Genomic DNA, 205,796 nt, shown 5'->3' on the forward strand with positions numbered 1-205,796 from the left:
GGTTTGTGCTAGCTCCTGCAATCTGGTTTCTGGGCATTTATTGCAGTGGCTTCACCTGACTGCAGGTTCTTCCAGGAAATGCAGGAGTCGCTGATTGGATTAGGCCATTTTGCTGAGTTGACAGGAGAGTTAGGAAAGCAAGTCTCAGAGGGGGAAACAGGAGTCAGTGATGACTGAGAGCTTGCTATGTGGTGGATAGGGGCTCATGCTCTCCTCCTTCAGTAAAAAGAAACTGAGGCCCAGTCAAAGCTACATATTTATTAAGAACAGAATCAGAATGAAACCCACGAATTCCTGTCCAGAGTCCAAAGTCTTCCCTAATGAACTACATTGTACTGTGTTTTATTTCGAGGCAGGATCTTGCTATTTAGCCCAGGCTGGACTTTAGCCCATGATTCTCCTGCTTCAGATCCTGTGTTCTCCTGATTTCTGAAGTTAAGTGGTAGTCATGCTACCATGTTTTATTTTATGTTGACCTGAGTTTTTCAAGGATCTGCTTCCAAGAAAACACACATTAGAGAAGCACTGAAAACAATGTCTGTGAGGGAGAGGGTAGGTGGACTGGAGGGTGAGGGAGAGGGGGAGGCTGTCAGACTACGGACTGTGGCCTGGCTCTGCTGCTACCAAAAACATGAAGTAGAGAATGGAAATGCCAGAGGCTACAGAACAGCTCTGAGAAGGCCAGCGAGCCCACTGGGAGATCCTTAGTGCCCAAACAAGGGGCCTGCGTGTCCTCAGAATGGCTCTGCACATGCTCAGCTGCAGGTGGTAATGGCTCAGGAAAATCTTTCCAGGCGTCACCTCAGGTGGGAAAAAAATGAAGAGAACAAAGGTGAGTGGGTGTGAGCCCATAGTAAATGCTAAGGTCCGCGCCGCACACACAGCATGGCAGACACAGCAAACGCAGCCCAAGGCAGGGAGGTCCATTCAGAAGCCAGCACAGCAAGACCGTACAGTGAGGGGCACAGGAACACCTTTGCAGAAGATCAAGCCCCAGAGATATTCTCTGAGCCGCTCTTAATGAGAGTGAAGCAAGGGGCTGGGAAAGATGCTTGCTGATGAGCCTGGACCTGTGTGTGGTCCCCGGAACCCACACATCAGAAAGAGAACCAACTTGTATAAGTTGACCTCTGATCTCTATACTAGCACTGTGGTGCTCACACACACACACACACACACACACACACACACACACACACACACACACATACACAGAGAGAGAGAGAGAGAGAGAGAGAGAGACAGAGACAGAGACAGAGACAGAGACAGACAGAAGAGAGACAGAGACAGAGAGGAAGGAAGAGGAGAGATGGGATTAAAGAGGGAGAAAAATGAATAAACAAGTAAATGCTAAAAAGATGTTTTAAAAGAGAAGAAGGATATTTCCTTCTTGCACACAGTAAGATCTTCAACTCCCAACTCTACATAAACCAGGAATGATGGAGGCTAGGGAGATGGCTCAGTGGGCAAACTGCTTGCTGTGGAAGCATGAGGACCTGAGTTCGGATCCTAGCATATATGTAAAAACTGGGTGCTATGGCCATGTTTGAATCCCCAGCCCTATGGGCAGGAGAAAAGTGGGTTTAGGAGGCTCCCTGGCCAGCCAGTCTAGCCTAGACAGAATACTCCAAGTTTAATGAGCGACCTTGTCTGAAAAACAAGGTAGAGAATGAGATCATCAAATATCAACTTCTGGCCTCCACACACTCATGCACAGACAAGCATACCCTCACACATGTGTACACACAGGAGCACATATACATGCATACACCGTGCACATGCACAAGAATACATACAAACCAAGTGTGGTGGTGCATGCCTATAATCCCAGCACTCCAGTGTAGAAAGCAGAGGTTCAAAGTTAACCTTGGCCACATAGGGAGTTCAAAGCCAGCCTGGACTGTAGAAAACTCTACCTCAAACAATAGAAAACACAAAGCTCACTTGGGAGAAATGGTATCTAGAGACAGGAAAGCCAGTCTGGAGCCTGTAGGATTGCCAACAGAGAGCAATGGTCTAGAAGAGAATTACATGTGACCGCGGTGTCCCGGGAATTGCATATTTCCTGCATCCCAGAGGCTGCCTTTTGCCCAGCTGGTAGTTCATTTGGTGTCTGATATCAGGAGTGATTTTTTTCAAAGGCTGAAAAGGAATGTCACACTTTTGTGAGGTAGGTGATAAACGCTGTGTCTCCGGGGGACCAGGTACCAATTAGGGCCAATTAAAACTGAATTCACCTGTCATTTGGCAGCAGTAGATAACGGAACTCCGTGTCCCATGAAACTATGCATGTCACCCATGAGCTCACTTGTATTGGTCACTCCTGAAGTTAAGGAGGAAGAGGAAGGGTGGGGGGGAGAAAAGCTGAGATGGCAAGATGGCTCAGTAGATAGATACTTGGTGCCAATCCTAATGATCTGAGTTCAATACCCAGGACCCACACGGGGAAAGGAGAGAACTAAACCCTGCAAGTTATCCTCATACCTCCACACACATAATAAATAAATAAATAAATAGATAAAAAATAAATGTTATAATAAAAATTTCCCCAAGAGCCTAGCATTTTCCAGCGCCTTCTATAATCAGCACTTAATTAACTTCCAACTGTTTCAACCTGACCTTACAATGCTGTGCTCTGGACCACAACTTGTAAATGTGGGCATTTCAGAGCAGCCTGTCCTCAGAACCCGGAGTGCTGAAGGAAGAATTACACAGACTGTCACATGGGCCTAATTTTCCTGACGGCTCTCCCCCACCTTTGAATAGTCCTACCCTTTCGGCCTGTGATCAATTGGGTTAGAAGACACCCAATAACTTGCAGTAGTATAATTGAGTCACTCAAGTCAAGAGCTTCAGAGAAGTCTCTCAGGTGTCCCAGCACTCTCTGGTCTGAGCTCTGTCTAAGCTCCTAGATCAATTTGAATCAAGCTGGCAACTTACTATGTAGGGCACGGATACTTTCGAATCAGTTAAGCCCTTTTGAAGTTTTGATTAAGAACCCAATGCTATAAAATATTAATAGCAAAACCACAAGTCATATCTGAAAAGTAAAATCCCCACCCAAGGTTTGGTAAGACCACCAGACTCATTACTTAACCATCATTGAACGAGTGAGCTAGGAGTAAACTGAGGAAGGCGGCTTCTCCATGCTCAACAGGGATGAACCAAATAGACTTTCCCTGCCTTTTTTTACTTAAACAAAGTCTCACTATGTAGTCTAGGTTGGCCTAGAAGTCACTTTGTAACCCAGGCTGGCTTCCAACTCATAGTGATCCTCCTGCCTCAGGCTCCCACTACACCCAGGGACAGGCTGTTCATTGAAGAGTTTCTGGCCAGCTGTGAGCCTGAAGTCATGTTAACAGGAATACATTCTTGTGAAAAAATGCACTGGGGCCTGGAGCTTGGCTCATCTTCCCTGGAGTACCCCTGGAACAAAACAAGGACGTGAAACCTTAGTAAGCATGACGGGGGAATTTGAGTGCAGCCTTCTGATGCAATTCCTCTCCTAGTTTTAAAACTGGGAGGGGAGCAAAGAGTAAATCAGAGTTTGCATTAAAACAATGTAATTAATTTACCACAAGGGCTTACTTATCCTTCTTTGATAAGTCAGGTCCTGACCACTCTCTGGTCTTTACAGCTTCCCCACTACGCTCTTCATTCTTGTTTTTAGAAATGGAAGTACAAGAGGACTGGCGTGTCTTCTAGGCTCACAGGGGCGTAAGGGGCAGAAGCAGGCTTTGGTGATGGTTTGCCTCTTAAGTGGAGATGTCCGCTGAGAGATCTGTCTAAAGCATGAGCACCATGCCCTATGGGCTCACCCCCACTCCTTTCTATTGGATTGAAAGCCTGGCAGGAACCTAGCTGTCTTGTTACCTTGTTTCTTTAGATCCTAGATCTCAAGGGACACAGGAGATGGTTGGTCCTCAGTACTTGTCCCCCATTTAAGGGTAACATGAGAATAACTAGCTGCCTTTCCATTGTCCAATCACCTCTGAGGAAATGGCACATGAGCTGAGGTCTGAAAGACCAGACGGTGCCAGAAACAATGAGGCCAGCAAGGAGGATGGTGAGTAAGGAGGGGCAGTGTGTACAAAGGCCCCATGAAAGGAAATACGCATGCAGAAGAAAAAGACAAGGGTCTGAGGTGATGGCCCAAATATAGCCTGGTAGATGATTCAGGGGTAGAGTATTTGATGTGTAAACATGCAGACTTGAGTTAGGTCCCAGGACCCACCGAGAAAGCCAGGCTTAGTGGCACATACTCATCACTGCAAGGGTGGGGTAGGATGGGGTAGGGAAAGGGAGGATCCCTGGGGCTTACTGGCTAACTAGCACAGCCTAACACGTGAGCCCAGGCCCCAGTGATCCACTCCTGAAGAATGACAACCAAGGTAGATCTCTAGCCTCCACAAGTACATGCACACAGATGAACATATGAACGTGCCCTCACACACACATGAACATGTACTTACACACTCATGTACCTGTTGACACATGCACACGTGTGCGCGCGCGCACACACACACACAGAGAGAGAGAGAGAGAGAGAGAGAGAGAGAGATCATTCCATCATATTCCTTGCATTAGGGCATGATTTTTGGCTTGCTTTGATCCACAGAACTCAGCTGAAGTGGCAGTGTTCTGCAAGAGGTCTGATACTTCCGAGTGCCGCTCACCAGAGTCCTCAGTCAACATGCAGATGCAGAGGGTTCAGGCTCTTCCTGAAGAGTCCAAAGAGGAAGAGATGCCCAGTGGACACTGAAGCTACCACTGATGTCCCAGCCCAACACGAGCACACAGCCAACAGAACCCCAACTGGAGCCACAGTGTTCAGTGCATAGTACTGAGATGCTTGTCTCACTGCTGTGAACAAAGGTACAGCCAGCAGCAACTTAGGAAAGGAGGGGACACAATCCCTGTGGCAGCTGTCTCCATGGCAGCAGGACTGGGACGCTATTTGTTACATATCGGTGGGTCAGGAAGCTGAGAAAGGAATACTCACCCGGCTCTCTCTTGTTAAGCTGTTTTATCCAGTGTGGGTCCCTGGCTCATGGGATGGTGCTAGCATCTTCCAGGGTAGGCTTTCCATCACCACTTAATCCTCTCTGCAAATCCCCTTACTGATACATCCAAAGGTATGCCTCACTAAAGGGACCAGAGAGGCATTCCAAAACCGGTCAAATTGCCAACCAACATTAACCATTATATACAGAGGAAGAGAAACGACCCTACTATCTGGGTCCAGCCTGTCTACAAAGCCATGGAGAAATGTGTGTGCGGGGGCTGGGTGTTGAAGCTTCAATACAGCTTGCTTTTCGTCTACAGATCTTTAAATCAGCTACTGTGGCCATGGAGCCAGACAGACTGGTGTTAGGAAGAAGCTGGGAGGTCAGCCAGGACTGGATCTGTTGGGCGAAGTTGGTGGGTTTCATTCCTAAGCTCTTTAGGAACAGGGGAATGACATTTTCTTAGTTTGGGTTTTATTGCCGTGAACAGACACCATGACCAAGCCAACTCTTATAAAGGACAACATTTAATTGAGGCTGGCTTACAGGTTCAGAAGATAGTTAAGTTCGTTATCATCAAGGTGGGAAGCATGGCAGCATCCAGGCAGCCATGACACTGGAGAAGGAGCTTTGAGTTCTACATCTTGATTCTCAGGCAGCCGTGTCCCACAATGGATGGGGCTTGAGCATAGGAGACATTAAAGCTCACACCTCCCAGTGACACACTCCCTCCAACAAGACCACACCTACTCCAACAAGACCACACCTACTCCAACAAGACCACACCTACTCCAACAAGACCACACCTACTCCAACAAGTCCATACCAGTTAAAAGTGCCACTCCCTACGGACCAAGCATTCAAACACATGCGTCGATGGGGGCCATTGCTATTCAAACCATCATAGACATAACACTCTAGCTGTTATGTGGGGAGTGGATTATGGGGTGTGGAGTGACAGAAAAAGGGCATAGCTACAGGTGACTTGGTGGGAATTTTGCAAAGAATTATGGTGAGTCAGGCCTGGATCATAGCAGTGGAGGATCAGGGAGCTGACTGACAGATGTCGTAGAGAGAGAAGCCAATGGGCTTTATAGATGTCCAGGAGGCCCATGGAGGGGACCATCAAAGGTGTATAAGAGAGGACCTTCGGGGTTGGGGATTTAGCTCAGTGGTAGAGTGCTTGCCTAGCAAATGCAAGGCCCTGGGTTCGGTCCCCAGCTCTGAAAAAAAGAAAAAGGAAAAAAAGAAAAAGAAAAAGAAAAAAAAAGAAAAAAGAAAAAAAAAAGAGAGGACCTTCACTGTCACGAAGGTTATATAGTAAGGCAAGATCCATAAGGTATCAGTGATGCCCAGAAGGATGCTAGGAAGCAATATGAGGTGATTCAGTCAATAGAGTGCTTGCCTTGAAAACACAGGCAAGGCAGATGTAATGGCTTACACTTGCTATCCCAGTAACAGTGAAGTGGATGCCAGAGACAGCCCTGGGGTTTGCTGGCCAGCTAACCTAGCTTAGTGGTAACGTTCCCAGTCAATGAGAGACTGTTTCAAACCAAAGGTGAAAGGTTATCTGAGAGCACCTGAGGTCCTCTTATGACTATCTGATATGAGCAAGCGTGCACACATTGCCGTCCCCTACCTGTGTACCCACTCACAGGTTATGATTATGAGAACCAATAAACCATTTCCTATTTACCCCACAGGTGAGCTGAGACTGTTGAAAGGATAGGGCGTGGCACATTAGAGTCCCCTGCTCCAGGTGCCTGCCGAGCATTTTGTACAGGGGGCTTCATCTCACCCCTGTTAGGCGTGCAGGGCTAGCACTCACCCCTGAGAAGAAACCCAGGTACTCGCCAAGACCACACGAAACTGAATGACAGCGTTAGGGATTCAGCACTTTGTCCAGGACTCTGAATCCTTTGGAAAGCCACCGAAGCCACACCACCCTGCTCCTTCAAGAGCAAACACCTCCATTGTTTATGATGACGAAAGCAAGTCCTGGGTCCCTGAGACACAGAAACAAAATTTCTTTCCTTCAGGTGTTCCCTAACCATCTCCTGAGGTTGAGTTCAAATTCCAGGTACCTGGGCCCAAGAGTGGCCTGAGGCACAGAGAGTTTGCTGGACTCGAAATTACTTACATCAAAGAGAAAGACGGTGACTCTATCATATGGAGTCTCAAGGAACCCAGGCTTGCCTTGAAGTCAATATGCAGTCAAGGATGAACCAGAATTTCTGAGCGTTCTACCACCACCGCCCAAGTGCTGGGATCATAGGTGTGCACCACAGTGCCCAGTTTTATAGCACAAATCCTTCTTCACTGAAATTCAGAACATCAAAACTTTACCTTCTCCCTTCACTGGGATTTCTTATACCCTGTTCCTCTAGAACAGCCTGACTTGCCAAATCAGGGAGTTCTGGGATGGGATGGGGTTAAGATCTTAGAATCCTACCCTCCACAGACATAGGGCTCTTGTTTGAAGCCTGAGCTGAGCTGCAGGAGTGTCTCTCCCTCAATCCCACACCTAAACCGTCATCATCTCTGCCTACAGGTCAGAGCTGTTTCTGGCATATGATTATCTTTGAGCTCCGTTTACCTTAAAGTCATATTTATTCGAAGAATCACTATGCTTTCTTTAAAAAAGTTTTATTGTTTGTGTGTGTGTGTGTGTGTGTGTGTGTGTGTGTGTGAATTTCACATCATGCACCCCAATCCCACTCATCTCCCCCTCTCCTCATTTCTGTTCTCTACCCTTGCAACTTCCCCACATCCCCAATGGAGAGAAAAAAAAAAAACAACTCTCATGGAAGCTGTAGCGTGTCACAGTGTGTCCCACAGTTTACCCTTTTGTCCACACTTCTTTGCTTGCAAATGTTCATTGCAGTGACTGCTTGGTCTGGTACAAGGCCTCTGGCTTCTGCTACTCTATCAATACTGGAACCTCGCTGGGACTCACACCTCTTGGATATCCTGTTGTTGCCCTGTGTCATGTAGTCCCTGTAGCTTTGGATCTGAAGGACTGGCCCCTTCATGCACAGGGACCAGCAGTTCATCGATGGGATACATGTTGGGGTGGGCCAATTCAAAGCCCTGGATTTGGGCCTGAGTGATATCTGAGCTAGTCAACCCACTGGCTGTCCCGCTCTCATGCCCTGGAGGGTTGGCTCACTAGCAAACCCCTTAACCAGGGCCAGCTCTACTCTGCTGCTCAAGCAAGGTGCAGGACTCACTTTCCCAAGTACTGCAGGTAGTGAGGAACAATTGTCCACTCTCACGACACCAGGGCCAGCACTCCTATCTGCAGTAAATGGCAAGGGACAAGGAAAGGGAAGAGGGTGTCTCTCCTTTGTCCATGTCAGTCAGCGACAAGAGGTGCAGGCTCTCCTTCACTCACACCCTCAGGGTGACAGGGCCAGCTCTCCTGTGCTGTCCAGGCAAGGTTCAGGGCCTGCTCTCCCGAGTGCTGCAGCAGGTGAAGGGCTGGGCCAGCTCTCCCACTCTGATGACCTGGGGGCCAGCTCTCCTGCCTGCCATAGGTGGCAAGGAGCAAGGAGCGGGCAGCGTCTCTCTTTCACCCATGGCACAGCATGGCCGTCTCTCCCAGACTTGTGCCCTTGGGGCCGGCTTGCCCACACCCCTGCCACCAGTATCAGCTCTGCTGTGCTACCCAGGTGAGGTGCAGGGTCAACTAGTGAGGGCTACAGCTGGTGAGGGCCAGCTCTCACTGTTCTTGTGATCCCATGGCCAGGTTTCCTGACTGTGGCAGGTGGTAGAGAGGGGAGAAGAGGGGATCTCTCTGTCGTCCATACCACCACACAGGAGATGAGTGTCAGGGCCAGCTCTGCTAGGCTTGTATCTGCGGGGCTGACTCACCTACACCTCCCACAATGTGTGGGGCCTGCTCTCCTGACTACTGCAGCTGAGTGGGGTGGGTCAGCTCTTTAACTCTCATATCCTTGGGGCTAGCTCTCCCACAATGCCCAGGTGAGGTGTGGGGCTGTTTCTGCACATCCTTTAGACAGCAGATGTCCCAGAGCCATGAACCCAGACAACACAGGCCAGGACCTCACCCACCATGGTCCCAGGTGGCATCTCTGGCTACTCCCATCAGGCTGTTCCTCACGACCTCTGAGTCTCCAGTTCTGTCTCTCTTCATTGTACCCACACCCTTCTTTTTCTCTCTCTTCCATTTCTCCACCACTTGCTTGCTCCTTTTAGTGGCACCCAGCATCTCTGAGTGTCTGTGGTCATCTCAGGAGTGGTCTCAGGAGGGCTATGTCCCATCTATGCATTAGAGCAGTGGCCAGGGGTCATCTCGGCTCGCTTTTTTCAGGGAATGTTCAGCTACTATTAATTCAGATGTTCATAGGTCAGAACCCTGAGCATAAACCTAGTCCCTCTCCTTTCTGCCGCCTACTGACGCATACATGACATAGCAGTCACACCTGCAATGCCTCTCAGGGTAAGGTAGGACATTTTTTATTTTAAAACAACATTTTTTCTCCGTCTTGTGGGAAACGTCAAGTTTACAAAACACAACAGAGCAGGACCATGAATACCCAAGCAGCAGCCCCATGGTGGTCCAGCTTCCTGTCCATCCCTAGGCTCGATCGTATTCCTACGCACATCTCAGAGCTCATCTCATCTGCATCACTGTTTGCAAAACACAAACGCCAGTCTAACTTTCAGCATACCTGAGTCTTGCCGTAAAATCACCACTGGCTGAAAACCACCTCAACTCCCATTTTCTTCAGCATGTGTTCTGAAAAGTCAGGGTTGGGGCCCCCCAAACCACTAGGGTGGGATGCACCTCCCAAATTGCTTCAGGAAACAGCCCAAGCTCTTGGGAAGAGTAATGCCTTCCCTCCGGTTTCCTTCACAGTCTGGAATGTAAAAGCCAAACCCAACAGCCACAGGTTTGCCAAGAACTCCAAAAAGACGGTCACGTGTCCAATTGCCATGGAGATGTGGTGACAAAGGGAACTTATTCCTGCTGTTTAGACAGAGCAGTCCTGCAGCCGCTGTCAGGAAGGGGAGGCAGGCTGCCTGGGCCATGAACACCTGACTGTCGCCCACCCAGGGCTCTCGGTTGTCAGCACTGGGGATTAGCACGTGGGCTTGAGCCAGGAGCTGGTCTGGTCACAGTGCCAGGACAACTCGGAGAGCCAGGCTCTTCCTTAGCTGTCTTCGATGGCCCAGCCAACGGCTTGAAGATGACTTCAACAGAGAACTCATCTGAAGTGTGTTTTATTAGTTCTAGCATTATTTTATCTGTCTTCAATGCTGGTCACTTACATGACGGGTCCTGTGATTTGATTAACCCCAGGACAATTCTGAGCCTGCTCCCTTGACGTGAATGCAGTATTGAATGTGTGGTCTGAAAACGCAGGCTCTTCAGTTAGGCATCCTCATAAATCAAGGTACCCAGAGACCCAAGAACAGAGGGTCCCATGTTTTAAAATAACTGGGTGTGGACCAGCAGACGGCTCAGCACAGACACGTTCTACCAAGCCAGACAACCTGATTTCCGATCCCGGGGCTCTATGTGGTGGAAGGAAGAGAACTCACTCCCGAAAGTTGAGCTCTTATCTCTACATGTACATTTGTGCCCAAAGGCGCTCACATTTGCCAGACTAAAAATAATAAAATGGGCCAGGCGTGGTGGCTGGTGCATGCCTTTAACCCCAGCACTCAGGAGGCAAAGGCAAGTCAACACCGGAGTTCGAGGATAGCCTGGTCTACAGAGTGAATTCCAGGACAGTCAGGGCTACAGAGAGAAACCCTCCCTAAAGGAAATTTAATCATCCTCCTCCTCCTCCTCCTCCTCCTCCTCCTCCTCATCATCATCATCATCATCATCATCACCATCACCATCATCATCACCATCATCATCAACAACATCAATTATTTCATAATAATAACAATAATAAATTGTAAATCAATAAAAAATAGAGTTTTGAGGTGCATGCCTTGGAATCCCAGCTACATAGAAGGTGGCGGCAGAAGGAATACCAGGAGTCAGGCTACATTCCAACCCAATCAAAGCCAAAAGTAAAATAAAAAAGCCTGGGTTTCAGAGTAAGTGCAAGGGTAGCTTAGGTTGCAGTAAGACCTGTCTTACAATAAGGAGGACTGAGACGTGGGCCAGTAGTACAGCTTTGATTCAAGTCCTAGTGACATGACCATCCCAAATAAAATATATGCATGTGTCATATACAAAATTCCTCACAGGAAGGGTTGCCGGGGCTCCGACCCTATCCAGGCAGCTTTATTAGTCCTGGGTCCATGCCCATAGCTGCTCAGCCAGGCCAGGGCCACCCTAGAAAGTGCGGCTTGGGCATGGGCTTGACCTAGGGCCTCTGCACATCTGTTACAGTTGTGTAGCTTGGTCTTCCTGTGGGACTCTTAATAGCGGGATTGAGGGCTGTCTCTGACTCTATTGCCTGCCTTCGGGACCCTTTCCTCCTGCTGGGTTGTCTTGTCCAGCCTTAACAGAAGAGGTGCCTACTCTCATTGTGACTTGATATGCCACGGCCGGTTGACATTCACTGAGGCTGGCCCTCTCCTGAGGAGAAATGGAGGAGTGGATGGGTATGGGAAGAGAAAGACTGGGAGGAGAGAAGGGAAGAGAAACTTCCGTCAGGATGTAAATAAAATTAAATTCAAAAAGGGAAAAGAAAAAGCGCTCCTTGGGTGGGGCATTATAGAATATCCCTTAGAGGTCGTAAGTGGGAGGAAGCTGAGGCAACACCAGAACCTCCCTCCTTCCCCTCCCTCCTTCCCCTCCCTTCTTTCTTCTCCCTCTCCCCTTCCTCTCCCTCCTGCCCTCTCCCCCTCCCTCTTTCCCTCTCCCCTTCCCCTCCCTCCTGCCCTCTCCCCCTCCCTCTTTCCCTCTCCCCTTCTCCTCTCTCCCTCCTTCTTTCTCTTTCCCAAATCCCTTTCTTCTTTATTTTAGCTTATTTTATTATTTTATTTTAATGCATGTGACCAGAGAATTCTGGAATACCTCCAGCCCCAGGCTGAGTAGAACTCCTGGCCATCTCAACTCCCACCCAAAGTGCAGTCTGGGCTCTAGCTTCCGAGAAAGCTCAGTCAGGGGCACAACAGCCACAGGGAAGCATGCACAGCACACAGGACTGTGGTTAGTGGACAGAAGAGCCCTCATAGAGTAGCTGAGGTGAGAGGGAGGAGTTTTCATTAAACCTGTGTGTAGTGTGTGTGTGTGTGTGTGTGTGTGTGTAGAATCTTTTAAAAGATACACACAGTTTCTTAAAAAGGGGAACAAAAATATCCATAGGAGGGGATATGGAGGCAAAGTTTAGAGCCAAGACTGAAGGAACGGCCATTCAGAGCCTGCCCTACATGTGGCCCATATATATACAGCCACCAAAACTAGATAAGATGGATGAAGCAAAGAAGTGCATGCTGACAGGAACCGGATACAGATCTCTCCTGAGAGACACAGTCAGAATATGTCAAATACAGAGGCGAATGCTAGCAGCAAACCACTGAACTGAGAACAGGACCCCCTTTGGAGGAATTAGTGAAAGGTCTGAAAGAGCTGAAGGGGCTTGCAATCCCATAAGAACAACAATGTCAACCAACCAGAGCTTCCAGGGACTAAACCACCAAAGACTATACATGGACTGACCCAGGGCTCCAACTGCATAGGTAGCAGTGAATAGCCTTGTTGGGGCACCAGTGGAAGGGGAAGCCCTTGGTTCTGCCAAGGTTGGACCCCCAGTGCAGGGGATTGTGTGTGGGGGGATAGGAGGATGGATGCGGAGGGGAACACCCTTATAGAAGGGGAGGGATAGGGGTTAGGGGCTGACGGACAGGAAACCGGGAAGGGTAATAACATTTGAAATGTAAGAAATATCCAATTTAAAAGAAATGGGAAAATAAATAAAAAAATATAGAAAGTATTCCTTTTAGAATGTCACAAAGTGTCAATACCACTAAGATTTGTTTAAAAAGGAAAGATACTAGACTTAAGTTTTTAAATGACCGTTGAGGATGATGTGATTTTCCGTGTTTAAGCCTCGGATTCCATCTTGCTAGAAGATGATCCCGGTTATATCCAGATAGATCCAGAGGAGGAGCTGCTGTGGAAGCAGAGCTCGGAGACCTGGTACCACATCCATCTAGCGTCTTCTCCACCTTCTCTTTCAGGTCTTTACACTGAGACATTCAGCGGGACCCAGCTCTTCCTAGGCTAACCGGGACAAGGACCAAGCTCTGCTGAACTCTATGTGTTACTGAGCATGTTAGCCCAGCTTTCCATAAGCCCTTTCTGCAGTGCCCTCTGACCTCTGATGCTTTCCTGTGAATGAATGAAGCTGTTCGGAAAAGCTGTTTGACAAGCTCTTCCTTATGCCTGGCAACCTGGAGCAAGGAATTACCCAGAGAGAGCTGTACTTCAGCTGGAAGGGACACTGTAACCATGGCTACTGAGACATGACCTAGCTTCAGGAAGCTTCATCCAGCCACAGAATGTACCAGCTCAGGAAACGGCCATTCCAGGCAAGTCGGCCTTGGTGAACAGAACCCACCTCTTCTGCTCTGGAAGCGTTCAGAAGCTGCTTTCAGTCAGGTCCAGAAGAGGAAGACCACTCCCCTAATAATTCCAGTTGTGAGCATCAGGTGAGAAAGTCATACCTACATAAGCTATGATTGGCCCTTATAAAACAGCACATGGTGTTGTGACGGGTGAGAGTTAGCCATCATCTCTGCATGACCCCTTGCCTGTGGCCATATAGCTATGCCCTTTAACTTCCTCCCGCAGTCACTGGGCAGACACCCGTCTATGATGACCTTTGGGAAACAAGGTTAGGTCTGATAGAAGGCTTTTCTGAGTAGCGTCTTTTATCTGACTTGTCTCTGGTAACCAGGATCAGAGGTGGCAGTGACTGAAGACCTCCAGAAGGCACAGGAGGAAGGACTTTGGAAGTGGATGGCGAAGGCTGAGAACTAAGCAGCCCTGGGGGTGGGGCAGAAGGCCATGCAGAGTCAAAGTAAGGAGCCCTAATAAGGAGATGCTGTTAAGGTCAGAGGGCTCCAGAGAGCTGTCTTACTGTTATCTGTTGCCAGCACTGTGTGAGCCGCTGCTGTGAGTCATGAATTTCTGGCCACTGAGTGCAGGGTCAGCCACTACCAGTCAAAGCCCAGAGAAGCATACGTCTCACCTAAGCTACAAGTCTCTGGTATGCAGACCTTGGAGCCAATCCCAGGGCTGTCAGTCTGTGAGACCTTGAAACTCAGGGGCCTGGAACTGGAAACCCAGAGGAAATCATGCTTTGCCTGTAGGTGACTTTCGTTCAGACAGGGCACAAAAACGCCAGCCAGCTGCCTGGAAATAAAGCCATCAGGCAGTCTTTCATCCAAACAGTGTAGAACTCTTCACGTAGGGAAATATTTAATAACATGAAGATATTAACTCTTTACTTTCTTGTTTTTGTTTGTTTGTTTTTGAGATGGGGTTTGATGCAGCCCAGGCTGGCGCCATCTTGCTGCACAGGGAAGGGTGACCTGAACTCTTTTTCTCCTGGCTCCAACCACTGAGGAATGAACGGCCGTGCCGTTTTCTTTGACTTTGTACCTTAAACTCATGACTAAATGACATGAACAGCTTTCGGAGCCTTGGGCAGGCAGCCACGGCAACTGGTCTACCGTTCATTTTTCTAAGACTCTGGAGGTACAGGGCCAGAATGGCCTGAACGAGGCGGGGGGGGGGGGGCACGGACACATGGGGGACGGGACACACACCTCTGCCGGCACACGTATTCAATCTTTGGTTCCCAGTTCCTGGTGCTGACTGGGAGTCTGAGGAGACTGGATGTGGGGCCTCGCTGGTCGCTAGTGGTGACCTCTGCTCTGCTCTCCACCGCGGTGGACTGAAAACTCTGGGGTTGTGAGATGAAATAAACCCTTCTTCCTGTAAGTGGCTTCTGTCAAGGTATTTGTCACATCCGTTAGGCAAGTGACTAATGCAAGGGCCTGCCCCGGGGTGAGAGGAGTCAGCCGCAGAGGATTTAAGATCTCAAGTGATGGCCTCTCAGTTCAGTGCTCAAGCGATGGCCTATCAATCAGGTCACCGGTGTTTCTAATAAGATAGGGACGCGTCTGTAAAGCTAGCAAGGTGTGGGTGACCCTCCCTCCTCACTGTGGCAGAGAAGCCAGTGCCTCCCACATAAGCAGTGTGGAGGGCCTTTGGAGCCTGAGGCTGTACGGAGCCCTACACTCTCAGACTCCTTGGCCTGCTGAGCGTTGGAATGCATGATAAGCTTACTGAGCATGCGCTCCTGGTCCCTCCCGCTGTCCTCCAAGAGGTCTGGGCTGCTAGCTAGGATGCGTGTACTTAAACCTTCCAGGGTTTTCCTGTCGCAAGCATATGCTCATTGTTAAGTTGTGAGCACTAGGAAACCTACGTGGCTTGTTGACTGCTACAAGAGTCTCTGACGATCTGCGTGAAATCTGTGATGTACCGAGACACACTGAAGAGAAGACTCTGTGTGGGACATTTTGTTAAGTGGCCTTAAGCCCATTTGCTTGAGTTATAACTCTCAGGAAGAATCTTTAGACCCATTTTGTTAAGACAAGTGAAAAAACTTCACTTAGTAGTGAAAAAAGAGGAGAAACATTCAAATCTTGGTCTATGTCCCATACTCCGGCACATAATACTCAGCCATGCTGCTTCTAGAAAGATCCGTGGCTTTAAGTTTCTCTCATAGGGAGAAAATGGAATCTAAATTCTCTACCTGGAACCAGGGAGATAGCCCATCTCTAGTAAAAGTGCTCGCTGCATAAGCATGCTGGTGTGAGTTCGACTGTAAGAGCGCTGTGAGAAGCCAGATACAGTGGTACTTGTTTGTAATTCAGGACTCCCGTGGGAGACGGGAGGTGGAGATGGGAAAATCAGCTGGAGGCTTGCAGGCCAGCTAGCCTGTGGTGCACAGTACTGCAAAGAGACAAAACGGACCCTGCCTCAACCAGGAGAAAGAGAACACATACCCCTGATGGTTGTTCTGAGAGTTGTATGTGAGCACTGTGACATATGCAAACATGCACACTCACACCTACACACACATACATGCACACGCACACACACATGGATGCACACACAGAGTAACACATGCAAACATGCACACATGTCTCTGAAACTGCCCTCCAGTGTGACACAAGCAAACATGCACATGCACACACACACACGCGCGCGCACACACATGCATACATTCATACCTACACACATGCAACACACACACATGTCTCTGAATCTGCCCTCCAGTGTGACACAAGCAAGCACGCACACTCACACCTACACATACACTTGTGCGCACACACATGCAAACATGTGCACTCATACCTACACACACATGCACATTCACGAACACTTTCTACTGTGACACAAGCAAACACGCACACACACCTACATATACACACATCCTCCAGTGTGACACATGCAAACATGTACACTCACACCTTCACACACACACACACACACACACACACACACACACACACACACCTCTGAGTCTGTCAGCTCCTTTACCTAGCAATGGTAGGAAGTCCATGGAGACTGCAGGCTTCTTCGCTTCACCGCTTAATTGGATGACATGGCACAAGGATGGCCTTTCTCTCTCTCACAGCCATTTCCATCACACCAGAATTAGTGTGTGCACAGTCCCATCAACTGTCACTCTGCCCACTCTCAGCTCATTCACTCTGTTTGAAACAGGGTCTCATATAGACCAGGCTCGGCCTGAACTTTCTGTGTAGGTGAGGACGTCCTTGAACTTCTGACTCTCCTGCTTCCACCTCCCTGGTACTGATACTACAGGAAGGCACTCTGAGTGCTGAGGACCAAACCCACAGCCCTGTGCATGCTAAGCATACTGTATAGGGTTGCATCTCCCAGCCCTTCATTCACTTGTCTTCCAGACATTTTTGACAGCCCTTTCCACATAATATTCACTGGAGGTTAATGGAGCAATACTGTCTGATCGTATTGAGCTGACCTGGTAACCAATTTGAGCTAAGCTGGGTGAGCAAACTGACTTGTCTAGACTCAGGACTGGTTAGACTCCCAGGTCTGCCCCTTTTGATGAGAAGACACAACTGACCTGACTTAATTGTTTGCAGCATTCAGACAAGGCAACCTTCGAACTACTTCTGTCTACCTCCCTTAAACGCCATTTTTTTTCATCAATGAAAAACCATTTTAGAAACCCATTATGCTAATTAACACACAGGTGGGTGCTTAGCTAAGGCAGATAATTGGAGCACTTAGGGAACTTCCTCTGGAGTGTGGGGCTGTGATCTTTCAAACATTAACTGCTCCTACAATGAAGATGAATTTGAGTGTGACATGCTCACACACATGAACACAGGAACACACACACACACACACACACACACACACACACACACACATGCACCGCATGTTTCCACTTGAGAAGTAAATTACAGACAATACATTAGCCATAATAGCCAGCATTTACTGAGCTCTCCTGGTGTATCTGGTACCTCGCTGAGTGACCAAAATAGCAAAGTTACCGCACTCACTCCTCAGGGAAGAGGCTTAGGCCTTGGGAAAGCCTTTGAGGAAGTTGTGAGTTGGCCCTGGGGTTGCCGCTGCCTAGAGAACTATCCATTTCAACCACCGCAGCGGCTGGTTGCCTGTCAGTCAGTCGGCGGAGACCTCCTGGGAAGACCCCAGTCATCAGCATTGACCATTTCTCACTCCTGCCTCAAAACTTTGAGCGATAAATAAAATCCTGTTCTTTGGGAAGGATTTCACAGCACGACTTCTGAGGATAATTGATTCTGAAGCAGCCTTGGGAATGCCTTTGTGAGACAACGGGGTTCTCTCTGGCAACATGCAGAGCGGTGGCTGAGAGTCTGCCAGGCTCACAGGGGACCCACACTAGAGTGGCCCCTGCTTCCTATGGGGCCTCCCAATGGAAACTCCTCTTCTCACTTCTGACCTGTGTCACTGTTTAAAGCTAAGTAGGTCAGCACACACACACACACACACACACACACACACACACACACACACAGCCTACAGGACTCTCCTCCTGCCTGGGAGCTTGCAGGACTAAAGCCTCACTCCAGTGGACCACACAGCTGTCAGAGCAGAAGGAAGAAAGGATGGGCCCACTACGACAGCAGAAGAAGCTGTTAAGGACTCAGCTCCCTAATGATCATAGAATTCAAAGAATTTGCTGGTGGATTCACAAAGTATCTACAAGAAAGAGGAGCCTCCAGGCTATCTGACATTGTTGGCCCTGAGGCGAGAAGAACTGGCGCTGCCTTGACCCAGTGGAGTAGCCTGGGAGAATCAGGGAGAGGAGAGAGTGGACCTGTTACTAGCTGTTCATTCCATTCATTCTCAGTTCCTGCTGAACTCATCGCACTGCAGCATACAGGAGTGTGGCTTCGCCCTTGCTGGGATGTCAGAAGGCTGGTTCACATTGCTAGCTGGGTTGGATTAAGCCTGCTGGCATCACCTCCGTTGCTTAGGGTCCCCTGTGACAGACAACATCCGTACTGACAGTCCTGGGAGTCTGGGATCCAGTGTGTGTGCTGGGGTAGGCAGGAGGGCAGCCGTTCTGGAGGATTCCCAGAGATCAGCCTGCCACACGTAGAGCAACACAGCGGAAACAGTGTCCTCAGAGCCTTCCAGGCTGAGGGATGGGAGGAGGCAGGAGCAGGATGGGCCCCATCTGGATCTTTTTAGCCCCTGGAACCTGAAACATAAAGAGAGAAGGCCTGGCTCTTTGAAGCTGCTCTGTGAGAGCTGCCGCAGGCTCCTCGATGGGCCAGCCCTGCCAGGCCTCCTGCTCTGGCCTGAGGCATCTTGGCAGGGGCTGGCCTGAGTCTGGCAGGTGAGTCAACACTTGGCTTCTGTCCTGGGCTTTCTTAAGAAGGGCCATGTTCCAGATTGGCAACTGTGCTCATGGAGGAGGAGAGAGAAAGGCCAAGTTCCGGGGGCCTTTCTGCCATGTGGGCCACCTGAGCGTTCTCTCCTCCGGGCCCTGACAGTGGCATGGGGGTGGGACCCATGAAAGCCAGAGCCCTAGGAGAGAAGAGTGGCACAAACCTCTTCCCGTAGAGTCAGGTGGGTGACCCAATCTCTCTGTTTCCATGTGTGTGAAATGGGGAGAGTTGCATAGTCACACGGAGACTATGACAGGGACACAGCATGCTCCAGGAGAAGTGTTCAACACAGAGGTTGGCATCCAAACGTACCGTGATGCCCACACAGAGGATGCTATTAACCCACAGGGAGATGCTTGGCAGGGAGAGGTGGCTCAGCCAGGCCACATTAAGGAGAAGCAGGGGATCAGGTGAAGAGGTCGGGGAGACAGCCAACCCCTTTTGTGAGAACTCTCATGATGTCGGAATGCAAGCTGGGTGTTTATATGAATGGCCTTGGAATGAACTGAGCACAATTAATTGCTTAATGGACAAGGAATCTGGATATGATGTGTCGGTATCCAAGACTCTCAGGTAGCCAGATAGAGTTTCTCCTTCCTGGTGAAACTTAAGGGGGAAAGGTCGGCTGAGAGGGGGGAAGCCTATTGGCTTGTTGTACACAGTTGGGTTGCAAAGAAGGAAAATGTGTCCAAGCCCCTGTGGTGAGGACAGGAGAGGCTTCATGAAGGATACATTCTGCCCTCCTGCCCTCAACCAAGTTTCTTTGTCTTGAGGATCTCTCTCAAGCTGTCACCTCCAACCCATTCAGTGATAATTCAGCCATTTTCTCTCTAGAGAAACACATGACCTCAAGGTTAGTTCAGGTAGAAGTGAGATGGTGTCCTTCACTGAGCTTGCTCAAGGGATCCAGCATCGCTCGAACCAGCATCAAAGCCATCACGTTGCCTATCAAGGGCCACCATCATTTGGTTTGCTGGAATCTCTTCCTGTGGACAACAGCTTTACCTTGTCCAGCGGCCTAGGCAAAAGGGTCTCTTTGAGACCACCGTGCCCAGTGGGGGTAGCCAACAGTCCAGAGCTCAGATCTCATTCCTGTCAGAAGTGGATACAGGGAATCAGGCTAAACACTGCTGCCGAGGAGACCTTGGGCATATTCATTCCAAGGAAGCCCGACCTTGGGAAATCAAGCTCACCAGCTCCCACCGCTATATTGTGTACTTCTTCCCCTGGTCCTTTTGCAAACCGGAAGGTACTCTCTGTTTCTCTGCCTTCTTCAGAGCACATACAACACTGAAGTTGCTGCCTTGGCCTGTGACATTATCTCAGCTCAAGGGCCAAGCACTAGCTGAGTCATATTTCTCTTGTTTGAAAGCCAGAAGAAGCATCATCTGGGCCTGGTGGTACGTGCCTATAAATCTCAGCTACTCTGGAGGCTGAGGCAGGAGGACTACAAGCTCCAGACTTCCTGAGCTACAGACCGAATTCAAGGATTGCCTGGGAAACCTCTATCTCAGTGATAGAGTGCCCACCGTGTGTGAAGCTGGAGGTGCAATCCTCAGCACAGGGGAGAGGGCAGGGGGCATCTGGGTAGCTCAAGGGATCAATGATGGACAGGGATGTGGGGATCACAGCCCAAACATGGTAGCTTAGATCTGCCCCTTGCAAGTTTCAGACTGTCTGTACTCTTCATAGCTGGGATAAGGGTCGGCCCAGCAACCTCAAAATATCTACTTCTAACAATCTCCAATCTAATTCGGGTGCCACACCTTCCCCTGGCACATGACTCCACCATGTTTCCCATCCAAGCTGTTTCATAGCATCCCTAAGTGGACCAGAAGAGAACTCGCACATCCTCACACCCCGGCTCTCTCCTAGAATGAAAATTTCAGTGTTATTTCGCAACTCTGCTGCAATCCTGTTTTGCAAAACAAAGTCTCTTGTGGTTAATTAAATAATTACCTCTCATTTATCTTTTCAACAGGTCTCGGTTTTCATGGAGTGGGCTTGTTTCATGTGGGACACACCCAGGTGGGTATTTCTGGGATACCAGTGTGCCAGGCAATGGAACGGTCCAGTTAACTACAGGAGCGCTAATGGCCTTGTCCAGGTGAGTAGGAAGCCTCGTGCGGCTGGCTGAGTCCTCTACTTTTCATCAACTCTGGTCTCAGGCGTGACTTTCCATTAGAGCCGAGAGCTCTGATGCCTTAACCCACCAGACAGGCAAGCAGTGGCAGAGGCTGTGCATGCCGCCAGGGCATGAAGAATAACAGTAATAAGGCATTCATATTAGGAGAGGAGGTTCATTCATCATGGTTTGTTTACCCTCTCAACAACCCAGTAGATTTGCTGTTGGTGTCCCCAGGGAAGCAGTGGGTGTACGGAAATCGGATTGTGGTGAAAAGTATGTGGACTCTGCAGTCATGTAGGCCCCATTTCAAATCCCAGCCCAGGCCCTGTACGTCTCTGATGTGACAAACCTGTATGGTGGCTCCAATAGGCCGGGGCCCAGGCTATCTCCCTAATTAAAGGCTTGGAACTGCCAGTAGACTCTGTAGTGTTGGATACTCAGAAGGCTGACAGGCTGAGGCAGGAGGATCACTCAAGCCCGGGAGTTCAAGCAATTATGAGCAACATTTAAGATCTTCGTCTCAAAAATGGGGATGGGGTTGTGGGGAGAAAAGCTGGTAATTGCACAGGCACCCGGTCCTCTCCTCAGCATAAAATAAAAAGCCAGGCGTGGTCACGCCATGCCAGCTCTGGGGACGTGAGACAGGCAGATTCCTCAAGCTAGCCGACCAGCCAGGGTGAGAGATCCAGGCCAGAGAGCCACCTTATCTCCAAAGAAAGTAAGGGAGGTAGTGAAAAGGAACAAAACGCCCCAGGTTGTCCTGCATCCTCCAGGTGCACATACTTCTACATTCCTGTCCTGCACACACGCACCAACCCCCCCACCAAATCCCCATGTCTTCGATCGCTCCAATGCCCATTCTGACACCAACCCCCCCACCAAATCCCCATGTCTTCGATAGCTCCAATGCCCATTCTGAACTTACTGACCCTCACTTTTTTCTTCTAAAAACTTGGAATCAAGAAGTCCCTCTTCATTATACTATGCAGAGAGTACCCCAGAGTAGATGTGGAAAGTATCTTAGACCCAGTAAGGGTCCATTGTATTGACTTCTACATCATTGGTATGGGAGTGTCATAATGGACCAGGTCAACCAAAAAACAAACAAACAAACAAACCATGAGCAAAGTCATGTTTTCAGCATTCCAAGAAACACTTTTTTCCTTTGGGCCGTCATCTTCCTTTTCAGACCCTTCCACCATGATGCTTCTTTTTTTTTTTTTTTTTTGTATAGAATAGTTTATTCAGGGCATAGGGAGGGAGTTAAAGAGGGTAGTAGGGCAGAGCGAGAGCGAGAGAGTGAGATCGCGCGCGAGAAGACGAGAAGAGAAGAGAAGGAGAGGAGTAGAGGCCGGCCATGAGCACATGGAGAGAAGGAGGGAGGCACATGGGGAGAGAAGGGACAGAGGGGGAAGAGGGTAAGAGCGAGAGCGAGAGCGAGAGCGAGAGAGAGAAGAGGGAGAGAGAGGAGAGAGAGCATGATGCTTCTTCTGGCTTGTAGCAACCCACCTTTCACTAACTCTACACAAGTGTAATGGCCAGATGTAGGTTTCAGGAAAGAAGAGAGGTGAGTTTTTCCAATCGTCTCTTTCAGCTGGGTAAGACCACGTGACTAAGTTCTCACTAAGGGATGTAAACTGAGCTGCTCTCCTACTGGCTAGAATGTAGGCAATGAACTCAGAAGCCAGTTTTGACCCGTGGGTGGAGCAACAACCCTGAGCAACAAGGTAGAAGGAGGATGCTGGATGTCTACAGGACTCATGCACGGAGTTATCCTGTCCTGTTCACCTCTAGACATCTGCACAAAAAAGAAGCACTTCTCTGGGTACCAATCCTCTGCTTGGGGCCTCATTAATTCATTAACACATAAATTCAGCTAATTTCTAACTAATTCATTCACTTTCCCCTTATCAGAATTCTTCTGTGGAGTTTGCCTTTAGCAAGAACATTCTGGAACCAAGATCAATCAGCTTTCCAAAACAGATCAGTTTTCAGAATGTGGCTGCTTATAAACCAGATCTAGGCACAGTTACATGCTGGTTAGCTCAGATAGCATGGGGGCAGGGGATCACATGAGGAGTTTTTCTAGTTTTCTTTTAGTTGCTTTGACAAAAGCAGCTTGTGAGAGGGAAGGGTTCAGTTGGCTTACATGTCCCACCATCCATCACTGTGGGAAGTCAGGACAGGAACTTGAGCAGGAACAGAGCCAGGAACCAGGCAGGAACACGGCTTACTGGTTTGCTCTCCATGGCTTGCTCAGTCTGCTTTCTTAGACAACCCAGGACCACCAGCCCAGGAATGGCACTGCCCAAAGTAGGCTGGGCCGTCCCCCGATGCTGGTGTGCTGAGGAGCCTTGGCCTTTCAGAGCCTAGAGGCTGGACCTCCAAGACCCCAGGGCATGTGGTTCTGTCCTGTATCTGAGGGATTTTTCCAGGATCCTGGAGACTCCTTGGGTACAATCATGGCAGCCCAGAAAGTAAGAGAACAAAAATACTACCAGAGCAGCTCCAAAAGTCCAACAGCAACCAGTGAAGGTGACATTAAGTGTCTCAGGTCCACAGTCGCCCATGTGTGGCTGAAGGGCAGTTTGGGCACATAGACTCCCAGAACTTGAGTAGCGGTTTGCCCACAGTTGGTTTAACCCATCTCTAACGTTCCCTTTGTGGACTGGCTACCATTTCCCTGACTTGCTTCCCAAATGAACCATTTAGAGGCTGGGATGTAGCTCAGTTGGTGTGCTGTTCGCTACCATAAGGCCCTGGATTTGAGCCCCAGCACTGAATAAAAGCAGATATTGTAGTACACACCTGGGATGCCAGCACTTGGGATATGGGAGGAAGTGGGAGGGTCAGTGGTTCAATGTCTTTGTCAGCTACATAGAAAGCTCAAGGCCAGCCTAGGATATATAAGATTCTTTCTTAAAATAAAAATCAAAACGAACCACTTAGGCTCAGGAGCCAGAGCTCCCAGACTCATTGGTTCTGGGGGACTCTGAGCATTTCTCATCATGGCCAGCTGTGGCTTTCCTCCTGTGAGAGTCACATTCATCTGTATTTAACATTTATTGAAAGTGAATAAAGAAAAAAAAAGGGAAAGACATACCCAGAGGCATTATGTTTCAGAACATGGCACGCCAGAGGTTAAATCCATGGGACACAGAATGCTCGCCTAGGGCCGCCACACAGATTCCACTCTGTTGAGTTCCTTGCTGTCCTGTGGCTTTTGGCTATTCGTGTTGAGTCCTAGTTTACTGCACTGGAAAGCTCAAGTTAAAATTTAGGAATCCTTAATCCTTGACGTTGAATGATTAGGTAGGTGGTCATCTTGGACTGTATTACAAGAAGAGATGGGATGATGATAAGTCATTCGGAGAAAGAATGGCCAAAGAATTCCAACCCTAACCTGGGCCAAGTAAGAGAACTGATAGTAGCATCACTGTAGAGGGCCTGAAGGGAGGTAAGCAGCACAGACCTGAGCTGCTCATGACGCTCAGTCACCAACAGGCTCTGGTCCGCATCAGAGAACAGGTGTACCGATGCTGCAATCTGGCTGTCTGTCTTGACCTGGAGAGAACAGAAAGAGCTCCACAGCAATATTTTATTCTGCCTTTCTTGTCTTTAGAGACAAAGTTACAAAGTTACATGTATGTATTGTCTTAGGCTGGCCTTGATCTCTCTATGTAGCCAACCATGACCTTACACTTCTGATCCTCTTGCTTTTACATCCCAAGTGCTGGGATTACTGGCAAGTGCCACTGTACCAAACTCATGTGGTCCTAGGCATTAAACCCAGGGCTCTGCATATGCTCAGTAGTCAGTCTGCCAGATGAGCCGTGTCCCCAGCACTAACTTACTCTCCTAGTAAACCCCAAAGACTAACAGACAACACGGCACACACATGCCTAATATATGCTTGCCTCTCTGGAGTTGAAGTGGCCATTCCTGGGCAATTGAAACCCAAAAGCCCAAAAGCCATACCTACCCCAACAAGGCCACACCTCCTAATCCATGTCAACTTTTGGGGGCCTTTCATATTCACACCACCACATTCCTCTTCCTGGCCCCCATAGGCTTGCAGCCATATTATGACGCAAAACTGCATTTAGTCTAACTTCAAAAGCCCCCATCCAGGGGTTGGGGATTTAGCTCAGCGGTAAAGCGCTTGCCTATGGAGCACAAAGGCCCTGGGTTCGGTCCCCAGCTCCGAAAAAAAGGAAAGGAAAAAAAAAAAAGCCCCCATCCATAATCATCACAGTCTCAACACTGATTAAATGTCTAAAGGTGAAAGGCTCTTTGGAGACTCATGACAGCCTCTTAACTGTAACCCCCTGCAAAAGCAAAAGCAGATTGCTAACTTCGAACATACAATGGCACAGAATATACTTCACCATTCCATAAAAGAGCATGGTAAGAAATACTGGACAAAGCAAGGTCTAAAACCTATCAGGCAAACTCCAAACTATGCACGTCCATGTCTGAGGTCAAAGGACTCTTCAGATCTCCAACTCCTTTCTGCTTTGTTGATGGCAATGCATCTCTTCCTCTTGGGCTGGTTCCACTCCCTGTCAGCAGCTTTCCTTGGCAGGTGTCCCACAGCTCTGGCATCTCCAACATCTTGGGGTCTCCAAAGCAATCCAGGTTTAACTTTCATAGCTTCACACAATGGACTCTGGGCATCTGTGCAGGGATAGCCCTGATACCTGCCTGGCCATAGTAGCTTTCGTTAGCCATAGGGGAGATTCCACATCTCCTTTCTTGTATCCTTGACTCTTAAGCCAGAACCACATAGCCAAAGATGCTAAGTTCTTTTGCTTGCTGGGGTTGGAACATGGCATCTGCATCAGCTTTCTGTATTTGATGGTTTCCTTCACTGTTTAAGTCTGGATATCCTGGGACTCTCTCTGTGGTCCAGGCTGTCCTCAAACTCACAGATCTGCCTGCCTCTACTTCCTGAGTGCTGGGATTAAAGGCGTGTGCCACTTCACCCAGTCCTACGCTTTTCATTAATTCCTCTTCACTGGTTAGATGCTTAGCTGGATGGGGTCCTGCCCTGAGGCCATTAGTCCCTTTATTCCATTTCAGATCAGAGCCTTAGCTCCATTACATTTCCTGGTGCTCTTTTTCTTCTCAAACCGTACATTGTATTTTTCCTTGTTTAGTTTGTCCATTTTCATCATAGACCTGCATAAACATGGCAGCTAACCAAGCAGCAATGCCAATGTTAGGCTGTCTTGAAATCTCCTCTGCCAATGCTATTAATCCAAAATTTGAGCCTCAGGCAGATTTTTTTGAACAAGGACAGAAAGCAGCCACATTCTTCACCTCTCAGAAGAATGGACTCTAGGTCATATGCTAACTTCTCTGAAACCCCTTGATCCAGTCTGTCATAATCTATGTTGCTCTCAGCACCACTGTCTGCCATGCTACTACCAGTATGACCCCATAAGCCCCACTCAAAGAGATCAACTGCTTTCCTAACCCAAGTCCCAAGGTCCACATTCTGCCAACGAGAAGGAAGGGTAGCCTGCCACAGCAATACCCCACTCCTGGTATCAGTTTCTCACTATGTACCCCTGGCTGGCCTGGATCTCATTATGTAGACCATGTTAGCTTCAAACTCAGAGATCCAACTGCCTCTGCCTTCCATGTGCTGGAGCTAAAGGCTGATGCCTGACAAACACTAGCTGCAAACTACCAGGTTGAGATTGTTCTAGCTAGCTATCTCTATCCCACTTAGGAGCCATGAAACTGGCAGAAGAATGTGGGCTCTAGAGTTGGCTTGCTCTGGTTCAACTCTCCCACTTACTAGCTGTGTGGTTTTGGACAATACACTTAACTTTTCCATGCCTATATGCCTACAAAATAGAAATTTAGTGAGCCAATGCATGCAAACTGTTTTGCACTGTGTCTATATAAAGAAAGTACTTAAAATGCAGTAGATATTTTAGCTCTGGTTGGGAACTATAGGGAACTGGGGGGGGAAAAAGAAAGAAAGAAAAGAAATTGAGATGAGAAAATCCAGAAAGATGTATACCAAGATATCAATACTTTTGAACCACTTTTATCATTTTAGCTGCTTTGTCCTATTTGCTATTTTTAAACAATAAAGTTATGCTGCTCTGTATAATCCAAGTTGTCCTGGAACTCTCTCTATAGACCAGGCTGGCCTTGAACTCAGAGATCTACCAGCCTCTTACTTCCTGAGTTCTGGGGTTAAAGGTGTGTGTCATCATTGTCTATAAGAAAAAGCTATAAGAAAAAGAAAGTTAGCTGTATCAGACCAAAAGGAATTTGTAGGGGTTGGAGAGATGATGGCTCAGTGACAAACAGCACTGGCTACTCTTCTGCAGGGTCTGAGTTCTATTCCCAGCACTTACATGGTAGCTCACACCTGTCTCTATCTCCAGTTCTAAGAGCATCTTATGTTCTCTTCTGGCCGTCTTTGGTACTGCATGTATGTGGTGGACATATATACAAATACGTATACGTATACGTGTGTATGTGTGTGTGTGTGTGTGTGTGTGTGTGTGTGTGCTCACGCACGCGCGCCATCGTGTGTGAGCAGATGAGAAATTCCCATGCACAAACAAACAAACAAATAAATGATAGTCAATCCCCCACAAAAGAGACTATCTTGGGGTTCCTTCTGAGGGCATCCTAGTCTGTCTCCAAATTCTTCAGCTAACATCTCTATGTTCTTGTCTGTCTATAAAGTTCCAGATTCCAACCTTGAGGTCTCTAGTCATTTGCATCCCCCACCCCCACCCCAACCAGGTAAGCCTGTGTACTCTTTCCCACTCTTCTCTGGAGACAGCTCGGTGCCACCTGCAGGTTGTTTTGGCCTTACTGACTTTCTAGAAGATCACAACATGGAAAGGAAGTTTTATTGCTAACAAGGAAAGATTTGAAGGATCATTCATTCATTCATTCATTCATTCACCTACTCGCTCATTCACTCAATACCTACTCATCGAACAGGCCCCAAATAACAAATGTGACTGTCGTAGGCAAAGAGAATGCTCCCCAGTCTGGCAGAGGGATACATGAGGACAGTTTGTCCTCTACCACATCAGCTCTGTGTTCTGCCTTCCTCATTTGTCCTGAGCTTGGACCGATCACTGAGGATCATGTCCTAAAGCACCACTGGCTTCCCATTGACTGGACAAATGAACAGCCAGAGTGAGAAACTGGAAGTCAGTCAGGGGCTGAGAGCCTCATCCCAGAGTCCCTGTCTGCCTCACACTGGACCTGTCCCTAAGCCAAGGGTCACTGGGCTTTTCACGGCAGACTTTTCTACAGTCCACCCTCCTGGATCTGTCATCCAGTCTCTGCTGCTGGGACATGGGGACTGTGGGAGGTGACACTGTCCCTTCTACTCCCTGGCTCCTTCATACAGAAGCGCTCAGGGATTGTGTGTTGAGTGTGCATCCTGCTGGGACACTGCCTGGCAGAGTCTGCTACAGGAGCGGAAGCTCTGGTTCTGAGGGGCCTGGTGGCAGGGAGAGGCTGAGAGGGGGAGTGAACAAACGTGGGAACCAGGAAGTTCCATGTGAGGCAGAAGTGGCTCAAGCCCCTGACCCTGGTGTCCTTGCTCAGGGAGCTGTTCCACTGTGAGAGGCTGGAGGGTTTAGCAGGGGTGAGATGCTGGCCCTTGAGGGAATCAGCTCTTATCTGAAGTTCTTCCCATCTGAGCCAAACCTCTCAGAGCCTGCCCTGGTTGCCAGCACTAGGACATCCTGTTTGTGTGAGTCACCTGATCTCAGGACAGATAATCCCAGATCTTCTGGGATCTCAGGCAGCTGGGAGAGAACACATATCTATCTTCCTGCGTGACCTGGTCTCTATATCTTCTCTAGGTTTGCTTCATCCAGAGCCTGCAGAGCATCCAAGGAAGCATTCTTACCAGTCATTTCAAACTAAGACAGGAAGCACACACCCTCCTACTCTGAACACTGGCACGAGTGCTCTCTTGCACACACAGATGTACACACACACAAACACTAAACGCACCATGTGCACACACCCCATTTTGTCTTTCAAATGATATCCTAATGAGTGGTGAAGTTCTAGGCACAGAATGTGGAAACACTTCTACACACACACACACACACACACACACACACACACACACATACACACACACACTCAATATGACCACTCCAGTTTCTGCAAGCCAGGATGATTAGACTGTGAGTGATTAAGTCTGAACAGCGAGGGTCAGCAATGACTGTTCCAGGGAAAAGGAGCATTAAATCCTTCTTTAATGCTAAAGATAGCATTTCCTTCAGCCAGAGCAGTGTGGCCAAAGTCTCAATGCCAGGAATTAGACCTGGAGCAGAGCTTCTGAGTGTGACTCGGCATTGGTGAAGCAGGGAAGTCTTCTGAGGCATCATGGTTCTTCACACACAAAATCAAATGCCTAGGGCTGTATTCAAAACTTGCTACTTAGAATCCAAAATGTGAAACAAATCTTCAACACAATGACTGGTGTTTCTTTATTAGCACACTAAGTAACAGGGTCTGGCAGTGAACTAACGGCTACTGTGTCTTTCAGTAGAGATGGCTATAAATGCCATTTTCAGATATCTGTGACAACCAAAGTGTGATAAACAAGTGCCTAAGACTCTGGTAGATCACGAGACTCTGGAAGAACACGAAGAATGACACCTGAGGCTAACCTCTGACTTCCATATAAACCCATGCAGGCACATACAAAGAAATGACAGGCTGGGCATGTGGAGCACACCTTTAATTCTAACACTGAGGCAGAGGCAGAGGCAGAGGCAGAGGCCAGAGGCCAAAGAGCAGAGGCCAGAGGGCAAAGGCAGAGGCAGAGAAGGCAGAGGGCAGAGGCAGAGAAGGCAGAGGGCAGAGGCAGAGAAGGCAGAGAAGGCAGAGAAGGCAGAGGGCAGAGGGTAGAGGGTAGAGGGTAGAGGGTAGAGGGTAGAGGGTAGAGGGCAGAGGGCAAAGGGCAGAGGGCAGAGGCAGCTGAGGCAGAGCAGGCAGAGGCAGAGCCAGAGGCCAGAGGCCAGAGGGCATAGACCAGTGGTCAGAGGTAGAGAAGGCAGAGGCCAGAGGGTAAAGGGCAGAGGGCAGAGGAAACTGAGGCAGAGCAGGCAGAGGCCAGAGGGTAGAGGGCAGAGGGCAGAGGCAGATGCAGAGGCCAAAGGCCAGAGGCAGAGGTAGAGGGGCAAAGGGGCAGCAGAGAGAAGCAAAGAGGCAGAGAGAGGCAGAGAGGCAGAGAGGCAGAGAGAGGCAGAGAGAGGCAGAGAGGCAGAGAGGCAGAGAGGCAGAGAGGCAGAGAGGCAGAGAGGCAGAGAGGCAGAGAGGCAGAGAGGCAGAGAGGCAGAGAGGCAGAGAGGCAGAGGCAGAGGCTGGTGGGTCTCTATGAGTTCAAGGCCAGCCTGGCTTACATAGCGAGTTCCAGGACAGACAGGACTACAAAAAGAGACCCTGTCTCAAAATAAAAAATAAAATAAAATAAAATATGGCAACCCCCAAAAGGAGTCCAGCTCGGCCAGCCCAACATCATGTCCCACTGTAGTTTGGATTTAGAATGTTCCCAAGAGCTTACTGTTGCTGTGGCCTCCAGCCCACACTATTGGGAGACAACAGAATCATGAAGAGGTAACGCCTTATGTAAGGTTTTAGTTCATTAAACGTGTCAGAGAAAATGACTGCATGGTCCTGGAGACAGCTCTGTTCATTATGTCCTTTCTACCACGGTAAGCTCTCTGCCGCCAGCCCACAATGTGCTCTTCAGTACCGTTGAGTATCAGGTACAGGTATGGCAGGGCAGAGTGAGAGCAGGCACGTGCTACTTAGCGGCAGCACAAACAGTAGGGGCCAGCAGCAGGAGTCAAGAGGAAACTTCATTCTTCCTCTCAGGTTCCTTGTCACTGCCCCAGTTCAGGGCTGCTGTCTCTCTAGGGACCTCTGCTGCTCATATTGTCTTCTGGAAGAAGCTTGTCCCCATGGGTGAAGCCTGAAGGGAATGGTGATCCTTCATTTACCACATGGGAAGGAAGGGAGGGAAGTAGGAAGGAAAGGAGGGAGGGAGGAAGGAAGAAAGGAAGGAAGGAAGGAAGGAAGGAAGGAAGGAAGGAAAGAAGGAAGGAAGGAAGGAGAGGGCAGAGGAAGACGATGAGGAGGAAGGAGAGGGGGGTGGGGGAGGGTAGAACAGAAGGTTGCAAAGGTGGTTTACACCTGCTCACCTGCCGCCAGCCCTGCATAGAGCTTCCTGTACAGAGCTTATGGGATGTTGATCCTGTAGGAAGTCCCCTCTTGGAGAGTCACTCAACTGACTCTGAGAGGTAGAGGTAGAAGGTGAGTTGAAGATGGCCTTTCCCTATTAAAGGGCATAGACCTTTCTAGGACCCACCCAGGATGCTAAGAAGGGACAACAGGCACAGAGTGACAGATAAAAGAAAAACAACCCAACCCTGTTTACCTCTTGCCATTTGCAGATGCAAATGGTGTTAGTAACACCAGCCTTTAGGACCCCATTTGAATGAGATCACAGGCCAAGAAAAACCTGGGGAGGCTCATTCCTTCCCCTTCTGTGGGCTGATTGCCAGAGACAGAAGCCTGGATAGATGTCCCTTTCCTTCTGCGGAGGGGGGTGGGGGGGGGGCTGGCAGACATGGAGTGCCTTCCTGCTGCCCCTAAATCAGTAGAAACCCTTCATAGCCAGGGGCACTGTGGAGACAAAGACATAGCAGTCTCCAACTTACAGTCAAATCTGTGTGCCAGGCCATTTCGGACATCTGTACACAGCAATGTTGACTTCCTGTGGCCATACGAAGCTGATGGAGAATTCTGTAGAAGGCTCCAGAGTCCTGACCTTATAGGGCATCTCTCCAAAGCCAGCAAAGGTTACTTGGTCACTCAGACTCCACTGGAAATGGTTCAGGGTCTACGTGGAGATGGCATCCCTGGTTGAATGCTCTGGTCTCCACTCCAGAGGCAATGTATAGGCTCATTCTGTGTGTGTGGTACCCAGTGAGGAGTGGTGCAAAGGCTGGGTTCTTTCTTCTCCCTCCCTCCCTCCCTCCCTCCCTCCCTCCCTCCCTCCGTCCCTCTCTATCACTTGTGCTGTATCTGCTTCCAGGATCACTCACCAAATAGATGATTATCCCAAGCTATGGTCTTGGGGCCAGTTGGGCAAGAAACAGATTAGTACATTGGTCCCACACTTAGCTGCTATCGTGGCCCTGGGAACCAGAGTATCGTCCAAAGAACTAGTGGTTTTTAAGTGGAAGTCATATCGAGCAGTGGAGAAGAGCAACAGCCAGTGAGGAAGATCACTCAGAAATTATAAAGTGCCGTGGGTTTAAGGAGAGCAGAAACCTGGTTAGGAAATATGTGAAGAGCACACAGTGAAAAATGTGCCCACGACAGCTGAGAATCTGTCAAGTGACAAGAGAAGGCTTTGTGAAGAAAATGAACCAGAACGCAGGGTGTCAGGCGGACAGATTGGCCCAATTAAGGCTGGGGGAGCTGGGGGGAGAGTGAGTTATGGCTTTGTGGCTGGGCCTGTGGGGGGTCCACAGAGCTGTTCCCAGCAGAGTCGAGACACCCAGTCCCGAGAGGCACAGACAGGGAAAGAATGAGGCAAAGGCCGTGAGTATCTGCTGCCTGCCTGCCTGTACCTGCTGCCTACCCTGCTCACTGCTTTCCTAAACGTGCCATCTGTGGGACTGGAGCCAGCATGGGAGGGACAGCATCTCACTGAGCACACAGGATCTTCAAGCCTTTAGTGTTGGGCACCAGGTGTCATCCTTACCTTTCAGGAACCCTGAGGTCTGGGGCTGGGTGTGGTACACAGCTGTAATTCTGGCATCAGAAAGGCCGAGTCAGAAGCTTCTCTGACTTCTCATCCCAAGAAGAGGAAGGGAAGGGGGGAGAAAAAGAAGTGGAGAAGATGGAGGGGAGGAAGGGTGGGAGGGAGAAGAAGACAATGAGAGGGACACAGACTGGGTTGGAGGGAAGATGAGAGAGGACTAGGAAAGTAGGGAAGAGAGAGAAAAGAAGGAGTGAAGGAAGGCAGAGAGAGGAACAGGAAGAAGGTGAGGGAGAGAGGGAAGGAAGGAGGAAGAGGGTGAGAGAAGGAGAGAGAGGGAGGGAGAGAGGGAGGGAAGGAGAGAGAGGGGGGGAGGAAGGGAGAGGGAGGGAGAGAAGGAGGGGGAAGATAGCTTGCCATTAGCTCACTGCCCTGCATGGTGGGCCTCATCTGCAGGTCCTCACCACACCATTACCACCTTACAGAGGCAGGAAAGCATGATGGAGATTTAGAGCCAGAGCCCTCAGAGTTGGCTAAGTGAGCTGTAAGGTCAGACTAGCAGTGAGTCATGGTGCCCTGGCCCACCCCCAGACAGGTCCACTCTCAAGTTTGCATTCTGACCGATCTTCTGCCATTTCCACTAAAGGATCTGACAAGTCCTGCAGCCTGGATGGGCTGCATAGTCTGTGGGATGAACAGGAATGACTGAGAATGTGGGCCCAGATGGCAATGAGGACGGTGTCACACCTTTTCATGGACACTCATGGCACACATGGTCCCCAGAGCCCTTGCTAGAGACTAAAGGCTGACCTACCTTCCATGGATACTATCATGGGCAACATCATCCCCACAGCTCTGACTGGGTATGAGGAAGCCTGCTGTGCCTTCCCAGGGACACTCGCCATGGCCAACATCATCTACAGGGGCTCCAAACTCTTTGTGATCCAGGTCAGAGTTGTCTGCCAATCTTGCACGACCCTGACAGCCCTACCGCTGAGTAAGGCCACCTCGCCTGGCCCTGCGATGCCCATGAGGGGTATTGGTGGCAGGCCCCTCCTCACCAGGACGCAGCCCCTGCAGGAGGCTGAGAATGGCCAAACAGGGAGGCTGAGAATGGCCAAACAGGGCCTTCTGCTGAAGACACAAACCAGTCCTGTCCTGGGTGCCACAAATAGCCTAGTCCCAGGGTGTGTGGGGTGGCCAGCAGGGCCTGTGGGGACAAGAGGAGGGAATCGTGGAGCCTAGAGCTTGTTCTGAGGAAGCCGGTGTGAGTTGCACAGGTTCCACTGTCCCAGCCAAGTTTGCTTGCAAAGCACAGCTTTAGGGTAACACAGGGAATCTCAAGTAGCTCATGCCAGCATGAAAGGCCAAGGGTGGGGATTCTAGGCAGCTGCATAGTCTCAGTCGGCAGTGAAGGAAGCAAGAGAAGGATGGCCTGGGGCTCACAGCTCTACACACCACACCCACTGTTGTATAGAGCCTGCCATGGAGGAGTTAGACACGTATAATCCCATGGGGTAGCCTTTAGAAAGCGTCACGTCTCCTTATCCAAACACAGTTGACGGCCTTGCCAGTTAGCGAAATCTATCATCTTTCGAGCGGGAGAAACTGAGGCACAGAAGATAAACAAAGTTTCTGCAGAACATAGCAGAACCAGGTCCCCTGCAGGCCACCTTCCCACCCCTTAGGGTACTGTCTGCTCTTGCTGTGCTCAGCTCCTGAGAGGGCTGTGGTGCTGGCGAGTCGCCAAACCGAAGCCAGTATTTATTAGGAAATCCCTAGGCACGCCAGAAGCTGCAGACCAGCAAATTAGTTTAGTCAGTTCACTAGTTTATTTAAGGAGCTCTTGGTGAGCTCGGAAACAGCCCTTGTAAGCATACGCTGCAGGAAGAGGTGCTTTCCCAATGCCTTGGGGATGCCAAGCCATCCTGTGCATCCAGAGGTCTCCCCACCACGAGAGGAAGAAGCCACTCGCCTATCTGATGCTAATAACACCAGCACTCCCCTTGGGAAGAGGCCCCACCCCCTTTGTTGTGTCCCTTGCCTGGGTCTGTTTCCTCAGGGTTGGACATGATCCATGTGTCTTGAATAGAAGCCGTTGTTAGCAGCTGGGGGACCCTCACCTGTTAACAGTCTCTAGTGGAGGGAGACAGAGATCAACATAACTCAGGAGCCTTGCCAGCAAAACCTCTCCGACGTTCTATCAGAGGTGGGAGGCCGGCAGAAGGTTAGAACCCTTTAATTAGTGTAGCTGCCCAGACATTGTTCAGGAGACTTTTCCGTGGTCTGGTGGTCATAAGTCATTAGGTGACTTATTTTTAGTGCAGTTGTGTTTGAGCCGCCCATGGTCCTGTAAGCAACCCCATGAGCTCTGCGGCTCACCAAAGACAGATTTCACGGAATCCTCTTTGGTCTGTTGGTTGCTCTCCCTATCTGTGCAAATAGTCATTTCTTTGTAGACACAAAGAAATGTAGTCAATTCTTTGTAGTCTGCACAGAAGTCACGAAGTAACCTCTATTCTGTGACATAGTGCCACCCCTCCATGCTTGGCCGTGCCTGGGACCACTTGGTGTCAGAACTCCAGAGACATTCCTTCTCTCTCCATTTTACTTATTCTCTCTCTCTCTCTCCCCCCTCTCTCTCCCCCCTCTGTCTCTGTCTCTGTCTCTCTGTCTTTCTCTCTCTCTGTCTCTCTCTCTGTCTCTCTCTCTGTCTCTCTCTCTGTCTCTCTCTCCCTCCCTCTCTTTCTCTCTGTGTCTCTCTCTGTGTCTCTCTCTGTGTGTCTCTCTCTGTATGTGTCTCTCTCTCTGTCTCTCTCTGTGTCTCTCTCTGTGTCTCTCTCTGTCTCTGTCTCTCTCTGTCTGTCTCTGTCTCTCTCTGTCTGTCTCTGTCTCTCTCTGTCTGTCTCTGTCTCTCTGTCTCTCCTATTCATAGGGACCATATGTTAGTCAGAAGAACCCTGCAGGAAGGATGCAGTGTGACCTTGGAGGTTGGTTCATCAAAAGCATGATACTACCTACCCTGCCTGCTCTTAAATCACAGAGGCAGCTTGAGAATTCTCAGCAGCTCCGAGAGAGGTCCCTATGGCCAGGATCCCAAGTCTCCTCCCACCACCTACATCTTGGCAATGAGTATACCAGCCTTAGCCTACAGGTGACAAGCCCTTGCTGACAGCTGACGCCTCTGGCCTCAAGAGAAACCTTGATCCAGAACCACTCAGCAAAGCTGTTTCAGAATCAAAGAAGCTTTGTCCTATGCACATGCACACACGAGCTAAGCACTGAGTGTCCGTATCTCAAGCACTGTCCATCTCAGACACTGTTTTTGATTTTTGTAAGAAGCCATTTAGAGAACATGGGAACATTCAGGAAAATGGTGGAAAAGACAGGTGAAGAGGGAGGATTCCTAGCATAGGGACATGAAGCCTGAGATGATGGCCGGAGAAGTATCTGACAGGTGATGCGGCGTTCTGCCCTCCTCCATCCTATGGTCTCGTGCCTCCATGCTTGGCCGTGCCTGGGACCACTTACTTGGTGTCAGAACTCCAGAGACATTCCTTCTCTCTCCATTTTACTTATTCTCTCTCTCTCTCTCCCCCTCTCTCTCCCCCCTCTGTCTCTGTCTCTGTCTCTCTGTCTTTCTCTCTCTCTGTCTCTCTCTCTGTCTCTCTCTCTGTCTCTCTCTCCCTCCCTCTCTTTCTCTCTGTGTCTCTCTCTGTGTCTCTCTCTGTGTGTCTCTCTCTGTATGTGTCTCTCTCTCTGTCTCTCTCTGTGTCTCTCTCTGTGTCTCTCTCTGTCTCTGTCTCTCTCTGTCTCTCTGTCTCTCTGTCTCTCTCTGTCTGTCTCTGTCTCTCTGTCTCTCTCTCTCTGTCTGTCTGTCTGTCTCTGTGTGTGTGTGTGTGTGTGAGAGAGAGAGAGAGAGAGAGAGAGAGAGAGAGAGAGAGAACCACAGCAAGGCCTGTAGAGGTCATATGACAACCAGCAGTAGGTCAGTTCTGTTCCCACCATTGGGTCCCAGGGATTGAGTTCACACCTTCAGGTTCAGTGGCAACTACTTTCATATGCCCAGCTATTTTGCCAGTCCTCCACAGCTATTTCTGACAGACAAAATGAGGAAGTATTGGCTTATGTCCAAGAAGCAGGTGGCTTCAGGGAACACTGAGCCCAGGCCCTCAAGGACTGTCCCCTAATCACTAATCTCTTAGATTTGCCTTCCTCTGTCCTAGCAAGATGTCTCCACTATTGGTGGGACAGTTGAGGGGCTGGGAAGGTGGTAACTACGGATCCCCTAAAACATGGCTTTTTTTCTCCTAACAGTTTCCCAACTCTTAGGTCTGAAACTTACTAGCCAGGTTTCGGACACATATCACCCCTGGGACTGACCCAAATGTGGGTGCTTGCAGCCAAATGGTGACAATGGCTTCCATGCTGACAAAACCAGAGCTAGGATCACTAAAGCTGCGCTCATAGCCGGTGTGACAGCACCCCTCCCCCAATCCTTTCACTACAGATCTGGTTGCTAAGGAGATACTGAAGTCCACCGTTCCCAGAGCTGGGTGGAAAAGACCCTTCCTGGATGCTCTTCTGTGGGGGTTGTTTTCTTGACATCTGACTCATGGAATTATCAGACTCAGGAAGAGGTGTGTCAAGACTTTGCCAGAATTCTGTCTGTCCATCTAGCCATCTAACCATCAATCCACCCATCCAACTGGCCATACACACACACAGTCAGCCAATTGGCTATCTGACTATCTATCTATCTATCTATCTATCTATCTATCTATCTATCTATCTATCTATCTATCCATCCATCCATATGGCCATCATATACACATACATACATGCATACATGCATACATGCATACACACACATACATTTAGCCAGCCATTTGGCTATCTGACCACTATCTATCTATCCCTCTATCTGGCCATGCATACATACATACATACATACATACATACATACATACATACCAGCTAGCCAGCCAACCAGTTATTTATCTGTCCATTCACCTATTCACATCCATCTATTTATCCCTCCATCAACCAATCCATCCCTCCATCCCTCCATCCCTCCATCCCTCCATTCCTCACCTCCTTTTCATTTCTCAACTCTCTGACAGCTGGCCTCGTCCATGTGTCAGCTCTTATGGGGTCTGTAGGAATTCCTCTGTGGCTAGTGCTGGGGGTCAGGCTCTCAGAAGATGCCCCCAAGGCCTGCTACCTCTGTGGCTTTCTCGCCATTGTGCACAGCTGCATATCGTGAAATCCCTCCTTCAGATTTGCAGCCAGTCTCCTTGCTGAATTCTAGTCTATAAATCCAACCAATAACTAGAGTCTCCTACCCAGAGAATTTGGGATACTTGAGTAAGAAAATGACATCATACCGGTACCCAGCCCCAAGCCTCTCCTCTAGGATGGCTGGCTCTGTAGTGACCTCTGCTAACTGAGGCAGAGACTGATGGTGGCCAGCTAGTCCCCTATATACATGAGGTCATAAAGGCCACTTCATGTCAGTACTACTGTATACCTGTGCTGCTTGGGCTTTATCACCTGCCACTAGGATTTCTACTAACAGTGTTGAGGTTTGGTCTTTTGCTATGTACTGTAATGCTAAACATTGGCCACTGAGGCCTGGTTACTCCCAGGGACAAGAGAAACCACATGTACACCAAGAAATGCTATGTGACCTTGCTCCTTAATTTAAAACTATTGGTTGAATAAAGATGCCAACAGCTGGCAGAAGAGAGGTGGGTGAGGTTTCAGTCCCCAGCTTGAGGTCTGAGGAAAACCAGGAGAGAGGGTAGGTAGAAGGTGGAGAGAGGAGAAATGCCATGGGGTAGATGAGTCATAAAAACATGCCCATGAGGGTTGGCCAATTGGAGTTAAGAGTAGCTCAGATAGAACACGGCAAGTTATAATTGGGGTGATTGATAAGGAAGTAGACATAATAGCACGGAGGGTAGATATCTGCCCAGCTCTAGTGCTTTAAGTCTTATTATAAACATAAAAGTTTTGTGTCCTTTATCTGGGAACTGAATGATCAAAGGTGGGGTAGAAACCCCCATGGAGATTAAATCATACTACAACAGTCTCCCGTGGTGTCCCACTATGTCCCACCTCTGTGGCCCTCAGATCTTTCTTTCTGATCGAATCCCTTCCCAAGTAGCTTCCTGCCACACTTGGGGATAGGCTAACAACTTTAAAGTGACACTCACACCTTGCAGGCCCTGTTTGATCCGGAAGCCTTGCATTGCCTTGCATTACTCATTGCTCAAAAGTGTACCTGCCGAACTGAGCTGCAATCTCCTGTCTTTGCACAGGGCCCCTTCCTTCACCTGGGAGCTCAGACTTATTTCGATCTAGGTCTCCTCTTACATATACATCCATACATAGCTTCCCTGGCTACCTAACAACTAAGTGAAGCAGCACCCCCATTGAAGAGTAAGAGAATGAATGAATGAATGAATCAGTCAATCAACCAACCAGCTCTAGGGAAGGAAATTCCTGGAGAAATCAGAAATTCACACAGGAGAAATGAACAGTTTTAACCAATACATACTCTGTTTTTGACACTGATTAGCCAAGCTAAAGACGGTAACTTTTAACTGATTCAGCTTCAGCAGAACTGGCCGTACAGGTCAGACCTGTGCTGAGCCCTTGAGGGAATTATAACTTAGCAGGCAAGATGGACAACTTATAACCACACCAGCCGAATTTGCTTGGGTCCAAACCCTGACTCTTAGGATAGGCTGTACCCAACAGGTGGTGCTGTCTGAGATGCTTATAGAACATTCAGGAAGTAGAAGATTGCTGGAGGAAGTAAGCCACTGGGGGCTGGCTTCTGGGGTCAATGCCCTCACCTCTCTCCTGGTATGCTGTCTGTCTGTGTTGTGGTTGAAGATGCAATCGCTCTTCTTTCTGCTGCCATGCCTCCTCCACCATGTTGGACTCTCCCTGTGGAACTATAAGACTAAATAAACTGTCTCTTCCTTAAGTTGCCTTTTATACATGTCACAGAGTTTATCATAGCAACAGGACAGAAGCTAACACAGGCAGGAACAGCAAGTGACTTTGGAGTCCACGGATGCTTCTCTTAATCTTTCTTTCCCTCTTCAGCTCTGGCTTTCTCAGACTCAGTTCTTTGGCCGCCATGTTGTGAGGAAACTCCATCCATACAGAGAGGATACACAGAGATGATGTGGGAGGTCTCTGGCAAGAGAGCACCCATTCACTTGAACCAAAAAAAAAAAAAAAAAAAAGTCTTCAGCGGAACTGTGGAGTTTTGGGAATGGTGGGACAGCAGGAAACCATTCCTGGTGCACCACATCCAACTCCCAACATGTAGAGCCTGGGAGTGTAGACTTTGAGTGACTGTTTTACTACACTGGGCTTTGAAGGGAGTTGTTGGGCTACCTTGCCAAAAAGAAGCCTGTACTTGAAATAAAGTGAACAAGTGAGGTAAATACATTCACACACTCCTCCTTTTGTTTTTTCTTGTTTTGAGACAGGCTCTGGCTATACCTCACAGGTTGGCCTCGAACTTGGAATCCCCTTGCTTCAGCCTCCAGAGCAGGAGTTCTCATGCTGAGTTTTCTATTCCCTTCTTAATCAGTCCTTAACAGTGGCTGGGCCCTTAGTAGTCGTGTGCACTTGGTCATGTTATTGCTGGTCTCCTGGTTCTTAGTCTTCCCAAATATAAAGCTAGGGAAAGGGCTGATTTATTTAATCACTTATTAACATTTATTTTCTTTGTGTGTGTGTGTGTGTGTGTGTGTGTGTGTGTGTGTGTGTGTGTGTGTGTGTGTGTGTGTTTTGGGAGGTCAGAGGACAACATTTGGGAGTCAACTGGGGATCAAACTCAAGCCTTCAGGCTTGGCTGCAAGTGACTTCCTCCATTAAGCCATCTCACCCCAGCCCTGGCAGGCAGGGTGCTCTCTAAGACCCAGAGAAGCTTGCAAGGTCTGCCAGCCTGCTCTGTGGAATGAATCACCCAATTAAGAATGCGTCAGTTGAAATGGCAAGAGGTGAAGTTTTTAACTGAAATACTTGATTTCCCCCCTAGTCTTTCAAGAAGGTAAACTAAACAAGAGCTGTTAGGAACACAGAAAGGCTCTCCAGATGCATAATTCATGAGTGGAGACTGGGGTTGACCCAGCAGGTCAAAGAGAATAAAAATGCCATAAAAATAAAATATGCCGTCCCTCCCCTCTGGCCCTCCTCCCTCTCTCTAGCTAATGGACAGGAAAGAGTGAATTAAACTGGAGTCCGGGTCAAAGGCTAGGTTCCTTCATTCCAGAACTGCCATTCCTGCCAGCCACTCCAATGAGGTGCTGCAGATGTAGGGACACTTTGTTTCCACCCCGGTGCTGCATCCTAAGTGATAAAGGTTCCTCCTTCCCTGGGGAGATGACCTCACCTTTTAATGGCTCATTCAGTTGGAAAGCACAGGAACCCTGCCAGAAGATACCTGTCCTCCCTTCCAACGCTCTGGAGGTTTCCCCCAAAGGACCAACCTGTTTCACTCAGGCAAAGGGCTAAGAGGGAAGGGCTGTAATTAGCATAATAACCTGTCAGGATCCACCTGCCCACGATGCCCCAGGCTCACCCATTCACACAATACGTATTTACAGAGCAGCTGTGCTGGGCAGGCCTGGGTGTCACACAGGTCGCCAGAAGGAACTGACACTTTGTGTGCACGCCATTGATTAAGGAAGTACTCCAGGGGTGGCTGGCAGGCTGTGTGGGGGAGCGGGGTGAGAAAGGGGAGAACGCTGAACAAAGAAGACGCCAAAGTCCAGGCCTAGCCAAACCCAGCGGGGAGCTAGGCGAGGTAGACAATGCGAAGCAGAGCTCACAGCCTGCCTCAGCTCAAACCACAGAAACTGGGCTTTCAAGCCTCCTCATGAGACCAAGGGTAGGGCTGCTCCCTAGGGAGACTGTGCTGTTTTAGGCTTTGTTACTCTCCGGAAGGGTCCTCCCCCTCCCCCGCCCCTTCTCTTTCCCGCTTCTGGAATCTGTCCTCAGGTTGCCATGAGCCAACGGACTCCTTTATCCCAGCTCTTGATAAAGCAGTGATAGCGTCCCAATTCCTCCTCCCCACCTCCATCGTGTGACTCAACTCCGGTCTTGAGAAAGAGTTAAATAGAACTGGTTGTGGGGACGGAGTGGGAGGCGGAGGAGTCCAAGATCAGAGGAGCAAGCCCCTCCCCCAGAAAGGAAGCCATGACACTCCCTTGACCCGAGCTAGGGATGTGGGTTCTCACACATCTTCCATGGACCCCGGGGGAGGACAACTTCAAGGCTCAGAGGTCCCTGGGTCACCCCCACCCATCCTAAACAGGGAGTCTCAAACCAGTCTCTGGCCCCCAATTTCCTAAACTGTGCTGTGAGAAGAGTGAACCCCTAGCCTTTTGCCTCAGCAGTTGTGGAACATCTGGGTGCCTTTGTTAGTGATGTGTTGATGGCTCTGCCCCGGCCATCCTGGACTTCAGGCACCTCCACTCAACAGGGGTTCTCGGGCTCCATTCTGCACCACCGAGTAGAAGGACCAGAACTCTGAGTCAGCTTCCTGGCCCTCACTGTGGCCTGGTATCTTTGATCATAGCTCTATGGCAGGACCTAAGACAGCTCAAGTGGCGTGACTAAAGAGAGTCATCGTAGTTTGCTTCTCCTCGAGGCTGACTAGTCTGCCTCCGTCCCAGCTTGTTCCTGCTTCTGTAGAGGCGCCTGAGCCGGGCTCGTTGGTGAAGAGGAACTCATTTTGGTCCACATCATGCTGGGTCCTGAAGCACATGTCACTGTATGCGTTTTACTTCAGGAAAGGCCTCACCCTACTTCATCCATGGAGAGCAAGAGGAAGGATGAGTGGGGCAAGAGGAAGAATAATAGGAGTACACTTCTTGTCCCAGCTAACTGGTGCAGAGAGACAGGCAACCAAGGGCTGCGCTCTACATTCTAAACACCTCCAGCTATGCCCCGCCTTCCTCTATGCCCCGCTCCTCTATGCCCCGCCTTCCTCTATGCCCCGCCTTCCTCTATGCCCCGCCTCCCAACATGGCTGCGCTGAAGCAGCGGGCCTCAACCTCAGTTTGTGTACGTAAGGATTATATTTTAACCCTAGCAGGTGCCACTTCACCTTGGCTCCAGACCTGAGGGTTCTTGAGCGTCACCATTCTAGAAGCTACCATTTACTTCCCACTTCCTTCTCCGTGTAGGGAGAGGGCAGTCTGTAAGGTGCTACGAACACAGTGACTCTGCCTGGCTTTACAGGGACCAGGCAAGTCCTCTGATATGAGCTTAAAGGTACTCGGGGACCCCTACCATTTCCTACTCATCACAGTGGGAGCTGGGGTTACAAACATGCATGGCACCCCTAGGTGGTGGGGATCAGAAATCAGTCCTCACACTAGTGCAGCTTGACCTTACTGACTGAGCATTTCCCAGATATCCCTGCAAGGAGAAGTAGTTTGGAGTCCAATTAGACTCAGCATAGACACTTGTCCCCGTGCCCCCGTGCTCCCGTCCCCACTTCCCCCAACCCCCGTTCAGAAAGGTCAGATAGGCAGGCAGACAGGCAGACAGACAAGATACCTACAGATAACTCCAAACCAGAAGAAACAGCTAGGAAAGTACTTTTATAATCAAGCATGCACACAGCCTTGCATGAACATAAACACATTTTTTTTACTGTAATCACCTTGTTCTCTTTAAATATGTAACAGAAGGGGCCAAGAGATTGCTCAGTGATTAAACGCACAGGCTACTATCCCAGGGGACCTGGGTTTTATTCCCAGTACCCACAAGGTAGTTCATAACCATAAATGACTCCAGTTCCAGGGGACCTGATGCCCTCTTCTGGCCTCCACAAGCACTGCAACATGTGATAAACACGCAGGCAAAATACTCATACACATAAAATAGAAATAAATAAATCTCTTAAAAATATGACAGAAAACCGCCCATGTCTGTAAACAGGTCCGTGATTTCTTTTTCTTGACAGGGTTTGAAACCAGGGCCTTAAACATTCCAAATACTCACGTAGCTACACCTACAGCTGGCCCTGTGCCATTTACTACGATGCCATCACCATTTCAAAGGGTGGCCACCCTGTGACTGATTTGGCTAACTCTGTTGAGCAGGCATTTTTGATTATTTCCTTCCGTGCTGTGCTGATCAGCAATGATTCTGGGAAGGTTCTGGAGACTGGAGCTCCGTGTTCTTTGGTGCTCTGCAAACTTCTTTCAGTAGCCATAAACCCAAGTAGTTCTCATTGAAATCGGGGGATGGGCAGCGGCAGGGCATAGGGCCTAGCTCAGAAATTGGCACTGAGCCAGTGTGGAGACAGGGGCTAGGAACCCACAGCAGTCTACATTGAGGGAAGGATCCATCAGCCTGCATTCCCACCACATCACCAGCTCCCTTGGCCACTTGGATAGCTGCCAGCCAGTCTTGGGAGACACTGGTTCCCTCATCTGTAAAACGCATGTGATGAGAGGCATGCCACAAGTCCCCTTAAGTCCTGAGGGGACACAAGCACAGTGGGGAGGGGGCATATGGTGAATCAAATAGTCAGTGAGCTAAAATATTAATGGATTTGCAATTTAGTAAAAAATTCCTTAGGGTCAGAGCAGAAGGCCAGAATGGCTACTTGTTTAAGAGTTTTTAAAAAGTCATGAAATTCTTGAGATAGGATCTCGTTCTGTATCTCAGACTGGCCTTGAACTCACGATCCTCCTGCCTCAGACTTGGGAGTACTGGAATTGAGCTAACTTACCTTGTACAGCTTTGGAATGATTTAAATAATACGATTTAAAGCATTGCCCAGAAACTCCATGCTACCCCACACAGGCTGTTAGAGGTGAGGGTGTAGCTCTGTCAGGAGATGGCCTGCCTAGCATACACAAGGACCCAGGATTGATCCCTGACACCACATGACAGATATGACAGTACACACTGGTAATCCTAGCTCTTGGGAGGGGAAGCTAGGAGGAACAGAAGCTCAAAGTCATCCTCAGATGCAGAGTTCTAGGCCAGCCTAGGATGCATGAGACCCTATCTCCGAAAAGGAGAGAGAGAGAGAGAGAGAGAGAGAGAGAGAGAGAGAGAGAGAGAGAACAATAACAAAACCCCGCCATCTTTTCCTTTTCCGGTGGTTCTGGCCTCACTCTCCTGGACTTTGGTGTGGGGAAAGAGCCTGCAGCAACATAGCCATTGCTTGCGGTCACTAAGGTAAGATGGGCCTGATTTGCTTCTCCTCCATCCATGGGATGGCATCCCTCGAGGCCATGTGTATTGGCCCTGAGTCTCCCAGCATCTGAAACCAGGGCCTTTTGGTGTCCTGTCCTCCTTCCCAGCTGTGCCCAGCTGTGCATGGTTCACAGCTGCCAGTTGCTCTGTGTGGGGTGAAGCTCTCCTAGTCTCTGTAATGTAATATCCAGAACATGGAGGTTTCAGCCTTGCTCCAAGCTCACATGCCGGGCCTGTTCCTCCAGGGACCAGGCTCATAGTCAGACCCCAGCAGGGCATGACTGCCAGCTCCAATCCTGTCTTGATGTGAGGCCCCTGAGAAAAGAGGCAGAGACTGTACTGCATGTCTCAGGTTCCCCAAGAACTGGGAAATCCATCTCCAGTCACGTTTTCTGACTGTGTGGGGAGAGGACAGGGGATCCATTTCTTCTGGGTGATGTTAACACCCTTTCCCCATATCCTGGACTTCAGAGTACAATTAGGGGAGGGGATTGGGGAAATCATAGAGAAAAATTATCATTTTCAAAAGTGGCAGCCATTTTTCATTTCCCACACTAAACCCACAGAAAGGCCTTTTAAAGGGGCATTTTCTTTCTCATTTGAAAAGTCCTGACATCCCTCTCAAGTTTTTAACTAAAAATAAAAAACCCACCATTTATTTGTTTAAAGACAGATACATGGCCAAGGCTGACCTCTTGCCCCACTCCTCCAAGTCCTGGCCTCGTCTCCTTCCTCCTTCCTCCTTCCTCCTTCCTCCTTCCTCCTTCCTCCTTCCTCCTTTCCTCCTTCCTCCTTCCTTTCTCTCTCTCTCTCTCTCTCTCTCTCTCTCTCTCTATATATATATATATATATATATATATATATATATTCACAGAAATCTAAAAACTGTAAGTACTATCAAAAAGTACTAGCAATAGCAAAAGCAGTCATCACTTATGAAATTTCTACCCTGGTCTGGGCAGCAACGTTCACATCAGTTACATTATAAATAACAATGTCTGTAGGGCCAAGGCAATGCTATTAATATTTCATATGTTAAAAAATTTACTAACCTAGAATGATGGGGGCCCTTAATCCCAGCATTCAGGAACCAGAAACAGGGGGAATCTCTATACATATGGTGTACATAGTGTGTTCCATAGCCTATATGGAGAGACCGTGTCTCAAAAAAGTAAAAAACAAAAACAAAACACCAGTATTGGGCTGGAGAGATGGTTCAGTGGTTAAGAGCACTGGCTGTTTTTCCAGAGGACCCCAGGTTTGGTTGCAGCACCCACAAGATGGCTTACAACCACTTGTAACTTCAGTTCCAAGGGATCCAATGCTCTCTTCTGAGCTCGGTGGATACTTGCAAGCATGTGGTGCTGCACAGACCTACATCCAGGTGTATGTACATACATATAAGATTAAAAAAATAACATTTTTATTGAGCTTAAATGCTCTTCTGCTGACTCTCCATCAAGTAATCCCATTAAGAAAATCCCACAATAGAAACTATGTATATGAGGGTAGGGGTTAGGAAAAAAAAAAGAAAGAAAGAAAAGAAACTATGTATATGACAGTAACCTGTTGGTCACGTGAGCACTGTGTGAACAGAATCTCCATCAGGAAAACTCACAGAAGCCAGCTCCCGCCTCTTCCCACTCAGTAACTCCCAAGGTAACATCTCCCACTCCCTTTATCCACAAGCTTGGCTCGTTTTAAAATTCACACCCATGTGATCCTGTAGCTTGTCTCGGGCAGTCTTCTGTTGCTGTAAGAAAATGTCTGAGGCTAGTGCTGTGTAAAGAAAACAGGCTTACACACACACAAACAACATTCCGCTATTAGTAGGAAAAGGAAACCAAGTTGAGCCATGCGTTGATTGGTGGCCACAGACCGGGCATAGCAGAGGTGGGCACAGAGCCATCATAGTCTGCTGGTTAAGACAAATACCCCAGAAGCTCTGCCTATAGCCAGCAGATGGGCAGCCAATGTTCCTCTCAGTGCAAGTATGGCCCCCCTGTAGGCTAGAAGAAAAGTCTTTACTACCGGCAAAGGAGAAAGAACAGGTAAGAAGGCTGTGGTAAGCACGCTGTCGTTCGTGGGCACTGGCGGCCTGCAGGACAGGTGAAGCCCCAGTAACTGCAAGTCCCAGGCGAGGTCTCTTAACTCAGTTCCCAAATACATGGGTTCACCAGGGCAACATTTTCAGAGGAAATCAAATAAATTTAAATCCAATTTCCAATGCACTCAGAACAGGATTAAGTATGATCAAGATGTTTTCTATTCACTGGGACAGAGATTCCCAGGGCTCAGTGCCCTCCACAGACAGCCTTCTTCCGTTTACACCCCTCCACCCACCCCCATCCCCAACCGCTTCCCAATCACTCCCTTACAGTTACAATATCCAGAGGGCTGGCCGGTGTAGTTGGCCTGCCCCGGGCACTGCTCTGGAATTGCCAGTTACTTCTAAAAGGAAGGAGATGTTCTTACCAGCAAAGGGGAGGAGAGATGCTGTCTCAGGGCCACAGGGCAGAAGGCAGAGGAAGAGTGTGAATGCTGCTGGCTCCTGAATTGTCACGTATTGTCCCAAAACTTAGAGCAGTGTTTCTGTGGGCAGAGTGAAGCTCCATGCAGCATGGGCTGGGGAATTCATCTGGATAACAGATTTCCAAGGTAAGCTCCCTCTGAACTCTGGCCTGGAGGGCATCTGTCTGTCTGGGACTGTTGCCTGCAGGGGCCAGTGGCACAGGCAGGGTTACATTTCCTTAAAGCCCTTCAGGGTCTCAGAGAGGATCCAAGAGGGAGCAAACGGGGTTACCTGACACCTGGGCTCAGCTCTGGCCATACTTTCACCGCTGTGAGAAGAGAAGCAGGAGGCTGGGTCTGCAGAGGGAGGAGCCCTCAGCCATCTTTGTGCATTGAGTTCTGCTGATCCATGAGACCTCAGTCTCATTCAGGAGTTCATATGGCCTCACTGACTTAACTTTGCTAGGCATCGGACATCTATACACCCTGTTTCATTCATTCCAAAAAGGAGAGGAAGAGGTGGGAGCAGATGAGGGAGGAATAGAGAAGAAGAGAAGAGGAGAGAGGGAGAGGAAAAGAGAAACGGGGAAAGAACACCCAAAGAAGTAAGGGGAAAGGAGGAGCTTGTGAGTCATACATTTCTCCCCATTTTCCAGATGAGAAGATTGAAGTCTGGAGAACTGAAGAGCCTGTCCAAGACTAGCTAATTAGTTAGTAAGGCTCAGAGTGAGGCTTGGGAACCCCCGTGCTTCCTGCCTCTCAGCCCCTAACCCTTCCCTCTGGCAAGCTTGTTTGTCTGTACTTTTCTCAAGTCCCAAAACAGCCCTAGTATAGGAAGAGTACCCTTGATCCTTTGTTAGAGAAACCCCGGTTTCCAGAAGTCCCGCCCAACAAGGTACTTAAGTTTTGCTTTGCTCGGGCCACCTCTGCTTTGTTCAAAAAGAAGCACACGGTCACGGGATCAGCTTCCCACAGCACAGGAGGCTCTCTTCCTCCTGGCCACCCAGAAGGTCCAATTTCTTTCAGAATACTCTGGTGACATTAAAACTCAGGTGTCCTTCGGAACAAAGACCTGCATGAATCCTGTACTCTCCAGTGCCGGGGGGTGGGGATGGGGCTTGGCTTCAAAGCCCATCGCTCAGTCCCAAGAAGTGGCTTCACTACAGCGCACAGCCTTGTGGAGACCCCCATCTTTCACTGGCTGACACAGTGCAGAAGCATTGCCTTCTCAGGCTGTTTATTGCTATAATGTGTCAGCATGGGTAACAGAACGCAGGCAAGGAAGGCTTAATTATAAAAAGGAATCTTTTCAAGACATTTTAATTCCCTCATTTTTTCCTTTCCTGACAAGAACTCACACACGTGCACAAAAAAAATGTGAATTTAGTTTAATTTGGGGCTCTCAAAATCACTGCTAACGTGATTATTTAATCCCCTTTGGTTCAGTCTTAGAAGTACACATTTTTTTCTGGTTAAGATTTTCATTTGTTGGCAACAGCAGAGTAAAGAGGTTGGAAGTCTGGATTCAGGCAACAACCTTTCTCCTTACAATTCTGCTCCAAACTCTCATTAGCTGTGGGGGTTTCTGACTCAAACATAGCCTGGAGGATCAGAAATGAGAAGGCATTAGAAGCAGTCAAGGCTGTCTGAGTCTAGTTGAAGGAATGTGGTGATGGATTAATGATGTCTGCCACAGACGCAGGCTTGGTGGACAGTAGTGTATGCCTCATAGGTCTGTCATTTAGGCCATTTCCAGGTTTGGGCTGCCCTTCGAATAGCCTCTTCTGGATCAAGCTCTATTCCCCTCTTCTGCTCCTCTTTCTACTTCTTGCTCTGCTAATTTCTCTTTCTTTTACTCTCTGTGTTTGTATCACCGCTGTTAATCTTGCGAAGCTTGCTGAGGGGACTCACTCTTGCCTATGTCCTCACAGCCCTCTTCTCTCTTTCCCTCTCCCTCTCCCTTTGTAACCTCATAGTTCATCCACTTTCTCTCTTCTACAAGCAGTTGGCCAACAGCATTTCCTGGGGCCAGCCTTATGACTGGCTGACATAGGAAGGGCTGTGCTCCTCAGGAAGTCCCACTGTCTAGCCTGAGGCGGGGCCTGGCTCTCTGATAGTCAATAGAAAGAAAGCCAACCCCACAGGAAACTAAACACATTGCTTATGGTTCCTCATTTGTGTTAACGTGTTCTTTACATGAACCTTGCAAGCTTCCAGAACCCAGTAAAATGTCACTTTTAGATTTAACTCCATCCTATCCCAAGTCTATGGGTGCCCTGAAAAAACAAGCCACAGGGGCTTATGGTCTTTGGGAATCTGCAGATTCTGCAGACTGACTGCATTGGCTGAAGATGAGCTATGGTCACAGCTGATGCCCAGGGTTCCCTCATTGACTGTCCTTATTCCCATCATATGGGTAAACTAAGGCTCAAGGCATGAAAAGCCTCCCTTGGTCTATGCCTCCCTACCTCACACAATTCATCCACACCAGAGGTTACTTCAGCTAACCATCCCACCCCAGTTCAAACTCATGAACAAGGAAGATGAAGCTGGTGTCTAGGGCTCAGACCACACAGTGAATAGTGATCAAAGTAGTAAATTGCAGGAGTCTCTGAAGACACATGCTGGCTCCCAGGCCTGTAAGGACAAAGATTCATTTACGTGGGGAATAATCATGTCCTTCTGAATAAGCCTTGACTCACAAAGAGGCCTACCGAAACTACCAAGGCGAGGGGGAGGACTTTGGGCCTACTCTCTCTGTCAGCCATCTTCCTGTGAGACTATTACCTCACTACATTATTACTTATGGGCACCAATTGATTGTCAGCCTCAGTGTGGGGAACCCAGGGAACCAGTGCTGGTGAAGAAGGAAGATGGAGGCAGATTTACTGTGCATCAGGGCCTGGACTCTGGCCAAGACCCCTCCTCATAGCACACTCACGTGCTAATGCACTCTGGAAATTTAGCAGTGTAAGGTATTTCAATGGCCATCAGTTAAGTCCCCCGTCTCTACTTTTATTTCCTCTCTGTATTTAAAAAAGATTCAATTTTATGCCTACTTAATTTTGTTCCCTCAGAAGCGCCCCTGGGACACGTATGCGAATATAGTAGGTGTATTTAGGAGGTCGGGGGATACTGGCAGGCAGGTAGGGACAAAAGAGGTGGCTGGGGCAACCGGCTAGCAAAGGCCCCCATTGTTGGCAACTGTAGCTTACATTCACAGGGCCTTGGGGAGACCCAGTGTTCTAAAGTATAGATGTATAACCACCGATAAGGCAACAGACCTGAAGACACTTACTATTCACTGAAAAGCTAACTTGGTACTCACATTTCCCAAGAGAAGCAGGCCAGAATATGTCGCACACTGGCCATGTAAGTAAGCAAAGCTCTGGGTAAGCATTGCTGTGGCAGGAGTAAGGTTGGCTAATGGGAATTACCTAGAAGATTCTGGGGTACCAGGCTGTCCCTTGGTGACTGCTGCATGGCCCTAAGGTGGTCAGAGAAAGAGGGAAAGAAACGGCTACAGAAGTAAGGGGAAAGGAGGAGCTTGCGAGTCATACATTTCTCCCCATTTTCCAGACGAGAAGATTGAGGCCTGGAGAACTGAAGAGCCTATACAAGACTTGAGTGACCCCAAGTGTTAGAACCCCATGAAAGAGGTTCTGATGGGCTCTGGCTTGCCTGGTTCCCTGGGTTGTAGAGAACTCCTGAGCAAAGGGTTTCACTTCTTCAGGAATTAGCTGGTCCTAGGGGTGCCTGGGAGGAACTGTCTGTGCCGAGTCTCCTAGGTCACAATGTGAAAAAGAACATAGACACCAGAGACATGATGAATACAAGTAGAAATCATGGGACTAAGGGGTGGTGACCTGCATGCTAGGGGCGTGGAAGGTCCTTCCTGGCACTTTTGGTGGGCAAGAGGTTGGCACCTAAAGTGCCTGAACCCATGAATCTGGGCAGATACTGACCACGTGCAGTTTTCTGTTCATAGCCGCCTCTCTTGTTTTGTAAGAGAAACCCTATAAAGACCACTGACCCTATTAAACAGATCTATCCAATGGGAAGGTAGTCAACACCCAACTCCTATGGGCCCTCCCTGACCCATCAAGGCCCCCAGTTCTTAGAGGCTCAGAAATGTGACTGTGGCTGGATAAGGTCATTAATGTGACGGTTACTGGGGTGACCGTCATCCAATGCCCATGTCCTTGTAAGAATACACTGGGGAGGATCCATGGAGGGCCAGCTTCATCCTGACACAGGGGAGAGGACTCTGTCCACAAGCCGAGGTGAGAAGCTGCAGAGACACGAGCCATGGAGACACTCAGAGGCTGGCCTTCCAGTCTCCAAACTGGGAGAAGTGCAGCTTGCGCTATCCCGCAGTCCTACCTGACTGGCTGACACACTGACAGTCTGCTGAGTTGGTGTTTTTACAGTGGTGTCCACAGACTTCTCCAGGCTGCACTCAGTTCTCCTGAAGCCTTGGAGTCACCAATGTCCCCCAGAGCAGGGTCCCATACAGATCAATCCGTGGCACCCCAGAAAGCTGTGTCCCTTTAAAGTGAGTTGTCCTTAGCCCAGGTGACTCTTCCACATCTTGTTTTCAGAGAGAAGACAGAAGTCCACATTCTATGTGAAAATCTTCTATTTTTAAAAGTCGATCATGAACTCAGACATTTCAGAAGTCCCACTATTCAGGCCAAACTAAACATTTCTTTAGGTGAGATTAGATTATTAGCCTAGCCTGTGGCTCACTGACTGACCATGGTCTCATCTGCTGGCACTTTGTCACAGTGAGTCACACAATGTTGACTTGGAGGCCAGACCTATTTAGGTCACAACACAGCCTATCACTTTGCCTTTCATGCCTCAGTTTCCTCATTTGAAAAGTGGCAGTCACAAAGGTCAAATGAGTTCAGGGCCTGTCAGCGGCTGAGTGTGTGGTAGGTGTCTGGCAAGTGATAATAGCTCTTCACGTCACTGCCCTCCTCCACTCTGTATGTTGGCATCAGTAACATTGCAATGTCGAGTCTGTGTTTCTGGGCCCACTGAAGACCTGCTCAGCCATAGATGAACTACAAGGTAAACATCTCCTCGACATTTAGATGTGTGGCTATCTGATGTCTGCACGGTGAAAAAAATCACCATTGTTTTGGTTCTTAATGCCCACGGTTGAAATCTGACAGCCTTTAGCCCCCAGGCCCGAGCCACCCCATCTGCCAAGGTCACATCTACTGACCTTGACTTCTTCAGCCTTGGTCATGATGAGAAGGAACTCTGAAGGTGACCCCAGTTCTGCCTTCAGACTGCCTGCCTTGTGCACACACTGTGGAACCCTGGAGGACCCTGTCAAATATGGATCCATGGGAAAGAGTGAATTCTGGCCACCTGGGTCCCGCCAGGGCTGGGGGAATCACCTGTCAAGTGGAGCTGGGGGTGTGGCCATGGGGTGTCCTGTGACTAGTATCCTATAACTAAAACAGTGCAGCCAGGCTTGGGTTTGGATCCCTTGCTCTGTGTGCACTTTAAGCAATCCCTGTGTACCTCAGGGAGCCTGGATCCATGCAAAACAAGCAAAGAGTAATGGCTACCTCACTCTGAAGCTGAACAGAATCAAGTGCAGGCTGGAAATGCTGGCCCAGGTCTACACTCAGCTCCAAAACCCACCATGCCCCATGCCAAGTACTTCCCACAGACCGACCGATTTCCTTCTCCCAGATGCGTTCCACAGCTGTGAAAATGCAGGCCCAGAGAGGTCACATTGGACGGGCAGCAGAGCCAGGGGCCACACACTAGGACCTCAATGCATGGTCATAAAGTAAGGTGTTGCCTTTATAAAGTATCTGGGACTCAGGGCTGGAGGTGTGGCTTACTTGGTGGAGTGCTTGCCTGGCAAGCGCCAAGTCTCTTCAATTCTCAGGGTTCAAACTCTTCTAGCCTCAGCACTGGGGAGATGGGAAAAGGATCAGAAGTTCAAGGTCCCCTTCAGACACAAAGCTAGTTGGAGATCAGCGAGGGATACACAAATTCCTGTCTGAAAAATTTACCATAAACGTATTTGCCTTGCAAACATTAAAATAAAAACCCATTAGAGGATTTTCTTAGAGGAATATGTTTCTAAAGTTAAGTACTAGCTGTTGAGGGCAGGTCGGAGAGCAGGAACTAACTCTCTGGGAAAGCAACTGCTAAGATAAGAAGCTCCCAGCTTCTCACACGTGTTGTGTCCCAGTGTTCCCTAGGGGCAGGTTAAAGTCAGGCTGCTAGGCCCCAGCCACAGAGTCTGAGGTTTCATACAGGGTGGTCTGGTCTGCATGCACTGCCCTTCTAGCAGCACACAGGTGCCACCCACTGATGTCAGGGGCCAATGCTGAGGTGGGGAACAGAGATTGGGCAGAAGGCAGGGAGAGCCAGGCTCCAGTAGCAATCACAAGGTCGATGACTACCCCATACAAGCACAGCAGCTCCCAAAGTCAACAACAAACATGGTAAAAGCAGGCAGTTTTATGATAAGAGGTGAACCAGTTCTGCACAGGATTCCAACTGGTAGAGGCAAGAGAAAAAGGTAGGCTGGGGCTCACGGGAGCCCCAATCTTAATGGTCATTGGAGGGGCCATGGACTGTAAATGTCACAGGCAGCCAGTAAGAGAGCTCTGTGTCCAGTATTCCCACCTAGGGGCCTCCCCCATTGCCCACAGGGGTCTCCTGTAGCTAAGAATGCAGCACAAATGTACGGTGTCCCTGGACCTCCTTGAGAAACAGCCTGTTGTGGAGCAAGTATGACATAGCTATTGTCATCTTGAACCCTCAACAGCTGTGGGTACTGTCATTAACTTTCTACCATAGAGGATAGGTAGGTAGGTAGGTAGATGATAGATAGATAGATAGATATATGATAGGTAGATAGATAGATAGATGATAGATTATATATCTATATCTAAATATATAGTTAGAGATTGCAGGGATGGTGTCTCATGACACCCTACCCCTCCCTGAGGATTTACAGGCATCTAACGGTTACAGGAGAGAGACTTTTTCTTCAGTGATGCAACTGCTTGTAAGTTGACCGTGCTCCTGCAGGTAAGCCCAAGGAAGTATCCGTAACTACAATTAAATACACTTGTTCACCCCACGGGGTAGAATCTGTCCTTCAGTCAGCTACTGGCTCCCTATGTGGAGTATATACACATTTGGTCATCTTCATAGGAAAAGCTCGCATGTCTGAGTCTCTCACGTGATTTTGAAGTCCTCGAGTTGTGGCCCTGGGTGGACCCCAGCTCACAGGGTCATTGATGGACAGGGCAGGTTGTCTACTGTAGCCCTCCTGCCCTCTGGCTCTCACTTCCAAGGGTCAACCATCCCACTTGTCCCCCTGAGATAGGGCGCTCCCTGCTGGTGGGGAAGAGAGTACACTGACTCCAGTTGGCTTTTCTCCTGGCTAATGAGCCTCCGGGATGGAAGCCAAACACTGGGCTTTTAAAAAATAAGACTTACTTTTACTGTTTTAAATTATGTATTCGTGTGTGTGTGTGTGTGTGTGTGTGTGTGTGTGTGTGTGTGTTTGCAGTTGCCTGAATAATCCAGAAGAGGGTGTTGGATCCCCCGAAATTAACAGTCAGTGTCGAGCCATCTGATATGAGTGCTTTCCACTGAGCCATCTCCTTTCTCCAGATTCCTGGGGTAAGTTTCAACATTTCTTTAGAGCAGAGCAGATCAGGGTCCAGCACTCAAGGGCACCGTGACACTTGGAGGCAGGATACGGGGTAGAGTCTTCCTCTTTGATCCCACCTGTGCTTGATTTTAAGCATCTGTGGAGGAGCCTGCTGTTACTAAAATCATTACAGAAAGCAAAGAACTCAGAGGCGAAACTAAACAAGACAAAGTAGTTACAGTGAGGTCAGACAGGCATGGGTGGCTGAGGGAGTTCCCAGCACTCTGTCAATATTTTCCGTCAATAAAATAGTTACTGTCTTGGACTCTTTCCTAGGTGCTGTGCTCAGGCTTTTCCTTTCTTATCTTGATTAACCTCCATGGCACATGGAGGATGTTTTTTTTTTTTTTAATTTCCATTTTTCTGTGGGAAGAAAGACAGGTTGCACAGACGTAGGCCGCTGACCTGGTTCCTGCAGGAGGGCCAGGCCTCAGACCTACACGTGCAGTGCGGCCACACCAGCACTCTTGCTGTAACGTCCCAAAACCTCAGAGTCTTACCTTTTCATGCACTGAGGTTCTTGCTTCCTCTGCAGAGATACTCAGTCAGAGTGAGTACCAGACCACGTAGACAGACAGTTTCGAGGGTAAAGTACCTGCCCTGTAGTTATGAAGGTCTGTGAGATACTGGGAGTCCCCAGTACTTATATAAGAAGCCAGGCAGAGGAGACAGTGAGATAGATGGCTCTGTGGATAGAAGGGCTTGCTACGCAAGCCTGGATACCTGACGTTAATCCTCAGAGCCCAGGCAAAGGTGGAAGGAAAGAGTGGACCAAAAAGTTGTTCTCTGACCTCCACAGGTATGCGGTGGGACATGCGCGTACAGAGCACTCGCCGAGTGGTTACAGTAGGATCAACCTGTGTTTGAATGGCGCTGTGTGTTAGACATATGCCGTGTGTGAACCTCAGAGTCTTCCTTATGCTTGGAGTCAAGGCCACACCCCCTGGTCTTCATGGTTTGTGTAACTGAGTGTCCTTCCACAGTAGCAACAGGACAAAGCAATCCAGGGGCTCCAAGCTGTTTCTTCCTCTCTGTCTGATGCTTTTAGAACACTGACTTCTTTCTAGATGTGTTCTCCCTCTAGCATTCCCAGCAAAACTTGGGTTTCAGTGTCTGTGATAGGGAAACCATCTGATCCCCACAGTGACCCTTAGGGTCCAAGGATCACAGTGAACTGATTCTCTGGACCAGGTTTCAAGGTTTATCCCTGAACTGGAGCCTGAGCCACCACGTTCCCTGAGATGAGAGGGGTAGTTCCTCTGGGCTTGGATTGGTTACTTTTCTCATATCTGGGGCAACATAGCTGATAGTAAGCAGGTAAAGGGAAAGTTTGTTTTGATTCATGGTTGCTTGGCTCTATCATGGCAGTGGGAACCTGTGACAGAAGTTCAAGGTCATGTATGACGGGAAGGAAGAGGGGAGGGGTCAGGGAAACGTTTACTCCTGAGGGCTCACGGTCAGGAAATCACTTTTTCCCTCAGCAAGGCCCTGCTTTCTGAAGTTTCCTCAACTCCCCAAATAGCCACATCAGCTGAGGACTGAGCCCTACCCCTTTCCCCCTTTACTCCCTCTCCCCCTTCCCCAGGGTACAATTCCAGCCATAACAGGGTGAGTAAAGCATAAGTCTGAATGCTATAGGTAGATTTGGCAAAGTTATTACCCATTTCCTCAGTTTCTGCTTCTGTGAAATGGGTCCCCACCATGATTGGTCCTCTCTGGAGTTGTGCTAAAAAACACTACAGTCTGAGTTACTCAACTGACAACTGTCAGTTTCCCCATGGTTCTGGGAGTTGGGGGTCCAAGATCAGGATGTGAATATGGAGAACTCTATTTCTGACTTGCAGGCTTTTGTGTCCACGTATGCCTTTCTTGGAATGCATAAACACAGTCTTCTTTACCAGTTTCTCCTTTGTGGGGGCACTAATCCTACCACAAGGGCCCCACCCTCATGACCTCGTCTAATGCTAATATCTCCCAAAGGCCCCTAGCATCCTGGAGGAAAGGACCACAGCTTTTAATTTTGCAAGGACATAGTTCACTCTGTAGCAGCTGGTGCCTGCCTCACTCAGTCCGCGTGAGCCCTGAGAGGGAATACTGTAGGGTCTCAGCAGCATTCATCCCGTGGTGAGGGCCAGCTAACAAACAGTAGCATAGCAACTGCAGGTTCTACTTTCTCTATCCTCCTTTACTGATTGTGTGGCAATGCAATTGCCTGTTTCTCTGCAGAACGGGATGCCCGAGTGCATGTGTGTAATTGGCGTGTTCTACATTCCAGTCGAAACACACAGCATCTTCTTGCCCTGGGTTCCTCAGGCATGTCTGCAGCTGAGCCCCGCTCCAGTCTTCAGACCCAGAAACCCCTATGCTTTCCCTGTGGTGTTTTGCCTTTTGTTAGACCGTCTCACCAGTGGAACCCTCTTCCATCTTGTGTTTGAGTTCCTGCACTTGGCATTTCTCTGGAAGCCATTCATGGCGTCACAGGAAGCCATTTGTAGCGTCACTGCAACACTCCTCTGTGGACCCTTATACGGCTGCTCTATTGTATGGGTGGGCCATTCACAGTTGGCGGTACCAACAATGTTAGTAACTTGGTGCTGCTGGGAGCAGCCGCAGGCATTGCCACACAGATCTGGGGACTAAGCACAGGGGCTTGTGCAAAGACTTGGCTACTCGCTACATCCTTAACCCTTGCTTTTTAAAGTAAGGGTCTCATCCTGGGGCCTGGGCTAGCCTTGCATGTGTCCAGTCTCCAGAGCCCGGCATGCCAGACATTTGCCAGCGTATCTGTCTTGGACTCATTGTTGTTGACACTGTTGTTTGTCCACACAGAATCTCACTACCCCCGACTCACCTGTGCAGCCCAGGCTGACTCTGAATTCCCTGTGACCCTCTCACCCCAACCTCTTTCATGCTGGGCTGCAGGCACACGCAGCCATGCCCATGTGCGCTGTGATCTTTCCTCAGTATCCTCTCTTCTCGTTTTTACCTCCTGTTTTTATCACATGTTCATTAGCATGGGTGGGGTCCCAAGCTCAAATCCCCACATATGAAACAATCAAAATCAAAATTATCTTGTCAACACAAATGGCATGCAAACACTGTAGGAAGAAGCACTGCCTTTACACACGCACACACACAGACACAGACACAGACACAGACACACACACACACACACACACACCCCAAGAACCACCAACGATGTGACTCCACTTACCCATAATGGCCGGAACAGGCTAATCCACACAGGCACAGCAAAGCTGGGCTCCCATAGCTGGCAGCGGGGAGGGCAGGGCAGGGAACGCAGAGGTGTTGAGGGTGGGATTCTGTCCAGGGTGCTGGAGCATTCTATGACCATGATGACTAAAGAGAGCTCCATGGCTCTGAGAGTCCACTAAAAACCACTGAGCCGCAGGCTTTAAATGGGTGAATTTTATTTCAAGAAATGCTACGCGAACTGTATTTCAACAAAGTGTTAAAATTATTTATTGCAATAATTAATGATATGATAACCAGGTGATCTGTGAGCGAGCACACATTCCCGTTTAATCATGCCGATAGCCCTCGGTATTTACTTGTAGCTCCATTTAATTCAACACGTTTGTTGGATATTAAGCTCTATGTACCGTGCCTGGGATATAGGCAGAGGACAAGGCATCCGACCTCTCAGGCCTCACTCTTGGGGGCAGGAAACAGGCTGCAATTGGAGCTATAGGAGCTAATACACGCAGCGTAATTGCTAGCCACACTAAGGATCATCTCTGTTTTAATTACAAATGTGCATCCGTGCATATACCTGTGCTGAGTTAAATGAGAGTGTACCCCACAGTCTCAGCTACTTGAACACTTGGCCCCCGGTTGGTGGCACTGTTTTGGGGGACATAGGAGGTGTGGCCTTGCTAGAGGAAGCATGTCACGTGGGGACGGATTCGAGATGAAGAGCCTTTACTTCCGGTTCTCCCTCTGCTTCTGCAGGTCAAGCTGTTCTCAGCATCCTGCTCCTGCTACCCAGCCTGCTGCGTCCTGCTGTGGTGTCTACACTGCCATGGATTCTAAGCCTCCGGAACCATGAGCTAGAGTAAACTCTTCTGAAAGTTGCCTTGGTCATGGTGTCTTGTCTCAGCAACAGAAAGGCAACTGCTTACCACGCATAAACATACTTCGACTTTATCACCACACCAACCTTTAAGAGAAATAAAGGCATGATTTCTATCCTTTAGATAAACACACAGAGAAGGTTAGTAACTCACCCAAGACCACACAGTGAGCAAGTAAATGATATTACCGGTCTTGAGGCTCAGAAAGTGCAGCTCTGGGTCTCATGGCTTTGGTCACTGTGTGCTGCTGTTCTGCTGAGATCGGATGCCCCAGTGGTATGTGGTCCCAGCTACAGCAGGCACAGGGAGATAGAGAGAGGTCTCCATTACAGCCCTCGACTTCCATTTCCTCCAGCCTAGCTAGAGAGAGACCTTGTCTCAGAGGAATAGGGTGGAGAGTGACAGAGCCAGATACCTAATGTCCTCTTCTGCCTCTGCGTGCATGCATACATGTACAGAAAAATATTTAAAAAATAAAATAAAGAAGGAAGGAAGGAAGGAAGGAAGGAAGGGAAGGAGTGGGGGAGGGAAGCAGTGTCAAGAGAGACTGTGTTACCCCTGTGACATCCAGCTGAGAGATTCATTTCTGTCATCTAGCCCAAGCTTCTAGAACCATAGGTCATGACCCCATATGAGGTTGTGTAACTGAATGTGGGGGTGGAGAAAACCTGGTGGCTGTAAATGCTCCTGAAAGCTCAACAAAAAGAGCCCAGAGTCAAGCACACAGTGAACTGGAGTTGTCCTGGGCAGAGCGCACCCATACCGTATCAGGTGACCTCAGGACAGCCATGTCACATGCTGCCACGCCAGCTAAGGCCAAAGCATGCTGCCTAGAACACCTGAGCTTTAACCCTGGCTCTCGAAGGCTATGAACTGTAGAGCTCTCCCTCACCATTGTTTCCTGACGCTTTAGAGACAGCAGTTTGTCAGAGGGGCGGTTTCCTACCACCACCATTCTTGGACGTGTGAGTGTCCACTAGATTAGGTTTGGATTGCATTGTTAGACACACACACACACACACACACACACACACACACACACACACACACACACACATCTGTCCCTTTAGCCTGCAAATCTGCTTTCTCTTTCATTAAATGATGCAATTCTATGCGTACTAAAGAACTGTTTTGAAATACATTTTCTTCATGGTTTATTATCTGTGTTGGCTTTGGATATCTATTTTATAGACCTGTGTATTCTGGTCTGTGTAAGTCTCTCAGGCCAAACGGGAGACCATGCAGCTTGTGGCTGGCACTGTGCTGGCTGCGGAAGGGATGGAGACACTAGAGAGAAGCTGGGGATGGAGCTGGGGATGGAGCCTGGCTCAGCAGTTAGGAGCAATTACAGTTCTTGCAGAGGATCCAGCTTCTTACAGCTGCCTGCAACTCCAGCTCCAGTGCCTTTTCTGACCTCCACGGGGCACCTGCGTATTCTCTCTCTCTCTCTCTCTCTCTCTCTCTCTCTCACACACACACACACACACACACACACACACACACACACCACCGAAACTATATCAATAAACAGTTTTTAAGTGTTGAGGTGTAGTCACTTGCTGGAACCCACCTAACGGGGCTGGGGATTTAGCTCAGTGGTAGAGCGCTTACCTAGGAAGCGCAAGGCCCTGGGTTCGGTCCCCAGCTCCGAAAAAAAGAACCAAAAAAAAAAAAAATGGAACCCACCTAACTGGGCACAGGCAGGATGAAGGTCCTCTCCAAGTCACTGCTGGGCGGATCTGGTCCATACCTTCCTGAAGCTACACGTAACATATCCAGGATTTTCCCAAGCTGGCTATGAAATACAACTGTTGGTAGAAACAAAACAGAAGTGTTCCTTAAGTACAACACACTAAAATGAAGATGACAGGAGATAATGCATTCCAAATATTCTTCTCCATCCACCATCTTTTGAGGTTCATTGAATCTGTATAGAATGCATCTCTTCCCACATCCCATCTACTGACTCGACACAGGCAGCCGTGAACAGGTCAGGGGGTGTCTACACCACAGAGATCAGAGGGCTTGACCAGGTACTAACGGATCAGACTTAAGAAGAGGAAGAGGAGGAGGAGGAGGGTGAGGAGGAGGAGGAGGGAGAGGAGGAGGAGGAGGGAGAGGAGGAAGAGGAAGAGGGGGGAGGGGGAGGAGGAAGAGGAGGAGGAAGAGGAGGAGGGGGGAGGGGGGAAAGGAGGGGGAGGAGGGGAGGAGAAAATGTTAATAATGAACGAGCTTACCATGTTTCTCACAGTTACAGGCACGAGCCACTGGCTGATGTGTGAAGCTGTGAAATGATGTCCTCATGGTCGCACTGTTGCTTTACCCTCCCATATAAACAAAGTTAGCTGCCAACATTCAAGGAGGTTTGCATTCAAGTTGATTGTAGCTATTGTGGGAGAAGGGGGCAGAGCCTAGGAAAATATCTTGCAAAAATCAGTTAGGTTTGTGGCACAGATAATAAGGAGTATCATGATTATTTCAAACAGTTTACATCATTTACGTCAGTGCAATGTGTGTGTGTGTGTGTGTGTGTGTGTGTGTGTGTGTGTGTGTGTGTGTCCTTTACTGGGGCTGCAGTCACTAAACTACGATTCACTGCCCAGCCTGCATTAAACTTGGCAGCAGACACCCCTGCACCACATCCTCCAGTCTCAGGGGCTGATGCTGTGACCTCTCCCTCCTCTCCCAGAAGCAGAGGGGCAGCTGGGGAAGACAGGAAGCTCCCATGGGCTTGTGCTCCTTGTATTTGTTCTCCAAATCCTCCAGACACGATACAAGCAGTCAAGCTACAGTCCTAAGAGATGCACAGTTTCTCATGACGTTTACCGTGGGATGGCCCTGGGACACACAAATTCCACACTTAAGTATTTACCCAGGACCAGTGTTGACACAGGTCCGCACAGAACAACATTCACAGCAGGCTGTTCCTAGTAACCTTGGCTGAGTTGGGTAAGCACCTTTTTTTTTTTTCTTTTTTTCCGGAGCTGGGGACCGAACCCAGGGCCTTGCGCTTACTAGGCAAGCACTCGACCACTGAGCTAAACTCCCAACCCCTGGGTAAGCACCTTTACCTGCTGTACCATCTCAGCAGCTTGTGGAGCTTGAGGACTTTTCTAAACCTTCCTGTAACCAAAACGTCTTCCTTTACCAGCATCCGAAGCTAGACCAGAAGCCCAGGGAGAGAACCCTGAACCTGTGGTGTTCTGAAGGAAATCTCCAAGATCCTTCCTTCTCTATAAGCAGGTGAGGCATGGGATTCAGTGCAAGTCAGGAAACATATCCAATGGCTCAGGTCACAGCATCTCTGGTGTCAGAATCCACTGGTGCTTATTCTCTCTCAGGATCACTCCCTCATCTTCCACAGGGGCAGGAAGCAGGCATCCATCAGCTCGGGTCACGGTGGCGGGAAGGAAATGGTCCCTGGGAGGATAGTACGGGTCCAATTGCAGGGTCACAGTTCTTGGGTGCCTGGTGGGTGATGGTGTGGGTTCATGGCCAGTGGCTGCTTCAACCTCTGCAGAAGCTCCTGGAGTGCAGGCCAGCAGGGATCTGGCCAGGACTTGGTCCCTCCCCTGCCCCCATCACATGAATTTGCAGATGACTGGATCGGTACATGCAGTTTTCTCCACTGCGGGGGCACCTCTCCAGAGCTGGGATTTCTTTGGCTTCTGGTTGAGTCTCCTCGAGCATTTTCTGCCACAGTCTCATGGAAATATTCCTTGTCAACGGGGAGGTGGGGCTTGCCACGGAATTTAGGGGCACAGTGTTAAAATAATTAAATAATTAATAAATCCCGGCGGCGGGTTTGCTACCCGCCTCAATGGTTTATGTTCCTGAATTAAAGACACACACACAGCCTCTATATTTTAATACGCCTTAAACAGCACAATAGCTGTAACTGCCGAACCTCCATGCTGTTAATCCCAAGTTATTACTTACTGGCTCTATATTCCATCATGGCCGCTCCAGACCCACTCCTGATGCCCTCTGGGGCGGTTTCTTAGTCCAGAGCCCGGGGCACTCTCCTTGCTTTTCTACCCTATCACAGCTTCTGAGTCTCTCCTCTGCCCACACACTGTCAAGCATGGCGGATCCTCTCTCCCTCTCTCCCCTCCTAAGCCCTGGAAATCTAAAGCCCCACCTCTGTCTGTCCTCCCCAGCTATTGGCTGTTGGCATCTTTGTTTACCAATCAGAACCAACTGGGGGCAGGTTCCCAGAAGCTACATGCAGATACTCTCCTAAGCAGTTTCTGGGGGAATCATAATTAGCATTCGTAATACAAACAGCGACAGCACAGAATCTCTCCTTCACCTGGGTTAGTCCTGGAAGCCTCCAGAAAACACACTTTACTCCAGGGCCAACTTTTCCCTTGTATTAGTCCAGGACCTGAACCCCAGGGATGGACCGGCCCACATTCAGGTGGGTCTTCCTTGTTCATTTAACCTTTCTGGAAACATCCTCATAGACACACTCAAAGGTTTGTTATCATGGCGATTCCTAAATCCTGTCAAACGGACAAAGATTAATGATCAGAGGTCTCAAATTGGAAACAATCCAAATGACCATCCACAGACAAGTAGGTGAACAGACTGCAGTATATCCATATCAGAGAATACTACTCAACAAGGAAAAAGGGGAGAACTGTTGATGTACACAACACACCCAAGTCTCGAGTGATTGTGCTCAACAATATGCTGTACAGCTCCATTTTATAGGACATTCTAGAATATATGCACATATATACATATACTTGTGTGTGTGTGTGTGTGTGTGTGTGTGTGTGTGTGCGTGCGCGTGTGTGTGATACAAACAGGTTAGTAGATGTCAGGAACCAGAGGAGCACAAAGTGTGGTCATGAGGGGAGGGAGTGTTTTGTTGGGGTGAGGGAGGATGTATACATTTGGTTCAGTGGCAAGTGTGTGTCCCACCTGTCAAGTCTGTGTATTAGGCATGGGTCAATTTATCATGTGAAGTTTATGCCTCACAGAGATGTTTTAAAATGCCTGTTGCACAAGCTTGGGCAAGCTCTCCTCTTTTGGCCTCCAATGTGTCATAATAATTGCTATACTCTGCAGCTAAAGGAGAGAATGCTATAAACCCTTAGCCCAGTGCCTGGGATATGGCATCACAGCACCAGTTTGTGTTCCTCGCTGGCAGTTAGAAGTGGTTTATGATCAGGGATCATAGAACATCTCTGGCATCTGATACACCTGCAAACAAAAGAGACAGGGCTGACAGCTTTCTGGGTGGGTTCATGCTACTTGGGCAAGATAAATAACACAGTTAATAAAGTAGGTGATGTACTATATTAGACAGTCTGCTGGTTAGTCTTCTGTCAACTCGACACAAGCTACAGTCACGTAGGAAGAGGGAAACCTCAACTGAGAAAACGTTCCATTTAGACTAGTCAGTGGGCAAGTCTGTGGAACATTTACTTAATTCATGATGCAGCCCACTGTGTGTGGCACAATTCCTAGGCCTATAAGAAAACAGGCCGAGCAAGCCAGAAGGAAAAAGCCGGTAGTAAGCAGTGTTCCTCAACGGTCTCTGAATTAATTCTTGCCTCCAGGTTCCTGCCTTGAGTTCCAGCCCTGATTTCCCTGACTGATGAACTACAAGCTGCCCTCTCCTCCCCAACTTGCTGGTTTTATTTTTAGGGTCTTAGCCACAGAAACCCTAATTAAGACAGATGGCCCTAAGGTTTGGCAGCACTCATTATATTTCTCAGTGCTATGACCTACCTGACAAAAAGCAATTATGGGAGGAAGGGCTTTCTTTAGCTCACAGTTTGAAAGGATACAGTCATCCTGGTGAGAAAAGCATGATGTAAGCAGAGAGCCCAGAAGAGGCTGTGCAGAGTGACAGCATTTTAGCAAGAACCTGAGGACAGGAGAAAGGAAGGGCAGCCAGGGAGACAGGGAACGTGGTTTCCCAAAGGCCCAGTGAACCCTGCAAGGGCTCGAATCCCCACTCTTTCCACAGCATCCATTTAAATGATTTCATTAGAGCAGAAACATAGAGAAGACAAGGGAAGAAAGGCTGAAAGCCAAAGGAGGCCATACTGAATCTCCAAGTCACCTTGACCTTATTAGTTGTGTGACCTTAAGGAGGTCACTCTGCCTCTGAGAGCCTCAGTTCTTTACGTGAGCAAGATGCCAACAGCTCGTGTAGAGCTAGATGGAGGCCAATGGGAAGAACATGATAGCATTATATCACAATCCCAACTACTGCTTCTCTAACCCAAGACCCTCTTCAGATCTGTAAGGTGTGGGTGTGTGTTAGCATTTTACTACTGTGACCAATGGCCTGAGACAAACCAACTTGCAGAGAGAAAAGGTTTGTTGTGGCTGCTGTTTCTAGAGTTTTTGCTCTGGGCTTAGTTGGCTCTGTTGGTTTTGTACCCATGGTGAGCAGTGCATGTCAGGATGCCTGTGATAGAGTGAAACCACTTGCTTCATGGCTTGGACTTAAAACATAGATAGAAGAAGCAGCATGTCCATCAGACAAGTGCCTCCTGCCATGTCCTGCACCTTAAAGGTACTACCACCCGCTTATAGTTGCACTAAGCAGGGGACTCAGCCTTTACCAAACCTGCAGGTGTGTGTGTGTGTGTGTGTGTGTGTGTGTGTGTGTGTGTGTGTGTGTATGATAGCAGCATGTCACTGTCATTGCAACTATGGGAGGCTAGAGAACAATTAGAGGGCTCCTCTCTGCCGCCCTAACCCGCCTTTCCCACTCTCCAATTAGCATGTGCCATTTCCACACTTCTTCAAACAGAAGATAATTTTTAAATTGATATTCATGAATTTATAGGCACTCATGCTGGCTCCCCTCCCTCTCTTTATCGTGCTTTAAAGAGCATCCCTGACACTTGACACAGTTGATGGGCCATCCCCCACACACGGAGGCAGAGCCATTCCACTTTTGTCAGAGCAGGGCCTCCTGGGGAGACCGGGAGAAAAGCAAGCTTTCTAAAACATTTTAATTGTAAGTGGAGTTCATTAGTTTAGATACCATTACAATAAATTGTCAGTCTACAGCCACACATCTTAGCAAAATGGACAGCTCGGCGATTGGAGTCCCCACATTTAGAGGAGGGCCCTGTAATAAAGCCACAGTGGATAACAGGGGCAGATTGAACCTCCACCAAACCAGTTATTTTCCCCAAGAGGTGGAGCCTTAGTCTGGAGGTAAAAATAGGAGCTTGGGTCTCTCAGAAGAATATTAACACTGACGTCCACGGGCAAATTCAATTATGGCAGCTGCCTGCTGAAACCCCTCTGCACTTTTTCATCACATTTAGGAGAGAGCGCTGTCAAATAACACCGAGGAGAGAAGAAACGACTCCTAAACTAATGGAGGATAAACATGTGTCAAGTGTTTATTTAACCGGTTAATAAGAGAAACAGCCACGTGCTATAGAGATGCCTCACGGAGCCTCCCATGACAGGTTTCTATGCCCCAGCAGGAGTTATTGAGGGAGTTATGAGGTATCTGTTGGTTTTTAAAACTATAAACAAAACAAGGGCTAGAGAATGGCTCAGTTGGCAAAGTGCTTGCCTTGGAAGCCGAGGGATCTGAGTTTGATCCCCTGGACCCCATAAGGAAAGCTGAAGGTGGGCCAGTGAGATGGTCCCCAGGGAAACTGCTGTATACGCCTGGGGACCCAAGTTCGATCCCTGAAGCTTACACAAAGATGGAGGGAGAGAACCAGCTCCACAGAGTCGTCCTCTGACCTCCACATGTGTGTTGGGGCACATGTATGAACAACCACAGAAGCACACCCACACTTAGTCACATGCAAAAATAACTTTCTTTTCTTTTTTTTTTAAACGTTTTAATTGATTCTTTGTGAGTTGTGTCTCATGCGCCCCAATCCCAGTCATCCCCCGTCCCTCTGTATCCACCCTCTGCCTTTGCAACCTCCTCCAAAAGCAAATAGAAACAAACAAAAATGAATAAAGAAATAAAACAAAACAAAGCACAGAAGACACCCAGTCGTGGAAGCTGCAGTGTGTCACAGCGTGTCCTGCAGGACACCCCTCTGTCCACACTTGCAAATGTTCATTGTGATGGGTCATTGTTCTGGTTTGAAGCTTCTGGCTTCTCCTTCACGATCAAGACTGGATAGTCAGCTGAAGTACTCTCAGATATGCTGTTGCCTTGTGTCACAGAGGTCCTGCGGCTCTGGGGCTACAGGACTGGCCCCTTCACGTGCTCCAGCACGTCATTGATGAGGTAGCTTTTGGGGCAGGCCAAGCCAAAGCTCCAGATCTTGGGCCTGGGTGGTGGCTGAGCTGGTCAGTCCATCAGCTCTCCCGCAGGGCAAGAGCTCCAGCACTACCCCAGTAGCTCATCCAGTGCTGCAGCCAGGGAGGGGCAGGGCCAGCTCTTCTGCTCTCATGCCCAGGAAGCTGGCTATCCATGCCCACACCAGCCCTATTGTGCTGCCATGTTGAGGTTCAGGGCCTGATCTCCAGAGTGCTGCAGTCAGTGAGGGGCAGGGCCAGCTCTCCCAGCTGGCCCAGGTGGCAAGGGACAATGGAGGGAGGCATCACTTCCACACCCATGCCACTTCACAGTAGACGAGTAGTGGGGACCCTGCCACCAGGGCCTGCAGTCCTGGGCTGCTCAGGTGAGCTGCAGGGCCCATTTGCTGCAGCCAGTGAGGGGCAGGGCCAGCTCTACACAGCACTAGGATACCAGGAGGTGCCTAAAGTAAGAGCATCTGCATGATTTTTAGTGGTAACATGAACCAAGGTCATGAACCAAGGACATCAACATAGATCCCTACTGGAGAATGGCCATGGACCCAGACACGGACCTCAGCTGTGCAGGATCCATCTACCTCCCTCTGGATGGTGGCCTTATAGCTTCCACCACACTCCATAACAGGCAGGCACACCCAGTAAACAGCGATATGGGTATGATTCCCACATAGAACTTTTGGGGGATACCTGGCAAACTGCTCTGATTCAATGCTAATGAGCCTGTACCCTCCTTTTCAGACTATTTCTAGGTTTGGGGCAGTCTTTCTGAGCAGTGTGCAGTTTTTGTTAATAGGGCTGACAAGCCCAGCCAGGCTTCTTCCTCTACCCCCAGCCCCACCTTGGTAACTCTGATAACATTGTAACAAAGGAAAATGTAGCAAATTCCTACAGCTTCCTCTCTCTGGAATCATACCCTTGTCAGGCCTCTCCTCTGGTGCCTCAAGAGCTCAGCTTAGGGTCGCCTTTCAAATCTCCCAGGCCAGGTTGCCCTTGGTGGGAACTCCCATGGTACTGGGAGTTACCTTCCAACCTCAATGTGCCTAGCTGTACCAGCCTTGCTGGGATAGAATCTCCCCGAGGGAATGACTGACCAGCTTCACTGGAATCCAGGGTAGGACACAAAACATGAGAAATAGCATAAGAGCAAGAAGGAAGGCCATGGTGTTCTTGGCTTAGGAGCTCACTGGCTCTGCAAGATAGGATCTTGGCACCTGAACTCTCTCTGGGCTAAAAGCCAGCCTAGCACCTGGCTGTGCTTTTCTGGGTTGTTCAGGAAGCTGGGCCACCAAGCTAGGAGCCACACACCCAGGATAGAATTGACTACGTTCAACCCTCTTTCCCTGGGTTTTTAGAAAGGTTTTTAAATAGTTCTAAATTAATGCTCAACACTCAAAGGTTTTGTTTTGTTTGCTAGTCTTTTGTTTGGAGGCAAGGTCACACTACATAGTAGTCATGACTGCCCTCCAGCTCACAGTGATCCACCTACCTCTGCCCCTCAGATGCTAGGCTTAGAGGCTTCCACCACCATGGCTGGCAAGCACTCCGGGTTTACCACCCCAAAGTTCCTCATGGAAATCCTTTAGCTCAAGAGGTAACACTCAAGGGGTAGCATCCTGAGTGATGCCCTGCCCTCTAGCCTTGTGTCCTGTCCTTCCTCCGCACTCGCCAACTTTCCCGCAGGTGAGATCAGAAGGAACCATGGTGGGGCACGGCTCTGGTCTCCCCACCAGAAGCCATCTCCCTGGCTGGAATTCAGCAATGTCCCTTTACTTCCAGAGTTCACAGGACAATCTCTGCCCAGGGGAACCTCAGCTCTCCAGAAATCCTTGCAGGATGAATTACCCATGGCATCCCCGGATTCCCCCTCCACAGTGGAGTTCTCCAGAACGTCCTTTTCACTGCAGGGGAGGAAAAGGCTTTTCCCTCTTTGTGATCTGTCCCGTCTTACCCTGTTAGCCGATGACAACTCTGACAGTCAGGTTTCCTTTCGCTTTTGGCGACTAGGACACTGAACTGAGCTGGCTTCTACGCTCCTGTTTCTTCTTTCTTCCCGTCCTTCCCTCCCTCTCCTTCAGACCTTCACATGTGTGGGTGTGCACACCAGTGGGTTCAAGCGCCTGTGTGTATGAAGGCCGGAGGAGGGTGCTGAGTCCCTCCCTGTCCCTCTAACTCCCCGAGAGATGATCTTGTGAGAACCTGGGGCAAGGCTGGTAGCCAGCGAACTCCAGTGGTCTTCCTCTGGTCGGAATCCTAACCCTTAGTTGTGGGGTTCCAGGTGACTATGCCCGGGATTTTACACGTGTGTTGGGATTCAAACTTGGGTCCTCACACTCTTACCCACTAAGCCATCTCCCCACACCACCTCGCCTTCTTACTGTATTGAGACAGAATCTCATTCCATTGCCTAAGCTGACTTACTCTTACTTGGACTTCATAATCAACGGGATCACAGGTGAGCGCCACAGACATAGGCACATCCTTTAGCCTCTGGTTTGCTGGCGCCTCCCACCCCATCCTCATGATCTCTTGGAGAGCTACCCCTTCCTGCCTAGAGGCCCATCTTTGCCCAATGGCAGCCGGGATGTGGGCTGTGACCCTGTCCCACTTTATGTGCAGCTAATGCAACCCAGAATGAGGTCCTGGCTCAAGGCTCATTAGAGAGATTCATGGAAGCTCCAACCCCTTGAGATGCTGGACCACTGAGGACAAGAGTATGAAAGTGAGGTGTGGCTGCCGTGGCATTGCCTCCTCCCTGAGGCCTGGGATGCAGAGAGAGCAGAAATCCCGGATTCAATCATGGCCCTAAATGGGTCCTGCCAGAGAGAGACACACGCTGTTGTCTTCTAGTAACATCTTTCTTTAGCCCTTGTGTGGGTTTCTAATTATCCAATTTCTAAAGGAGACCAGCCACGCTATTGGCCTACTCAGAGCCCCTGGCTCCAGCTCTCTTTCCAGGGTCGCTTCCTGGTCTCTCTCCCCCACATCCACAGCGCCTCTCACTGTCCTTGCAAACCTCCAAGTGCCCATGTACTCTAGGTTCTTCACTCTCACTGGTCCCTCTGTGACACTTCCTGCTTCCTTTTCTGATCCCCATACAGGAAGTCACCCCCACCCTCCCTGTACACGTGAGAGTGTGGCCCGCATGCGAACACACGCACGCACACACACACACACACACACACACACACACACACACACACACACCTCCCTTTCCTGTTGGTTCTCTTCGTCACACTTGTGCCTCTGAGGCAACTGTGAATCTACTCAAATGTGAATTGTACTAGGTCACTCCTATAAGCCCAGGATTGTGCACAGTGCCTGCTATACAGTAGGTGCTTGATAATTGTTGAGTGAATAAATGTTCCCAGCAACTTAGAGAGTCAGTCCTACCTTAATTTCAGGCAGAAGCCTTTTCTTTTCTTTGCCCGTTCTAGAGTTCCTCTTTGGTGGTTTCATTGCCCGTAGTCTGTCCTTGCCGGCAGACACATAACCCAAGTTCTTTCTAGAGTAAGCGTCCTATGTCTGTGACCAGGATGCCTCCCTGGCCACTTGAGAAGCCCATGTCCTGACTCTGGGTAGAGACAGCACGTGTGAGTGTGTGTGTGTGTGTGTGTGTGTGTGTGTGTGTGTGTGTGTGTGTGTATTGGTCTCACGGGAGCTTTGTAGCAGAATCAGGACAGTACAGACATCCCAACAAAATGGGGGATGAAGCTGTATACTGGGCCTGGGACAGATCCTGTGAGATTCTGGGAGGTACCTAGGTGGCTGATCGCCTCCTCTAGGCACATGGGGCTTGGTGTCCATCAGCAAACTGCAGTGTGTCTGCAGGGTCTCTGTCTCATTATAACCTTGGGAGGAAAGGCAGGCCCAGGGTCCTGCTGTCCCCTCCTTTCAGAGATGTCAGAATCACCCCAGGAGCAGTACAGCTTCTGGGAAGAAGCCCCAACAGTAGTAACTTGGCTTTGTGGATTGGGACCGGAGTCGATGGTGCCCTCACCTACCAACGCAGGCTTTGCTTCTGAGTGAGGCCTGTGGTTTCCATCCACAGCTGTGAAACGGCAGACATGGGTGTTCCAGGGGGGGCAGAGGGTGACAGTTCCATTCTGAGGTCTGCAAGCTGAGCAAAAGTTGTCAATTAAGCTTCATTGGGGCAGAAGTGGGGGATGGCTTTCAGTTCTAGTAGTTTCTTCCCGCCACCCCACATTTCCCACCCCTCCCATCAGTCAGGGACAAGAAAAGCTGTTTGGTTCTGCTGCCGACACCTTCCAGACCTGTGGCCTGGGGTCCTCCGGCTATCCTCCTCAGCTCATAGCTTGCCTCTACTCTGTCCGACCATGAGAGCAATGGCTCCTGAGAGGCCGCTAGGATAAAAACAGGAAGGCCAAGAGTAAGAAAACAGTCTTTCTTTACGGACTTCCCAAGTTGGAGGGGAGATGGGGGGAAAAGGCCGCAGGGAAGGGCGGGTGAAGCCGGCTTCCCTGATGCCCCTGATGTCAGCTGTGTTTGATAAGATGTCCAGAGTCCATCTAGAGCCATGGTGGGAGGCACTGTCAGGTGAGTGCCTCAGCCAGGGCTGGGGAAAGACCACCCTGGACTGCCTGGAGCTCATGACGAGCAGGACAGTCCTGCAATGGTGTCAGGTGGCTCCAGAGGATCCCAACTGAGCATCCCCAGCACCTGCGTTAGACCCAGACAGCCCACGGGACAGATATGACCATGCAAGAGGGCCTTCTTCTGGCTACAGGAGCCTGGAAGCAGCTGTCACCTATGGCCGGGGGGGCGGTTAGGGAATTATCCCCACTGTTCCTGAGGACCATCGTGAAGGGGTCGGAAGACAGCCTGATGTCTTCTCTGAGTTTCTCTGTTTCACATCCTTCCCAAGAGTGCTTCTTCTTGGATCTGCTCCTACTATGATGCCATCAGGAGGCCTTCAGCGGAGCCAAGCAGATTAGCACCATGCACTCTGAAACCTCAAAAATGTCACTAATTTCTATAAAGTGTTCGACCTCAGATATGGCAAAAGAAAACAGACAAAACGGTCAGTCCTGTTGGTGGTAGGCCACCTTCCCCTTGTCTGACAGAATCTAACACTAGGCCACCAGCTGGCTTATGACACGGCTGGACTTCAGCCTCCAGCCCTACACTTCTAGACCCTCTGCAGCGCATCAATGTCCTAGACAGAGGTCATGGGACAGTCAGACACACACCCATTTCTCCCTTTACTGGAAGAAGAGAGACTCTGAGCCTCCCTTGGTGTGGAAGGCTTGAGGTGCACCTGCTGAGTTAAATCCCCTCTGTCTCTGGTTCTTCACCAACTCTGGGCAGCCGGCTTCAGTGCTCTGGTGTGTTGTCAGCTGGGAAGAGGAATGGTGGCCGGTGAGAAAACTCAGTGCAGGTGCAGTCTGGCCACCAGGTGCCTGCTGGGGTCACGGCAGGGTCAGTGCCTCCTGAGGCTGACCCCTGGGAGCTGGCAACAGGCACACCGCTGCTGGCTGCTCACTACAGCTGAGCGCCAGTGTATAAAATGCTAATGCCAAAGGAAGCCAGCCAACCACAGTGACAAGCTCATAGCCCATCTGTTCCTCCCTCCGTCTGCTTCAGGATGGGTACCAGAACCGCTCCCTGGCTACTTCTGGCTGAGTAAACTGATGCCCAAGTGCACAAACACACCCTCGGAGGCTGCCGCACCGCAGGACGTGGGCATCCTGCTCTGCGTCTGCTCAGCATACCACAGAGGAAGCAGTCCTGGTTAGCACTGACTGGAGCTGAACCTGTGGAGCTCTAGGCCACCTCACGTTTTCCTCACCTGGGAGCTGCTTTGCATATGAGTCACAGGCCTCCTATACACAATCCCTGCCAGGCTCAGGGCTTCCACCAGGGGGAAACTGAGTGTGACAAGGACAAAGGGGTCTGCCTCTCTATGCTCCAAGCGTGCTCCAAGCGGCTGTTGTGCTGGCCCGGTTTCCAGTGCCCGGCCTGGGAAAGGTGTTTATCTATCAGTAGCTCGCACACACACACACACCCACCCCTAAACACATACACACATATGCACACCCACATCATCATTTCCTTGCACTACAGCTCAAGAGAAACAGACACTGCTGACAGGATACTAAAAAAGCTGAAGTGAATATTTCACTGATGGCCACAGAGCATGACACCATTTTGCTCCTTGTTATTATGACAGGCTTGGTGGTGCACACCTGTCATCCCAGAACTCAGGAAGCTAAGGCAGGAGGACCTAGAGTTCCAGGCCAGCCTGGGCTAGCTACGGAAATAGATCTAAGCAAACCTAGGCTAGTGATGCTCTACCTCAAAGAAGTGATAGCTAAAATTAATCTATGGGTTATTATCTATTATACTTTGCGGGGCAGGAAGTCCTGAGTGTGAGTTGCAACTGCTAAGAAAGTGGTGCCCATTCAATGTTAGCTGAGTCGCTGTGCGTAGACGCACATGTTCAAAAGCAGCATCCGAAAAATTCTTTATAAATGTATGTTCACTCACACACACGGTTGGGGCGGTACGATGTCTAATCCAGATGTCAGCGAAGGCTTCCAGGAGTGGAAGAGAAGATCTGCTGTTGCACACCTACAGCACAATTGAGCTTTGTATTGAGGCGCATTTCTCAGGAATGAGAGCATCTCCTGGAGGCGCTCATTGCACAGGCAGATGCCAGTAGAAAGTACTAGTCAATGACAGAGAACGGCCACTTGGCTGCTTAGAATTGAGACTTCGTCTTGCAGCAGCCTGTGGATCTGCTGACACATCGGTCTTGTCAGGACCTCAGAGAGCTGGCTTCACAGGCTTTTTTTCTGTCTTCTGCATGTGTGTCTACGTGTGTGCATATATGTGCATATGCATATGGAGGTCAGAGGTCAAGCTCGGGTGTCCTTCATCAAATGCCAGCCACCATTTTTTGAGATATGTTCTCACTGGCCTGGAAGTGACCGAGTAGGCTAGGCTGATTGGCTAGTATGCTGGAGGGACCCAGCTGTCCCCACTTCCCCACTGCTGGGGTTACAAGTGTGAGCACTTACACCTTGTTTGCTTTATGTGGGTTAGTGGGTTGGGTGCAGTTCCTCATGATTGTAAGGCGAGCTCCCTAACCTCTTTTTCAAGCCTCTGGCTCCTTTACAGGAACACGGAAGCTCAGTAACCTCCCCTGAATGGCCACCATGGGTGAATCATCACAGCCAGCCCCATCTTCCAATCTGCTTCTCAAGCACTATAGATGAAGGCTTGGAAAGCTCTTCCCCAAAGTCACCTCCCACCAGTAGTCTGTCAGAGTCCAGCTTCTTCAGTGTGAGGAAGGTGGAAGGAAGCCATTAGACCTGTCTAACACACTTCACTGAGCAAACTGATTCCAAATGCGGAGTTTGAACTCTCCATGACCTCTCCGGGGAAGGCAAGTGGCTCAAGGCACCCATGTCTTCACTTGGAGGAAGCTAGGCCAGGGCTGGAGGCACCAGAACAGCTTCAGTGACTGGGGAGAATCCAAATAGTACCAGAGAGTGGCAAATGGCTGCTGGCACTGCTGGTTGGTAATTCATCCTTAGCCTTGGGGACCTTTTCCAGCAGAGTCACTGTGGGAACCGGGGTAACAGGAGGGAGACAGGAGTGGGGCTATGCTGGCTCCATAGAACACTCATCTGGCAACCCCAGCAAGTCCTTGATTGCTGTCCCACACTGGGCCACGATCAATGACCGAGATATAAGCCACATGGTTTGGATCCTGGCCTGGTGGTGGCGGAGATGGCTATCTCACCCCTTCTTGGCAAAGGTTGGTTCCTGCGATCCCTCTTCATGACTTATGAAGCCACCACAAGTCAGATCTCACAAGTCACCAACTTACAGGAACCTAGGACTCAGGGTCAGAAATGCCGTCAGTGATGAGCCAAGCAGTTCTGGGGCAGGGGAAACAGCAGAAAAGAATTAACTAGAAGCCTAGTGTGCACAGAGCACATGTTCTGCTGTACCAGGTTGCTAAAAACCAACACAGTGTGGACACATGGCAAACGACTTGGCTTCCAGCATGGGCCAGACTGTGGTGAGAATGTTTTATTTTCCTTCAGTCCTGTCTCAACCACCCAGAGAGGTGAGACTAACACCCTATGGTAGATATTTTAAAAACTGAAGCTCAGAGAAGTTTAACAAGTTCAGGGTTGGGAAGATGGCTCACTGAGGACCAGATTTTGGAGCTTCAGAACTCCAAGTAAAAGCCAGCTGGGCAGAGTGGCCTGCTTGTAATCTCAGTCTGGGAATGCAAACAGAATCTTTGGAGCACACTAGCTAGTGAGCCATTAGCTAGATTTAGGGAGAGATCTTACCCCAGTAACTAAAGTGATGAATGATCAAAAAGATGCCCACACATGCACTCGCATGTATGCAAACAAGTACATATACACACAAGCAAAAATGACAGGAAGTCTGCCGTCCAAGGTCCAAGGACACAGAGTCAGCAGGCAGGACATGGCATTCTATTTTCAAGGTGGGTCCTTTATGAAGCCCCTCCATTTCTCCTACATCATTCCTTTCTTTTAAAACAGACATAACTGGATTATCTGTGAAGGCTCTGTGGGTAAGGGTGCTTGCTGCTAAGCCCAAGGACCTGAGTTTGATCCCTCAGTCCAACATGCTAGAAAGAGGGAACAGACTCCTGTAAGTTATTCTTTAACTTCTATATATATGCTCCTGCATGCTGGAATTCAGTTATGTGTGTGTGTGCATGCATGTGCATGCGTGTGTGTGTGTGTGTGTGTGTGCATGTGTGCAAGACAGAGAGACAGAGAGACAGACAGAGACTCTACGTAAATGCAATATATTTTTAAGGAAAGAATTTACAGTAAGGCTGGAGAGATGGCTCAGCAAGTAAGAATACTGGTTCCTCCTCCAGAGGATTTGGGGTTTGTTCACAGCATCTGCATGGCAGCTTACAGACATCTATAACTCTAGCTCCTAGGGAATCCAATGCCCTTTGTGGGAACTGGACACACGTGGTACACAGACATACAGGCAGACAAAACACCCATACATATAAGTTTTTAAAAAATTAACATAGACAACTTCATCTGCTAATACAGACATCTAAAACCACGAATTTTGGCAAAGGATTCAGCTTTCCTATCTGTAGAAAGGGGTCAGGATATCCCACCTCATTTGTAGTGGGCCTGGAGGTCTCTGAGCTTGGGCACTGGTGGTGTTCACAGTATGGCTTGTCGTTGGTATTGGTGCTTTTAACGTTTGACAGAGGTCAAGTGTATGGAAGGAGAAAACGGACTATCACACGGGGTAAGTTTTGAGGAATACTGACTCCGAGACACCAACAGTGAGAGGACACAAAAGGCTCTTTTCAAATTATATTTAAATTATTTATTATTATTCTTTGCATGCATATGTATGTGTATGTGCCCCCTCTTCACACCAGCACAGGTCAGCACACACACACACACACACACACACACACACACACACACACACACACACACAGAGAGAGAGAGAGAGAGAGAGAGAGAGAGAGAGAGAGAGAGAGAGAGCAGAAGACAACCTGTGAGAGTCAGTTCTCTACTTCCACCACATGGGGTGGGGAGCTGGATCTCGGGTCATCAGGCCTGGTGGCACTCTGAGGCACTTTGTTCACCACAAGACAGCACGATTTGAAAATGCTTGACAGACCTTAATAATGAAGTCTGCCTCAAGCCACAACACATGCTCACATTACTTCCCATTTCCATAGATCCTGAACTGATGGGGCTTTGCTCTCTTCCCCTGTATGCAATAATGTCTGAGTCCTAAAACCAAAGTGGCTTTCTATGGGTTGTCCCCGACTAAGTTTACTTACACCCCATTGTCACATCTACCTTGAGCAATCTGGTTCTCTCATAGCTCAGATTTGGTCACGTGGGGAAAACCATCCCCACAGAAGCCAGCTCCCTCCAGATTGCCAAGCCTTCCATTTCTTTCTACCCTCTCATCAGACCATCCACAACTCCCACTATGAGACACACAGTGCTGCTAACCCGACTCTGATCTTCTTCAACTCCCAGTGCACATGTGCCCGCCTCGGTAGGGCCAAATTTGAGCACCAGAACTAGAGGCTAGAGCGCTTGCCCAGTATCCAGGAGGCCGTGAGTTTCATTCCCAGTATACTGAGGAAGGGAGGATCACTGGCAAGCAAACTGTAAAGGGCCAGGGTGTAGGCGCTGGTAATGACATTTGACTCCAAGACGAGCTTATTTTTGATAGTCTGGATGTCCTGTTCAGCGTGGCTGCAGAGCCATGAAAACAATGTTCCAGAATAGAATGTGGTGTCAGTAGACCGAGAATCAATTTAGCCCAAAGGACGCTTTAATCGGCCTAGGGATGAGGCGTAGCCCGGTGATTAGGGAAGGACTTCATCCTTGCTTCCCAGAAGTCTCAAGCCCGCTACCTTCTCCAGCTCTGCTCACCAGAAGCTTCACCAGGAGCTTCACCCGTCATTCAGGAGTGAGCCATCCCCTGAGGTCGACTGTAATTAAGCATCCACTCAGCCGGGGCGAGCTTGGCACCTGCACCTGCAGTGGATCCCTGCTCCAGAGGCACCTGCGCTCCGCGTGGCCGCCCCGCCCGCCCGGCCTGGGCGCACGCGCACTTGCCCCTCTCCCCCAGAGGTGCCTCGGTAACAGATGGAGCAATCATTCTCGTCTTTCCGCCAGAAGGCCCCCGCTGCTCCCAGGACCGCGCGGTGGTTGTAAGACACATAATTAGATACGTCAGCGGACAATGCAGGGATTAGCCGGGGAGGGCTGGCAACTCGAGCCTTCCCCACCAATCCGCGCGAGGAGGCCACCAGCAAGGATCCCCACTCCTGGAGGCAGGATGATTAATAAGCAGAACCCTTCCGGGCGATGGGTCGCCCACGGAGGGTCCGAGCTCAGTGCAGGACCGACGGTGAGGATCACAGCCTTGCGACCCCTAGACCTACGTAGGAGTGACCTAGGACACCCACCGGAACGGATCTATCCTGTTCTGAATGAGTGACCTCATGGGGTCACTTCCCCAGGCTCTACAGGAACCTGAAGGACTAGCGATCAATGCTGCAGAAAGAGCGCGCTGCAGGGAGCTGCAAGGCGATCTCCGGCCGGCACATGACTTGGAAGCCAGCCCCTTATCTATGACAAGGGTGCTCTCTGCGTCGCAGAGGCGTGTGAGCGCAGCGCTGGTGCCAGCCGAGCCTGGAAAGCAGCAGCCTCAGTTAGGGTCGGCCTCTGAGATAACTCCAGGCCATTTAGTCTGTCCCTGTGAGGAGCACAGGGTAGATTAGCGGTGAGAGGGGAGGCTCGAGCGCCAGTGTGCCGGGAGAAAAACAGGGAACTCAGATCCGGGGACAGCTATGCACTGCAGTGCTGCCTAGGAAGAGCTTGGGGGATGGGGTTGGCACGATGGGGCATCCAGAGCCCGCCTGCCTGGCAGAGGAGAACCGGCTCTAGCACCACCCAGTGGCCGCCTCAGAACACTCAGGAGGATAGGTAAACCAAGAACTGACAGCTGGAGACCATTAACAATTACACGGTTCTCTTTTGCTCTCACCCTGTCCTTCTTTCTGGGAGTAGAAACCCCGGGATTCACACGTGCCTGAAACGGGCTTTACCACTAAGTCTCACAGGACGAGCTACAACAAACAGCAGTTCTCAACCTGAGGTCACGACCCCTGAGGGGTGTCAAATGACCTTTTCACAGGGGTCACATATCACATATTTTCTATTCAAAATAGTAGCAAAATAGCAATTAGGAAGTAGCGACGAAAGTAATTTTATAGCCAGGGGTCACCGCAACTGCATTTAAGGGGTCACAGCGTTGGGAAGGTTGAGAATCACTGCTCTACAAATGGAACTGTAAGGGTGGGTTGGAATAGTTACCGGTTACTCTCCCACTCTGTCTCCCACCCTCCATCTACAAAGTGCCTGCCCCTGCCCCAAGGTGGCCATATGCTGCTATCAAGCACCATCTCAATGGCCAACCATGAAGAAACCAGCTTACCTCAGCTGATCTAGTCAGGTTTCTGAGGAGTTTGTTGGAGACTAGACAAATCAGCTCTTCTGATCAGAAAAGAGGGAGCTGCAGGGGCAGCTGGCAGCCACTATGGTCAAGAGGGGTAGCCAAGTGGAATTATGTCAACACTGAGGATGTTGGAGAGAGACCACACAAAGAGCTTTGACATGTGAATCGCTTGGGCAAGCTGCTCCTGAGAGCCATTCTACTGCTGAACTTGTCAGACTGTACACTAATTAGTTATCTCTGCTGACTGAAGTCGCTGTGTTAGCGTTCCTGTCACAACATTCTCTTCTCTGGAGTTTGCCCCAAGACCCCACTGATGCCTGAAACCACAGACAGCATTGAACCAGGACATGTTTTCCCTACCCAAACACACCTACAATTACTTATTAATCAGGCACAATAGGCCTCTTATCAGGCAACAAGAGGAACGGCAGTACAGTAGATGAGCTGTTACAATACTGGCAATAGATGCTCTCCCTATTTGTGTGTCCACAGACCTCGGCAACCTCCCCGGTTTGTTTTCTCCTGAGTTCTCTTTCACATGAGGGAAGTGTATTGCATCTTCTCTGTGGTGCATCTGCAAGGCCAGCATTGAAACTCTCATGTTTTGGGGTCATTGTTAAGTAGAATCAGGGTCACTTGAAACTCAGCAAGGCAAGACAACAGGCGATGTGACAGCTAAGGAGCTGCAAAGTGACCGCCAGCAGGTCGCATGCACAGCAGGACAAAGCAGACTTGCACACGATTCTATCACAGACTCAGCAACTTGCAACTGAAAACTCAGGGATTCTGTTTAATGTCTTCAGACCATGGTTGACCACAGGGAAACAAATCCTGGGGCAACAAGGGATAAAGGACTATTGTACTTACTAGAAAGGCCTTTGATTAGATCACGGATGAAGGAGGCAGACACCCTGTGAATCCATGACAGGCTCTGGGTGCATACTGATCGAGACAGACGGGTGGAAGGGAGGTGTGGGAGTCCCAGGCAGACATGTGAGAGTTCACCTTACTGACACCACTTAAGGACTCCCAGTGTCTGCGTCTTTCACATCAGACCCGTTTCCAAGACTCCCCAGTGCCCAAGCCCTTTCCTTGGCGTGTTGTGTCTGTACATGGATTTTTCTAACTTTTTCCTCCCTGAGTTGTTGGCAAGACCGACTCCAGATCCCTTTGTGGCTTTTCCCAATGCCTCTTTTGCTCCCTGCATTTGCCAAGGGCCTGAGTCCTTCTTCACTTCCCAGTTCAAATCCTAGAGAGCAGAAATTTATTCAACTCAGTTCCCGCCCCCTTACGTGCCTCCCTGGTGAGTCTGAGGAGACACACTTGTTTTCAGACATGTTGCAAAAACAGGGGCATCTTGCTCACGCATATCCTGTAATTGTTTTCACTGCAGCCATGGAGTTATGATTTGGAAGGTTCTTCAGAGACAAGAGAAAGTAACCACAGCTTTGTATGAAGACTGAGAGAGCCAGGCTTGGTGGCCCACATCTTTAATCCTAGCACTTGGGAGACTGAGGCAGGAGGATCTCAGTGAGACTCAACCTATATATTGAGCTCCAGGAGAGACAGCACTGGGGGGAGGGGGGGGACTAACCCTGTCTCAACAACGACCACCACAAAACAAAACAAAAAACCAAACAATAGCAAAAAAGAGAAAAAGTAAAATTTACATAGTATAGGAATCCAATGCTATTTAAACAATGTGTGAGAGTGTATGTGGACTTTCTTTTTTTAAATTAAGGAATGGGGAAATTGCTAAGAAGGTAACTGAGAGGTGGAATTTTTCTTAAAGCCCAATGGTGTGTTCAGTTTCAACTTCCATATGAAAAGAACAGCTTCCGAATGCTAGCTAGATTGGATATTTGCAAAACCAGGAGCAGACTGGCACCAGCACTCTGTACCCAGTTCTGTCTTTTCCTAACTTAATTGTGCACAAATCTGAAACCGCAGCTCCGGAGCCCACGGGGCCAGGGGACAGCCTGGTAGGAACCTATGTTCTGCTTCCGTCCCCTCAGCCTTCCCTGGACCCACAGCTCTGGGCCTGACTCACTGTGATGGTTGGTGCTCACCCACGCTGCTCAGACAGGGACTCTACGGGTTCCCTGCTAGATGACCACCCACTTAGGGGTACACGGGTTGAGAATGCTTCGAAGTCAGGGTTGGGGAGACCATGGCAGGAAAAGACAGAACATGGCCAGGAGATGCGGGCTCCGGACCCAGCTGCTCAGGGAAGCAACATACTTGATTTTCCGTATTAGAGTGCTGACAGCAACATGCGCTGAACACAGAACAAGCCTCATGGACAGAAGTGAACAGATGGCACTGTCATTTGAGGAAGGGGCATCTGTAGAATTAGCAGCTGACCATGGTTGAGGCCAGGGCTCACAGAAGCCACCCAGTGGTCTGTCTTTCAACGAGTGCCATGTGGAAGTCTCCTATGGCCACTGTGTAATTGGAGGCCCAGAGTAGAGAGACCCCAAAGTCTCTGTGGTACTGAAGGAATTGCAAACAGCTCTCTGCTTTTCAGTCCCAACTGAGAGCAGCAAGCACCATGACAGAAACTGTCCTTCAGAGTAAGAAGGGAAAATTACAGCACAGAGGTAGCCAACATTCTATGGGAGTGCCGACCGAGGAGACTTGAACTGAGGTGAAATGGAAATACACACTTTCGGGAAGTGAGAGAGGACTGCACTTTGGAAGACACACGACAGCAACACAAACACAGCAACTGTATAAACATAGTAGCCAGTCTCCTCAGAGGCACTGGGCAGCAGGGGACTCGCTTTCAGAGGCCTTCCGGGCTACAAGCCTAGCAGAATTTCAGGTGCCTGCCCTGTTGGGAGTACCACAAAGATCGTCATTCAGGGACTCCTGCTGATACAGCACCAGAATGAGCAGCGGGGGAATAGTTTCCAGGCCTGGCTTTGAAGACACCAGTGTGCCACAGAGATCCTCGTACAGTGTTTCTGGAGAGAGCATTCCTAGTGCCTTACCCCACATGATGTTCTTAGGGACATGAATCCTTTCCCCCTTCCCAGAGCCCCCTCTCCCTGGCTTATCTTCTTATGAGTGGAGAGCAGTCAATTTCTTATCTCAGAAACAAATGGTTTCCCAGGAGCTGAAAGCAACTATCATTTATCTGTCTGACACGTGTTTCCCTGTTTGTTTTCCAGCCTTGAGACAGGAGTTGTGTCAACGGTAGATGGCTGTGCCCTAGTCACTTGAGAGACATGAATCAATTTCCCAGCTGTATTTATCACTCACTGCTTTAAATCAAGTCTAATCAATGTTTCCTTCACTTGCTATGGGCTGAAAAACTACAGAGCATGCTCAGAAGACAGGTGGGAGCCGCTCAGACCGCAAGCTTCCGCTTGGGAGTTTGTTAAATCCTAACCAAACACTCAGAGATGTGTCTGTGAAGCCCAACCTGACTTTACCTGATGCAAGGACAGACATGACAGGCCACATTATTTAGGGAGGGTTCTACATCATAAAATCTTTTGTAACAAACATTTCTGAAAATATAATGTATTTTTTAGTTTTACGCCTATTTCTTTTAGCAGTATCTGTTCTCATCGTTATGTAAGTTGATTTCCAGTTACTTCTATAAAAGTGTAACAGTATAAAGGGGTCCCTGTTTTAAAATAATTTAGTAAATTTTTATAACGAGTAACTCCCTCTAGTATACAGCAACAGAAACTGTTTCCCACAAAGAAAGTGTATTTTCCATTGGCAGGTGTGAAAACCACCCAGCAGCTGCCATCCAATTCAGCATGTGGTAGGGAGCAGCCCTGCCTCGTTGGTAAGTTAATCTTGTGCTGGTGAAAGATGATTCCATCCTGGTTACTGCATCAGTGCCCCGCCAGGCCCACAGCAAGGCCGTACATTACTCTTCGAGGAGAATGACACAGACAGAACACAAGAACGCCAGGCAGTGATGTGAACAGAGGACTAGGTATCACTGAGACTCACCAATGTAATTAATATTTCTATCTAACCTACTGAACTGTGCAAATACTGTGATCATCAGCTTGATAATCAGAGCTGTGTCACTGCACAGTGCTGACTCCCTCAGCAACCTGTTGTTAGGTGGCTCCACAGAGCCATGTTTAGCTTGGGGGAAGTCAAGCAACAAGGATGAACCCTCACCTTGGTTTAATACTTCAGTGTTTCTAACATAAAGTTTCACAGTCCTAGAAGGTAAGCAACAAAAATACACGTTCTGCATGGCTTGTCAAAGACACGTTGCATATACGAAGGCAGCTGTTCAAGATCCCTTTACTTGGCTGGACCTGTGATTCCTGCACTTGGGAGGCTGTCACAGGGAAATCCTAAGTTCTGGGACAGCCTAGGCTATACAGTAAGATGTTACAAACTGCAAAAACCAAACCCAAGATAATACTTGATGACATCATAGCCACCATAGTTTCTGTAAGAAGAATATGATGTTCATACAGGGAGTGACAAAATAACAGTGTACTTCTCCAAACACATTCCCCTTGTTAGGTGACCGATGACTATAACCTCAGTCCTATTTTCAAGCTAAAGGGAAAGGTTTGGAGCTTTGACATAATTCTACAGGGCAGGTCACTCCGAACGAAAATTCTGGAACTCAATTCCAGATCTTGTCAACCTCAATGAGTCTCGGGAGTCACTGTGGTGACCTCTCTGCTCTCTTCCTAACTTGCCTTTTCTCCCATCATCAAGTATTCTTGGAAAACTCTTTTGGTATAAGAGATCCCTGAAATTGTCGACCAAGTTGTTTAGCATAAAAACACCCATTTGAGGGGTGTTCTGGGCTGCAGGTGTGGTGCAGTGGTGTTCTTAGCCATCTTAGACAAAGGCCAGGTTGGTGTGATACATGAGCTCTAAGCCCCGTGGCCAAAGGGAGGGTGAAGGGGAGGCTGAACTCAGTCTGATGCTGTGGAACTCACGCATGTTATCTCTAATACTCATGAGAGAGTTCCGAGAGCCCCTTGGCTTAAAGAATGTCAGAAGGCTCATATTTGCATATCTTTAAGAAAGGTAGCTTTTCCAAGACAATTCTCATGGAAGCCAGTCCTGTCCAGACTCCTCGGGACAGGAATTGATGAAAGGAAGGAAATGTTCACGGCTTTAAACATTTAGACAAGAGAGGATTTGTTCAACTTGCAGTTTAGGATCCAAAGCCTTTCACAGCAGCCTCAGGTAACGTGCTGCTGAGGAGAACTGCATTTGCAATGGTCACAGAAATTCTGAAGCTCTCCAGGGAGCCTGAGAGGAGGCTCCCACACATCCAGACCAAGCTGTTACAGGGGTTGGGAGTTAGCATGCATGTCAGACTGCAGTCACCCCAACCAACATGTTAATACAACTGGCATCTATATTAGAAACACCAATCCGTGCAGTCTTTCTAATCCAATGAGAAGGGAACCATACAGTCCTGCAGTAAAAGGTGCTGACATGAACTTGTATCCGGTTTCCTTCCCACGCAGAGCGAACCGGTTAGTTTACTTGTTCATCTGCTCACCATGTGTCTCTGGAGCGCTGACAACACGGCTGACCCAACCCCACTCCCCAGCAACTGACCTGCAAGCTGGGGAAAGTTCGAACACACTACTGTGATCCCATCTCTATTCAAGATGGAGGCAGAGGGACAGCGTAAGTGAGGAGAAAAACAGGAACATGTATGAAGCTGTAATTTCTCAAGACAATGAACATCAGGTGATGGAAGACAGAAGACACATCAGGTGAGCGCTAAGACAGTCCTACTGTGCAAGAGAGATAATTCAGACAGGGCCCAGCGAAGTGAGCTCAGGAGACAGGCTTTCCCTGCTGTCTCCTGGGGGGAAAAGCCACAGAGCAGGAAGCACGGTGATTGAATGAACTTTCCAGGCTTATGTTCTGAACATTTCCTCCCGAGTTCGTGCCAGTATTTTGATGTCCGAGGAGCTTCTGCAGTGGGTCTGGCTAGAGCAGCTCTTTGCTTTAGGTGTTGGTCTGTTTTCTCTGCCTGCCACCATGTGAACGAACAAGCCAGCCTTGAAATTTCCCACCTTCACAGATAGAACATTCCCACCCCAGGCCTCTCCCACCAAAAAGGACTGAAATCTCTTGGAAATTGTGAGCCAAAATGAATCTTCCTTCCTCAGTGGTTTCTGCCAGGTATTTGGTCACAGCTATGTAAAAAGTAAGCGTGTGGGGTAGAAAGGCAGGCAGACATACATGTGCACTCGAACACGCACACACTGAGACAGACACCACTTTCAGGAATACAAACACTGGGCAATGACCGACCCTAGAAAGAACAAATACAGAAGATGGAGCCAAACCAGTCCAAGCCTCTTAGTTGAATCCCCAAAGAAAGATAAAAAATGTTTGTAGAAATGCAAGCCCAACACCCAGCAAGATAAAATATAGATTTGGCAGATGATCCAGGATGATAAGGCATAGGAAAAAGCAGGAGAACATGACTCATAATGAGAACTTGTATCCAAACCTTATAAAGAACTCTCAAACTAGAAAGTGAGAAAATAAAATACCCTTTAAAAATGCCAAAAGGTTTGGACACTTCGGAAGGATCTGCAAGTAATCAGTAGGTATGAAAAGAGGCTCAGCACAGAACTCTGAAGTCAGAAGCAGCTTCAAGTCTACACCTGCTGGGATGGTAAGCACCGGGGGGCAGGCAAGATGGCTCAGTGGGTAAGGGGGCTTGACACCAAGCCTGACGACTCAAGTTCAATCCCTGGAATCTGCATGGTAAAAGGCAAGAACTGACTCCTGAAAGTTGTCTTCTGACCTACACACACACACACACACACACACACACACACACACACACACAGACACACAGACACACACACACACTCAAGCACAGAGTAACTCGATAAGCAAATGTAAAAGAAGATAAAAAACACCAAGCAGCATAAGCAATGGCGAGGGAGAGAATGGGACCACTTACCCACTGCTCGTGTAAACTGGTCCATCTGAGCTAAGAGGGAAAACAATGGCCGCCCTGGTATACGTTAATCACATCCCTACCACACTCAACATGGCACACTACTTACCTAGGGAAAAGGAAGCGAATGTGCACAGAGGCTTGTATCCAAGTGCTCACAACAGTTTACTACAGTCAAAACAATGGAGCACCTCAAATGTCCATGAGTGGGTGAATGGGCAAATCTATTCCAAGCAATGGTCTCTGCTCTGAGAAGACAACACAAAAGACTGGGCACACATTAGCACACACATCGATCTCATGATAATTACGTGCAGTGGAACGAGCCCGCTCAGGAGTGCACTGTATGCTACAGTTTATGACAATGCAAGTAACGTGAGCTTCTGACTGTGACACAGCAGACCAGGGAACACGGGTGGGTGGCACCTGGCCCAGAAAAAGGGATGTCAAATGGTCCAAGAACAGCTGGAGATGATGGAGAAATTTGTTATCCTGATTGTAGGGAGCATTTCACCTGGTGTATTCACCTGTTAGTATTTCCTCATAGTGTACACTATATCCTGCATATCAGATATTTACATTACAATTCACAACAGTAGACAATTAGTTATGAAGTAGCAACAAAATAATTTTATAGTTGGTGGTCACCACAACATGAGGAACTGTATTAAAAGGTCACAGCATTAGGAAGGTTGAGAATCACTGGTCTAGAGATTTTCCTAGTAGAACTATGGTCTTCATTTTTAATTATTTATACCTTATAAAGAATACTTTAGAAGTATATTTTTCAAGTTGCAAAATAAAAACTTTGAAAAGTACAAATGTTAGCTCACTGAAAAACAATGTCCTGTATCCACACAGAAAATGTACACAATCAAAATCAGAAATTCCACTTCTGTATGAGATCATAGTTGACCTAGTGCCCCATAATGAGCCTACCACTTAAGTCAATCACAGGGCACCTGATCCCTCTCCTTTGCATCCTGTACACTCCTGTGGCTCCCAGCATTGACACCACTGGGTGTGGAAACCCAAAGCATGGTCTTCAGTTCATCTCCAACCTCCTCTATCAGAGGAGCCCGGGGAGAGGCCAGTGGCTGCTCTTGACTGACTTCACATCCCTGGCTGGCCATGTTTCTGCAGAGTCCACTATCTCCAACCTCCTCTATCAGAGGAGCCCGGGGAGAGGCCAGTGGCTGACCTTGACGAACTTCACATTTCTGACTGCCCATGTTTCTGCAGAGCCCACTATCTCTGATGGTCAGGGCACTGTCCTCTTCCAAAAGGGGGACTTGCAGAGAAGTGAGCAGGGAGGGCTGGGTCCCGACAAGCTCCTCTTGCACTGACGCTGAGTCTTCTGTGTCAGATGATGAGGTGCTGTCTGAGTCACTGGGCTCAGGGCTGGAGTGTGGAACCTGCTCTGTAGGACTGCACTGGGCTGTCTTTCCGGCAGTTTCTTCCTCCTGGACAAGAATTGCAGCAGCTTCCAGTTCTAGCAGCTCGAATCCCAGCTGGGCCTTACTGAGTGAGACTGCTTCCAAAGCTTCTGTTAGGGCAGCCAACTTTTTGGACCTTGAAAATTATATCAGAAGATAAATTAGGTTTGCTCATCAATCAGTCTGATGTCAGCAGAGTATAAACCGTCACAAAGCTGGTACCCTTACATGACACCGGGGCAAACCCCAGGAGGTCACTGATGCAAGTGTGAGAAGCAGCAAAGGCACACAGCTATGGAGAAAGTGTTGGTTCTCTTTGTGTCTTTAGAATGCAGAAAGCCATTCTACCATTCACAGGATAGGAGCTACAGAAAGAAAGCTGATACAGTCAAACCATAGCAAAGAGAAACCCACAACCCATCAAAACCAGCTCAAAGTGCTAAGGTTAAGTTGAGAAAAATATGTTCGATCCCAGATCAGGGCCTAATCCAGAGGAAGTTTTAGAAACCAGAATCTAAGGCAGGATAACCAACCAGAAAAATGGACCAGTGACAGAGTAGATGATGGAGACTTAGTGTTGCCTACTATTTAACTTTTAAATCTACTAGGAATGCAATACCACCTACTTAGAAATGTTCAAATGTTGGGGCATGTGAGATGGCTGAGGAAAGAAAGGTGCCTATCACCAAGAGCTCCATCTTCTAGACACACTGAAGTTCAAGAACTCACTCCTCCAAGATGACTGCTGACCTCTACATGTGTTCACACACAATAAACAAATAAACAAATATGCTTCCTTTCAGAAGAACTGGTGAACAAGATGACACTTCCCATGCAGGAGCTGGCACGTGTCTGAGCCCCTTCCTCACAACAGTTAGTGTTCCTATGAGTTTCCACACTGACATGTGGAGCAGCGTCCAAGGATGGGCAGACCAGCAGGGGGCGGCAAGGGCAGCAGGAACATGATGGAAGCCCTGGGCATCAGTTGGCATCTCCAGCCACGGAAGGGAAAAGGCCTGCCAAGGTAAACGGGGTTCCAGACAGGCCTCAGCAAAGGGATGGCCTGCAGCTGGCCCTTCACTGTCATGAGGTATTATATAAATGCAGTTATGGTGAGCCAGGCCAGCGAAATGGCACCTGTGCCTATAACAATATATATGAGTATTTCTCCAGAAAAAGTGCTTTACTTAAAAAAAAAAACTTATGTTCATTTACCTTTGAACTCTAAGATTTATTATTATTATTATTATTATTATCATCATCATCATCATCATCATCATCATCATCATCATCAATCAGAGGACTGTCTGGTCTGGCCTCAGTAGAAGATGCATGTAATCTTGGAAAGACTTGATGACCCAGGGAAGGGGGATGCCCGGGATGGGGGTGGAGATAGCATCCTCTTGGAAGCAAGGGGGAGGGGGAATGGGATGAGGAACTGGGAGAGGGGGGACCAGGAGTTGGGTCAATGGCTAGAATGTAAAAAACAACAATAAAAAAGTGATTAAATTTCAAAATAGTATGGGCATATACTGTGAGATGAAAGAATTGGGGAAATGGAAATGGGGCTCATTGCTCAACTGTTTCACACAGATAAGAGGAAAATGGGGAAGTTATTTGAAGAGAAGAATCAAGTTTTGACTAGGCAGCCATTTTGTTCTTTCAAGCATGGGAATATTACTATCAGTCAAATCTGCTGTTCCTTGTAAGTTCTAGAATCCATCTCTGTAATGGTGAAGCCGCTTCCAAAACCAAGCCATCTAAGGGAGCTGGTGTCTTTGATTCTTTTTGTCATATCCAAGGCAGAACTGGCTAGTTTACACTTAAAAAAAAAAAAAAAAAAAAGACAGGAAAGAAAGAGAAAAAAAGCTTTGTCAAGGGCATTGAATAGCCAGACTCCTACACGTGCCACGTGCCAGACACTTTCTGATATTCTTAGTGAACACATGCATCCCTGGCTGCAGTTACGTGTGTAAATGGGAGACATCTCACATGCTAAGAACACATTTGTTAGACTCAAGAGACTGGACAACTGGATCATACTAGTGTTACATTAAGTCACAGCCGGAACTAGACTTTTCTTAGTTGTTCCACTATAACCCCACCATGTAACTGCACATTCTTTGTACAGTTGTAACATCAGGGACATCCCATTTGGAGGATTATTTTAAGTTATAGATTGCTAACTGATGAGTTCAGGTAAACTTACCTATAGTGAAAGCGTCAAAGCAACAAGCACACACCTCTGACACAGCTAAACTGATACTCCCCAATTACCTCACATTTGGTGACTGAGCTTTGTGGCAGGGAGTGTTAAGAAGGACCCACAGCCCCTCTTAACAAATTGCCAAAGGACAGAAAGAACCTACGATGTATCAGGGGGCAGGACTCAGGCCTAAGTGAGAGCAGAGGCGCTGTTACAGAGCTGTGTCTAAGTGATCAATCAACTTCTCACCACTTCCTGCCACGGCAGGTCTGTAAATTTCATAGTAAACCACTAGCTTTCATTTCCTCTGCTCAAACCCAGGCCTTCTGGGCAGGATGGTCTGAGACCAGAGCCAGCTCCTGCTAGTGCAGGCCAGGACTCCAGTGAGGCAGTCTGAGGCAGTGCACACAGGATGACAATCTGCTGGCTAACTCTGCCAGGACACCTCATCTGTAGGGTAGGGATTCTGCCCCTGAGCTTCAATCTGGAGCCAAGCAATAATATTTTTTAAAGGACACTAATGACAGTGCCACATCAGAATTCCTTTCTACAGAATCCCCGCCCCCTCCCCCCACTTTACTTTTAAAAATTACACTTACTTACTTAGAGTATGTGGTGGTGGAAGTGCCTTGGTGTGCGAGCAGAGTTTAGAGGACAACTGGAGGGAGTTGGTTCTCTAATTTCAGGGACTGAAACGGGTGTTAGGCATGGGGCTAAGTACAGTTACCTGCTGAGCCATCTCACTGGTCCCTCCCTGCCCTAAACCTATTTTTATGGCATGATCTAAAAGATACTACACAGGCTTTAGGTAGACACTGCCAGCAAAAGTCCTACCTTGCTTCTGAGATTCCGAGATAAAATACAAACACCCAGTGGCAGCCGTCTGAAGCAGCAGCACCACAGACGCTGACGTCTGCCCTCCGAATAAAGAGTTACAGCTTTAACCCAGCTGAGGACAAGTGGCCGTTGTTTTATAATTATTTTTGTTTTAAGTGCACCGATGTTTTGCCTTTGTGCATGTCTGTGTGAGGGAACTGGAGCTACGGACATGAGTGAGGTGCCAGCGTGGGTACTGGGAATTGAACCTGCTGAGCTCTCCAGCCCCAAGTACAAGTTGTTTAAACCATGTCAGCTTTCAGTTCAGCGTCCAAGTCTATCTGAAGGTGCTCTGTGGCGTGACAGTGAGAGCCTTGTAGACTGTGGACTAGCAGTTCTCCTGACTTCCCACTCTGGAGCTGCCCTAGTCAGCACTATAGACTAGTGGTTCTTTCACAGGCCTGGAGGCTGCGGATGGGGAGTGAAGGTGTTGACAGGGCAGGGTGGCCCCACTGCTCCCCTTAGCTTCTGGCATGGCTGGAAGTGCAGGAGCTCTGTGGCTTGTAGATGCAGCATCTGAGGTTAACCGCCACCATCACAGGGCAACCATCACTGCTTCTCTCCGTTAACTTTCCACCTACGGAAGCTCAAAGGTTGAATAGCTGAGCAGGACTTCCTGCAGGACACTCAGATGTCTGTTAACAGACACACTCACTGAGAGTTCAGTCCTACAGAATGGTTCTACCTCAGCCTACCACTTACAACCGAGGCTCTGGTGAGCTCCTTTGCTTGAATACCTGTGACTGCCATGGTAAGAGAGCTGCCACTGGGCAGGACTCCCACGGTTCCCAGGGAGTGGGGATCTCCCTCTTACTCTTTCAACTGCTTATGTTGTGGCCATAACTGAAATTATTTAATGTGTGAGAAATACAGTAAAAAGTTTCAATGTGGGGCTAAGAAGACAGCTCAGTGGGTAAAGTGCTTGCTGCATAAACACCTGAATTTGGCTTCCCAGTACCCACATTAAAAAGTGGAAGTGTAGGTTGGAGAGAAGGCTCAGAGGTTAAGAGCACTGGCTGCTCTTCCAGAGAACCTGAGGTCAATTCCCAGCAACCACAAGGTGCCTGCTCACATCCATCTATAATAAGATCTGGTGCCCTCTTCTGGCATGCAGGCATACATGCACATAGGAGACTGTAGCTACAATAAGTAAATAAATCTTACAAAAGAGACCCTAAATCTTGGCTTGGAGAGTGGTGAGCAGGTAAAGTGCTTACAGTACAGGCCCGATGACCTGAATTCACAGCTCCAGACCTCATGTAAAAAGTCAGGCTAGCTTTTCATCTCCACACTTAACAAAAATAATAAATAAATAAATAATAAATAAATAAATAAATTTATTTTTAAAAATTAAAGAAAACATTCTGGATGCATCAGTAAGCACCTGTAACCCTTGCAGGAGGCAGAAATAGTTGAAGACTTACTGGTCAGCAAGTCTACCTGAACTCTACCTTTGGCCTCCACACACCCATGTCAGGGTGGGACCCCTATGTACACACATTTTAGTACTATGAAGACACCTCTACTTGATTTCTATTATGAGCTTAGGAAAACCAACTAAAGCCTTAAGCCAGATCAAACCTTTCTCTACGGACATGACAGGAGCCACTCTCCGAGGCACTGGCAGAAAAGAACTTTCGTCTTCTTGGAATGTGATAAGGTATAGGAAGGCCTTAGAAAGTAACCACAGGTCTACACATGACACACAGAGTCTCCGGTATACAGCAGCGTAACAACAGTAACCCCTTAAGTGCTTTAGTGAGTGCTCTCAGGGTAACTTTACAAGCATCTGCTGGATTTTTATTTCCTTCCTTTATTATTTTTTTGTTTGGTTTTCAGGACAGGGTTTCCCCGTGTAGCCTTGGCTGTCCTGGAGCTAGCTCTGTAGACCATACTGGCCTTATATTACAGAGACCACCCACCTCTGCCTCTCAAGTGTTGGGATTAAAGGCGCGGGCCACCACCACCTGGTGGAGTCTCTAAGACTCTGATAATGAATGAATGAATGAATGAGTTTTCATTAGCTCAGTGCACACACACACACACACACACACACACACACACACACACACACTCGAGATTCAAGAAGAGGGGAAGAGGAATCAAGTGTTTCATCGACATGGCTAGATCAGAAAGCAGGTCTAACGTGGCCTGGACCATATCCAGGGCCAATGTTAAGGGACAAAGATTCTTTCTGTATAGGTTACAGGATTGTTTACTTCCTGGGTCCTATGCTGGGGTAGGCTCTGTTCATAGTGATATGCCTCATTAATCCATTCAGTCCTCACAGCAGTCCCCAGTAAGCAAACCTCTCCAGGCTGCCTGTGAGGAATCTCAGGAAAGGGCACTGGGCGGCAGAGAGGGGGAGGGGCAGAGAGGAAGGCGGACTGATTAAAAACAATTTCTGGCAGCAAGCAGAAAATAAGTTAATAATTATGAGTAAAACCAAATATCTGGTCAAGTTAAAAACAAAAACAAAACCCACCTATCTTTGTAGGCTGGAAAGGGATGTGTAGAAAGGGTCCTCCATATCTACAGAGGAGACAGAGCTCTTCAGCTCCCTGTCCTCTCTGCAGCTACCTCGTGGCTCCATGAAGCACAGCATGTGGTAAGCCAGACTTGAACAATTCTGAAAGTGCCTCACGTTGTATGTAACGAATGGAGCTTAAAGTACTTAATGGTGTGTGTCTGAAATCAGTTCCTAAAAAAGTGGTAACTGACGATGGAGAAGCCATCAGGAGAGTACTGGAGGTTGAACCCTGACCTACAAAGATATGGTGACATCCTCACCCGGAGGCTCGAATTCAATGATTTCACAGGCTCCGTTCACTGCATGCTACAACCAACTCTCCCCAGTATCCCCCACATCACAAAAGGCTGGCCAGCTCCTCTGATAGCTGTGTCCTGTGCAGGGTTAAGGCTGCCATGCTGTGTTGTAAGCTGTTTTTTAAGGTGCTCTAAGAAGATCGGTACAGGCTGGTGTTGAGAGTCCGAATAGAATACTCTCAAAATAATTTTGACCAAAGAGAGTCACTCACAAAATAGCAGCTTCATTATTCATTTTCTCAGTTACAGAAAATTCAAAACCAGGCCAAACCAAGTCTGTGAGAAGCAGCGGCAATGTAGACACAGAAAGGGTGGTGCTGGGACAGCTTCTCAGTCAAGACTGAGGGTGCTTCTCAGTCAAGTTTTAGAATTGGGACAGTGGCATGTAAAGTTTTACTCTGTTAAAAAGCCAAAGAGTCTGCACAGACTTCAATAAAAATTAACTTAAAATAGCCCAACTCCACTCTCACCAACACCTTCTTACTAGGAGTCCTGAAGGAGAAGCTGTAGCTTCCGGAGGCAGCTGTAGGAGGAGGGCTGGAGCCAGAGTCCTAGATGCAGCCTCCCTGCTCACATACAAGTGTCAGACCTCTACTTCTATGCTCCTTATCTCAAAGGTCTTTAAAAGAAAAGCCACCTCAAACCTTTATACTGTAGCACATGTGCAGAATCTCTGGAAGGCGTTTTCTCTGTGCAAGTGCACGGCTTGTAACTTGCATATCCCAAGTGTCACTTACAGCACTGTGACGGCCAATTTAGATGTCTGAAGGCATCTGCCCCAAGACTCTTGACCTACAAAGCCACTTCAGTATTTTCTGAACTAAAACATTTTTTTAAACTTTAATACCGCTTCATATAGTCCTCTTAGCCAACAAAAAAATCTAAATACGGGTCATTAGGAATTACTATCTCATTTGTACAAATGGATAGCCAAAGTGAATAATATCATTAAATTTGTGTACTACAGAAAAAATGCTTTCTCAAAAACAGGTGTTTTCTTGTGTGTGTGTGGCTTGTGTATGATTATGAACGTGTGTGTGTGTGTGTGTGTGTGTGTGTGTGTGTGCACCTAGACTCATGTGCAGAGATCAGAAAATCTTGGTTGTCATTCCTCAGTTTTATGCATCTTGTTTTACTTAAAAACATTTTTTTAAAAAAGGTTTTATGTGTTCTGTCTGTGTGTCTGTCTGTGCAGCACCTGAACATCTGATGTTCACAGAGGTCAGAGGAGGGTGTCAGATCCCCTGGTACTGGAGTTTGAATGGTTGTGAGACACCAAGTGGCTGCTGGGAACAGTAGTCCCTTGGCTGCTGAGCCACCTTTCCACCCCCGTGTTTTCGTTTCTGAGACAGCATCTCTCACTGGCCTGGAACTTTCCAAACAGTCTAGGCTGGTTAGCTCACAAGCCGTCTCTTCCTCCTCAGCACTGGAATTACAAGCACGTGTCATAGCCGGCCCTCAGCTATGTTTATAAGGGTCCTGGGGATCCAACTCGGGTCCTCACGCTTCCAAGGCAAGCATTTTACCTACAGCACTACCTCCTGAGACCAGACAGCACCCCCAAGGGCACAGATGATAAGCCATCTCACAAAGCAAGACCACGCTACTAAGTCCCCAATCTTTGTGCCACTGCCCGACTGCTGCCTGACTGCTCACACACTCTCACACATCTCTGGTGTTTTCCTTACAAGAGCCTGGTCTATTATACACCTTTGAGAAATAATAGTTGCTCTAGACATTCGAGTTAGATTTGTTTTCTTTCCAAATAAATTCGGAAATTCAAGGGATTACTTGATTCATATCTACCAGGGTGCCTGCTGATGTACTCCTATCTGGACACACAGACTCAAACATATTCTTTTATATATTTATAATGAAGCACTCAGATTGTTTGCTTGTTTTTTTAAATGAAGTTTTAATTTATATTTTATGTGTATGAAGTCTCTTGTCACTTGTGAGCCTGATGCCCACAGAGGCCAGAAGCTCTTAACCACTGAGCCACCTTGCCGGCCCCTTGGTTTTGTTTTTAAGCTCCCCCGTTCTTGGCACTCGTATATTCTCTAGAATCCCCCAGGAGCTACACCAGAGTATGTCACTGATTGTGCTTACACCAGCCAGACGATATAACCACTCAGGCACGTACCTTCTAGAAAAACAAACAAACAAACAAACAAACAAACAAACAAACAAACCCACTTCAAGGTAAAGTCTCAACAGTTAAGTCCCTAAATTTGACTAAACGTTGGCTCTACCTTCTGTGAAAGCAAGCGTGGTGGGTTTCCAGATTTTGACACTAGATAAAACTACTTAAGGGCACTGGAATGTATCACTCCATAACTAACTTGTGTGGCACTGGCAGAGGTCTGTGAGGGGCAGCAAAAGCCAACTCTAAAAACAGATGCTACTTTTAAATGTGCACAGTCCCAGACCCTGTCAACAGGGCATGTAAATTATCTAAAACGGTTCTGAGGTTGGGAGCTATCCCACACTGTAATAGTGATCATGTGACCACTGATGAAAGCCCCACTGGATGGCTGGGCATTTCATCAAACCCGGTGTTCACTTATTCTTCGAGAGTTACAAACGAAGGATCCTTGCATTATTAGAACCAGAGAATGGCTAACATGTCCCTGTCAGACTCAAATTGGTACCCATAAAAATCCCTGACTGCTAAACGAACGAGAGTGGCTGAGGTGTTATTTCACTAAGGCAGGTTTGCACAGCACACAACTGAAAACCGCCACAGTGAGATGCTCAGAGCTGAACCCAATGGCAGCTTAGTAGTGCGTGTTTCTACAGGAACTGGATGCTAAAGCTGGCTGCGGTTGACTCAAACGATGCTTTCCAAACAGCTTGCTGTTCCAAAGGAGAAGGGAGGGGTCCAAGTGCGGTTCCCTTTTTATGCCTTGTCTGAGAGTCCAGGTGGGTTTTCTCTTGGTGTCATCTCACTCCATTGAGAAAGCTAGCCCCACACGGAGCAGTTTACAAAGAGGTAGGGAATGCGGTTGGTTGACAGGGAGCACAGAGCTCCACTTTGATCACAGCTGCAGGCCCTACCTGCTTCAAAAGGCAGCAACCACACAGCTCTCCCACTCCCTTGCTCAAAACCACAAGAAATCAGCTGCGATAAGCTGACAGGCAAAACATTACACTGCTGACCCTGCTGCAGGCAGGAGGAGCTGCCTCGCTTGGCTTTGATTTTCCTAAGCCTGAGCCTGAGGGAGAGGCAACAGGACTTTCTTCTTGCCTAGTGCTCCCAATGGCGAGGTACATTCAGATAGTGCCTGGAGGAATACCAAGTGCAAGAAAGGGAAATAAATAAATAAACAACACAAGAACACAGGCTAAATGCAGAGGCAAGCTGTCGTCAGCAGCCAGGATGAAAGATCATAGCACCATTCAAAGGCAACCATGTTTTACTGGCTTTTGCTAAAGCACACAGGGCTGGGAGCCTGGCAGTGATCTTGCTCATGTTGCTGTCCTGCTGTGTGAGGTTGTGCTTTTGTTGCTGTTGTTGTTCTTATTGTTCAGTGTGCATTCAAAGAATCAAACTGCAATGGAGCCTCTCCATGTTTGGCTAGGGACACCGAACAATGACAAGCAGCAGTTTTTCCTAGGATACATACATTCGGGTTGTTCCCTAAACTGTGCACAGCCTCTTTGAGGCTAATGAGCAGCCAAACTGTGCCGTAACAACGCAGCTCAAAATGAACCACCAGGCCGGCTGGTACAACCTCAGTCTGGTTCCCCTAAGCCCTCTAGAATCCTAGTGTGGCTTCCAAACCCCATGTCATTCTAATGTGGCCACTGCTGCCAACCAGGTGCCACAGGACCAAGTGCCCAGGATTTGGTAGGCCCTGACAATTCAGAAGTGCCAGAGGCTTGCCCAATCACAGGAAGCCATTTCCAGTGTCAGAGCTCTGACCCACAGGCCAAAGCCACAAACTGTGGCCCACAGAAAATAAACAGATGGAGTCCTGTGGGCAGGTGGAGTGTGGGCAGGATGGAAAGCACTTGTCCCACATAATACAGACAGCTGGCCCCCGATCCAGCCAACTGCTACCATGTGAGGATGGGCCAGCAACTGCCAGAATGCCATGATTCAAGAGCAGTTATAAATCTGACTTTCACACAAAATCTTCCAATTTTTAAGTGATAAAACCAATTTAAAGTTTCTAAAAAACATAGCGAGAACCACCAAATGTGACCCAAGACAATTAGCTCGCAACTTGTACATTTACTTAGCTCTTCTCCTCACCTCCCTGCCATTTTCTGTGTGCCATGGCAGGACGGACACTTCAAACACCCTTCTGTACACCTTGCAGGACTGCCTGACCTTTCATGATGTGCTACAGGTGATGCCCTGCCTGGCCCACCTCCCCTTCCCTTGCTGCGCTCTCTCCTCAGCTCTCTCTTCAAGACGCTCTTTCACTAAGAGCGTGGACCAGGCCGACTGCGTGTCTCTGAATGACTGTCTCCACTATCCTGTGCTGGGCCTGGGCCTGGGCCTGACTGTAGCTCACAAGTCTTAGGAGGCGGAGTATGCTTCTGCCGCTCTGACTTGGGTCTTGGTTTGATGAATCAACTAAGGATGAGAAGGAAAGGGAAACGTAGCTAGAAACTACTATAAGACCACAGTTGTCATGGGGGGGGGGGGCTGGGATAGAGAAGAAGTGACGACAAAGATGTTACATGACACAGCTGGAAGGGAACCAGAATGACACGATGACATGTGCCCTTGTATCCATGAGGAAAACAGCAAAGACGCCTGTCATGTTGGGCTTTCAGAGAGACAAAGAAAACAGGAGCAGAAGTGGTGACCTCCCAGGAGCTGTTGGAAGTCACAAGGGGCTAGCCTAAAGCCAGGAACTCTACAAGGGACAATCTCATATGGTCTCCTGATAGGCAAGACTGGAGCATGGGGGCTGTGACTGTAAAGCTGACAGGACTCACATTTGTCCTGACTGGAGAGACTGAATTTAGCATGGCAGAAGGTAGTCCAGCTCCAATCTCAGCTTTCCTCACTCAATATTCCATTCACATCTTAAGTAAAACAGAAGGTTCATTTTAACTCCTTCAAACAAGAAACTCTCGTCTAAGTCTTCAGTCTTCCAATGACTGATCTTGCACTAGAATACAGGAGAGCTCTACAAACAGTGACTGGTGGATTTCCAGAGTCATTTACAACAGGACCCACCTATGACACTGGCAGGAAACAAGAAATATAGACTTGGATTAGAGGAAAGGCATAGGGACTTAAAGGAGGGATTTACGTGAAAGAGAGGACAGGAAGAACTGACAGGACTTAGTGATTGATTGATTCACTATGGAGCTGGGAATCAAAGACAGGAAAACATGACTGAGATGAGCCAAACACCATAACCTACTTAACGAGGACCAAAGACCAGAGCATCTAAAGAGTCCCAAGTTATTAATGGATTTCAGCTTGACATCATATGCTCCAAGTATAATGTTCACATACACAAAAGGCAAGGTTTTGTAAGGATATTTGAATTTAGTACAGTTCACAAAAAGTAAATCCATTAAAAACAAAAGAAAAATCAATCATCCAAACAGTAATTAAAAGAACTGGAATGGGGCATGATGCACATACTTATAATCCCAGCACCAGGGAGGCTAAGGCAGGAGCATTACAAGTTCAAAGCCAGCTTGGGCTACATAGCAAGAATTGGCCTCAAAAACAAGAAGAAAAATAGAGCTGAGTCAGCCACACTATTAGCAGACAAAACAGTGAGGCAAAAGCTACTATTAGTGATACAAAGATTGCAAGATGATGAACACTGAGATGTAACAATTATAAACTATTATCACCAGCAACGCATCTCTACATAAAGTCTGACAAGTGTAAGGAAAACAGACAAGACTGCCAACACAGTAGGACGTTCCGCACACCTTTTCCAATTCCAAACCGACAGAGGCAACAGTCAAATCGGTAAAGACAAAAGAAAGCAAAGCATCCAACTGCCAAGCTAGCTCACTTGCATGTTAAGACACACAGAGCACAGCAGCTAACAACCGGGAAATAAACACTGCTTTGAATAAAGCTGAAAATTTACAAAAACTGACTATATGCTAGATATAAAACTAATCTTAACCAATTTCCAAAGAATAGCACAGCTCTTTGACAGGAACAGAACTTTGTTCACAAAGTTAACAGAAAACACAATATTCTAAAAGTAAGTTTGGAAGAGAGAACCAAACATAGTGTATGAATAAAACCAGCAAATACTTAGAATTGAATAATAATGAAAATTCAGTGATTTTAAAACCTATGAGATAACTGTAAGACAGAAAGTTGGGAGGAAACACAGTCTTAACTAAAGCAAGGCTTTATGTAATTGATAACTGGTTAATAAGTGTTAATATTAGAGGCCAAGGAGGAAAATAAAGCAGAGTAAATCCCAGAATGACACAGATAAAGGCTGAAAGCAATCATATAAAAGACAATCAAAAATAGACAAGATCAACTAGAAAAGCAGCCATCAATGAGGCAAATACCCCCTCCATCTCCAAGTGGATCTTATGAGCAAGCAGAACATCTGAGAGCAAATACGGGCATCCTGAGTGCAAAACCAGACATCTCAGACAGTGGAAAAGGTAAAATAGCTGTATGCCATAAAACTTGAAAATCCTAGGAAACAGAGAGTTAGAATCTGTTGAAACTGAATCCAAGATTAAAATGAGATTTCCAGGTAAGACGAAGAGCAGAGGCTGCCTCTGTGAGGGCAAGTCAAGAGTCACAGACGAGAGGAAACTAATCTTATCCCAAAGAGAAATGGGGGCGGGGGAACCTCCTGAGACTGTGATGGAGGAAGTGAAGTGATGCTGGACAGGAGCAGGAATGGATGGGCAAGGCAGGGAGACGCAAGCCCAGTGGGACCTTGGGAGCTGCTGCCTGGAGCAGGGAGAAGACTCAGCTGCTGCTTCTAGAGGTAAAGCCAGGCAGTGTGGCCACAGGACAAACTCACAGCACCCCCAAGTCTCATGTCCAGTTGCAGATTGTCCTAGTTAGGGTTCCTATGGCCACGATGAAACACCATGAGCAAAAGCAACTCAGAAGGAAAGGGTTTACTTAGTTATACTTCCACATGCTAGACCATCACTGAAGGAAATCAGGACAGGAACTCAGACAGGGCAGGAACCTGAAGGCAAGAACTGATGGAGAGGCCACAGAGGAGTGCTGTTTGCTGGCTTGTTCCTCTTGGCTTGCTCGTTTTGTCCACAATAGGCTGAACCCTCCTCCATCAATCACTAAGAAAATACTCTCTATCTGGATCTTCTGGAGGTATTGTCTCAATTGAAGCTCCTTCTTTCCAGAGAACTCCAGTTTGTGTAGAGCCAGCATACAGGTTTTGATGACACAGTGATTCTTCAGTGGACAGGTTAGCAGCAGGGAGAATCCTATTCCTTCATGTTCATATGACTTTGAGGGTAGCAGCCAGGCACCACCATGAAAAAGAATGTGTTGTTAAAACTTGAATTTCCCTGGGAGCCGGAGAGTAGAGAACATTCACAGGTTGGGGAAGCTCAGTCTGTTTCAGGGAAGCAGCTGTGGAGAACAGACCCAAAGGTGCAGGTAGCAGAAGATTCAAGACGAGAGAGACATCACAAAGAATGATAATTCAGCCTGGTGGTCTGAGGCTGAGGCCAGTGGGAGATGTCATTTAGGACACAGTACTTCACTGTAACACAGCCCAAGAACTCCACAGTTCCAAACACCATACCCACAGTGTCATTTCTCCACTGCCACCACTGACCTCTGCCTCTTGTGATCTCAATTCTTCTTCTCATGTGTTCAGTACACTTGGTTTGGGAGACCCACTCTGCTAAAACATTAGGGGTGATGACCTGGGGAGCCTTGGAGAATGAGAACATCTTCCTAGACTGCATAAGGCAAAGCTAAACATGACAGAGGTCCTAATACACAAATAAGGTATACTGGTCACTTACCATTGCTATTTTATTATTGTTTTATACACCCTGATCAAGCCAATTTATAAAAGAAAAAGTTTACTTCTGGCTTATGATCTCAGAAGGCTGGGGCTAGCATGGCGGCAGGCAGTAGGCAGGAAAGGTGGAGTTGGAAGTTGGGAGCTGAGGGGCTCATGTTTCCAAATATAAGCAGAAAGCAGAGATTGAACTGGGAATGGAGCATGGCTTTAAAATCTTGAAGCTCATCTCAGTAACACTTCCTTCAACAAGATTATACCTCCCGTATCTACCCATACCAAGTGGGGATCAGTGTTCAAACTCCTGAGCATGTAAGGGCCATTCTTATTCATACCAGAGAGAAGGGGAACAGTAACTGTGAAGACGGCTGTGGTGGACAGCAGACACTGGGCAACAGCTAACCCAAAGGAAAATGAGACCCATGGGATCAGCTGACCCCGCCTACTCTGCACAGCCAGAGGCTCCAAGTTTTGAGGGGTCAGAAAGAAGCTCCAATATAGCACTCCCGCCCTCAGGTTTCTTTTTCTTAATTAGGAGAGTTTTTGCTATACTGTATTCTAAAAGAGATCCTGTGTGTTATCCCCTTTCATATAGTCCTCTAACCCCTTTTTCATTTACAGAAGTACTTTTCCTTTCTCTGGTTTCTTCCCTACGCTCTGCCTTCTTTATATTTAGTAGTATCTTTACCTTATCAGCTTATCAAAATTACTTTCTCTAATGGTATTTTATTCCCTTTCTTAAACTTACCTAATTTTGTTTCTGAACTCCCGCACTGTGAATCTTCTTTGGGTACCCACTCCCTCCATCTCTTGCTCTTTTCTCTTCCTTTGTATATCATTCATCTTCACACCCCTCCTTTCCTTTGATCTACTTAATTTTGCATCTCCTCTTTCTCAGCCCCTTCCTAGTCTCTTTCCTAAAGACAAAGTCTCACTATGTAACCCTGGCTGGCCTGGCACTTGTTATGTAGACCAGGCAGGCCTCAATTCATAGAGATCCATCCTCCTGCATCTATCTCCGTGCTGGGATTAAAGGTGTCAGCCACCACACTTAGCCTTCCTGGCCTACTTTCTATATCTCATTCACTTACTATTTTCATACATAAGTAATCCTTTATTTCACAGCACATTCTATAATAGGTATGGCCATTTTCAGTTCTATGGTCACTGGAGATGCATTTCTGGGGTTATAATTTACCTGAGCAGATTTATCTTGGATGGTTTGATGTTGCTGCTGCTGATACAGCAGTTTGCTTCTCCTATGTTGAGCAGTGCTGGAGAGTGAACCTTTGAGAGCAGGCTGCTCAACGAGAAGATCCCCTCTCACAGTGCGGAAGTGACTGAGACCAGATGTGCAAGGCACATGCACACAGCAATGCAAGGACCGGAAAGCAAGGCCACATGATCCTGAGAGGTAGGGACTCTCCACATACTGGAGACAGACACCAGGCAAAGGCCAAATGAAGATTTCAAAAGCCAAAGAGAATACAGACAACAGATGAAGTCCTCCAGGTCCCAGAGGAAAACCAGTAACACAGAGGAAAAGTCAGCATAAAGGATCAGAATAACAACAATTCAGATAAAAACATCAGCAACAGGGTAGGAAAATTCAGCAAAGAAACAGAAACAAAGTGTTAGAAATGAATTCAGTAAAATGAACCAAATAAGATGCACAGTGGAAAACATCAACAGACTGAACGGAACAGGAGATAAGGCCAGGGAAGGAGTAAGCCAAGTAAACACTGCATTCGAATGCCGGCAAGAGCAAAGTGCACAATCATGTCCAGGAACTCCAGATCGAGTGGAAACTTAAGACTCCATGAGAAGAAGGAGCTGAGATAAACACTGAAGGTGGAGACCCCATTCAATAATTAAAGTGCAAAATTCCACAAATCTAAAAACAGATATCTGGATAAGAAGCATTAAGAACCCCACATATGTGTGACCAGAGAAGACCCCTTTCACATTATAGCCAGTTTGAAGAGAGGCAAAGCAAAAACAATATTCAAAGTGGGAAGGGGAAAATGCCAACTCGCCAGCGAAGACAGGAATAGCAGATCTCTGGTCAGCAACTCTTGAAGCCAGGACAGCATGGAATGATATATTTCAAGACCTGACAGTATATAACTGCTGGCCGCGCGTTATATCCAGCAAAGCTTTTTTTTTAAATTAAAAGAAAAATAAGGGCATTTCAAGGCAAGCACAACCTAAGGCAGTTCATGACCACCAAACCAGCACTGCAAAAATCACAGGAATATTATACAGAGGGGAGAGAAAGACGGTCTCAATCATAAGACCAGAGGGAACAAAACATTTCAGGAAAGGAATGGCTGAACAAAGAAAAGGCTAGAAGGCGTTCCCCAGACCCAGGCTGGCGGCGACTGCTTCTGCTGCTCTGCAGAGAAATGCATCTATGTGTGACCCTTAGCAGAACACTGTTGCAAGGAGTCTGGCCCATCTGTGCTGGGGAGACAGAGAAAGGAAACTGAGGCTAATGAAACAGTATACTGCTGCCCCCATCGGTGCCACTCGGCAGTCTACTGTGTCCATGTGCCGACCTGCCCCCAGAAATCTCAGGCATAATTTCCATGGCACCATTAGAAGGTGGGCTAAGCCAGCTACTGTGAGAAGGAAGCACAATAACGGGCTTCTGCTTGCCATGTATCCAGCACAGACGTGCAGATAACAGAGTAATCGGTGGTATACACTAATGCACCCAGCATTCACATGGGGCAGAAGGATCGGGAGTTCTGAGTGGTCCTTGCAAGTAGCAGGTTCTAGGCCAGCCTAGGCTATGGATAACTCTGTCTCGAACACACACAAAGCATCGTATGAATGGTGTTATTTTAGAACATGGTTCTCTACCCAGCCCCCTCTATCCCTCAGGCATTCTAGTCTCTGTGCTAACAGGACTAAATGACTCCTACAAAAATAATAGTACTAATGTATAAACCAATTCTATGTTTGTAATAGAGAAAAAATTGAATATTCTTTAACATGAAGTATGGTCCTAGAAAGGAATATTATATGGTAAATTAAATTGATTACAATAGATCTGGTTGACATGAAAGTATATTTTTGTGAAATATTTCAAAAGAATGTATATTTTCTCAGTTTTATAAAAATGAAGAATAAATTGGTTGTTTATACAAAAAAAAAAAAAAAAAAAAAAAGAAAAGGCTGGAAGGAATCTCTTACGCCCAACACAGCTGGCCAAACACCTGATATTAATAGTGTGAAAGCAAAGAACAAACAGTACTCCAACCAGAAAAAAACATCAAAATTATAGAAATTATTAACATCTTTTGATAATAACCTTAAATGGGAATGACCTCAACCCACCAACAAAGAGACAGAAACCTTCTGAGTAGGTTAAAATGCTAGGCACACCCTTTTATTGCCTCCTAGAAACCATCTAATAGGTAAAGACACATACAAACTGAGCGAATGGAAAACAACCTATCAAGTGAATGGTAATAATTTTAGAAGTTGGCATGGCTATTCTTATATCTGACAGAATAGATTTTAAACCAAAATTATTCAGAAGATGTGAAGAAGGCCACCTCACATTATTAAGGGAAGCTATTTCATAAAACAAACAGTAACGGACACAGGTCAGATAGGTTCTAACAGAATACTAGTGGGTGATTTGATATCTCACTCTAATCTCTGAATAGGTCATCCAATTGAAAAAAGAGGTAAGGAAACTTCAGAGTCCAACTGCAACATAGGTCAACATAGGTCATATCTACAAAACGTTCCAACCAAAGGAAACAGAATCCCTATTCTTCTCAGCAGCCAAGCTTTCTAACAACAGACTACATTCCAGGCCACGAATCAAGTCTTAAGAAACACAAAAGAATCAGGACAAACACATCTTATCAGAGCACAGTGCAGTGAAACTACAAACCAAATGGCAGGAAAATCTTCAAAACGCACACAAACACGTGGCGACTGAACAACACAGCCCTGAATGACCGTGGATCAAAACATTCCGGAAGCAAGTGAAAACGTGAGCAGAGCCTCCCAGAGCCTTCCGTGCACAAGCAAGAACCTCCTCGTTTTTAGAGACAGGTTTCTCTGTGTAGATCTGGACCTGGCTGTGCTGGAACCCCCTCTGTAGACCCTGAAATCAGCAATCCTCATCAGGCCTGGCCAGGCAGGGCATTTTTAAGAGGAAAGTTTCTAGTTATAAAAGCTTATTTTAAACGAAACAGAAAGACCTCAAGTAGTCTGAGGATTCCTGTCACCACAAAGTCACAGAAAACATGATCAATAAACCCCAAAGCAGCCGACGGCCAGGAGCAACAGAGTGGGCAGAAATGAACAGAGCAGAGTAAACAGACATACAGATCAAACAAAGAGTCACTTCTTTGGAAAAACAAAACAAAACTAAAGTAAAGCAAGTGTGACTGATAACCCTCTAGCCAAACAAACCCACAGAAAGAAAAAAGCTAAAACTAGAGATGGAGGAAGTGGTTTTTACAGATTCCAATAAAACACAGAAAGTCATCAGACAGTAGTTTGAAAATTTATGGTCCAAAATCTGCTAAGTTTAGAATAAATGAGTAATCTCCTAGGTATATATGACCTAACAAAATTATGAAGATACAAACAGACAGACCCATAACATTCAAGAAGACTGGAGCAGTAATAAAAAGCCTTCAACAACGTAGAGTCCAGGCCCAAGTGAATTCACCGGTGATGTTTGCTGAACCTTTAAAAAGAGCAACGCCAAGTTCCCTAAACTGTTCCAGAAAATAGAATGAAGAGACACTATTAACAGCAGTTTATAAAGCCAGCATTACACTGACACCAAAACTAGACATGGAAAAAGTAGAAAACTATAGACCAACTTCCCAGTGAACATAGATGCAAACATTCTCAATAAAACCAGTGCAAACTGAATTCAAGAACACATTAAAAAGATCAGACATCATGACTGGTATTACTTCCAGAATGCAAAGTTGCTTCAACATACACAATTCAGCATATAAACAGATTTAAGGAAAGAAGCTACATAGGCATCTCGATTACTCACAAAAGGACATCAACAAAATTCAACATTGTTTTTCATGATTTAAAATCCCTGAACAAACTGGAAATAGATGGAACACAGCTCAGTGAAATAAAGGCTAATACAATACACCCGCAGCCCATGTCATGCTAAGTAGGGAAAAACCAAGAGCATTTCCCTACTGTCTGGAATAAACTATGGTGCCTAAGATTTCCACTCATAATCAGTATTAGTGTTTAAAGTCTTAGCTATTGCAGGAAGACACGAGAAGGAAACAAAAGGTACACAAACAGGGAAGGAAGGGGTTAATTTATCTGTCTGACGATATATGAACATATAATTAAAAGAACCTATAAACTTCACCAGAAAGTTCTTAGATTTATAAACACATTTAGCAAAGGAGCAGGGTACAAAATTGATATAGAAATCAAAATCTTTTTTGTATATCTATAGTGAACTCACCAAGAAGTAAATCGGGGAGTGGCGGTAGAAATCTCTTTCACAACAGTTTAAAAACCAACCAACCAACCAACCAACCAATCAACCAACCAACCACTAAAGACTTGTGAAAAAGCCACTTGGGAACCTACAACTACAGAAGCTTTCTAAAATATATAATTATACATATGTAAGATGAGTTTAAATGAAGTCATTCTAAAATTGGGGGGTATGAGGGAACAATGCCCCTTTTAGTCACCACAGGCCATCAAAACAACAAACAAACAAAAACAGTGTTAGGAATGGTGTGTTGGTTGGTTTTTGCCAACTTGACACAAACTTAGACACATTTGGAAAAAGGAAGCTCATTTGAGAAAATGTGTCCATCCAGATCACCTATAGGTCTGTAGGGTCTTTTTCTTGATTAGAAATTGATGTGGGAGGGTCCATCCCATGAGGAGAAGGTGGGGTGCATGTTTCAAAAGTTCAATGGCTATAACTGTTGACTTCTGGGTTCTTTATTTCATTCGTCTGCATGTGTGTGATCTTGTGTAATCCATGAGAAGTTGTTGTTGTTGTTGTTGTTGTTGTTTTTCCTCCACACCACTGTGGCTGGATTTATCATAAGTCCCCCCACCCCATTCTTTTATTGTTTGAGAACAGGCCTTGAACAGCATAGGAAAAATACCTCCAGAATTGACAAACAGGACTTCATGAAATTAGGATGCTTCTGCTCAACAACGGGGACAATCACGGGAGTTAAGAGGTGATCACAGAATGGGGGAGATGTCTGCCATTTTATCCACTAGACACAAGATTGATATTCATGGTATATAAAGAACTGCAAACGTCCAACAGCAAAAATCCAAAATCCAAAATCCCAAACCATCCAATCAATAAACAGGCAAGCGATAAAATCGCCCCCCAAGGGAGAAAAACACAGCCAATAAATACTAAAACGTGTGCCCAATAGGCTTGGCGGGGGGAACATGCAAATTAAAACTGTTTGGAGGGTCCACTTCACTCCAACCAGAACTACTAAAATCAAGAAAACAAAGGATAACAAACACTGGGGCGGGGGGGGGGGGAAGTGAGGAAAAGGACTCTTATTGGCTGTTAGTAGGAATGTTAAGTTTTGCAGCCGCTATGGAAATTAGTATAGAGTTTCCTCAAAAAACTGAAGCTAGAACTGTCCTATGACCTAAATTTCTCAGGCATGGACTAGAACTCTTGGTCAATACACCACAGATACTTGCACATTTATTTTACTGCGGTGTTATTTACAATAAGAAATGTAACAAATCTAGACATCTATAAGCAGATGAATGGATAAAAAAAAACCGTAGTAACACATACAAGTGTTCATGCAACCATAAATAAAACTGATATTTACAGGAACTTGATAGATTCAACTGAAAATCACGTTAAGCCAAATAAACAGACTTATGTATTGTACATGAAACTTAAAATTACATGAGTGTATATATGCACACATGTGTTTGTCCTGAGATTAGAAGGGGGAGCAGAAGAGGAGAGGAGCGATCCTAAAGGGAACAAGAGACAGGGTAATGATGTCCATGTAACAGCAAAGCAGAGGGGGCGACTTCGGGAAGCAGGGACCCAGCTGGAGGGAGGGGACAAAAGGGAGTACAGTGGGATGGGAATGAAGGAGAGTAAAGCGTGGCCCCTGTGTATGACCACACCATGACAACACCTATTACATTTATGCTATCCTACAAGATTAACCTAAATAAACTCACTCCAAGAGAAATAACCAGAATGGTCTGCATCACTTGGAAGGATTGAACAGTTAAATTTCTCCACAAAGACAATTCTATTTAAGAGTCAAGCAATAGTTACTCTCCATCCTATGTACACTATTCCTCACGCTAGAGAAATGGATGCTCCCATTTTTTTCCTTTTTAAATTAGGCTGGGCTAACCTTAATGGCAGTGCTGAGCCTGTGAAAGAAAAAGGAACTGCACAGGCCAATCCCAGTCCTCCTCAGCTTCCCTGGAGTACAAGAGCCTACATACAGCACACAGATGAGTGTGGTCCACATCACAGTGAGACGATTAACCGCGCTTAAGACACAAATGCATGGCCTAGTTTACGTCAGGAGATTTGCACAAGGTCATTCATTACGTATCAAAGGAGAAAACTTTAAAATCACTGAAAAATGAGGGAAAATATGCAGTAAGACTGAACAACCACTTAGAATCAAAACTCTGAACACCAAGAATAACAGGAGCCCTTTCCACTGATAGAGGCCATCTATGAAAGTATGCTGAGAAAGGGGAATAATTACCACCAAATCTACTTAGCACTGTGCAAGAAGACTACAACAACAAGGTGAAAAGGATTCAAAGACCAAAAGAAGAAAAAGGGAGGAGGAAGAAGAAGGAGGGGGGAGGAGGAGGGAGAGCATGTGGAAAGGAAAGCATCCAGCTGTACTTTAGTCCCATCATCTACAAGAAAACTAAAGCGCAAGTGCTCGCTTGAAGACAAGGACTGGGATGATTTCCGTGCAATTGAAATAGGCAGCATGAAAGTAACTGTTTAAAAAGGATTCTATTGTAACAGCAATCCAAAAATGAAACAATAAATCTAAAAAAAAAAAGCAGAAGCCTTTTATAGAAAAAAATTACAAAATTTTATTGAAAGACAATAAGGAAAATGTAGAGACATACAATGTTATTTAAAAGACTAAAGGTTTTAGTCTCCCTAAACTGATTAATGGACCCAAAGTAATGCTATCACAGTGTTTTTTCATGGAACTCTGACAAGCTGATTCTAAGATACAAAGCTATAGTAATTAAGAAAGTATGTTATCGGCACATAATACACAAGTAAATCCTTGGAACTGAACAGACGACCCAGAAACAGATCCATACATCTATCCATGTAAACGTGATTTATGATAGAGGACAACAAAAGGCTAGACTATTTAATAAAGGAAGCTGGGTTAAGGTAATCCATATGGGAAAACAATGAAATGGGATCCCTATTTCATAACATATAAAAATCAGCTCCAGATGGTCTAAGAACCTATAATGCTAATCACAAAACAATAAAAAGTTAGATGCCGCAAGAGAGTGTCTTTATGATGTTCGTTCAACATAAAGAACTTCTAAGACAAGAAACAAAAAGCAGAGCCAAAAGGAGCACACTGATGGAGTCTGCACTGACATAAAAGTCTTCTGTTTATAAAGACTCAACAAGACTGAAAGACACTACAAACTGGGAGGAACACAACATATTTAACTAATAAAGGGCTAGCAACCAGCAGGTCTGAGGAATCCTGCAAGTCAAAAATGAAAGACAACCTTCTTGGGGAAATAGGGAATTATGAGACATGAGTATTTCACAGCACAAGCAACACCAATGGCTAAAGAATACACATAAAGATGCTTTGGCTTATCGATAACCAAGATAATACAAACAAAAATAATAAAAGAAATAATGTCACACTCCTTCAGACTGTCAAATCTTATCTATAGCCAGACAAGCTGGAAAGCGCCTGATCTCGTTTGTCAGACTATAAGACTAAGTTTAAAGTAAGTATTAGCATGAAATTAGAACCAGGGGAATGCTACACAGTTAGAATAAGGTCTTAGTTGCCACAACCAGTTTGCATAACAATTTGATTTACCCAGGGAAGTCTGCCCAGCAATTACTCACTCTCCAGATTCCAGCAATCCCATTACTAAGAAGAAGGCTTCCCAGTCACTGTGTGCTGGGGATGTAGATCAGTAGTGGACTGTTTGCATGAGGCCTAGGTTCTACACCCAACACCACTAAGCCACATGCTGTGATAGCCAGGGTAGCGTTTCCAACAGTCCTAACAGCCCCAGAAACAGTGAGAACTTACAGCACTCAGACAATGGCAGAATGCACACAGGAGCCATAGCTCTGTGGGCATCATCTGACATCGATATTAAGGGGAGGGGTGAGATATAAAATGATTCTAAGCATGTAAGACTTAAAACAAGTACAACTACACAACAAATTTGGGACGAGAACATAAATGGTAAAACCAGAAAGGAAAGAAAAATACTGATGAACATGAAGTTGGGGGTCCTGTAATTAGATGAGGGGCTGGCCTCACAGCCTCTGAGAAACTGGTTCTGTCTCTTAGGGCTGGTGACAAGACCCCTGTGCTCAGTTTGAAATTGTTCTTTAACTGCATGTAAATACTATACTACTGTATTTTCTTATTTTATTTCTTAAGGAAACATTTTAAGAAAGCAACCATACTCTATAAATACACACACAAAAAGGTCATAAAAGCCAACCCCTAAATAAATGGTTCTGTTTAACCATTAATGGTTATGTTATTTATTTCTTAATTACATTTATTTATTTGCTTTAGTGGGATGGTGTGCATGAGGTCGGAGGACAGCTTTTGAGAGTACTTTCTCTTTTCTGGCCATGCAGGTCCCAGGGTTTGAACTCAAATCCTCAGGTTTGGCAGTAAGCACCTTTACACCGAGCCACTGTGCTAGCCTTAACAGTTATTTTAAATAAGGAAGGAAGCAATAACAGAGACAAAGGAGAAAAGTAGCAACTTCCTAGGATCAGTAGGATTACAAATTCTAAAAGAGGCTAAGTTCCACAGTCAGCGGAATTTCTCTAATAAAAGCCAATATCCCAAGCCTTACCCTAAATGTCATTACTGGTTAGCTGCATAAACCACAAACCCAGGCACTGTTTTCTGCTCTTCCCAGAATCTATCTTAGTTCCTTAATCTTCCTTCCCTACAGAGGCTGCACTCATCCCTGAGGATGTCTCGCGTAGCCCTCACACCTGCTTAAAGAGCACTCCCCATTGCGGAGTCCTTTATGTACCATGAACTCCTCCACACTGGAAGGAGCTGCACAGTAGGCTCAGCCGCCCATCAGCTTCATCCTGACCTTCTGCTCACATGCTCCTTTCACCCTGTGTTGTTGTTGTTGTTGTTGTTGTTGTTGGTGGTGGTGGTGGTGGTGGTGGTGGTGGTGGTGGTGGTGGTGTATGCATGTATGCGTGTGTGCAGGCACATGTGTGTGCGTGCCACCATGAACATCTTTTCAATTTCTTGAACACCTATAGAAATCTCTTCTGTCACAGGATCTTGGCACATGAATCCATTGTAGTTTCCAGAAGTCCACAACCCCGTGTCATGAGTATTTAATCACATATTTCCTCTAAGGAGTGCTCTCCTAAGACATCTCCTTTTCCTCCTACGCCCTTTGACAGACTAAGTCCCTGTCTGTCTGTTTCTCTGTCTGTTTGTCTATCTTTATATATATTTTTCAGCACGTTCAATGTTTCTCTTTCTGTGCATATGACTCTGACAAATACTTCTCTCTGGATGACACTAAGCTGGAGGAGCAGTGCAGCCGGCTACATTTTGTTTTCTACCACAGGCTCAGGTCCTTAGCAGAGAACCTTGCCCATGGTAGGAACTCTCTGAATGAAGAGGTGGATGAACACATGCTTGCCCCAAATACAACAGCAACATCAGCAGCACAACTACCACTACTTAACATAACAAGACTCTAACAGATGTGGAACTATGTGTGTATTTGGTAAAACTTCTGAGCTGTGCTCAGGCATGGCAGGAAACTCGTGGAAAAGTGTTACACTGACATGAACACATAGCAGCGATGCTCTGGGTGGCTTTTAAAACTCTTTTTGAAGCACCTGAAGCAAGGCTGGCCTTTGTGACAGGAGGCTAAGAAGAGTCTAGGTCTACCAAGCAGAGCTGACAGAAGCTAAGTGAGAAATGTGACTGCAGCAAAGCATCTACAGTGGGAGGGCACACAGGTCGTACGCTCAGAAGACTGCCTTGAAACCTGTGCTCTGGGATACTGAGGTCCGTGAGTGCAGTGGAAGGCCTCTGCCAGAGGTTTATCTCACATCACTTCAGCTTCCAGACACAGTTCAAGTCCTTTCTAACTGCCATGGCTATTAAGACAAGTAGCAGGACATGTGCTGACCACTGGGATTTTACACATCACGTTGAAAGAAAGTCAATTCCTTCCAGTAAGAACTAAATGCCATTCTCCTGAAGCATCAGGATATACTATGCACAAAAATACAATCTAAACTGGTTGGCATGCTTCCTTGGAGTGGTGCATGCGTTCATAAAACTATATGTGAGAAATTGCTGCACTCCTGGCTCAGAAAATATATCTCTGGGTTCTAGAAAGAAAGAGAAAGAAATGGTATTTGCCCTGGACCAGGTATACTACATAGTTATACATATGTATATATATATAGTGTGTGTGTGTGTTTTGTGTGTGTGTGTGTGTGTGTGTGTGTGTGTGTGTAGCTGTGACAGAGGTACCTCATACAGTACAGGACTCAGAGCAGGCAACACTACAGATATTACAGGGGACATTCTACCACCTGGTAACATAGGTACAACATAGGGGGAGGAGGGATTATATAAAATATATAAAATATAAAATACATACCAAGATCTCCGTATGAAATAGAAAAGTCTCCCATGAGTGTACAAACTAGCCACTTTTTATTATCATTACTATGCTTCCTTGTGAGGTTTTGCTCTATGACTATTCTCTCTACATATGCTGCTTTCTTTCTCTGTGTATTTTCCAGCTATGACTTTTATGAATAATATCATTGCTTCCTACACACCAACTTCCAACTAACTATCCTTGACAGTGGGTGTTCTGATGCAGAAACTGTGACTCTCATATGCTATCCAGCATGAAGTTCGCCTGCAGTAGCAGGTACTCAGTACCTTTTGGGTTCAATTATCCTCTGACTTCATTTTAACAAATGGACCTCTACGTATGAACAGAAACAGTCACATGTTAAATATTCCAAATAAACTGGGTGAGCTGATCTCAGACATCGTCATTCACAGGATAAAAACAATGGTTACACATAATGCCTTTCAGTCACCCACAAATCACTGTCTTCTCTTGAGACACACGATCTGGAGAGGTTAAAGATGTAGAGAACATTCTGGACTTGAAGTGGGGAGCATCTTTCTTCTCTGCAAATGACCTGTCTCTGTACAAGGTAACAACAAATGGCTGCAGGACTGGAGTTAGGTAGTTAATTGTTGAGTCTGACTCCTCTGAGAAGCTGTTTGGCCAGCCTCAGCACCACACTCTGAACTGATGGTGCCAGAAAGATACATTCTCACTTTTGCGCACCCAGGCCCCTGCTACAATACTACTCTGTTCTGGTGTTACATTACCTAAATAGATTTTACTGCTTTAGAACTTCTCAATACATTGAGCATTTACTGAGCATTATTAAAAAGGGTCAGGCACTTTGCTTCATGTTGGAGTACCAAGTTCAGTAAAACCTTCATCCCTAGGAAACCCCCTCACAGAGCAGAGTTCACTAGGCCCATGAAAAATGAAATCACAAAATCTAAACTTGAAGGGATCATACACTTAGAGGTTAACCCCATGTCTCACCTCACATAAGACTGTCCATTTCAAATTACATTCCCCTTTTCCCTTAGAATGCTATCTATCTAGTGCTCGTTTTACAATTTCCTTAGAGAGAGAGAGAGAGAGAGAGAGAGAGAGAGAGAGAGAATACGCATGAGAAAGCCAGAAGTCCATGCCCGATGTCTTCCTAGACAAGTTTTCTACCTGTTTGGTTTTTATGAGGTTTTGAGACAGCATCTCTCACTTAACCTGGAACTTGCCTGTCTTAGTTACTTTTCTATTGCTGTGATAAAACACCATGGCCAAGGCACTTATAGAGAGAAGGGTTCTGGTGGGGCTTACAGTCCCAGAGAGCAGGAACATGGTGTCGAGGAAGGCGTGGAGCTAGAGCAGTTACTTAGCTTAGAGCTCATATCCCCAGCTCACAGATAGGAACCACAGAGCACACTAGGGAGGGAGGAGCCCTTTGGAGCCACAAGCCCACTCCCTAGAGACACACCTCCAAAGAGGCCACACTTCCTAACCCTTCCCAAACAGCTGCCGAATGCCAGAGATTTATAGGAGACATTCCATTTAAAACATCCCATTGCCTAGTTGGGTAGGCTGGCTGACCAGGCAGCCTCAGGGTTACACACAGACACCACCATACATGGCTTCTTCACATGAGTTCTGATGTCAACCTCAGGTCCCGGTGCTACTACAGCATGTCTTCTACCAGCGGAGCTCTCTCCCTAACCTCAGCTTTTGCTCTTTAATGTTTTAAATTAATACACTGGAATAAAATATGATCATCTATTTTAAATTCTATTCTGTTTTTCTCAAAATGACACATTGTTCTTGTTCTTTACTTCATGAATGAACTCATTAGAAGCCCCAAAGCAGGGCAGCAAGAGCAGGTCTGACAACCGGAGTTCAATCCCTGACAGAACTAACTCCACTAGCTGTCCTCTCACGTCCATGGGTGCCTCTCCCTCCCTACAACAAGAGTAAATTAAATGGGAAAAACACAAAAAGCAAAGTTAAGTAAAGCCAAGCTGTGGTACCCTAGAAATCCACTCTGCCCACAAGTGAGTAGCAGCGGGGAGCCCCTGCACATGTGCTGGAGAGGGGCTGGCTGCAGCCTCAGCTTCCAGGCCTGTGACGTAACTGAAACAGTGCCAAGAACTCCTAACCCCATCTCTTAATTTCCTAGGAAAGGCAACCTCTGGACCTAGCCATATTTCAGGCTCTCAGAAACATGGAGTAATGGCTACACTTCTCCTTAGAGCTATGGAGAACTGCTCCAGGAAGCAGTAGCTCTTTTTGACAAAGGCTGCGAGACCCAAACCTAACAGTGTACCATCCACTGCACAAACTTTCCGCCACATACACAATGTCAGAAAAGCTTAATCATTGCTAACAGCTCGGTGGGAGAAGGTCTAGTACAAGTTCCCTTTATCCCACACAACTGTGTTTATGAGCCCACTGTGGTAACCACAACTCATCGAGGAAGTCATAGTAGCAGAAAACAGAGAATAAATAAATGAATCAATTTAGAACACTTAAAATTTTCTAGAAACAGATGGTAAAGCAAACATAAAACAGAATATGATCAATTTCATAATGATACAAATTCATTAAGTTTAACAATGCTAAGTTCCTTTGCAAAATGGATAAATCCCAACAGTCAATATTATCTTTAAGCTTTCTAGTAGGCCAACTAATTAAAAATATCTAAACATGAACCATATATATGTTGACTTGGGGCTGGGGATGCCATCCAGTGGTAGAGTATTGACAGTATGTGTAAGGCCCTGGCTTGATTCCCCAGAACTGCAAGGAAAAGAAAGGAGAGGGAGAAAGGAAGAGGAGAGATTAATACATTAATCCATAATACACACTATACGTTTTGTTGACGGGATATGCTGGTACACCCCTGTAATCTCAGCTCTGAGAGTCTAAAACAAGCATGAATTCAAGACTAGTCTAGGCTACACAGTGAGAGCTAATCTCAAACAACAAAATGGTCAAATTCCTTAAACGCTCTGCTATTATCTATATCCTTGAAATAAAAATTATCTCTGGAAATAAGGCTTTAAATTGGAAACAGTAAAAGAACAATGAATTACAGAATTATATAAAGTAAGTGTCACATAAAGGATGTAAAATCTGGAACTGTCCCAAAGGTGCTCTGTCAGTACCCGGTGGCCAGGCCAGTGACATGCTTGGGAGCTCCTGCTCTCACTCTCCCCGCTTCTATTTATTCAGGATGTAGTCAGAGCAGGAAATGGGACAAGTCAAACGACCACAATCAATCTCATCACCTTCACAACACGCTGTGAATGTAATTAATCCTCTATTTATTTAGGGGATGTCACACCCCTTACAATAAGGCAGCAACTCCCTGCTGGCTTCAGTTAAGATAATTATGTTATAACAAGGATTGGGTTTCAATCATAATAGGCAGAAGAAAAGGAAATTGTACTTGAAGTTGTCAGTTTTTTAAAAAGCTTTTTTTGTGACTCCATTCAGAGACTGCTCCTGACAAAGCTCTCCTTAAACAGAGCGCGTTCTGAGCATGATAACCGCACACACGCCACATTAATCAATGTGAACCTCCTCCTTGAGTAAGCTATCACGGCGTTCAGGGACAGGGGAAACTCTCCGTGAGGTTCAGAACGTGGTTTACAAAACTCACTTGACACATCACCACCCACACTGACCTGGAGTTTTAAGACATAGAAATGGAAAAGAGCAATGAGGTGAAAGGAAACACCATTTGTTCATCCTGTAAATCACAGCTCCAAGAGGCTGAAGAGGCCAGAGCCACAGAGGAGGAGCATAGGGTTCAGAGGCAAAGGGAACCCAGTGAAAGCTACAATGGGCTGGGAACACACACTATTCCTTAGACGGGCAAGGCACCCGCGTGCCCATGCACTGTTGAAAGCTGTTCTTTTTTACATGGCTCCTATCAACACTTTTCCCCCTAATCTCCGCCATAAGAAAATGGGAAGGCACACAGTCTTGCCGGTTATTCTCACAGTGTTGTATTTTATTACTGCATCAATACATTGATGTCCATACAAGTCTACATACATGACCTGAGAGTTATAATTTGAAGTTTTTGAAAATCCCCAACCACTCCTCTACAAGGCTGAGATCTGTGATGATTCGGATCTCAGATGAGAGTATCTCTACAGTATTTCAGGACCTTTCAAAGGCATTTAAGCTCCTGGATAATCAAACGTCTAAGGAACTGACTTGGGCTCTACTTCAGCCTAAGCAACAACAAAAGGTAGACATTGGGTTAAAACTGGGAAAAGCAAACCTTCAATCAGTAGGATGTGTCAACGCTGGCGACTCATTACTGACACCACCACAGCACTCAACATGAAGTCTGGACTATCTTTGCAAGTCTTCTGTGAGTGTAAAACTACATTAAAATAAAACATCCACTGAACTGAGATGACTCAGGGGAAAAGTGACTGCTGCACAAGCATGAAGACTTGAGTTCAAGCCAACAGCCATGTAAAAGGTCAGACGCAGCAGAGGCCTCAGCACTGGGGACTCGGTGAGAGTGTATGGAGAAAGTCCAATAGGCCCCCAATCTGGTTTATTTTTTTAAGATGAGGTCTTCCCACCTCCCACCCCCAATCTGCCTACAGGGTTAAGGACTTCTGGCTAAATTAAGGCTGCAAAGTGACAGGCAGATACTATGGGTGGTTGACTTGATGTGGGAAGTTACTTGTCTGGTGAGTGTCACACTGTCTTCTAAGGACAAATGTGTAGGAATTTCACAGTGCAACCGTGATCAATCCAAGCATGTTAAACCTTGAGTTGAAAGCATTCCTGGTAAGATGCCTATACGGGCAAGGCAGGTTGCCCTTCAGTTTCACTGTTTATTTCTAATTAAATCCACAAACTCAGCCTAGCTAGAAGGAGAATTTAGCTCCACAAGAAAAGATTACTACAGCACTAATATCCAGTCCCTTGTATCCACCGGTGTGGCCACAGAGAAGGGGTCTACTCCATGGGCCTTTACCGTACCACCAGTAGTTCAGCAGAGAACATTGGGAAAAGCTGCTCTCCTTAGACTACATAAGATTGCAGAATGTTAAGGGTTCATGAGAAAGTTTGTTTTTAGTTCTCTCATATAATACATCCCAGCTATAGTTTCCCTTCCCCTACTCTCCCACTCCCCACCCCCATCCCTCTCCCCCAGACCCATTCCTTCTTAGTTCCCTTTCAGAAAAGAGCAGGCCTCCCAGGAGAGGGCTTTTGTTGTTGTTCTGTCTTCATTTTATCCTACTTTAAATAATTTTGTGTGTGTGTGTGTGTGTGTGTGTGTGTGTGTGTGTGTGTATGTGTGCGCGCACGCACACGCACGTGTATACTTGCATGGTTTTGTATATGGATGTATATGCTTATGTAGGTCTGAGGTTTGGGTCTGTGTATTTCACAATCATTCTCCCTTATTTCATTTTCTTTTCTAGTTTTCTGACATGAGGTCTCTTTGTGTAACCCTGGCTGTCTGGAGCTTGCTATGTAGACTACGCTAGCCTCTAACTCACAGAAGCCCACCTGCCTCTGCCTCAAAGTATAGGCTTTAATTTAGTCAGAAGTCCTTGGCCTGTAGGCTCACTATAAATATCAGTGACAGGGAGACCCTGTCTTTGTCTGCATGAGGTGGTGAGTGTTTCTGGTACACTCTGGGCCCTGAGTAGTATAAATCACGCCACAAGTACCTCTCCAAGCTGCTGTGACCAAGGTTACGGACGGAAGAGAGAATGACCACTGGGGCCAACCCCTTCTCCACCTCCTAGAATTACAAACCAATGGATCTATACCATCTCCACTGAAAGAAAGGGCATGGAAACTCAGGGCTGTAGATGGCTACCTGGTTCCTCTGAGAGCTTTTGGAAAGCAGAAGCTTCAGCATGCATGGCCAGAGCTGGCCACTGCCCCACTCTACCAGGCTTGAGTCCCCTAGGTCCAGCCACTTTCTAGCACCTGGGCTCCAGAGGACAATCTGCCATCTAGTAAGAAACTGGTTTCCACTGCCAAAGCTCGTGAGTTTCTCACCCATAACATGACTGAAACCAAGAGAAGTAGCAACTTCAGGATCCACTAGAGTGGTGAGAGTTTCCCATATGACCTCATAACTCAGACTGATGATGGTGGCTCAGTCAGTGGTAAAGGAGTACTACAGGATAAACTGACCTAAGCAGTTTCAGTCTACTCTTGCTCTCCTACTAACCACAGCTACGAGGAGGCAATATGTCTAGCATGCTGCTCCCATGCTTTCCTTGTCTCCCTGAACCGTGATTTTCTCAGCCAGGAATGACTGTTCCTATAGTCATGTGAGCACCACAGTCCCAGACAAGCGACAGCATTTTCATATTGCTGCTTAATTCAAACCCCTTCTCAGTCCAAGTTCTCCAGACATCTTGCCCAGCTGTGATCCAAATGTTCTTGGCATGCTTTTCTGCGTGTTCCTTAAAGGCTGAGGCAGCATTTCCAAGACTGCTTTCTTTGTCTCTCCAACCTAACCTCTCCAGTATTATTAAATTTTGTCAAAGGCACCTTCAGTGGTCAGGTTCACTGGCCAAGTCAGAGCCTGGCTCTCGCCTCCCTTCTCCCCTTCTCTGACCTGCCTCCTTACCTCCTGACTCTGAGCACTGCCTTCCTCCCTCTCACTGCCATCACCCAAGCTCTAGTCACTACTACTCAGCCTGGATCACGACTCCCCGGGGCAAGTCTTTTTCAGCTTTGAGCTCCCCATCCCAGTCCTATGTTCCTACAATGAGATCAGATGGTGTCGCTCACACAGGTACCACTTAGCTTCAGGTTCTTTGCTGCTCAACACTTCCGGGACGAAGTGGTCACAGCTTCCATGGGGCCTCCAGCCTCATCCCTCTTTCCTATGCCCATCCCGTGTTCTATCCACAAGTTTGTGTGATCTTAGGTAGACCATGTACTTTTCCCTATGTCTGAGACTTTGTTCCTTCCACACCCCATTTGGTTTTCTGACACAAGGTCTCACCACTTAGCCCAGGCTGGCCTCAAGCTCTCCACCCTTCTGCCTCAGCTCCCCAAGTGCTAGTATCATATGCCTGTGTCACTATTTTTAACTCCCCCTCAACCCCATGCTAAGAATTGATCACACAGGAGACAGGAGCTCTGTCTACTACTGCAATGCATTTCCAGCCCTTGGACTAACTGTCATCAATCCTTAAGATCTTAACTCAACGTCTTTTGTGTCTAAACTCATTTTCTGTTGCTACTGAAGCATACCTCAGACTAAGTAACGTGAGGTTTATTTTAGTTCCTAGTTCAAGCAGTCTAAAAGCATAGCAGTACAGTTTCTTATCTCCTAGTGAGAATCATATACTGGCCTGTGAATGATGGGATATCAGAACAAAATGGGTCTGGGCAGAGGAAGGAAGAGATGAAGGTGCTGACCTAATTTATAACGACCTGCTCTATACGGAACTAAGCCATTACTATGGGAATTAATAGTGCCTCACAGAAAGGGTTAATCATGTTACAGCTAATCAGTTCTGAAGACCCTATAACCTCTCAATACTGCTAGACAACATGTCTTACTTGTTTAGCAGTGCATTTCCAACAGCTATCTTAGCATCTATCCCACCTTAGGGCTCAACAGGGTTGAAGCTTACAATATTCTATAGGATATCCAGTACTAATGCCACCCCTCCATATGCGCCAACTCCACACCCCTCTGCTTCCACAGCAACAAGAGGCACACCTCACCCTGCTAAGCACTCAGCCTGGAAGCAGCAGGGCATGGCAGATCAGCGAGGTCTTAGGTGTCTCACTATTGTGAGACAGCACAGAGATGATTTAAGCTCACTTCCAATCGCCAAAGCTGAGGTCAAGGGCTTCTCACCTTCAAAATAAGTGTGTAGGAAAAACTGTTTCCTTCACAGACTCTGGCTTCAGTATCTTTGGGATCATAAGACTACTTCTGAGGAAAAAGTATGCTAAAATCGAGTGGGAATTTAAATATACCAAGAGTATTAGTTAACCATCAGCTCAATGGAAATAAGTCCAGTATTTCAAGGACACAAAGGGTGGAAACTGCCCAGTTCTCAGAGGACAGAACTACTGATAATGGTGGGCCACCAAGAAACACTGAGGCAGGAAGAAAAACTACATCTTATTTACTGTGTGTGTGTGTGTGTGTGTGTGTGTGTGTGTGTGTGTGTGTGAGAGAGAGAGAGAGAGAGAGAGAGAGAGAGAGAGAGAGAGAGAGAGAGAGAGGCATTTATACAAATGCCCTGGTGTATGTGTGGATTTCAGAAGACAGCTTACAGGAGTTGGTTCTCTCTTCCACTATGACTCCAGTGACCAAGCTCAAGATTGCCTGTTGGGTTGGCAACAAGCGAGCAATCTCCTGAGCCCTACTTTACAGCTTTTAAAAGTTTATATTAAAAAAAATTTTTTTGGTTTATTTTATGTGTGTGGGTGTTTTGTATGAATGTGTCTGTGTACTACATGTGTGCAATGCCTGTGAAGGCCAGAAGAAGGCACCGGATGCCCTGGACCCGATGTTCTAGATTGTTGTGATCCACCTTGGGAATTGAATACCAGTCCTCTGGAAGAACAACCAATGCTCTTAACTGTTGAGCCTTCTCACCAGCCCCAGAACTACATTTTTAGCAATGAAAAACAGGGTCCATTCAATTCAACTAAAATTTGCTGTGCACACAAGAAATAGTGATAGACCCAGATTAGTGTTCTTTCACAGGGCCCTTGAGGTTTTTAGAAGGAATGAGGGCTTACATTATTCCACTATGCGGAAGGCGGAAGATGTGCATAGTGACCTCTCACCCAAGTGCTAAGGGAGCATCTCCTAACAAAACAAACGGTTCATTAAATCCCTTTCCTCCTGGGAAAGTTCCTAAGACAGCACCTTTTCTTTGACTCCACTTGTCCAGCCCATGAGTGAAGACGACTAGTTGTCACACACGGCACACCTAGGAGAATGTCTGAGCCCACAGGGTGGGTACTGTCACAGACCTATTGTCATCATTATCACTGCAAGCACAGACCTATTGTCATCATTATCACTGCAAGCACAGTCTCAACCGTCCTCCGGCTGCTGCTCAGGGAATGCAGGTTGCAGCAGGCAGCACACTGGAAGTCCCAGTGCCGGGAAACAAGGAATGCTCTTTTGTTTTCTCCGGAAAAATTAATTTGCAAACTCATAATATGAATCCAAAGCTTCATGCTTCACAAAAAGCAGATAGCATAGAAAAGCAAAACACTCTCATGAGGCAAACCTTACATTGTTGCCACAGCTTCATTGATTCAATATAGGAATGACAGCATTTCAGGAAACTTTTGCCAAAGTAAATGTCTGACTGGAAAAATGGAATGCTGATTTTGGGCAAGTCAGAATTTCATACTTGTCTGGTACTTCCAAGAAAATGTTACACAGCTTCTTATTATTACAATCAAAAATACCAAGTACAGACTAAAGAAAATATAAACTATTGTATAACATAAAAATGTGGTGGTTTAACTATATAAAATAAAACAGCAAAGATGAAGGCAAAAAATGGTCAAGAGGCTACCCTATAGTTAATTTAGAAGTGAGATGGTTCATAGGTAAAACACAAGAAAGACCGTCTAAGCTATACTTAAAAAACCAAGGCTGAAATTAGAAAGTTTAATAAAAATCAGATGCATTAAGTGTTATTTCATCGGAAGAGGAAAAGTGGGCTATCAATAATTTTACCACGGTAAAACAACTTAGTCTATCTAGGGAAAGAAAAGCTACACTCAAATTGGTGAAGTAAAAGTAGTTGAGTTTCTGCAAGCTCTCTCTCTTTTAGAACAAAACAAAAAACAAATAAAAAAATCATTACCACGGGAACAATTAATTCCCGAGAACCTAAGAACTCTGCTGTTTCCTATGACTTAAAACAAGTGTTAAAAAGAACTTAAAGAGATGTCTGGTGACCCCCACAGCAACCCGCACACTTACAGTTGTCTGAGGAGTGCAATATAGTTTTCCCTGTTATTTAATAAGGAATGTCACAATATGGAGAGAAAGAAGCACTCACAAAAATGGGATCCTGGCACCAACCACCACACTCATTGCATGTTAATAAAATCTCTGGTCTCACGGAACAAACCACCTACATGCAGACGACTGCAACTGAATTTTATTACGACAACAAGAGCAACACCAGAGAGGGCAGCAGGGTATTGGTAAGCTCAATCAGCAGGATAGACAAATGAAGTGATGGCCTGCCATTAAGCCCTCAGGAGTTAAGGATTCAATTTTCCATCTGGCAAAATCTAGATTCCCACCACAGATGTGGACGCCAAGTGCTGCAGGGTCAGGTGTTGTCTGGAGCAACTCCAAGCATCCTCCAGACAACAGGTCGTCAGGTGGCTTTCCCACTGCACTCTAAAGGGATTGCTTCCTCATGAACAGAAATGAGAAATAAATTCCATACCACAGTTCATCCAAAGAGGTATAAAGGCAATCACTGCCATAATAGAAGCCTTGTGCTTCTCTCCCTTCTAGGTCAGCACTGACATGACACTGTGCCATGGTGTTCTACACCACTGAGGAATCACTCCAATCAAGAGCTCTGTAAGACCAAACAAACGGCCCCTTGCTACTGAAGAGGATCCCTGGCTGTGCCTGACGAGAAGCAGATCTACTCAAGTTCTTCCTGACACACAAATGCACCACCTTTTAAAGCTAACAGTCAACCGACTGTGCTTCCTTGATTGAGGCAACACTGAACACTTCTACAAATCACGAAATTTTACTCAGCAAATGCTGGAGCCTATTTGTGAGTGTTCAGTCTCTTTACTCCCTCTTCAATATGCTGCAAGACTGTAAAATTTGTATTTTCTTATACTTTGAAACATGACCTCAGTAAGTCTGGGGTCAGTCAAAAAAGGCACAGCTCTTGTTTGCATTAGGTTTAAATCTTGTAACTTTTACACATATAAATGTCAGGACACATGCAGGTACACACAGCCCTGCCATAGGTACCCAGTCTTGAGATTTCCTTTCAGTTAGGAGGTTATCAATTCTGTGCACATCATTAGAGTTGGATCCAGAAGGCCCACATACCCGTTTATGAGCATCTGTCATGGTTAAGGTCCACCTGGGGGTGGTGGAGCCTATGGAACTGCACAGCTTTTGGACACAGGCCACTAGGAGTCATATAGTCTCCCCCACTTTTGGCAAGTTCATACCACACGGACTTGAGCCAACATGCCTTACTTGCCATGTACCTTCTAAACCAGCGATTCTCAGCCTTCCTAATGCTGTGCACCTTTAATACACGTGACCTCCGATCGTAAAATTATTTTCCTGGCTACTTCATAATGGCAATTTTGCTATGTTATGAACTGTAATGTTAATATCTGTGCTTTCCAATGGTCTTAGGTGACCCCTGAGAAAGGCCAGAGGGGTCTTGACCCACAGGTTGAGAACCATGCTCTAAATTGTGAATAGAAATACTCATTCCTTCCTTCAGCTGTCTTTATCACATATTCTGCAACAGCGACACCCACACCAAAAATCAAATCCTATCTACCTACACCTATCTCCCCAAGCAATTCATCACACTGCCTATCTTAATGAACCTTGCCCTCCCCTTTCCCCCGGTTTCCTAGGGGTGTGTGTGTGTGTATGTGTGTGTGTGTGTGTGTGTGTGTGTGTGTGTGTGTGTGTGTGTGTGTATGTGTGTGTGTATGTGTGTGTTCCCTCCCTCACCCCCTCTCTCTCTGAGACAGACTTCTGTGTAGCTCAGGTGAGTCCCGAACAGTGATGTCCCTGTTTAGGATCCAGTCATTTCTAACGTGTTTAGGAGCTTTGCGCTACTCTCACACTAAGACTTCCTCCCAGGTAAGTGGTGTTTCACCGCTGCAAGCATGTAGAAATTACCCAGGGACAGACAACAACTTACTTGGCCTTCTGAATCCATACACAGTAGTCTGAGATGTAGAGATCATTCAAAATATATGCTGGGTCGTTTTCCTGGAAGATTTTGTGAACATCCAGGAGACACTTCAAAACTGCACTCTTACCTGAAGGAAAATTTGAAAACATCCAGTCAACCTTAAGAAGAAAAAAAATCTAATTCCTTAGTTAAGACATTAAGATCTTGAGAGGTAATATATTTAAAATAGTTCAGAGTTTTAATAGTTTCTAAGGACATTTAAAACTAATGATCTAGCCCCTTACTCTCTATCTACTAAGTTACCCAGGCTGCTTTGCACTTATGATCCAACTGCCTCTCTGAGTGGCTGGGATCACAGGTCTGCTCTGTCACCTGGCTAGAAAGCATGTTTGGAAAGAGAGAACTTGTGCTGTTCAGAGGTGGTCCCCATACCTACAAGGCACAGGCACACTGGCAAGGCCCCTTCAACTTCTGGAGTGTGCACACAGCCCAACGCTCACCCAGCTTCCTCCCTGTTACTCTTTCAGCCCTTCCCCGAACCTCTATCCTTTTCCTTAGAAATGCCTCTTATTCCTGCCCTCTCTCCATCGCTGACAGAGTCACCAAAATAGAGAAATCAAGCGGGAATCAGTTGTATGTAGTGTGCCACTCTTTGTCCCGTTGGCAGTTAGAACTGTTCCAACAATTCTTACACGTTTGGTTCACCTTTGGTTTTGGGGGTGGTACTCTGGTTTCACCATAGGTTGTGCTCTGTATTTCCTTTCCTCTTGAACCTCTGCCTTCCACATTACATACTTTAAACTGATAACAAGCAGGTAGTGGAAGTGCCCACCCCAATCACTTGACACAATTACCCTGGCTGCTTGCGCACAATCGAAGTACTGCCCTCGACTTAACTAAACCTGCCATGTTGCAGTTCTCAGTTTGCATATAGAACCATAAAGCAACATTGCTGACTTACTGGCTTGCTCAGCCCACTTTCTTATAAAGCCCAGGACTACCTGTCCAGAAGTGGCACCATCCACAGTGGGCTGGGGCTTCCCCCATCCATCATTAACCAACCCACAGACTTACCTATAGGCCAGTCTGATAGAGGCAACTTCTGAATTGCCCTTCTATCTTCCTAGATGACACCAGCATGTGTTAAACTGACAAAAAAAACTAACCAGCATCCTAGGTAACTGGCTGACTGACTATAAAGAGTCTCAAGCAGCAATCACAGGTCTTTGCTAGAAAAAAAACTCTTCACTTGTAATTGATTTTACTTCTCTAAGGTATGACACTCCAAGGACCCCCTCCCAAGGTCTCATACCTTCTTAATATAACCAGATGAACAGAATATGCAGGACTTAAGGAGGTAGTGTACTGGCCCATTCGCTAAATCAGCAGGGTGAGCCCACTGCATGCCCAGTGCTGGTCTATGTGGAGGAGCACAGTTACTCATTCTTCACTCCATTTTTTTCCAAATGCCCACCAGAAACATGTTATATGTCCAATAAAAAGATTGGACATAATCTACTATACAGCCTTTAAACAATGACAGAAGAATGTTCAAAACTTTGATTCATATGTATTTAAGCAACTGAGAAACAATATTCAGATGATGTTTTCAACAAGTATGCCTTTCAAGTTCAAGACAGCTTAGAAAAGGGGATTTATAGCTCTCTTTAAAAGCTATGCTTCCACTAGTCTTACCAAAACTATTTTCATGGAATTCGGTCATAGCATGGTAAAAGATAACCAGATAATCTAGAAGCACATTAAACTCACCTTACCTCCAACCATCCATTGTCATCTGACACCATGTTTAGCCTTTCAAGCTATTAGCCAGCTTCCCAGTGGTGAGCAGAGCATCACAGCTAGGGCAGACAGCTGGGGTTTTAAACATCTTGTTTGTACCAAATGTTCTCTCTGTCCTGTACACAGCTACTTACTCAGGAACTTTCCACAAAGGAAAAGACTAGCTCTCTTTTAGGCTGCCACATGGCCAGTGACCAGGAGCTTACAGGGACTCACAGTTCCTGCCTCCTGTGGGGCTTTTCCCAGTTGTGGTCTTGTCATACATCCTATGAGCATAAAAAAGGTGCTCAGGCCAAAAGCTAAGACAATTATCTTGGCTCAAAGACACTGCAGGAAAGTGGCCATTTTTCAAGCAGTTTGCTGCCTGCTCCAGAGTATAAAAAAACTAAGGTACTTTGCACAGTAACCACGGTAACTATTTTCACTGCAGGAAGGAGCTACCATCTGTCCCCAGGATGTCAAATGGCCCCAACTTCAGAGATTCCCTAAGACTGATTGGCTGGATAAGCTTACTCTGTTCTCAAGAGACCCTGAATCTAGAGTCTCCTACTCAACCAAGAAGGCACTGGAAACTAGTGTCCCGGGGCTATAAATTGACAAGAGCTATCAATGTTTTGCTTCAGGAATGACTGTCTAATGATGGCACACAGAAACATAATGACGACATAAAGAAAATATGGAAGGTAGTAATAAGTAGGTGGCCAGTAAACACGATTTAACATGTTCTCTGGCTTTCCTTCCTATTAGCAGCCAGGTTAGGCAATAATCTCTCACTGACAGACCAGCTTATGGCTGAGGCACTTAAGAAATTGCTCCCATCCATAGAAGGATCAGAGTGGAGATGCTTTTCCTGGCTAAATGCCAAAAAAAAGGGAAAAATAATGTAAGTTGCTACCTACACCCAAGAAAATCTCAATTTCTTTTTACTGGGCAGCTGCAGCTTTCTAGGTACCTCGCTCTTATCTCTGCATGTGAAGGTCAGAGGTCAAGTTCAGTGGTCTCCAAGAGCCATCTTTCTTGGTCTTCGAAACAGTCTTTGGACTGGAGCTCAGTGAGTAGCTACACTGGCCAGTGAGTAGAAGGCCAGGGGAGGACATTAAGCATAGTGCTCTGACACTCTCTGCTTTATTCTCTTAAGACAGGTTCTCTCACTGAACCTGGCAGCTAAATCCCAGTGTTTACATGTGTGCTGGGCATTTGAACGCAGGTCTTCATACCTGCTTAGCAAGGGCCCTTCCTGACTACGACCCTCTTTTGATGTTTTAAGCTACACAAGATAAGAAGACCCCCCCCCCAAAAAAAAAACCGGAAAAAAGAAGACTTTAAATTACTGACAGAATGGCTGCCTCATTGTTATTTATAAAATACATCAGAACAAAAGCCAACAGTAATTATCATCTCTAACATAATTTAGCAAACACCTAGGTAAATTTCTTAGGGTTTGATAAGACAATATTATCAAAAGAGATATCTTGGCAACTATTTTAACATTAATTTTCATAGTTCATTTAAGCCTAAAATGAGAGAAGATAGAAATACTGTGTCAAATCAATCAAAATTAAGAGAACCAAAATGTGGCAATTTGCTTCGTATCAAGCCCTGTTAAAATGTAGAATAAAGTCAAGTCCCTACCAACAAAACATTTCTCACTCTGGGTAAGTTTTACATATCCTCAAATTCTGCTTAAGGTCTTCATTCTTCATTGTAAGAAGAAGCACGAGCTTAAAACAATGATTTCCTCTGTTAGGCAGAGGAAGGCCAGTTAAAAACCAGTCCTTTACTATGACAGTTACACATCCTGCCCATACATTCACAAACAGAATTAGCAGGAAGCAAGAGTACCCTCTGTTACTGGCTAAAATGCATGAGGCTCTATCGAGCGTCTAATTTATCATCTGAGTAACCATTCGGGCACTCTCTTCTCTGGGAAGAGTCCTAGCTCTCCTTCAGCTCCATTTGGGTACCCTTACAATGCCCCACACATGTCTTTGTTACGTCAATTGGAGCCAACACCAACATCACATCACTAACTCTACAAGTTAGACACTTCCTCTTTTGTATCACAGGTAAGAAATGAATGATTTGGCTAGGATTTGAAAATAAATATATCTGACTCTTAGCCACTATGCCATAAACACAATATCTGCATTTATCACCAAGTGGTGAACTCCTGGGCAGGAATGGGTGAGTTTTCATCTTTTATTCTCTGGATTGGAACACTGTCCAGAAAACTGTACGTTCCTGTTTAATAAGGCTGCACTCAAGTAGACAGAAGCTGATATTTACATCCTAGCACAGACTGTTTGGTTAACATGTACAAGGGGTAACACCTCTCATATCTGTGGACTTACTTCAAGTTTACTGTATTATTATCTGTATTATTATATGCAGGCATGGTTCTCTCACCTATAATTCTAGTACAGGAGGATTACCCTGGGCTACAGTCTGGGAGATGGAAAGAAACTTTGTTTCAAAACAACAAATAATTAAACTAACTAACAAATAATTAAAAACAAACAACAACAAAAAACACCTAGTCATGGACCACCCCCCTCCAGGAAGGAAAGAGAAGGCCTATAGGCGTCAGACAGCTCCTGAGTTACACCATCCACAAAACTTCTAAAGTTATAAAAGGCAATAAGCAGTAGTGAGGGCGAGAGGAGTCAAGGACCAATCAAGCTGTGTGCAATTTGTTTGGGAAGCTAGAGAGATGCAGCTTTGTGGGTCATTACTTAAGCCAAGGTAGGCCTGGAGGTGGAGCTGCCATTTGAGTTACCATATTCCTGTGAGTAGACCTTCATCTATCTGCCTGAAAGTAACCACAATAAACTCACTGGTTTAAAAGTCAGACATGAAGGGAGCTGTTCCTTTGGTCTGTTGTCGGTGCCCTATCTAGGGTGAACAGAAGTTGTTCATGTCTCCCCAGGAGACACAATGCAACCGACACCCAAACAGGACCGATAGAACTGAAGATGAGTACAGGAGAAGTGGCTTTCCTGCTGCCACAGAGTCCCACAGAGGCAGAGAAACTGAGTGCGCTGGCCTGAATGAGAATGGCCCCACAAGATCATATATTGGGTACTTGGTCCCCAGTTGATAGAACTATTTGGAAAGGATTAGAAGGAATGGCCTTGTGGGAGGACATGTGTCACTGGTGGGGGTGAGAGGGTGGAGGCTTCAACCTCATACCAACCCAGTTAGCACTCTACTTCCTGTTTGTGGATCAGGTTGTAAGCTTTCAAGCATTGCTCTTGTTCCATGCCTGTTTTCCACCATGTTTCCTGGCATAATGGTAACACTCTGGAACTTTGAGCCCCAAAATGATTTTTTTAAATAAGTTCCCTTGGTCATGGTGTTTTATCATAGCAATATAGAAAAATAACCAAGACACTAAGTAATATAATTATTCACCTCTCCCTGAGACAGAGGTAACTCAAGCAATACCGGGGCCCATGGACTGGCATGGGCACCACCACAAAGCCTTGGTTATCACCAGCTGAGGTCTCCATGAATTTCATTAAGACAATTAAAGGCAGGCAGTAAGAGGAAGTTTGGTGTAAGGAGTGTACTTGATAACAGGAAACATGATAGGACTGTTCACAGCCAAGATGAGAAAGAAGCTGACAGGCTGGAGAGATGGCTCAGTGGTTAAGAGCACAGACTGTTCTTCAGAAGCCCCAAGTTAGGATCCCAGCACCGCACTATGGGGCTCATAGTGATCTTTAATTCCTGCCTCAGGGGATCCAAAGCCTCTGGCCTCTGTGAGCACCTATATATCATATGCATATATCTACACAGACACACATATTAAAAATATAACAAAAGAAAGAAAACTGAAGCGAGGAAGGAAAGAGGGAAGGTGGAGTGGCTCAGTAAGGACTTCATTTAGTGACACTGCTGAGCCCCAAGGGGGGGGCACAATCCTTATGACATAGTGACATAGGAGGAGCTCTGACAGACCTGGACGACAGAGACTGGCATGTAAACCAGGTATGTAAAGTGCAAAAGCAATCCAGAGGGGAGGAAAAAGTCAAAGTAGACAATGGAGTCTGTGCAGGTTGCTAGATGACAAACTTGGCAAGATCTGTCGAGCAGAGTTCCTGAGGAAAAAGACGATCAGAATGGCAAAGGCTGTGCCAGTCAACTTCTGACACCTTAAGCCTCAGCACAGGTCAGGTAAGACACAAAAGATACAATGATCCCAGTGGATAAGACGAAGCTTGTCTTCGCGGTGGGCAGTTCACATCCAGAACATGCAATGTGTTCACGCAGCCTTTTGTCAAAGCCAGGTGAGACTGATGAACAGGAAAGTGCCACAGCGGAAGCCCACAGCCTGTCAGAACCCAAGTTGACTGAACTGCCAACCACAGGCTGGTCCCTCCTGGCCTTGAGCCAGGCTGAGCAGTAGAAGCTGGCCCCATAGAGACCACTGGGGTGGACAGACTCACAGCCACAGCAACAGTTGGAGCAGCATCCCAAGATTAGTCAATGGAGATATTTTGCAGAGAATAGGGAAAGGAAGGATTGCTAGGGAAGGATGGGGTAGCATCTCTCTATGTGCCACTGTACCCACCACTGATCTTGTGTACGCATAAAAGAGAACTGCTAAAACACATACATTTGAGAGTGCACAGAGGCCAGAGGTCAATGTTGAATACACCCTCAACCACTTCTCAACCTACAGAAATGAGAGTTCACTCATCAGCTAGGTTAACTAGCCAGCATGTCCCAGGAATCCTGGCTCCATCTCCCTAGCACTGGGACTACAATGGGCACTGCCACATGTAGATTTTCCATTATGCCAGGGATCTGAACTCAGGTCCCCATGCCAGCACGGCAAGCACTTAACTGACTGAGCCTCCAACATGGTTCCTAGATGAAACAATTGATGTGCATGATGAGGTTATTTTGTACTACACTAGATCTTACAAAGATTTCTTTTACTACCCTCCAAGACAAACTGGCACTTGTTTGGAGGGGACAGGTTAGGCCTTCAAAGATCCTTACTAACCTTTGTTAAAAGGCTTGACTATCTCCCTTAAATAAAGCTTCATATATATTGCTACGCTATCCCCTGTGTGCCTTACAGATTTGAACAGCATCTGGAATAACAGTAAAAAGGAGTTAAAGAGTTTAAACAAAGGCACTACGCAGGAGTAGAAGAAGGCACTCCTAGGAGCCATGATATTGGGTGACAATCCCAGTGCTAGGGCTAGGTTACTACTCTAGGAGTTAGCCAGGGAGGTTCCTGAGGCCACACAATCCACAAAGGCTACTGCTATTACTGTTGGTTACGTGCCAAAATGAGACAGTAAGTCCCTGTTACTAAAAGAAACCACATACTCTGGCAGTAGGATGTGTAGAAGTCAGGCTGGCAATGAGCTGGAAGCTCTCTCCTTGCTTGCTACCTTTCACAATGCTACACGATGTTATGCAGGCTGCAGGGACAGGACTGTCACCAGCAGTCTGACTGGTTAAAGACACTGCATAGTATACTACCTATACTCCCAGTAAAACAAGTCTGCTGAAGCAATAGTGGCATAATGGTTACAGGTGCCATTAACTGCTTGCTGACTGCATTTAAGGTCCTCTTCATAAGAGGAAAGTCATGTCTGGCATGGTAAATCACAGCAAAGACCTATGGCTTGACTCCACTGGGGAAGCAACTACTATTGTTTTACTAACAAGGTGTCTTGTGCCCACAAACTGCTTTCTAAAACATACGTGTTTACACCCATAAACTGCTATTGCAGTCTCAAGTATAAAGGGGAATTTGCCTTTTGCAGTAGGTGGTGATATGTAAAGCCTTGTTACTGGTGAATTTCCCAGGAATAAGTGACTATTCCTGTCACTAGTGGCCCAGTACTTAGCTATAAAAGAAAGAAAATAACCAGATCACGTATGTCGCCTCCTTCCGGGAACACTGAAGAGCAGGCAGGAAACAAAAAAGAGTAAGAACTAAAGGAAAGAGTGGACCATTTATAGGTAATTCATCTTGGATAGAAGATGGATGCCCACAAGACCTCTCCGTAAGGTTATAGAGCAGCAGTAACTGAGAAAGAGAACTTACTCGAGGACCAGGTAAGCTGCCTGAAAGTAATGCAGAGAGAGAGCTCTAAGAACACTACTCACACTAGGTTGAGTGTCTTGGTGATTCCACTGTCTGTGCTCATCCATGCCAATGTAAGTAATCCCTCCCCAGTCATCCTCTAAGTAACTCCAAAAATCTCACTGATACCCTAAACTAGACTTGGGTAGAACTGTTTTTTGGTTTGTTGTCACCCTGTGGAAGGTCATCCAATAACATATAACTTGTTTCAAACTTCTCTTATTACATCTATTCCCTGGAACTCAGCTGCACCGTTTCCTCTCTGCACCAGTATAAAACCAAGGCTGCTTCAGCCTTTTCAGTTCTTACAACTCTTAATCAGTCTGTCGAAATGTCGGATGTTTCAATCTCTAAGCACACAGCCGGATGTCATCAAAATTACTTGATGGCTGCATAACTGATTCTCACTCATTCAGACAGTTAAGAACAAGACATTCAAATTCCAGGTAGAACTCTTTTTAAAAAATTCCAATTTACATAGTGAATAAAAAAAATAGACAAGAGGCTGAGGATACCCAGCTCTTGAAATAGCTGTCATCTAAACCCATACTTAAAACAATATATTAAAAACTTCAAAAATATTTTAGTGGGGTTGGGGATTTAGCTCAATGGTAGAGCGCTTGCCTAGGAAGCGCAAGGCCCTGGGTTCAGTCCCCAGCTCCGGAAAAAAAGAACCAAAAAAAAAAAAAATATTTTAGCACAATTTTGATTCAACAATTTCATCCTAAGAATATTTCTATGTTCAGCTAAAACTTGGCTGTTTGAATTGATAGTATTAGATTTCACTTTTCCATCAGATGCTACTTAATAACAAAAGTTTGGACACATTTTTAGGAACTGTTTCAGCTTTAAATTGGGAAAACAACGGCATGAAGCCAGAGAGAGGAACTACAAGTGCACAAGAGGAAAGAGTTAGCTACTTCAAGTGGACCTAAAAGAAAACCCACTCAGTGGTCACATCTGCATCTTTTCATGATGCAAAACACTGTGAGAGGTACTTCCTTTAAAGTCCTGCAGCGGGGCAAGACCACATAGAACACAGTGACAGCAGGGACAGATGGGCCATGGATCTGGCCAGCTCACCCAGGCCTCATCACTGTTTTCACACATTCTGCCTTATTTGTTTACTGCTTGCTCAACTGCATCTCAGTTTGCTTTTCCTAGTGTGGGGGTTCTTATGCTACCGTGAGCCAAGCAGATCAGTCCCATCTTGTCCTTCAGGGAGGGACAGCAAGGAAAGTGATCTATATGAGCGCATTGCTATTAGGGATGGGCGGTGCCCGTGGCCTCGGCTCACAGGAGAGGGCTGCCTCCAGTCCTTCACCTGAGGCAAGAGTGGTAAGTCTGCTCTGTGAGAAGCTAGAGACTTGACATTTTAGCTTTATTGGCTATATCTCGGCTGCAAATGCTTGACCATGCCATGGAATTATACAAGCAGCAATAGAAAATATATGAGTGACCGGGCATGTCTGGGTTCTGATAAAACTTTATTTATGGGCACTAAACTATGAAGTGAATATAATTTTCATGTCACAGAATACTATTTTTGTCTTTCTTTGGGGACACAGTCTGCCCATGTGTAGGAACTTGCAGTCTTCCTACATGTTCTCCTAGGTGCCAAGATTAAGGGTATGTGCCACCAGGCCTGACCCAAAGCACTACTTTTCTTATGATATTTTTAACCACTTAATAATGTAATAAAGAACCAACATGACACATGCCTAAAATCCTGGCACTGGCATGAAATAAGCTAAAAGCAGGATGGCCAGCAGTCCGAGGCCAGTCTCGCCCACATGAAGAGTTTAAGGTCAGACTGGATTAAATGAGACTATCTTAATAGCCCTCCTACATATAAGTTGATGAGATAAAAAAAATTTTTAAATATGAAAACATTTTTACTTAACTCAAGGACCAAACAGGATAGATTCAGTTTTTCAAGTATAGTTAAGGTATTTTCTTAAGAAACCTCATTTTTATCTTATACATACTTTTTATAAATACATACATACTTCTTTGTGTACACATGTGGGTACATGCAGAGGACAGAGGTGTCTTCCTTGACCGCTCCCCACCTCGTACACTGAGGCAAGGCCTTTTACTTGAACCCAGAGAGCTCCATTCAGCTAGGCTAGCTAGCTTTCTCTGGGTATCCTATCTCCACTTAAAAGCTGGGAATAAAGCAGGCCGCCATGCACACCTGACATTTACGTGGGTACTAGAGACTCAAACTTGGGTCTTTAAATTTATAGGGCAAGCACTTTGACCAACGGAGTAATTTATCATCTATCACCAGGCTTCTTTATCTTACAAATACATATATTTCAGGTCTTATCTTTTGTTCTTTCATTCCTGACACGCAATAAACGTTTCATAGGCCAAGTCCAAGTTGTATAGAACCTCTTCTTCACTGACTCTGTTTTAATGCCCTGCACACAAAACAGAGCTGATTCATGTCTACTGCACACATTCACGAGTGTCACCTGCTAGTATTTAGAGATCAGCTTCTTAAAGAAACAGTTACATAAGTAGAATTCTTGCATGTTTGGGGGGGCACATAAAGTGACTCAATTCATTTCATCTACGTTCCAATATTAACATGCACTAGAACCTCAAGTTAAATAAGTTTTCTTTTCTCCCTACCCCAACTTCACTTTAAATAAATAACAATATTCTGCCTTTATCTTCTTATAGAACACAGAATGAAAGTTACTCCCATTTTCAAAAAAAGGCTTAAAACTGATGTTACGGATATTTAAAGGGAACTAATTATGAAGTTTTGAAAAGTCACACATTCAAAAAGATAACTAACTTCTTCCATTTTTATACTACTCAGCTAAGAGACTGAAGAAATTAGCAAAACCAAATAGTGCAGGAAATATAACATAGGTAGCGAGTGCTCTGCTAAGTGTGTAAGTGATAAGTTGATCTGAGCCATCACCACCAGTAAGCACTACTCTACAACTCAAACTTCAAGGAGTGAAACACTAAAGAACATTTTACATGATTTGTTGGTACCAGGATAACCTTAAACTATTAATTATTCACAGTAACTGAAGGTGATTTGTAACATGTAAGCCATGTGGAAATGCTGCCCCTATACTGTATTTTAAGTGAATAAAAATTTTTTCTCATAATTATAGGTTAACAAATTACCATAAGAACAATGTGTACATTTTTAACAGCGAGCAATGCTTAGTGAGTACCAGGAGCTATTAGAGAGGCTGGGACTCTGTGAAACAAGTGGACATGGTTTTCTTACCATTGATGGTCATTTGTACATTAGCAACCTTTTTATTCAAAATCATAAACCGAGCTCTGAATAGAGCTAGAGTTGAAGAGGACTAAGGAAAATATGTAACCCAAATGTCTTAGCTATGGTTTCTATTGTGATAAATCACCACGACCAAAAGCAATATGGGGGTTAAAGGATTTACTTCCTTTAACAGCTTGTAGTCTGCCAGGTGAGGAAGTCAGGGTAGAAACTCAAGGCAGGAACTGAAGCAAAGACCAAGAAGAAAAGCAGCTTCCTGGCTTGCTCCTCATGGCTCTTGAAATGTGTACTCTTTTTTGTTTGTTTGTTTGTTTGTTTGTTTGTATTTGTTCGTTCCACACACCACCTCAACCTCTGAGACAGGGTTTCTCTGTGTAGCCCTGGAACCTACAGGCTGGCCTAGAGCTCAGAGGTTCGCTTGCCTCTGCCTGCCAAGTGCTGGATTAAAGGTGTGTGCTACCATCACTCTGTTACAGCATAGGCCAACGCACACAGGAAAGACAGGGCCCACAGTGGACTGGACTCTTCCACATCAGTCATCAATCAAGACAGTTCCCCTTACACTTGCCCACAGGCAGTCTGCTACACATGTTTTCTCAACAGAGTTTCCTTTTCCCACAAAAACTCTTTAAACATGTCAAACTGACAAAACCAAAAACAAACAACAAAAACCAACCAAACCAAACCAAACCAACCCCCCCAAAAAAAGCCATAAGGATACCAAAGAACCACAGGGAGAGCACAAAGGTTCTTGAATATTGTGAGCGGATGGGTGGGATTCACTCCCCTGAGTTGCAGAAGGAATGGTCTAGTGGCTAAGTGCACACAATTTAAAAGCATTATAATGTCCTCAGTTGGCAACAGGGATCTCCCTGCTGGCTTCCACGATGCTATCTATGCCTTCTTTCACCTTTGTAAGAACCACATGATAGCCGCCCAACCACACAGTCTCAGCAGTGCACATAAAACACTGGGAAGCATTTGTGCCTGTTCCAGAATTTGCCATGACAACATACCAGAACCATATGCTTTGGGATGGAGTTCTTACCCTAAAATTTCTTCTCTCAGGTGCACTTGCCACCAGCATCATTATGGAGTATAAAGTCGCTTCCCTGGCACATGTCTCCTGGAACAATTCTGACAGAAGGAACCATTCTAATAAAACCTTTTCTCTCCTGAGTTCAGAGTATGAAACTTTTCTGCTGTCTCTAGAACTTCCTCTACAAAGAACTAACTCACCATCACCCACTATGTCAAAGAACACTATGGTGCTGACCATGGCTAAAAGTAAGCCACTACACGTATCAGCAACATCTGCAAAGATACTAATTCCTCTTTCTATTGCCTTTAATTTTTACTGGATTCTTTGCACAGAATAACTTTTAAGTAGGTACTCATTTAAAATGTCTGTTGAAAAAAATAAAGTAATAGATAAACTGGCCAACCAATTAACTTGATATGTGCTAGGAAAATGTCAGGAGCTAAAACATGAAGGTCAAATACAGCAGGGAGTCCCCTGTGTAGGAGGTGACAGGCCTCAGCTTCGCTGGTTTTACACTCTCTACATTCATCTTCTCAGCTATTCATTCTACACACAATTCAAACAACTAAACACAAGACCTTTGGAGTAGCACAGCATACTTTCCTAGAATGCCTCAGGCTCTAGGTTCAATCCTCAACAATGAACAGTAAAATGTCTAAACATCCTTTGAAACACATAATAGATACTTAACCCCCATCCAAACTACTGCATTTCCAGGAGTCTGACATGACAGGCACTCAACAAACACTTGTTGAATAGACTACAGAAGAGTTAGACAGGATATATTTAAACAATAAACATTAAAAGGTCAAAGGAGACATGTTAGTATTAGTCAGTCTAAACGCATTCATCTGGTAATACTCTAATTTGGAGATATCTTCTACAACTAAACCTTGGAAAGCATTTTCTAGAGCTGGGAAGATGGTTCAATGGATAAAGCCTGGCTGCACAAGTGTAAGGACTGGAGTTTAGATCTCCGGAACCCATGTAAAAGTCAGGAGGCATGGAGGCCACCTGTAATCCCTTCCTGCAACAGCCATCCTTCTCACTGTTGGCTCCACAACGTGAAACAGAGACAAACCAGACAAGCCAAGGCTTCCTCTTTATAAGTACAAAGTAAAATTTTCAAGTATTGAAATTAGACTCCCCTTGCAACTAGAATGTGAGGGAAATCATGTATAGACTCTGCAGTCAGAAACCCTATGAGAATCTATTATAGGAGGCACGCGTGCTTTCTATTCAAGGCAGTGGGGACACAGAAAGAGCTCAATGGTGAAAGGTGTTGTTGCCCTCCTGCCCCACCATGTTCAGCCTTCTAGCAGAAGTGAGAAAACCCTGAGATATAGATAGGAATCCAAGTGCTCAGTCAAGTGTACAGTGTATGAACTATCAAGTGTTGGATGATATGGCTTGTAGCTTCCAGTGGAATAAAACTGAGGTGCTCTGGAAACTGTTTTACACTGACAACAGCTAAAGGATAGCTCCAGGAAGGTTCTATGCACTCTTTAAAAACAGGGGGCAGGGGGCTGAAGAGATGGCTCAGGGTAAGAGCACTGACGATGCCCTCTTGTGGTGCTGGAGACAGTGATAGTGTACTCATATAAATAAGATAAATCAATAAAAAAGGCCAACAAGGAGGAGGCAGGGGCATTTATTGAGGCATCAGTGACAGAGAATACAAGTGGGGGAATTTTGCTTCCCCAAAAGGACAGAAAAGGGGAGGACAACCCTATGGGTTTTGTGAAACACTTATCAGAGTGAGGTCAGGCTTCCTACTCTGAGCAAGTTTGGGTTTAATGTACAAGACAAGCAGCCTTCTGCAAGATGGGAGGAAAGAAGGATGCAGGAACTTGGAGATGCTCAAGGCCAGTAAAGCATCCTTGTAAAGCTGTTGTGAAGTCAAGTAAAGCAAATTCATGGGTCTTTGAAAAATCCCACTCAGTCAGACAGTCATCATGAAGTATTCTCTGTGGCTCCTTAAGGATTCCCACGTTGGTTCTGGAAACACATCCATTTGAGATCAGAGTCTCTCTGGGGAAGAGCCATTCATTACTTTTTACTATGCAAGCACTGTCTGACCTTTACAACACAAGTGTCAATGCTAGGGCTGTGTTCTGAATTCTAAGCAGACACAAACTCATTGTTGGGAAGCCCCAAATGCCAAGCCAGTGCTGTTTCCACTTAACTTACAGAGTATCCAAACAAAGGAGGTTCTTCAGTGATAATAATGGCATTTCTGTGCCATCCACCTGTGCAAACACAGGTCACAACCTTCATTCGGAGCTTGTCACCCTCACATCCAACGGCACACGTTTAGGACAATCCAGTGCTGTGCTTCCACACTAAGCACAACATACACCAGTCACAGAACCCGGCGCTGTGGCTTAGCCGGATCACATTCATTTTCAACAGCAGCTCTGCTGTGTTATTTCAAGTTTCCTGCTGCTAACAGAAATACAGCTGATAAGACTATTTCTTGTGAGTGATAACGATGAAAAGTTAACTCTCAATTTCAGCTCTAACCTACTAAAACTGTTTGAATAATTGATTAGACTGTACGTCAAGGCAATCAAATTTATTTTGGGTTATGCAATCACAGAACTGATTACTTTTCAAATAAAAATCCAGAGCGCCAGATTACTTCCCAGAATAAAAAGTAACAAGTAATAGTTCATATGAATGAAAACAAGAGTGGATGTATGTGGGAAGATGCATGGGAAAAGCTTACTACAGTTTTGCTGGTTTCCCCCTGGAAGCCACAACATTAGAGTCTCCAAGCTTAAATCTATGAACAATGCTCACAAAATCCTGCAAGACTACAAAATCAAGTAATTGTGACGTGCAGCTCCAGCTCGACAATCATTCATTTGGATTAGATTGATTTTTCAAGGTAATTTTAGAGATTCAAGAAGTACCTTGGATGGAAAGCAAGGGAAAAAAATAACATATCAAAAAAAGGCAGCTTGTTTCCCACAGTTAAAGGAGATAGATTTCTCAACGATATCCCCTCATTTATCTTAAACAACAATCCTTCAAAGTAAAATACTGCTAGTCTAAACCTATCAGGTGAATGAAAAGGCACCTTTCAGTTAACTATGATTCATTTCACAATCATGATCTACTTCAAGCACACATCCTGCACAGCAAGAATGCAGTCACACTGAAGACAAAACACTAGAGATGTGACTGTCCCTAACAATTCAGTGAAGTCACCTGGACATGGGGGATGAACTTCCCCTCTTATGGGTAAGGGGATGAGCTTCTCTTCTTAAGGATATAGGAGATGGACTTCCTTCTAAAGGACATAGGAGATGGACTCACTTCTCACGGATATAGGAGATGGACTTCCTTAAGGATATAGGAGATGGACTTCCTTCTTAAGGATATAGGGATGGACTTTCCTTAAGGATACAGGAGATGGACTTTCCTTAAGGATACAGGAGATGGACTTTCCTTAAGGATATAGGAGATGGACTTTCCTTAAGGATATAGGAGATGGACTTTCCTTAAGGATATAGGAGATGGACTTCCTTCTTAAGGATATAGGAGATGGACTTCCTTAAGGATATGGAAGCTGGACTTTCCTTAAGGATATAGGAGATGGACTTTCCTTAAGGATATAGGGATGGACTTCCTTCTTAAGGATATAGGAGATGGACTTCCTTTCTTTTGCTGAAGCATGAAAACTAAGCCTCTCAATAACATTATAAGGGCAAAGGAAAAGACCCCCCCACACACACACACGGACACAGACACACAGACACAGACACAGAGACAGACAGACAGACAGACAGACACACACACACACACACACACAGACATGGGTGGGACAAAAAAGAAAGACCAGGAAGTACTGAAAGTGACTTTTAGATGAATATGCTAGAAATAATCCATACAAATGGATGCTACCTTGGGAACTGTTCTATTTTAAAGACATTGTTATTAGCTATTTGGGATTTGTTTTGAAGCCTGGAGTTTTCCATATTCTTATAGTCAAAAATTATTAACTTTTCATGCTAATCTTAGCAGCAGTCAAGAGTCTTGAGAGAAGTGATGCTTTTCCTTGAAAAGTCCTTCTTGCTTTCCCAAGTCTTGGTACCAAGTTCCCTCTAAACAAGTACTGTATTTCTCAGAGTATCTGTGGCTCTGTATTGGAACTGTTAGTTATCATGTCTCCCTGAGAAGGCTGTAACCCTCATTGGAGAAGAGTCTTCTCTCATTACTGGATCCACAATCTGACTTAGTGCCTAGAAAGTTAGTTATAGGATTCCAAAACTGCTGAGCAATGTAATCTATTCTCAGTGTGAAGTGTTCTGGGATGCTGATGTACTTCTCCCTTTAATCTCCCTTTCTTAGAAAAGGTAAACATGTCTTTAGTATCATGGGGGGTGATAGATCTGATTATTTTCATTATTTATACATAGAAAGGAGCAAAAATCATGATTACATCTTCACATACTAAAAATTTACAACTTCTCACGGCAGATCTGCAGGCCTGCCTTACCGAGTTGCAGTATCTTTAGAGTATCTCTGTAGGCTTTCAGCACCAGCTTGAAATGGCGATAGAGCGGATAGCACAAAACTCTCCGTCCAAAAGACACCAGGATTTCATGAACGTCTGTCCATGTCTGTGAAAAGTCACCTCAGTAAGTTATTCCCATAAATGCATTACACAACATAGCACACAATGAAAAAAGAACAGTCACGATTAAACCCTGTAAACCTAGATCATAGACAGAAGCAAGATTCCTGCACAGCTCAATTTACCACAGACTTCTAATTCTTTACACTGCATCAACAAATCATAAACACGACGAACACTGCAAATGTAGAAGAAACACTTTAGAATCTTGGTGGGGATAGGCATTCATCAAATAAACTCAGATTTGGATCTGATGAGGATGAGAACAGTTCCTTTCCTGGATTTATAAGCAGCTCCTAGCTGAGGTGGCTGACAAGGCTTCTGGCCACTCTTAACCTTGGAAGAGTAAGCATCTCCTCTAGTACCTGCCTCGGTGCTGGACTAAATCTCACCTCCTCACAGAAGGAAGCAATAGATGATGCATTCTCGCTTTACAACTTAAAGCATGCATTGTCTGAGCTGATGGTACAACTTTGATGTTGAACAATGTGTTCAAACACCGAAACTTAAAAGATAATACTCTTTTAGAAAATGGATACAAAACCAATTGTCACTACACTGCAGCTGGTGTGTATGGACCAGTGTCAGGGCTCCATGGATTAAGGTACTTGCACTAATGATGTAAAATGATTCAATCCCTGGCACCTACATAAAGGTGAAAGGCAAGAACTGATTCCACAGAATTGTTCTCGGACCATCACATACATGCCATGATAAGAGTCATATGAAATAATAATAATGACATAACTTTTATTTTTTTTTTCAAAAAAGAGGTTAATAGCTCTAACCATAAAATGACATAGGATGCAAGCCAATTTATTTAAGGTGCATGATCTAAGTTTCTTCAACTGTAAATTCAGCAACACTCACCTTATTGAATGACTTACTGGGGAACAGAATAAATGATAGCTAGAAGACACTCTGGTGGTTCATTATCATCTAGGTCCATTTTCCACTTTGAACTCTGAGGCCCCGCCCATCGGCCCAGCTGCAGCTCCACCCACCTTTCCCAAACACCCCAGCGTCCTCAATGTCCCTCCATACAGTATTTCCCCCACAATTCATAAAATGCTTGCCTGCCTTCACTATCCCCAGCAACTGTATTTTTAAAAAGTATAAAAAAGCTCCCAATTTAAAAACATTAAGAAGAAAATTTAAACAACAACAACAACCAAAAAAAAAAAAAAAACTACTTAAAACAAAGAACAACAGTAAAGTAACTGAACAACATTGAGCACAAAGCATACCTCAAACCAGCAGAGTGTAGGGCTCAGCTTCCTGATGGTCCACGCAGACTCCACCTTTGTTTTGGAAAAAAGGAGTGTCCCCTTCAGAAGTCATTTGAAAACAAAACAAATATATCCACTGACACTAGCCCAGGAGTTAGACTGACCCCCAAGAAAATGATGCGTCTATAAACATAGAAAATGACTGTACTGATGCAGAGACTAACAGATGCTTTTGCTCACTTTGCTCGGAACTGTGTGAAATTTAACACTTCACTGAGGAGTACCAGAAGATACAAACAAGTAAGCAGGATCATTCAAACAAAACTGAAGCAAAATGTTTGCTGTGTCTTTCTCTGCTAAGTCACTAGCTGAACTGCTGCCCTGGTACCTGAAAAACCTCGCTGAGAAACTGCCTTCAGAGGCTGCATTTGAAGTGAACAGTAGTCCAGGGGCTTGAAAAGTTGCAAGATTTCATGCTCTTAAGAAAGAATTGGTACATTTTATCAAGTGTAACACTTTCACTCATCAAGATTTGGTATGTGGGGGCTAGAGAGATGGCTCGGTGGTCAGGAATACTGGCTGCTCTTGTACAGGACCTGGCTTCCCAGCTCCCACATGGTAACTCACAACTCCAGTTCCAGGGGATCTGATGCCCTCTTCTGACTTCTCCAGGCACAAACATGGTGCACATACATACATGCAGGCAAAACCTCATATACATAAAATTTTAAATCTTTTAAAAAGATTCAATATATGAAATGAAGAGCCTTTTTTGTCTAAGTAAATATTTTATTCACTTATATTTAAAAAACAACTTGAAAACAAAGTATTTTCATATATATATTATACTCTAAATAACCCCCACATTTAGACCATATATAGACTGCAATAGTCACTTTAAAATTTTTCAGAATCATGACAAAAAAAATTGGCATCTCAAATTCTATTGCACTAAGATGCTGTGTGAAGTAAGTGGGTAAAATCACAGAGCTGATGCTGCAAATACAAAGTAAGCAGGAATGCTCACACACACGTGGACCTCCCCACACACATGCAGTGAAAAAAAACCTTAGATAGACAAGTAATCTTGTGTCTGTGGTTATTACTAACTACTGGAATTATGTAAAATCCCAATGACCTAGGTTTTTTTTTGTTTTTGTTTTTGTTTTTTGTATAATAAAAAAGAAAAAGTAAAGCATAGGCAAGGCTAAAACTGACCCAGGCAATCATCAACAGGAGGCCCACAGTCTGGGGTTTTCCCAGCATTCCTCTCTTCCCTGACTGAAAGATTGGAAGGATGGACTGAGGCACTGCTGCTTGAACCCACAGGTTTTACGCCACAGGACACAACCCATGGCTTCTTTAGCATACAACGAAGATGAAAATAGGCTCTCCACCTACAGGTATGCCTAGCTTTGACCTCTTGAGTCTCTAGCCTCAACCCAAGGTCATTCTTTTAAATAACAACAACAACAACAATAAAGATTCCAGTTTTGGAAAAAGTGGGAATTACAAGTCTTTATGAGTATACATTCTGTATGCTAAGATTCTTTCTGCAAAAGGCTTTACTCTGCATGTGATGAATGAAAGCTTTTAGAAGAAACACCAGTGAGCGTGGGAACTGGCTGTTTTCCACCCTTGGCTTATTTAATACACTTCCCTGCACTGCTATCTATCTGCCTGGAAGACCCACTGCCCAGCAAGAAGAGGCAAGACCACAGGTTAGCATTATGCTCTAGGATGATTCCCCACTACATCTACTGTGACCGCCATGGAGCACTTCTGCAGGGACAGATCCAAGATCATCTATCACAACAAGCTCTGTGCTCAACAGGGAGCTAGGGCTTAGCTACTCTAGCTAACACAGTGAGCTACACTGGCACACATGGACTTACGTTGTGCTCTCCTTCAGTCACACGTACTTCATAGCAATAGGCCAGAAGGATGTCAACTAAACTATAGTACACTTGACGGTGAGCTGTCTTGTCCAGCAGGTAAGATTTATTCACAAACTTTCGTAGCTGGTATTTTTCCTCTTCTGAAAAAGATACTAGAAGAAAACACAGTTCTGAAAATTAAATGTGCCATTCAAGGTCATAAAACCACTAGTGCAGATGATTTGCCAAAATTGGAATTCTGAATGTAGAAAGCAAAATCAGTTATTTGTCCTTACCACTGCACATAACGCACTTTCCTAAAGGAGGCATCTCAAGGGTTATTACGAGCCATGCATCTGTGAGTGTGCACATGTGTTTATATGTGTATGTGACTATTTGCACATGACTGCAGGAAGCTGGAGGTGTCATTAAAGACAATTATGCGCCACCTAACATGAATGCTGGTCAATCTGGTGGGGCTTTTGTGTTAACTTGGTACCCACTTCCCACATGACTCTAGCTTGTGTCAAGCTGACATGAATTACCAGCACACCTTCCTAAACATACTTCCCATCCTGCCTGGCAATACCCTTAGCAACACTTTTCCCGCTCCTTTCTAGTTTAATAGATTGAAGAGGATTTCCAAGATGACCCCCAATGAGGGGCACCATTCTCTATTTGAGATAGATCCTGTCACTTGATTCTGTCCAGCAGAATATGGCAAAGATGAAAGGACAGTCACTACCATGCTCACATTCCATCACTGTCGGAGCTGAGCCAGGATGTCCTAATTGGCACTGCCCCGTAGTGAGGTGGCTTGTGAAAAGGCTATGTGGCGGGTGATTCTGAGACCTCGACAATCTGAGGATTGCTCCATTTAAGAGCAGGCAAGAACGTGTAGCCAGTTTTACAGCTCCTGGGGAGTGAATTCTGTCAACAGTGACATGAGCATAGAGGAAAATGTAGCAAACAACACCCAGTTTTTAAGAGAGATGGGCACACTTGGTTAGTAAGCATGTCCAACCTTTTACCATTGCAAAATGATGCTGTTGTGTCACGATGATCATCACATCCAAGGAACTAAACAATGCAGCTACAAAAAGATCATTAAAGGGGCTCATATTTAGGTAAACTTAGGATCTGTGTTGGGCTGCACTCATAGCTCTTAGCTCACCGGCTCAGGCTGGACACATCTGAGCTACTGCAGTCTTCCCAAGTCCTGATCAGAGAACCCAGCAGAGCCAGGCCTGACCTGTGATGCAGGGAAACTGAGAACAGTGTGGGGAAAAGCTGTTCTACAGCAAGAAACTCTTAAAACTGCCACGCACATCAGGTACTTCAGTCAGTGCCACTCGGCTAAACGAAGGGTGTTATTCCCCAGTTGTGTTGGCCAACTGGATTTGCTCTGTAAATTGTCCATTGAATGGGTTCTCTCCAATTTTTCCTACTGAATAGTTTGGCTTGTCGAGTTTTTAAAACTGTTTTGTGTATTATAGATATAAATCCTTGGGCCAGCAGATAGCTCAGTGGGTGAAGACACTGGCCAGTCATGGCCATGGACAGCTGAGTTTGAACCTAAGAACTCAATAAAGGGGGAAGGAGAAAACCAACTTCACAGGGTTATTCTCTGACCTCCCCACATGAGCCATGGAATGCACATTCCCACATACAAGTAATAAATTAAATTCATAATATAAATCCTATCCAAACTCCAAATCTGACTTTGTTTAGAACACTTTTTGCCAAATATAATCCCAAACAACCCTTAAAACAATCAATCAATCAAATAAACAAACAAACAAACAAACAGAAAAAAGATTCTGGATTTACACCCTTGGTTAATTCTTTCCAACCGGAATCATAGATGAAGTCTCTTTTAAGACTGTTTTACTTGGGGCTAAAAGCACTCTTCCAGAGGACCCCAGTTTGAATCCCAGAACCCACATGATAGTTCAAAAGCATCTGTAATGCCCATCCCAGAGGATCTGATGCTCTCTTCTCACCTCTGCAGACACCAGACACACATGTGGCACACAAATATACATGTAGGCAAAACATGAATACACATTTAAAAACTAGTAACTATAAAAAAATAATAAAACCTATCTGGAAGCCAGCATTTCATGTTTCAAGACTTGATTTTATTCCAGATGAACAGTGAATCCCCGCTCTACTGAACCACCAACTCTTGTCAGACAGATTTGCTGCTTTTGTTACTAAAATTACTTCAAAGTATTTTTGCTTTTAGTCAACTGTTACAAATACAGTATTTTCCCCACTTCCATCACTAAATACTTCATGATAAAAGAGAAAAAATATTTCTTTTTATATATCAGCCACTCTACCAAATATTGACTACATATTCCAAAACAACACACTGAAGTGCTTAAATGTTAATGATTCAACAAAATGCTTTGTTTACATGAAGACAAGCAAGCATGAGACTTCAGTTTCCAAGTTTCCTTTGATGCCTAGAATTTAGACAATCTACCGTGTATCTTTCTTTCCCTTAACTTTTTATTGATTCTTTGTGAATTTTACATCATGTACTCCGATTCCATTCATCATCCCATCCCTCACCCTTACAACCTCCCCGCCAAAAGAAAAGTAGAATAATAATAAGACTAATAAAATTTTGTCATGGAAGCTGTAATGTGTCACAGTGTGTAAACACTGTATACCTTTTCATCCATACATCTTCACTGCAGTGCACCATCGGTCTGGTTTGAGGCCTCTGACTTCTGCTACACCATCAATACTGGATCCTCACGGGCACTCTTGGGTATACTGTGGTTGCCCTGTGTCATGGAGATCATGCAGCTGTGTATTTGCAGAGCCAGCCCCTTCGTGCCTGGCAGCAGATCATAGATGGGGTAGACACTGGGGTGGGCCAATTCAAAGTCCTGGAACTGGGCCTGCTTGCTAACTTTCTGACACCATACCACCAGGGCAAGCTCTTCAGCACTGCTCCAGCTGGCAAGGGTGTGTGTGTGTGTGTGTGTGTGTGTATGTGTATGTGTGTGTGTGCGTGTGTGTGTAGGTGTGTAGGTGTGTAAGTGTATAGGTGTATAGGTGTGAGGCTGGCATCAGGTATTTTCCTCCTTGTTTTCACCTTATATATTTCTTGGTGAGGGAGCCTAGAACTCACCAATTCTCACTAGTCTAGCTAGCCAGTTTACTGTGGGCTGCCCTGTCTCTGTAGGATTGTAGTGGAGTTGCCGCAAACACCCTGCATTGTACGTGGGTGCTAAGGATCCAAATTCAGTGCCTTCCACTTCCACCCCAAACACTTTACTTACTGAGCTCTCTCCAGCCCCGTCATGAAGTTGCTCTATAGTTACAGAAAGACCATGTAACATGCTTTTCTATTCAATCTAACACTAACATTATCAGTTCTCAAAACCATACAAAGCAAAATACTCCATCTATATATAGCATAATCAGACACAGTAAGTGTTAAAAACACAGTTATAAGAACAACATGACTGTAGTAGTTACTCGTTTGATACATGGTGTATCATAAAACACCGTGGCCAAAAGTAACTCAGAGAAGGAAGGGTTTATTTGGCTTATGGTTCAAAAGAGAAGAGTCAAAGGTGGGGAATGGCAGCAAGTGGGGCAAACAAGGCCACAGAACAGGAAGCCGAGACTCATATTTCAACCACAAGCACCAAACAAAGGGACAACTGTAAGGATGAGATTATAAAACTCTAAAAGCCTACCCCTAGGAACTCACTCCTTCAGCAAGGCCATGCTTCCTAAATCTCCCCAAACAGCTCCACCAACTAGGAACCTAGTGTCTACCCACCTGAGTCTCCAGGGAATATTTCTCATTCAAATCACCAGCACACACTCACGGCCATATCTAAGTACAAAATACAGTTAGTTCAACCTCAAAAGCCCTCATAGGTTTTCCCAGTCTCAACCAAGTTCAAAGGTTCAAAGTCTCAATCCCTTCTGAGACTCAAGGCAGTCTCTCAACTATAACCCCTGAAAAATCAAAATGCAAACCACATCCTTCCAACATACAGGCACAGACCATACTTTCCCATCCCAAGAAGGAGGAACATGATCATAGTGAGGAAATACCAGACCAAAGCAAGGCTAAAACCCAACAGGACAATCTCCAAATCTTGTAGCTCCAGGACTAGTGTCAAAGGGCTTAGATGGCTTTGCTCTTAGATGGCTGTCCCTCCAACTTTGCTGCCTGCAATATGTATCTGGGCCATGTCTTAGTTATTTTTCTATTGCTGTGACAAAATACCATGATTAAGACAACTTATAAAAGAAAAGATTTAATTGAGCTATGGTTCCAGAGGGCTTAGAATCAAAGACTGTAAAGCAAAGGCACGGCAGCAGGGACAGCTGAGCGCCCACAACTTGATCTGCAAGCATGAAGCAGAGAGAGCTGACTGAGAATGGTGTGACTCTTTTCAAAACCCTAGTGACATAACCTCCTGCACCAAGGCCACACCCCTAATCATTCTCATACAATTGTACGTACTGTGCACCAAGTACTCAAACACATGAGTGTATGCCGGTCTTCCTCAACCGAGCCACCACAGCCTGCCACAGCCCAGTATGCAGCTCTTCATGGCAGACATCCCATGCTGGATCTCTAACGCTAGAGGTCTCTAAGACAACCTAGGCTTGACTTTCACAGCTTCACACAGGTCGTCTCAGAGCCTTGTAGGGACTCCCCGAGTCATGGTGCCTGGTCTCAGTGGTTCCCTAAACCACAGAAGAAGAATCCATGACTCCCTGGCTCCTCCACTCTTCCCTTATGCCACCAAAGCCAGTGACACGGATGACGCTGCTAAGTTTGGCTACCTCTAAATAAAAGTGCAATTGATCTCTCATCTTACAAATTAGTAATTTTTCCCATCTCTTAGCAATCACCTTTAAATTTACATTCCACTAGTAGAAGACTCTGTTTCCCCTCCTAGTGCTTCATATAAAAATGTCAGAATGACTTGCAATGCCCAAGTAAAGGCAGGCTAAACTGCTATAATGAAGAGCCCCGAGAGCAGAAAAACTTAACTTAGGGAAAACAAAAGTTCCCCTCACTCCACTACTCTAGATAAGGGATGGAGCCTTATCCATAAGCCTTGGGCTTCCCTGGCACGTAACTTCCCTCTACACACATCCAAGATAGCTGCTCTAGGTTTGTGTCATCTTCTAAACTACACGAAGGCAGAAAGGAGGAGGATAGCAAGCATCTTCTTTCTAAAACAGGATGCAGAAAGCAAACATATCACTGGTCATCACACCCCATTGGCCAGTACTTAAGCACAGTCACATCCTGCAGCAAGTAAAGAAAGGACACTAGTAGAGTGGGTTGTGCTTAGCTCTAAGTCAAGTAGGCCTCTTACTAGAAGAAGAATTGTGAAAAGACTCTGGACAAGTTTCTCTGCTAACTTGTCCAGAGACCAAAAGTTATTGTGCTGCCTTTTAATATTCCTAACCCATTCTCCTGATAGATGGCTGCCCAGTCTGTGTCTCAGCTCAACAAGACAAAATTCAGAAGAGACTATAAACATATAAAATTGTATAAGCCCTTGCACTAGTTTGAATAAGTATTCCATATAAGCCCATGAGGTAAATAAAGGCTCTGTTATGCAGCCTTTGGTGGGTCTGTAACAGTGGAATCTTTAAGGTGGAGCCTACTGGGAGGACCGAGATCACTGGGGATGGCCTTGAGGAGGATAGTAAGAATCCAGCTCTTTCCAAGATAGGATCCAACCCCTTCCCATTTCTTTCACATCCTGGCTATAGATGAGTGGTTTCTGCCATGATTTTCCCAGTCACCATCTGTGCAGAAGTACAGGGCTAAACCATCATGGATGGAATAAAGTCAAGAACCAAAACAAACCTTCCCTCCTTCTGGTTGATTACCTCAGACATTTTGTCACAGTGACAAAAAGCTGACTCCCACAACCCTTTCATACACAGTTTTCCAAACCCACTTGTATCCTCTTGTATGAGTGCAAGTTTAACGTAACATTTTTATTTGTTTAAAAATTTCCCAGCCTATCCTCTAGGGGGAAAAAAATCTTAAACACACTGAAATTAGTAGAAACAGTAACTCCTTTTACTCATTAAAATGCACTTAGTGTAAAAAAGCAGGTTTCAAAATGTATTTAGATAATTACTGTTTCAACCGTGTTAGCAAACGTATGCAGAAAGGAAGGGAAGAGATGTGCTTATGCAAGCATGCCTTCCACAATGACATATGATTTCAGTAACGCATTTCATTGTTGGCCATCATGGTTAAGGAGTACATATTTTTAAAAAGGACAAATAGGATATGTATCAGGTAAAGCATTCTTTAGAGAACAATGTTTAAAAAATAAAATAAGACAGATAACTGAGCATTGTTTGACTCATTAAAGGACTCATCTAAAGATGCCTTTATTTAAAAAGAAAAACTCAGCTCATGCTGAATGACTAGACTTAAAGAAGCTACAGGAAGAAACAAATCCAATGCACAAAGAAAGTACACCTGACAAAGTATTTAAGACCTTGTATTTAGCAAGAAGATTTGAGACAAGATTCCCATAAGCACGGTTTTCCAGAAGTCATTAGTTTAGCTAATAGGCAAGTACCAGGTGTTCACAGTGATACTATCTCACTAAAGAAAAGCCTTTATACCCTGGCTGCCTAATAAAGACCTCTGCTTCCACATAACTCTTGAACCACAGAGTAAACATGCCCAAAACTGTTTTTAAACACATCAACTCTTCTGCATGTTCATGTCTCAATTCTTAAGTAACTATACCCATACCTGTCTGGAAAACCGAAAAAGAGTTAACCTCAACACTCCAAAGTTACATTCCATATGGAAGGATGTCCACACATTATATATCATTTTCCATCACTATACAGCATAGGAAAAGGCTACCTGATTGTACTCTTGAATTTATAGATGCTTTTCTTAAAATACCAACTTTTTCTGAGCATTTCTAGGTTCCATTTTGGCTTTCTTAGCTCAAATCCATTTTATATTTGACCCAATCAAAAGAACCTGAGACATACAATAAATGAAGATATCATTACAGAAATCAAAAGTCTCAGCTCACTAAACCCCAATTTATCAGGGCTGTGAATCGCATCCCAAAGGAGAGCTAGGGGAAGTCTGCACACAGTCAGGTCTAACCAGCAGCAGTACAGGAAATACCTACAGGCACAGTGCTGACAACACCGGGGTGGTCACCACCTCAAGCAACATTTGTGTGACTTAGCTGCAGAGTTCACGACATTTTAGATTATTATACTCCTAAAAATAATCTTTAGTGAAACAAATGCCAGCTCCAAGCTCAGAAGGGTTGGAGGAGACACTGGTGCTAAGCAGTAAAGCACATGGCCCAGGGACACCTCCCACCATTAGCAACCTCAGTGCTGTGTTTGAGATCTGCGAAGGAGTCTCAAAGATGGGAAAATGTTGCTGAGATGCTTATCATTTCTCCCAAATACCTTTTGATGCTGTTACTTTTAAACCTTTCCTTCCACTTTAAATCCCCCTCCCAAACATCCCTGTCTTGTCTGGATCAGCAATTCAGTCATCCATAATCTGGCTCCTCTGAGTAACACATATCTGTCTATTACACTGTACGTGTACTGGAAACAGATCAAGAAACCGTGCTGCAGTCAAGCCCTCAGCTAAAAGGGCAGCCCTGCCGTGCTGCCACTTTCAAAGCTGACACTGCCAGTTATCTCCACAAACACTCAAGGGCTCACTGGTGCCAAACAGGAGGGTCCTGCAAGGAAGTTCATGGACTGTAAATGTTATGTGGTGTCATAACAAGCAATTATGTGCCAAGACTCTTGGGCTGATGCTAACCACTGAAAGACAACTTGGGAAATGTGGTGAGTCCATCCTTGTGAAAGCAGAGCTCTGAGGGATCTCGGCATTTAACACTGCCATTCACAAGCCTTTGGGGAGGGAAATCTGGAACTTTATAAAGCTGAAAATGTTAATAACAGTTTCCCTGCTGGGACTCTGGACTCCAATAAATAGGGACACTGTCGCTACCCAAGCAAAGACAGCAGCAAAGTTTACCACCTATACATACCTAGATCTCATAACAAAGCAGGTCACCATAGTACTATGAAGGACGCTGCCTCGGTGCACCCATCATGTGCACCATTCTATCTAGGAGGCAACGCCTCACTGTGCAATACAAATCAGGAAGGCAGGCAGCAGAGAAGGGCAGAGACACTTGTGGAGGAGGCAAGAGACAGCGTGTAACTTAGTAAACAGAACTGTAAAGCTAGCTCTTGCTTTATTTCTTTTCTCCTGTATTTTATCCTAGTTCAACACACTTCAGTTCATTCCTCCAGTTCTGGGTGACTCGAATATCTGGATAAGAATAAAATGAAGGAAAAAAAACTCATTAACAAGGCCATTAAAGCTTTGTAAAATGTTCAAAAATGGCAATTTGACTGAGAAGTCACCCCATTCCCGGCTCTCCGGCCATCAGTTCACTCTCTAACAATCATCGCTAACCTGTCAATGCAGTACACTGCACACACAACCTCATTCAATCCTGACAGCAGTTGTGAGGCAGGCAGATTTCCACAGCAACCCAAGCTGCACGGTCACTCGGCCCGCAGAGAGTAGAGGCCATAAATGCAAGTCTCATACTCAGCTGTGTCCTGCCCATACTTAACTTTACACCTGGCAAAATGGAGGAGAGCCTTTCTGTTCAACACAGCTCAAGCTCTTCCACCTCAGATCACGTGCCCTTGTTGTTTAAAAGGTGACTTTTGGAATGAATCACCATAATGGCTGAGCAGACTGACTGCCTGAACCAGCAACCTGGCTACAAGCCACAGGTCAGATAAAGGGTCTGGAAGCAGCAGTTAAAAGATTGAGCACTGGTGCAGTCTGCTAAAATTACAGAAGATCTAAGTCAATGCACTGCTGACATGAGAACTGACCTCAGAACCCAGTGCCATTGATTAAAGGACAGCAAGCTACAGCAGAAGTCAAAGCGAATGCCGCCTTCTGATTTGCAGGGCAACTAGCTCACTCTGGTGGAGAGAAAACTCAACTACACGGCTACTAGCTCAGCTCACTGATGCACTCCGAAACTGGAGAAAGCAGCTGACCTTTGGAGCAAACTTCCTGCGCCCTACTTAGCATATCGTTAACTACTTAGGTGCAGGGAGTCAGTAATGTTCCATGTGCAATGTTCCATTCCACATTTAGCTGGACAGGAGCCAGAAGGGTTCGTAAGCTCTCATCAAATGCAACCCCAGGGCATGCTAAAAACAATCAATATTCTAGTTTCTAAAGTTACACTTTCCACTCTGGTAGGAATTACCTAAACTCCAACAAAGCTTAGTCACAAAAATACTTAATAAAAATATTACTTAATACCTATTATATAATAATCACAATACCACATGCTAAAAAAAAAAAGGAGTGAGCAGCAGGTGACTGGACAGCCTGAAGGCAAGTTTTAAGTACTGGTGCAGGAGGGACCAGAGCTACTTCAGTCATACTGAGTGAGAAAAGGGCTGCTGTGCTCTCAGTGGGAGGAATAAAGCAAACCTCAAGTGACTGCCAGCAGGAGAGCCCATATGTTCTCCAAGCATGAGAGAATTACTGCAAAGGACAGCAGCCAGTGATTTTCACACAAGACAAGTTGCGTGGTCTATGTATGCTCACGTGGGAGATTTTTAACCTACAGTACAATCCACAACAAAGATGACAAGAGAAAGGCCACAGAACCTTTTGTGTACACCACCTTAAAAGAAATATTTACATGTAGTGTCTGTACTTTAAAAACACCCCAGGCTAGGAATACAGTTTGTGGGTAAAATGTGTGTTAAACATAGATAAAACCATGGGTTTGATGGTAAACACAAAAATAAATTAATTCTAAATACACTTAAAATTGTTATCAGTGACTGCATTTAAGGGGAGGAACTTGGGAAGGGGAAATTTATATTCAACTTATAATCTTTAGAATATATGTTCTTACCTATGTATTCCTTTCATTAAATGCTGAAGTTTTAGTTTTAGTATCTATAGAAAAGCCAAATCAGTCTATCAGACAATGTGAGACTCCTGCTCCAATCTAATGAAACCTTTATGACTCTACTACAGACTCAGAACAACCAGCTTGTATTGGAGCCCATGACGAGGACATTGGCACCCAAGAAAGGACTCTGGGTTGTTGGAGATTGGTGCTAATGCTTTGAATCTGCATCCAGATGCTGAAGGTCCTTGTCCCCAATTGGTTGATCTATCAATAAAGATGCCAGAGGCCAATGGTTGGGCATAGGGTAGGATACTTGGAGTTATATGGTAGGACACAGGGAGAATTTCGAAGACTGGGAGAAGAAAGAGATGCAGTATCAGCAGGAGATAAAGCCAACCAGTCATGTGAAATTTTGGGTAATTAGTCACTGGCCACTTCCTCGATTTGGCCTGGGGTAGCAGTCAGGCAAAGGTACAGGAGTGCTCAACCTTTGAATTAGCCAAGGCATTTTAAAATTAACTGGGGTGTGTGTGTGTGTGTGTGTGTGTGTGTGTGTGTGTGTGTGTGTCTATGTGTGTCTGTGTGTGTGCGTCTGTGTGTGTGTCTGTGTGTGTGTCTGCGTGCGTGCGTGCATGCGTGTGTGTGTGTGTGTGTGTGTGTGTGTGTGTGTGTGTGTGTGTGTTTTCCATTCGAGGATCTAAGATAGCTCCTGTGTGCTTGCAACCAGTCAAGAGCACAAAATGGTGCAGCGTAAAACCCCTGCGACACTGACTACTGCTTGTATTCAGTCATCCCTTGTGGCCTGTAAAATCCTCACCTCAGACTCTCTAGGACAAACTGTTTTACCATGATCTGGAATAAACTGAGGAGGCCACACCCAACTTTTTCGATAGAGCGGGAATGAGTCTGGGTCTCTCTCTGACTCATACTCAACTAAAAGGACTCTACCGAGCCTAAGTAAGATCTAGTTCAAGAGGATTTTCCAACAAAAATAAGCTGGATGATTTAGTGTGGAATTCTACAGTACCTCACAGTTCAAATCTACCAGCAAAGAAAGGCAAACAACACATGAGGCAGAATTAGCTATCAAAAACCCATTTTCACAATGAAAGACAATTAAAATCATATGCCACACAACACGAAAGGCAGTGGCTTGGCGCAACGATGAGAGTTTTAAAATCACAAACGAAGCTAATGTTGAGCGTCTTACCTAAGGCAGCAGCATCCCCTTGCTCTTGGCTCTTTCCCAAAGAGGCCATCATTTCTGTGTGCACATCGTTCCACCAAGGACTGTACTTCAAAACCTGTTCAACTGCCTCATCTTCAAAGAAGTCAGCTCTGCTCGAAAAATAAACGGGCTTGTTAAGTCAGATTGCACTGGCTTTCTTTTTCTTTTTAAAAAAGATTTATTTATTCATTATATATAAGTACACTGACACTGTCTTCAGACACACCAGAAGAGGGCAACAGATCTCATTGCAAATGGTTGTGAGCCACCATGTGGTTACTGGGATTTGAACTCAGGACCTCTGGAAGAGCAGTCAGTGGTCTTAACCACTGAGCCATCTCTCCAGCCCACTCTTTCTTTCTAATCTTAATTTATCACATTTGCACAGAAACAGAGACTACACCAATTCAATACACAATCTGAGAGAAAACTGAGTGTCGTGCTGACTTTCTTTACAGTGACTAATCCTTCCTGATCCTCTACACAGAAAGCTACACAGAAAGCACATGGAGAGCTTTCCTGCCCTCAGCTCTCATCCTACCCTGACCGCACTGCCATCTAGAACTGATGCTGGGTTTGTGAGTAGCTCAGGTTTGAGTAATGTTAAGATAAATAAAATGTCTTCCAGACTCAGCAGCAAAAATAAAGCAAACAGATGTGCACGTAATTCAGGATACTGCTTTTCCAGAGACTGAAAACACACTCACACTTACACACTCATGCACTGCAACTTGCTACTCGGCATGAACACTTCCTACTAACATGCCAGCTACTTTATTGAGCTATGCTATTCTTAACAGTTCTTTGATTTAATTTACTGAAAAAGATGAAAAGAACCTTTGTAGACACTAGAAAACCCCACTCTTTGGAGGTTTTCTGTTGTTTCTCAATTTTAACTAGAAAAATAAAAGGTATATTTAAAACACACATCTAGTTCTTTTTAAGAGGACACATTCAGAAATCATGTGATCTTGCCATTCAGGTTGAAAACTAGTGTTCTTGGGGACAGAACACCAAAGTCTACTGGATGGGGTATTTGCATCCATGATGCCCTCCATTCCTTCTAGCATCACCAATTGAGAAGAATTCTACTAAAATACTCATTTTACACAGGTGGAAACTGAGGCCTAGAAAGGTGAGACTTGGCCAAAATAAAAAAAACAAACAAACAAAAAACTGAACAGTAAGAAGGCTGGTGAGATGGCTCAGAGGATATGCAGGCCTGCCCCAGCCTGAGTTTAGTTGCAGCACTCATAAGGTAGAAGAACTGACTCCCTCCCACAAGTTGTCCTGACTTCCACATGCGTGTTGTAACATGTACAAGCTAATCCTATGGCCTAATGTAAAACCCTCTAAAACGATCACTTACTCTGAGTAAATATTCTTAGATACCGTCCCAATAATCTAAAGTGGGATGGGTTATTCTGTTTCCCAGTTTTGCATTGCCCTGGATATTGATCCTCACACTTTACACATCCCGGGCAAGTGCTCTACCGCTAAGCTATATCCCTATCCTGCTTTTTATTTTTATTTTTGAGATAGTCTTCACTAAATTGCCTAGGTTGGCTTTGAACTCACGCCATAGCTCAAGCAGGCTTTGAATTTGTGATGTTCTCTAAACCTTAAGCTTGCTCCTTATAGTCCTCACTAGCCTTTAGCACACCTTGGACTGTAGGCCTGTACCATCAGGCCCACTAATGGCTTATTCTTTACACTATCTATAAATTAGAAGTTACACGAATATGATTCGTGACTCACTAACCATTTGTTTTCCATAACCAATTATTTTCACATTTTTAAACACCACTGAATTCACTGAATGTTCTCCACACACACATAGCAACAAATAAAAAGGAAAAGATTAAACCTGCCATGAGGGGTCCACTATTAATCAGAACCAAGGACACAGAAGTTTAGAGCACAATGTGGTTTGAGCGGGGTGGGTATACATAGGGAAGTACTGAGGAAGGCATCCTCACCCTGCCAAAGGTTGAAGGTTTCTGCAAGTGATATCTGAGCACAGCCTCGAAGGTGAGTTATTCATGAAATGAGGCAGGGAGGAAAAGCTAGCAAAAGACTAGCATGTGTTAGAAGCACACAAGAAGGGGTGGAAATGCAAGCATCCGCTGATGCCTCGGCATAAGGCACAGGCACGGAGGGGCAAAACTGAACTGACAGAAATAGTGGGGTACAGATCACAGAGAACACTTGCCATCACGCTCAGGACAGAGGCTGCTGTCTGAAGCTGTCCTCACAGATGACAAATCTGATGAAGCCCACAGAAGGCTGTGAGTTGGTCAGAAGGCTCTAAGAAGCCATGTGAGAAGAGGGCCAGAAACGTGAAGGAGAGGAAATCAAAGAGAGACGTAACACAGCTTTAGGACTGGCTGACTGTGTGGGACAAAGATGCCAGACACTCCTCGGCTTGCTTGCTTTCTGTTTGCTTTGTTTTATTTTGGGGGTTGAGGGGAGATAGGTTCTCTCTATGTAGCCCTGGCTGTCCTGGAAGTCACTATATAGACCAGGCTGTACTCAAACTCACTGAGATCTGCCTGTGTCTGCCTCCCAAGTGCTGGTACTATGTTCTAATCCAAGAAACAGTAGTGAGAACTAACAGACATCTGTAGGATGCCCAGCCATTCTCTAAAACTCGAACTTGCTTCTTCATCACTGTGGTGGTTTAAATTTGCTTGGCCCATGGGAAGTGACACTGTTAGGACACGTAGTCATGTTAGAGAACCACTGTGAGGTGGGTTTTAAGGTCTCCTCCTAGGCTCAAGCTCCACTCCTCCTGGCTGCCTGCTGAAGACAGTCTCCTCCTGGCTGCATTTGGATCACGACTCAGAACTCTCAGCTCCTTTAACACGTCTGTGGCATGCCATGATGATAATGGACTAAACCTCTGAATCTATAAACCAGCCCCAATTAAATGTTTTACCCATTTAAGAGTGGTGTTTCTTTATAGTAATGAAACCCTAGCTAAGACAATAGCCCTCCACCAGATATGCTACCAACTTCCCCCACTGGAATGAAAGTGACAAGAGTGTAGAGATCTGTCACATTCAAGTGCTATTCTGGGAATCTGCAGGATGGTGAGTAGGAAACTCTTTCAAACACATGTTTGTGCCAGCACACACACAAACCAAAGAACAAGGCTGATGTTTTACCCAATGCTTCTTCCTTTGCTTAGAGTGCTGAACAGAAAGCCTCCCCTCCAGCCTCCCAAATGCTAGCTGCAATCCACTCAATACATCAAAAAAACAAAAAACAAACAAATGGATCAATGTGTCAGCCTCTTTAACAAATGCCTAATAATGAAAATCTCCCACAGCTTAAAATATTATTCCAAAAAAGGCTTGGATCATTTTTGTTTTTTCGCGATCTAGCAGATGTTTAAAATGTTGATTAAATTCTTCTCCTGTTCTCACCAAAGAACTAAGCAAAATTTTATAAATTGATAATGATAAATTTTCCCCCATGAATCAAAAACAAATATAGAAAGGAAAAAAAAAAAAACAGTATCTTCAGGAAAAGAAATACGAATATTTGGCCATATATAAAGGTGAAAGATTACTATGGAATACTTCAAGAAGCTGTTCTCAAACTTTAGTGTAAAAATAACATCCAAACCAACAAATGGCTCACAGGTAAAAAGCACTTGCCACTCAAGCCTGATGACCTGAGTTTGATATCTAGAACTCATGCTGGAAGAAGGACCAAATCCTAAAATGTCGTCTGATGACATGGTATACACTTTTATTCATACACACAAGTGACAATAAATAAAATTTAAACGTTCTAAAATCAGACCTAAAAGGAACAAATGGTGTAAAGAATAATCAGAAACACCGAGGTTACAGCTCTCCATCAGCCTGTGGACACACTGACTTAATAAGCAAACTGTTAGATCTCTATTTTATAACAGATTTCAAAACAGTCATAACCCCAAAGCAGATTGAGCTTGCTTTGAAGTGTATAAATTCCTCTTTAAAGACAGCTGCCCCAATCTGTCCTGTGTAGGCTAAAATCACATTCGTTTTCTTGAAGCCCTTTTCAAACCGACACCATTACTGCTCTGAGAACCACTCCTTAAGAAACATGTACACAATGGCAAGAACACTCCACTCAAACTATCAAGGGGATGAGCTTCTGGGGCCAGCGAGATGGCTCAGTGGGCAGAGACATTTGCAAAGCTGACAACCTGAGCTCAATCCCTGGAAGCCTCACAGTGGAGATCTGAGTCCTGCATGTCATTCTCTGAGTTCCATACTGGTTGTGACACCTGTGCACCTCTCTCTCATTAATTAATGTAGCTTAAAGTTACCTAAAGGAAATAAGCTTCTGGATACAAAAGCATAGGAGATGGAGGAAAATAGTCTGCTTAGACTGTCATGCTGCCAACCATAAACTTCAATATCCTAACCTTCTTGGGCCACAAACATATTCTTCTAGACAGTTCTTCTAATTAAGCTACCTCCTACTTAAAATTTCAGTCCTCGAAAGCTCATTCTGTTTTCATACTGGCTGAGAAATTTGCTGACAATGAAATTTCTACTTTAAATATTCAACATGATTCTAAATGGGTTTCTTCAAATTAGTCTTCAGTGGACCCTTAAAACCACCATTGAAGAGATAAAAGTAATTAGAAATGGCAGCCTAAATGGAGCGGAGTCTCTCAGATGTCCTCCACAGTGTAGCACAGCCTACTTTTGCCTGGCTTCCCTCAGGACATTCAGCCATTCATCACCACACAGCGCTCACTCCATTTGCACATCACAAGATTCACTTCCGCTATTCCAATTAGTATCCCACTGGGTCACAGGAGAGAGAATGTTAATCACAAGAGCAATGGCAGTTAGAGAGGAGTAGTGTACATGAAAAGGAAACACAGAATGACAAAGGAAGCCTCTTTTCAAGTCCTACCCATTCACTTAATGGTAGTGTGACCTTGGGCAAGTCCCTTCACCTCTTTTCCTCCTTGTGGAATAATTCTATGAGGGGACAAGATAAGCTGAAACTACTGTACAAAAACTGGAAAGTGGTGATTTCGGTCATATGGGTAACAATTTGAAATCACCTGGGAAAAATAAATAAATAAATATCAACATAAGAACTACACTCATTCTCTACATTCAAAGAGTCAGGTATTCAGAGTGGAAAAAATGCAAAAAGAGCTATAATCTGGCCAATAAGAGACAACACTTCTCTGTTTTATTAAGTTCCTTACCCAAGTACAGTTCTGAGTGCAGCAAAGGATGCAACGGAAACAGGTGGGAAATGCGGCACAACTATGATTAAAGTCTTCTGATACTCTAGCACAAAGGACAACTACTGTTCACTGCAACTGGTGACAGGTGACAGTTCTAGGAAGATCCTAGCCTAGCCAGAAGTGCAGCACACATAGATCTGGATTCTTATGGAAATCAAGACATCTCAGTTACATACACAAACAACCATGACAAAACTCTACTTGAAAGAAGTACAAATATGCTCATGAGTTTGAGGTTTTAAACAAAGTTAAGAAACCATTAAAGCAGTGGTTCTGAACCTTCCTAATGCTGTGACCCCTTAATACAGTTCCTCATGTTGTGGCTGTCCCCAACCGTAAAATTATTTCATTGTTACTTCATAACTGAAATTTTGCTGCTATTATGAATTATAATATAAATATCTGATATGCAGGATATTTGATATGTGACCCCAAAAAGTGTCATGACCCACCAGTTGTGCTAAATAGTTTATTAAGAGTTCTCCATCCCAAGTGGGCCCTGCACCTCACCTGGGCAGCCCAGTAGAGTTGGTTAAGGCGTTGCAGCAAGTGAGCCAGCCCAAGGACGTGAGTGTGGGAGAGCTGGCCAGCCCACCTGCTGCAGCACTCAGGAGATCAGGCCCTGCACCTCAACTGAACATCACAATAGAGCTGATCCTGCCAGTGCAAGCAGGGGTGACCTGGTCCTGAGGGCATGAGAGTGGGAGAGCTGGCTCTGTCCCCGGCGAGCTGCAGCACTGGGTGAGCTAGGCGAGGCAGTGCCAGAGAGCCTGGTGGTGTGGGTGCAGCTGAGCTACCACCCAGGCCCAGATCCAGGAACTTGAGTGGGCCCATGCCAACATCTATCCCATCTGTGAACTGCTGGAGCATGTGCAGGGCTGGTCCTACAGATCCAAAGCTGCAGGATCTCCATGACACAGGGCAACAACAGGATGTCTGAGAGGAGTCCAGGTGAGGATCCAGTATTGATGGTGTAGCAAAAGACAGAGGCCTTGGACCAGACCAATGACTCATTGCAATGAACATTTGTAAGTAAAGAAGTGTAGGCAAAAGGGTAAACTGTGGGACACACTGTGACACACTACAGCTTCCACAATGAGATTTTCTTTGCTTTTGCTTTTGCTTTTGCTTTTGGGGAGGAGGGTGCAAGGGCAGAGGATAGGTATGAAGGAACTGGGAGATGAGTGGGATTGGGGTACATAATGTGAAATTCACAAAGAATCAATAAAAAGTTAAACTGAGTTCTCCACTGCTACTATAAACTAAGTAGTAAGGCCACACATGTACAGCCATTAGAGGGTAGGCTAAACGTCAATTTGGGTTAGTGCCGTCTCTAATTCCAGGATCAGAAATATGTCCAGTACATTGAGGGGCTGGGGAGATGGATCACTAGTAGAGTACTTGCCACGCAAATACAAGAACCTGAGTTCAGATCCCCAGCACCTAAATAAAAAGCCAGGCATAGCAATGTAGGGAAGACAGAAATAGATGGATTCTTAGAGCTCACTGGCCAGGGCTGGATTCAGTGAGAGGCCCTGACCTGACTCAGGAAATAAAGCAGAGTGATTGAAGAAGTCACTCATTGTTTAGCTTTGGCCTCCACATGCACACATAACTACACAAAACATATACATACATATATTCAAAGAGTCTGAAAAAAATTAAGGAAGTGTAAAGTAACTTATTTAACTGTCACAAAAGTTCATACTCACAGATAATGATCTGGATCAAATTTGGCCAATTCAGCGGCCAGGCGTTTCTGCCTCCGTTCAGTCACAGGAGTGAAATCTGGATCCTTAATATCGATAACCTCACTCAGTTCATCCTAAAAACATCAGAACAAGAATGAATGCTATCTCAAATTTCTAGCTTTTAAAAGTCCAATCTAGGGAAGGGAGGAGGAATGTGAAAGTTGGATGAACTATCTGATCACTGAAGTATGAGATGCTTGTAATATTTAAATTCTGATTTAACAAACATTTAAGATGGGTGTGGTGGAGCATGCCTTGGCTCTCACCACTAGGCACTTGGGTAGGCAGATCTCTGTGAGTTCAAGGCCAGTCTGGTTCATGCAGCAAGTTCCAAGCCAGCCAGAGCTACATAGTGAGACCTTGTAGCAAAATACAAAACACTAATAGTCAAACAAAAACGCAAATGTTTGAATCCACTATTCTGCAGACTCTGTTAAAAATGTCCAAATAAATCATCTCATTTTAATCCATAAAACAAACTGACCAGCATCTATTAAGGATATTAACATTTAACACAGAGGATCGTGGGTACTTGCCACCAAGCCTGATCACCTGTATTCAATCCCTGGAACGTATATAACAGGAGGGGAGAAACAATTCCCAGAAGTTATCATCCTGACTCTACACACAGGCTGTGGCAGGCACGCACACACACACACACACACACACACACACACACACACACACACACACACACTGACCTATTTAAAAATTTTTACACAAAAAGCAGAACTGAATAAGCGCTCACAAACATGCAGAACATTTCATTCTCCGTTCATTTCCCTGTTCAGTCCCAGAGACTGAAAGTTCCTAAGACAGGGGGCTCTGAGTATATCAGGCCTCTCTGCAGATACAGAGACACTTGCCTTTCTCCCTCCCGTCTAGCTCAGCTGGCCTCAGAATCACAACAAACCATAGAAATGAAATCCCGTACAGTCTACTGTGCAAATGTGCTTGTCATGCAGGTCTGATGACCCGAGTTCAATTCCTGGAAGCCACACAGAGATAGACGAAAAAGACTAACTCTGTCCTCTGGCTTCCATGTGCACATTTTAAAATTTTCATTATTTTTATTTGTCATTTTTTCATTTATCATTAAATTTCATTATAATTTTATTAATCCATTAATTAAAAATTTTAGAGAATTTTTATGAGTAATTCTGATGTCTAGGGCTTTCCATCTCATCTTTAAAAATCTAATCCTAAGAATCATCCTTACTGTCATAACCAAGATGTGTACATATGAACATGAAGCCTGCTTCCCAAGCAGAATTCTACAGAACAGACATAAACAGGTATTGTGAACTGAAGAGACCTCAGACAATCCAAACACTACCCAAACTACGGCTTTCGTTTGTGTCCACTCCCACACCTACTGCACTCCAGGTATGAGCACAGAACTTGAAGAAACATAAAGGATCTAAGCGAAGTCAAGCAATAACTTGGTGTGATGGTTTGCATATGTTCATCGCAGGGAGTGGCACTATTAGAAGGTGTGGCCTTGTTGGAAGAAGTGTGTCACTGTGGGGGTCGGCTTGGAGACCCTCCTCCTAGCTGCCTGAGGATGCTCAGTCTGCTCCTGGCTTCCTTCAGATGAAGATGTAGAACTCAGCTCCTCCTGCACCATGCCTGCCTGGATGCCGCCATGCTGCTGCTTTGATGATAATGGACTAAACCTCTGAACCTGTAAGCCACCTCAATTAAATGTTGTCCTTTAAGAGTTGCCTTGGTCATGGCATCTGTTCACAGCAGTAAAACCCTAACTAAGACACTTGGGAAAGATGTGTAAATGCAGCGGACAGCAGTAAACTGAGCCATACATGGAAAAGGCAAGAGTGACAAAGCAGATCTGCCCTTGAAGTTAGTCCTAGGACCTTAAGCAGTCCCTTTACTTCTCTTCCTCTTATATCACAGCATGTGAAAGTTGGTGGTCAGAATGCAAGGTTTCTAAAACTGCAGTAAGCTATGGGGAGTCATACAAGCACAGCCTCCCTAAATAACTAAAATTTCCAAACTAAAAAAAGTTCTTGGGCCAGACAAATGGCCCAACGTGCCCACGACTAAGTTCAATTCCCAGGACCCACACGGTGGAAGGAGGGAACTGACACACAAAACTGTTTAATGACCTACGCCCATACACCATGGCATGTATATAGGCATGCACACATACACACAAAATAAGTAAATAAATAATATGTAGCTTTAAAATCAAAATAAACTCTTTCTTACCACTAAGTATGCAGTAGGTCTTAACCTGAGTACATTCAAATATAATGAAGGGATCCAGTAACCTTTTTGGAAGCCAGGAGATCAACTAGAATATCTTAATACTTTCAAATACAACATTTGAGGCAACAACCAGACAAATGCCTGTCCATAAAAATAAAATTTCCAAAGTTCCTTTGCACTTTATTTTTTGAGCACCTGGAATGCATTTTCCTGCAGAAATCCTAGTACAAATAGTAGTTAAGAGTCTCAGAGCAGCCCTCTAGTTTATGCGACCCATAATAAGCTGAAACAGAAGATTCAGGAGGCAAAGAGCTCGACAAGCATGCAGCAGTGTTGCCATGGGAAGGTTTGCCGTCTGGGGTCAGATCCAGCCCAGCAGAGCATCTCCTCTACAGTGCAGCATCAGTTCTTCCTCTCTCCCTCGGTCTCCTCACTGACATGCCAATTCCAGCCACAGGCCAGGGCACACGTGGGCCAAGGCCTCAGGAGGAGAAGCAGTACAATGAGTCCACGGCTTGCCTGGGTAGAATACCACTATGGGGCCATTTTCTTTCCTTGGATGGCAAATCCACAGTATGATGCATCCCTCCCCAGTGAGAAGCTCCTCTCATCACAAAGCCTTTTCTCCTCCCTCCGTGATTAAATGGACCCACATACATATAAAAGCCATGTGGATGTTATCTTTAATCATAGTTGAAAAATACTTCTCCTGTTAATATAAAATCTTCACAGGATGGGTAACCACAGATGTCTTTAATATTTTCTTGGGGAGGGTCAACATTTGCTGCTACAGGCTGTTATAAATATTAAACGATATAATACAGGGCTGAATACACCCACTATGTTCCCTGTTATTGACTTCCTACTGGGAACACAAATCCCCCTTCCAGTTCAGACTCCTTACCTACCAACAGCAATTAAAGTGTGAGGGGGGGGGGGCAGAACAATTAATTATCACACCAGAACAGACTTGAGGTGGAGAATGGGCTATGATCAGTGAGGAATGACAGATGACTGAATGTACCCTCTGAACCAGACTCCTGGCTCTGCATCATCAAGTCAGGCTTGCCTTTCAAACTGATGCCAGCTTTTCCCTCTGGTCCAATCCACATACTAGATTTCTTTCCATTTATGGCACACATATCTTGGACTTCACTCTGATCCTGTGCATCTGCGGTGTTCTTCTCACAATTACATGTGTGCCACGTTCTCTGAGAGGTCACCTCTGGGCATCCTAGTCTAAACAGCCCCCAGTCTCACATACCACCCTGTCTTCCTCCTCCTGTAACTACTGCCATTGGCTTATGTGTTGTCTACGTGACTGTCTGCCTTCCCATAGCATGTTTCATGAGGTGGGGGAGTGGTCTGCCTTCTTCACTGCTCACTCAGTGTGTCTGCTCGTTAAACTACAGTCGTCATAGAGGAGGGAACCTTACTTGAGAAAGTGCCTCCACAAAACTGGGCTGTTGGCGAGCCTGTTGGCTACTTTCATAATTAGTGGTTGATGGGGGTGGGGGACAGTCCTTTTGTAGGTGATACTATCCATAGGCTTGGTCCTGGACTCTATAAGGAAACAGGCTGAGAAGATATGAGAAACAACCCAGTAAGTAGCAGCTCTCCATGGCCTCTGCATCAAGTCCTGTCTCCAGGTTCCTGCCCTGCTTGAGTTCCTGTTCCAACTTCCTTCAATGATAGACTAACTTGTAGAAGTAGAAGGCAAATGAATCGTTTCCTCCCCAACTTGCTTTTGGTCATGGTGTTTTCATCACTGCAATAGTAACCCTAACTAGGACAGTGTGCCCAGCAGTCAGAAGGAACTCATTACTGAGTGCAGAGTGCACAGAGGCTGTGGACCGGTCTGCTTGCTGGAATACAGATCCAGGAATGAGCATACAGTTAAAATACCCAATCTCATGGGGCCTAACTAGAGAATACGAAAGCAGCTCTTTTCAGCCCTGCTTATGCGCCCCTCTAGTCTCTTGACTCAAGGCCACCACAGCAAACTCCACCTGCATTATTCTGTGTGTCTACCTACCACAGCCTGGCGCAAACTGGACCCTAGTGAAAACCTACAGCAAACAAAAAGCAAAGGCCGTCATAAGCTCTGCACACTTATATGTTGCTCCTACGAAGCAGCACACTTTGAAGAAGCCTCAGGAGATGGGCTTAGCTGGTAAAAAGAAGGAGGTTACTGGAAGCAGCTCCTTAGGGCTTATTATCCCTGCCTACTCCCTGTCTTACACAGCTTCCTGGTGCTGAGCAGCCTCTGCCCCATGTTCTCACCGTGAATGAGCTACTCTGGCACACCTTCCCTATCGTGATGCTCAGAGAACATGAAGATCTCTGCTCACATAATCTGCTCCAACACGGCACTATAAGAGCAATGGAAAGCTGACACAGAGTCAGACTGGATCCAAAGAAAGATGTGGCTGGCGGCAGAGCACGTGGTCCTGGATTCCATCCGCAGTACCACAGGAGAAGAAAAAGTCTGAGGCATCAATCAACCAGAGCAAAGGGAGAGAAAGAAGTTCTGCAGGAACAAAAACATTCCCTGTTCTCTGTTTCAGAATAGCTGTGGTCACTAGTTGCCTAAGCAATCTGAAGATGAACACTGCCAGGAAAAGGTCATGGAGGATTTAAGCCACGCTTGTGTACATCTACATCACGGATCAAACAGGACCCAATCTGGAAAGAGAATGAACGGCATGCACACCTGGCCAGGCCATGCACATCTGGCCAGTGCATCTCCTGGAGACAAAGACCTCAAGGTCCCTGAAGCAGCCAAAGGAAGGAAGGGCCAGAGGCCTGGCATCCTACAGCTGAGGCTGTCGCCGGAGTCCTCCAAGATGGTGACTGCTGGCAGCCACCCAGGCCACCAGCTTGTTGTGTAGCCCTGACTCTGAACAGCCAGGGAAGTTTTCCAATGGCATTCTGGTGGCCAGCAGAGATTTGGAAAGGAAAGAAAGAGTGTGTGCGTGCGTGTGTGTGTGTGGGGGGGTATGTGGGTATGTGTGGCCAGCAGAGATTTGGAAAGAAGGAAAGAAAGTGTGTGTGTGTGTGTGTGTGTGTGTGTGTGTGTGTCCAGCAGAGATTTGGAAAGGAAAGTGTGTGTGTGTGTGTGTGTGTACATGGAAAGTGGAGGGTTGGGGCTAGTGAAAGAGAATTTGCTTCAGCAAAAATATTTTCATCATCAGATAAAATATTTTCATCATCAGAGAAGTTTGCAAAGAAATCTGTTTAAAAGGAGACAGGATCATGCTTTTGTAAATAGTTAAATTATTCACCGAAGACATCTGGGTGTGGGAAATACTGTTTTGTTTTGTTTTTTTCTTGTTTTTTTTTTTTTTTTTTGGTTCTTTTTTTCGGAGCTGGGGACCGAACCCAGGGCCTTGCGCTTCCTAGGCAAGCGCTCTACCACTGAGCTAAATCCCCAACCCTTGTTTTTTTTTTTTTTTTTTAAATGAGTACACTGCTTTTAGCATCAGAGAAAACAAAACTATTTTCATCTAAGAAGAGTGGGGAGATACTGGCATAACACTAGTGAACAAATGTTTTGGGTGTGTCTTGACCCAAAGGCTAGAGAAACTAAGACTGTGAGAAAGCACAGTACTAGATATAATGAGACGATTGTTCCGAGTCTCTTACTTGTGATAACCTTTTTTAGGAGCATCTACAACTTTTTCACTAAAAGGAAAAGGACCATACTGTTAATGTTACAGGACCATTTTTTTAGCCACCTGATGTGACTGTCACAAACAGAGCAATTGTAAACATAGAACACTGAAAGTAATAGCAATTATGTAAGATTCTGAGAAAACATACCGACCTTACTATGACTTCTAAAAGTCTGATTAATCCCAAATGTTATTAAGAACATCATATTCCTCAAATTTACTTCATATAAGAAAATCCCTCTTCTTTAAAGCTTTTTACTGGCTTTGTCTCCTAGTAAAAAGTATACATGCAACGGTAAAGATGTCGGAGGGACCAGTATTGTTGACTGACTCACACAGTACTCAGAACAGGTCCATATAAATTCCAGGACTTGGTGGCTTCAGCCTTCTAGACTGCAAAAGTGTTCGAGGACACGTACTGTTTAAAATAGAGTGTGTGTTAGAAGGCTGGGGCAGGCAGCACTCTCTATCCAAGCACTACAGCGATAATCAGACACATACACTAAGTATGTAGTTTAAAACAGCTTTAAAAATATACAGAGGGCTGGAGATGGCTCAGTTGGTAAAAGCACTTGCCATGTGTGGAGTTTTAAATGGCGACTGTCCCCCACAGGTTCCTACATATGAATACTTGGTCAACAGCTAAGTAGTGCTGTTTGGATAAGGTATGGATCTGTAAGGATACAGAGTCTTGTGAGAGGAAACTGAGTGTACAGAGAGGAAAAGCTTCTTCCCACTTCTAGTTCCCTCTCTCTGCTTTCCTGTGTGCAGATAAGTGTGATTAGCCTGCCTCCCATTCTCGCTGCCATGCCATGCCTTTCCCTCGATCAAAGACCCTCCTTCTAGAACCCTAAGTCTAAATAAACTCTGTCTTTCCTAAGTTGCCTTTAGTCACAATATTTTATCACAGCAGCAGTTGTCAACCTGAGTTTGATCCCTGGAACCCGTGGTGTAACAAGAAGAATGAATCCTGAAAGTTAACTTCTGACCTCCCGCCCCCCATATATGCTGTAACACAAACACACCCACACTCACATGCGTGAGTCATACACATATAAACATAATCATAATTAATTTTACAATTAAGTAATTTAAAACATGCTGGGAGAGCCAACTAGGTGTGGTGGCACACTCCTGTCATTTCATCACTGGAGATACTGAGACAGAAGGATTACCAAAAGTTCAAGGCTAGCCTGATTTACATTCTGAGTTCCATGCCAGCCTCAGCTATAAAGTAAAAACTAATCTCAAAAACAGGGAAGATGGGGGGGGTGGTGACCAAATAAAGCCTATGTTGTTTCAGATAAGGTTTTGGTGCCAAAGTAAACACGTTTGGAAACTGGGCATTCTCAGCGCTCTGGGCTGGCAGTGTTTTGTGAATGAATGACAAGCCTCTGCTGCTAGCAGAACACTACACAGAAAACCCTGGAGTCCACTCACTTGGGTGGCCTTTTCTTTCTAAATTTAGGAATAGGGATTTTTTTTTTAAGTAATATTCATTCAATTGAAGTTTGAAAAGACTTTAGCAGCTTTAGTTAAGCTAAATGAACCATCTAAGCATTTCTGACAGAGAAAGAGATGTAATCCTAGAGGGACATACAGGGATCCTAACTACACTGACAGTGTGGTCACTTTCTAAGTGGAGTGACAGATATTTAGGAATCTGATGCTTTAGTCACACTATTCAGAAATAGTACTACCTATATCCGTGCTCTGAAATACCATGCTATCTCAAGAGTATATACAACTTTTATGTTTCAAAGTACCAACAATAAAAGATAGGTATAGTGTTATATATCTGTGCTTCTGGAACTTGAGAACAGGAGGCAGGAGAACCAAGAATTCAAGGCCAGCCTCAGCCTCAGAACGGCCTGGAATGAGTAAAACCCTATATCAAAAAAAAAAAAAGAGTATTTCATAACAACACTGACTTAAAAAGCAACCTAAATTATTTATAAACAATTTTCAATAAATACAAAAACTTCTGACGTAAAAGGGATTTGGCCTTACCTGAACTATGGTTCTTTAGCATCCTCTAAGGAAGGAGAAACCCTTTAAAGTGGCCACACTACCTCTGGACTGGACGTTAACTGATGTCTAGGACACTTACAAAAGCAACCCAAGTATAAAATGAGAACAAGCAAAACTAAACAAAAAGCTCACAGACCCACCTCATCGGAAAACTCAGTCACGTACAGGTACAACAGAAGCTGCGTCATACCCCAGTACTTGATCTCCAGTCCTCAGCAGCATCAGACTTCCTTACGGATGTCCAGAAGCACCAGGAGAGAGATGTTACTCATATTCAGGAAAGTTAGTTCCATCCTAGACGGAACTTATCTAAGGACAGCATCGAACTAGTCATGGAAGGAATAGACAGCTACATGATTCTCACATACTACAGGCTACAGGCTCTAACTATGTCGTCGTCTACAATCTTCCTTTATAAGTGCCCGGGTAAGCAGAAATGAAGCTGAGACACACTGTGTACCCAGGACAGCATACCTGTAACCGCTGAACCACACCTGCTCGCAGGTTTCCAAATCCATAGTGACACTGCGATCGCAGAGTACTTTCTGAGACCTCTTCATAGGGAGTCTGCTCAATTTCCCAGTCAAACTCTTCATCCTCATCATCAGCTCCTTCCTCAGAAACCCCGGAAGCACCTAAATGTGTTAGATATTAGTATACTGCTTAAAGTTCTGAGGTATCCAGATACAATGAGAAGAAGCTGCTACAGGGAAAATGCTTGTATTTGTGCACTGAAGGCCCAGACAAGAACCGTCACAGCCCTGCAGATCATATGAGCAAAAAGTGGAGCCAGCCCAAATGTTCACCATGGTAGGAGGTATAGATAAACTGAGAACGTCGTCTACCATACAGTGATGAAAATGTATGGACTTCTGTTTTAACACAGACACACCTCATAAGAACATGGAGTGTAAGAAGCCAGATGAAAAGGAACACATACTCAGGGAGTAATTATGTAAGCAACTCACAATCAGGCAAAGGGGGAGGGAACTGGTGATCTATGATAGAATGGGGTACAGTACCTGGGAAGAGCATGACGGGATTATAGTAAATTTTAAACCCAGGGCATTGTAAATAAGTGAACACTACAGTTTGTGACCTAGCAAGTGTTTATATATTTTTTTCTTTTTTTTTTTCCTTTTTTTTTTTTTTCGGAGCTGGGGACCGAACCCAGGGCCTTGCGCTTCCTAGGTAAGCGCTCTACCACTGAGCTAAATCCCCAACCCCGAAAGTGTTTATATTATGTAACTTTTTCAGTTATACATTCTGACAAGACAATGTTTTAATTGATAAAGAAAAAATGTGACTGGTCTACTCATCCACTACTGGTCTGCCTTTTAACTATGATATCAGATGAGCTATTTTCATAGGACAGTTGAACTTTTCCTTTTTATTTTCTTCACTTGAACCTTTTCTCTCAGATTTTCTATCCCCAAGTCTCCTCTCCTAGAAATACCAATTATCAGAAGCATTCCTCTCTATCTTCATTTCCTCCTGACCGCAGCAAACATACCTATTTCTTCCACAAGCGGTTTGGCAGACCTGGATTTTCTTGGTGCCAGAAGCGCAGTTAACATGTTCAGCCCCTCAAAATGCTGGCCAGGAGTTTCCTTGGGCAATCGAATGGTAAAAATTCCTTTAAAAGAAATTGTTGTATACTTAGATTAAAATATTCAGACTTCATAAGTGCATATAGGGAATGTAAGTACGGGTAATATATAATTCTGAGGAAAACCTTTGTAACCTGTATAAGTGTCACAGCTCTGAAGGGAAAGGTACCTTGACAGTCGGGAGCCAAGGAACACCATAGTCACACACACAACAGACCTTGCACAAGAGATTTACCTGGAGGAAAAACGCAGGAGGGTGGCAGCGAAGAACTAAGCAGAAGATGGGATTTATATAGGGTTTCTTGAAGGGTAGTGGGGTGTGGCTTTCCAGAATGGCCTGGGATTGGAGGGATTATATGGGCCAATTCAGGTATTAGTGGAATTTTTTTTTTCCTGTAGGACAAAACCTGGCCACTCCTATCAAGGGCTGGGACAGCCATTAACAGCCAGTAGGGAAGTCTGAGTGGAGCAAGGCCTGGCCCTTGGAGTTCCTCAGGCAGGGGCCCTGGTCACTTCTGCACTGTAGGTTCAGTCAGGCCCAGCAGCCAGAATAGTCTAGGAGATATCTAGGAATGGAGCTTCTGCCCACTGCAGGAAAGGCTGTCTGACAGCTTGAACTGGCCAAAATAGTCAACAAACTATATATCTGAAAAGAATTAATATCCACAACATGTAAAGAGCTCAAAATACAAAATACTCAGGCTGGAAAAATGGCTCAGTTGATAGCATTTCCGCCATAACCATAAGGATCTAAGTTTGAATCTCTATATTCTACATATACAATAAAGTGAGCACAACATCAAATACCTATAACCCCAGTGCTGAAAAACGGAGACAGGAGAACCCCTAGGGTTTGGTTTGCTGCCAGGCTGAAGCAGCAAGTGCCAAGCGCCAGGTTCAGTGAAAGACCTTGTCTCATAGGTAAATTGCAATGAAGGAAGAAGCCACAAGTCAATCCTCTGTCTACAGCCATGTGCATATACACAAACACAAACTAGGTATAAACCACCTACAAACACATAGACAAAAAACAACCAACCCAACCAAATGGCAAATAAACACATGAAATAAAATGGTCAGCATCCTTAGCCAACAAAGAAATGTAAACTACACCGAGATCCCATCTCAGCTCAGTCAGACGGCCTCTTAGAAAGAAAACACTGGCAAGGATGCGGCGAAAAGTGACCTGTTAGAACACGGCTAGTGTTCTAACTCATCTTACCACCTCGGAAATCAGTAAGGATGCCCCCACAATACTAAAGTCAGAAATGCCATTTAACCCAGCTATCCCTCCTAGGTCTACACCCTGAGGAGTTCAAGTTATCATGCCACATCTACATTCCCTACAGCACATTCACAACAGCCAAGGTTATGGACTCCGTCTAGGTGTCCATCAACAGATAAATAAAAATTATGTATCTACCCGATGGGCCTTGACTAGTCATAAAAAGAATGAGATGGTGTCATGTATAAAAAAATGGATATAACTGGAGATCATATTGACCAACATAAGCCAGACTAGACATGCTTTGTCCCATTTGTGAACCAGTCTTTCTATAGACGCATGAACAGACAGACAGAGGCTAGACAGGCAGATGGGTAAATAGATGATAGATACATAGTAGAGACATAGATGATATTCACATCTCTCTCTCTCTCTCTCTCTCTCTCTCTCTCTCTCTCTCTCTCTCTTTTGTGTGTGTGTGTGTATGTATGTGTGTATATGCGCACGTACGCATGTATGACCTCATGTATGAGACACGAAAGCTAGGGAAACTAGGGGAAAGGATATGAGTAGGAGAGGAAAAGGGGAGAAGAGAGAAAGGAAACAGTTTGGAGTGGTGCATATATGATATACTTGAAAGAAATTGTTTTCATGAACCCTAATACCATCTGCAATGAACACCAATAAAACATTTTAACTAGATTATTTAAAAAAAAACATAATTCCTTATGGAATTCTAAAATTTTGCCCTTATTATAGGTTTAGGAACTATAAATCAAGAAAAAGTCTTAAAAGGGCTTTCTCCAAAGTTGTCTTTTCTATCAGAAATTCATGCGTCCAAACCACAGAAAGCTAATACCATCTTAACCTAGTCAAAAATAGCCAAACTCAAAGAGTTTCTACAAGTCAGTGGCTGAAGTGGCAACAGCACTGTCTGACAGCTACTAACAAAATGTGTATTTCTGGACTATGGGGAAATCAGGATGCCTAATCCAAAGAGTGGCAATGGCTTTAAAACCACAGCAAGGCAATTACAGCTTAATAATTTCCTAATAACTCGTGAAATTTTTTTAAATTTTTTTTAGAGACAGCTTTGCAATGTAGGCCTGGCTAGCCTCAAACCCACATGAAACTGTGCTCCTACCTTAGGTTCCTGGGCACCAGGATTGCAAGTGTGTATTCCCACTTGCAGCCTACTGTGTTAAACGTTTACCTCTCCCATCGCACCAACATGCAGTCCAATGCATCACATACAACCTGACCCAGACGCCCCCATATATTCAACACCTCAACTCTCAAGACTTTACAGTTTTGTTTTGCTTTTTAAGGTTTACTTTATAAAGGAAGTGCACATGAGTACAATGCCTGTGGAAGCCACAAGAGGGCGTCAGATTCTCTAGAGCTAGACTTAAACTGTAAGTCTCTGTGTACTGCAAACCAAAACCTTTGGTCCTCTGTAAAAGCAGTATATGCCCTTAACAGCTGAGCTACCTCTCCAGCCATAGAGTTCGATAATCCCATTGTCACATCCACAGCTAGGACAGCAGCTCCCTTATACTTCATTATCACATCATCAGGAATGAGAATTTAATCAGGTTTCTTTAGTCTCTTTGTACCCCACTCCTTACCCTAGTGCTCAATAGTTATTGAATAAATTACATAAGAGTAGTATACAAGCTACTCTTTCTAAATTAAAAAAAAAACAAACTACTCTGCATGCATGGGGTTGGGACAAGCTGTGCTGTAATTCATGTGTGGCAGTCTGAGCATAGCTCTGCCCAGTTTTCTCCTTTACCTTAGCATGGGTTCTGGAAACCAAATTCAGGTTACCAGGTTTGATAGACAAGCGCCTTTACCCACTGAGCGACCTTGCTGGCCCCCACAGCTGCTCTTATTTCCAAACTCAATACAAAAGAAAAGACAGTAGCTCCTATAAGAGTAAAATTCATGGGTTCTGTGGCTAGCTTAAAATGGGGGGCTTGTCAATCATGAAAAGAAGGTCCAACTAATCTTTAAAAATTTTCGGGGCTGGGGATTTAGCTCAGTGGTAGAGCACTTACCTAGGAAGCGCAAGGCCCTGGGTTCGATCCCCAGCTCCGAAAAAAAGAACAAAAAAAAAAAAAATTTTCCACTCACAATTTCTCATCTACCTGTTATTAAAATTTAAATTTAAAAACTGTATAAGAAACTTTTCATTCAAATGCTTATAAACCGTCCGTCCATTTTAAAATCAGTCATTTCAAGTTGATGTTTACTTTAAACATGTGCTAAATATAGAAACAAATCCAGAAAATTAAACTAGAACTTTTGATTCAAATTTACTTTAAAGATTATTGCAAAATACTTTAAAAGACTGAGAAAACGGCTACCTGTCAAAAATCCAGAGCTAACAGGCAGTAAACAGTAAAGAAAGAGTTCTGCAGCATATAGCAATTGCTAGACATCTGAAAGTCCCCATGCTATCTTTGGAGACGACTACCACGTGGGTACTATAGCATAAGGAATCCACCAATCCTATCCAAGACTGGGCCTATGGCTCAGTCAGTAAAGCGTTGCCTTACAAGCGGGAGGACCTGAGTTTGATTCCCAGCACCCAAATGAAAACATAAGACGCTGCGTGTGTGTAACCCTCCAGCTGGAGAGACTGAGACAAGGGTATTTATTCCCAGGGCTTACTACACAGCCAAGAAACCGTGTCTCTAACACACTTCTCGGATGACATCAGAGGTGGTCCCCCACATGTACACATATATACATATAACTCTCCTCAACACACCTATACCACATATGCAGTTGTACACTACCATCCTTGGAGTCAAACTGCCACCATCTTCAGCTCTGCAGGCCTGTTCACAAAAGGCCATCACAGCTGAGCCACCTTCCCTCATGGAGAGAGAGTGTCATGGGACCTCATCTGATTATTCAGTCACCACCATCCCCAACTAGTATATGATACAATTCTGCCCCAACTGCTGTGGTCGTGGGGGAGGAGCTAGAACATATGCTGAAGGGAGTTCAATCCATGCAGCCCTGGGGAAGCCATGCAGCTAGATCATCCACTGTGCCCAAAACCTCTAACCACTACTCTAATTTTATAAACTCAAAGGTTCCCCCAGGGAACTTTGGTGGAATCACATTAAGTTTTTCAGTGGGATCTTAGGAGAACATCCCTTCTAGGGAAGGAATTTTAGCAGCATTGGTATATGCACATGCATGTGTGTGCATACGTGCATGCGTATACACACAAAATCTATACACACACACACACACACACACACACACACACACTATCTAAACTCCCAAACCATACCTTTATCTGCATCATAGGATCCCTGCTCAGATCCATTTTCTACAATCCTTCCAGGAAGTGTTAACCTGCAGAGTTAACACAAGGAAGATGATCACCCATCACAGCACGGTTTTAGTCATCAAAACCCACCCACCATTCGAATGGCAATTGTTCAGTACGTCTTTCACATATTACAGGCCAAATAACCTAGATTCAGTCTTCAACTAAGAAAAATCAAAGATGACCCATCTTCCCATTTGAATACTTTAGTTACCAATAAAATAGGGGTGGGGGTGGGGGTGGGGGGGGAACCTCACAAAAAAAGTTAGTAAATGCATGTGTTCTGCTTAACTCTTTTAACTTAATCTGTTAAGTTAAACTTCATCTTAGTTTTATAGGTAAAGAGAAAATGGTGTATATAGGGTTCATTACTATCCATGATTTCAGATATCCACGGAGGAGTCCTGGAAGTTATCTCTCCCTCATAGGTCGGGAGTATTTTCAAGTCGGCATGGAATTAATATGTCTCCCACACGAGCAGTGCAGAAACCCGCTTGACTGCAGCTTGACTTAGTTGAAAAGCAGAGGGCAACTGACGCAAGTTTAGGAAGAAGACTCTCAGAGCATCCACTGTACAGGGGGTTGATAGTTCTGCTTAACTCAAAGTAGGGCTATCCAATTTAAAATGACATAGTGCATTTAAGAAGCTGCCTGCCTACCACACTGAAGGTGGGGAGTGTCAGCTGCCACTACTGTTTTGGTTCAATAGAAGAAAAGCCAAGATGGGCAAATGCTAAGTACTGCTCGCCTCTCCCGGCAGCCAGGAAGAAAGAAATTGTCTAATCTAATGCCAACGGGATCTGAGAACTACAGGAAGCAGACGGCATGCGGGCAAGAGTCAAAGGACCGAAGACCCACGCGGGGAAGTCACCACGCAAGGTGGGAGGCGCGGGAGTGCAGTGAAAGAAAAGCACAAGTCAGGATGGATTGAAAACGAGGGTGACAGGACTGACGCTGGATGGGTGGCCCCGTGCTCCGCAGAGGGATCTACAGATGCCACAAGAGGTGGTTCTGCGGCAGGTAGATTGCGAGTTTGGAAGAAGCCGCCGCCAAGGCAGCAGCGAAAAGACCCGCGAGTGTGTCCGCGAGGCGCGGATTTAATCGCAAGCGTAGGCTCCTGAATGAAAGCGGCGCGCAGGCGGCGGGAACTCGCCTCAGAAAGTACGGCTTGGCGTAGAACTTGAAGTCCACCCCCTCGAAGTACACGTCGAACTCGGAGGCGCGCGCGTGGGGCACGCGGATGGCGACGGTAAGGAAGTCGCGGTCCTGGGTCAGTTCGAACGCAGGAGTTAGCATCGTTGCGCGCGCCTGAAGCCACCACCGGCTAGACACGCGACAAGTACCCACGCGACAGACCCAAGCCGTCTGCCACAGCGCTTCCGGACGGAGGCGGAAGGGAGTGCGTATAGAGCCGGAAGTCCCGCCCTGCGCCAGTCTCCTTGGAGACAGGACGCTTTCGCTGGCTAGGCGGAGTTTTTAAACAGATTGCGAAAAGATGCCCTGCAGCCTGGCTTGTTATGAAACTTCAATTGACGGAAAACGTTCGAAGAACTGGAACTCTAGCCGGGAAATTTGCGAACTGACGGGAACATGAATTCGCTTTAGACTCACTAACGTCTCTGGAGAGACTTAGAAATTATTAACTACCTTGGGTTTTTTTTAAGTCTACAAAGTGTCTTTGAATTTCTAAGCGGTTGTTTCCCAGTTGCACGACCTTAAGCTACAAGACTTCTCTATACTTCAGACACTGCTACTATAAAAGGAGGATAATATTAGTCCAACTTCCTCAGATGCTGTAAGGATAGCATGGAGCAATCCACGAGGAGCGCTGTACCCTTCAAGTAGCACTCAGCAAGTAGGAGCAGGTTCTGCAGTAGCCACAGCGTCATCCCTAGGAGATTCCCTTCAGTTCTCAACTGTTATGCCAAAAACTGCCTCGCTGGTACCCTCTCCTACCCCCTCTCAGTTTCCTCTCCCCTTCTTAGTTCCCTCTTTGAATAGTTTACTCATTAACCGGGAATTCATCCTCTAATCTAACCCACTCTGCAAACTCCGAGGAAAAGTAGGCTGAGAGGTTAAACAGCATCAGAATCCAGATGCCTAGTCAGCACCCACTCTGGAGAGGTGTGCTTCCTTTTGATTTTGTTTCACATTTCTCTGTTTTCATACACTCGTCAGAAACTGTCTTTTGTCTCTTTTTTCTTCACATTATTCTTTCCAGTTCCTCTGTTATCCTCACTCTCCCAATGCCTTTTCCACTGGTTTCCCTTCTCCCTCTTACATTCTCTTGGACTTCCTCCCCTTCATTTCTTTTACAGGAACTACCATAGTCAAATCTAGTGTTGTGCTGTCTAGCTTACAGCAGCTTGACCTAAAGTCATTTGAGAGGAGGAGAAAACCTCTATGAAAGATGGGGTGTAGGCAAGCCTGTGGGGCACTTTCTTACTTAGTGATTGGTGGGGAAGTTCTTAGTCTTTTGTAGGTGGTACCATCTCTGGACTGATGCTCCTGGATTCTATGAGAGAACAGTCTGAGCAAGCTCTATGGGGAGCAAGCCAGTAAGCTGCACCTCCATGGCCTCTGCAACAGCTTCTGCCTCCAGGTTCCTGCCTTGTCTGAGTTTCTGTCCTGACTTCCTTCCATGATGAACAGTGATATGGAAGTATAAGCCAAATAAACCCTTTCCTCCACAAGTGGCTTTGGCAGTGGTTTCATCACAGCAATAGTAAGTAACCCTAATAAGACATGTATGAATTCCCTGTTTGTGAATGTTAATGGCGTAGCTGGGCTCAGCTTGCACTTGCAATCTCAGCATGCATAGGAGGCAGAGGCAGGAGGACTGTGCAAGATTTTGACTAGCCTCACCTATAGAATGAGTTCCAGGCGACACTAGGTAGCCTAGTTTGCCTTCTATTGTGGTAAAGACCATGACAGAAAGCTACAAGGGAAGGAAACGGTTCATGTGCCTTACATTTCCAGGTCACAATGCATCCTCCAAGGTAGGAGATTGTGACAGGCATTAAAACGGGGAGCATGGAGGAGTGCATCTTTCTTGCTGGATCCCCTTACTCTTTTATACAAACTAGGACCACTTCCCTGCCCAGGGGAGCACCATTCAAGCATGTTGGGCCTTCCCTTCTCAATCAGTAATCAAGAAAATGTCCCCATAGATTTGCCTGCAGTACAAATTGATAAAGACATTTTCTCAACCGAGGTCCTTCTTCTTATATGACCTCAGTTTGTACCAAGTTAGTAACCAGCTCTCTGGGTTACACACTGGAGCTGTAGCTCAAGACAACACCGATAAGACAAAACCAAATAGTAAGTCCTGGTAGGAAGGGTTTAAAGCCATTTCCTCCAACAGTTAAGATCCCCAGATAGCCACAAAGGCCTTCTTGACATCTGGCTTTTTATGATTCTAGGGAAACAATCTTGACATTTAATGGGGACTCAGAAAAAGGGAATGTTAGCATCAGAAGGTTTCCCAGCTATGTAGCAGAATACAGTAAGCTCCTTCTGATTCCTCCTCCTCCTTTCTGGAAGCTCTGCAAAGAAGCCGTTTATATTCTGTTCACTTGCACAGGGTCACACAATTTGTCAGTGTCTCAGAAAGCTCAAGGTTAGTCTCATTTCTAGGTCCAGGCTCCAAATCACTAAAGAGCTAAAACTAACATTACCTCCTACATCTTGAGTTCATTCTCAAAGGCCAGGCATGCCTTCTTAAACTGTCTGACTCTTTAACAGTAATAGTCCATTCTTACAGTGAATTGATGCCAATCTGGGATTAGTAAAGCCCTTAAAAATTCCCCTGAGATAGCCTCTGGCCAATTACTCCAAACTCACTTCCCTAGAAAGAATCTTTATGTCTACCATGGGACCTCATTCCTGTAGGTCACAAGCATTAATATTTTAAATTATTAATGACAGGAAATTAAATGAAACAAGCTATGCTATCCACAATCAAATTCTAACTTAAAACACTTGACAACTTGAGTTGTACTTTTCCTGGGTACTTGATATGGCAAATACACACACACACACACACACACACACACACACACACACACACACAGAGAGAGAGAGGGGGGGGCAGGCTATATTATTCAGCACTGATATTCTTTAGTATGGATTCGTACAATATCTGCTCCATCTCAGAAGTGCTTATATACTGGGATTTGTCAAGTGGGGAAAGGGAAGATTTGGGTTCCTTTTTTTCTCTTTGTAAGTAGTTTGCTTTATTTTTTAATTTTAATTTTGTTTTATGTGTATAGGTGTTTTATGTGAATATTGCACCACCTGTGTGTCTGCTACCTGTGCAAGCCAAAAGAAGGCATCAGGATCTCTTGGAGCTGGAGTTAGAGACAATCGTGAGTCACCATGTGGGTGCCAGGAATTGAACCCAGGTCCTCTGCAAGAGCAAGCAGTTGCTCTTAATTGTTGAGCCATCTCTCCAACTACCAGTTCACTTAATTTTTGTGTTTACATTTAGTGCTAAGTTACATAAACATCCATTCTCCTTTTAAAAATGTAAAGTTCTCTTTTAGCTGATGTACAGCTTTGGTCCTCCTCCTCCTCTTCCTCCTCCTCTTCCTTCTCCTCCTCCTCCCCCCCCCCTCCTCCTCCTCCTCCTCCTCCTCCTCCTCCTCCTCCTCTTCTTCCTCCTCCTCCTCCTCCTCCTCCTCCTCCTCCTCCTCCTCTTCTTCTTCTTCTTCTTCTTCTTCTTCTTCTTCTTCTTCTTCTTCTTCTTCTTCTTCTTCTTCTTCCTCCTCCTCCTCCTCTCCTGCCTTTGCAGGCTCTTTCGTATTTCTACAGTTTTCCATGTATCCTAGCAATTTGTGTTTAGACTCACTTCATATTTTTTCCTTACTGAGGACAAGTATATAGGCTGTCACCTCTTTTTTACATTAAATCGTTCCCTCTTCTAGTCTAAAAGATATGATTATGACCTATGAGTTTCAAATTGAAACATTAAATTTAAAAGACAAGTTTTTCTCCCCCAAAATGTCATTTTTTAATCTTTTTAATAGATTGTTTTGTCACATAATCTATCCTGATTACAGCTGCTTTCCCTTCCTTCTACTCTTTGCAGTTCCTCCCTGCTTACTCTGCTATCAGGATCTACACTTTGTCTGTCTCTCATTGGAAAAGAACAGACTTCTAAGAGACAATAAAAAAGATAACAAAGTGAAATATAATAAGCAAGAGCAGAAACTATCACACTGGAGTTGGAAAAGACAAATCAACAGGAGCAAGTCAACCCAAGAGAAGGCACAATAATCTGAGACCCACTTGTCCTCACACTCAGGAATCCCATAAAAACACTAAACTAGAAGCCATGATGTGTTGCAGAGGACCTGGTACCGACTCACAGAGGCCGTGGGACTTACTGCTTCAGTCCCTGTGAGCTCATATGAACTTTGCTCATGTTGATTTAGAGGGCCTTTTTTTCTTGATGTCTTCCTTCCCCTTCGGCTCTTACACTCTTTCTGTCTGCTCTTTCACAGGTTCCCTGAGCTCTGAGGGGAGGAATTTGATAAAGACATCCCACGTAGGGCTGAGTGTTCCAAAAGACCACTCCAAATTAAGCAATTGTGATTGTACTGCAAGGTCTCTTAGTGGTGAAATACCTCTTGTCTCCAGAAGATGGCGATCACCTAGGCGATTAAAACAGTGCTAACTCAAAGAACATGCTTTTTTGAGTTTAAAGCAGACAAGGCGCTCACACTCTGCCGGCTTTCACTACGCTGCGCTTCTTTCCACTGCTCAGTCGCCCGGGTCCTTCGCCGATTGCACTGGAAGAAGAATCACCGCAATGGCTCGGGCATGTGCAAAGCTGGCTTTGCTGGCGACGACGCCCGCAGGTCTGTGTTTCCTTCCATCGTCGGGTTCCACCCCCCTGCCACTACCTGCCCTGACACCAGGGCATCATAGGGGGCATGGGCCAGAAAGTCTCCTACGCGGATGATGAGGCCCAGAGCAAGAGGGGTATCCGGACGCTGAAGTATCCTATGGAGCATGGCATTGTCACCAACTGGGATCTGGCACCACACCTCCAATGAGCTGTATGTGGCCCGAGGAACACCCAGTGCTTCTGATCGAGCCCTCCCTCCCACCCTGAACCCTAAAGCTAACGGAAAGAAGATGACGCAGATAATATTTGAAACCTTCAATACCCCAGGCATGTAGACCATTCAGGTGGTGCTGTTATTGTATATGCATCTGGGCACTCCACTGGCATTGTCTTGGACTCTGGTGACGGTGGTCACACACACAGTGCCCATCTAAGAGGGCTGTGCCCTTCCCCACACCATCTTGCATCTGGACATGGCTGGCCGGGACCTGACAGACTACTTCATGAAGATACTGACTGATCGGAGCTACAGCTTTACCACCACTTCTGAGAGGGAAATCGTTCGTGATATAAAGGAGAAACTGTGCTATGTTGCCCTGGATTTTGAGCAAGAAACGGCTACTGCTGCATCATCTTCCTCCTTGGAGAAGAGTTACGAATGAGCTGCCTGATAAGCAAGTGATCACCATCGGCAATGAGCAGTTCTGGTGTCCGGAGGCTCTCTTCCAGCCTTCCTTCCCGAGCGTGGGGTCCTGTGGCATCCATGAGACCACCTTCAACTCAATTGTGAAGTGTGATGTGGACATCCGTAAAGATGCCAATGCAGAGCTGCCTGGTAGTACCACCATGTATCTAGGCATTGCTGACCAGATGCAGAAGGAGATCACAGCCCCTAGCACCAGCACAATGAAAATTAAGATCATTGCTCGCCCTGATCGCAAGCACTCAGTCTGTATTGGAGGCTCCATCCTGGCTTCACTGTCCACCTTCCAGCAGATGTGGATCAGCAAGCAGGAATATGACAAGTGGGGCCCCTCCATCGTCCACTGCAAATGCTTCTAGATGGACTGAGCAGGTGCCAGGCATCTGCTGTGTGAGCTGATTCTGAAATATCGGATTACCCTAGCAAATGCACATACCTCATGCTAGCCTCATGAAACTGGAATAAGCCTTTGAAAAGAAATTTGTCCTTGGAGCTTGTATCTAATATCAGCACTGAATCCTAGAACTTGTTGCTGATTTTTGACCTTGTGTTCAAGCTAACTATTTCCTTGGTATATGCTTAATATCCTGTGCATATCCTGATTTAGTCTATAGTTCATGGGGATCAGTCACCTGGTGGCTGGGGAGAGCACACTGTGGAAGAGAAATCCCCAGCCTAGGGGATCTCTGTGAGCACCACATAGTGATCTGTGCAGGGTATTAACAGACAACAGACTTCCAGGATTTCCCAAGGCTGTCAAGGGTTCCTGAGCCTGTTACCACTTCTTTTTTTTTTAATTTATTTTATTTTATCTGAGTGCACTGTAGGTATCTTTAGACACACTAGAAGAGGGCATCAGATCCCATTAAGATGGTTGTGAGCCACCATGTGGTCGCTGGGATTTGAACTTAGGACCTCTGGAAGAGCAGTCAGTGCTCTTAACCACTGAGCCATTTCTCCAGCCCGTTGAGCCGTTTCTCCAGCCCCAGTTACCACTTCTTTCTTGACAACTAACAGGGTGGGAAAGTCTGAGCCTTAAGACCCAGTTTCCATTCTGTTTTTTTCCCTCCTGATGGCCATGGGTCGTTACTTGCCTTGACCTGGGAACGTTGTAAATGTATTCATCCTTTTAATTTATGTAAGGTTTTCTTGGTACTCAATTCTTTAAGAAATGACAAATGCTGGTTTTCTACTGTTTCAATGAGAACATTAGGCCCTAGCAACAGTTGTGTAAAGAAAAATAAAAGTGCTGCAGGGGGAAAAAAAAGACAGGGCGGTTTATACCTCTAGTCCATTCCCTGGGGAACTTGGGAGTAGTCTTCTACATAGAATGTTCAAGCTTGACCACTGTTACTGTTTCATTTTATTTATTATTTAAAATTTTTATTATTTTTTCTTAAAGACAACATCTCAAGCTATAGGCCTGGCTACCCTTAAACTCTCTGTGTAGCCTAGGCTGACTACAAACCCACAGTGATCCTCCTGTCTCATTTTTGGGTTCTGGGATTACAAGGGTAAGACACCACACACAGAAGGCCCTGTTAATTTTTTGATAGAAACCATTAACATTTTTACTCTATTCTGAGAAGTACAGAAATATTTTCAAAACCAAAAATGGTCCCTACTCTATACTTCTCTTTTTCCACTTATAGCATCACAATATCTCCGTTTTATTATGGTTTGGCTAGTAATATATTTATTTATACATAACTGTGCCCTTCCTAGTTATTCGCATTAATACTGATACTGAAAAAAGAAGAACTGGATAAGGTAATGGTTCATTTTGAAGAAGACAAAAATGAAATCTAGAATCTCAAGCATAGATTATAAAACTAGATTGAGAGGAAAATAGTTAAAGTACCAACTGAATTATCCTTGTCCTTGGGGTGCCATTTCTGGTTTTGTTTGAGACCAGGCTCACTCCGTAGCTCCGACTGTTCTCAAATTCACAGTGATCTCCTGCCTCAGCCTCTAAAACAGTGGAACTACACCCAGTCTTGATTAAGTAAATTTTGGGTAAAGAAACAGGTAACGAACAAATAAATGTTAAAGATGCTTAAGAACAGTGACAAAGGGCACTGTGGTGGTTTGAATGAGAATGCCCCCACCCAATAGGCTCATATGCTTAAATGTTCCAGGCACCAGTTGGGGGAACTGTCTAGGAAGGATTAGAGGGTACGGCATGTTAGAGAAGCCATAGCATTTTGAGGTCCCTAAAAGTCCAGTTTCATTTCCTCTTCTTCCTCCTCCTCCTCTCAGTAGCTAAGATGTAAGCCTTCCTGCTGCCCTACTCCTTATCATGATAGTCATGGACTAGCCTGAAACTTCAGTAAACCCACAATTACGTGGTTTTATTTATACGGTGCCTTGGGCATGGTGTCTCTTCACAGCAATGGAACAGTAACTAACAAACACCATGAGTGTGGCACTGGCAATGTCTCCAAAAGGTTTTAAAGCACGTTTTGATTTAAGATTAGCTATGTTGCTTACGGTTTCTGCCTGTAACCAGAGTTGTCCCAGTCCCACAGCTCTCTGTGTCCAAATCTTGCAGAAGTGCGGGCAATCCTGAGAGTTCAGGGGAGACCACTGCTTCTGTTCACATCCCTGGCTCAATAGGAACCTGCCTAAGCCCTCTGGACACAGGAACCCAGGAGCAGTCTGGGACAGGACCCTTCCAGTTTCTGCCTACACCCAAACCTGACCTGGTCCCACAGATCTCTGTACTGAGATCCCACTGGAAGAGAGCTGGTCTCCAGGAGTGTTGACACACAGGATTACAGGAGGGTCAAGCCTGTCTGAGACAGCACGACCAGCTAACACCAGAGAGAAGCAGATGGGGAGAGGCAAGTGCAAGAACCTGAGCAACAAAAATCAAGACTATTTGGCATCATCAAAACCCAATTCTCCCACCAAAGAAAATACTGGATATCCCAACACACTGGAAAGGCAAGATTTAGATTTAAAAATCAAATCTCATGATGACGAAAGAGTACTTTAAGAAGGACATAAATAACTCCCTTAAAGAAATACAGGACAACACAGGTAAGCAAGTAGAAGCCCTTAAAGAAGAAACACAAAAATCCCTTAAAGAATTACAGGAAAACACAACCAAATAGGTGAAGGAATTGAACAAAACCATCCAGGATCTAAAAATGGAAATACAAACAATAAAGAAATCACAAAGGCAGACAACCCTGTAGATTCAAGACGATTGAAATAATCCTATGCATCCTATCAGATCACCATGGATGAAGGCTTGGTCTTCAGAAACAAAAATGACAGAACACCCACATATACATGGAAGTTGAACAATGCTCTACTCGATAACTTGGTCAAGGAAGAAATAAAGAAATTAAAGACTTTTTAGAATTTAAGGAAAATGAAGGCACAATATACCAAACCTATGGGACACAATGAAAGCAGCTAAGAGGAAAACTCATACCTCTGAGTGCGTCCAAAAAGAAACTGGAGAGAGCATGCACTAGCAGCTTGACAGCTCTAGACATAAAAGCTCTAGAACAAAAAGAACACCGAAGAGGAGCACAAGCAGTAAATAATCAAACTCAGGGCTGAAATCAACCAAGTAGAAACAAAAAGAATGATACAAAGAGTCAACAGAACCAAAGGCTGGTTCTTTGAGAAAATCAACAAGATAGATAAACCCTTAGCCCGACGAACCAGAGGGCACAGAGAATGTATCCAAGTTAACAAAATCAGAAATGAAAAGGAAGGCATAACAGAATCTGAAGAAATTAAAAAAATCATCAGCTCCTACTAGAAAAGCCTATATTCAACAAAACTGGAAAATGTGGAGGAAATGGACAAGTTTCTAGACAGATACCAGGTACCAAAGATAAATCAGAATCAGATGAACAATCTAAACAGCCCCATAACTCCTAATGAAATAGAAGCAGTTATTAAAAGTCTCCCAACCAAAAAGATCCCAGGACTAGATGGGTTCAGTGCAGAATTCTATCAGACCTTCATAGAAGACCTCATACCAATACTGAACAAAATATTCCATAAAATAGAAATAGACAGAGCATTGCCAAATTCATTCTATGAAGCCACAATTACTCTTATACCGAAACCACACAAAGACCCAACAAAGAAAGATAACTTCAGATGAATTTCCCTTATGAATATCGACACAAAAATTCAATAAAATTCTTGCAAACTGAATCCAAGAACACATCAAAATGATCATGATCAAGTAGGCTTCATCCTAGGAATGCAGGGATGGTTCAATATATGGAAATCCATCAACATAATCCACTATATGATCAAACTCAAAGAAAAAAAGCACATGATAATCTCATTAGATGCTGAGAAACATTGGCAATATTAACATCCCTTATTAAAAGTCTTGGAAAGATCAGGAATTCAAGGCCCATACCTAAACATGGTAAAAGCAATATAGAGCAAACCAGTAGCCAATATCAAACTAAATGGAGAGAAACTTGAAGTAATCCCACTAAAATTGGGGACTAGACAAGGCTTCCCACTTTCTCCCTACTTATTAAATATAGTGCTCGAAGCCCTAGCCAGAGCAATCAGACAACAAAAGAATGTCAAAGGGATACAAATTGAAAAGGAAGACATCAAAATATTATTTGCAGATGATATGATAGTATACTTAAGTGACCCCAAAAGTTCCACTAGAGAACTACTAAGGCTGATAAACAACTTCTGCTAAGTGGCTGGATATAAAATTAATTCAAACAAATCAGTAGCCTTCATCTACTCAAAGGATAAACAGGCTGAAAAAGAAATCAGGGAAATGACACCCTTCACAATAGTCACAAATAACATAAAATGCACTTGTGTGACTCTAACAAAGCAAGTGAAACATTTGTATGAGAACTGCAAGTGTCTAAAGAAAGAAATTGAAGATCTCAGAAGATGGAAAGATCTCCCATGCTCATAGATTGGCCAGATAAATATTATAAAAATGGCCATCTTGCCAAAAGTAATCTACAGATTCAATGCAATCCCAATCAAAATTCCAACCCAATTCTTCATAGAATTAGAAAGAGCAATTTGCAAATCCATCTGGAATAAGAAAAAACCGAGGATAGCAAAAACTATCCTCAACAATAAAAGAACTTCTGGGGGGGAATTACATATCCCTGACCTCAAGGTGTATTACACAGTAATAGTGATAAAAACTGTATGGTATTGGTCCAGAGACAGATAGATCAATGGAATAGAATTAAAGACCCAGAAATGAACCCACACACCTATGGTCATTTGATCTTTGACAAAGGAACTAAAACCATACAGTGAAAAGAAGATTGCATTTTCAACAAATGGTGCTGGTTCAACTGGAGGTCAGCATGTAGAAGAATGCAGATCGATCCATTCTTATCACCGTGTAAAAAGCTCAAGTCCAAATGGATCAAGTACCTGCACATCAAACCAGAAGAAAACTAATAGAAGAAAAAGTGGGGAAGAGTCTCGAACACATGGGCACTGGGGAAAACTTCCTGAACAAAACACCAATGACTTATGCTCTAAGATCAAGAATCGAAAAATGGGACCTCAAAAAACTGCAAAGCTTTTGTAAAGCAAAGGACACCGTCATTAGGACAAAATGGCAAGGAACAGATTGGGAAAAGATCTTTACCAATCCTACATCCAATAGAGTGTTAATATCCAATATTCACAAAGAATTCAAGAAGTTAAAAGCCAGAGAATAAAATAACCCCATTAAAAATGGGGTATAGAGCTAAACAAAGAATTCTCAGCTGAGGAATATCAAATGGCTGAGAAGAACCTAAAGAAATGTTCAACATCCTTAGTCATCAAGGAAATGCAAATAAAAACATCCCTGAGATTCCACCAGTCAGAATGGCTAAGATCAAAAACTCAGGTGACAGCAAATGCTGGTGAGGATGTGGAGAAAGAGAAACACTCCTCCATTGTTGGTGAGATTGCAAGCTGGTACAACCACTCTGGAAATCAGCCTAGAGGTTCCTCAGAAAATTGGACATTACACTACCTGAGGACCCAGCTGTACCATCCTGGGTATATACTCAAAAGATGCTCCAACATATAACAAGGGCACATGCTCTACTATGTTCATAGCAGCATTATTTACAGTAGCCAGAATTTGGAAAGATTCCAGATGTCCTTCAACAGAGGATGGATACAGAAAATGGAGTGCATCTACACGATGGAGTACTACTCAGCTATTAAAATCAATGACTTCATGAAATTCATAGGCAAATGGATAGAACTAGAAAATATCATCCTAAGTGAGGTAACCCAATCACAAAACACACATACTCACACACGTGGTATGTACTCACTGATAAGCAGATATTAGCCCAAAAACTCGGATTACCCAAGATACAATCCACAGAATACATGAAGCTCAAAATAAGGAACACCAAAGTGTGGAGGCCTCAGTCCTTCCCAAAAGGGGGGAACAAAAATATTCATAAGAGGAGATAGAGAGTCAAATTTGGAGCAGAGACTGAAGGAATAGCCATTCAGAGACTGCCCCACCTGGAGATCCAGCCCATATACATAGAGACACCAAATGCAGACAATATTGCTGATGCCAAGAAGTGCATGCTGAGAGTAGCCTGATATAGTTGTCTCCTGAGAGGCTCTGCCAGAGGATGACAAATACAGACGCAAATGCTAGGAGCCAACCACTGAACTGAGAACAGGGTCCCCACTAGAGGAGTTAGAGAAAGAACTGAAGAAACTGAAGGGGCTTGCAACCCCAAAAGAACAATAATACCAACCAACGAGACCTCTCAGGGACTAAACCACCACCCAAAGAGTACACGTGGGCCAACCCATGGCTCGAGCAAAGGATAGCCTTGTTGGGAAAAAATGATAGAAGAAGTCCTTGGTCCTGCCAAGGCTGGATCCCCCAGTGTAGAGGAACGTCAGGGTGGCTGGGTGGGGGAATACCATATACAAGACGGGAGAGGGGAGATGGGGTAGGGAATTTTTGGATGGGAAACTGGGAAAGGGGATAACATTTGAAATGTAAATAAAAATTATCCAATAAAAAAAACAATTAGCGGGCAGACATCCCGAGGCTGCAGAACAGACTGCCACCTCTGCACACCTCAGCCCACATCCCTGGTCCAAGGGGAAACTGCACAGTGCCTCTGGACAGAGGGATATAGGAACAGTCAGCTACCAGTACGCACAGGTCTATGCCCAGGACAAGAATGATCTCACCAAAGAGCTTCCTGCACCCAAATTGCATGGGGGAGAGAGCTGGAACCTCAGAAGTGTGGATACTCCTAAGAAGTCAGAGGAGAATACCCTGTGCCCACAATCCATACCCAAGAGGGAATCACATAGTGCCAACTGTGCCCACTGGGTGCAAGGACCTACACAAGCAATCGGGGCAGGACCCTTTGATTCCTGCCCACGCCTAGAGCTGGAAGACAGTTTCCAGGAGTGCTGACACACCTGAAATCAGAGCACCTGTTCTCAGGAAATGTTGAAAGAAAACAGGAAAACAGTTCTACAGGAGTGCTGACACAGAGGCCTACAGCAGGGTCAAGTCACTCCCAGAAACAGCAAGACAAGCAAACACCAGAGACAACCCAATGGCTAGAGGCAAGCACAGGAACCTAAGCAACAGAAACCAAGACTACATGGCATGATCAGAGCCCAGTTCTCCCACCAAAGAAAATACTGGATATCCAAACACACCAGAAAAGCAAGATTTAGATTTGAAATCACATTTTTTGATAATGATGGAGGACTTTAAGAAAGACATAAAGAGCTCCTTTAGAGAAATGCAGGGAAACACAAGTAAACAAGTAGAAGGCCTTAGAGAGGAAACACAAAAGTCGCTGAAAGAATTACAGGAAAACACAACCAAACAGGTGAATGAATAGAAAATGGAAATAGAAACAATAAAGAAAGCACAAAGGGAGACAACCCTGGATATAGAAAACCTAAAGAAAAGATAAGGAGCCGTAGATACAAGCATCACCAACAGAATACAAGAGATAGAAGAGAGAATCTCAGGGACAGAAGATACCATAGAAAACATGGACACAACTGTCAAAGATAATGTAAAACGGGAAAAAGTTCCTAGCCCAAAACATACAGGAAATCCAGGACACAACGAGAAGATCAAACCTAAGGATAATAGGTATAGAAGAACGTGAAGACTCGCAACTTAAGGGGCCAGTAAATATATTCAACAAAATTATAGAAGAAAACTTCCCTAACCTAAAGAAAGAAATGCAGATAAACATAGAAGAAGCCTACGGAACTCCAAATAGATTGGACCAGAAGAGAAATTCCTCCTGTCACATAATAGTTAAAACAGCAAATGCACAAAACAAAGAAAGAATATTAAAAGCAGTAAGGGAAAAATGTCAAGTGACATATAAAGGCAAAACTATAAGAATTACACCAGACTTCTCACCAGAGGCTATGAAAGCCAGAAGATCCTGGACAGATGTCATACAGACCCTAAGAGAACACAAATGCCAGCCAAAGTTACTGTATCCAGTAAAACTCTCAACATAGATGGAGAAACCAAGATATTCCATGACAAAACCAAATTTATGCAATATCTTTCTACAAATCCAGTCCTACAAAGGATAACAAATGGAAAACTCCAACACAAGGAGAGAAACTACACCATACACAAAGCAAGAATATAATTTCCTTGCAATGAAACCAAAAGAGAAACAAACATAATGCTACCTCTAACAACGAAAATAACAGGAAGCAACAATCACTATTCCTTAATATCTTTCAACATCAACAGACTCAATTCCCCAATAAAAAGACATAGACTAACAGACTGGATATGTAAAGAGAACCCAGCATTTTGCTGCATGCAGGAAACACACCTCAGAGACAAAGACAGACACTACCTCAGAGTAAATGCCTGGAAAAGAGTTTTCCAAGCAAATGGCCTAAAGGAACAAGCTGGAGTTGCCATTCTAATATCAAATAATATTGACTTTCAACCAAGAGTCATTAAAAAAGATAAGGAAGGACACTTCATATTCATCTAAGGAAAAATCCACCAAGATGAACTCTCAACCTAAATATCTATGCTGCAAATGCAAGGGCACCTACATCCATAAAAGAAACCTTACTAAAGCTCAAAGCACACATTGCACCTCACATTATAATAGTAGGAGATTTCAACACCCCACTCTCATCACTGGACAGATCATGGAAACAGAAATTAAACAGAGACATAGAGTAACTAACAGAAGTTATGAACCAAAGGATTTAACAGATATTTGTAGAACATTCCATCCTAAAACAAAAGGATATACCTTCTTCTCAGCACCTCATGGAATCTTCTCCAAAACTGACCATATGATCGGTCACAAAACAGACCTCAACAGATACAGTAAGATAGAAATAATCCCATGCATCCTATCAGATCACCGTGCACTAAGACTGGTCTTGAATAACAACAATAATGACAGAAGACTCACATATACATGGAAGTTGAACAATGCTCTACTCAATGTCAACTTGGTCAAGGAAGAAATAAAGAAAGAAATTAAAGACTTCTTAGAATTTAATGAAAATGAAGGTACAACATACCCAAACTTATGGGACACAATGAAAGCAGTACTAAGAGGAAAACTCATAGCTCTGAGTGTCTGCAAAAAGAAACAGGAGGGAGCATATGTCAGCAGCTTGACAGCACACCTTAGAGCTCTAGAACAAAAAGAAATAAACCCAAGAGGAGTAGAAGGCAGGAAATAATCAAACTCAGAGCTAAATTCAACCAAGTAGAAACAAAAAGGACCACATAAAGAATCAACAAAACCAGGAGCTGGTCCTTTGAGAAAATCAACAAGATAGATAGACCCTTAGCCAGACTAACCAGAGGTCACAGAGTGTATCCAAATTAAGAAAATCAGAAAAGAAAAGGGAGACATAACAACAGAATCTGAAGAAATTAAGAAAATCATCAGATCCTACTACAAAAGCCTATATTCAACAAAACTGGAAAATCTGGAGGAAATGGACAATTTCCTTGACAGATACCAGGTACCAAAGTTGAATCAGGAACAAATAAATCATCTAAACAACCCCGTAACTCCTAAAGAAATAGAATCAGTTGTTAAAAGATTCCCAACCAAACAGAGCCCAAGACCAGATGGGTTCAGTACAGAATTCTATCAGACCTTCACAGAAGACCTCATACCAATACTGTCCAAACTATTCCACAAAATTGAAACAGACAGCACTACCAAATTCCTTCTATGAAGCCACAATTACTCTTATACCTAAACCACACAAAGATCCAACACAGAAAGATAACTTCAGACCAATTTCCTGTATGAATATTGACTCAAAAATACTCAATAAAATTCTTGCAAACTGAATCCAAAACACATCAAAATGATCATCCATCATGATCAAGCAGGCTTCATCCCAGGGATGCAGGGATGGTTTAATATATGAAAATCCATCAATGTAATCCACTATATAAACAAACTCAAAAATAAGAACCACATAGGCATTTCATTAGATGCTGAGAAAGCATTTGACAAAATTCAACACCTCTTCATGATAAAAGTCCTGGAAAGATCAGGAATGCAAGGCCCATATTTAAACATAGTAAAAGCCATATACAGCAAACCAGTAGCTAACATCAGACGAAATGGAGAGAAACTTGAAGCAATCCCACTAAAATCAGGGACTAGACAAGGCTGCCCACTCTCTCCCTACTTATTCAATATAGTACTCGAAGTTCTAGCCAGAGCAATCAGATGGCGAAAGGAGGTCAAAGGGATACAAAATGTCACTATTTGCAGATGATATGATAGTATACTTAAGCGACCCCAAAAGTTCCACCAGAGAACTACTTAACCTAATAAACAACTTCAGCAAAGTGTCGTGATATAAAATTAATTCAAACATATCAGTAGCCTTCCTCTACTCAAAGGATAAACAGGCTAAGAAAGAAATTAAGGAAATGACACCCTTCACAATAGTCTCAAATAACATAAAATATCTTGGTGTGACTTTAACCAAGCAAGTGAAAGATCTGTATGACAAGAACTTCAAATCTCTGAAGAAAGAAATTGAGGAAGATCTCAGAAGATGGAAAGATCTTCCATGCTCATGGATTAGAAGGATTAATACAGTAAAGATGGCCATTTTGCCAAAAGCAATCTACAGATTCAATGCAATTCCCATCAAAATTCCTACTCAATTCTTTATAGAGATAGAAAGAGCAATTTGCGGGCTGGGGATTTAGCTCAGTGGTAGAGCGCTTACCTAGGAAGCGCAAGGCCCTGGGTTCGGTCCCCAGCTCCGGAAAAAAAAAAGAACCAAAAGAGAGAGCAATTTGCAAATTCATTTGGAGTAACAAAACCCCCAGGATATCGAAAACTATACTCAACAATAAAAGAACTTCTGGGGGAATTGCCATCCCTGACTTCAAGCAGTATTACAGAGCAATAGTCATAAAAACTGTATGGTATTAGTACAGAAAAAGGCAGATCGATCAGTGGAACAGAACTGAAGACCCAGAAATGAACCCACACACCTATAGTCACTTGATCTTTGACAAAGGAGCTAAAACCATCCAGTGGAAGAAAGATAGCATTTTCAACAAATGGTGCTGGTTCAACTGGAGGTCAGCATGTAGAATGCAAATCGATCCATTCTTATCACCATGTACAAAGCTTAAGTCCAAGTGGATCAAGGACCTCCACATCAAACCAGATATACTCAAACTAATAGAAGAAAAAGTGGGGAAGAGTCTCGAACACATGGGCACTGGGGAAAATTTCCTGAACAAAATACCAATGGCTTATGCTCTAAGATCAAGAATCGAAAAATGGGATCTCATAAAACTGCAAAGCTTTTGTAAAGCAAAAGACACTGTCATTAGGACAAAATGGCAACTAACAGATTGAGAAAAGATATTTACCAATTCTACATCTGATAGAGGGCTAATATCCAAAATATTCAAAGAACTCAAGAAGTTAGACTCCAGAAAGCCAAATCACCCTATTAAAAAATGGGGTACAGAGCTAAACAAAGAATTCTCAGCTGAGGATTATCGAATGGCCAAAAGCACCTAAAGAAATGTTCAATATCCTTAGTCATCAGGGAAATGCAAATCAAAACAACCCTGAGAATCCACCTCACACCAGTCAGAATGGCTAAGTTAAAAAACTCAGGTGACAGTAGATGCTGGCGAGGATGTGGAGAAAGAGGAATATTCCTCCATTGTTGATGGGATTGCAAACTGATACAACCACTCTGGAAATCAGTCTGGAGGTTCCTCAGAAAATTGGACATTACACTACCTGAGGACCCAGCTATACCTCTCTTGGTCATATACCCAAAAGATGCTCCAACATACAACAAAGACACATGCTCCACTATGTTCATAACAGCCTTATTTATAATAGCCAAAAGCTGGAAAGAACCCAGATGCCCTTCAACAAAGGAATGGATTCAAAAAATGTGGTACATTTACACACTGGAGTACTACTCAGCTATCAAAAACAATGACTTCATGAAATTCATAGGCAAATGGAATGAACTAGAAAATATCATCCTGAGTGAGGTTACTCAATCACAGAAAAACACACTTGGTATGCACTCATTGATAAGTGGTTATTAGCCAAAAATCTCAAATTACCCAAGATCCAATCTACAGACCGCAGGAAGCTCAAGAAGAAGGATGACTAAAATGCAGATACTCCCACTCCTTCTTAAAAGGGGAAAAATATTCATAGGAGGGGATATGGAAGCAAAGTTTAGAGTAGTGGCTCAAGGAATGCCCATTCAGAGCCTGACACACATGTGGCCCATATATATACAGTCACCAAAAGTAGATAAGATTGATGAAGCTAGAAAATGCATGCTGAAAGGGACCGGATTTAGATCTCTCCTGAGAGACACATCCAAAGTATGTCCAATACAGAGGTCAATGCTATCAGCAAACCTCTGAACTGAGAATAGGACCCCCTTGGGGGGAATTAGGGGAAGGATTGAAAGAGTTGAAGGAGCTTGCAACCCCATAAAAGCAACAGTGCCAACCAACCAGAGCTTCCAGGGACTAAACCACTACCGAAAGACTATACATGGACTGACCTAGGGCTCCAACTGCATATGTAGCAGAGAATAGCCATGTTGGGGCACCAGGGGAAGGGGGAAACCCTTGGTCCTTCCAAGGTTGGACCCTCAGTGCAGGGGAATATGGGGGGCAATAAGGGGGATGTATAGGGGGAATACCCATATGGGCGAGGGGGAGGGGAGGGAATGGGGGCTTATGGACAGGAAACCGGGAAGGGGAATAACGTTTGAAATGTAAGTAAAGAAATATATAATAAAAAATAAAAAAACCAATTAGCTATGTTTTGTTCGTTGACCAATCCTTCAGCCCATTACAGGTACAGTAGTGAGCCCTGAGCTTGTTCAGTGGTACCAGTAGAAGTCCATATTTCAGATGTGATTACTTCCATTCTAATTTTGTAAAAGGTCAGTGAATCTCAAAAAACAAAAACAAAAACAAAAACAAAAAAACCACCCTCAATGTCTCCAGCTAACACCAGTTTATTTGACCATAGAGCTTGATACACACACATCAAGAAGCGGCTCCACTCTGTCAGATGGACACAATCCTTTAGGAATGTTGGAAGAGCATCAAGAGGCTTCAGGGCTTCTGTTGTTGCTTAATGTCCTGTTTCTAAAAGGCACCTGTAGAAAATCCCAGTGGGGGGTTGGGGACTTAGCTCAGCGGTAGAGCACTTACCTAGCAAGCGCAAGGCCCTGGGTTAGTCCCCAGCTCCGGGAGTGGGGGGGAACCAGCCTAGATGCCACTATTAAACTCAGAGTTTAAACCCTAGCTGCAGATGTTGTAAATGACTTGTCCCCAGTCTAGGTCTCAAGGAGTCACCCGTGCCCCAGAGTTTTCCCACATCCGGTTTGAGGTGCTGTATCCAAGGATTTCCCTGAATGTTGCAATGAGATACCTGACTTAATCCATCAAAGGAAGAAAGGTTTCATTTGGGTCCACAGTGCCATCGCAGCAGGGACATTAGAGCAGCAGCTGCACACCATGTCTATAGTGAGGAGCAGAGAGGGACGAATAGTGACGCTCTGCTAACTTTCTCCTCCGTGCGCATTTCGAGACCTCAGCCCACTGAATAGTGCCATATTAACGATGCGTGGTTCCACCTGAATTAACATAGTCTACTAAACACCTCACAGACACATCCATGGCGATTCTCAACAACAATCAAGATTATCCCACACAGTCCCTGTGTGATGGCTTCAGTGAGAAAAGTCCCCTATGGGGTTCATATATTAAACACTTGGTCCCAGTTGCTGGTGCTGTTTGGGGGAATTTATGGAACCTTTAGGAGTGCAGCCATTCTTGGGGAAGATGTTATTGTGGGCAGGCTTTCAGGGCTAACAGCCTCAGCCTATTTCCTGTCCCCTGCCTCCCTCCCTCTCTCCTTCCTGTGTGTGGATGAAAATGTATCAGCCGGCCTCCCGCCCCTGCCACCACACCGCGCCCACTGCCATTATGCACACTCCTTCTGGAACCACAGTCTAAAACACATTCCTGCTTCTTGCTTTTGATCTCGGTGTTTTATCACAGCAACAGAAAAGTGACCACTCTAGTCCCTTGGAGAGGGGCATTGCTCCTGTTTGAGAACAACTCCGCAAACATAACAGCAACCCCAGCCCCAAAAGAACTCCCACCACCCTGCCTCCCAGCTGTAATACCTGCGTACAGGGATCCCTTCGAAGAGGGAGGTGGTTTGCTGTGTTAGATGTCCGGAGTTCCTAATGAGATCAGGTCAGGGCTGAGTTTTCCCTCTGTCCACAGCTTTTCCTTACCCTTCTTCACTTTCCTTCTTCCAGTTTTCTCCAGAGATAAACTGCATCAAGTACCCCATCCCAAGTTCTGCTCTTAGGAAGTCTGACCTATGACCAAGTCTTGGAAAGCACCTTACCTTCTTCGCCACATTTACACAAAACTACTAGGAAAAAATATCTTCAGTGCTGCCCAAGAATACCTGATTCAAACAATTCTGATAGCTCTTTATCCTTAGTTAATCTTCTTCCTGATACAGAGTGAGCATGACTCCATGCAAAAATTATTTAAATGTGCCACTTCAAAAATTTTAGAGAAATTAAAAATCGACACAAATACTCAAAACACCATTTGGCCAGATCTATCAAATCTAAACATGCATTCATCTTAGCACCCTACAGTTCTCTCTGCCACATAATAGAAATGAGTAGTGTAATGACAGGATCTAGAATTGCCTGGGAGATGGGCCTCTGGGCACAGCAGTGGAGCAGGGGTCACTGTAATCACATTAATTGAATTTGTCAGAAGGACCCATGCATTGTTGGTATTATTCCCTGGCTGACTGAGACCCTGAACTGTGTAAATGGTCAAAGAGAGTTGAGTAAAATACTCGTCTCTGTTTTCAGATTGTCACTGAAATGTGACCAGCTGCTTCAAGTTCCTACTGCCTTGACTCCCCCATCAAGATGGGCCATACCCTTGAACTGTGAGCTGCAGTAAACCCTTTCTTCCGTGAGTTTCTTCAGTCAGTGTTTCAGAGGAGATGTAACAGTGGTGGTAGGGTGATTGCCTAGCAGGTATGAAACCCTCGGTTCAATCCTTAGTGCTAAGAAATACGTAATAAAGTAAAACAAAAAAGTGGTAGACTGTGGTCTGTCACTGCCCATCAGAACGAAGGAACTGCATTCAGCCCTGCACACAGGCTCTGAGTCCACAGAGCCAGCCACCCCAGACTCACAAGATTGAAGAAACAAAATCGCCCATGTTACATCTCACAGATCTTTGCTCTACTGTTTCGGCAGAGCAATGCAATGTAACAGCTATTTACATAGTACTAGGGAAAGTAGAGATTCTACTCATGATTATTTATTATTTCTTTATTACTTTATTTTAAGACAGACCCTGGTGTAGATCAGGGTGGCCTTGAACTATTGATCCTCCTGTCTTTCCTTCCCAGTACTGAGATTACAGGTGTGCACCAGAATGCCCAGCCCTAGAAAGAAGTTGAAATTACATAAAGAATCTGAGTGTTAAACACTTTATTTAAGAAACTTGAATAGCTCATATTTTGGTGTTTGCTTATGAGGATGAGGAATAAGAAAGCTGGACCTGATCCTATGATTGTTCTGCTCAGCTTTATGCATGAACCACAGAAGTAAACTAAATCTAAAAGGCTAAAGATAGTACACGATAGATGTCCCCATTCACTTGAAACTGAAGACATGTCAAATCAATAGTGTCCTTCGAAGGAATGGTTACCAGCTAGGAGAGTAGGCGAGCCTGTTGGGATGCTGATGTCAGTGGGCTAGCCTGGGCATGTACTAGTGCTCACATTCGCAAAGCCCTGTGTTTGAGGTTTGTGAACTTTACTTGACGTGACATCTTAGTGGAAATAGGGTGCGTAGGCTGCTACTGCCTCAACACTGTGCTCCTTGCAGCCTTGCCCTTGGCCTCAGAGACCCACCTGTCCAATGTCACCCTGTGCCAGAGATTTAGGGGTCCCCTCACTTCAACTGAGATCATGCTAGAGAAAGAAAAGGTGGAGATCCCCACACTTGAGGCCTGGGTTGTAACTGCTCTATTTAGCTTTAGCATCAGTTCCATAAGGATCTCTCTAGGTCCCCACAGCGCCAACCCATCCACCCAGACCGCCTTCAAGTCTGTTTTTGAGAGTCCTAGCTGAAGCACCACCTGGGGTTTGGAAAAGCATAAGCTCAGCACTCTTGAGACCCTGAGTTCAATCCTCAGCACCAAAGAAACCAGCACAACTCCAGAAACAAAGGAAGAAAAAAACATTACAGTCCCACAGGCCTCCTGTTTCAGACTGAGCGGCTTCACGGTGGAATTTCTCAAATTAACTTTACAGCCTCCTCCTCCCTTCATTGCGGGAGGCAGGGAGTCTTAAAGCCATGCGTTTGCATGTATTTCCAGAGCACATTGCCAAGGCTCACTTACTCTCCCTAAATGCGTTTTGATTAGTACAGCAAGCACGAAAGAAAACCAGTCTTGTGGGAAACAACAGCCGCAAAAGTCCTAGCTCTAAGTAGAAGAAAAATAGTCCCCCTGCAATCTGGAGCTATTTCTGTTGATTACATGGATTGTAAACTCATTTCAGACACTTCGCTATAAAGTTAAAAGTGTCACAGGTTGGTTTTGTATTGCTTTTCCAGAAGAGTCCACATGAGTCACCTTTTTTTCCAGACCAAAGGCAAATCCTTTGAGTTAGAGGCCTCTGTGAGGCAAATGGCAGGTAGCAATTATGTTCCTGCCAACTGCACAGCCTCCAAGTAGTACTGGGGTCTTCTTCCCATCTCATTTGCTCTTTGCTCTCTTCTCCACTCTGATTTTCCCTTATTACTCTGTAAATGCTCATGTGTGTGCCGGTGCTCATGTGTGCACATGTGAGTAGGAGCCAAAAGACAACCTTGGATGTCATTCCTTAGGAACCATCTGCTTGGGGTTTGTTTGTTTGTTTGTTTGTTTGTTTTTGGAGACAGAGTTTCTTCATGTGATCCTGGCTGTCCTGGAACTCATTCAGTAGAGCAGGCTGGCTTTAAGCTCAAAGATCTGCCTGCCTCTGCCTCCCCAGTGCTGAGATTAAAGGTGTGGACCACCATCACCCAGCCCATCTGCAATTTTTTAGACAGGGTCTCTCGTTGGCCTGGAACTTCCCAAGTAAGCTAGGTTGGCTGGCCATCAAACTCTGGGGATCCTCCTGTCTCCCCCTTCCCAGAAATGGGATTGCAACCCCACACTATCACGTTGGACATTTTTCTGTGGATTCTGGGCATTGGCTCAGATTCTCATGATGCAAGACAAATGCTTTCTCAATAGGTCCATCTCCTGGCTCTACTTTTCTAAGTTTTCTACTTTGCTCAGTTTTCTAAGGTCATTTCTGTATTAAAATAGCTTTATGATTATCAATTTAAAAAATTAATTCATAGTTATTTAGGTATACTATTCCTTCAGAAGACACACAAAGGGAAAAAATCCTAGAATGTATATCTTCCTGGTGTCCAAGTCTCCATCCAATAGAGAAGTACCTAAGTGGACATTGTAGAACCGGCTGACTATACTGACTGCCATAATTTATGGGATGGGCTATGTTTCTGCTTTGGGAAACAGTGCCTGGAATTTCCCCTTTTCTTCCTGCAGCCAATAGAACAAGACTAGTCTAATTAAGTCTGGAGTTATTTCTGTTGATTACATGGATTGTAAACTCATTTCAGGCACTTCTTTATAAAGTTAAATTAGTGTAGTAGGCTGCTTTTATATTGCTTTTCCAGAAGAGTCCACACGAGTCACCTTTTTTTTTTCCAGAATGAAGACAGTATCAATTAAGTAGTATAAATTAAGTCAATAATAATGGCTGATGTGTGCGGGTTGCTTATTGATTTGAGAGCAGTTTCTCTAACAGATTAGCAAGCAATATCTTTGTTTCAACACACATACCAGTGGAAGGTGAAAAGCACATTTGTGGCACCACCACTAACTACCACTGTAGGGAGAAGAGGAGACTGGGATGCAGAGGATTGAGAGACTGCTCCAAGTCACACCATGTCACACACCGGTGACATGACCAGGATAGGAATCCCAGGCTTACTTTACGCAATGGTTAATCTTAATTTATTGACTTGACTATCTTTGCAATGACCTAAAACCTCATCCTTTTTGTTCATTTGCAGATCCCAATCCATGAGGTGGAATTACCCACATTCAGGGTAGATCTCCTTTCCCAGTTAAACCTCTCTGGAAACACCCAGAAGTGTGTCTCCTAGGTGATTCCAAATCCAGCCAAATTACCAATGAGGACTGCTCATCCACCACTTGGAACTAGGACTCTCAATAAGCACACCCTGGTGGTATCCTTCCATAATGCATCCAAGTTGGCTGCACATAGCCAACGGCAATGCAGGAGGAACACTTCATGACTTCTGAAACTCAACCACAAAAGACTCGTATTTCCACTCAAGCAGTGTAAGAAATCCAACTAGTCTAAAACCCAACCTAGACCAGGAATCGACTTTCCTGTCCCTCTGCTACTCAACCCCTTTAGCCCAGAAGCCATTCACATGATTGAGGAAGCTTGTTTAGACATTCAAGTCCTAGTCGATGCCATGTGAAGAATCACCAGGGATTATCTAGCTAACAGAAACAAGTCTCCAAAGTCAAATCTATCTCCAGTCATCTGAGCTGCCCCAGTCAAGACCCCAGTTACATACAGAGAAGCCATTGTGCCTGCTCTCATTCCTAACCTGCAAAATGATGAGTATAAGAGGCCTTAAGTCAGTCAGTTTGGGACAGTTCAAAGCCAACACAGAATGCACGAGTTGATGACAAAGGGATCCAGAGACAGAGAAATGCTCGAGCATTGGAACAGTTAGAGAAGGCTTGTTTCTGGTAAGGGAGCCTAGAGCTGAACGAAGGGTAAGGAAGGCCACAGAGAGTGAGACAGATCCATCACATCAGCTTATCTGACACAAAGACCACAGGAACTGAGGTCACTGGATTGGAATCTGGTACAAATCGTTGATGGTGGAGAATGCCAAAGAGAAGAAACCTGTCACTGGAAAGGACTGTGAAAGCATCCAGAACAACCCACTGGCCTCCTAACAGTCAAGCAAAACAAAGGCTGGAGAATGCCCATGCCTGTGCAGGGTTACCAAGCTGGTTGGTGACACCATCAACCCTCAAGACTAACCCCCCTCCCAGCAGCACCTCCCCTCTGGGAACTGTGTTTCTGGAAACAAGGCCAGTGTTCTGTGTAGAAATGTAGGTAGGCTTTCTGTCCTGGCATCAGTAACACTATGGCCACCTAGCCGACTGTTCTATCTATGCAATCACAACAGTGGTTCAAAGCCAGCTTCTCTAATTTTGTGTTGTAAATCTCTTGCCAACCGTTCCCAGTCCACCTTCTTCACAGTGAAAGTAAAGCCAAGAGAATGTTAAAAGGCAAAACCTTGAAACCTTTTAGTATCTGAACTCTCACCAAAAACTCCATTAAGTTATCGAGAAAAAACGTTTTATTGTGATATAACTTACGTTTTGTAGCATTTGCTCTAAGTAGACTACTTGGAGACTTTTAGTTTCAAGTTATTCAATTGTCAGTATGATCCAGGACACGCCATCACCCCAATAAAATCTCTCTCTCCACTTGGATGTAACCTTTGCCCATCCCAAAAGCCTGTTGATCTAATTTTGGGGGCTTTAATTTTGCATTTTTCTAGACATTGCACACAAAGTCGATCATACAGCATGCTACATTCTGTGGCCGGCTTCTTTCGCATAGCTCAGTGCGTAAGGTTCATTTATGTAGTAACATGTACTGTCCTCTTTTATTCATGAACAGCTGTCTACTACCTGGGAAATGCAGACTGTGTCTCTGTTCACCCATTAAAACACATTTGCCTCATTTCCAGCTTCTGGCTCTTGAAAACAAGACAGTAAGCTTTTAAAGCACTGAGAATTGCTAAGAAATGTCACAGGAACATTACATTTTCTTAGAGGATTACATATTAAAATAGGAAATATGGGAAACATAAAGGAAATTAATTTTCATTCAAGAGATAAACACAATTCTAACATTTTCTACTTCTTTTTCAAACATCTATGGTTGTGATAAGACCAAAATATGCATACAGATTGCTAGGGTATTTTAAGTAATGTTATATGGAAAACCTGCATTTAATTGTAACATGTTATTAAACTCATATACTGTAGCTTATCATCCCCTTATTAGTAGTCATTCAGCTGGGCTGTTATAAAAATATTGACTATTTCTATGCCACGAAAGTCATCTTCAGACTAAAATCATGTAACAATTTATTTCTACAGTCATTCAATTCTTTTATGTAAGTTTCGTTAATATTCAATGTTAAAATCTTTTCCTTTGTTGTTGTTGTTGTTGTTGTTGTTGTGTGTGTGTGTGTGTGTGTGTGTGTGTGTGTGTGCATGTGGTCTATGAGCCATGTGCATACATTATCTGAGGAAGCCAGCAAAAGGTATTGGATGCCCTGGAACTGGAGTTTAAAATGGTTGTGATCCACCATGTGGATGCTGGCAATCTAGCCCAGGTCCTCTGGAAAAGCTGCCCCTGCTCTTCAG

At 45.4% G+C, this 205,796-nt stretch overlaps 1 protein-coding gene, 1 long non-coding RNA gene, 1 other non-coding gene and 1 pseudogene across 16 annotated transcripts; 1 reads left to right on the top strand and 3 right to left on the bottom strand.

Annotated features, from left to right (window-relative positions):
- Window positions 1–9,341: 9,341 nt before the first annotated feature.
- Window positions 9,342–9,473, bottom strand: LOC120102666 (small nucleolar RNA SNORA17). The gene has a single exon (XR_005504287.1). It is a non-coding gene; the product is annotated as a small nucleolar RNA SNORA17 (small nucleolar RNA).
- Window positions 9,474–18,376: 8,903 nt separating this feature from the next.
- LOC120102354 (uncharacterized) lies at window positions 18,377–32,078 on the bottom strand. The gene is made up of 3 exons (XR_005503778.2): window positions 24,176–32,078; window positions 20,904–21,181; window positions 18,377–18,754 (listed from the first exon to the last, which is right to left on the bottom strand). It is a non-coding gene; the product is annotated as an uncharacterized LOC120102354 (long non-coding RNA).
- A 26,652-nt stretch (window positions 32,079–58,730) lies between these two features.
- On the bottom strand, window positions 58,731–179,501 carry Shq1 (SHQ1, H/ACA ribonucleoprotein assembly factor). 14 transcript variants are annotated; one of them, XM_063285858.1, is made up of 16 exons: window positions 179,257–179,501; window positions 178,065–178,129; window positions 173,433–173,555; window positions 172,394–172,554; window positions 163,947–164,059; window positions 156,948–157,075; window positions 145,767–145,921; window positions 143,890–143,943; window positions 142,505–142,628; window positions 125,785–125,905; window positions 63,350–88,226; window positions 62,482–62,830; window positions 61,648–61,821; window positions 61,097–61,218; window positions 59,599–59,770; window positions 58,731–59,496 (listed from the first exon to the last, which is right to left on the bottom strand). In XM_063285858.1, exons 1-11 carry the CDS (start codon window positions 179,397–179,399, stop codon window positions 87,602–87,604), a joined length of 1,812 nt encoding a protein of 603 aa, XP_063141928.1. In that variant the 5' UTR covers window positions 179,400–179,501; the 3' UTR covers window positions 58,731–59,496; window positions 59,599–59,770; window positions 61,097–61,218; window positions 61,648–61,821; window positions 62,482–62,830; window positions 63,350–87,601. The 14 variants fall into 14 exon arrangements, with proteins under 14 accessions (XP_063141928.1, XP_063141929.1, XP_063141930.1 ...); XM_063285859.1 differs by having other exon boundaries at window positions 59,599–59,766; window positions 61,648–61,833; XM_063285860.1 differs by lacking the exon at window positions 62,482–62,830 and having other exon boundaries at window positions 59,599–59,700.
- Actg1-ps9 (actin, gamma 1, pseudogene 9) lies at window positions 179,484–196,303 on the top strand (annotated as a pseudogene).
- The last annotated feature ends 9,493 nt before the right edge of the window (window positions 196,304–205,796 follow it).

The sequence above is a fragment of the Rattus norvegicus genome, chromosome 4, assembly GCF_036323735.1.
Source record: "Rattus norvegicus strain BN/NHsdMcwi chromosome 4, GRCr8, whole genome shotgun sequence".
Lineage (NCBI taxonomy): Eukaryota > Metazoa > Chordata > Mammalia > Rodentia > Muridae > Rattus > Rattus norvegicus.

Bases quoted from the DNA above. Each gene is read 5' to 3' on its own strand.
- Shq1 (XM_063285860.1), bottom strand. From the start codon at position 179,399: ATGCTAACTCCTGCGTTCGAACTGACCCAGGACCGCGACTTCCTTACC. The intron at 172,555-173,432 runs GTATGTTTGCTG...TAACACATTTAG, and splicing joins ACCGCTTGTGGAAGAAATAG to GTGCTTCCGGGGTTTCTGAG. The intron at 142,629-143,889 runs GTATGCTTTGTG...GACTTTTCACAG, and splicing joins CTACACTCTGCTGGTTTGAG to ACATGGACAGACGTTCATGA.